Here is a 287,683-nt window from a genome sequence, read left to right as displayed (position 1 = left end):
TTATTCAATCCTCTTTTTGAAAATTCCTTTTGAATCTGCTCCCACCGCCTTTCCGGGTGTGCCCCAGATCACGACAACTCGCCGTGTAAAATAATTCTCCTCATCCTCCCCACTCACCTGAAATCTTTGTCCTCTCTGGTTCCTGACCCTGAGCCAATACAAATAACAAAGAAATGTACAGCACAGGAACAGGCCCTTCGGCCCTCCAAGCCCGTGCCGACCATGCTGCCCGACTAAACTACAATCTTCTACACTTCCTGGGTCCGTATCCCTCTATTCCCATCCTATTCATGTATTTGTCAAGATGCCCCTTAAATGTCCCTATCGTCCCTGCTTCCACCACCTCCTCCGGTAGCGAGTTCCAGGCACCCACTACCCTCTGCGTAAAAAACTTGCCTCGTACATCTCCTCTAAACCTTGCCCCTCTCACCTTAAACCTATGCCCCCTAGTAATTGACCCCTCTACCCTGGGGAAAAGCCTCTGACTATCCACTCTGTCTATGCCCCTCATAATTTTGTAGACCTCTATCAGGTCGCCTCTCAACCTCCATCGTTCCAGTGAGGACAAACCGAGTTTATTCAACCGCTCCTCATAGCTAATGCCCTCCATACCAGGCAACATTCTGGTAAATCTCTTCTGCACCCTCTCTAAAGCCTCCGCATCCTTCTGGTAGTGTGGCGACCAGAATTGAACACTATACTCCAAGTGTGGCCTAACTAAGGTTCTATACAGCTGCAACATGACTTGCCAATTCTTATACTCAATGCCCCGGCCAATGAAGGCAAGCATGCCGTTTGCCTTCTTGACTACCTTCTCCACCTGTGTTGCCCCTTTCAGTGACCTGTGGACCTGTACTCCTAGATCTCTCTGACTTTCAATACTCTTGAGGGTTCTACCATTCACTGTATATTCCCTACCTGCATTAGACCTTCCAAAATGCATTACCTCACATTTGTCTGGATTAAACTCCATCTGCCATCTCTCCGACCAAGTCTCCAAACAATCTAAATCCTGCTGTATCCTCTGACAGTCCTCATCGCTATCCGCAATTCCACTAACCTTTGTGTCGTCTGCAAACTTACTAATCAGACCACTTACATTTTCCTCCAAATCATTTATATATACCACAAACAGCAAAGGTCCCAGCACTGATCCCTGCGGAACACCACTGGTCACAGCCCTCCAATTAGAAAAGCATACTTCCATTGCTACTCTCTGCCTTCTATTACCGAGCCAGTTCTGTATCCATCTTGCCAGCTCACCCCTGATCCTGTGTGACTTCACCTTTTGTACTAGTCTACCATGAGGGACCTTGTCAAAGGCCTTACTGAAGTCCATATAGACAACATCCACTGCCCTACCTGCATCAATCATCTTAGTGACCTCCTCGAAAAACTCTATCAAGTTAATGAGACACGACCTCCCCTTCACAAAACCGTGCTGCCTCTCACTAATACGTCCATTTGCTTCCAAATAGGAGTAGATCCTGTCTCGAAGAATTCTCTCCAGTAATTTCCCTACCACTGAAGTAAGGCTCACCGGCCTGTAGTTCCCTGGATTATCCTTGCTACCCTTCTTCAACAGAGGAACAACATTGGCTATTCTCCAGTCCTCCGGGACATCACCTGAAGACAGTGAGGATCCAAAGATTTCTGTCAAGGCCTCAGCAATTTCCTCTCCAGCCTCCTTCAGTATTCTGGGGTAGATCCCATCAGGCCCTGGGGACTTATCTACCGTAATATTTTGTAAGACGCCCAACACCTCGTCTTTTTGGATCTCAATGTGACCCAGGCTATCTACATACCCTTCTCCAGACTCAACATCTACCAATTCCTTCTCTTTGGTAAATACTGATGCAAAGTATTCATTTAGTACCTCGCCCATTTCCTCTGGCTCCACACATAGATTCCCTTGCCTATCCTTTAGTGGACCAACCCTTTCCCTGGCTACCCTCTTGCTTTTTATGTACGTGTAAAATGCCTTGGGATTTTCCTTAACCCTATTTGCCAATGACTTTTCGTGACCCCTTCTAGCCCACCTGACTCCTTGCTTAAGTTCCTTCCTACTTTCCTTATATTCCACACAGGCTTCGTCTGTTCCCAGCCTTTTAGCCCTGACAAATCCCTCCTTTTTCTTTTTGACGAGGCCTACAATATCTCTCGTTATCCAAGGTTCTGGAAAATTGCCATATTTATCCTTCTTCCTCACAGGATCATGCCGGTCCTGAATTCCTTTCAACTGACACTTGAAAGCCTCCCACATGTCAGATGTTGATTTGCCCTCAAACATCCCCCCCCCAATCTAGGTTCTTCAGTTCCCGCCTAATATTGTTATAATTAGCCTTCCCCAAATTTAGCACATTCACCCTAGGACCACTCTTATCCTTGTCCACCAGCACTTTAAAACTTACTGAATTGTGGTCACTGTTCCCGAAATGCTCCCCTACTGAAACTTCTACCACCTGGCCGGGTCATTCCCCAATACCAGGTCCAGTACCGCCCCTTCCCTAGTTGGACTGTCCACATATTGTTTTAAGAAGCCCTCCTGGATGCTCCTTACAAACTCTGCCCCGTCTAAGCCCCTGGCACTAAGTGAGTCCCAGTCAATATTGGGGAAGTTGAAGTCTCCCATCACCACAACCCTGTTGTTTTTACTCTTTTCCAAAATCTGTCTACCTATCTGCTCCTTTATCTCCCGCTGGCTGTTGGGAGGCCTGTACTAAACCCCGAACATTGTGACTGCACCCTTCTTATTCCTGATCTTTACCCATATAACCTCACTGCCCTCTGAGGTGTCCTCCCGTAGTACAGCTGTGATATCCTCCCTAACCAGTAGCGCAACTCTCGAACAGGTAGCGCAACTCCACCTCCCCTTTTACATCCCCCTCTATCCCACCTGAAACATCTAAATCCTGGAACGTTTAGCTGCCAATCCTGCCCTTCCCTCAACCAGGTCTCTGTAATGGCAACAACATCATAGTTCCAAGTACTAATCCAAGCTCTAAGTTCATCTGCCTTACCCGTCATACTTCTTGCATTAAAACATATGCACTTCAGGCCACCAGACCCGCTGTGTTCAGCAACTTCTCCCTGTCTGCTCTGCCTCAGAGCCCCACTGTCCCTATTCCCTAGTTCTCCCTCAATGCTCTCACCTTCTGACCTATTGCTCCCGTGCCCACCCCCCTGCCATACTAGTTTAAACCCTCCCGTGTGACACTAGCAAACCTCGCGGCCAGGATATTTATGCCTCTCCGGTTTAGATGCAACCCGTCCTTCTTATATAGGTCACACCTGCCCCGGAAGAGCTCCCAGTGGTCCAGATAACGGAAACCCTCCCTCCTCCACCAGCTGTTTAGCCACGTGTTTAGCTGCTCTATCTTCCTATTTCTAGCCTCTCCTCAGTTAATATATTTAAATCCCTCATGGTTTTCAAAACCTTTTTCCTCATAACTTTCTGTACCCCAAGGTGCATAATCCCAACACAATCCCAGCACAATCCCAGGGAAATCCCAGGGAAATCCCAGCACAATCCACAGAAGTAGTAGGTTTGCACTGAGTGCTGAATTTGGTACATTTGAGTGCTATAGTAAGAGTTTGGTGACTGAGGGAGTGCTGAATTTGGTGCATTTGAGTGCTATAGTGAGAGTTTGGTGACTGAGGGAGTATAAGGCTTCATTTTTATCTAAAGTCTAGTCTTTCTTTTATTTAGTTAATTAACTTAAACGTTGCTGTTTGGTTTAGAAGAAAGTGAATTTTCAATCAGCATTAAACAAAGGTTCTACTTGTAGGTACTTGCAGCTGGAGCTTGTTAATTAGTTAATTGGATTAGGCCGGTTTTCCAAAGCTAGATTCACAGTATAAAAGTGATCCCCTACAGTGCAGACTTTGTTTGCACTGAGTGCTGAATTTGGTGCATTTGAGTGCTATAGTGAGAGTTTGGTGACTGAGGGAGTATAAGGCTTCATTTTTATCTAAAGTCTAGTCTTTCTTTTATTTAGTTAATTAACTTAAACGTTGCTGTTTGGTTTAGAAGAAAGTGAATTTTCAATCAGCATTAAACAAAGGTTCTACTTGTAGGTACTTGCAGCTGGAGCTTGTTAATTAGTTAATTGGATTAGGCCGGTTTTCCGAAGCTAGATTCACAGTATAAAAGTGATCCCCTACAGTGCAGACTTTGTTTGCACTGAGTGCTGAATTTGGTGCATTTGAGTGCTATAGTGAGAGTTTGGTAACTGAGGGAGTGCTGAATATGGTGCATTTGAGTGCTATAGTGAGAGTTTGGTGACTGAGGGAGTTAGGTGAGGAGGGAGTAAGGCGCTCCTTTCATTTTGTTTCCTACATTTCCGCAAAGAGCGAGAAGGGAGCCAGGAGTTTACAGAGAGTGTAGCTGGCTGGGAGCAGAGTCGGAGTGCGGAGGTCCAGTTGGTCCACAGGGCAGCTATATTCTGTCAGGTAAGAGGGATGGAGGCTAGGCCAGTTGCATGCTCCTCCTGTAGGATGTGGGTGGTGAGGGATACCACCGGTGTCCCCGCTGACTATACCTGCGGGAAGTGCACCCAACTCCAGCTCCTCAAAGACCGTGTTAGGGAACTGGAGCTGAAGCTGGATGAACTTCGGATCATCCGGGAGGCAGAGGGGGTGATTGAGAAGAGTTACAGGGAGGTAACCACACCCAAGGTACAGGACAAGAGTAGCTGGGTTACAGTCAGGGGAAAGAAAACAAACAGGCAGACAGTGCAGGGATCCCTCGTGGCCATTCCCCTTCAAAACACGTATACCGTTTTGGATGCTGTTGGGGGGGATGACCTACCGGACGAAGGCCCCAGCGGCCAGGTCTCTGGCACTGAGTCTGGCTCTGGGGCTCAGAAGGGAAGGGGGAGAATAGAAAAGCAATAGTAGTAGGAGAATCAATGGTTAGGGGAATAGATAGGAGATTCTGTGGTCGCGAGCGAGACTCCCGGAAGGTATGTTGCCTCTCGGGTGCCAGGGCCAGGGATGTCTTGGGTTGTGTCTTCAGGATCCTTAAGGGGAGGGGGAGCAGCCTGAAGTCATGGTGCACATTGGTACCAACGACATAGGTAGGAAAAGGGGTGTGGAGGTAATAAACAAGTTTAGGGAGTTAGGCTGGAAGTTAAAAGCCAGGACAGACAGAGTTGTCATCTCTGGTTTGTTGCCGGTGCCACGTGATAGCGAGGCTAGGAATAGGGAGAGAGTGCAGTTGAACACGTGGCTGCAGGAATGGTGTAGGAGGGAGGGCTTCAGGTTTCATGGAAGATTATCATAGAATTTACAGTGCAGAAGGTATTTGGATAATTGGAGCGAATTCTGGGGAAGGTGGGACCTGTACAAGCAGGACGGGTTGCATCTGAACCAGAGGGGCACCAATATCCTGGGAGGGAGATTTTCTAGTACTCTTCGGGAGGATTTAAACTAATTTGGCAGGGGAATGGGAACCGGATTTGTAGTCCAGCAACTAAGGTAGCCGATATTCAGGACGCCAAAGCGTGTAGTGAGGCAGTGGGGAAGGGAACACTGACAAAGGAGAGTACTTGCAGGCACGGAGATGGGTTGAAGTGTGTATACTTCAACGCAAGAAGCATCAGGAATACTGTGGGTGAACTTAAGGCATGGATCGGTACTTGGGACTACGATGTGGTGGCCATCACGGAAACTTGGATAGAAGAGGGGCAGAAATGGTTGTTGGAGGTCCCTGGTTATAGATGTTTCAAAAGATTAGGGAGGGTGGTAAAAGAGGTGGGGGGGGGGGTGGCATTGTTAATTAGAGATAGTATAACAGCTGCAGAAAGGCAGTTCGAGGAGGATCTGCCTACTGAGGTAGTATGGGTCGAAGTCAGAAATAGGAAAGGAGCAGTCACCTTGTTAGGAGTTTTCTATAGGCCCCCCAATAGTAGCAGAGATGTGGAGGAACAGATTGGGAAACAGATTTTGGAAAGGTGCAGAAGTCATAGGGTAGTAGTCATGGGCGACTTCAACTTCCCAAACATTGAGTGGAAACTCTTTAGATCAAATAGTTTGGATGGGGTGATGTTTGTGCAGTGTGTCCAGGAAGCTTTTCGAACACAGTATGTAGATTGTCCGACCAGAGGGGAGGCAATATTGGATTTAGTACTGGGTAATGAACCAGGGCAAGTGATAGATTTGTTAGTGGGGGAGCATTTTGGAGATAGTGACCACAATTCTGTGACTTTCACTATAGTAATGGAGAGGGATAGGTGCGTGCAACAGGGCAAGGTTTACAATTGGGGGGAGGGTAAATACAATGTTGTCAGACAAGAATTGAAGTGCATAATTTGGGAACATAGGCTGTCAGGGAAGGACACAAGTGAAATGTGGAACTTGTTCAAGGAACAGGTGCTACGTGTCCTTGATATGTATGTCCCTGTCAGGCAGGGAAGAGATGATCGAGTGAAGGAACCATGGTTGACAAGAGAGGTTGAATGTCTTGTTAAGAGGAAAAAGGAGACTTATGTAAGGCTGAGGAAACAATGTTCAGACAGGGCGCTGGAGGGATACAAGATAGCCAGGAGGGAACTGAAGAATGGGATTAGGAAAGCTAAGAGAGGGCATGAACAATCTTTGGCGGGTAGGATCAAGGAAAACCCCAAGGCCTTTTACACATATGTGAGAAATATGAGAATGACTAGAGCGAGGGTAGGTCTGATCAAGGACAGTAGCGGGAGATTGTGTATTGAGTCTGAAGAGATAGGAGAGGTCTTGAACGAGTACTTTTCTTCTGTATTTACAAATGAGAGGGGCGATATTGTTGGAGAGGACAGTGTGAAACAGACTGGTAAGCTCGAGGAAATACTTGTTAGGAAGGAAGATGTGTTGGGCATTTTGAAAAACTTGAGGATAGACAAGTCCCCCGGGCCTGACGGGATATATCCAAGGATTCTATGGGAAGCAAGAGATGAAATTGCAGAGCCGTTGGCAATGATCTTTTCGTCCTCACTGTCAACAGGGGTGGTACCAGGGGTTTGGAGAGTGGCGAATGTCGTGCCCCTGTTCAAAAAAGGGACTAGGGATAACCCTGGGAATTAGAGGCCAGTTAGTCCTACTTCGGAGGTAGGCAAAGTAATGGAAAGGGTACTGAAGGATAGGATTTCTGAGCATCTGGAAAGACACTGCTTGATTAGGGATAGTCAGCACGGATTTGTGAGGGGTAGGTCTTGCCTTACAAGTCTTATTGAATTCTTTGAGGAGGTGACCAAGCATGTGGATGAAGGTAAAGCAGTGGATGTAGTGAACATGGATTTTAGTAAGGCATTTGATAAGGTTCCCCATGGTAGGCTTGTGCAGAAAGTAAGGAGGCATGGGATAGTGGGAAATTTGGCCAGTTGGATAACGAACTGGCTAACCGATAGAAGTCAGAGAGTGGTGATGGATGGCAAATATTCAGCCTGGATCCCAGTTACCAGTGGCGTACCGCAGGGATCAGTTCTGGGCCCTCTGCTGTTTGTGATTTTCATTAATGACTTGGATGAGGGAGTTGAAGGGTGGGTCAGTAAATTTGCAGATGATACGAAGATTGGTGGAGTTGTGGATAGTGAGGAGGGCTGTTGTCGGCTGCAAAGAGACATAGATAGGATGCAGAGCTGGGCTGAGAAGTGGCAGATGGAGTTTAACCCTGAAAAGTGTGAGGTTGTCCATTTTGGAAGGACAAATATGAATGCGGAATACAGGGTTAACGGTAGAGTTCTTGGCAATGTAGAGGAGCAGAGAGATCTTGGGGTCTATGTTCATACATCTTTGAAAGTTGCCACTCAAGTGGATGGAGCTGTGAAGAAGGCCTATGGTGTGCTAGCGTTCATTAACAGAGGGATTGAATTTAAGAGCAGTGAGGTGATGATGCAGCTGTACAAAACTTTGGTAAGGCCACATTTGGAGTACTGTGTACAGTTCTGGTCGCCTCATTTTAGGAAGGATGTGGAAGCTTTGGAAAAGGTGCAAAGGAGATTTACCAGGATGCTGCCTGGAATGGAGAGTAGGTCTTACGAGGAAAGGTTGAGGGTGCTAGGCCTTTTCTCATTAGAACGGAGATGGATGAGGGGCGACTTGATAGAGGTTTATAAGATGATCAGGGGAATAGATAGAGTAGACAGTCAGAGACTTTTTCCCCAGATGGAACAAACCATTGTAAGGGGACATAAATTTAAGGTGAATGGTGGAAGATATAGCAGGGCTCAGTATCACAGCTATACAGCGAGAGGACACCTCAGAGGGCAGTGAGGCTATATGGGTAGAGATCAGGAATAAGAAGGGTGCAGTCACAATGTTGGGGGTATACTACAGGCCTCCCAACAGCCAGCGGGAGATAGAGGAGCAGATAGGTAGACAGATTTTGGAAAAGAGTAAAAACAACAGGGTTGTGGTGATGGGAGACTTCAACTTCCCCAATATTGACTGGGACTCACTTAGTGCCAGGGGCTTAGACGGGGCAGAGTTTGTAAGGAGCATCCAGGAGGGCTTCTTAAAACAATATGTAAACAGTCCAACTAGGGAAGGGGCGGTACTGGACCTGGTATTGGGGAATGAGCCTGGCCAGGTGGTAGATGTTTCAGTAGGGGAGCATTTCGGTAACAGTGACCACAATTCAGTAAGTTTTAAAGTACTGGTGGACAAGGATAAGAGTGGTCCGAGGATGAATGTGCTAAATTGGGGGAAGGCTAATTATAACAATATTAGGCGGGAACTGAAGAACATAGATTGGGGGCGGATGTTTGAGGGCAAATCAACATCTGACATGTGGGAGGCTTTCAAGTGTCAGTTGAAAGGAATACAGGACAGGCATGTTCCTGTGAGGAAGAAAGATAAATACGGCAATTTTCAGGAACCTTGGATGACGAGTGATATTGTAGGCCTCGTCAAAAAGAAAAAGGAGGCATTTGTCAGGGCTAAAAGGCTGGGAACAGACGAAGCCTGTGTGGTATATAAGGAAAGTAGGAAGGAACTTAAGCAAGGAGTCAGGAGGGCTAGAAGGGGTCATGAAAAGTCATTGGCAAATAGGGTTAAGGAAAATCCCAAGGCTTTTTACACTTACATAAAAAGCAAGAGGGTAGCCAGGGAAAGGGTTGGCCCACGGAAGGATAGGCAAGGGAATCTATGTGTGGAGCCAGAGGAAATGGGCGAGGTACTAAATGAATACTTTGCATCAGTATTCACCAAAGAGAAGGAATTGGTAGATGTTGAGTCTGGAGAAGGGGGTGTAGATAGCCTGGGTCACATTGTGATCCAAAAAGACGAGGTGTTGGGTGTCTTAAAAAATATTAAGGTAGATAAGTCCCCAGGGCCGGATGGGATCTACCCCAGAATACTGAAGGAGGCTGGAGAGGAAATTGCTGAGGCCTTGACAGAAATCTTTGGATCCTCGCTGTCTTCAGGGGATGTCCCGGAGGACTGGAGAATAGCCAATGTTGTTCCTCTGTTTAAGAAGGGTGGCAGGGATAATCCCGGGAACTACAGGCCGGTGAGCCTTACTTCAGTGGTAGGGAAATTACTGGAGAGAATTCTTCGAGACAGGATCTACTCCCATTTGGAAGCAAATGGACGTATTAGTGAGAGGCAGCACGGTTTTGTGAAGGGGAGGTCATGTCTCAGTAACTTGATAGAGTTTTTCGAGGAGGTCACTAAGATGATTGATGCAGGTAGGGCAGTAGATGTTGTCTATATGGACTTCAGTAAGGCCTTTGACAAGGTCCCTCATGGTAGACTAGTACAAAAGGTGAAGTCACACGGGATCAGGGGTGAACTGGCAAGGTGGATACAGAACTGGCTAGGCCATAGAAGGCAGAGGGTAGCAATGGAGGGATGCTTTTCTAATTGGAGGGCTGTGACCAGTGGTGTTCCACAGGGATCAGTGCTGGGACCTTTGCTCTTTGTAGTATATATAAATGATTTGGAGGAAAATGTAACTGGTCTGATTAGTAAGTTTGCAGACGACACAAAGGTTGGTGGAATTGCGGATAGCGATGAGGACTGTCTGAGGATACAGCAGGATTTAGATTGTCTGGAGACTTGGGCGGAGAGATGGCAGATGGAGTTTAACCTGGACAAATGTGAGGTAATGCATTTTGGAAGGGCTAATGCAGGTAGGGAATATACAGTGAATGGTAGAACCCTCAAGAGTATTGAAAGTCAAAGAGATCTAGGAGTACAGGTCCACAGATCACTGAAAGGGGCTACACAGGTGGAGAAGGTAGTCAAGAAGGCATACGGCATGCTTGCCTTCATTGGCCGGGGCATTGAGTATAAGAATTGGCAAGTCATGTTGCAGCTGTATAGAACCTTAGTTAGGCCACACTTGGAGTATAGTGTTCAATTCTGGTCGCCACACTACCAGAAGGATGTGGAGGCTTTAGAGAGGGTGCAGAAGAGATTTACCAGAATGTTGCCTGGTATGGAGGGCATAAGCTATGAGGAGCGATTGAATAAACTCGGTTTGTTCTCACTGGAACGAAGGAGGTTGAGGGGCGACCTGATAGAGGTATACAAAATTATGAGGGGCATAGACAGAGTGGATAGTCAGAGGCTTTTCCCCAGGGTAGAGGGGTCAATTACTAGGGGGCATAGGTTTAAGGTGAGAGGGGCAAAGTTTAGAGTAGATGTACGAGGCAAGTTTTTTACGCAGAGGGTAGTGGGTGCCTGGAACTCACTACCGGAGGAGGTAGTGGAGGCAGGGACGATAGGGACATTTAAGGGGCATCTTGACAAATATATGAACAGGATGGGAATAGAAGGATACGGACCCAGGAAGTGTAGAAGATTGTAGCTTAGTCGGGCAGTATGGTCGGCACGGGCTTGGAGGGCCGAAGGGCCTGTTCCTGTGCTGTACATTTCTTTGTTCTTTGTTCTTTGTTCTTTGAGGGATGTCAGTGGTAGGTTCTTTACCCAGAGAGTAGTGGGGGCATGGAATGCACTTCCTGTGGAAGTAGTTGAGTCGGAAACATTAGGGACCTTCAAGCAGCTATTGGATAGGTACATGGATTACGGTAGAATGATATAGTGTAGATTAATTTGTTCTTAAGGGCAGCACGGTAGCATTGTGGATAGCACAATTGCTTCACAGCTCCAGGGTCCCAGGTTCGATTCCGGCTTGGGTCACTGTCTGTGCGGAGACTGCACACCCTCCCCGTGTGTGCGTGGATTTCCTCCGGGTGCTCCGGTTTCCTCCCACAGTCCAAAGATGTGCAGGTTAGGTGGATTGGCCATGATAAATTGCACTTAGTGTCCAAAATTGCCCTTAGAGTTGGGTGGAGGTGTTGACCTTGGGTAGGGTGCTCTTTCCAAGAGCCGGTGCAGACTCAATGGGCCGAATGGCCTCCTTCTGCACTGTGAATTCTGTGATAATCTATGATTAATCTAGGACAAAGGTTTGGCACAACACCGTGGGCCGAAGGGCCTGTTCTGTGCTGTATTTTTCTATGTTCTATGTTCTAATTCCATCACAATCCCAGCGCAATCTCTGCACAATCTCTGCACAATCCCAGCAAAATCCCAGCACAATCCCAACACAATCCCAGCACAATCCCAGCGCAATCGCAGCACAATCCCAGCACAATCCCAGTGCAATCACAGCATAATCCCAGCACACTCCTCAGCTCCTCCAGTCTCCTTCCATAACTGAAGGCCCTCATCTCTGGTACTATGATAGTAAATCTCCTCGGTCCCCAATCAAAGGCCTTGACACCCTTCCCAAAGTGAACCATCCAGAATTGGACACGGTATCCAGTTGGGAGCCAATCAATATTTAATTCTGGTTTAGTGTAACCTCATTGATTGGGTAATCAATTCCTTGATTACTAAAGCCAAGGATCCCAAGTGTCTATTCAATAGCCTTAACCTCCAGAACAAAACAACCCACTTGATTGACACGCCATCCAAAATCCCGTCCAAAACCCCCTCCACCACCGACGCACAGTGGCAGCCGTGTGTACCATCTACAAGATGCACTGCAATAACTCACCAAGGCTCCTTCAATGGCACCTCCCCAAAACCCAGGACCGCGACCATTTGAAGGGGAGACAGCCTGGAACTCCCTCCCTAACAGCACTGTGGCTTTACCTACACCACATAGACTGCAGCAGTTCAAGAAGGCAGCTCACCCCCACCTTCTCAAGAGCAATTACGGATGGGCGATAAATTCTGACCTAGCCAGTGAGGCCCCCGATGAATGAACAATTTAAAAACCTGTCCTACTGCCTTCAAAGATTTGTACCTTTTAAATTGCATTGTTTGATTTATATTGCCTCTCTTCATTCTTCCTACCAAAGCCTATGGCTACACTCTTCTCCGTATCAAATTGTACCGGCCGCATGTCAAATGAAATGAAAATGAAAAGCGCTTATTGTCACAAGGAGGCTTCAATGAAGTTACTGTGAAAAGTCCCTAGTCGCCACATTCCGGCGCCTGTTCGGGGAGGCTGGGACGGGAATTGAACCGTGCTGCTGGCCTGCCTGGGTCTGCTTTCAAAGCCAGCGATTTAGCCCTGTGCTAAACAGCCCCTTTTCACCTGTCTATGTCCTCCTGAAGACTGTAACCACCCCCCTCACTGTTTACCATATGTCCCAGCTTCATATCAGCCACCTGTGAAGTTTCAAACAATGATCCTGCCTCCCCACTCCAGGTCAGCACTTCTCAAAAATACAGTCAGCCTAATTCTAACCTCTGGAGAATATCACTGTATACACCACTGTGTACCTGGGAACATCATTGTATACACCACTGTATATCTGGGAACATCACTGTATACACCACTGTGTACCTGGGGAACATCACTGTATACACCACTGTGTACCTGGGAACATCATTGTATACACCACTGTATACCTGGGAACATCACTGTATACACCACTGTGTACCTGGGGAACATCACTGTATACACCACTGTGTACCTGGGGAACATCACTGTATACACCACTGTGTACCTGGGGAACATCACCGTATACACCACTGTGTACCTGGGAACATCACTGTATACACCACTGTATACCTGGGAACATCACTGTATACACCACTGTGTACCTGGGGAACATCACTGTATACACCACTGTGTACCTGGGAACATCATTGTATACACCACTGTATACCTGGGAACATCACTGTATACACCACTGTGTACCTGGGGAACATCACTGTATACACCACTGTGTACCTGGGGAACATCACTGTATACACCACTGTGTACCTGGGGAACATCACCGTATACACCACTGTGTACCTGGGAACATCACTGTATACACCACTGTGTACCTGGGAACATCACTGTATACACCACTGTGTACCTGGGAACATCACTGTATACACCACTGTATACCTGGGGAACATCACTGTATACACCACTGTGTACCTGGGAACATCACTGTATACACCACTGTGTACCTGGGAACATCACTGTATACACCACTGTGTACCTGGGAACATCACTGTATACACCACTGTGTACGTGGGGAACATCACTGTATACACCACTGTATACCTGGGGAACATCACTGTATACACCACTGTGTACCTGGGGACATCACTGTATACACCACTGTGTACCTGGGAACATCACTGCATACACCACTGTGTACCTGGGAACATCACTGTATACACCACTGTGTACCTGGGAACATCACTGTATACACCACTGTGTACCTGGGGAACATCACTGTATACACCACTGTATACCTGGGGAACATCACTGTATACACCACTGTATACCTGGGAACATCACTGTATACACCACTGTATACCTGGGGAACATCACTGTATACACCACTGTGTACCTGGGGACATCACTGTATACACCACTGTGTACCTGGGAACATCACTGTATACACCACTGTATACCTGGGGAACATCACTGTATACACCACTGTATACCTGGGAACATCACTGTATACACCACTGTGTACCTGGGGAACATCACTGTATACACCACTGTGTACCTGAGAACATCACTGTATACACCACTGTATACCTGGGAACATCACTGTATACACCACTGTGTACCTGGGAAACATCACCGTATACACCACTGTGTATCTGGGGAACATCACTGTATACACCACTGTGTACCTGGGGACATCACTGTATACACCACTGTGTACCTGGGAACATCACTGTATACACCACTGTATACCTGGGGAACATCACTGTATACACCACTGTATACCTGGGAACATCACTGTATACACCACTGTATACCTGGGGAACATCACTGTATACACCACTGTGTACCTGGGGAACATCACCGTATACACCACTGTGTATCTGGGGTACATCACTGTATACACCACTGTGTACCTGGTGACATCACTGTATACACCACTGTGTACCTGGGAACATCACTGTATACACCACTGTATACCTGGGGAACATCACTGTATACACCACTGTGTACCTGGGGAACATCACTGTATACACCACTGTGTACCTGAGAACATCACTGTATACACCACTGTATACCTGGGAACATCACTGTATACACCACTGTGTACCTGGGGAACATCACTGTATACACCACTGTGTACCTGAGAACATCACTGTATACACCACTGTATACCTGGGAACATCACTGTATACACCACTGTGTACCTGGGGAACATCACCGTATACACCACTGTGTATGTATCTGGGGAACATCACTGTATACACCACTGTGTACCTGGGAACATCACTGTATACACCACTGTGTACCTGGGGAACATCACTGTATACACCACTGTATACCTGGGAACATCACTGTATACACCACTGTGTACCTGGGGAACATCACCGTAAACACCACTGTATACCTGGGAACATCACTGTATACACCACTGTGTATCTGGGGAACATCACTGTATACACCACTGTGTACCTGGGAACATCACTGTATACACCACTGTGTACCTGGGGAACATCACTGTATACACCACTGTGTACCTGAGAACATCACTGTATACACCACTGTATACCTGGGAACATCACTGTATACACCACTGTGTATCTGGGGAACATCACTGTATACACCACTGTGTACCTGGGAACATCACTGTATACACCACTGTGTACCTGGGGAACATCACTGTATACACCACTGTGTACCTGGGAACATCACTGTATACACCACTGTGTACCTGGGAACGTCACTGTATACACCACTGTATACCTGGGAACATCACTGTATACACCACTGTGTACCTGGGAACATCACTGTATACACCACTGTGTACCTGGGGAACATCACTGTATACACCACTGTGTACCTGGGAACATCACTGTATACACCACTGTGTACCTGGGAACATCTCTGTATACACCACTGTATACCTGGGAACATCGCTGTATACACCACTGTGTACCTGGGAACATCACTGTATACACCACTGTGTACCTGGGGAACATCACTGTATACACCACTGTGTACCTGGGAACATCACTGTATACACCACTGTGTACCTGGGGAACATCACTGTATACACCACTGTGTACCTGGGAACATCACTGTATACACCACTGTGTACCTGGGAACATCACTGTATACACCACTGTGTACCTGGGAACATCACTGTATACACCACTGTGTACCTGGGAACATCTCTGTATACACCACTGTATACCTGGGAACATCGCTGTATACACCACTGTGTACCTGGGAACATCACTGTATACACCACTGTGTACCTGGGGAACATCACTGTATACACCACTGTGTACCTGGGAACATCACTGTATACACCACTGTGTACCTGGGAACATCTCTGTATACACCACTGTGTACCTGGGAACATCACTGTATACACCACTGTGTACCTGGGGAACATCACTGTATACACCACTGTGTACCTGGGAACATCACTGTATACACCACTGTGTACCTGGGAACATCACTGTATACACCACTGTGTACCTGGGAACATCACTGCATACACCACTGTGTACCTGGGAACATCACTGTATACACCACTGTGTACCTGGGGAACATCACTGTATACACCACTGTGTACCTGGGAACATCACTGTATACACCACTGTGTACCTGGGAACATCACTGTATACACCACTGTGTACCTGGGAACATCACTGTATACACCACTGTGTACCTGGGAACATCACTGTATACACCACTGTATACCTGGGAACATCACTGTTAGTTAGTTTGAAGGAAATCTGAGAATCAGGTTGCTGCTTCACGAGACGTGGTCGTGAAGCTGGTGAATATCAGAGAAACCCAATTGGTTTCACAGGTGTCCTTTAGGAAGGAAAGGTCCATCCTTGTCCAGTCTGGCTTTAGATTTAACTCCGGACCCATCGCAATGTGATTGAAACTTAACGGAGCTACACCTAACCTGCACACGGAACCCCATTGCCTGGGAAATCAGGGATGGTCAATAACTGTCCTATTTGCCAAGCAGATCTGTCTGTCCCCCTGGGAACACCGACATCTAGTAATTCCAGCTTACATTGAACAGAGGGAGCGATGATGGTCAATCTCAGAGCACCAAATCAGAGACTTTCGGTCAATTCAGCAATGTAGGATTTTGAGTTTCTGATTTCAATCTGTCACAGCTCATGTAACCTGTCAGCAGATGTACAAGCGAAAGTTTAGCTGCTGGCTGAATGGCTGAGCTGATGAATGAGTGTGTGTGTGTGTGTGTGTGTGTGAAGGCATTGTCTGAATTTGGGTTTTTCATGTAACGTCAAGTCGGGAATGTTACCTGAGGCTCTGGAATGTGACAGCTTTACAACAGCTTCCTTGGTACCAGAGTTTTACTGTGGCAAGCCCTCGGGACTTGCCTGTCCCAGCACTATCCCCTGGCCTCCTGCAACCTACTTTCCATCAACATGAGGTGATCGAAATCCCTGCTGCCGAGTCCTCACTCGCAACAAGTTCCATCCACCTCGCACCCCAGCCCTCACTGACCCATACTGCTCATACGTAAGCAATGCCTGAGTTTATTAATGATCATCCTGTTTACAAATCCCACCATGGCCTCGTCCCTCCCTACCTCTGTAACGTCACCCAGTCCGACATCCCTCCGAGATCTCTGCTACGCGGCACGGCGGTTAGCACTGCTGCCTCACAGCGCCAGGGTCCCAGGTTCAATTCTGGCCTTGGGTCACTGTCTGTGCGGAGTCTGCACATCCTCCCCGTGTCTGCGTGGGTTTCCTCCGGGTGCTCCGGTTTCCTCCCACAGTCCAAAGATGTGCAGGTTTACTTGGATTGGCCATGATAAATTGCCCTTCGTGTCCAAAAAGGTTAATCATAGAATTTACAGTGCAGAAGGAGGCCATTCGGCCCATCGAGTCTGCACCGGCTCTTGGAAAGAGCACCCTACCCAAGGTCAACACCTCCACCTATCCCCATAACCCAGTAACCCCACTTAACCTAACGGCAATTTATCACGGCCAATCCACCTAACCTGCACATCTTTGGACTGTGGGACGAAACCGGAGCACCCGGAGGAAACCCACGCAGACACAGGGAGAACGTGCAGACTCCACACAGACAGTGACCCAAGCGGGGAATCGAACCTGGGACCCTGGAGCTGTGAAGTAACTGTGCTAACCACTGTGCTACCGTTAGGTGGGGTTGCTCGGTTTCGGGGATAGGGTGGGGAAGTGGGTGTGGGGCGGGTGCTCTTTCAGAGGGTCGGTGCACATTCGATGGGCTGAATGGCTGCACTGTCGGTGTTCTATGATTCTAACCCTCTGATTACGCCCACTTCCGCATCTGCAATTTTAATCTTTCAACCATTGTTGGCCTTGCTGTTTGGTCTGTAAGTTCTGACCAAAGCTGTCCGCCTCTCTCTCTCTCTCACTCCGGGCTGGAGTCTCCATTATTGGGAATCTGTCCCCACGCCAGCGTCAAAACGGTGGGGATTTACTCCTGAAAATCCTGGATTAAAGGGACACGAATTCCCAGCTCTGCAGGGGGCTGGCAGGGACTCGGAGTAAATCTTGCAGCTTTTGCTGCAGGTATGGGCCTCCGCACCTCCGGGTCGGAGGCTGCGCACGTGCACGGCTGCGGACTCGGACCACGGAGCTGGTCCCGATTGGCCCTGAAACCCGCACAATCATTCCCCGGCCGCCTATAAGCCCCCCCGCCCCCGTCCTCCGACCAGCCTGCCCCGATCAGGGCAGCCGCGGCCTGAGCCCGCAGCCACCACGCGGGTATCCTGACCGGCTGGAGTTAGTTCCACGCCGTCGGGACTTCGGCGGGTCGAGGCGGAGAATGGCGGAGTGGGACTCTGGCGATGGCCCCAGGTGGGTCGCAGGCAGTACTCCCTGGGTACGCAGCGTTTCGGGGTCTGCAGAATCGGGGAACCGGCGCCGGTCTCGATGCGGGAACATGGATTTCAGCGGGAGAGTGCGGAGAATCCAGCTCTCTCTCTCTCTCTCCCTGTCTCTCCCAAAACGTATCTCTTTCAACAAGCTTTCGATCAGCAGTCTGAATATTTCCTTTCGCAGTTTGATGTCAAACTTTGCTTCATGAAACTTCGGGGATGTGTCGTGGGCTGGTTTCCTTTATTCCAGGCGCTACATAATTGAAAAGAGTTGTTGTAGTTACCAATTCTAATTTAGAAACTTTCATTTGGTCACATCAAATTGACTCCGTTAATGATTTGATCATTATTATTCCCAATCCGGCATTCCCAATCCGGCATTCCCAATCCAGCATTCCCAATCCGGCATTGAAAATCCGGCATTCCCAATCCGGCATTCCCAATCCGGCATTGACAATCCGGCATTCCCAATCCGGCATTATTGACAATCCGGCATTCCCAATCCGGCATTGAAAATCCGGCATTCCCAATCCGGCATTCCCAATCCGGCATTCCCAATCCGGCATTGAAAATCCGGCATTCCCAATCCGGTATTCCCAATCCGGCATTGAAAATCCGGCATTCCCAATCCGGCATTCCCAATCCGGCATTGAAAATCCGGCATTCCCAATCCGGCATTATTGACAATCCGGCATTCCCAATCCGGCATTCCCAATCCGGCATTGACAATCCATTATTGACAATCAGCTTTCATCAGTTTCACTACTTTGGGTTTTGATTGCTTTTAGAAATAATAAAAAGGTTAGATTTATAAACTTGGCATGTAAACATTTGAAATGAAATGAAAATCGCTTATTGTCACAAGTAGGCTTCAAATGAAGTTACTGTGAAAAGCCCCTAGTCACCACATTCCGGCACCTGTTCGGGGAGGCTGGTACGGGAATTGAACCGTGCTGCTGGCCTGCCTTGTTCTGCATTGCAAGCCAGCGATTTAGCCCTGTGCTAAACAGGACAAATAGGGCGGGATTCTCAAATAATGGGGCTATGTCCCCACGTTGGCGGGAAAACCGGCGGGAAAACTGCCGGAACCACTCCGGTAGTGCGGAATTCTCATCTTTCTCGGGGGCTGGGTTAACGGCGGAGTGATTCCCGCAGCTCCAGACGACGCAGAACGGCCGGCGTATTTCCGTGCCGGCCCCCGGGAAATATGGCGGAGCCCGACATGGGCCCGGCACAGAGGAAAGAAGGCCATCACGGAACCAGCCCGCCCGCAGGATCGGTCGGCCCCGGGGTCGGATCCCCCCCCCCCCCGAGGACCACCCCCGTACACGTACCAGCCCCGGGGTCGGATCCCCCCCCCCCCCAGGAACACCCCCGTACACGTACCGCCAGGCCCCGGCGGGTGTGAGGTGAGTAATTCACGCCGGCGGGACTGGGCAAAACCTGACGGCCACTCGGCCCATCGGGGCCCGGAGAATCGCTGGAGGGGCTGCAGTCAACGCCCCCAACCGACGTGGCGGGAATCCCGCAGCCACGCAGAAAACGGCGCCGGAGTACAGGTCAGCCGGCGGCGGGGCTGTGGGGCGGGATTCACGCCTCCCCCGGGGATTCAGGGAGGAGAACCCCAGCCACGATTCGCAATGTGGTGTGGAGACTCCGCTGTGGTGCATGACTGCCACCTACTGTTGATGGTGCAGTATTTCAGCACAGTGATACCACAGGATCAAAGATTGTCAACTATTTCCAAGAAGCTCATAGTTCCTCGCGTGCACGATGTCAGAACTTGTCGCCGAGAAGCCCGGGAACAGGTGGAGGCCATTCCTCTCCGTGAGCCTGTTATATAAGAACTCAAGGACACCATTCAGCCCCTCGAGACTGTTCTCCCATTCAATTCGGTCACAGCCTATCAACCGACGTTATAATAATAATAATCTTTATTATTGTCACAAGTGGGCTTACATAAACACTGCAATGAAGTTACTGTGAAAAGCCCCTAGTCGCCACATTCTGGCGCCTGTTCAGGTACACTGGAGTAACAGGGAGCAATGAATTTGATCCCGGATTAACAGGGAGCAGTGACTCTGATCCCAGAGTAACAGGGAGCAGTGACTCTGATCCCGGAGTAACAGGGAACAGTGACTCTGATCCCGCAGTAACAGGGAGCAGTGACTCTGATCCCGGAGTAACAGGGAGCAGTGACTCTGATCCCGGAGTAACAGGGAGCAGTGACTCTGATCCCGGAGTAACATTGAGCAGTGACTCTGATCCAGGAGTAACAGTGAGCAGTGAGTCTGATCCAGGAGTAACAGGGGGCAGTGACTCTGATCCCAGAGTAACAGGGGGCAGTGAGTCTGAACCCGGAGTAACAGGGAGCAGTGACTCTGATCCAGGAGTAACAGGGGGCAGTGAGTCTGAACCCGGAGTAACAGGGAGCAGTGACTCTGATCCAGGAGTAACAGGGGGCAGTGACTCTGATCCCGGAGTAACAGGGGGCAGTGACTCTGATCCCGGAGTAACAGGGAACAGCGACTCTGATTCCAGAGTAACAGGGGGCAGTGACACTGATCCCGGAGTAACAGGGAGCAGTGACTCTGATCCAGGAGTAACAGGGGCAGTGACTCTGATCCCGGAGTAACAGGGGGCAGTGACTCTGATCCGGGAGTAACAGGGAGCAGTCACTCTGATCCCGGAGTAACAGGGTGCAGTGACTCTGATCCCAGAGTAACAGGGAGCAGTGACTCTGATCCCAGAGTAACAGGGAGCAGTGACTCTGATCCCGGAGTAACAGGGGTCAGTGACTCTGATCCAGGAGTAACAGGGAGCAGTGACTCTGATCCCGGGGAAACAGGGGGCAGTGACTCTGATCCCAGAGTAACAGGGAGCAGTGACTCTGATCCCAGAGTAACAGGGAGCAGTGACACTGATCCCAGAGTAACAGGGAGCAGTGACTCTGATCCCAGAGAAACAGGGGGCAGTGACTCTGATCCTAGAGTAACAGGGAGCAGTGACTCTGATCCCAGAGTAAGAGGGAGCAGTGACTCTGATCCCAGAGTAACAGGGAGCAGTGACTCTGATCCCAGAGTAACAGGGGGCAGTGAGTCTGATCCAGGAGTAACAGGGAGCAGTGACTCTGATCCCAGAGTAACAGGGAGCAGTGACTCTGATCGCGCAGTAACAGGGGGCAGTGAGTCTACTCCCGGAGTAACAGGGAACAGCGACTCTGATTCCAGAGTAACAGGGGGCAGTGAAACTGATCCCGGAGTAACAGGGAGCTGTGACTCTGATCCCGGAGTAACAGGGGGTAGTGACTCTGATCCCGGAGTAACAGGGAGCAGTGACTCTGATCCCGGAGTAACAGGGAGCAGTGTCTCTGATCCCGGAGTAACAGGGGGCAGTGACTTAGATCCCAGAGTAACAGGGAGCAGTGACTCTGATCCCAGAGTAACAGGGAGCAGCGACACTGATTCCAGAGTAACAGGGGGCAGTGACACTGATCCCGGATTAACAGGGAGCAGTGACTCTGATCCCGGAGTAACAGGGGGCAGTGACTCTGATCCCGGAGTAACAGGGGGCAGTGACTCTGATCCCGGAGTAACAGGGGGCAGTGACTCTGATCCAGGAGTAACAGGGAGCAGTGACACTGATTCCAGAGTAACAGGGGGCAGTGACACTGATCCCGGAGTAACAGGGAGCAGTGACTCTGATCCCGGAGTAACAGGGAACAGTGAGTCTGATCCAGGAGTAACAGTGAGCAGTGACTCTGATCCCGGAGTAACAGGGAGCAGTGACTCTGATCCCGGAGTAACAGGGAGTAGTGACTCTGATCCAGGAGTAACAGGGAGCAGTGTCTCTGATCCTGGAGTAACAGGGGGCAGTGACTCTGATCCCAGAGTTACAGGGAGCAGTGACTCTGATCCCGGAGTAACAGAGAGCAGTGACTCTCATCTCGGAGTAACAGGGAGCAGTGACTCTGATCTCGGAGTAACAGGGGGAAGTGACTCTGATCCCAGAGTAACAGGGAGCAGTGACTCTGATCTCGGAGTAACAGGGGGAAGTGACTCTGATCCCGGAGTCACAGGGGGCAGTGACTCTGATCCCGGAGTAACAGGGAGCAGTGAGTCTGAACCCGGAGTAACAGGGAGCAGTGACTCTGATCCCGGAGTAACAGGGAGCAGTGACTCTGATCCCGGAGTAACAGGGGCAGTGACTCTGATCCCGGAGTAACAGGGGGCAGTGACTCTGACCCCGGAGTAACAGGGGCAGTGACTCTGATCCCGGAGTAACAGGGGGCAGTGACTCTGATCCCGGAGTAACAGGGAGCAGTGAGTCTGAACCCGGAGTAACAGGGAGCAGTGACTCTGATCCCGCAGTCACAGGGAGCAGTGACTCTGATCCCAGAGTAACAGGGAGCAGTGATTCTGATCCCGGAGTAACTGGGGGCAGTGACTCTGATCCCGGAGTCACAGGGAAGAGTGACTCTGATCCCGCAGTAACAGGGAGCAGTGACTCTGATCCAGGAGTCACAGGGAGCAGTAACTCTGATCCCGGAGTAATAGGGAGCAGTGACTCTGATCCCGGAGTAACAGGGAGCAGTGAGTCTGATCCCAGAGTAACAGGGAGCAGTGACTCTGATCCCAGAGTAACAGGGAGCAGTGAGTCTGATCCCGGAGTAACAGGGGGCAGTGACTCTGATCCCAGAGTAACAGGGAGCAGTGACTCTGATCCCAGAGTAACAGGGATCAGTGACTCTGATCCCGGAGTAACAGGGAGCAGTGACTCTGATCCCGCAGTAACAGGGAGCAGTGACTCTGATCCCGGAGTAACAGGGAGCAGTGACTCTGATCCCAGAGTAACAGGGAGCAGTGACTCTGATCCCGCAGTAACAGGCAGCAGTGACTCTGATCCAGGAGTAATAGGGAGCAGTGACTCTGATCCCGGAGTAACAGGGGGCAGTGACTCTGATCCCGGAGTAACAGGGGGCAGTGAGTCTGATCCCGGAGTAACAGGGAGCAGTGACTCTGATCCCGGAGTAACAGGGAGCAGTGACTCTGATCCCGGAGTAACAGGGAGCGGTGACTCTGATCCAGGAGTAACAGGGGGTAGTGACTCTGATCCCAGAGTAACAGGGAGCAGTGACTCTGTTCCAGGAGTAACAGGGAGCAGTGACTCTGATCCCGCAGTAACAGTGAGCAGTGACTCTGATCCCGGAGTAACAGGGAGCAGTGACTCTGATCCCGGAGTAACTGGGAGCAGTGAGTCTGATCCCGGAGTAACAGGGAGCAGTGAGTCTGAACCCGGAGTAACAGGGAGCAGTGACTCTGATCCCGGAGTAACAGGGAGCAGTGACTCTGATCCCGGAGTAATAGGGAGCAGTGACTCTGATCCCGGAGTAACAGGGAGCAGTGACTCTGATCCCGGAGTAACAGGGAGCAAAGACTCTGATCCCGGAGTAACAGGGGGCAGTGACTCTGATCCCAGAGTAACCGGGAGCAGTGACTCTGATCCCAGAGTAACAGGGAGCAGTGACTCTGATCCCAGTAATAGGGGGAAGTGACTCTGATCCCGGAGTAACAGAGAGCAGTGACTCTGAACTCGGAGTAACAGGGAGCAGTGACTCTGATCTCGGAGTAACAGGGGGAAGTGACTCTGATCCCGGAGTAACAGGAGGCAGTGACTCTGATCCCGGAGTCACAGGGGGCAGTGACTCTGATCCCGGAGTAACAGGGAGCAGTGAGTCTGAACCCGGAGTAACAGGGAGCAGTGACTCTGATCCCGGAGTAACAGGGAGCAGTGACTCTGATCCCGGAGTAACAGGGGCAGTGACTCTGATCCCGGAGTAACAGGGGGCAGTGACTCTGATCCCGGAGTAACAGGGAGCAGTGAGTCTGAACCCGGAGTAACAGGGAGCAGTGACTCTGATCCCGGAGTAACAGGGAGCAGTGACTCTGATCCCGGAGTAACTGGGGGCAGTGAGTCTGATCCAGGAGTAACAGGGAGCAGTGACTCTGATCCCGGAGTCGCAGGGAAGAGTGACTCTGATCCCGCAGTAACAGGGAGCAGTGACTCTGATCCAGGAGTCACAGGGAGCAGTAACTCTGATCCCGGAGTAATAGGGAGCAGTGACTCTGATCCCGGAGTAACAGGGTGCAGTGAGTCTGATCCCAGAGTAACAGGGAGCAGTGACTCTGATCCCAGAGTAACAGGGAGCAGTGTGTCTGATCCCGGAGTAACAGGGAGCAGTGAGTCTGATCCCGGAGTAACAGGGGGCAGTGACTCTGATTCCAGAGTAACAGGGAGCAGTGACTCTGATCCCAGAGTAACAGGGAGCAGTGACTCTGATCCCGGATTAACATGGAGGAGTGACCCTTATCCCGCAGTAACAGGGAGCAGTGACTCTGATCCCGGAGTAACAGGGAGCAGTGACTCTGATCCCAGAGTAACAGGGAGCAGTGACTCTGATCCCGCAGTAACAGGCAGCAGTGACTCTGATCCAGGAGTAACAGGGAGCAGTGACTCTGATCCCGGAGTAACAGGGAGCAGTGACTCTGATCCCGGAGTAACAGGGGGCAGTGACTCTGATCCCGGAGTAACAGGGGGCAGTGAGTCTGATCCCGGAGTAACAGCGAGCAGTGACTCTGATCCCGGAGTAACAGGGAGCAGTGACTCTGATCCAGGAGTAACAGGGAGCGGTGACGCTGATCCAGGAGTAACAGGGGGTAGTGACTCTGATCCCAGAGTAACAGGGAGCAGTGACACTGATCCCGGAGTAACAGGGGGTAGTGACTCTGATCCCTGAGTAACAGGGAGAAGTGACTCTGATCCCGGAGTAACAGGGAGCAGTGACTCTGATCCCGGAGTAACAGGGAGCAGTGAGTCTGATCCCGGAGTAACAGGGAGCAGTGACTCTGATCCCGGAGTAACAGGGAGCAGTGACTCTGATCCCGGAGTAACAGGGAGCGGTGACTCTGATCCAGGAGTAACAGGGGGTAGTGACTCTGATCCCAGAGTAACAGGGAGCAGTGACTCTGTTCCAGGAGTAACAGGGAGCAGTGACTCTGATCCCGCAGTAACAGTGAGCAGTGACTCTGATCCCGGAGTAACAGGGAGCAGTGACTCTGATCCCGGAGTAACTGGGAGCAGTGAGTCTGATCCCGGAGTAACAGGGAGCAGTGAGTCTGAACCCGGAGTAACAGGGAGCAGTGACTCTGATCCCGGAGTAACAGGGAGCAGTGACTCTGATCCCGGAGTAATAGGGAGCAGTGACTCTGATCCCGGAGTAACAGGGAGCAGTGACTCTGATCCCGGAGTAACAGGGAGCAAAGACTCTGATCCCGGAGTAACAGGGGGCAGTGACTCTGATCCCAGAGTAACCGGGAGCAGTGACTCTGATCCCAGAGTAACAGGGAGCAGTGACTCTGATCCCAGTAATAGGGGGAAGTGACTCTGATCCCGGAGTAACAGAGAGCAGTGACTCTGAACTCGGAGTAACAGGGAGCAGTGACTCTGATCTCGGAGTAACAGGGGGAAGTGACTCTGATCCCGGAGTAACAGGAGGCAGTGACTCTGATCCCGGAGTCACAGGGGGCAGTGACTCTGATCCCGGAGTAACAGGGAGCAGTGAGTCTGAACCCGGAGTAACAGGGAGCAGTGACTCTGATCCCGGAGTAACAGGGAGCAGTGACTCTGATCCCGGAGTAACAGGGGCAGTGACTCTGATCCCGGAGTAACAGGGGGCAGTGACTCTGATCCCGGAGTAACAGGGAGCAGTGAGTCTGAACCCGGAGTAACAGGGAGCAGTGACTCTGATCCCGGAGTAACAGGGAGCAGTGACTCTGATCCCGGAGTAACTGGGGGCAGTGAGTCTGATCCAGGAGTAACAGGGAGCAGTGACTCTGATCCCGGAGTCGCAGGGAAGAGTGACTCTGATCCCGCAGTAACAGGGAGCAGTGACTCTGATCCAGGAGTCACAGGGAGCAGTAACTCTGATCCCGGAGTAATAGGGAGCAGTGACTCTGATCCCGGAGTAACAGGGTGCAGTGAGTCTGATCCCAGAGTAACAGGGAGCAGTGACTCTGATCCCAGAGTAACAGGGAGCAGTGTGTCTGATCCCGGAGTAACAGGGAGCAGTGAGTCTGATCCCGGAGTAACAGGGGGCAGTGACTCTGATCCCAGAGTAACAGGGAGCAGTGACTCTGATCCCAGAGTAACAGGGAGCAGTGACTCTGATCCCGGATTAACATGGAGGAGTGACCCTTATCCCGCAGTAACAGGGAGCAGTGACTCTGATCCCGGAGTAACAGGGAGCAGTGACTCTGATCCCAGAGTAACAGGGAGCAGTGACTCTGATCCCGCAGTAACAGGCAGCAGTGACTCTGATCCAGGAGTAACAGGGAGCAGTGACTCTGATCCCGGAGTAACAGGGAGCAGTGACTCTGATCCCGGAGTAACAGGGGGCAGTGACTCTGATCCCGGAGTAACAGGGGGCAGTGAGTCTGATCCCGGAATAACAGCGAGCAGTGACTCTGATCCCGGAGTAACAGGGAGCAGTGACTCTGATCCAGGAGTAACAGGGAGCGGTGACGCTGATCCAGGAGTAACAGGGGGTAGTGACTCTGATCCCAGAGTAACAGGGAGCAGTGACTCTGATCCCGGAGTAACAGGGGGTAGTGACTCTGATCCCTGAGTAACAGGGAGAAGTGACTCTGATCCCGGAGTAACAGGGAGCAGTGACTCTGATCCCGGAGTAACATGGAGCAGTGAGTCTGATCCCGGAGTAACAGGGAGCAGTGAGTCTGAACCCGGAGTAACAGGGAGCAGTGACTCTGATCCCGGAGTAACAGGGAGCAGTGACTCTGATCACGGAGTCACAGGGAGCAGTGACTCTGATCCCGGAGTAACTGGGGGCAGTGAGTCTGATCCAGGAGTAACAGGGAGCCGTGACTCTGATCTCGGAGTCACAGGGAAGAGTGACTCTGATCCCGCAGTAACAGGGAGCAGTGACTCTGATCCAGGAGTCACAGGGAGCAGTAACTCTGATCCCGGAGTAATAGGGATCAGTGACTCTGATCCCGGAGTAACAGGGAGCAGTGACTCTGATCCCGGAGTAACAGGGAGCAAAGACTCTGATCCCGGAGTAACAGGGAGCAGTGACTCTGATCCCGGAGTAACAGGGGGCAGTGACTCTGATCCCAGAGTAACCGGGAGCAGTGACTCTGATCCCAGAGTAACAGGGAGCAGTGACTCTGATCCCGCAGTAACAGGGAGCAGTCACTCTGATCCCGGAGTAACAGGGAGCAGTGACTCTGATACCGCAGTAACAGGGAGCAGTGACTCTGATCCAGGAGTAACAGGGAGCAGTGACTCTGATCCCGGAGTAACAGGGAGCAGTGATTCTGATCCCGGAGTCACAGGGAGCAGTGACTCTGATCCTGGTGTAACAGGGAGCAGTGACTCTGATCCCGGAGTAACAGGGGGCCGTGTCTCTGATCGCAGAGTAACAGGGAGCAGTGACTCTGATCCCGTAGTAAAAGGGAGCAGTGACTCTGATCCCAGAGTAACAGGGAGCAGTGACTCTGATCCCGGAGTAACAGGGAAGAGTGACTCTGATCCCGCAGTAACAGGGAGCAGTGACTCTGATCCAGGTGTCACAGGGAGCAGTAACTCTGATCCCGGAGTCACAGGGAAGAGTGACTCTGATCCCGCAGTAACAGGGAGCAGTGACTCTGATCCAGGAGTCACAGGGAGCAGTAACTCTGATCCCGGAGTAATAGGGAGCAATGACTCTGATCCCGGAGTAAAAGGGGGCAGTGACTCTCATCCCAGAGTAACAGGGAGCAGTGACTCTGATCCCAGAGTAACAGGGAGCAGTGACTCTGACCCCAGAGTAACAGGGAGCAGTGACTCTGATCCCGCAGTAACAGGGAGCAGTGACTCTGATCCCGGAGTAACAGGGAGCAGTGACTCTGATCCCAGAGTAACAGGGAGCAGTGACTCTGACCCCAGAGTAACAGGGAGCAGTGACTCTGATCCCGCAGTAACAGGGAGCAGTGAATCTGATCCCGGAGTAATAGGGAGCAGTGACTCTGATCCCGCAGTAACAGGGAGCAGTGACTCTGATCCCAGAGTAACAGGGAGCAGTGACTCTGATCCCAGAGTAACAGGGAGCAGTGACTCTGATCCCGCAGTAACAGGGAGCAGTGACTCTGATACAGGAGTAACAGGGAGCAGTGACTCTGATCCCGGAGTAACTGGGAGCAGCGACACTGATCCCGGAGTAACAGGGGGCAGTGACTCTGATCCCGGAGTAACAGGGGGCAGTGAGTCTGATCCCGGGGTAACAGGGGGCGGTGGCTCTGATCCAGGAGTAACAGGGGGTAGTGACTCTGATCCCAGAGTAACAGGGAGCAGTGACTCTGATCCCGGAGTAACAGGGGGTAGTGACCCTGATCCCAGAGTAACAGGGAGCAGTGACTCTGATCCCGCAGTAACAGGGGGCAGTGACTCTGATCCAGGAGTAACAGGGAGCAGTGACTCTGATCCCGGAGTAACAGGGAGCAGTGACTCTGATCCCGGAGTAACAAGGAACAGTGAGTCTGATCCCAGAGTAACAGGGAGCATTGAGTCTGATCCCGGAGTAACAGGGAGCAGTGACTCTGATCCCAGAGTAACAGGGAGCAGTGACTCTGATCACGGAGTAACAGGGAGCAGTGACTCTGATCCAGGAGTAACAGGGAGCAGTGACACTGATCCCGGAGTAACAGGGAGCAGTGAGCCTGATCCCGGAGTAACAGGGAGCAGTGACTCTGATCCCGGAGTAACAGGGGGCAGTGACTCTGATCCCAGAGTAACAGGGAGCAGTGACTCTGATCCCAGAGTAACAGGGAGCAGTGACTCTGATCCCAGAGTAACAGGGAGCAGTGACTCTGATCCCAGAGTAACAGGGGGCAGTGACTCTGATCCCGGAGTAACAGGGAGCTGTGACTCTGATCCCGGAGTAACAGGGAACAGTGACTCTGATCCCGGAGTAACAGGGTGCAGTGACTCTGATCCCAGAGTAACTGGGGGCAGTGAGTCTGATCCCGGAGAACCAGGGGGCAGTGTCTCTGATCCCGGAGTAACAAGGAGCAGTGAGTCTGATCCCGGAGTAACAGGGAACAGTGACTCTGATCCCGGAGTAACAGGGGGCAGTGACTCTGATCCCATTGTAACTGGGGGCAGTGAGTCTGATCCCGGAGTAACAGGGAGCAGTGACTCTGATCCCAGAGTAACAGGGAGCAGTGACTCTAATCCCAGAGTAACAGGGAGCAGTGGCTCTGATCCCAGAGTAACAGGGAGCAGTGACTCTGATCCCGGAGTAACAGCGAGCAGTGACTCTGATCCCGGAGTAACAGCGAGCAGTGACTCTGATCCCAGAGTAACAGGGGGCATTGAATCTGATCCAGGAGTAACAGGGAGCAGTGACTCTGATCCCAGAGTAACAGGGGGCAGTGACTCTGATCCCAGAGTAACAGGGAGCAGTGACACTGATCCCGGAGTAACAGGGAGCAGTGACTCTGATCCCGGAGTAACAGTGGGCAGTGACTCTGATCCCAGAGTAACAGGGAGCAGTGACTCTGATCCAGGAGTAACAGGGAGCAGTGACTCTGATCCCAGAGTAACTGGGGGCAGTGAGTCTGATCCCGGAGTAACAGGGGGCAGTGTCTCTCATACCGGAGTAACAGGGAGCAGTGAGTCTGATCCCGGAGTAACAGGGAACAGTGACTCTGATCCCAGAGTAACAGGGAGCAGTGACTCTGATCCCGGAGTAACAGGGGGCAGTGACTCTGATCCAGGAGTAACAGGGAGCAGTGACTCTGATCCCGGAGTAACAGGGGGCAGTGACTCTGATCCCAGAGTAACAGGGAGCAGTGAATCTGATCCCAGAGTAACAGGGAGCAGTGACTCTGATCCCGGAGTAACAGGGAACAGTGAGTCTGATCCAGGAGTAACAGGGAGCAGTGACCTTGATCCCGGAGTAACAGGGAGCAGTGACTCTGATCCCGGAGTAACAGGGAGCAGTGACTCTGATCCAGGAGTAACAGGGAGCAGTGACTCCGATCCTGGAGTAACAGGGGGCAGTGACTCTGATCCCGGAGTAACAGGGAGCAGTGAGTCTGATCCCGGAGTAACTGGGGGCAGTGAATCTGATCCAGGAATCACAGGCAGCAGTGAGTCTGATCCCGGAGTAACTGGGGGCAGTGAATCTGATCCAGGAATCACAGGGAGCAGTGACTCTGAACCCAGACTAACAGGGAGCATTGACTCTGATCCCGGAATAACAGGGAGCAGTGACTCTGATCCCAGAGTAACAGAGAGCAGTGACTCTGATCCCGGAGTAACAGCGAGCAGTGACTCTGATCCCAGAGTAACAGGGAGCAGTGACTCTGATCCCAGAGTAACAGGGGGCATTGACTCTGATCCAGGAGTAACAGGGAGCAGTGACTCTGATCCCAGAGTAACAGGGGGCAGTGACTCTGATCCCAGAGTAACAGGGAGCAGTGACACTGATCCCGGAGTAACAGGGAGCAGTGACTCTGATCCCGGAGTAACAGTGGGCAGTGACTCTGATCCCAGAGTAACAGGGAGCAGTGACTCTGATCCAGGAGTAACAGGGAGCAGTGACTCTGATCCCAGAGTAACTGGGGGCAGTGAGTCTGATCCCGGAGTAACAGGGGGCAGTGTCTCTCATACCGGAGTAACAGGGAGCAGTGAGTCTGATCCCGGAGTAACAGGGAACAGTGACTCTGATCCCAGAGTAACAGGGAGCAGTGACTCTGATCCCGGAGTAACAGGGGGCAGTGACTCTGATCCAGGAGTAACAGGGAGCAGTGACTCTGATCCCGGAGTAACAGGGGGCAGTGACTCTGATCCCAGAGTAACAGGGAGCAGTGAATCTGATCCCAGAGTAACAGGGAGCAGTGACTCTGATCCCGGAGTAACAGGGAACAGTGAGTCTGATCCAGGAGTAACAGGGAGCAGTGACCTTGATCCCGGAGTAACAGGGAGCAGTGACTCTGATCCCGGAGTAACAGGGAGCAGTGACTCTGATCCAGGAGTAACAGGGAGCAGTGACTCCGATCCTGGAGTAACAGGGGGCAGTGACTCTGATCCCGGAGTAACAGGGAGCAGTGAGTCTGATCCCGGAGTAACTGGGGGCAGTGAATCTGATCCAGGAATCACAGGGAGCAGTGAGTCTGATACCAGAATAACAGGGAGCAGTGACTCTGAACCCAGACTAACAGGGAGCATTGACTCTGATCCCGGAATAACAGGGAGCAGTGACTCTGATCCCAGAGTAACAGAGAGCAGTGACTCTGATCCCGGAGTAACAGGGAGCAGTGACTCTGATCCCAGAGTAACAGGGAGCAGTGACTCTGATCCCAGAGTAACAGGGAGCAGTGACTCTGATCCCGCAGTAACAGGGAGCAGTGACTCTGATCCAGGAGTAACAAGGAGCAGTGAATCTGATCCCGGAGTAACAGGCAGCAGTGACTCTGATCCCGGAGTAACAGGGAGCAGTGACTCTGATCCCAGATTAACAGGGGGCAGTGACTCTGATCCCGGAGTAACAGGGGGCAGTGAGTCAGATCCCGGAGTAACAGGGAGCAGTGATTCTGATCCCGGAGTAACAGGGAGCATCGACACTGATCCCGGAGTAACAGGGGGCAGTGACTCTGATCCCGGAGTAACAGGGGGCAGTGAGTCTGATCCCGGAGGAACAGGGAGCAGTGACTCTGATCCCGGAGTAACAGGGAGCAGTGACTCTGATCCCGGAGTAACAGGGAGCAGTGACTCTGATCCCGGAGTAACAGGGAGCAGTGACTCTGATCCCGGATAAACAGGGATCAGTGACTTTGATTCCGGAGTAACAGGGGGCAGTACTGTGATCCCGGAGTAACAGGGAGCAGTGACTCTGATCCTGCAGTAACAGGGAGCAGTGACTCTGATCCCGGAGTAACAGGGGGCAGTGACTCGGATCCCGGAGTAACAGGGAGCAGTGACTCTGATTCCAGAGTAACAGGGAGCAGTGACTCTGATCCCGGAGTAACAGGGGGCAGTGATCTGATCCCAGAGTAACAGGGAGCAGTGACTCTGATCCCAGAGTAACAGGGAGCAGTGACTCTGATCCCGGAGTAACAGCGAGCAGTGACTCTGATCCCAGAGTAACAGGGGGCAGTGAGTCTGATCCCGGAGTAACAGGGGGCAGTGTCTCTGATCGCAGAGTAACAGGGAGCAGTGACTCTGATCCCGTAGTAAAAGGGAGCAGTGACTCTGATCCCAGAGTAACAGGGAGCAGTGACTCTGATCCCGGAGTAACAGGGAAGAGTGACTCTGATCCCGCAGTAACAGGGAGCAGTGACTCTGATCCAGGTGTCACAGGGAGCAGTAACTCTGATCCCGGAGTCACAGGGAAGAGTGACTCTGATCCCGGAGTAACTGGGAGCAGCGACACTGATCCCGGAGTAACAGGGGGCAGTGACTCTGATCCCGGAGTAACAGGGGGCAGTGAGTCTGATCCCGGGGTAACAGGGGGCGGTGGCTCTGATCCAGGAGTAACAGGGGGTAGTGACTCTGATCCCAGAGTAACAGGGAGCAGTGACTCTGATCCCGGAGTAACAGGGGGTAGTGACTCTGATCCCAGAGTAACAGGGAGCAGTGACTCTGATCCCGCAGTAACAGGGGGCAGTGACTCTGATCCAGGAGTAACAGGGAGCAGTGACTCTGATCCCGGAGTAACAGGGAGCAGTGACTCTGATCCCGGAGTAACAAGGAACAGTGAGTCTGATCCCAGAGTAACAGGGAGCATTGAGTCTGATCCCGGAGTAACAGGGAGCAGTGACTCTGATCCCAGAGTAACAGGGAGCAGTGACTCTGATCACGGAGTAACAGGGAGCAGTGACTCTGATCCAGGAGTAACAGGGAGCAGTGACACTGATCCCGGAGTAACAGGGAGCAGTGAGCCTGATCCCGGAGTAACAGGGAGCAGTGACTCTGATCCCGGAGTAACAGGGGGCAGTGACTCTGATCCCAGAGTAACAGGGAGCAGTGACTCTGATCCCAGAGTAACAGGGAGCAGTGACTCTGATCCCAGAGTAACAGGGAGCAGTGACTCTGATCCCAGAGTAACAGGGGGCAGTGACTCTGATCCCGGAGTAACAGGGAGCTGTGACTCTGATCCCGGAGTAACAGGGAACAGTGACTCTGATCCCGGAGTAACAGGGTGCAGTGACTCTGATCCCAGAGTAACTGGGGGCAGTGAGTCTGATCCCGGAGAACCAGGGGGCAGTGTCTCTGATCCCGGAGTAACAAGGAGCAGTGAGTCTGATCCCGGAGTAACAGGGAACAGTGACTCTGATCCCGGAGTAACAGGGGGCAGTGACTCTGATCCCATTGTAACTGGGGGCAGTGAGTCTGATCCCGGAGTAACAGGGAGCAGTGACTCTGATCCCAGAGTAACAGGGAGCAGTGACTCTGATCCCAGAGTAACAGGGAGCAGTGGCTCTGATCCCAGAGTAACAGGGAGCAGTGACTCTGATCCCGGAGTAACAGCGAGCAGTGACTCTGATCCCGGAGTAACAGCGAGCAGTGACTCTGATCCCAGAGTAACAGGGGGCATTGAATCTGATCCAGGAGTAACAGGGAGCAGTGACTCTGATCCCAGAGTAACAGGGGGCAGTGACTCTGATCCCAGAGTAACAGGGAGCAGTGACACTGATCCCGGAGTAACAGGGAGCAGTGACTCTGATCCCGGAGTAACAGTGGGCAGTGACTCTGATCCCAGAGTAACAGGGAGCAGTGACTCTGATCCAGGAGTAACAGGGAGCAGTGACTCTGATCCCAGAGTAACTGGGGGCAGTGAGTCTGATCCCGGAGTAACAGGGGGCAGTGTCTCTCATACCGGAGTAACAGGGAGCAGTGAGTCTGATCCCGGAGTAACAGGGAACAGTGACTCTGATCCCAGAGTAACAGGGAGCAGTGACTCTGATCCCGGAGTAACAGGGGGCAGTGACTCTGATCCAGGAGTAACAGGGAGCAGTGACTCTGATCCCGGAGTAACAGGGGGCAGTGACTCTGATCCCAGAGTAACAGGGAGCAGTGAATCTGATCCCAGAGTAACAGGGAACAGTGACTCTGATCCCGGAGTAACAGGGAACAGTGAGTCTGATCCAGGAGTAACAGGGAGCAGTGACCTTGATCCCGGAGTAACAGGGAGCAGTGACTCTGATCCCGGAGTAACAGGGAGCAGTGACTCTGATCCAGGAGTAACAGGGAGCAGTGACTCCGATCCTGGAGTAACAGGGGGCAGTGACTCTGATCCCGGAGTAACAGGGAGCAGTGAGTCTGATCCCGGAGTAACTGGGGGCAGTGAATCTGATCCAGGAATCACAGGGAGCAGTGAGTCTGATCCCGGAGTAACTGGGGGCAGTGAATCTGATCCAGGAATCACAGGGAGCAGTGACTCTGAACCCAGACTAACAGGGAGCATTGACTCTGATCCCGGAATAACAGGGAGCAGTGACTCTGATCCCAGAGTAACAGAGAGCAGTGACTCTGATCCCGGAGTAACAGCGAGCAGTGACTCTGATCCCAGAGTAACAGGGAGCAGTGACTCTGATCCCAGAGTAACAGGGGGCATTGACTCTGATCCAGGAGTAACAGGGAGCAGTGACTCTGATCCCAGAGTAACAGGGGGCAGTGACTCTGATCCCAGAGTAACAGGGAGCAGTGACACTGATCCCGGAGTAACAGGGAGCAGTGACTCTGATCCCGGAGTAACAGTGGGCAATGACTCTGATCCCAGAGTAACAGGGAGCAGTGACTCTGATCCAGGAGTAACAGGGAGCAGTGACTCTGATCCCAGAGTAACTGGGGGCAGTGAGTCTGATCCCGGAGTAACAGGGGGCAGTGTCTCTCATACCGGAGTAACAGGGAGCAGTGAGTCTGATCCCGGAGTAACAGGGAACAGTGACTCTGATCCCAGAGTAACAGGGAGCAGTGACTCTGATCCCGGAGTAACAGGGGGCAGTGACTCTGATCCAGGAGTAACAGGGAGCAGTGACTCTGATCCCGGAGTAACAGGGGGCAGTGACTCTGATCCCAGAGTAACAGGGAGCAGTGAATCTGATCCCAGAGTAACAGGGAGCAGTGACTCTGATCCCGGAGTAACAGGGAACAGTGAGTCTGATCCAGGAGTAACAGGGAGCAGTGACCTTGATCCCGGAGTAACAGGGAGCAGTGACTCTGATCCCGGAGTAACAGGGAGCAGTGACTCTGATCCAGGAGTAACAGGGAGCAGTGACTCCGATCCTGGAGTAACAGGGGGCAGTGACTCTGATCCCGGAGTAACAGGGAGCAGTGAGTCTGATCCCGGAGTAACTGGGGGCAGTGAATCTGATCCAGGAATCACAGGGAGCAGTGAGTCTGATACCAGAATAACAGGGAGCAGTGACTCTGAACCCAGACTAACAGGGAGCATTGACTCTGATCCCGGAATAACAGGGAGCAGTGACTCTGATCCCAGAGTAACAGAGAGCAGTGACTCTGATCCCGGAGTAACAGGGAGCAGTGACTCTGATCCCAGAGTAACAGGGAGCAGTGACTCTGATCCCAGAGTAACAGGGAGCAGTGACTCTGATCCCGCAGTAACAGGGAGCAGTGACTCTGATCCAGGAGTAACAAGGAGCAGTGAATCTGATCCCGGAGTAACAGGCAGCAGTGACTCTGATCCCGGAGTAACAGGGAGCAGTGACTCTGATCCCAGATTAACAGGGGGCAGTGACTCTGATCCCGGAGTAACAGGGGGCAGTGAGTCAGATCCCGGAGTAACAGGGAGCAGTGACTCTGATCCCGGAGTAACAGGGAGCATCGACACTGATCCCGGAGTAACAGGGGGCAGTGACTCTGATCCCGGAGTAACAGGGGGCAGTGAGTCTGATCCCGGAGGAACAGGGAGCAGTGACTCTGATCCCGGAGTAACAGGGAGCAGTGACTCTGATCCCGGAGTAACAGGGAGCAGTGACTCTGATCCCGGAGTAACAGGGAGCAGTGACTCTGATCCCGGATTAACAGGGATCAGTGACTTTGATTCCGGAGTAACAGGGGGCAGTACTGTGATCCCGGAGTAACAGGGAGCAGTGACTCTGATCCTGCAGTAACAGGGAGCAGTGACTCTGATCCCGGAGTAACAGGGGGCAGTGACTCGGATCCCGGAGTAACAGGGAGCAGTGACTCTGATTCCAGAGTAACAGGGAGCAGTGACTCTGATCCCGGAGTAACAGGGAACAGTGAGTCTGATCCAGGAGTAACAGGGAGCAGTGACCTTGATCCCGGAGTAACAGGGAGCAGTGACTCTGATCCCGGAGTAACAGGGAGCAGTGACTCTGATCCAGGAGTAACAGGGAGCAGTGACTCCGATCCTGGAGTAACAGGGGGCAGTGACTCTGATCCCGGAGTAACAGGGAGCAGTGAGTCTGATCCCGGAGTAACTGGGGGCAGTGAATCTGATCCAGGAATCACAGGGAGCAGTGAGTCTGATACCAGAATAACAGGGAGCAGTGACTCTGAACCCAGACTAACAGGGAGCATTGACTCTGATCCCGGAATAACAGGGAGCAGTGACTCTGATCCCAGAGTAACAGAGAGCAGTGACTCTGATCCCGGAGTAACAGGGAGCAGTGACTCTGATCCCAGAGTAACAGGGAGCAGTGACTCTGATCCCAGAGTAACAGGGAGCAGTGACTCTGATCCCGCAGTAACAGGGAGCAGTGACTCTGATCCAGGAGTAACAAGGAGCAGTGAATCTGATCCCGGAGTAACAGGCAGCAGTGACTCTGATCCCGGAGTAACAGGGAGCAGTGACTCTGATCCCAGATTAACAGGGGGCAGTGACTCTGATCCCGGAGTAACAGGGGGCAGTGAGTCAGATCCCGGAGTAACAGGGAGCAGTGATTCTGATCCCGGAGTAACAGGGAGCATCGACACTGATCCCGGAGTAACAGGGGGCAGTGACTCTGATCCCGGAGTAACAGGGGGCAGTGAGTCTGATCCCGGAGGAACAGGGAGCAGTGACTCTGATCCCGGAGTAACAGGGAGCAGTGACTCTGATCCCGGAGTAACAGGGAGCAGTGACTCTGATCCCGGAGTAACAGGGAGCAGTGACTCTGATCCCGGATAAACAGGGATCAGTGACTTTGATTCCGGAGTAACAGGGGGCAGTACTGTGATCCCGGAGTAACAGGGAGCAGTGACTCTGATCCTGCAGTAACAGGGAGCAGTGACTCTGATCCCGGAGTAACAGGGGGCAGTGACTCGGATCCCGGAGTAACAGGGAGCAGTGACTCTGATTCCAGAGTAACAGGGAGCAGTGACTCTGATCCCGGAGTAACAGGGGGCAGTGATCTGATCCCAGAGTAACAGGGAGCAGTGACTCTGATCCCAGAGTAACAGGGAGCAGTGACTCTGATCCCGGAGTAACAGCGAGCAGTGACTCTGATCCCAGAGTAACAGGGGGCAGTGAGTCTGATCCCGGAGTAACAGGGGGCAGTGTCTCTGATCGCAGAGTAACAGGGAGCAGTGACTCTGATCCCGTAGTAAAAGGGAGCAGTGACTCTGATCCCAGAGTAACAGGGAGCAGTGACTCTGATCCCGGAGTAACAGGGAAGAGTGACTCTGATCCCGCAGTAACAGGGAGCAGTGACTCTGATCCAGGTGTCACAGGGAGCAGTAACTCTGATCCCGGAGTCACAGGGAAGAGTGACTCTGATCCCGGAGTAACTGGGAGCAGCGACACTGATCCCGGAGTAACAGGGGGCAGTGACTCTGATCCCGGAGTAACAGGGGGCAGTGAGTCTGATCCCGGGGTAACAGGGGGCGGTGGCTCTGATCCAGGAGTAACAGGGGGTAGTGACTCTGATCCCAGAGTAACAGGGAGCAGTGACTCTGATCCCGGAGTAACAGGGGGTAGTGACTCTGATCCCAGAGTAACAGGGAGCAGTGACTCTGATCCCGCAGTAACAGGGGGCAGTGACTCTGATCCAGGAGTAACAGGGAGCAGTGACTCTGATCCCGGAGTAACAGGGAGCAGTGACTCTGATCCCGGAGTAACAAGGAACAGTGAGTCTGATCCCAGAGTAACAGGGAGCATTGAGTCTGATCCCGGAGTAACAGGGAGCAGTGACTCTGATCCCAGAGTAACAGGGAGCAGTGACTCTGATCACGGAGTAACAGGGAGCAGTGACTCTGATCCAGGAGTAACAGGGAGCAGTGACACTGATCCCGGAGTAACAGGGAGCAGTGAGCCTGATCCCGGAGTAACAGGGAGCAGTGACTCTGATCCCGGAGTAACAGGGGGCAGTGACTCTGATCCCAGAGTAACAGGGAGCAGTGACTCTGATCCCAGAGTAACAGGGAGCAGTGACTCTGATCCCAGAGTAACAGGGAGCAGTGACTCTGATCCCAGAGTAACAGGGGGCAGTGACTCTGATCCCGGAGTAACAGGGAGCTGTGACTCTGATCCCGGAGTAACAGGGAACAGTGACTCTGATCCCGGAGTAACAGGGTGCAGTGACTCTGATCCCAGAGTAACTGGGGGCAGTGAGTCTGATCCCGGAGAACCAGGGGGCAGTGTCTCTGATCCCGGAGTAACAAGGAGCAGTGAGTCTGATCCCGGAGTAACAGGGAACAGTGACTCTGATCCCGGAGTAACAGGGGGCAGTGACTCTGATCCCATTGTAACTGGGGGCAGTGAGTCTGATCCCGGAGTAACAGGGAGCAGTGACTCTGATCCCAGAGTAACAGGGAGCAGTGACTCTGATCCCAGAGTAACAGGGAGCAGTGGCTCTGATCCCAGAGTAACAGGGAGCAGTGACTCTGATCCCGGAGTAACAGCGAGCAGTGACTCTGATCCCGGAGTAACAGCGAGCAGTGACTCTGATCCCAGAGTAACAGGGGGCATTGAATCTGATCCAGGAGTAACAGGGAGCAGTGACTCTGATCCCAGAGTAACAGGGGGCAGTGACTCTGATCCCAGAGTAACAGGGAGCAGTGACACTGATCCCGGAGTAACAGGGAGCAGTGACTCTGATCCCGGAGTAACAGTGGGCAGTGACTCTGATCCCAGAGTAACAGGGAGCAGTGACTCTGATCCAGGAGTAACAGGGAGCAGTGACTCTGATCCCAGAGTAACTGGGGGCAGTGAGTCTGATCCCGGAGTAACAGGGGGCAGTGTCTCTCATACCGGAGTAACAGGGAGCAGTGAGTCTGATCCCGGAGTAACAGGGAACAGTGACTCTGATCCCAGAGTAACAGGGAGCAGTGACTCTGATCCCGGAGTAACAGGGGGCAGTGACTCTGATCCAGGAGTAACAGGGAGCAGTGACTCTGATCCCGGAGTAACAGGGGGCAGTGACTCTGATCCCAGAGTAACAGGGAGCAGTGAATCTGATCCCAGAGTAACAGGGAACAGTGACTCTGATCCCGGAGTAACAGGGAACAGTGAGTCTGATCCAGGAGTAACAGGGAGCAGTGACCTTGATCCCGGAGTAACAGGGAGCAGTGACTCTGATCCCGGAGTAACAGGGAGCAGTGACTCTGATCCAGGAGTAACAGGGAGCAGTGACTCCGATCCTGGAGTAACAGGGGGCAGTGACTCTGATCCCGGAGTAACAGGGAGCAGTGAGTCTGATCCCGGAGTAACTGGGGGCAGTGAATCTGATCCAGGAATCACAGGGAGCAGTGAGTCTGATCCCGGAGTAACTGGGGGCAGTGAATCTGATCCAGGAATCACAGGGAGCAGTGACTCTGAACCCAGACTAACAGGGAGCATTGACTCTGATCCCGGAATAACAGGGAGCAGTGACTCTGATCCCAGAGTAACAGAGAGCAGTGACTCTGATCCCGGAGTAACAGCGAGCAGTGACTCTGATCCCAGAGTAACAGGGAGCAGTGACTCTGATCCCAGAGTAACAGGGGGCATTGACTCTGATCCAGGAGTAACAGGGAGCAGTGACTCTGATCCCAGAGTAACAGGGGGCAGTGACTCTGATCCCAGAGTAACAGGGAGCAGTGACACTGATCCCGGAGTAACAGGGAGCAGTGACTCTGATCCCGGAGTAACAGTGGGCAATGACTCTGATCCCAGAGTAACAGGGAGCAGTGACTCTGATCCAGGAGTAACAGGGAGCAGTGACTCTGATCCCAGAGTAACTGGGGGCAGTGAGTCTGATCCCGGAGTAACAGGGGGCAGTGTCTCTCATACCGGAGTAACAGGGAGCAGTGAGTCTGATCCCGGAGTAACAGGGAACAGTGACTCTGATCCCAGAGTAACAGGGAGCAGTGACTCTGATCCCGGAGTAACAGGGGGCAGTGACTCTGATCCAGGAGTAACAGGGAGCAGTGACTCTGATCCCGGAGTAACAGGGGGCAGTGACTCTGATCCCAGAGTAACAGGGAGCAGTGAATCTGATCCCAGAGTAACAGGGAGCAGTGACTCTGATCCCGGAGTAACAGGGAACAGTGAGTCTGATCCAGGAGTAACAGGGAGCAGTGACCTTGATCCCGGAGTAACAGGGAGCAGTGACTCTGATCCCGGAGTAACAGGGAGCAGTGACTCTGATCCAGGAGTAACAGGGAGCAGTGACTCCGATCCTGGAGTAACAGGGGGCAGTGACTCTGATCCCGGAGTAACAGGGAGCAGTGAGTCTGATCCCGGAGTAACTGGGGGCAGTGAATCTGATCCAGGAATCACAGGGAGCAGTGAGTCTGATACCAGAATAACAGGGAGCAGTGACTCTGAACCCAGACTAACAGGGAGCATTGACTCTGATCCCGGAATAACAGGGAGCAGTGACTCTGATCCCAGAGTAACAGAGAGCAGTGACTCTGATCCCGGAGTAACAGGGAGCAGTGACTCTGATCCCAGAGTAACAGGGAGCAGTGACTCTGATCCCAGAGTAACAGGGAGCAGTGACTCTGATCCCGCAGTAACAGGGAGCAGTGACTCTGATCCAGGAGTAACAAGGAGCAGTGAATCTGATCCCGGAGTAACAGGCAGCAGTGACTCTGATCCCGGAGTAACAGGGAGCAGTGACTCTGATCCCAGATTAACAGGGGGCAGTGACTCTGATCCCGGAGTAACAGGGGGCAGTGAGTCAGATCCCGGAGTAACAGGGAGCAGTGACTCTGATCCCGGAGTAACAGGGAGCATCGACACTGATCCCGGAGTAACAGGGGGCAGTGACTCTGATCCCGGAGTAACAGGGGGCAGTGAGTCTGATCCCGGAGGAACAGGGAGCAGTGACTCTGATCCCGGAGTAACAGGGAGCAGTGACTCTGATCCCGGAGTAACAGGGAGCAGTGACTCTGATCCCGGAGTAACAGGGAGCAGTGACTCTGATCCCGGATTAACAGGGATCAGTGACTTTGATTCCGGAGTAACAGGGGGCAGTACTGTGATCCCGGAGTAACAGGGAGCAGTGACTCTGATCCTGCAGTAACAGGGAGCAGTGACTCTGATCCCGGAGTAACAGGGGGCAGTGACTCGGATCCCGGAGTAACAGGGAGCAGTGACTCTGATTCCAGAGTAACAGGGAGCAGTGACTCTGATCCCGGAGTAACAGGGAGCAGTGAGTCTGATCCCAGAGTAACAGGGAACAGTGACTCTGATCCCGGAGTAACAGGGGGCAGTGAATGTGATCCCAGACTAACTGGGGGCAGTGAGTCTGATCCCGGAGTAACAGGGAGCAGTGACTCTGATCCCAGTGTTACAGGGCGCAGTGACTCTGATCCAGGAGTAACAGGGAGTAGTGACTCTGATCCCGGAGTAAAAGGTAGCAGTGACTCTGATCCCGGAGTAACAGGGAGCAGTGAACCAGATCCCGGAGTAACAGGGGGCAGTGACTCTGATCCCGGAGTAAAGGGAGCAGTGACTTTGATCCCGGAGTAACAGGGGGCAGTGACTCTGATCCAGGAGTAACAGGGAGCAGTGAGTTTGATCCCGGAGTAACAGTGAGCAGTGACTCGGATCCCGGAGTAACAGGGAGCAGTGACTCTGATCCAGGAGTAACAGGGAGCAGTGACTCTGATCCAGGAGTAACAGGGAGCAGTGACTCTGATCCCGGAGTAAGAGGGAGCAGTGTCTCTGATCCCAGAGTAACAGGGGGCAGTGACTCTGATCCAGGAGTAACAGGGAGCAGTGAGTCTGATCCTGGAGTAACAGGGAGCAGTGACTCTGATTCCAGAGTAACAGGGAGCAGTGACTCTGATCCCGGAGTAACAGGGAGCAGTGACTCTGATCCCGGAGTAACAGGGAGCAGTGACTCTGATCCCGGAGTAACAGGGAGCAGTGACTCTGATCCCGGAGTAACAGGGGGCAGTGAGTCTGATCCCGGAGTAACAGGGGGCAGTGTCTCTGATCCAGGAATAACAGGGAGCAGTGAGTCTGATCCAGGAGTAACAGTGAGCAGTGACTCTGATCCCGGAGTAACAGGGAGCATTGACTCTGATCCAGGAGTAACAGGGAGCAGTGACTCTGATCCAGGAGTAACAGGGGGCAGTGACTCTGATCCCGGAGTAACAGGGAGCAGTGACTCTGATCCCGGAGTAACAGGGAGCAGTGAGTCTGATCCCGGAGTAACAGGGAACAGTGACTCTGATCCCGGGGTAACAGGGAGCCGTGTCTCTAATCCCAGAGTAACAGGGAGCAGTGACTCTGATCCCGGAGTAACAGGGAGCAGTGACTCTGATCCAGGAGTAACTGGGAGCAGTGACTCTGATCCCGGAGTAACTGGGAGCAGTGTCTCTGATCCCAGAGTAACAGGGAGCAGTGAGTCTGATCCCGGAGTAACAGGGCGCAGTGACTCTGATCGCGGAGTAACAGGGGGCAGTGACTCTGATCCAGGAGTAACAGGCAGCCGTGACTCTGATCCCGGAGTAACAGGGGGCAGTGACTCTGATCCCGGTATAACAGGGAGCAGTGACACTGATCCCGGAGTAACAGGGAGCAGTGACTCTGATCCCGGAGTAACAGGGAGCAGTGACTCTGATCCCAGTGTTACAGGGCGCAGTGACTCTGATCCAGGAGTAACAGGGAGTAGTGACTCTGATCCCGGAGTAAAAGGTAGCAGTGACTCTGATCCCGGAGTAACAGGGAGCAGTGAACCAGATCCCGGAGTAACAGGGGGCAGTGACTCTGATCCCGGAGTAACAGGGAGCAGTGACTTTGATCCCGGAGTAACAGGGGGCAGTGACTCTGATCCAGGAGTAACAGGGAGCAGTGAGTTTGATCCCGGAGTAACAGTGAGCAGTGACTCGGATCCCGGAGTAACAGGGAGCAGTGACTCTGATCCAGGAGTAACAGGGAGCAGTGACTCTGATCCAGGAGTAACAGGGAGCAGTGACTCTGATCCCGGAGTAAGAGGGAGCAGTGTCTCTGATCCCAGAGTAACAGGGGGCAGTGACTCTGATCCAGGAGTAACAGGGAGCAGTGAGTCTGATCCTGGAGTAACAGGGAGCAGTGACTCTGATTCCAGAGTAACAGGGAGCAGTGACTCTGATCCCGGAGTAACAGGGAGCAGTGACTCTGATCCCGGAGTAACAGGGAGCAGTGACTCTGATCCCGGAGTAACAGGGAGCAGTGACTCTGATCCCGGAGTAACAGGGGGCAGTGAGTCTGATCCCGGAGTAACAGGGGGCAGTGTCTCTGATCCAGGAATAACAGGGAGCAGTGAGTCTGATCCAGGAGTAACAGTGAGCAGTGACTCTGATCCCGGAGTAACAGGGAGCATTGACTCTGATCCAGGAGTAACAGGGAGCAGTGACTCTGATCCAGGAGTAACAGGGGGCAGTGACTCTGATCCCGGAGTAACAGGGAGCAGTGACTCTGATCCCGGAGTAACAGGGAGCAGTGAGTCTGATCCCGGAGTAACAGGGAACAGTGACTCTGATCCCGGGGTAACAGGGAGCCGTGTCTCTAATCCCAGAGTAACAGGGAGCAGTGACTCTGATCCCGGAGTAACAGGGAGCAGTGACTCTGATCCAGGAGTAACTGGGAGCAGTGACTCTGATCCCGGAGTAACTGGGAGCAGTGTCTCTGATCCCAGAGTAACAGGGAGCAGTGAGTCTGATCCCGGAGTAACAGGGCGCAGTGACTCTGATCGCGGAGTAACAGGGGGCAGTGACTCTGATCCAGGAGTAACAGGCAGCCGTGACTCTGATCCCGGAGTAACAGGGGGCAGTGACTCTGATCCCGGTATAACAGGGAGCAGTGACACTGATCCCGGAGTAACAGGGAGCAGTGACTCTGATCCCGGAGTAACAGGGAGCAGTGACTCAGATCCCGGAGTAACAGGGAGCAGTGACTTTGATCCCGGAGTAACAGGGGGCAGTGACTCTGATCCCGGAGTAACTGGGAGCAATGAGTCTGACCCAGGAGTAACAGGGAGCAGTGACTCTGATCCCGGAGTAACAGGGAGCAGTGACTCTGATCCAGGAGTAACAGGGGGCAGTGACTCTGATCCCAGATTAACAGGGAGCAGTGACTCTGATCCAGGAGTAACAGGGAGCAGTGACTCTGATCCCAGAGTAACAGGGGGCTGTGACTCTGATCCATGAGTAACATGGAGCAGTGACTCTGATCCCGGAGTAACAGGGAGCAGTGTCTCTGATCCAGGAGTAACAGGAGGCAGTCACTCTGATCCCAGAGTAACAGGGAGCAGTGACTCTGATCCCGGAGTAACAGGGGGCAGTGACTCTGATCCCGGAGTAACAGGGGGCAGTGACTCTGATCCAGGAGTAACAGAGAGCAGTGACTCTGATCCCGGAGTAACAGGGAGGAGCGACTCTGATCCAGGAGTAACAGGGGGCAGTGACTCTGATCCTGGAGTAACAGGGAACAGTGACTCTGATCCCGGAGTAACAGGGGGCAGTACTGTGAACCCGGAGTAACAGGGAGCAGTGACTCTGATCCCGGAGTAACAGGGGGCAGTGACTCTGATCCCGGAGTAACAGGGGGCAGTACTCTGATCCCGGAGTAACAGGGGGCAGTGACTCTGATCCAGGAGTAACAGGGAGCAGTAACTCTGATCCCGGAGTAACAGGGAGCAGTGACTCTGATCCCGGAGTAACAGGGGGCAGCGAGTCTGATCCTGGAGTAACAGGGAGCAGTGACTCTGATCCCGGAGTAACAGGGATCAGTGACTCTGATCCAGGAGTAACAGGGAGCCGTGAGTCTGATCCCGGAGTAACAGTGAGCAGTGAGTCTGATCCCGGAGTAACAGGGGGCAGTGACTCTGATCCAGGAGTAACAGAGAGCAGTGAGTCTGATCCCGGAGTAACAGTGAGCAGTGACTCTGATCCCCGAGTAACAGGGAGCAGTGACTCTGATCCAGGAGTAACAGGGAGCAGTGACTCTGATCCAGGAGCAACAGGGGGCCGTGTCTCTGATCCCAGAGTAACGGGGAGCAGTGACTCAGATCCAGGAGTAACAGGGAGCAGTGACTCTGAGCCAGGAGTAACAGGGAGACGTGTCTCTGATCCCAGAATAACAGGGAGCAGTGACTCTGATCCAGGAGTAACAGAGAGCTGTGACTCTGATCCAGGAGTAACAGGGAGCCGTGTCTCTCATCCCAGAGTAACGGGGAGCAGTGATTCTGATCCCGGAGTAACAGGGAGCAGTGACTCTGATCCAGGAGTAACAGGAAGCAGTGAGTCTGATCCCAGACAACAGGGAGCAGTGACTCTGATCCCGGAGTAACAGGGAGCAGTGACTCTGATCCCGGAGTAACAGGGAGCTGTGACTCTGATGCCGGGGTAACAGGGAGCAGTGACTCTGATCCCGGAGTAACAGGGAGCAGTGACTCTGATCCCGGAGTAACAGGGGGCAGTGAGTCTGATCCCGGAGTAACAGGGGGCAGTGACTCTGATCCCGGAGTAACAGGGAGCAGTGACTCTGATCCCGGAGTAACAGGGAGCTGTGACTCTGATGCCGGAGTAACAGGGAGCAGTGACTCTGATCCCGGAGTAACAGGGAGCAGTGACTCTGATCCCGGAGTAACAGGGGGCAGTGAGTCTGATCCCGGAGTAGCAGGGGGCAGTGACTCTGATCCCGGAGTAACAGGGAGCAGTGACTCTGATCCCGGAGTAACAGGGAGCAGTGACTCTGATCCCGGAGTAATAGGGAGCAGTGACTCTGATCCCGGAGTAACAGGGGGCAGTGTCTCTGATCCCGGAGTAACAGGGAGCAGTCACTCTGATCCCGGAGTAACAGGGAGCAGTGACTCTGATCCCGGAGTAACAGGGAGCAGTGACTCTGATCCCGCAGTAACAGGGGGCAGTGACTCTGATCCAGGAGTAACAGGGAGCAGTGACTCTGATCCCGGAGTAACAGGGAGCAGTGACTCTGATCCCGGAGTAACAAGGAACCGTGAGTCTGATCCCAGAGTAACAGGGATCAGTGAGTCTGATCCCGGAGTAATAGGGAGCAGTGACTCTGATCCAGGAGTAACAGGGAGCAGTGACTCTGATCCCGGAGTAACAGGGAGCAGGGACTCTGATCCAGGAGTAACAGGGGGCTGTGAGTCTGATCCCGGAGTAACAGGGAGCAGTGACTCTGATCCTAGAGTAACAGGGAGCAGTGACTCAGATCCCGTAGTAACAGGGAGCAGTGACTCTGATCCCGGAGTAACAGGGAGCAGTGACTCTGATCCAGGAGTAACAGGGGGCAGTGAGTCTGATCCCGGGGTAACAGGGAGCAGTGACTCTGATCCCGGAGTAACAGGGGGCAGTGACTCTGATCCCGGAGTAACAGGGAGCAGTGACTCTGATCCCGGAGTAACAGGGAGCAGTGACTCTGATGCCAGAGTTACAGGGAGCAGTGACTCTGATCGAGGAGTAACAGGGGGCAGTGACACTGATCCCGGAGTAACAGGGAGCAGTGGCTCTGATCCCGGAGTAACAGGGGGCAGTGACTCTGATCCCGGAGTAACAGGGGGCAGTGACTCTGATCCAGGAGTAACAGAGAGCAGTGACTCTGATCCCGTTGTAACAGGGAGGGGTGACTCTGATCCAGGAGTAACAGGGGGCAGTGACTCTGACCCTGGAGTAACAGGGAACAGTGACTCTGATCCCGGATTAACAGGGGGCAGTACTGTGATCCCGGAGTAACAGGGAGCAGTGACTCTGATCCCGGAGTAACAGGGAGCAGTGACTCTGATCCAGGAGTAACAGGGGGCAGTGAGTCTGATCCCGGAGTAACAGGGAGCAGTGACTCTGATCCCGGAGTAACAGGGGGCAGTGACTCTGATCCCGGAGTAACAGGGAGCAGTGACTCTGATCCCGGAGTAACAGGGAGCAGTGACTCTGATCCCGGAGTAACAGGGAGCAGTGACTCTGATCGAGGAGTAACAGGGGGCAGTGACACTGATCCCGGAATAACAGGGAGCAGTGGCTCTGATCCCGGAGTAACAGGGGGCAGTGACTCTGATCCCGGAGTAACAGGGGCAGTGACTCTGATCGAGGAGTAACAGAGAGCAGTGACTCTGATCCCGTTGTAACAGGGAGGAGTGACTCTGATCCAGGAGTAACAGGGGGCAGTGACTCTGACCCTGGAGTAACAGGGAACAGTGACTCTGATCCCGGAGTAACAGGGGGCAGTACTGTGATCCCGGAGTAACAGGGAGCAGAGACTCTGATCCCGGAGTAACAGGGGGCAGTGAGTCTGATCCCGGAGTAACAGGGAGCAGTGACTCTGATCCCGGAGTAACAGGAAGCAGTGAATCTGATCCAGGAGTCACAGGGGGCAGTGAGTCTGATCCCGGAGCCCGCGGGAGCAGTGACTCTGATCCCGGAGTAACAGGGGGCAGTACTCTGATCGCGGAGTAACAGGGAACAGTGACTCTGATCGCAGAGTAACAGGGGCAGTCACTCTGATCCCGGAGTAACAGGGAGCAGTGACTCTGATCCCGGAGTAACAGGGATCAGTGACTCTGATCCAGGAGTAACAGGGAGCCGTGACTCTGATCCCGGAGTAACAGGGGGCAGTGAGTCTGATCCTGGAGTAACAGGGAGCAGTGACTCTGACCCAGGACTGACAGTGGGCAGTGAGTCTGATCCCGGAGTAACGGGGGCAGTGACTCTGATCCAGGAGTAACAGGGAGCAGTGAGTCTGATCTCGGAGTAACAGTGAGCATTGACTCTGATCCCGGAGTAACAGGGAGCAGTGACTCTGATCCAGGAGTAACAGGGAGCAGTGAATCTGCTCCAGGAGTAACAGGGGGCAGTGACACTGATCCCGGAGTAACAGGGAGCAGTGACTCTGATCCAGGAGTAACAGGGAGCCGTGTCTCTGATCCCAGAGTAACGGGGAGCAGTGACTCTGATCCCGGAGTAACAGGGAGCAGTGACTCTGATCCAGGAGTAACAGGGATCAGTGAGTCTGATCCCGGAGTAACAGGGAGCAGTGACTCTGATCCCAGAGTAACAGGGAGCAGTGACTCTGATCCCGGAGTAACAGGGAGCAGTGACTCTGATCCCGCAGTAACAGGGGGCAGTGACTCTGATCCAGGAGTAACAGGGAGCAGTGACTCTGATCCCGGAGTAACACGGAGCAGTGACACTGATCCCGGAGTAACAAGGAACAGTGAGTCTGATCCCAGAGTAACAGGGAGCAGTGACTCTGATCCCAGAGTAACAGGGAGCAGTGACTCTGATCACGGAGTAACAGGGAGCAGTGACTCTGATCCAGGAGTAACAGGGAGCAGTGACACTGATCCCGGAGTAACAGGGAGCAGTGAGCCTGATCCCGGAGTAACAGGGAGCAGTGACTCTGATCTCGGAGTAACAGGGAACAGTGACTCTGATCCCAGAGTAACAGGGAGCAGTGACTCTGATCCCAGAGTAACAGGGAGCAGTGACTCTGATCCCAGAGTAACAGGGAGCAGTGACTCTGATCCCAGAGTAACAGAGGGCAGTGACTCTGATCCCGGAGTAACAGGGAGCTGTGACTCTGATCCCGGAGTAACAGGGGGCAGTGTCTCTGATCGCAGAGTAACAGGGAGCAGTGACTCTGATCCCGTAGTAAAAGGGAGCAGTGACTCTGATCCCAGAGTAACAGGGAGCAGTGACTCTGATCCCGGAGTAACAGGGAAGAGTGACTCTGATCCCGCAGTAACAGGGAGCAGTGACTCTGATCCAGGTGTCACAGGGAGCAGTAACTCTGATCCCGGAGTCACAGGGAAGAGTGACTCTGATCCCGGAGTAACTGGGAGCAGCGACACTGATCCCGGAGTAACAGGGGGCAGTGACTCTGATCCCGGAGTAACAGGGGGCAGTGAGTCTGATCCCGGGGTAACAGGGGGCGGTGGCTCTGATCCAGGAGTAACAGGGGGTAGTGACTCTGATCCCAGAGTAACAGGGAGCAGTGACTCTGATCCCGGAGTAACAGGGGGTAGTGACTCTGATCCCAGAGTAACAGGGAGCAGTGACTCTGATCCCGCAGTAACAGGGGGCAGTGACTCTGATCCAGGAGTAACAGGGAGCAGTGACTCTGATCCCGGAGTAACAGGGAGCAGTGACTCTGATCCCGGAGTAACAAGGAACAGTGAGTCTGATCCCAGAGTAACAGGGAGCATTGAGTCTGATCCCGGAGTAACAGGGAGCAGTGACTCTGATCCCAGAGTAACAGGGAGCAGTGACTCTGATCACGGAGTAACAGGGAGCAGTGACTCTGATCCAGGAGTAACAGGGAGCAGTGACACTGATCCCGGAGTAACAGGGAGCAGTGAGCCTGATCCCGGAGTAACAGGGAGCAGTGACTCTGATCCCGGAGTAACAGGGGGCAGTGACTCTGATCCCAGAGTAACAGGGAGCAGTGACTCTGATCCCAGAGTAACAGGGAGCAGTGACTCTGATCCCAGAGTAACAGGGAGCAGTGACTCTGATCCCAGAGTAACAGGGGGCAGTGACTCTGATCCCGGAGTAACAGGGAGCTGTGACTCTGATCCCGGAGTAACAGGGAACAGTGACTCTGATCCCGGAGTAACAGGGTGCAGTGACTCTGATCCCAGAGTAACTGGGGGCAGTGAGTCTGATCCCGGAGAACCAGGGGGCAGTGTCTCTGATCCCGGAGTAACAAGGAGCAGTGAGTCTGATCCCGGAGTAACAGGGAACAGTGACTCTGATCCCGGAGTAACAGGGGGCAGTGACTCTGATCCCATTGTAACTGGGGGCAGTGAGTCTGATCCCGGAGTAACAGGGAGCAGTGACTCTGATCCCAGAGTAACAGGGAGCAGTGACTCTGATCCCAGAGTAACAGGGAGCAGTGGCTCTGATCCCAGAGTAACAGGGAGCAGTGACTCTGATCCCGGAGTAACAGCGAGCAGTGACTCTGATCCCGGAGTAACAGCGAGCAGTGACTCTGATCCCAGAGTAACAGGGGGCATTGAATCTGATCCAGGAGTAACAGGGAGCAGTGACTCTGATCCCAGAGTAACAGGGGGCAGTGACTCTGATCCCAGAGTAACAGGGAGCAGTGACACTGATCCCGGAGTAACAGGGAGCAGTGACTCTGATCCCGGAGTAACAGTGGGCAGTGACTCTGATCCCAGAGTAACAGGGAGCAGTGACTCTGATCCAGGAGTAACAGGGAGCAGTGACTCTGATCCCAGAGTAACTGGGGGCAGTGAGTCTGATCCCGGAGTAACAGGGGGCAGTGTCTCTCATACCGGAGTAACAGGGAGCAGTGAGTCTGATCCCGGAGTAACAGGGAACAGTGACTCTGATCCCAGAGTAACAGGGAGCAGTGACTCTGATCCCGGAGTAACAGGGGGCAGTGACTCTGATCCAGGAGTAACAGGGAGCAGTGACTCTGATCCCGGAGTAACAGGGGGCAGTGACTCTGATCCCAGAGTAACAGGGAGCAGTGAATCTGATCCCAGAGTAACAGGGAACAGTGACTCTGATCCCGGAGTAACAGGGAACAGTGAGTCTGATCCAGGAGTAACAGGGAGCAGTGACCTTGATCCCGGAGTAACAGGGAGCAGTGACTCTGATCCCGGAGTAACAGGGAGCAGTGACTCTGATCCAGGAGTAACAGGGAGCAGTGACTCCGATCCTGGAGTAACAGGGGGCAGTGACTCTGATCCCGGAGTAACAGGGAGCAGTGAGTCTGATCCCGGAGTAACTGGGGGCAGTGAATCTGATCCAGGAATCACAGGGAGCAGTGAGTCTGATCCCGGAGTAACTGGGGGCAGTGAATCTGATCCAGGAATCACAGGGAGCAGTGACTCTGAACCCAGACTAACAGGGAGCATTGACTCTGATCCCGGAATAACAGGGAGCAGTGACTCTGATCCCAGAGTAACAGAGAGCAGTGACTCTGATCCCGGAGTAACAGCGAGCAGTGACTCTGATCCCAGAGTAACAGGGAGCAGTGACTCTGATCCCAGAGTAACAGGGGGCATTGACTCTGATCCAGGAGTAACAGGGAGCAGTGACTCTGATCCCAGAGTAACAGGGGGCAGTGACTCTGATCCCAGAGTAACAGGGAGCAGTGACACTGATCCCGGAGTAACAGGGAGCAGTGACTCTGATCCCGGAGTAACAGTGGGCAATGACTCTGATCCCAGAGTAACAGGGAGCAGTGACTCTGATCCAGGAGTAACAGGGAGCAGTGACTCTGATCCCAGAGTAACTGGGGGCAGTGAGTCTGATCCCGGAGTAACAGGGGGCAGTGTCTCTCATACCGGAGTAACAGGGAGCAGTGAGTCTGATCCCGGAGTAACAGGGAACAGTGACTCTGATCCCAGAGTAACAGGGAGCAGTGACTCTGATCCCGGAGTAACAGGGGGCAGTGACTCTGATCCAGGAGTAACAGGGAGCAGTGACTCTGATCCCGGAGTAACAGGGGGCAGTGACTCTGATCCCAGAGTAACAGGGAGCAGTGAATCTGATCCCAGAGTAACAGGGAGCAGTGACTCTGATCCCGGAGTAACAGGGAACAGTGAGTCTGATCCAGGAGTAACAGGGAGCAGTGACCTTGATCCCGGAGTAACAGGGAGCAGTGACTCTGATCCCGGAGTAACAGGGAGCAGTGACTCTGATCCAGGAGTAACAGGGAGCAGTGACTCCGATCCTGGAGTAACAGGGGGCAGTGACTCTGATCCCGGAGTAACAGGGAGCAGTGAGTCTGATCCCGGAGTAACTGGGGGCAGTGAATCTGATCCAGGAATCACAGGGAGCAGTGAGTCTGATACCAGAATAACAGGGAGCAGTGACTCTGAACCCAGACTAACAGGGAGCATTGACTCTGATCCCGGAATAACAGGGAGCAGTGACTCTGATCCCAGAGTAACAGAGAGCAGTGACTCTGATCCCGGAGTAACAGGGAGCAGTGACTCTGATCCCAGAGTAACAGGGAGCAGTGACTCTGATCCCAGAGTAACAGGGAGCAGTGACTCTGATCCCGCAGTAACAGGGAGCAGTGACTCTGATCCAGGAGTAACAAGGAGCAGTGAATCTGATCCCGGAGTAACAGGCAGCAGTGACTCTGATCCCGGAGTAACAGGGAGCAGTGACTCTGATCCCAGATTAACAGGGGGCAGTGACTCTGATCCCGGAGTAACAGGGGGCAGTGAGTCAGATCCCGGAGTAACAGGGAGCAGTGACTCTGATCCCGGAGTAACAGGGAGCATCGACACTGATCCCGGAGTAACAGGGGGCAGTGACTCTGATCCCGGAGTAACAGGGGGCAGTGAGTCTGATCCCGGAGGAACAGGGAGCAGTGACTCTGATCCCGGAGTAACAGGGAGCAGTGACTCTGATCCCGGAGTAACAGGGAGCAGTGACTCTGATCCCGGAGTAACAGGGAGCAGTGACTCTGATCCCGGATTAACAGGGATCAGTGACTTTGATTCCGGAGTAACAGGGGGCAGTACTGTGATCCCGGAGTAACAGGGAGCAGTGACTCTGATCCTGCAGTAACAGGGAGCAGTGACTCTGATCCCGGAGTAACAGGGGGCAGTGACTCGGATCCCGGAGTAACAGGGAGCAGTGACTCTGATTCCAGAGTAACAGGGAGCAGTGACTCTGATCCCGGAGTAACAGGGAGCAGTGAGTCTGATCCCAGAGTAACAGGGAACAGTGACTCTGATCCCGGAGTAACAGGGGGCAGTGAATGTGATCCCAGACTAACTGGGGGCAGTGAGTCTGATCCCGGAGTAACAGGGAGCAGTGACTCTGATCCCAGTGTTACAGGGCGCAGTGACTCTGATCCAGGAGTAACAGGGAGTAGTGACTCTGATCCCGGAGTAAAAGGTAGCAGTGACTCTGATCCCGGAGTAACAGGGAGCAGTGAACCAGATCCCGGAGTAACAGGGGGCAGTGACTCTGATCCCGGAGTAAAGGGAGCAGTGACTTTGATCCCGGAGTAACAGGGGGCAGTGACTCTGATCCAGGAGTAACAGGGAGCAGTGAGTTTGATCCCGGAGTAACAGTGAGCAGTGACTCGGATCCCGGAGTAACAGGGAGCAGTGACTCTGATCCAGGAGTAACAGGGAGCAGTGACTCTGATCCAGGAGTAACAGGGAGCAGTGACTCTGATCCCGGAGTAAGAGGGAGCAGTGTCTCTGATCCCAGAGTAACAGGGGGCAGTGACTCTGATCCAGGAGTAACAGGGAGCAGTGAGTCTGATCCTGGAGTAACAGGGAGCAGTGACTCTGATTCCAGAGTAACAGGGAGCAGTGACTCTGATCCCGGAGTAACAGGGAGCAGTGACTCTGATCCCGGAGTAACAGGGAGCAGTGACTCTGATCCCGGAGTAACAGGGAGCAGTGACTCTGATCCCGGAGTAACAGGGGGCAGTGAGTCTGATCCCGGAGTAACAGGGGGCAGTGTCTCTGATCCAGGAATAACAGGGAGCAGTGAGTCTGATCCAGGAGTAACAGTGAGCAGTGACTCTGATCCCGGAGTAACAGGGAGCATTGACTCTGATCCAGGAGTAACAGGGAGCAGTGACTCTGATCCAGGAGTAACAGGGGGCAGTGACTCTGATCCCGGAGTAACAGGGAGCAGTGACTCTGATCCCGGAGTAACAGGGAGCAGTGAGTCTGATCCCGGAGTAACAGGGAACAGTGACTCTGATCCCGGGGTAACAGGGAGCCGTGTCTCTAATCCCAGAGTAACAGGGAGCAGTGACTCTGATCCCGGAGTAACAGGGAGCAGTGACTCTGATCCAGGAGTAACTGGGAGCAGTGACTCTGATCCCGGAGTAACTGGGAGCAGTGTCTCTGATCCCAGAGTAACAGGGAGCAGTGAGTCTGATCCCGGAGTAACAGGGCGCAGTGACTCTGATCGCGGAGTAACAGGGGGCAGTGACTCTGATCCAGGAGTAACAGGCAGCCGTGACTCTGATCCCGGAGTAACAGGGGGCAGTGACTCTGATCCCGGTATAACAGGGAGCAGTGACACTGATCCCGGAGTAACAGGGAGCAGTGACTCTGATCCCGGAGTAACAGGGAGCAGTGACTCTGATCCCAGTGTTACAGGGCGCAGTGACTCTGATCCAGGAGTAACAGGGAGTAGTGACTCTGATCCCGGAGTAAAAGGTAGCAGTGACTCTGATCCCGGAGTAACAGGGAGCAGTGAACCAGATCCCGGAGTAACAGGGGGCAGTGACTCTGATCCCGGAGTAACAGGGAGCAGTGACTTTGATCCCGGAGTAACAGGGGGCAGTGACTCTGATCCAGGAGTAACAGGGAGCAGTGAGTTTGATCCCGGAGTAACAGTGAGCAGTGACTCGGATCCCGGAGTAACAGGGAGCAGTGACTCTGATCCAGGAGTAACAGGGAGCAGTGACTCTGATCCAGGAGTAACAGGGAGCAGTGACTCTGATCCCGGAGTAAGAGGGAGCAGTGTCTCTGATCCCAGAGTAACAGGGGGCAGTGACTCTGATCCAGGAGTAACAGGGAGCAGTGAGTCTGATCCTGGAGTAACAGGGAGCAGTGACTCTGATTCCAGAGTAACAGGGAGCAGTGACTCTGATCCCGGAGTAACAGGGAGCAGTGACTCTGATCCCGGAGTAACAGGGAGCAGTGACTCTGATCCCGGAGTAACAGGGAGCAGTGACTCTGATCCCGGAGTAACAGGGGGCAGTGAGTCTGATCCCGGAGTAACAGGGGGCAGTGTCTCTGATCCAGGAATAACAGGGAGCAGTGAGTCTGATCCAGGAGTAACAGTGAGCAGTGACTCTGATCCCGGAGTAACAGGGAGCATTGACTCTGATCCAGGAGTAACAGGGAGCAGTGACTCTGATCCAGGAGTAACAGGGGGCAGTGACTCTGATCCCGGAGTAACAGGGAGCAGTGACTCTGATCCCGGAGTAACAGGGAGCAGTGAGTCTGATCCCGGAGTAACAGGGAACAGTGACTCTGATCCCGGGGTAACAGGGAGCCGTGTCTCTAATCCCAGAGTAACAGGGAGCAGTGACTCTGATCCCGGAGTAACAGGGAGCAGTGACTCTGATCCAGGAGTAACTGGGAGCAGTGACTCTGATCCCGGAGTAACTGGGAGCAGTGTCTCTGATCCCAGAGTAACAGGGAGCAGTGAGTCTGATCCCGGAGTAACAGGGCGCAGTGACTCTGATCGCGGAGTAACAGGGGGCAGTGACTCTGATCCAGGAGTAACAGGCAGCCGTGACTCTGATCCCGGAGTAACAGGGGGCAGTGACTCTGATCCCGGTATAACAGGGAGCAGTGACACTGATCCCGGAGTAACAGGGAGCAGTGACTCTGATCCCGGAGTAACAGGGAGCAGTGACTCAGATCCCGGAGTAACAGGGAGCAGTGACTTTGATCCCGGAGTAACAGGGGGCAGTGACTCTGATCCCGGAGTAACTGGGAGCAATGAGTCTGACCCAGGAGTAACAGGGAGCAGTGACTCTGATCCCGGAGTAACAGGGAGCAGTGACTCTGATCCAGGAGTAACAGGGGGCAGTGACTCTGATCCCAGATTAACAGGGAGCAGTGACTCTGATCCAGGAGTAACAGGGAGCAGTGACTCTGATCCCAGAGTAACAGGGGGCTGTGACTCTGATCCATGAGTAACATGGAGCAGTGACTCTGATCCCGGAGTAACAGGGAGCAGTGTCTCTGATCCAGGAGTAACAGGAGGCAGTCACTCTGATCCCAGAGTAACAGGGAGCAGTGACTCTGATCCCGGAGTAACAGGGGGCAGTGACTCTGATCCCGGAGTAACAGGGGGCAGTGACTCTGATCCAGGAGTAACAGAGAGCAGTGACTCTGATCCCGGAGTAACAGGGAGGAGCGACTCTGATCCAGGAGTAACAGGGGGCAGTGACTCTGATCCTGGAGTAACAGGGAACAGTGACTCTGATCCCGGAGTAACAGGGGGCAGTACTGTGAACCCGGAGTAACAGGGAGCAGTGACTCTGATCCCGGAGTAACAGGGGGCAGTGACTCTGATCCCGGAGTAACAGGGGGCAGTACTCTGATCCCGGAGTAACAGGGGGCAGTGACTCTGATCCAGGAGTAACAGGGAGCAGTAACTCTGATCCCGGAGTAACAGGGAGCAGTGACTCTGATCCCGGAGTAACAGGGGGCAGCGAGTCTGATCCTGGAGTAACAGGGAGCAGTGACTCTGATCCCGGAGTAACAGGGATCAGTGACTCTGATCCAGGAGTAACAGGGAGCCGTGAGTCTGATCCCGGAGTAACAGTGAGCAGTGAGTCTGATCCCGGAGTAACAGGGGGCAGTGACTCTGATCCAGGAGTAACAGAGAGCAGTGAGTCTGATCCCGGAGTAACAGTGAGCAGTGACTCTGATCCCCGAGTAACAGGGAGCAGTGACTCTGATCCAGGAGTAACAGGGAGCAGTGACTCTGATCCAGGAGCAACAGGGGGCCGTGTCTCTGATCCCAGAGTAACGGGGAGCAGTGACTCAGATCCAGGAGTAACAGGGAGCAGTGACTCTGAGCCAGGAGTAACAGGGAGACGTGTCTCTGATCCCAGAATAACAGGGAGCAGTGACTCTGATCCAGGAGTAACAGAGAGCTGTGACTCTGATCCAGGAGTAACAGGGAGCCGTGTCTCTCATCCCAGAGTAACGGGGAGCAGTGATTCTGATCCCGGAGTAACAGGGAGCAGTGACTCTGATCCAGGAGTAACAGGAAGCAGTGAGTCTGATCCCAGACAACAGGGAGCAGTGACTCTGATCCCGGAGTAACAGGGAGCAGTGACTCTGATCCCGGAGTAACAGGGAGCTGTGACTCTGATGCCGGGGTAACAGGGAGCAGTGACTCTGATCCCGGAGTAACAGGGAGCAGTGACTCTGATCCCGGAGTAACAGGGGGCAGTGAGTCTGATCCCGGAGTAACAGGGGGCAGTGACTCTGATCCCGGAGTAACAGGGAGCAGTGACTCTGATCCCGGAGTAACAGGGAGCTGTGACTCTGATGCCGGAGTAACAGGGAGCAGTGACTCTGATCCCGGAGTAACAGGGAGCAGTGACTCTGATCCCGGAGTAACAGGGGGCAGTGAGTCTGATCCCGGAGTAGCAGGGGGCAGTGACTCTGATCCCGGAGTAACAGGGAGCAGTGACTCTGATCCCGGAGTAACAGGGAGCAGTGACTCTGATCCCGGAGTAATAGGGAGCAGTGACTCTGATCCCGGAGTAACAGGGGGCAGTGTCTCTGATCCCGGAGTAACAGGGAGCAGTCACTCTGATCCCGGAGTAACAGGGAGCAGTGACTCTGATCCCGGAGTAACAGGGAGCAGTGACTCTGATCCCGCAGTAACAGGGGGCAGTGACTCTGATCCAGGAGTAACAGGGAGCAGTGACTCTGATCCCGGAGTAACAGGGAGCAGTGACTCTGATCCCGGAGTAACAAGGAACCGTGAGTCTGATCCCAGAGTAACAGGGATCAGTGAGTCTGATCCCGGAGTAATAGGGAGCAGTGACTCTGATCCAGGAGTAACAGGGAGCAGTGACTCTGATCCCGGAGTAACAGGGAGCAGGGACTCTGATCCAGGAGTAACAGGGGGCTGTGAGTCTGATCCCGGAGTAACAGGGAGCAGTGACTCTGATCCTAGAGTAACAGGGAGCAGTGACTCAGATCCCGTAGTAACAGGGAGCAGTGACTCTGATCCCGGAGTAACAGGGAGCAGTGACTCTGATCCAGGAGTAACAGGGGGCAGTGAGTCTGATCCCGGGGTAACAGGGAGCAGTGACTCTGATCCCGGAGTAACAGGGGGCAGTGACTCTGATCCCGGAGTAACAGGGAGCAGTGACTCTGATCCCGGAGTAACAGGGAGCAGTGACTCTGATGCCAGAGTTACAGGGAGCAGTGACTCTGATCGAGGAGTAACAGGGGGCAGTGACACTGATCCCGGAGTAACAGGGAGCAGTGGCTCTGATCCCGGAGTAACAGGGGGCAGTGACTCTGATCCCGGAGTAACAGGGGGCAGTGACTCTGATCCAGGAGTAACAGAGAGCAGTGACTCTGATCCCGTTGTAACAGGGAGGGGTGACTCTGATCCAGGAGTAACAGGGGGCAGTGACTCTGACCCTGGAGTAACAGGGAACAGTGACTCTGATCCCGGATTAACAGGGGGCAGTACTGTGATCCCGGAGTAACAGGGAGCAGTGACTCTGATCCCGGAGTAACAGGGAGCAGTGACTCTGATCCAGGAGTAACAGGGGGCAGTGAGTCTGATCCCGGAGTAACAGGGAGCAGTGACTCTGATCCCGGAGTAACAGGGGGCAGTGACTCTGATCCCGGAGTAACAGGGAGCAGTGACTCTGATCCCGGAGTAACAGGGAGCAGTGACTCTGATCCCGGAGTAACAGGGAGCAGTGACTCTGATCGAGGAGTAACAGGGGGCAGTGACACTGATCCCGGAATAACAGGGAGCAGTGGCTCTGATCCCGGAGTAACAGGGGGCAGTGACTCTGATCCCGGAGTAACAGGGGCAGTGACTCTGATCGAGGAGTAACAGAGAGCAGTGACTCTGATCCCGTTGTAACAGGGAGGAGTGACTCTGATCCAGGAGTAACAGGGGGCAGTGACTCTGACCCTGGAGTAACAGGGAACAGTGACTCTGATCCCGGAGTAACAGGGGGCAGTACTGTGATCCCGGAGTAACAGGGAGCAGAGACTCTGATCCCGGAGTAACAGGGGGCAGTGAGTCTGATCCCGGAGTAACAGGGAGCAGTGACTCTGATCCCGGAGTAACAGGAAGCAGTGAATCTGATCCAGGAGTCACAGGGGGCAGTGAGTCTGATCCCGGAGCCCGCGGGAGCAGTGACTCTGATCCCGGAGTAACAGGGGGCAGTACTCTGATCGCGGAGTAACAGGGAACAGTGACTCTGATCGCAGAGTAACAGGGGCAGTCACTCTGATCCCGGAGTAACAGGGAGCAGTGACTCTGATCCCGGAGTAACAGGGATCAGTGACTCTGATCCAGGAGTAACAGGGAGCCGTGACTCTGATCCCGGAGTAACAGGGGGCAGTGAGTCTGATCCTGGAGTAACAGGGAGCAGTGACTCTGACCCAGGACTGACAGTGGGCAGTGAGTCTGATCCCGGAGTAACGGGGGCAGTGACTCTGATCCAGGAGTAACAGGGAGCAGTGAGTCTGATCTCGGAGTAACAGTGAGCATTGACTCTGATCCCGGAGTAACAGGGAGCAGTGACTCTGATCCAGGAGTAACAGGGAGCAGTGAATCTGCTCCAGGAGTAACAGGGGGCAGTGACACTGATCCCGGAGTAACAGGGAGCAGTGACTCTGATCCAGGAGTAACAGGGAGCCGTGTCTCTGATCCCAGAGTAACGGGGAGCAGTGACTCTGATCCCGGAGTAACAGGGAGCAGTGACTCTGATCCAGGAGTAACAGGGATCAGTGAGTCTGATCCCGGAGTAACAGGGAGCAGTGACTCTGATCCCAGAGTAACAGGGAGCAGTGACTCTGATCCCGGAGTAACAGGGAGCAGTGACTCTGATCCCGCAGTAACAGGGGGCAGTGACTCTGATCCAGGAGTAACAGGGAGCAGTGACTCTGATCCCGGAGTAACACGGAGCAGTGACACTGATCCCGGAGTAACAAGGAACAGTGAGTCTGATCCCAGAGTAACAGGGAGCAGTGACTCTGATCCCAGAGTAACAGGGAGCAGTGACTCTGATCACGGAGTAACAGGGAGCAGTGACTCTGATCCAGGAGTAACAGGGAGCAGTGACACTGATCCCGGAGTAACAGGGAGCAGTGAGCCTGATCCCGGAGTAACAGGGAGCAGTGACTCTGATCTCGGAGTAACAGGGAACAGTGACTCTGATCCCAGAGTAACAGGGAGCAGTGACTCTGATCCCAGAGTAACAGGGAGCAGTGACTCTGATCCCAGAGTAACAGGGAGCAGTGACTCTGATCCCAGAGTAACAGAGGGCAGTGACTCTGATCCCGGAGTAACAGGGAGCTGTGACTCTGATCCCGGAGTAACAGGGAGCAGTGACTCTGATCCCGTAGTAACAGGGAGCAGTGACTCTGATCCCGGAGTAACAGGGAGCAGTGACTCTGATCCAGGAGTAACAGGGGGCAGTGAGTCTGAACCCGGAGTAACAGGGAGCAGTGACTCTGATCCCGGAGTAACAGGGGGCAGTGACTCTGATCCCGGAGTAACAGGGAGCAGTGACTCTGATCCCGGAGTAACAGGGAGCAGTGACTCTGATGCCGGAGTTACCGGGAGCAGTGACTCTGATCGAGGAGTAACAGGGGGCAGTGACACTGATCCCGGAGTAACAGGGAGCAGTGGCTCTGATCCCGGAGTAACAGGGGCAGTGACTCTGATCCCGGAGTAACAGGGGGCAGTGACTCTGATCCAGGAGTAACAGAGAGCAGTGACTCTGATCGAGGAGTAACAGGGGGCAGTGACACTGATCCCGGAATAACAGGGAGCAGTGGCTCTGATCCCGGAGTAACAGGCAGCAGTGACTCTGAGCCCGGAGTAACAGGGACCAGTGACTCTGATCCCGGAGTAACAGGGAGCAGTGACTCTGATCGAGGAGTAACAGGGGGCAGTGACACTGATCCCGGAATAACAGGGAGCAGTGGCTCTGATCCCGGAGTAACAGGGGGCAGTGACTCTGATCCCGGAGTAACAGGGGGCAGTGACTCTGATCGAGGAGTAACAGAGAGCAGTGACTCTGATCCCGTTGTAACAGGGAGGAGTGACTCTGATCCAGGAGTAACAGGGGGCAGTGACTCTGACCCTGGAGTAACAGGGAACAGTGACTCTGATCCCGGAGTAACAGGGGGCAGTACTGTGATCCCGGAGTAACAGGGAGCAGTGACTCTGATCCCGGAGTAACAGGGGGCAGTGAGTCTGATCCCGGAGTAACAGGGAGCAGTGACTCTGATCCCGGAGTAACAGGAAGCAGTGAATCTGATCCAGGAGTCACAGGGGGCAGTGACTCTGATCCCGGAGCCCGCGGGAGCAGTGACTCTGATCCCGGAGTAACAGGGGGCAGTACTCTGATCGCGGAGTAACAGGGAACAGTGACTCTGATCCCAGAGTAACAGGGGCAGTGACTCTGATCCCGGAGTAACAGGGAGCAGTGACTCTGATCCCGGAGTAACAGGGATCAGTGACTCTGATCCAGGAGTAACAGGGAGCCGTGACTCTGATCCCGGAGTAACAGGGGGCAGTGAGTCTGATCCTGGAGTAACAGGGAGCAGTGACTCTGACCCAGGACTGACAGTGGGCAGTGAGTCTGATCCCGGAGTAACGGGGGCAGTGACTCTGATCCAGGAGTAACAGGGAGCAGTGAGTCTGATCTCGGAGTAACAGTGAGCAACAAAGAACAAAGAAATGTACAGCACAGGAACAGGCCCTTCGGCCCTCCAAGCCCGCGCCGACCATACTGCCCGACTAAACTACAATCTTCTACACTTCCTGGGTCCGTATCCTTCTATTCCCATCCTATTCATATATTTGTCAAGATGCCCCTTAAATGTCCCTATCGTCCCTGCTTCCACTACCTCCTCCGGTAGCGAGTTCCAGGCACCCACTACCCTCTGCGTAAAAACCTTGCCTCGTACATCTACTCTAAACCTTGCCCCTCTCACCTTAAACCTATGCCCCCTAGTAATTGACCCCTCTACCCTGGGGAAAAGCCTCTGACTATCCACTCTGTCTATGCCCCTCATAATTTTGTAGACCTCTATCAGGTCGCCCCTCAACCTCCTTCGTTCCAGAGAGAACAAACCGAGTTTATTCAATCGCTCCTCATAGCTTATGCCCTCCAGACCAGGCAACATTCTGGTAAATCTCTTCTGCACCCTCTCTAAAGCCTCCACATCCTTCTGGTAGTGTGGCGACCAGAATTGGACACTATACTCCAAGTGTGGCCTAACTAAGGTTCTATACAGCTGCAACATGACTTGCCAATTCTTATACTCAATGCCCCGTCCAATGAAGGCAAGCATGCCGTATGCCTTCTTGACTACCTTCTCCACCTGTGTTGCCCCTTTCAATGACCTGTGGACCTGTACACCTAGATCTCTCTGACTTTCAATACTCTTGAGGGTTCTACCATTCACTGGCATTGACTCTGATCCCGGAGTAACAGGGAGCAGTGACTCTGATCCAGGAGTAACAGGGAGCAGTGAATCTGATCCAGGAGTAACAGGGGGCAGTGACTCTGATCCCGGAGAAACAGGCAGCAGTGACTCTGATCCAGGAGTAACAGGGAGCCGTGTCTCTGATCCCAGAGTAACGGGGAGCAGTGACTCTGATCCCGGAGTAACAGGGAGCAGTGACTCTGATCCAGGAGTAACAGGGAGCAGTGAGTCTAATCCCGGAGTAACAGGGAGCAGTGACTCTGATCCAGGAGTAACAGGGAGCAGTGACACTGATCCCGGAGTAACAGGGAGCAGTGAGCCTGATCCCGGAGTAACAGGGAGCAGTGACTCTGATCTCGGAGTAACAGGGGGCAGTGACTCTGATCCCAGAGTAACAGGGAGCAGTGACTCTGATCCCAGAGTAACAGGGAGCAGTGACTCTGATCCCAGAGTAACAGGGAGCAGTGACTCTGATCCCAGAGTAACAGGGAGCAGTGACTCTGATCCCGGAGTAACAGGGAGCTGTGACTCTGATCCCGGAGTAACAGGGAACAGTGACTCTGATCCCGGAGTAACAGGGTGCAGTGAATCTGATCCCAGAGTAACTGGGGGCAGTGAGTCTGATCCCGGAGAACCAGGGGGCAGTGTCTCTGATCCCGGAGTAACAGGGAGCAGTGAGTCTGATCCCGGAGTAACAGGGAACAGTGACTCTGATCCCGGAGTAACAGGGGGCAGTGACTCTGATCCCAGAGTAACTGGGGGCAGTGAGTCTGATCCCGGAGTAACAGGGAGCAGTGACTCTGATCCCAGAGTAACAGGGAGCAGTGACTCTGATCCCAGAGTAACAGGGAGCAGTGGCTCTGATCCCAGAGTAACAGGGAGCAGTGACTCTGATCCAGGAGTAACAGGGAGCAGTGTCTCTGATCCCGGAGTAACAGGGAGCAGTGACTCTGATCCCGCAGTAACAGGGAGCAGTGACTCTGATCCCGGAGTAACAGGGGGCAGTGACTCTGATCCCGGAGTAACAGGGAGCAGTGACTCTGATCCCAGAGTAACAGGGAGCAGTGACTCTGATCCCGGAGTAACAGGGGGCAGTGATCTGATCCCAGAGTAACAGGGAGCAGTGACTCTGATCCCAGAGTAACAGGGAGCAGTGACTCTGATCCCGGAGTAACAGCGAGCAGTGACTCTAATCCCAGAGTAACAGGGGGCATTGACTCTGATCCAGGAGTAACAGGGTGCAGTGACTCTGATCCCAGAGTAACAGGGGGCAGTGACTCTGATCCCAGAGTAACAGGGAGCAGTGACTCTGATCCCGGAGTAACAGGGAGCAGTGACTCTGATCCCGGAGTAACAGTGGGCAGTGACTCTGATCCCAAAGTAACAGGGAGCAGTGACTCTGATCCAGGAGTAACAGGGAGCAGTGACTCTGATCCCAGAGTAACTGGGGGCAGTGAGTCTGATCCCGGAGTAACAGGGGGCAGTGTCTCTCATACCGGAGTAACAGGGAGCAGTGAGTCTGATCCCGGAGTAACAGGGAACAGTGAATCTGATCCCAGAGTAACAGGGAGCAGTGACTCTGATCCCGGAGTAACAGGGGGCAGTGACTCTGATCCAGGAGTAACAGGGAGCAGTGACTCTGATCCCGGAGTAACAGGGGGCAGTGACTCTGATCCCTGAGTAACAGGGAACAGTGACTCTGATCCCAGAGTAACAGGGAGCAGTGACTCTGATCGCGGAGTAACAGGGAACAGTGAGTCTGATCCAGGAGTAACAGGGAGCAGTGACCTTGATCCCGGAGTAACAGGGAGCAGTGACTCTGATCCCAGAGTAACAGGGAGCAGTGACTCTGATCCAGGAGTAACAGGGAGCAGTGACTCTGATCCTGGAGTAACAGGGGGCAGTGACTCTGATCCCGGAGTAACAGGGAGCAGTGAGTCTGATCCCGGAGTAACTGGGGGCAGTGACTCTGATCCAGGAATCACAGGGAGCAGTGAGTCTGATACCAGAGTAACAGGGAGCAGTGACTCTGAACCCAGAGTAATAGGGAGCAGTGACTCTGATCCCGGAGTAACAGGGAGCAGTGACTCTGATCCCAGAGTAACAGAGAGCAGTGACTCTGATCCCGGATAAACAGGGAGCAGTGACTCTGATCCCAGAGTAACAGGGAGCAGTGACTCTGATCCCAGAGTAACAGGGAGCAGTGACTCTGATCCCGCAGTAACAGGGAGCAGTGACTCTGATCCAGGAGTAACAGGGAGCAGTGAATCTGATCCCGGAGTAACAGGCAGCAGTGACTCTGATCCCGGAGTAACAGGGAGCAGTGACTCTGATCCCAGATTAACAGGGGGCAGTGACTCTGATCCCGGAGTAACAGGGGGCAGTGAGTCAGATCCCGGAGTAACAGGGAGCAGTGACTCTGATCCCGGAGTAACAGGGAGCATCGACACTGATCCCGGAGTAACAGGGGGCAGTGACTCTGATCCCGGAGTAACAGGGGGCAGTGAGTCTGATCCCGGAGGAACAGGGAGCAGTGACTCTGATCCCGGAGTAACAGGGAGCAGTGACTCTGATCCCGGAGTAACAGGGAGCAGTGACTCTGATCCCGGAGTAACAGGGATCAGTGACTTTGATTCCGGAGTAACAGGGGGCAGTACTCTGATCCCGGAGTAACAGGGAGCAGTGACTCTGATCCTGCAGTAACAGGGAGCAGTGACTCTGATCCCGGAGTAACAGGGGGCAGTGACTCGGATCCCGGAGTAACAGGGAGCAGTGACTCTGATTACAGAGTAACAGGGAGCAGTGACTCTGATCCCGGAGTAACAGGGGGCAGTGATCTGATCCCAGAGTAACAGGGAGCAGTGACTCTGATCCCGGAGTAACAGCGAGCAGTGACTCTGATCCCAGAGTAACAGGGGGCAGTGAGTCTGATCCAGGAGTAACAGGGAGCAGTGACTCTGATCCCAGAGTAACTGGGGGCAGTGAGTCTGATCCCGGAGTAACAGGGGGCAGTGTCTCTCATACCGGAGTAACAGGGAGCAGTGAGTCTGATCCCGGAGTAACAGGGAACAGTGAATCTGATCCCAGAGTAACAGGGAGCAGTGACTCTGATCCCGGAGTAACAGGGGGCAGTGACTCTGATCCAGGAGTAACAGGGAGCAGTGACTCTGATCCCGGAGTAACAGGGGGCAGTGACTCTGATCCCTGAGTAACAGGGAACAGTGACTCTGATCCCAGAGTAACAGGGAGCAGTGACTCTGATCGCGGAGTAACAGGGAACAGTGAGTCTGATCCAGGAGTAACAGGGAGCAGTGACCTTGATCCCGGAGTAACAGGGAGCAGTGACTCTGATCCCAGAGTAACAGGGAGCAGTGACTCTGATCCAGGAGTAACAGGGAGCAGTGACTCTGATCCTGGAGTAACAGGGGGCAGTGACTCTGATCCCGGAGTAACAGGGAGCAGTGAGTCTGATCCCGGAGTAACTGGGGGCAGTGACTCTGATCCAGGAATCACAGGGAGCAGTGAGTCTGATACCAGAGTAACAGGGAGCAGTGACTCTGAACCCAGAGTAACAGGGAGCAGTGACTCTGATCCCGGAGTAACAGGGAGCAGTGACTCTGATCCCAGAGTAACAGAGAGCAGTGACTCTGATCCCGGATAAACAGGGAGCAGTGACTCTGATCCCAGAGTAACAGGGAGCAGTGACTCTGATCCCAGAGTAACAGGGAGCAGTGACTCTGATCCCGCAGTAACAGGGAGCAGTGACTCTGATCCAGGAGTAACAGGGAGCAGTGACTCTGATCCCAGAGTAACAGGGAGCAGTGACTCTGATCCCGGAGTAACAGGGAGCTGTGACTCTGATCCCGGAGTAACAGGGGGCAGTGACTCTGATCCCTGAGTAACAGGGAACAGTGACTCTGATCCCAGAGTAACAGGGAGCAGTGACTCTGATCGCGGAGTAACAGGGAACAGTGAGTCTGATCCAGGAGTAACAGGGAGCAGTGATCTGATCCCAGAGTAACAGGGAGCAGTGACTCTGATCCCAGAGTAACAGGGAGCAGTGACTCTGATCCCGGAGTAACAGCGAGCAGTGACTCTGATCCCAGAGTAACAGGGGGCATTGACTCTGATCCAGGAGTAACAGGGAGCAGTGACTCTGATCCCAGAGTAACAGGGGGCAGTGACTCTGATCCCAGAGTAACAGGGAGCAGTGACTCTGATCCCGGAGTAACAGGGAGCAGTGACTCTGATCCCGGAGTAACAGTGGGCAGTGACTCTGATCCCAAAGTAACAGGGAGCAGTGACTCTGATCCAGGAGTAACAGGGAGCAGTGACTCTGATCCCAGAGTAACTGGGGGCAGTGAGTCTGATCCCGGAGTAACAGGGGGCAGTGTCTCTCATACCGGAGTAACAGGGAGCAGTGAGTCTGATCCCGGAGTAACAGGGAACAGTGAATCTGATCCCAGAGTAACAGGGAGCAGTGACTCTGATCCCGGAGTAACAGGGGGCAGTGACTCTGATCCAGGAGTAACAGGGAGCAGTGACTCTGATCCCGGAGTAACAGGGGGCAGTGACTCTGATCCCTGAGTAACAGGGAACAGTGACTCTGATCCCAGAGTAACAGGGAGCAGTGACTCTGATCGCGGAGTAACAGGGAACAGTGAGTCTGATCCAGGAGTAACAGGGAGCAGTGACCTTGATTCCGGAGTAACAGGGAGCAGTGACTCTGATCCCAGAGTAACAGGGAGCAGTGACTCTGATCCAGGAGTAACAGGGAGCAGTGACTCTGATCCTGGAGTAACAGGGGGCAGTGACTCTGATCCCGGAGTAACAGGGAGCAGTGAGTCTGATCCCGGAGTAACTGGGGGCAGTGACTCTGATCCAGGAATCACAGGGAGCAGTGAGTCTGATACCAGAGTAACAGGGAGCAGTGACTCTGAACCCAGAGTAACAGGGAGCAGTGACTCTGATCCCGGAGTAACAGGGAGCAGTGACTCTGATCCCAGAGTAACAGAGAGCAGTGACTCTGATCCCGGATAAACAGGGAGCAGTGACTCTGATCCCAGAGTAACAGGGAGCAGTGACTCTGATCCCAGAGTAACAGGGAGCAGTGACTCTGATCCCGCAGTAACAGGGAGCAGTGACTCTGATCCAGGAGTAACAGGGAGCAGTGAATCTGATCCCGGAGTAACAGGCAGCAGTGACTCTGATCCCGGAGTAACAGGGAGCAGTGACTCTGATCCCAGATTAACAGGGGGCAGTGACTCTGATCCCGGAGTAACAGGGGGCAGTGAGTCAGATCCCGGAGTAACAGGGAGCAGTGACTCTGATCCCGGAGTAACAGGGAGCATCGACACTGATCCCGGAGTAACAGGGGGCAGTGACTCTGATCCCGGAGTAACAGGGGGCAGTGAGTCTGATCCCGGAGGAACAGGGAGCAGTGACTCTGATCCCGGAGTAACAGGGAGCAGTGACTCTGATCCCGGAGTAACAGGGAGCAGTGACTCTGATCCCGGAGTAACAGGGATCAGTGACTTTGATTCCGGAGTAACAGGGGGCAGTACTGTGATCCCGGAGTAACAGGGAGCAGTGACTCTGATCCTGCAGTAACAGGGAGCAGTGACTCTGATCCCGGAGTAACAGGGGGCAGTGACTCGGATCCCGGAGTAACAGGGAGCAATGACTCTGATTACAGAGTAACAGGGAGCAGTGACTCTGATCCCGGAGTAACAGGGGGCAGTGATCTGATCCCAGAGTAACAGGGAGCAGTGACTCTGATCCCGGAGTAACAGCGAGCAGTGACTCTGATCCCAGAGTAACAGGGGGCAGTGAGTCTGATCCAGGAGTAACAGGGAGCAGTGACTCTGATCCCAGAGTAACTGGGGGCAGTGAGTCTGATCCCGGAGTAACAGGGGGCAGTGTCTCTCATACCGGAGTAACAGGGAGCAGTGAGTCTGATCCCGGAGTAACAGGGAACAGTGAATCTGATCCCAGAGTAACAGGGAGCAGTGACTCTGATCCCGGAGTAACAGGGGGCAGTGACTCTGATCCAGGAGTAACAGGGAGCAGTGACTCTGATCCCGGAGTAACAGGGGGCAGTGACTCTGATCCCTGAGTAACAGGGAACAGTGACTCTGATCCCAGAGTAACAGGGAGCAGTGACTCTGATCGCGGAGTAACAGGGAACAGTGAGTCTGATCCAGGAGTAACAGGGAGCAGTGACCTTGATCCCGGAGTAACAGGGAGCAGTGACTCTGATCCCAGAGTAACAGGGAGCAGTGACTCTGATCCAGGAGTAACAGGGAGCAGTGACTCTGATCCTGGAGTAACAGGGGGCAGTGACTCTGATCCCGGAGTAACAGGGAGCAGTGAGTCTGATCCCGGAGTAACTGGGGGCAGTGACTCTGATCCAGGAATCACAGGGAGCAGTGAGTCTGATGCCAGAGTAACAGGGAGCAGTGACTCTGAACCCAGAGTAACAGGGAGCAGTGACTCTGATCCCGGAGTAACAGGGAGCAGTGACTCTGATCCCAGAGTAACAGAGAGCAGTGACTCTGATCCCGGATAAACAGGGAGCAGTGACTCTGATCCCAGAGTAACAGGGAGCAGTGACTCTGATCCCAGAGTAACAGGGAGCAGTGACTCTGATCCCGCAGTAACAGGGAGCAGTGACTCTGATCCAGGAGTAACAGGGAGCAGTGAATCTGATCCCGGAGTAACAGGCAGCAGTGACTCTGATCCCGGAGTAACAGGGAGCAGTGACTCTGATCCCAGATTAACAGGGGGCAGTGACTCTGATCCCGGAGTAACAGGGGGCAGTGAGTCTGATCCCGGAGGAACAGGGAGCAGTGACTCTGATCCCGGAGTAACAGGGAGCAGTGACTCTGATCCCGGAGTAACAGGGAGCAGTGACTCTGATCCCGGAGTAACAGGGATCAGTGACTTTGATTCCGGAGTAACAGGGGGCAGTACTGTGATCCCGGAGTAACAGGGAGCAGTGACTCTGATCCTGCAGTAACAGGGAGCAGTGACTCTGATCCCGGAGTAACAGGGGGCAGTGACTCGGATCCCGGAGTAACAGGGAGCAGTGACTCTGATTACAGAGTAACAGGGAGCAGTGACTCTGATCCCGGAGTAACAGGGGGCAGTGATCTGATCCCAGAGTAACAGGGAGCAGTGACTCTGATCCCGGAGTAACAGCGAGCAGTGACTCTGATCCCAGAGTAACAGGGGGCAGTGAGTCTGATCCCGGAGTAACAGGGGGCAGTGTCTCTGATCCCGGAGTAACAAGGAGCAGTGAGTCTGATCCCAGAGTATCAGGGAACAGTGACTCTGATCCCGGAGTAACAGGGGGCAGTGAATCTGATCCCAGACTAACGGGGGGCAGTGAGTCTGATCCTGGAGTAACAGGGAGCAGTGACTCTGATCCCAGTGTAACAGGGCGCAGTGACTCTGATCCCAGAGTAACAAGGAGCAGTGGCTCTGATCCCAGAGTAACAGGGAGCAGTGACTCTGATCCAGGAGTAACAGGGAGTAGTGACTCTGATCCCGGAGTAAAAGGGAGCAGTGACTCTGATCCCGGAGTAACAGGGAGCAGTGAACCAGATCCCGGAGTAACAGGGGGCAGTGACTCTGATCCCGGAGTAACAGGGAGGAGTGACTCTGATCCCGGAGTAACAGGGGGCAGTGACTCTGATCCAGGAGTAACAGGGAGCAGTGAGTTTGATCCCGGAGTAACAGTGAGCAGTGACTCGGATCCCGGAGTAACAGGGAGCAGTGACTCTGATCCAGGAGTAACAGGGAGCAGTGACTCTGATCCAGGAGTAACAGGGAGCAGTGACTCTGATCCCGGAGTAAGAGGGAGCAGTGTCTCTGATCCCGGAGTAAGAGGGAGCAGTGTCTCTGATCCCAGAGTAACAGGGGGCAGTGACTCTGATCCAGGAGTAACAGGGAGCAGTGAGTCTGATCCTAGAGTAACAGGGAGCAGTGGCTCTGATTCCAGAGTAACAGGGAGCAGTGACTCTGATCCCGGAGTAACAGGGAGCAGTGACTCTGATCCCGGAGTAACAGGGAGCAGTGACTCTGATCCCGGAGTAACAGGGAGCAGTGACTCTGATCCCGGAGTAACAGGGGGCAGTGAGTCTGATCCCGGAGTAACAGGGGGCAGTGTCTCTGATCCAGGAATAACAGGGAGCAGTGAGTCTGATCCAGGAGTAACAGTGAGCAGTGACTCTGATCCCGGAGTAACAGGGAGCATTGACTCTGATCCAGGTGTAACAGGGAGCAGTGACTCTGATCCAGGAGTAACAGGGGGCAGTGACTCTGATCCCGGAGTAACAGGGAGCAGTGACTCTGATCCCGGAGTAACAGGGAGCAGTGAGTCTGATCCCGGAGTAACAGGGAACAGTGACTCTGATCCCGGGGTAACAGGGAGCCGTGTCTCTGATCCCAGAGTAACAGGGAGCAGTGACTCTGATCCCGGAGTAACAGGGAGCAGTGAATCTGAGCCAGGAGTAACTGGGAGCAGTGACTCTGATCCCGGAGTAACTGGGAGCAGTGTCTCTGATCCCAGAGTAACAGGGAGCAGTGTGTCTGATCCCGGAGTAACAGGGCGCAGTGACTCTGATCCCGGAGTAACAGGGGGCAGTGACTCTGATCCAGGAGTAACAGGCAGCAGTGACTCTGATCCCGGAGTAACAGGGGGCAGTGACTCTGATCCCGGTATAACAGGGAGCAGTGACACTGATCCCGGAGTAACAGGGAGCAGTGACTCTGATCCCGGAGTAACAGGGAGCAGTGACTCAGATCCCGGAGTAACAGGGAGCAGTGACTTTGATCCCGGAGTAACAGGGGGCAGTGACTCTGATCCCGGAGTAACTGGGAGCAATGAGTCTGACCCAGGAGTAACAGGGAGCAGTGACTCTGACCCCGGAGTAACAGGGAGCAGTGACTCTGATCCCAAAGTAACAGGGAGCAGTGACTCTGATCCCGGAGTAACAGGGGGCAGTGACTCTGATCCCAGAGTAACAGGGAGCAGTGACTCTGATCCCGGAGTAACAGGGAGCAGTGACTCTGATCCCGGAGTAACAGGGAGCAGTGTCTCTGATCCAGGAGTAACAGGGGGCAGTGACTCTGATCCCAGAGTAACAGGGAGCAGTGACTCTGATCCCGGAGTAACAGGGGGCAGTGACTCTGATCCCGGAGTAACAGGGGGCAGTGACTCTGATCCAGGAGTAACAGAGAGCAGTGACTCTGATCCCGGAGTAACAGGGAGGAGCGACTCTGATCCAGGAGTAACAGGGGGCAGTGACTCTGATCCTGGAGTAACAGGGAACAGTGATTCTGATCCCGGAGTAACAGGGGGCAGTACTGTGATCCCGGAGTATCAGGGAGCAGTGACTCTGATCCCGGAGTAACAGGGGGCAGTGAGTCTGATCCCGGAATAACAGGGAGCAGTGACTCTGATCCCAGTGTAACAGGGAGCAGTGACTCTGATCCAGGAATCACAGGGGGCAGTGACTCTGATCCCGGAGTAACAGGGGGCAGTACTCTGATCCCGGAGTAACAGGGGGCAGTGACTCTGTTCCCGGAGTAACAGGGAGCAGTGACTCTGATCCCGGAGTAACAGGGATCAGTGACTCTGATCCAGGAGTAACAGGGAGCAGTGACTCTGATCCCGGAGTAACAGGGAGCAGTGAATCTGATCCAGGAGTAACAGGGGGCAGCGAGTCTGATCCTGGAGTAACAGGGAGCAGTGACTCTGAACCCGGAGTAACAGGGATCAGTGACTCTGATCCAGGAGTAACAGGGAGCCGTGAGTCTGATCCCGGAGTTACAGTGAGCAGTGAGTCTGATCCCGGAGTAACAGGGGGCAGTGAGTCTGAACCAGGAGTAACAGAGAGCAGTGAGTCTGATCCCGGAGTAACAGTGAGCAGTGACTCTGATCCCCGAGTAACAGGGAGCAGTGACTCTGACCCAGGAGTAACAGGGAGCAGTGACTCTGATCCAGGAGCAACAGGGGGCCGTGTCTCTGATCCCAGAGTAACGGGGAGCAGTGACTCAGATCCAGGAGTAACAGGGAGCAGTGACACTGATCCAGGAGTAACAGGGAGCCCTGTCTCTGATCCCAGAGTAACAGGGAGCAGTGACTCTGATCCAGGAGTAACAGAGAGCAGTGACTCTGATCCAGGAGTAACAGGGAGCCGTGTCTCTCATCCCAGAGTAACAGGGAGCAGTGACTCTGATCCCGGAGTAACAGGGAGCAGTGACTCTGATCCCGGAGTAACAGGGGGCAGTGAGTCTGATCCCGGAGTAACAGGGGGCAGTGACTCTGATCCCGGAGTAACAGGGAGCAGTGACTCTGATCCCGGAGTAACAGGGAGCAGTGACTCTAATCCCGGAGTAATAGGGAGCAGTGACTCTGATCCCGGAGTAACAGGGGGCAGTGTCTCTGATCCCGGAGTAACAGGGAGCAGTCACTCTGATCCCGAAGTAACAGGGAGCAGTGACTCTGATCCCGGAGTAATAGGGAGCAGTGACTCTGATCCAGGAGTAACAGGGAGCAGTGACTCTGATCCCGGAGTAACAGGGAGCAGGGACTCTGATCCAGGAGTAACAGGGGGCAGTGAGTCTGATCCCGGAGTAACAGGGAGCAGTGACTCTGATCCCAGAGTAACAGGGAGCAGTGACTCTGATCCCGTAGTAACAGGGAGCAGTGACTCTGATCCCGGAGTAACAGGGAGCAGTGACTCTGATCCAGGAGTAACAGGGGGCAGTGACTCTTCTCCCGGGGTAACAGGAAGCAGTGACTCTGATCCCAGAGTAACAGGGAGCAGTGACTCTGATCCCGTAGTAACAGGGAGCAGTGACTCTGATCCCGGAGTAACAGGGAGCAGTGACTCTGATCCCGTAGTAACAGGGAGCAGTGACTCTGATCCCGGAGTAACAGGGAGCAGTGATTCTGATCCAGGAGTAACAGGGGGCAGTGAGTCTGATCCCGGAGTAACAGGGAGCAGTGACTCTGATCCCGGAGTAACAGGGGGCAGTGACTCTGATCCCGGAGTAACAGGGAGCAGTGACTCTGATCCCGGAGTAACAGTGAGCAGTGACTCTGATCCCCGAGTAACAGGGAGCAGTGACTCTGACCCAGGAGTAACAGGGAGCAGTGACTCTGATCCAGGAGCAACAGGGGGCCGTGTCTCTGATCCCAGAGTAACGGGGAGCAGTGACTCAGATCCAGGAGTAACAGGGAGCAGTGACACTGATCCAGGAGTAACAGGGAGCCCTGTCTCTGATCCCAGAGTAACAGGGAGCAGTGACTCTGATCCAGGAGTAACAGAGAGCAGTGACTCTGATCCAGGAGTAACAGGGAGCCGTGTCTCTCATCCCAGAGTAACGGGGAGCAGTGATTCTGATCCCGGAGTAACAGGGAGCAGTGACTCTGATCCAGGAGTAACAGGGAGCTGTGACTCTGATGCCGGGGTAACAGGGAGCAGTGACTCTGATCCCGGAGTAACAGGGAGCAGTGACTCTGATCCCGGAGTAACAGGGGGCAGTGAGTCTGATCCCGGAGTAACAGTGGGCAGTGACTCTGATCCCGGAGTAACAGGGAGCAGTGACTCTGATCCCGGAGTAACGGGGAGCTGTGACTCTGATGCCGGAGTAACAGGGAGCAGTGACTCTGATCCCGGAGTAACAGGGAGCAGTGACTCTGATCCCGGAGTAACAGGGGGCAGTGAGTCTGATCCCGGAGTAACAGGGGGCAGTGACTCTGATCCCGGAGTAACAGGGAGCAGTGACTCTGATCCCGGAGTAACAGGGAGCAGTGACTCTAATCCCGGAGTAATAGGGAGCAGTGACTCTGATCCCGGAGTAACAGGGGGCAGTGTCTCTGATCCCGGAGTAACAGGGAGCAGTCACTCTGATCCCGAAGTAACAGGGAGCAGTGACTCTGATCCCGGAGTAATAGGGAGCAGTGACTCTGATCCAGGAGTAACAGGGAGCAGTGACTCTGATCCCGGAGTAAGAGGGAGCAGGGACTCTGATCCAGGAGTAACAGGGGGCAGTGAGTCTGATCCCGGAGTAACAGGGAGCAGTGACTCTGATCCCAGAGTAACAGGGAGCAGTGACTCTGATCCCGTATTAACAAGGAGCAGTGACTCTGATCCCGGAGTAACAGGGAGCAGTGACTCTGATCCAGGAGTAACAGGGGGCAGTGACTCTTATCCCGGGGTAACAGGAAGCAGTGACTCTGATCCCAGAGTAACAGGGAGCAGTGACTCTGATCCCGTAGTAACAGGGAGCAGTGACTCTGATCCCGGAGTAACAGGGAGCAGTGACTCTGATCCCGTAGTAACAGGGAGCAGTGACTCTGATCCCGGAGTAACAGGGAGCAGTGATTCTGATCCAGGAGTAACAGGGGGCAGTGAGTCTGATCCCGGAGTAACAGGGAGCAGTGACTCTGATCCCGGAGTAACAGGGGGCAGTGACTCTGATCCCGGAGTAACAGGGAGCAGTGACTCTGATCCCGGAGTAACAGGGAGCAGTGACTCTGATGCCGGAGTTACAGGGAGCAGTGACTCTGATCGAGGAGTAACAGGGGGCAGTGACACTGATCCCGGAGTAACAGTGAGCAGTGGCTCTGATCCCGGAGTAACAGGGGGCAGTGACGCTGATCCCGGAGTAACAGGGGGCAGTGACTCTGATCCCGTTGTAACAGGGAGGAGTGACTCTGATCCAGGAGTAACAGGGGGCAGTGACTCTGACCCTGGAGTAACAGGGAACAGTGACTCTGATCCCGGAGTAACAGGGGGCAGTACTGTGATCCCGGAGTAACAGGGAGCAGTGACTCTGATCCCGGAGTAACAGGGAGCAGTGACTCTGATCCAGGAGTAACAGGGGGCAGTGAGTCTGATCCCGGAGTAACAGGGAGCAGTGACTCTGATCCCGGAGTAACAGGGGGCAGTGACTCTGATCCCGGAGTAACAGAGAGCAGTGACTCTGATCCCGGAGTAACAGGGAGCAGTGAATCTGATCCCGGAGTAACAGGGAGCAGTGACTCTGATCGAGGAGTAACAGGGGGCAGTGACACTGATCCCGGAATAACAGGGATCAGTGGCTCTGATCCCGGAGTAACAGGGGACAGTGACTCTGATCCCGGAATAACAGGGGGCAGTGACTCTGATCGAGGAGTAACAGGGAGCAGTGACTCTGATCCCGTTGTAACAGGGAGGAGTGACTCTGATCCAGGAGTAACAGGGGGCAGTGACTCTGACCCTGGAGTAACAGGGAACAGTGACTCTGATCCCGGAGTAACAGGGGGCAGTACTGTGATCCCGGAGTAACAGGGAGCAGTGACTCTGATCCCGGAGTAACAGGGGGCAGTGAGTCTGATCCCGGAGTAACAGGGAGCAGTGACTCTGATCCCGGAGTAACAGGAAGCAGTGAATCTGATCCAGGAGTCACAGGGGGCAGTGACTCTGATCCCGGAGCCCGCGGGAGCAGTGACTCTGATCCCGGAGTAACAGGGAGCAGTGACTCTGATCGCGGAGTAACAGGGAACAGTGACTCTGATCCCAGAGTAACAGGGGCAGTGACTCTGATCCCGGAGTAACAGGGAGCAATGCCTCTGATCCCGGAGTAACAGGGATCAGTGACTCTGATCCAGGAGTAACAGGGAGCCGTGACTCTGATCCCGGAGTAACAGGGGGCAGTGAGTCTGATCCAGGAGTAACAGGGAGCAGTGACTATCACCCAGGACTGACAGTGGGCAGTGAGTCTGATCCCGGAGTAACGGGGGCAGTGACTCTGATCCAGGAGGAACAGGGAGCAGTGAGTCTGATCTCGGAGTAACAGTGAGCAGTGACTCTGATCCCGGAGTAACAGGGAGCAGTGACTCTGATCCAGGAGTAACAGGGAGCAGTGAATCTGATCCAGGAGTAACAGGGGGCAGTGACTCTGATCACGGAGTAATAGGGAGCAGTGACTTTGATCCAGGAGTAACAGGGAGTCGTGTCTCTGATCCCAGAGTAACGGGGAGCAGTGACTCTGATCCCGGAGTTACAGGGAGCAGTGACTCTGATCCAGGAGTAACAGGGAGCAGTGAGTCTAATCCCGGAGTAACAGGGAACAGTGACTCTGATCCCAGAGTAACAGGGGCAGTGACTCTGATCCCGGAGTAACAGGGAGCAGTGCCTCTGATCCCGGAGTAACAGGGAGCAGTGACTCTGATCCAGGAGTAACAGGGAGCCGTGACTCTGATCCCGGAGTAACAGGGGGCAGTGAGTCTGATACAGGAGTAACAGGGAGCAGTGACTCTGACCCAGGACTGACAGTGGGCAGTGAGTCTGATCCCGGAGTAACGGGGGCAGTGACTCTGATCCAGGAGTAACAGGGAGCAGTGAGTCTGATCTCGGAGTAACAGTGAGCAGTGACTCTGATCCCGGAGTAACAGGGAGCAGTGACTCTGATCCAGGAGTAACAGGGAGCAGTGAATCTGATCCAGGAGTAACAGGGGGCAGTGACTCTGATCCCGGAGTAACAGGGAGCAGTGACTCTGATCCAGGAGTAACAGGGAGTCGTGTCTCTGATCCCAGAGTAACGGGGAGCAGTGACTCTGATCCCGGAGTTACTGGGAGCAGTGACTCTGATCCAGGAGTAACAGGGAGCAGTGAGTCTAATCCCGGAGTAACAGGGAGCAGTGACTCTGATCCCGGAGTAACAGGGAGCAGTGACTCTGATCCCGGAGTAACTTGGAGCAGTGACTCAGATCCCGGAGTAACAGGGAGCAGTGACTCTGATCCCGGAGTAACAGGGAGCAGTGACTCTGATCCCGGAGTAACAGGGAGCAGTGACTAAGATCCCGGAGTAACAGGGGGCAGTGAGTTTGATCCCGGAGTAACAGGGGGCATTTACTCTGATTCAGGAGTAACAGGGAGCAATGAGTCTGATCCCGGAGTAACAGTGAGCAGTGACTCTGATCCCGGAGTAACAGGGAGCATTGACTCTGATCCAGGAGAAACAGGGAGCAGTGACTATGATCCAGGAGTAACAGGGGGCAGTGAGTCAGATCCAGGAGTAACAGGGAGCAGTGACTCTGATCCCAGAGTAACAGGGGGCAGTGACTCTGATCCCAGAGTAACAGGGAGCAGTGACTCTGATCCCGGAGTAACAGTGAGCAGTGACTCTGATCCCCGAGTAACAGTGTGCAGTGACTCTGATCCCAGAGTAACAGGGAGCAGTGACTCTGATCCAGGAGTAACAGGGAGCAGTGACTCTGATCCCAGAGTAACTCGGGGCAGTGTGTCTGATCCCAGAGTAACACGGGGCAGTGTCTCTGCTCCCGGAGTAACAGGGGGCAGTGACTCTGATCCAGGAGTAACAGAGAGCAGTGACTCTGATCCCGGAGTAACAGGGAGGAGCGATTCTGATCCAGGAGTAACAGGGGGCAGTGACTCTGATCCTGGAGTAACAGGGAACAGTGACTCTGATCCCAGAGTAACTCGGGGCAGTGTGTCTGATCACAGAGTAACAGGGGGAAGTGTCTCTGCTCCCGGAGTAACAGGGAGCAGTGAGTCTGATCCCAGAGTAACAGGAAACAGTGACTCTGATCCCGGAGTAACAGGGTTCAGTGACTCTGATCCCAGAGTAACTGGGGGCAGTGAGTCTGATCCCGGAGTAACAGGGAGTAGTGACTCTGATCCCAGAGTAACAGGGCGCAGTGACTCTGATCCCAGAGTAACAAGGAGCAGTGACTCTGATCCAGGAGTAACAGGGAGTAGTGACTCTGATCCCGGAGTAACAGGGAGCAGTGACTCTGATCCCGGAGTAACAGGGAGCAGTGAACCAGATCCCGGAGTAACAGGGGGCAGTGACTCTGATCCCGGAGTAACAGGGAGCAGTGACTCTGATCCCGGAGTAACAGGGGGCAGTGTGTCTGATCCCGGAGTAACAGGGGGCAGTGTCTCTGATCCAGGAGTAACAGGGAGCAGTGAGTCTGATCCCGGAGTAACAGTGAGCAATGACCCTGATCCCAGAGTAACTGGGGGCAGTGAGTCTGATCCCGGAGTAACAGGGAGCAGTGACTCTGATCCCAGAGTAACAGGGCGCAGTGACTCTGATCCCAGAGTAACAAGGAGCAGTGGCTCTGATCCCAGAGTAACAGGGAGCAGTGACTCTGATCCAGGAGTAACAGGGAGCAGTGACTCTGATCCCGGAGTAACAGGGGGCAGTGAGTCTGATCCCGGAGTAACAGGGGGCAGTGACTCTGATCCCGGAGTAACAGGGAGCAGTGACTCTGATCCCGGAGTAACAGGGAGCAGTGACTCTGATCCCGGAGTAATAGGGAGCAGTGACTCTGATCCCGGAGTAACAGGGGGCAGTGTCTCTGATCCCGGAGTAACAGGGAGCAGTCACTCTGATTCCGAAGTAACAGGGAGCAGTGACTCTGATCCCGGAGTAATAGGGAGCAGTGACTCTGATCCAGGAGTAACAGGGAGCAGTGACTCTGATCCCGGAGTAACAGGGAGCAGGGACTCTGATCCAGGAGTAACAGGGGGCAGTGAGTCTGATCCCGGAGTAACAGGGAGCAGTGACTCTGATCCCAGAGTAACAGCGAGCAGTAACTCTGATCCCGTAGTAACAGGGAGCAGTAACTCTGATCCCGGAGTAACAGGGAGCAGTGACTCTGATCCAGGAGTAACAGGGGGCAGTGACTCTTATCCCGGGGTAACAGGAAGCAGTGACTCTGATCCCAGAGTAACAGGGAGCAGTGACTCTGATCCCGTAGTAACAGGGAGCAGTGACTCTGATCCCGGAGTAACAGGGAGCAGTGACTCTGATCCCGTAGTAACAGGGAGCAGTGACTCTGATCCCGGAGTAACAGGGAGCAGTGATTCTGATCCAGGAGTAACAGGGGGCATTGAGTCTGATCCCGGAGTAACAGGGAGCAGTGACTCTGATCCCGGAGTAACAGGGGGCAGTGACTCTGATCCCGGAGTAACAGGGAGCAGTGACTCTGATCCCGGAGTAACAGGGAGCAGTGACTCTGATGCCGGAGTTACAGTGAGCAGTGACTCTGATCGAGGAGTAACAGGGGGCAGTGACACTGATCCCGGAGTAACAGTGAGCAGTGGCTCTGATCCCGGAGTAACAGGGGGCAGTGACTCTGATCCCGGAGTAACAGGGGGCAGTGACTCTGATCCCGTTGTAACAGGGAGGAGTGACTCTGATCCAGGAGTAACAGGGGGCAGTGACTCTGAGCTGGAGTAACAGGGAACAGTGACTCTGATCCCGGAGTAACAGGGGGCAGTACTGTGATCCCGGAGTAACAGGGAGCAGTGACTCTGATCCCGGAGTAACAGGGAGCAGTGACTCTGATCCAGGAGTAACAGGGGGCAGTGAGTCTGATCCCGGAGTAAAAGGGAGCAGTGACTCTGATCCCGGAGTAACAGGGGGCAGTGACTCTGATCCCGGAGTAACAGGGAGCAGTGACTCTGATCCCGGAGTAACAGGGAGCAGTGACTCTGATCCCGGAGTAACAGGGAGCAGTGACTCTGATCGAGGAGTAACAGGGGGCAGTGACACTGATCCCGGAATAACAGGGAGCAGTGGCTCTGATCCCGGAGTAACAGGGGACAGTGACTCTGATCCCGGAGTAACAGGGGGCAGTGACTCTGATCCCAGAGTAACAGGGAGCAGTGACTCTGATCCCGTAGTAACAGGGAGCAGTGACTCTGATCCCGGAGTAACAGGGAGCAGTGACTCTGATCCCGTAGTAACAGGGAGCAGTGACTCTGATCCCGGAGTAACAGGGAGCAGTGATTCTGATCCAGGAGTAACAGGGGGCATTGAGTCTGATCCCGGAGTAACAGGGAGCAGTGACTCTGATCCCGGAGTAACAGGGGGCAGTGACTCTGATCCCGGAGTAACAGGGAGCAGTGACTCTGATCCCGGAGTAACAGGGAGCAGTGACTCTGATGCCGGAGTTACAGGGAGCAGTGACTCTGATCGAGGAGTAACAGGGGGCAGTGACACTGATCCCGGAGTAACAGTGAGCAGTGGCTCTGATCCCGGAGTAACAGGGGGCAGTGACTCTGATCCCGGAGTAACAGGGGGCAGTGACTCTGATCCCGTTGTAACAGGGAGGAGTGACTCTGATCCAGGAGTAACAGGGGGCAGTGACTCTGACCTGGAGTAACAGGGAACAGTGACTCTGATCCCGGAGTAACAGGGGGCAGTACTGTGATCCCGGAGTAACAGGGAGCAGTGACTCTGATCCCGGAGTAACAGGGAGCAGTGACTCTGATCCAGGAGTAACAGGGGGCAGTGAGTCTGATCCCGGAGTAACAGGGAGCAGTGACTCTGATCCCGGAGTAACAGGGGGCAGTGACTCTGATCCCGGAGTAACAGAGAGCAGTGACTCTGATCCCGGAGTAACAGGGAGCAGTGACTCTGATCCCGGAGTAACAGGGAGCAGTGACTCTGATCGAGGAGTAACAGGGGGCAGTGACACTGATCCCGGAATAACAGGGAGCAGTGGCTCTGATCCCGGAGTAACAGGGGACAGTGACTCTGATCCCGGAGTAACAGGGGGCAGTGACTCTGATCGAGGACTAACAGAGAGCAGTGACTCTGATCCCGTTGTAACAGGGAGGAGTGACTCTGATCCAGGAGTAACAGGGGGCAGTGACTCTGACCCTGGAGTAACAGGGAACAGTGACTCTGATCCCGGAGTAACAGGGGGCAGTACTGTGATCCCGCAGTAACAGGGAGCAGTGACTCTGATCCCGGAGTAACAGGGGGCAGTGAGTCTGATCCCGGAGTAACAGGGAGCAGTGACTCTGATCCCGGAGTAACAGGAAGCAGTGAATCTGATCCAGGAGTCACAGGGGGCAGTGACTCTGATCCCGGAGCCCGCGGGAGCAGTGACTCTGATCCCGGAGTAACAGGGGGCAGTACTCTGATCGCGGAGTAACAGGGAACAGTGACTCTGATCCCAGAGTAACAGGGGCAGTGACTCTGATCCCGGAGTAACAGGGAGCAGTGCCTCTGATCCCGGAGTAACAGGGATCAGTGACTCTGATCCAGGAGTAACAGGGAGCCGTGACTCTGATCCCGGAGTAACAGGGGGCAGTGAGTCTGATCCAGGAGTAACAGGGAGCAGTGACTCTGACCCAGGACTGCCAGTGGGCAGTTAGTCTGATCCCGGAGTAACGGGGGCAGTGACTCTGATCCAGGAGTAACAGGGAGCAGTGAGTCTGATCTCGGAGTAACAGTGAGCAGTGACTCTGATCCCGGAGTAACAGGGAGCAGTGACTCTGATCCAGGAGTAACAGGGAGCAGTGAATCTGATCCAGGAGTAACAGGGGGCAGTGACTCTGATCCCGGAGTAACAGGGAGCAGTGACTCTGATCCAGGAGTAACAGGGAGTCGTGTCTCTGATCCCAGAGTAACGGGGAGCAGTGACTCTGATCCCGGAGTTACAGGGAGCAGTGACTCTGATCCAGGAGTAACAGGGAGCAGTGAGTGTAATCCCGGAGTAACAGGGAGCAGTGACTCTGATCCCGGAGTAACAGGGAGCAGTGACTCTGATCCCGGAGTAACTTGGAGCAGTGACTCAGATCCCGGAGTAACAGGGAGCAGTGACTCTGATCCCGGAGTAACAGGGAGCAGTGACTCTGATCCCGGAGTAACAGGGAGCAGTGACTCAGATCCCGGAGTAACAGGGGGCAGTGAGTTTGATCCCGGAGTAACAGGGGGCATTTACTCTGATTCAGGAGTAACAGGGAGCAATGAGTCTGATCCCGGAGTAACAGTGAGCAGTGACTCTGATCCCGGAGTAACAGGGAGCATTGACTCTGATCCAGGAGAAACAGGGAGCAGTGACTATGATCCAGGAGTAACAGGGGGCAGTGAGTCAGATCCAGGAGTAACAGGGAGCAGTGACTCTGATCCCAGAGTAACAGGGGGCAGTGACTCTGATCCCAGAGTAACAGGGAGCAGTGACTCTGATCCCGGAGTAACAGTGATCAGTGACTCTGATCCCGGAGTAACAGTGTGCAGTGACTCTGATCCCAGAGTAACAGGGAGCAGTGACTCTGATCCAGGAGTAACAGGGAGCAGTGACTCTGATCCCAGAGTAACTCGGGGCAGTGTGTCTGATCCCAGAGTAACATGGGGCAGTGTCTCTGCTCCCGGAGTAACAGGGGGCAGTGACTCTGATCCAGGAGTAACAGAGACCAGTGACTCTGATCCCGGAGTAACAGGGAGGAGCGATTCTGATCCAGGAGTAACAGGGGGCAGTGACTCTGATCCTGGAGTAACAGGGAACAGTGACTCTGATCCCAGAGTAACTCGGGGCAGTGTGTCTGATCACAGAGTAACAGGGGGCAGTGTCTCTGCTCCCGGAGTAACAGGGAGCAGTGAGTCTGATCCCAGAGTAACAGGGAACAGTGACTCTGATCCAGGAGTAACAGGGGGCAGTGAGTCTGATCCCGGAGTAACAGGGAGCAGTGACTCTGATCCCGGAGTAACAGGGGGCAGTGACTCTGATCCCGGAGTAACAGAGAGCAGTGACTCTGATCCCGGAGTAACAGGGAGCAGAGACTCTGATCCCGGAGTAACAGGGAGCAGTGACTCTGATCGAGGAGTAACAGGGGGCAGTGACACTGATCCCGGAATAACAGGGAGCAGTGCCTCTGATCCCGGAGTAACAGGGGACAGTGACTCTGATCCCGGAGTAACAGGGGGCAGTGACTCTGATCGAGGAGTAACAGAGAGCAGTGACTCTGATCCCGTTGTAACAGGGAGGAGTGACTCTGATCCAGGAGTAACAGGGGGCAGTGACTCTGACCCTGGAGTAACAGGGAACAGTGACTCTGATCCCGGAGTAACAGGGGGCAGTACTGTGATCCCGGAGTAACAGGGAGCAGTGACTCTGATCCCGGAGTAACAGGGGGCAGTGAGTCTGATCCCGGAGTAACAGGGAGCAGTGACTCTGATCCCGGAGTAACAGGAAGCAGTGAATCTGATCCAGGAGTCACAGGGGGCAGTGACTCTGATCCCGGAGCCCGCGGGAGCAGTGACTCTGATCCCGGAGTAACAGGGGGCAGTACTCTGATCGCGGAGTAACAGGGAACAGTGACTCTGATCCCAGAGTAACAGGGGCAGTGACTCTGATCCCGGAGTAACAGGGAGCAGTGCCTCTGATCCCGGAGTAACAGGGATCAGTGACTCTGATCCAGGAGTAACAGGGAGCCGTGACTCTGATCCCGGAGTAACAGGGGGCAGTGAGTCTGATCCAGGAGTAACAGGGAGCAGTGACTCTGACCCAGGACTGACAGTGGGCAGTGAGTCTGATCCCGGAGTAACGGGGGCAGTGACTCTGATCCAGGAGTAACAGGGAGCAGTGAGTCTGATCTCGGAGTAACAGTGAGCAGTGACTCTGATCCCGGAGTAACAGGGAGCAGTGACTCTGATCCAGGAGTAACAGGGAGCAGTGAATCTGATCCAGGAGTAACAGGGGGCAGTGACTCTGATCCCGGAGTAACAGGGAGCAGTGACTCTGATCCAGGAGTAACAGGGAGTCGTGTCTCTGATCCCAGAGTAACGGAGAGCAGTGACTCTGATCCCGGAGTTACAGGGAGCAGTGACTCAGATCCAGGAGTAACAGGGGGCAGTGAGTTTGATCCCGGAGTAACAGGGGGCATTTACTCTGCTTCAGGAGTAACAGGGAGCAATGAGTCTGATCCCGGAGTAACAGTGAGCAGTGACTCTGATCCCGGAGTAACAGGGAGCATTGACTCTGATCCAGGAGAAACAGGGAGCAGTGACTATGATCCAGGAGTAACAGGGGGCAGTGAGTCAGATCCAGGAGTAACAGGGAGCAGTGACTCTGATCCCAGAGTAACAGGGGGCAGTGACTCTGATCCCAGAGTAACAGGGAGCAGTGACTCTGATCCCGGAGTAACAGTGAGCAGTGACTCTGATCCCGGAGTAACAGTGTGCAGTGACTCTGATCCCAGAGTAACAGGGAGCAGTGACTCTGATCCGGGAGTAACAGGAAGCAGTGACTCTGATCCCAGAGTAACTCGGGGCAGTGTGTCTGATCCCAGAGTAACACGGGGCAGTGTCTCTGCTCCCGGAGTAACAGGGGGCAGTGACTCTGATCCAGGAGTAACAGAGAGCAGTAACTCTGATCCCGGAGTAACAGGGAGGAGCGATTCTGATCCAGGAGTAACAGGGGGCAGTGACTCTGATCCTGGAGTAACAGGGAACAGTGACTCTGATCCCAGAGTAACTCGGGGCAGTGTGTCTGATCCCAGAGTAACAGGGGGCAGTGTCTCTGCTCCCGGAGTAACAGGGAGCAGTGAGTCTGATCCCAGAGTAACAGGGAACAGTGACTCTGATCCCGGAGTAACAGGGTTCAGTGACTCTGATCCCAGAGTAACTGGGGGCAGTGAGTCTGATCCCGGAGTAACAGGGAGCAGTGACTCTGATCCCAGAGTAACAGGGCGCAGTGACTCTGATCCCAGAGTAACAAGGAGCAGTGACTCTGATCCAGGAGTAACAGGGAGTAGTGACTCTGATCCCGGAGTAACAGGGAGCAGTGACTCTGATCCCGGAGTAACAGGGAGCAGTGAACCAGATCCCTGAGTAACAGGGGGCAGTGACTCTGATCCCGGAGTAACAGGGAGCAGTGACACTGATCCCGGAGTAACAGGGGGCAGTGAGTCTGATCCCGGAGTAACAGGGGGCAGTGTCTCTGATCCAGGAATAACAGGGAGCAGTGAGTCTGATCCCGGAGTAACAGTGAGCAATGACTCTGATCCCAGAGTAACTGGGGGCAGTGAGTCTGATCCCGGAGTAACAGGGAGCAGTGACTCTGATCCCAGAGTGACAGGGCGCAGTGACTCTGATCCCAGAGTAACAAGGAGCAGTGGCTCTGATCCCAGAGTAACAGGGAGCAGTGACTCTGATCCAGGAGTAACAGGGAGTAGTGACTCTGATCCCGGAGTAACAGGGAGCAGTGACTCTGATCCCGGAGTAACAGGGAGCAGTGAACCAGTTCCCGGAGTAACAGGGGGCAGTGACTCTGATCCCGGAGTAACAGGGAGCAGTGACTCTGATCCCAGAGTAACAGGGAGCAGTGACTCTGATCCCGGAGTAACAGGGAGCAGTGATTCTGATCCCGGAGTAACAGGGAGCAGTGTCTCTTATCCCAGAATAACAGGGAGCAGTGAGTCTGATCCCGGAGTAACAGGGAGCCGTGTCTCTGATCCCAGAGTAACAGGGAGCAGTGACTCTGATCCCGGAGTAACAGGGAGCAGTGAATCTGATCCAGGAGTAACAGGGAGCAGTGATTCTGATCCCGGAGTAACAGGGAGCAGTGTCTCTGATCCCAGAGTAACAGGGAGCAGTGAGTCTGATCCCGGAGTAACAGGGCGCAGTGACTCTGATCCCGGAGTAACAGGGGGCAGTGACTCTGATCCAGGAGTAACAGGGAGCAGTGACTCTGATCCCGGAGTAACAGGGGGCAGTGACTCTGATCCCGGAGTAACAGGGAGCAGTGACACTGATCCCGGAGTAACAGGGAGCAGTGACTCTGATCCCGGAGAAACAGGGAGCAGTGACTCAAATCCCGGAGTAACAGGGAGCAGTGATTCTGATCCCGGAGTAACAGGGGGCAGTGACTCTGATCCCGGAGTAACTGGGAGCAATGAGTCTGATCCAGGAGTAACAGGGAGCAGTGACTCTGATCCCGGAGTAACAGGGAGCAGTGACTCTGATCCAGGAGTAACAGGGGGCAGTGACACTGATCCCAGAGTAACAGGGAGCAGTGACTCTGATCCAGGAGTAACAGGGAGCAGTGACTCTGATCTCGGAGTAACAGGGGGCAGTGACTCTGATCCCAGAGTAACAGGGGGCTGTGAGTCTGATCCAGGAGTAACAGGGAGCAGTGACTCTGATCACGGAGTAACAGGGAGCAGTGACTCTGATCCCGTAGTAACAGGGAGCAGTGACTCTGATCCAGGAGTAACAGGGGGCAGTGACTCTGATCCCGGAGTAACAGGGTGCAGTGACTCTGATCCCGGAGTAACAGGGAGCAGTGACTCTGATCCCGGAGTAACAGGGAGCAGTGACTCTGATCCCGGAGTAACAGGGAGCAGCGACTCTAATCCAGGAGTAACAGGGGGCAGTGACTCTGATCCCGGAGTAACAGGGAGCAGTGACTCTGATCCCGGAGTAACAGGGAGCAGTGACTCTGATCCCGGAGTAACAGGGAGCAGTGACTCTGATCCCTGAGTAACAGGGGGCAGTGAGTTTGATCCCGGAGTAACAGGGGGCAATTACTCTGATCCAGGAGTAACAGGGAGCAATGAGTCTGATCCCGGAGTAACAGTGAGCAGTGACTCTGATCCCGGAGTAACAGGGAGCATTGACTCTGATCCAGGAGTAACAGGGAGCAGTGACTCTGATCCAGGAGTAACAGGGGGCAGTGAGTCTGATCCAGGAGTAACAGGGAGCAGTGACTCTGATCCCAGAGTAACAGGGGGCAGTGACTCTGATCCCAGAGTAACAGGGAGCAGTGACTCTGATCCCGGAGTAACAGGGAGCAGTGACTCTGATCCCGGAGTAACAGTGGGCAGTGACTCTGATCCCAGAGTAACAGGGAGCAGTGACTCTGATCCAGGAGTAACAGGGAGCAGTGACTCTGATCCCAGAGTAACTGGGGGCAGTGAGTCTGATCCCAGAGTAACAGGGGGCAGTGTCTCTGCTCCCGGAGTAACAGGGAGCAGTGAGTCTGATCCCAGAGTAACAGGGAACAGTGACTCTGATCCCGGAGTAACAGGGGGCAGTGACTCTGATCCCAGAGTAACAGGGCGCAGTGACTCTGATCCCAGAGTAACAAGGAGCAGTGGCTCTGATCCCAGAGTAACAGGGAGCAGTGACTCTGATCCAGGAATAACAGGGAGTAGTGACTCTGATCCTGGAGTAACAGGGAGCAGTGACTCTGATCCCGGAGTAAAAGGGAGCAGTGAACCAGATCCCGGAGTAACAGGGGGCAGTGACTCTGATCCCGGAGTAACATGGAGCAGTGACTCTGATCCCGGAGTAACAGGGGGCAGTGAGTCTGATCCCGGAGTAACAGGGGGCAGTGTCTCTGATCCAGCAATAACAGGGAGCAGTGAGTCTGATCCCGGAGTAACAGTGAGCAGTGACTCTGATCCCAGAGTAACTGGGGGCAGTGAGTCTGATCCCGGAGTAACAGGGAGCAGTGACTCTGATCCCAGAGTAACAGGGCGCAGTGACTCTGATCCCAGAGTAACAAGGAGCAGTGGCTCTGATCCCAGAGTAACAGGGAGCAGTGACTCTGATCCAGGAGTAACAGGGAGTAGTGACTTTGATCCCGGAGTAACAGGGAGCAGTGACTCTGATCCCGGAGTAACAGGGAGCAGTGAACCAGATCCCGGAGTAACAGGGGGCAGTGACTCAGATCCCGGAGTAACAGGGAGCAGTGACTCTGATCCCAGAGTAACAGGGAGCAGTGACTCTGATCCCGGGGTAACAGGGAGCAGTGATTCTGATCCCGGAGTAACAGGGAGCAGTGTCTCTGATCCCAGAGTAACAGGGAGCAGTGAGTCTGATCCCGGAGTAACAGGGAGCCGTGTCTCTGATCCCAGAGTAACAGGGAGCAGTGACTCTGATCCCGGAGTAACAGGGAGCAGTGACTCTGATCCAGGAGTAACAGGGAGCAGTGATTCTGATCACGGAGTAACTGGGAGCAGTGTCTCTGATCCCAGAGTAAAGGGAGCAGTGAGTCTGATCCCGTAGTAACAGGGCGCAGTGATTCTGATCCCGGAGTAACAGGGGGCAGTGACTCTGATCCAGGAGTAACAGGGAGCAGTGACTCTGATCCCGGAGTAACAGGGGGCAGTGACTCTGATCCCGGAGTAACAGGGAGCAGTGACACTGATCCCGGAGTAACAGGGAGCAGTGACTCTGATCCCGGAGTAACAGGGAGCAGTGACTCAGATCCCGGAGTAACAGGGAGCAGTGACTCTGATCCCGGAGTAACAGGGGGCAGTGACTCTGATCCCGGAGTAACTGGGAGCAGTGACTCTGATCCAGGAGTAACAGGGGGCAGTGACTCTGATCCCGGAGTAACAGGGAGCAGTGACTCTGATCCAGGAGTAACAGGGGGCAGTGACACTGATCCCAGAGTAACAGGGAGCAGTGACTCTGATCCAGGAGTAACAGGGAGCAGTGACTCTGATCTCGGAGTAACAGGGGGCAGTGACTCTGATCCCAGAGTAACAGGGGGCTGTGAGTCTGATCCAGGAGTAACAGGGAGCAGTGACTCTGATCACGGAGTAACAGGGAGCAGTGACTCTGATCCCGTAGTAACAGGGAGCAGTGACTCTGATCCAGGAGTAACAGGGGGCAGTGACTCTGATCCCGGAGTAACAGGGTGCAGTGACTCTGATCCCGGAGTAACAGGGAGCAGTGACTCTGATCCCGGAGTAACAGGGAGCAGTGACTCTGATCCCGGAGTAAAAGGGAGCAGTGACTCTAATCCAGGAGTAACAGGGGGCAGTGACTCTGATTCCGGAGTAACAGGGAGCAGTGACTCTGATCCCGGAGTAACAGGGAGCAGTGACTCTGATCCCGGAGTAACAGGGAGCAGTGACTCTGATCCCTGAGTAACAGGGGGCAGTGAGTTTGATCCCGGAGTAACAGGGGGCAATTACTCTGATCCAGGAGTAACAGGGAGCAATGAGTCTGATCCCGGAGTAACAGTGAGCAGTGACTCTGATCCCGGAGTAACAGGGAGCATTGACTCTGATCCAGGAGTAACAGGGAGCAGTGACTCTGATCCAGGAGTAACAGGGGGCAGTGAGTCTGATCCAGGAGTAACAGGGAGCAGTGACTCTGATCCCAGAGTAACAGGGGGCAGTGACTCTGATCCCAGAGTAACAGGGAGCAGTGACTCTGATCCCGGAGCAACAGGGAGCAGTGACTCTGATACCGGAGTAACAGTGGGCAGTGACTCTCATCCCAGAGTAACAGGGATCAATGACTCTGATCCAGGAGTAACAGGGAGCAGTGACTCTGATCCCAGAGTAACTGGGGGCAGTGAGTCTGATCCCGGAGTAACAGGGGGCAATTACTCTGATCCAGGAGTAACAGGGAGCAATGAGTCTGATCCCGGAGTAACAGTGAGCAGTGACTCTGATCCCGGAGTAACAGGGAGCATTGACTCTGATCCAGGAGTAACAGGGAGCAGTGACTCTGATCCAGGAGTAACAGGGGGCAGTGAGTCTGATCCAGGAGTAACAGGGAGCAGTGACTCTGATCCCAGAGTAACAGGGGGCAGTGACTCTGATCCCAGAGTAACAGGGAGCAGTGACTCTGATCCCGGAGCAACAGCAAGCAGTGACTCTGACCCCGGAGTAACAGTGGGCAGTGACTCTGATCCCAGAGTAACAGGGAGCAGTGACTCTGATCCAGGAGTAACAGGGAGCAGTGACTCTGATCCCAGAGTAACTGGGGGCAGTGAGTCTGATCCCGGAGTAACAGGGAGCAGTGACTCTGATCCCAGAGTAACAGGGCGCAGTGACTCTGATCCCAGAGTAACAAGGAGCAGTGGCTCTGATCCCAGAGTAACAGGGAGCAGTGACTCTGATCCAGGAATAACAGGGAGTAGTGACTCTGATCCCGGAGTAACAGGGAGCAGTGACTCTGATCCCGGAGTAAAAGGGAGCAGTGAACCAGATCCCGGAGTAACAGGGGGCAGTGACTCTGATCCCGGAGTAACAGGGAGCAGTGACTCTGATCCCGGAGAAACAGGGGGCAGTAAGTCTGATCCCGGAGTAACAGGGGGCAGTGTCTCTGATCCAGGAATAACAGGGAGCAGTGAGTCTGATCCCGGAGTAACAGTGAGCAGTGACTCTGATCCCAGAGTAACTGGGGGCAGTGAGTCTGATCCCGGAGTAACAGGGAGCAGTGACTCTGATCCCAGGGTAACAGGGCGCAGTGACTCTGATCCCAGAGTAACAAGGAGCAGTGGCTCTGATCCCAGAGTAACAGGGAGCAGTGACTCTGATCCAGGAGTAACAGGGAGTAGTGACTCTGATCCCGGAGTAACAGGGAGCAGTGACTCTGATCCCGGAGTAACAGGGAGCAGTGAACCAGATCCCGGATTAACAGGGGGCAGTGACTCAGATCCCGGAGTAACAGGGAGCAGTGACTCTGATCCCAGAGTAACAGGGAGCAGTGACTCTGATCCCGGAGTAACAGGGAGCAGTGATTCTGATCCCGGAGTAACAGGGAGCAGTGTCTCTTATCCCAGAGTAACAGAGGAGCAGTGAGTCTGATCCCGGAGTAACAGGGAGCCGTGTCTCTGATCCCAGAGTAGCAGGGAGCAGTGACTCTGATCCCGGAGTAACAGGGAGCAGTGAATCTGATCCAGGAGTAACAGGGAGCATTGATTCTGATCCCGGAGTAACAGGGAGCAGTGACTCTGATCCCGGAGTAACAGGGGGCAGTGACTCTGATCCCGGAGTAACAGGGAGCAGTGACACTGATCCCGGAGTAACAGGGAGCAGTGACTCTGATCCCGGAGAAACAGGGAGCAGTGACTCAAATCCCGGAGTAACAGGGAGCAGTGACTCAGATCCCGGAGTAACAGGGGGCAGTGACTCTGATCCCGGAGTAACTGGGAGCAATGAGTCTGATCCAGGAGTAACAGGGAGCAGTGACTCTGATCCCGGAGTAACAGGGAGCAGTGACTCTGATCCAGGAGTAACAGGGGGCAGTGACACTGATCCCAGAGTAACAGGGAGCAGTGACTCTGATCCAGGAGTAACAGGGAGCAGTGACTCTGATCTCGGAGTAACAGGGGGCAGTGACTCTGATCCCAGAGTAACAGGGGGCTGTGAGTCTGATCCAGGAGTAACAGGGAGCAGTGACTCTGATCACGGAGTAACAGGGAGCAGTGACTCTGATCCCGTAGTAACAGGGAGCAGTGACTCTGATCCAGGAGTAACAGGGGGCAGTGACTCTGATCCCGGAGTAACAGGGTGCAGTGACTCTGATCCCGGAGTAACAGGGAGCAGTGACTCTGATCCCGGAGTAACAGGGAGCAGTGACTCTGATCCCGGAGTAACAGGGAGCAGTGACTCTAATCCAGGAGTAACAGGGGGCAGTGACTCTGATCCCGGAGTAACAGGGAGCAGTGACTCTGATCCCGGAGTAACAGGGAGCAGTGACTCTGATCCCGGAGTAACAGGGAGCAGTGACTCTGATCCCTGAGTAACAGGGGGCAGTGAGTTTGATCCCGGAGTAACAGGGGGCAATTACTCTGATCCAGGAGTAACAGGGAGCAATGAGTCTGATCCCGGAGTAACAGTGAGCAGTGACTCTGATCCCGGAGTAACAGGGAGCATTGACTCTGATCCAGGAGTAACAGGGAGCAGTGACTCTGATCCAGGAGTAACAGGGGGCAGTGAGTCTGATCCAGGAGTAACAGGGAGCAGTGACTCTGATCCCAGAGTAACAGGGGGCAGTGACTCTGATCCCAGAGTAACAGGGAGCAGTGACTCTGATCCCGGAGTAACAGGGAGCAGTGACTCTGATCCCGGAGTAACAGTGGGCAGTGACTCTGATCCCAGAGTAACAGGGAGCAGTGACTCTGATCCAGGAGTAACAGGGAGCAGTGACTCTGATCCCAGAGTAACTGGGGGCAGTGAGTCTGATCCCAGAGTAACAGGGGGCAGTGTCTCTGCTCCCGGAGTAACAGGGAGCAGTGAGTCTGATCCCAGAGTAACAGGGAACAGTGACTCTGATCCCGGAGTAACAGGGGGCAGTGACTCTGATCCCAGAGTAACAGGGCGCAGTGACTCTGATCCCAGAGTAACAAGGAGCAGTGGCTCTGATCCCAGAGTAACAGGGAGCAGTGACTCTGATCCAGGAATAACAGGGAGTAGTGACTCTAATCCCGGAGTAACAGGGAGCAGTGACTCTGATCCCGGAGTAAAAGGGAGCAGTGAACCAGATCCCGGAGTAACAGGGGGCAGTGACTCTGATCCCGGAGTAACAGGGAGCAGTGACTCTGATCCCGGAGTAACAGGGGGCAGTGAGTCTGATCCCGGAGTAACAGGGGGCAGTGTCTCTGATCCAGGAATAACAGGGAGCAGTGAGTCTGATCCCGGAGTAACAGTGAGCAGTGACTCTGATCCCAGAGTAACTGGGGGCAGTGAGTCTGATCCCGGAGTAACAGGGAGCAGTGACTCTGATCCCAGAGTAACAGGGCGCAGTGACTCTGATCCCAGAGTAACAAGGAGCAGTGGCTCTGATCCCAGAGTAACAGGGAGCAGTGACTCTGATCCAGGAGTAACAGGGAGTAGTGACTCTGATCCCGGAGTAACAGGGAGCAGTGACTCTGATCCCGGAGTAACAGGGAGCAGTGAACCAGATCCCGGAGTAACAGGGGGCAGTGACTCAGATCCCGGAGTAACAGGGAGCAGTGACTCTGATCCCAGAGTAACAGGGAGCAGTGACTCTGATCCCGGAGTAACAGGGAGCAGTGATTCTGATCCCGGAGTAACAGGGAGCAGTGTCTCTGATCCCAGAGTAACAGGGAGCAGTGAGTCTGATCCCGGAGTAACAGGGAGCCGTGTCTCTGATCCCAGAGTAACAGGGAGCAGTGACTCTGATCCCGGAGTAACAGGGAGCAGTGACTCTGATCCAGGAGTAACAGGGGGCAGTGACTCTGATCCCGGAGTAACAGGGAGCAGTGACACTGATCCCGGAGTAACAGGGAGCAGTGACTCTGATCCCGGAGTAACAGGGAGCAGTGACTCAGATCCCGGAGTAACAGGGAGCAGTGACTCTGATCCCGGAGTAACAGGGGGCAGTGACTCTGATCCCGGAGTAACTGGGAGCAGTGACTCTGATCCAGGAGTAACAGGGGGCAGTGACTCTGATCCCTGAGTAACAGGGAGCAGTGACTCTGATCCAGGAGTAACAGGGGGCAGTGACACTGATCCCAGAGTAACAGGGAGCAGTGACTCTGATCCAGGAGTAACAGGGAGCAGTGACTCTGATCTCGGAGTAACAGGGGGCAGTGACTCTGATCCCAGAGTAACAGGGGGCTGTGAGTCTGATCCAGGAGTAACAGGGAGCAGTGACTCTGATCACGGAGTAACAGGGAGCAGTGACTCTGATCCAGGAGTAACAGGGGGCAGTGACTCTGATCCCGGAGTAACAGGGTGCAGTGACTCTGATCCCGGAGTAACAGGGAGCAGTGACTCTGATACCGGAGTAACAGGGAGCAGTGACTCTGATCCCTGAGTAACAGGGGGCAGTGAGTTTGATCCCGGAGTAACATGGGGCAATTACTCTGATCCAGGAGTAACAGGGAGCAATGAGTCTGATCCCAGAGTAACAGTGAGCAGTGACTCTGATCCCGGAGTAACAGGGAGCATTGACTCTGATCCAGGAGTAACAGGGAGCAGTGACTCTGATCCAGGAGTAACAGGGGGCAGTGAGTCTGATCCAGGAGTAACAGGGAGCAGTGACTCTGATCCCAGAGTAACAGGGAGCAGTGACTCTGATCCCGGAGCAACAGGGAGTAGTGACTCTGATCCCGGAGTAACAGGGGGCAGTGACTCTGATCCCGGAGTAACAGGGAGCAGTGACTCTGATCCCGGAGTAACAGGGGGCAGTGAGTCTGATCCCGGAGTAACAGGGGGCAGTGTCTCTGATCCAGGAATAACAGGGAGCAGTGAGTCTGATCCCGGAGTAACAGTGAGCAGTGACTCTGATCCCAGAGTAACTGGGGGCAGTGAGTCTGATCCCGGAGTAACAGGGAGCAGTGACTCTGATCCCAGAGTAACAGGGCGCAGTGACTCTGATCCCAGAGTAACAAGGAGCAGTGGCTCTGATCCCAGAGTAACAGGGAGCAGTGACTCTGATCCAGGAGTAACAGGGAGTAGTGACTCTGATCCCGGAGTAACAGGGAGCAGTGACTCTGATCCCGGAGTAAAAGGGAGCAGTGAACCAGATCCCGGATTAACAGGGGGCAGTGACTCAGATCCCGGAGTAACAGGGAGCAGTGACTCTGATCCCAGAGTAACAGGGAGCAGTGACTCTGATCCCGGAGTAACAGGGAGCAGTGATTCTGATCCCGGAGTAACAGGGAGCAGTGTCTCTGATCCCAGAGTAACAGGGAGCAGTGAGTCTGATCCCGGAGTAACAGGGAGCCGTGTCTCTGATCCCAGAGTAACAGGGAGCAGTGACTCTGATCCCGGAGTAACAGGGAGCAGTGACTCTGATCCAGGAGTAACAGGGAGCAGTGATTCTGATCCCGGAGTAACTGGGAGCAGTGTCTCTGATCCCAGAGTAAAGGGAGCAGTGAGTCTGATCCCGGAGTAACAGGGCGCAGTGACTCTGAGCCCGGAGTAACAGGGAGCAGTGACTCTGATCCAGGAGTAACAGGGAGCAGTGACTCTGATCTCGGAGTAACAGGGGGCAGTGACTCTGATCCCAGAGTAACAGGGGGCTGTGAGTCTGATCCAGGAGTAACAGGGAGCAGTGACTCTGATCACGGAGTAACAGGGAGCAGTGACTCTGATCCCGTAGTAACAGGGAGCAGTGACTCTGATTCAGGAGTAACAGGGGGCAGTGACTCTGATCCCGGAGTAACAGGGTGCAGTGACTCTGATCCCGGAGTAACAGGGAGCAGTGACTCTGATCCCGGAGTAACAGGGAGCAGTGACTCTGATCCCGGAGTAACAGGGAGCAGTGACTCTAATCCAGGAGTAACAGGGGGCAGTGACTCTGATCCCGGAGTAACAGGGAGCAGTGACTCTGATCCCGGAGTAACAGGGAGCAGTGACTCTGATCCCGGAGTAACAGGGAGCAGTGACTCTGATCCCTGAGTAACAGGCGGCAGTGAGTTTGATCCCGGAGTAACAGGGGGCAATTACTCTGATCCAGGAGTAACAGGGAGCAATGAGTCTGATCCCGGAGTAACAGTGAGCAGTGACTCTGATCCCGGAGTAACAGGGAGCATTGACTCTGATCCAGGAGTAACAGGGAGCAGTGACTCTGATCCAGGAGTAACAGGGGGCAGTGAGTCTGATCCAGGAGTAACAGGGAGCAGTGACTCTGATCCCAGAGTAACAGGGGGCAGTGACTCTGATCCCAGAGTAACAGGGAGCAGTGACTCTGATCCCGGAGCAACAGGGAGCAGTGACTCTGATCCCGGAGTAACAGTGGGCAGTGACTCTGATCCCAGAGTAACAGGGAGCAGCGACTCTGATCCAGGAGTAACAGGGAGCAGTGACTCTGATCCCAGAGTAACTGGGGGCAGTGACTCTGATCCCAGAGTAACAGGGGGCTGTGAGTCTGATCCAGGAGTAACAGGGAGCAGTGACTCTGATCACGGAGTAACAGGGAGCAGTGACTCTGATCCCGTAGTAACAGGGAGCAGTGACTCTGATTCAGGAGTAACAGGGGGCAGTGACTCTGATCCCGGAGTAACAGGGTGCAGTGACTCTGATCCCGGAGTAACAGGGAGCAGTGACTCTGATCCCGGAGTAACAGGGAGCAGTGACTCTGATCCCGGAGTAACAGGGAGCAGTGACTCTAATCCAGGAGTAACAGGGGGCAGTGACTCTGATCCCGGAGTAACAGGGAGCAGTGACTCTGATCCCGGAGTAACAGGGAGCAGTGACTCTGATCCCGGAGTAACAGGGAGCAGTGACTCTGATCCCTGAGTAACAGGCGGCAGTGAGTTTGATCCCGGAGTAACAGGGGGCAATTACTCTGATCCAGGAGTAACAGGGAGCAATGAGTCTGATCCCGGAGTAACAGTGAGCAGTGACTCTGATCCCGGAGTAACAGGGAGCATTGACTCTGATCCAGGAGTAACAGGGAGCAGTGACTCTGATCCAGGAGTAACAGGGGGCAGTGAGTCTGATCCAGGAGTAACAGGGAGCAGTGACTCTGATCCCAGAGTAACAGGGGGCAGTGACTCTGATCCCAGAGTAACAGGGAGCAGTGACTCTGATCCCGGAGCAACAGGGAGCAGTGACTCTGATCCCGGAGTAACAGTGGGCAGTGACTCTGATCCCAGAGTAACAGGGAGCAGCGACTCTGATCCAGGAGTAACAGGGAGCAGTGACTCTGATCCCAGAGTAACAGGGGGCAGTGACTCTGATCCCAGAGTAACAGGGAGCAGTGAGTCTGATCCCAGAGTAACAGGGAACAGTGACTCTGATCCCGGAGTAACAGGGGGCAGTGACTCTGATCCCAGAGTAACAGGGCGCAGTGACTCTGATCCCAGAGTAACAAGGAGCAGTGGCTCTGATCCCAGAGTAACAGGGAGCAGTGACTCTGATCCAGGAATAACAGGGAGTAGTGACTCTAATCCCGGAGTAACAGGGAGCAGTGACTCTGATCCCGGAGTAAAAGGGAGCAGTGAACCAGATCCCGGAGTAACAGGGGGCAGTGACTCTGATCCCGGAGTAACAGGGAGCAGTGACTCTGATCCCGGAGTAACAGGGGGCAGTGAGTCTGATCCCGGAGTAACAGGGGGCAGTGTCTCTGATCCAGGAATAACAGGGAGCAGTGAGTCTGATCCCGGAGTAACAGTGAGCAGTGACTCTGATCCCAGAGTAACTGGGGGCAGTGAGTCTGATCCCGGAGTAACAGGGAGCAGTGACTCTGATCCCAGAGTAACAGGGCGCAGTGACTCTGATCCCAGAGTAACAAGGAGCAGTGGCTCTGATCCCAGAGTAACAGGGAGCAGTGACTCTGATCCAGGAGTAACAGGGAGTAGTGACTCTGATCCCGGAGTAACAGGGAGCAGTGACTCTGATCCCGGAGTAACAGGGAGCAGTGAACCAGATCCCGGAGTAACAGGGGGCAGTGACTCAGATCCCGGAGTAACAGGGAGCAGTGACTCTGATCCCAGAGTAACAGGGAGCAGTGACTCTGATCCCGGAGTAACAGGGAGCAGTGATTCTGATCCCGGAGTAACAGGGAGCAGTGTCTCTGATCCCAGAGTAACAGGGAGCAGTGAGTCTGATCCCGGAGTAACAGGGAGCCGTGTCTCTGATCCCAGAGTAACAGGGAGCAGTGACTCTGATCCCGGAGTAACAGGGAGCAGTGACTCTGATCCAGGAGTAACAGGGGGCAGTGACTCTGATCCCGGAGTAACAGGGAGCAGTGACACTGATCCCGGAGTAACAGGGAGCAGTGACTCTGATCCCGGAGTAACAGGGAGCAGTGACTCAGATCCCGGAGTAACAGGGAGCAGTGACTCTGATCCCGGAGTAACAGGGGGCAGTGACTCTGATCCCGGAGTAACTGGGAGCAGTGACTCTGATCCAGGAGTAACAGGGGGCAGTGACTCTGATCCCTGAGTAACAGGGAGCAGTGACTCTGATCCAGGAGTAACAGGGGGCAGTGACACTGATCCCAGAGTAACAGGGAGCAGTGACTCTGATCCAGGAGTAACAGGGAGCAGTGACTCTGATCTCGGAGTAACAGGGGGCAGTGACTCTGATCCCAGAGTAACAGGGGGCTGTGAGTCTGATCCAGGAGTAACAGGGAGCAGTGACTCTGATCACGGAGTAACAGGGAGCAGTGACTCTGATCCAGGAGTAACAGGGGGCAGTGACTCTGATCCCGGAGTAACAGGGTGCAGTGACTCTGATCCCGGAGTAACAGGGAGCAGTGACTCTGATACCGGAGTAACAGGGAGCAGTGACTCTGATCCCTGAGTAACAGGGGGCAGTGAGTTTGATCCCGGAGTAACATGGGGCAATTACTCTGATCCAGGAGTAACAGGGAGCAATGAGTCTGATCCCAGAGTAACAGTGAGCAGTGACTCTGATCCCGGAGTAACAGGGAGCATTGACTCTGATCCAGGAGTAACAGGGAGCAGTGACTCTGATCCAGGAGTAACAGGGGGCAGTGAGTCTGATCCAGGAGTAACAGGGAGCAGTGACTCTGATCCCAGAGTAACAGGGAGCAGTGACTCTGATCCCGGAGCAACAGGGAGTAGTGACTCTGATCCCGGAGTAACAGGGGGCAGTGACTCTGATCCCGGAGTAACAGGGAGCAGTGACTCTGATCCCGGAGTAACAGGGGGCAGTGAGTCTGATCCCGGAGTAACAGGGGGCAGTGTCTCTGATCCAGGAATAACAGGGAGCAGTGAGTCTGATCCCGGAGTAACAGTGAGCAGTGACTCTGATCCCAGAGTAACTGGGGGCAGTGAGTCTGATCCCGGAGTAACAGGGAGCAGTGACTCTGATCCCAGAGTAACAGGGCGCAGTGACTCTGATCCCAGAGTAACAAGGAGCAGTGGCTCTGATCCCAGAGTAACAGGGAGCAGTGACTCTGATCCAGGAGTAACAGGGAGTAGTGACTCTGATCCCGGAGTAACAGGGAGCAGTGACTCTGATCCCGGAGTAAAAGGGAGCAGTGAACCAGATCCCGGATTAACAGGGGGCAGTGACTCAGATCCCGGAGTAACAGGGAGCAGTGACTCTGATCCCAGAGTAACAGGGAGCAGTGACTCTGATCCCGGAGTAACAGGGAGCAGTGATTCTGATCCCGGAGTAACAGGGAGCAGTGTCTCTGATCCCAGAGTAACAGGGAGCAGTGAGTCTGATCCCGGAGTAACAGGGAGCCGTGTCTCTGATCCCAGAGTAACAGGGAGCAGTGACTCTGATCCCGGAGTAACAGGGAGCAGTGACTCTGATCCAGGAGTAACAGGGAGCAGTGATTCTGATCCCGGAGTAACAGGGAGCAGTGACTCTGATCCCGGAGTAACAGGGAGCAGTGACTCTGATCCCGGAGTAACAGGGAGCAGTGACTCTAATCCAGGAGTAACAGGGGGCAGTGACTCTGATCCCGGAGTAACAGGGAGCAGTGACTCTGATCCCGGAGTAACAGGGAGCAGTGACTCTGATCCCGGAGTAACAGGGAGCAGTGACTCTGATCCCTGAGTAACAGGCGGCAGTGAGTTTGATCCCGGAGTAACAGGGGGCAATTACTCTGATCCAGGAGTAACAGGGAGCAATGAGTCTGATCCCGGAGTAACAGTGAGCAGTGACTCTGATCCCGGAGTAACAGGGAGCATTGACTCTGATCCAGGAGTAACAGGGAGCAGTGACTCTGATCCAGGAGTAACAGGGGGCAGTGAGTCTGATCCAGGAGTAACAGGGAGCAGTGACTCTGATCCCAGAGTAACAGGGGGCAGTGACTCTGATCCCAGAGTAACAGGGAGCAGTGACTCTGATCCCGGAGCAACAGGGAGCAGTGACTCTGATCCCGGAGTAACAGTGGGCAGTGACTCTGATCCCAGAGTAACAGGGAGCAGCGACTCTGATCCAGGAGTAACAGGGAGCAGTGACTCTGATCCCAGAGTAACAGGGGGCAGTGACTCTGATCCCAGAGTAACAGGGAGCAGTGAGTCTGATCCCAGAGTAACAGGGAACAGTGACTCTGATCCCGGAGTAACAGGGGGCAGTGACTCTGATCCCAGAGTAACAGGGCGCAGTGACTCTGATCCCAGAGTAACAAGGAGCAGTGGCTCTGATCCCAGAGTAACAGGGAGCAGTGACTCTGATCCAGGAATAACAGGGAGTAGTGACTCTAATCCCGGAGTAACAGGGAGCAGTGACTCTGATCCCGGAGTAAAAGGGAGCAGTGAACCAGATCCCGGAGTAACAGGGGGCAGTGACTCTGATCCCGGAGTAACAGGGAGCAGTGACTCTGATCCCGGAGTAACAGGGGGCAGTGAGTCTGATCCCGGAGTAACAGGGGGCAGTGTCTCTGATCCAGGAATAACAGGGAGCAGTGAGTCTGATCCCGGAGTAACAGTGAGCAGTGACTCTGATCCCAGAGTAACTGGGGGCAGTGAGTCTGATCCCGGAGTAACAGGGAGCAGTGACTCTGATCCCAGAGTAACAGGGCGCAGTGACTCTGATCCCAGAGTAACAAGGAGCAGTGGCTCTGATCCCAGAGTAACAGGGAGCAGTGACTCTGATCCAGGAGTAACAGGGAGTAGTGACTCTGATCCCGGAGTAACAGGGAGCAGTGACTCTGATCCCGGAGTAACAGGGAGCAGTGAACCAGATCCCGGAGTAACAGGGGGCAGTGACTCAGATCCCGGAGTAACAGGGAGCAGTGACTCTGATCCCAGAGTAACAGGGAGCAGTGACTCTGATCCCGGAGTAACAGGGAGCAGTGATTCTGATCCCGGAGTAACAGGGAGCAGTGTCTCTGATCCCAGAGTAACAGGGAGCAGTGAGTCTGATCCCGGAGTAACAGGGAGCCGTGTCTCTGATCCCAGAGTAACAGGGAGCAGTGACTCTGATCCCGGAGTAACAGGGAGCAGTGACTCTGATCCAGGAGTAACAGGGGGCAGTGACTCTGATCCCGGAGTAACAGGGAGCAGTGACACTGATCCCGGAGTAACAGGGAGCAGTGACTCTGATCCCGGAGTAACAGGGAGCAGTGACTCAGATCCCGGAGTAACAGGGAGCAGTGACTCTGATCCCGGAGTAACAGGGGGCAGTGACTCTGATCCCGGAGTAACTGGGAGCAGTGACTCTGATCCAGGAGTAACAGGGGGCAGTGACTCTGATCCCTGAGTAACAGGGAGCAGTGACTCTGATCCAGGAGTAACAGGGGGCAGTGACACTGATCCCAGAGTAACAGGGAGCAGTGACTCTGATCCAGGAGTAACAGGGAGCAGTGACTCTGATCTCGGAGTAACAGGGGGCAGTGACTCTGATCCCAGAGTAACAGGGGGCTGTGAGTCTGATCCAGGAGTAACAGGGAGCAGTGACTCTGATCACGGAGTAACAGGGAGCAGTGACTCTGATCCAGGAGTAACAGGGGGCAGTGACTCTGATCCCGGAGTAACAGGGTGCAGTGACTCTGATCCCGGAGTAACAGGGAGCAGTGACTCTGATACCGGAGTAACAGGGAGCAGTGACTCTGATCCCTGAGTAACAGGGGGCAGTGAGTTTGATCCCGGAGTAACATGGGGCAATTACTCTGATCCAGGAGTAACAGGGAGCAATGAGTCTGATCCCAGAGTAACAGTGAGCAGTGACTCTGATCCCGGAGTAACAGGGAGCATTGACTCTGATCCAGGAGTAACAGGGAGCAGTGACTCTGATCCAGGAGTAACAGGGGGCAGTGAGTCTGATCCAGGAGTAACAGGGAGCAGTGACTCTGATCCCAGAGTAACAGGGAGCAGTGACTCTGATCCCGGAGCAACAGGGAGTAGTGACTCTGATCCCGGAGTAACAGGGGGCAGTGACTCTGATCCCGGAGTAACAGGGAGCAGTGACTCTGATCCCGGAGTAACAGGGGGCAGTGAGTCTGATCCCGGAGTAACAGGGGGCAGTGTCTCTGATCCAGGAATAACAGGGAGCAGTGAGTCTGATCCCGGAGTAACAGTGAGCAGTGACTCTGATCCCAGAGTAACTGGGGGCAGTGAGTCTGATCCCGGAGTAACAGGGAGCAGTGACTCTGATCCCAGAGTAACAGGGCGCAGTGACTCTGATCCCAGAGTAACAAGGAGCAGTGGCTCTGATCCCAGAGTAACAGGGAGCAGTGACTCTGATCCAGGAGTAACAGGGAGTAGTGACTCTGATCCCGGAGTAACAGGGAGCAGTGACTCTGATCCCGGAGTAAAAGGGAGCAGTGAACCAGATCCCGGATTAACAGGGGGCAGTGACTCAGATCCCGGAGTAACAGGGAGCAGTGACTCTGATCCCAGAGTAACAGGGAGCAGTGACTCTGATCCCGGAGTAACAGGGAGCAGTGATTCTGATCCCGGAGTAACAGGGAGCAGTGTCTCTGATCCCAGAGTAACAGGGAGCAGTGAGTCTGATCCCGGAGTAACAGGGAGCCGTGTCTCTGATCCCAGAGTAACAGGGAGCAGTGACTCTGATCCCGGAGTAACAGGGAGCAGTGACTCTGATCCAGGAGTAACAGGGAGCAGTGATTCTGATCCCGGAGTAACTGGGAGCAGTGTCTCTGATCCCAGAGTAAAGGGAGCAGTGAGTCTGATCCCGGAGTAACAGGGCGCAGTGACTCTGAGCCCGGAGTAACAGGGAGCAGTGACTCTGATCCAGGAGTAACAGGGAGCAGTGACTCTGATCTCGGAGTAACAGGGGGCAGTGACTCTGATCCCAGAGTAACAGGGGGCTGTGAGTCTGATCCAGGAGTAACAGGGAGCAGTGACTCTGATCACGGAGTAACAGGGAGCAGTGACTCTGATCCCGTAGTAACAGGGAGCAGTGACTCTGATTCAGGAGTAACAGGGGGCAGTGACTCTGATCCCGGAGTAACAGGGTGCAGTGACTCTGATCCCGGAGTAACAGGGAGCAGTGACTCTGATCCCGGAGTAACAGGGAGCAGTGACTCTGATCCCGGAGTAACAGGGAGCAGTGACTCTAATCCAGGAGTAACAGGGGGCAGTGACTCTGATCCCGGAGTAACAGGGAGCAGTGACTCTGATCCCGGAGTAACAGGGAGCAGTGACTCTGATCCCGGAGTAACAGGGAGCAGTGACTCTGATCCCTGAGTAACAGGCGGCAGTGAGTTTGATCCCGGAGTAACAGGGGGCAATTACTCTGATCCAGGAGTAACAGGGAGCAATGAGTCTGATCCCGGAGTAACAGTGAGCAGTGACTCTGATCCCGGAGTAACAGGGAGCATTGACTCTGATCCAGGAGTAACAGGGAGCAGTGACTCTGATCCAGGAGTAACAGGGGGCAGTGAGTCTGATCCAGGAGTAACAGGGAGCAGTGACTCTGATCCCAGAGTAACAGGGGGCAGTGACTCTGATCCCAGAGTAACAGGGAGCAGTGACTCTGATCCCGGAGCAACAGGGAGCAGTGACTCTGATCCCGGAGTAACAGTGGGCAGTGACTCTGATCCCAGAGTAACAGGGAGCAGCGACTCTGATCCAGGAGTAACAGGGAGCAGTGACTCTGATCCCAGAGTAACTGGGGGCAGTGAGTCTGATCCCGGAGTAACAGGGAGCAGTGACTCTGATCCCAGAGTAACAGGGCGCAGTGACTCTGATCCCAGAGTAACAAGGAGCAGTGGCTCTGATCCCAGAGTAACAGGGAGCAGTGACTCTGATCCAGGAATAACAGGGAGTAGTGACTCCGATCCCGGAGTAACAGGGAGCAGTGACTCTGATCCCGGAGTAAAAGGGAGCAGTGAACCAGATCCCGGAGTAACAGGGGGCAGTGACTCTGATCCCGGAGTAACAGGGAGCAGTGACTCTGATCCCGGAGTAACAGGGGGCAGTGAGTCTGATCCCGGAGTAACAGGGGGCAGTGTCTCTGATCCAGGAATAACAGGGAGCAGTGAGTCATATCCCGGAGTAACAGTGAGCAGTGACTCTGATCCCAGAGTAACTGGGGGCAGTGAGTCTGATCCCGGAGTAACAGGGAGCAGTGACTCTGATCCCAGAGTAACAGGGCGCAGTGACTCTGATCCCAGAGTAACAAGGAGCAGTGGCTCTGATCCCAGAGTAACAGGGAGCAGTGACTCTGATCCAGGAGTAACAGGGAGTAGTGACTCTGATCCCGGAGTAACAGGGAGCAGTGACTCTGATCCCGGAGTTACCGGGAGCAGTGAACCAGATCCCGGATTAACAGGGGGCAGTGACTCAGATCCCGGAGTAACAGGGAGCAGTGACTCTGATCCCAGAGTAACAGGGAGCAGTGACTCTGATCCCGGAGTAACAGGGAGCAGTGATTCTGATCCCGGAGTAACAGGGAGCAGTGTCTCTGATCCCAGAGTAACAGGGAGCAGTGAGTCTGATCCCGGAGTAACAGGGAGCCGTGTCTCTGATCCCAGAGTAACAGGGAGCAGTGACTCTGATCCCGGAGTAACAGGGAGCAGTGACTCTGATCCAGGAGTAACAGGGAGCAGTGATTCTGATCCCGGAGTAACTGGGAGCAGTGTCTCTGATCCCAGAGTAAAGGGAGCAGTGAGTCTGATCCCGGAGTAACAGGGCGCAGTGACTCTGATCCCGGAGTAACAGGGGGCAGTGACTCTGATCCAGGAGTAACAGGGAGCAGTGAATCTGATCCCGGAGTAACAGGGGGCAGTGACTCTGATCCCGGAGTAACAGGGAGCAATGACACTGATCCCGGAGTAACAGGGAGCAGTGACTCTGATCCCGGAGCAACAGGGAGCAGTGACTCAGATCCCATAGTAACAGGGAGCAGTGACTCTGATCCCGAAGTAACTGGGAGCAGTGACTCTGATCCAGGAGTAACAGGGGGCAGTGACACTGATCCCAGAGTAACAGGGAGCAGTGACTCTGATCCAGGAGTAACAGGGAGCAGTGACTCTGATCTCGGAGTAACAGGGGGCAGTGACTCTGATCCCAGAGTAACAGGGGGCTGTGAGTCTGATCCAGGAGTAACAGGGAGCAGTGACTCTGATCACGGAGTAACAGGGAGCAGTGACTCTGATCCCGGAGTAACAGGGAGCAGTGACTCTGATCCCGGAGTAACAGGGGGCAGTGAGTTTGATCCCGGAGTAACAGGGGGCAATTAGTCTGATCCCGGAGTAACAGGGAGCAGTGACTCTGATCCCGGAGTAACAGGGAGCAGTGACTCTGATCCAGGAGTAACAGGGAGCAGTGATTCTGATCCCGGAGTAACAGGGAGCAGTGTCTCTGATCCCGGAGTAACAGGGCGCAGTGACTCTGATCCCGGAGTAACAGGGCGCAGTGACTCTGATCCCGGAGTAACAGGGAGCAGTGACTCTGATCCAGGAGTAACAGGGAGCAGTGACTCTGATCCCGGAGTAACAGGGGGCAGTGACTCTGATCCCGGAGTAACAGGGAGCAGTGACACTGATCCCGGATTAACAGGGAGCAGTGACTCTGATCCCGGAGTAACAGGGAGCAGTGACTCAGATCCCGGAGTAACAGGGAGCAGTGACTCTGATTCCGGAGTAACAGGGGGCAGTGACTCTGATCCCGGAGTAACTGGGAGCAGTGACTCTGATCCAGGAGTAACAGGGGGCAGTGACACTGATCCCAGAGTAACAGGGAGCAGTGACTCTGATCCAGGAGTAACAGGGAGCAGTGACTCTGATCTTGGAGTAACAGGGGGCAGTGACTCTGATCCCAGAGTAACAGGGGGCTGTGAGTCTGATCCAGGAGTAACAGGGAGCAGTGACTCTGATCACGGAGTAACAGGGAGCAGTGACTCTGATCCCGTAGTAACAGGGAGCAGTGACTCTGATCCAGGAGTAACAGGGCGCAGTGACTCTGATCCCGGAGTAACAGGGTGCAGTGACTCTGATCCCGGAGTAACAGGGAGCAGTGACTCTGATCCCGGAGTAACAGGGAGCAGTGACTCTGATCCCGGAGTAACAGGGGGCAGTGAGTTTGATCCCGGAGTAACAGGGGGCAATTAGTCTGATCCAGGAGTAACAGGGAGCAATGAGTCTGATCCCGGAGTAACAGTGAGCAGTGACTCTGATCCCAGAGTAACAGGGGACAGTGACTCTGATCCCAGAGTAACAGGGAGCAGTGACTCTGATCCCGGAGTAACAGGGAGCAGTGACTCTGATCCCGGAGTAACAGTGGGCAGTGACTCTGATCCCAGAGTAACAGGGGGCAGTGACTCTGATCCCGGAGTAACAGGGAGCAGTGACTCTGATCCCGGAGTAACAGGGGGCAGTGAGTCTGATCCCGGAGTAACAGGGGGCAGTGTCTCTGATCCAGGAATAACAGGGAGCAGTGAGTCTGATCCCGGAGTAACAGTGAGCAGTGACTCTGATCCCAGAGTAACTGGGGGCAGTGAGTCTGATCCCGGAGTAACAGGGAGCAGTGACTCTGATCCCAGAGTAACAGGGCGCAGTGACTCTGATCCCAGAGTAACAAGGAGCAGTGGCTCTGATCCCAGAGTAACAGGGAGCAGTGACTCTGATCCAGGAGTAACAGGGAGTAGTGACTCTGATCCCGGAGTAACAGGGAGCAGTGACTCTGATCCCGGAGTAACAGGGAGCAGTGAACCAGATCCCGGATTAACAGGGGGCAGTGACTCAGATCCCGGAGTAACAGGGAGCAGTGACTCTGATCCCAGAGTAACAGGGAGCAGTGACTCTGTCCCGGAGTAACAGGGAGCAGTGATTCTGATCCCGGAGTAACAGGGAGCAGTGTCTCTGATCCCAGAGTAACAGGGAGCAGTGAGTCTGATCCCGGAGTAACAGGGAGCCGTGTCTCTGATCCCAGAGTAACAGGGAGCAGTGACTCTGATCCAGGAGTAACAGGGAGCAGTGATTCTGATCCCGGAGTAACTGGGAGCAGTGTCTCTGATCCCAGAGTAAAGGGAGCAGTGAGTCTGATCCCGGAGTAACAGGGCGCAGTGACTCTGATCCCGGAGTAACAGGGAGCAGTGACTCTGATCCAGGATAAACAGGGAGCAGTGACTCTGATCTCGGAGTAACAGGGGGCAGTGACTCTGATCCCAGAGTAACAGGGGGCTGTGAGTCTGATCCAGGAGTAACAGGGAGCAGTGACTCTGATCACGGAGTAACAGGGAGCAGTGACTCTGATCCCGTAGTAACAGGGAGCAGTGACTCTGATCCAGGAGTAACAGGGGGCAGGGACTCTGATCCCGGAGTAACAGGGTGCAGTGACTCTGATCCCGGAGTAACAGGGAGCAGTGACTCTGATCCCGGAGTAACAGGGAGCAGTGACTCTGATCCCGGAGTAACAGGGAGCAGTGACTCTAATCCAGGAGTAACAGGGGGCAGTGACTCTGATCCCGGAGTAACAGGGAGCAGTGACTCTGATCCCGGAGTAAAAGGGAGCAGTGACTCTGATCCCGGAGTAACAGGGAGCAGTGACTCTGATCCCTGAGTAACAGGGGGCAGTGAGTTTGATCCCGGAGTAACAGGGGGCAATTAATCTGATCCAAGAGTAACAGGGAGCAATGAGTCTGATCCCGGAGTAACAGTGAGCAGTGACTCTGATCCCGGAGTAACAGGGAGCATTGACTCTGATCCAGGAGTAACAGGGAGCAGTGACTCTGATCCAGGAGTAACAGGGGTCAGTGAGTCTGATCCAGGAGTAACAGGGAGCAGTGACTCTGATCCCAGAGTAACAGGGGGCAGTGACTCTGATCCCAGAGTAACAGGGAGCAGTGACTCTGATCCCGGAGCAACAGGGAGCAGTGACTCTGATCCCGGAGTAACAGTGGGCAGTGACTCTGATCCCAGAGTAACAGGGAGCAGTGACTCTGATCCAGGAGTAACAGGGAGCAGTGACTCTGATCCCAGAGTAACTGGGGGCAGTGAGTCTGATCCCGGAGTAACAGGGAGCAGTGACTCTGATCCCAGAGTAACAGGGCGCAGTGACTCTGATCCCAGAGTAACAAGGAGCAGTGGCTCTGATCCCAGGGTAACAGGGAGCAGTGACTCTGATCCAGGAATAACAGGGAGTAGTGACTCTGATCCCGGAGTAACAGGGAGCAGTGACTCTGATCCCGGAGTAAAAGGGAGCAGTGAACCAGATCCCGGAGTAACAGGGGGCAGTGACTCTGATCCCGGAGTAACAGGGAGCAGTGACTCTGATCCCGGAGTAACAGGGGGCAGTGACTCTGATCCCGGAGTAACTGGGAGCAGTGTCTCTGATCCCAGAGTAAAGGGAGCAGTGAGTCTGATCCCGGAGTAACAGGGCGCAGTGACTCTGATCCCGGAGTAACAGGGAGCAGTGACTCTGATCCAGGATAAACAGGGAGCAGTGACTCTGATCTCGGAGTAACAGGGGGCAGTGACTCTGATCCCAGAGTAACAGGGGGCTGTGAGTCTGATCCAGGAGTAACAGGGAGCAGTGACTCTGATCACGGAGTAACAGGGAGCAGTGACTCTGATCCCGTAGTTACAGGGAGCAGTGACTCTGATCCAGGAGTAACAGGGGGCAGTGACTCTGATCCCGGAGTAACAGGGTGCAGTGACTCTGATCCCGGAGTAACAGGGAGCAGTGACTCTGATCCCGGAGTAACAGGGAGCAGTGACTCTGATCCCGGAGTAACAGGGAGCAGTGGCTCTAATCCAGGAGTAACAGGGGGCAGTGACTCTGATCCCGGAGTAACAGGGAGCAGTGACTCTGATCCCGGAGTAACAGGGAGCAGTGACTCTGATCCCGGAGTAACAGGGAGCAGTGACTCTGATCCCTGAGTAACAGGGGGCAGTGAGTTTGATCCCGGAGTAACAGGGGGCAATTAATCTGATCCAGGAGTAACAGGGAGCAATGAGTCTGATCCCGGAGTAACAGTGAGCAGTGACTCTGATCCCGGAGTAACAGGGAGCATTGACTCTGATCCAGGAGTAACAGGGAGCAGTGACTCTGATCCAGGAGTAACAGGGGTCAGTGAGTCTGATCCAGGAGTAACAGGGAGCAGTGACTCTGATCCCAGAGTAACAGGGGGCAGTGACTCTGATCCCAGAGTAACAGGGAGCAGTGACTCTGATCCCGGAGCAACAGGGAGCAGTGACTCTGATCCCGGAGTAACAGTGGGCAGTGACTCTGATCCCAGAGTAACAGGGAGCAGTGACTCTGATCCAGGAGTAACAGGGAGCAGTGACTCTGATCCCAGAGTAACTGGGGGCAGTGAGTCTGATCCCGGAGTAACAGGGAGCAGTGACTCTGATCCCAGAGTAACAGGGCGCAGTGACTTTGATCCCAGAGTAACAAGGAGTAGTGGCTCTGATCCCAGGGTAACAGGGAGCAGTGACTCTGATCCAGGAATAACAGGGAGTAGTGACTCTGATCCCGGAGTAACAGGGAGCAGTGACTCTGATCCCGGAGTAAAAGGGAGCAGTGAACCAGATCCCGGAGTAACAGGGGGCAGTGACTCTGATCCCGGAGTAACAGGGAGCAGTGACTCTGATCCCGGAGTAACAGGGGGCAGTGAGTCTGATCCCGGAGTAACAGGGGGCAGTGTCTCTGATCCAGGAATAACAGGGAGCAGTGAGTCTGATCCCGGAGTAACAGTGAGCAGTGACTCTGATCCCAGAGTAACTGGGGGCAGTGAGTCTGATCCCGGAGTAACAGGGAGCAGTGACTCTGATCCCAGAGTAACAGGGCGCAGTGACTCTGATCCCAGAGTAACAAGGAGCAGTGGCTCTGATCCCAGAGTAACAGGGAGCAGTGACTCTGATCCAGGAGTAACAGGGAGTAGTGACTCTGATCCCGGAGTAACAGGGAGCAGTGACTCTGATCCCGGAGTAACAGGGAGCAGTGAACCAGATCCCGGATTAACAGGGGGCAGTGACTCAGATCCCGGAGTAACAGGGAGCAGTGACTCTGATCCCAGAATAACAGGGAGCAGTGACTCTGATCCCGGAGTAACAGGGAGCAGTGATTCTGATCCCGGAGTAACAGGGAGCAGTGTCTCTGATCCCAGAGTAACAGGGAGCAGTGAGTCTGATCCCGGAGTAACAGGGAGCCGTGTCTCTGATCCCAGAGTAACAGGGAGCAGTGACTCTGATCCCGGAGTAACAGGGAGCAGTGACTCTGATCCAGGAGTAACAGGGAGCAGTGATTCTGATCCCGGAGTAACTGGGAGCAGTGTCTCTGATCCCAGAGTAAAGGGAGCAGTGAGTCTGATCCCGGAGTAACAGGGCGCAGTGACTCTGATCCCGGAGTAACAGGGGGCAGTGACTCTGATCCCGGAGTAACAGGGAGAAGTGACTCTGATCCCGGAGTAACAGGGGGCAGTGACTCTGATCCCGGAGTAACAGGGAGCAGTGACACTGATCCCGGAGTAACAGGGAGCAGTGACTCTGATCCCGGAGCAACAGGGAGCAGTGACTCAGATCCCGGAGTAACAGGGAGCAGTGACTCTGATCCCGGAGTAACAGGGGGCAGTGACTCTGATCCCGAAGTAACTGGGAGCAGTGACTCTGATCCAGGAGTAACAGGGGGCAGTGACACTGATCCCAGAGTAACAGGGAGCAGTGACTCTGATCCAGGAGTAACAGGGAGCAGTGACTCTGATCTCGGAGTAACAGGGGGCAGTGACTCTGATCCCAGAGTAACAGGGGGCTGTGAGTCTGATCCAGGAGTAACAGGGGCAGTGACTCTGATCACGGAGTAACAGGGAGCAGTGACTCTGATCCCGTAGTAACAGGGAGCAGTGATTCTGATCCAGGAGTAACAGGGGGCAGTGACTCTGATCCCGGAGTAACAGGGTGCAGTGACTCTGATCCCGGAGTAACAGGGAGCAGTGACTCTGATCCCGGAGTAACAGGGAGCAGTGACTCTGATCCCGGAGTAACAGGGGGCAGTGAGTTTGATCCCGGAGTAACAGGGGGCAATTAGTCTGATCCCGGAGTAACAGGGAGCAGTGACTCTGATCCCGGAGTAACAGGGAGCAGTGACTCTGATCCAGGAGTAACAGGGAGCAGTGATTCTGATCCCGGAGTAACAGGGAGCAGTGTCTCTGATCCCAGAGTAAAGGGAGCAGTGAGTCTGATCCCGGAGTAACAGGGCGCAGTGACTCTGATCCCGGAGTAACAGGGGGCAGTGACTCTGATCCAGGAGTAACAGGGAGCAGTGACTCTGATCCCGGAGTAACAGGGGGCAGTGACTCTGATCCCGGAGTAACAGGGAGCAGTGACACTGATCCCGGAGTAACAGGGAGCAGTGACTCTGATCCCGGAGTAACAGGGAGCAGTGACTCAGATCCCGGAGTAACAGGGAGCAGTGACTCTGATCCCGGAGTAACAGGGGGCAGTGACTCTGATCCCGGAGTAACTGGGAGCAGTGACTCTGATCCAGGAGTAACAGGGGGCAGTGACACTGATCCCAGAGTAACAGGGAGCAGTGACTCTGATCCAGGAGTAACAGGGAGCAGTGACTCTGATCTTGGAGTAACAGGGGGCAGTGACTCTGATCCCAGAGTAACAGGGGGCTGTGAGTCTGATCCAGGAGTAACAGGGAGCAGTGACTCTGATCACGGAGTAACAGGGAGCAGTGACTCTGATCCCGTAGTAACAGGGAGCAGTGACTCTGATCCAGGAGTAACAGGGGGCAGTGACTCTGATCCCGGAGTAACAGGGTGCAGTGACTCTGATCCCGGAGTAACAGGGAGCATGTGACTCTGATCCCGGAGTAACAGGGAGCAGTGACTCTGATCCCGGAGTAACAGGGGGCAGTGAGTTTGATCCCGGAGTAACAGGGGGCAATTAGTCTGATCCAGGAGTAACAGGGAGCAATGAGTCTGATCCCGGAGTAACAGTGAGCAGTGACTCTGATCCCGGAGTAACAGGGAGCATTGACCCTGATCCAGGAGTAACAGGGACAGTGAGTCTGATCCAGGAGTAACAGGGGGCAGTGAGTCTGATCCAGGAGTAACAGGGAGCAGTGACTCTGATCCCAGAGTAACAGGGGGCAGTGACTCTGATCCCAGAGTAACAGGGAGCAGTGACTCTGATCCCGGAGTAACAGGGAGCAGTGACTCTGATCCCGGAGTAACAGTGGGCAGTGACTCTGATCCCAGAGTAACAGGGAGCAGTGACTCTGATCCAGGAGTAACAGGGAGCAGTGACTCTGATCCCAGAGTAACTGGGGGCAGTGAGTCTGATCCCAGAGTAACAGGGGGCAGTGTCTCTGCTCCCGGAGTAACAGGGAGCAGTGAGTCTGATCCCAGAGTAACAGGGAACAGTGACTCTGATCCCGGAGTAACAGGGGGCAGTGACTCTGATCCCAGAGTAACTGGGGGCAGTGAGTCTGATCCCGGAGTAACAGGGAGCAGTGACTCTGATCCCAGAGTAACAGGGGGCAGTGAGTCTGATCCCGGAGTAACAGGGCGCAGTGACTCTGATCCCAGAGTAACAGGGAACAGTGACTCTGATCCCGGAGTAACAGGGGGCAGTGACTCTGATCCCAGAGTAACTGGGGGCAGTGAGTCTGATCCCGGAGTAACAGGGCGCAGTGACTCTGATCCCAGATTAACAAGGAGCAGTGGCTCTGATCGCAGAGTTCCAGGGAGCAGTGACTCTGATCCAGGAGTAACAGGGAGTAGTGACTCTGATCCCGGAGTAACAGGGAGCAGTGACTCTGATCCGGGAGTAACAGGGAGAAGTGAAACAGATCCCGGAGTAACAGGGGGCAGTGACTCTGATCCCGGAGAAACAGGGAGCAGTGACTCTGATCCCGGAGTAACAGGGGGCAGTGAGCCTGATCCTGGAGTAACAGGGAGCAGTGCCTCTGACCCAGGAGTAACAGTGGGCAGTGAGTCTGATCCCGGAGTAACAGGGAGCAGTGAGTTTGATCCCGGAGTAACAGTGAGCAGTGACTCGGATCCTGGAGTAACAGGGAGCAGTGACTCTGATCCAGGAGTAACAGGGAGCAGTGACTCTGATTCAGGAGTAAAAGGGAGCAGTGACTCTGATCCCGGAGTAAGAGGGAGCAGTGTCTCTGATCCCAGAGTAACAGGGAGCAGTGGGTCTGATCCTGGCGTAACAGGGAGCATTGACTCTGATCCCGGAGTAACAGGGAGCAGTGACTCTGATCCCGGAGTAACAGGGAGCAGTGACTCTGATCCCTGAGTAACAGGGAGCAGTGACTCTGATCCCGGAGTAACAGGGAGCAGTGACTCTGATCCCGGAGTAACAGGGGGCAGTGAGTCTGATCCCGGAGTAACAGGGGGCAGTGTCTCTGATCCAGGAATAACAGGGAGCAGTGAGTCTGATCCCGGAGTAACAGTGAGCAGTGACTCTGATCCCGGAGTAACAGGGAGCATTGACTCTGATCCAGGAGTAACAGGGAGCAGTGACTCTGATCCAGGAGCAACAGTTGGCAGTGACTCTGATCCCGGAGTAACAGGGAGCAGTGACTCTGATCCCGGAGTAACAGGGAGCAGTGACTCTGATCCCGGAGTAACAGGGAACAGTGACTCTGATCCCGGAGTAACAGGGAGCTGTGTCTCTGATCCCAGAGTAACAGGGAGCAGTGACTCTGAACGGGGAGTAACAGGGAGCAGTGACTCTGATCCAGGAGTAACAGGGAGCAGTGACTCTGATCCCGGAGTAACAGGGGGCAGTGACTCTGATCCCGGAGTAACAGGGGGCAGTGACTCTGATCCAGGAGTAACAGAGAGCAGTGACTCTGATCCCGGAGTAACAGGGAGGAGCGATTCTGATCCAGGAGTAACAGGGGGCAGTGACTCTGATCCTGGAGTAACAGGGAACAGTGACTCTGATCCCGGAGTAACAGGGGAAAGTACTGTGATCCCGGAGTAACAGGGCGCAGTGACTCTGATCCCGGAGTAAGAGGGGGCAGTGAGTCTGATCCCGGAGTAACAGGGAGCAGTGACTCTGATCCCAGAGTAACAGGGAGCAGTGACTCTGATCCAGGAATCACAGGGGGCAGTGACTCTGATCCCGGAGTAACAGGGGGCAGTGACTCTGATCCCGGAGTAACAGGGAGCATTGACTCTGATCCCTGAGTAACAGGGATCAGTGACTCTGATCCCGGAGTAACAGGGGGCAGCGAGTCTGATCCTGGAGTAACAGGGAGCAGTGACTCTGATCCCGGAGTAACAGGGATCAGTGAATCTGATCCAGGAGTAACAGGGAGCCGTGACTCTGATCCCGGAGTAACAGTGAGCAGTGAGTCTGATCCCGGAGTAACAGGGTGCAGTGACTCTGATCCAGGAGTAACAGGGAGCAGTGAGTCTGATCCCGGAGTAACAGTGAGCAGTGACTCTGATCCCGGAGTAACAGGGAGCAGTGACTCTGATCCAGGAGTAACCGGGAGCCGTGTCTCTGATCCCAGAGTAACAGGGAGCAGTGACTCTGATCCAGGAGTAACAGAGAGCAGTGACTCTGATCCAGGAGTAACAGGGAGCCGTGTCTCTCATCCCAGAGTAACGGGGAGCAGTGATCCTGATCCCGGAGTAACAGGGAGCAGTGACTCTGATCCAGGAGTAACAGGGAGCAGTGAGTCTGATCCCAGACTAACAGGGAACAGTGACTCTGATCCCGGAGTAACAGGGAGCAGTGACTCTGAACCCGGAGTAACAGGGAGCAGTGACTCTGATCCCGGAGTAACAGGGAGCTGTGACTCTGATGCCGGAATAACAGGGAGCAGTGACTCTGATTCCGGAGTAACAGGGAGCAGTGACTCTGATCCCGGAGTAACAGGGGGTAGTGAGTCTGATCCCGGAGTAACAGGGGGCAGTGACTCTGATCCCGGAGTAACAGGGAGCAGTGACTCTGATCCCGGAGTAACAGGGAGCAGTGAAGCTGATCCCGGAGTAATAGGGAGCAGTGACTCTGATCCCGGAGTAACAGGGGGCAGTGAGTCTGATCCCGGAGTAACAGGGGCCAGTGACTCTGATCCCAGAGTAACAGGGAGCAGTGACTCTGATCCCGGAGTAACAGGGAGCAGTGACTCTGATCCCGGAGTAACAGGGAGCCGTGACTCTGATCCAGGAGTAACAGGGGGCAGTGACTCTGATCCCGGAGTAACAGGGTGCAGTGATTCTGATCCCGGAGTAACAGGGAGCAGTGACTCTGATCCCGGAGTAACAGGGAGCAGTGACTCTGATCCAGGAGTAACAGGGGGCAGTGACACTGATCCCGGAGTAACAGGGAGCAGTGGCTCTGATCCCGGAGTAACAGGGGGCAGTGACTCTGATCCCGGAGTAACAGGGGGCAGTGACTCTGATCCAGGAGTAACAGAGAGCAGTGACTCTGATCCCGTTGTAACAGGGAGGAGTGACTCTGATCCAGGAGTAACAGGGGGCAGTGACTCTGATCCTGGAGTAACAGGGAACAGTGACTCTGATCCCGGAGTAACAGGGGACAGTACTGTGATCCCGGAGTAACAGGGAGCAGTGACTCTGATCCCGGAGTAACAGGGAGCAATGAGTCTGATCCCGGAGTAACAGTGAGCAGTGACTCTGATCCCGGGGTAACAGGGAGCATTGACTCTGATCCAGGAGTAACAGGGAGCAGTGACTCTGATCCAGGAGTAACAGGGGGCAGTGACTCAGATCCCGGAGTAACAGGGAGCAGTGACTCTGATCCAGGAGTAACAGGGAGCAGTGACTCTGATCCCGGAGTAACAGGGAGCAGTGACTCTGATCCCGGAGTAACAGGGGGCAATTAATCTGATCCAGGAGTAACAGGGAGCCGTGTCTCTGATCCCAGACTAACAGGGAGCAGTGACTCTGATCCCGGAGTAACAGGGAGCATTGACTCTGATCCAGGAGTAACAGGGAGCAGTGACTCTGATCCCGGAGTAACAGGGAGCAGTGACTCTGATCCCGGAGTAACAGGGGGCAATTACTCTGATCCAGGAGTAACAGGGAGCCGTGTCTCTGACCCCAGAGTAACAGGGAGCAGTGACTCTGATCCCGGAGTAACAGGGAGCATTGACTCTGATCCAGCAGTAACAGGGAGCAGTGACTCTGATCCCGGAGTAACAGGGGGCAGTGACTCTGATCCCGGAGTAACAGGGAGCAGTGACTCTGATCCAGGCGTAACAGGGAGCAGTGACTCTGATCCCGGAGTAACAGGGAGCAGTGACTCTGATCCCGGAGTAACAGGGAACAGTGACTCTGATCCCGGAGTAACAGGGAGCCGTGTCTCTGATCCCAGAGTAACAGGGAGCAGTGACTCTGATCCTGGAGTAACAGGGAGCAGTGACTCTGATCCAGGAGTAACAGGGAGCAGTGACTCTGAACCCGGAGTAACAGGGAGTAGTGTCTCTGATCCCAGAGTAACAGGGAGCAGTGACTCTGATCCTGGAGTAACAGGGAGCAGTGACTCCGATCCCGGAGTAACAGGGGGCAGTGTCTCTGATCCCGCAGTAACAGGGAGCAGTGACTCTGATCCCGGAGTAACAGGGAGCAGTGACTCTGATCCCAGAGTAACAGGGAGCAGTGACTCTGATCCCGCAGTAACAGGGAGCAGTGACTCTGATCCAGGAGTAACAGGGAGCAGTGACTCTGATCCCGGAGTAACAGGGGGCAGTGACTCTGATCCCGGAGTAACAGGGAGCAGTGACTCTGATCCAGGAGTAACAGGGGGCAGTGACTCTGATCCCAGAGCAACAGGGAACAGTGACTCTGATCCCGGAGTAACAGGGAGCCGTGTCTCTGATCCCAGAGTAACAGGGAGCAGTGACTCTGATCCTGGAGTAACAGGGAGCAGTGTCTCTGATCCCAGAGTAACAGGGAGCAGTGACTCTGATCCCGGAGTAACAGGGGGCAGTGACTCTGATCCCGGAGTAACAGGGAGCAGTGACTCTGATCACGGAGTAACAGGGGGCAGTGTCTCTGATCCAGCAGTAACAGGGTGCAGTGACTCTGATCCCGGAGTAACAGGGAGCAGTGACTCTGATCCCAGAGTAACAGGGAGCAGTGACTCTGATCCCGCAGTAACAGGGAGCAGTGACTCTGATCCCGGAGTAACAGGGGGCAGTGACTCTGATCCCGGAGTAACAGGGAGCAGTGACTCTGATCACGGAGTAACAGGGAGCAGTGACTCTGATCCCGGAGTAACAGGGAGCAGTGACTCTGATCCCGGAGTAACAGCGAGCAGTGACTCTGATCCCGGAGTAACAGGGAGCAGTGACTCTGATCCCGGAGTAACAGGGGGCAGTGTGTTTGATCCCGGAGTAACAGGGGGCAATTACTCTGATCCAGGAGTAACAGGGAGCAAAGAGTCTGATCCCGGAGTAACAGTGAGCAGTGACTCTGATCCCGGAGTAACAGGGAGCATTGACTCTGATCCCGGAGTAACAGGGAGCAGTGACTCTGATCCCGGAGTAACAGTGAGCAGTGACTCTGATCCCGGAGTAACAGGGAGCATTGACTCTGATCCCGGAGTAACAGGGAGCAGTGACTCTGATCCCGGAGTAACAGGGAGCAGTGACTCTGATCCAGGAGTAACAGGGGGCAGTGAGTCTGATCCAGGAGTAACAGGGAGCAGTGACTCTGATCCCAGAGTAACAGGGGGCAGTGACTCTGATCCCAGAGTAACAGGGAGCAGTGACTCTGATCCCGGAGTAACAGGGAGCAGTGACTCTGATCCCGGAGTAACAGTGGGCAGTGACTCTGATCCAGGAGTAACAGGGAGCAGTGACTCTGATCCCAGAGTAACTGGGGGCAGTGAGTCTGATCCCAGAGTAACAGGGGGCAGTGTCTCTGCTCCCGGAGTAACAGGGAGCATAGAACATAGAACATAGAACAATACAGCGCAGTACAGGCCCTTCGGCCCACGATGTTGCACCGAAACAAAAGCCATCCAACCTACACTATGCCATTATCATCCATATGTTTATCCAATAAACTTTTAAATGCCCTCAATGTTGGCGAGTTCACTACTGTAGCAGGTAGGGCATTCCACGGCCTCACTACTCTTTTCGTAAAGAACCTACCTCTGACCTCTGTCTTATATCTATTACCCCTCAGTTTAAAGTTATGTCCCCTCGTGCCAGCCATATCCATCCGCGGGAGAAGGCTCTCACTGTCCACCCTATCCAACCCCCTGATCATTTTGTATGCCTCTATTAAGTCTCCTCTTAACCTTCTTCTCTCCAACGAAAACAACCTCAAGTCCATCAGCCTTTCCTCGTAAGATTTTCCCTCCATACCAGGCAACATCCTGGTAAATCTCCTCTGCACCCGCTCCAAAGCCTCCACGTCCTTCCTATAATGCGGTGACCAGAACTGTACGCAATACTCCAAATGCGGCCGGACCAGAGTTCTGTACAGCTGCAACATGACCTCCCGACTCCGGAACTCAATCCCTCTACCAATAAAGGCCAACACTCCATAGGCCTTCTTCACAACCCTATCAACCTGGGTGGCAACTTTCAGGGATCTATGTACATGGACACCTAGATTCCTCTGCTCATCCACACTTTCAAGAACTTTACCATTAGCCAAATATTCCGCATTCCTGTTATTCCTTCCAAAGTGAATCACCTCACACTTCTCTACATTAAACTCCATTTGCCACCTCTCGGCCCAGCTCTGCAGCTTATCTATATCCCTCTGTAATCTGCTACATCCTTCCACACTATCGACAACACCACCGACTTTAGAACATAGAACATAGAACATAGAACAATACAGCGCAGTACAGGCCCTTCGGCCCACGATGTTGCACCGAAACAAAAGCCATCTAACCTACACTATGCCATTATCATCCATATGTTTATCCAATAAACTTTTAAATGCCCTCAATGTTGGCGAGTTCACTACTGTAGCAGGTAGGGCATTCCACGGCCTCACTACTCTTTGCGTAAAGAACCTACCTCTGACCTCTGTCCTATATCTATTACCCCTCAGTTTAAAGTTATGTCCCCTCGTGCCAGCCATATCCATCCGCGGGAGAAGGCTCTCACTGTCCACCCTATCCAACCCCCTGATCATTTTGTATGCCTCTATTAAGTCTCCTCTTAACCTTCTTCTCTCCAACGAAAACAACCTCAAGTCCGTCAGCCTTTCCTCATAAGATTTTCCCTCCATACCAGGCAACATCCTGGTAAATCTCCTCTGCACCCGCTCCAAAGCCTCCACGTCCTTCCTATAATGCGGTGACCAGAACTGTACGCAATACTCCAAATGCGGCCGGACCAGAGTTCTGTACAGCTGCAACATGACCTCCCGACTCCGGAACTCAATCCCTCTACCAATAAAGGCCAACACTCCATAGGCCTTCTTCACAACCCTATCAACCTGGGTGGCAACTTTCAGGGATCTGTGTACATGGACACCTAGATCCCTCTGCTCAGCCACACTTTCAAGAACTTTACCATTAGCCAAATATTCCGCATTCCTGTTATTCCTTCCAAAGTGAATCACCTCACACTTCTCTACATTAAACTCCATTTGCCACCTCTCAGCCCAGCTCTGCAGCTTATCTATATCCCTCTGTAACCTGCTACATCCTTCCACACTATCGACAACACCACCGACTTTAGTATCATCTGCAAATTTACTCACCCACCCTTCTGTGCCTTCCTCTAGGTCATTGATAAAAATGACAAACAGCAACGGCCCCAGAACAGATCCTTGTGGTACTCCACTTGTGACTGTACTCCATTCTGAACATTTCCCATCAACCACCACCCTCTGTCTTCTTTCAGCTAGCCAATTTCTGATCCACATCTCTAAATCACCCTCAATCCCCAGCCTCCGTATTTTTTGCAATAGCCTACCGTGGGGAACCTTATCAAACGCTTTGCTGAAATCCATATACACCACATCAACTGCTCTACCCTCGTCTACCTGTTCAGTCACCTTCTCAAAGAACTCAATAAGGTTTGTGAGGCATGACCTACCCTTCACAAAGCCATGCTGACTATCCCTGATCATATCATTCCTATCTAGATGATTATAAATCTTGTCCCTTATAATCCCCTCCAAGACTTTACCCACTACAGACGTGAGGCTCACCGGTCTATAGTTGCCGGGGTTGTCTCTGCTCCCCTTTTTGAACAAAGGGACCACATTTGCTGTCCTCCAGTCCTCTGGCACTATTCCTGTAGCCAATGATGACATAAAAATCAAAGCCAAAGGTCCAGCAATCTCTTCCCTGGCCTCCCATAGAATCCTAGGATAAATCCCATCAGGTCCCGGGGACTTATCTATTTTCAGCCTGTCCAGAATTGCCAACACCTCTTCCCTACGTACCTCAATGCCATCTATTCGATTAGCCTGGGGCTCAGCATTCTCCTCCACAACATTATCTTTTTCCTGAGTGAATACTGACGAAAAATATTCATTTAGTATCTCGCCTATCTCTTCAGACTCCACACATAATTTCCCATCCCTGTCCTTGACTGGTCCTACTCTTTCCCTAGTCATTCGCTTATTCCTGACATACCTATAGGGCAGTGAGTCTGATCCCAGAGTAACAGGGAACAGTGACTCTGATCCCGGAGTAACAGGGGGCAGTGACTCTGATCCCAGAGTAACTGGGGGCAGTGAGTCTGATCCCGGAGTAACAAGGAGCAGTGACTCTGATCCCAGAGTAACAGGGCGCAGTGACTCTGATCCCAGAGTAACAAGGAGCAGTGGCTCTGATCGCAGAGTAACAGGGAGCAGTGACTCTGATCCAGGAGTAACAGGGAGTAGTGACTCAGATCCCGGAGTAACAGTGAGCAGTGACTCTGATCCCGGAGTAACAGGGAGCAGTGAAACAGATCCCGGAGTAACAGGGGGCAGTGACTCTGATCCCGGAGTAACAGGGAGCAGTGACTCTGATTCCGGAGTAACAGGGGGCAGTGAGTCTGATCCTGGAGTAACAGGGAGCAGTGCCTCTGACCCAGGAGTAACAGTGGGCAGTGAGTCTGATCCCGGAGTAACAGGGGGCAGTGACTCTGATCCAGGAGTAACAGGGAGCAGTGAGTTTGATCCCGGAGTAACAGTGAGCAGTGACTCTGATCCCGGAGTAACAGGGAGCAGTGACTCTGATCCAGGAGTAACAGGGAGCGGTGATTCTGATCCCGGAGTAACAGGGAGCAGTGTCTCTGATCCCAGAGTAACAGGGAGCAGTGAGTCTGATCCCGGAGTAACAGGGCGCAGTGACTCTGATCCCGGAGTAACAGGGGGCAGTGACTCTGATCCAGGAGTAACAGGGAGCAGTGACTCTGATCCCGGAGTAACAGGGCGCAGTGAATCTGATCCCGGAGTAACAGGGAGCAGTGACACTGATCCCGGAGTAACAGGGAGCAGTGACTCTGATCCCAGAGTAACACGGAGCAGTGACTCAGATCCCGGAGTAACAGGGAGCAGTGACTCTGATCCCGGAGTAACAGGGGGCAGTGACTCTGATCCCGGAGTAACTGGGAGCAATGAGCCTGATCCAGGAGTAACAGGGAGCAGTGACTCTGATCCCGGAGTAACAGGGAGCAGTGACTCTGATCCAGGAGTAACACGGGGCAGTGACACTGATCCCAGAGTAACAGGGAGCAGTGACTCTGATCCAGGAGTAACAGGGAGCAGTGACTCTGATCTCGGAGTAACAGGGGGCAGTGACTCTGATCCCAGAGTAACAGGGGGCTGTGAGTCTGATCCAGGAGTAACAGGGCGCAGTGACTCTGATCACGGAGTAACAGGGAGCAGTGACTCTGATCCCGTAGTAACAGGGAGCAGTGACTCTGATCCAGGAGTAACAGGGGGCAGTGACTCTGATCCCGGAGTAACAGGGTGCAGTGACTCTGATCCCGGAGTAACAGGGAGCAGTGACTCTGATCCCGGAGTAACAGGGGGCAGTGACTCTGATCCCGGAGTAACAGGGATCAGTGGCTCTGATCCAGGAGTAACAGGGGGCAGTGACTCTGATCCCGGAGTAACAGGGAGCAGTGACTCTGATCCCGGAGTAACAGGGGGCAGTGACTCTGATCCCGGAGTAACAGGGAGCAGTGACTCTGATCCCGGAGTAACTGGGAGCAGTGACTCTGATCCCGGAGTAACAGGGAGCAGTGACTCTGATCCCGGAGTAACAGGGAGCAGTGACTCTGATCCCGGAGTAACAGGGAGCAGTGACTCTGATCCCGGAGTAACAGGGGGCAGTGAGTTTGATCCAGGAGTAACAGGGGGCAATTACTCTGATCCAGGAGTAACAGGGAGCAATGAGTCTGATCCCGGAGTAACAGTGAGCAGTGACTCTGATCCCGGAGTAACAGGGAGCATTGACTCTGATCCAGGAGTAACAGGGAGCAGTGACTCTGATCCAGGAGTAACAGGGGGCAGTGAGTCTGATCCAGGAGTAACAGGGAGCAGTGACTCTGATCCCAGAGTAACAGGGGGCAGTGACTCTGATCCCAGAGTAACAGGGAGCAGTGACTCTGATCCCGGAGTAACAGTGGGCAGTGACTCTGATCCCAGAGTAACAGGGAGCAGTGACTCTGATCCAGGAGTAACAGGGAGCAGTGACTCTGATCCCAGAGTAACTGGGGGCAGTGAGTCTGATCCCAGAGTAACAGGGGGCAGTGTCTCTGCTCCCGGAGTACAGGGAGCAGTGAGTCTGATCCCAGAGTAACAGGGGGCAGTGACTCTGATCCCAGAGTAACTGGGGGCAGTGAGTCTGATCCCGGAGTAACAGGGAGCAGTGACTCTGATCCCAGAGTAACAGGGCGCAGTGACTCTGATCCCAGAGTAACAAGGAGCAGTGGCTCTGATCACAGAGTAACAGGGAGCAGTGACTCTGATCCAGGAGTAACAGGGAGTAGTGACTCTGATCCCGGAGTAACAGGGAGCAGTGACTCTGATCCCGGAGTAACAGGGAGCAGTGACTCTGATCCCGGAGTAACAGGGAGCAGTGACTCTGATCCCGGAGTAACAGGGGGCAGTGAGTCTGATCCTGGAGTAACAGGGAGCAGTGCCTCTGACCCAGGAGTAACAGTGGGCAGTGAGTCTGATCCTGGAGTAACAGGGGGCAGTGACTCTGATCCAGGAGTAACAGGGAGCAGTGAGTTTGATCCCGGAGTAACAGTGAGCAGTGACTCGGATCCCGGAGAAACAGGGAGCAGTGACTCTGATCCAGGAGTAACAGGGAGCAGTGACTCTGATCCAGGAGTAACAGGGAGCAGTGACTCTGATCCCGGAGTAAGAGGGAGCAGTGTCTCTGATCCCAGAGTAACAGGGAGCAGTGAGTATGATCCTGGAGTAACAGGGAGCATTGACTCTGATCGCGGAGTAACAGGGAGCAGTGCCTCTGATCCCGGAGTAACAGGGAGCAGTGACTCTGATCCCGGAGTAACAGGGAGCAGTGACTCTGATCCCGGAGTAACAGTGGGCAGTGACTCTGATCCCAGAGTAACAGGGAGCAGTGACTCTGATCCAGGAGTAACAGGGAGCAGTGATTCTGATCCCAGAGTAACTGGGGGCAGTGAGTCTGATCCCAGAGTAACAGGGGGCAGTGTCTCTGCTCCCGGAGTAACAGGGAGCAGTGACTCTGATCCCAGAGTAACAGGGCGCAGTGACTCTGATCCCAGAGTAACAAGGAGCAGTGGCTCTGATCGCAGAGTAACAGGGCGCAGTGACTCTGATCCCAGAGTAACAAGGAGCAGTGGCTCTGATCGCAGAGTAACAGGGAGCAGTGACTCTGATCCAGGAGTAACAGGGAGTAGTGACTCTGATCCCGGAGTAACAGGGAGCAGTGACTCTGATCCCGGAGTAACAGGGAGCAGTGACTCTGATCCCGGAGTAACAGGGAGCAGTGACTCTGATCCCGGAGTAACAGGGGGCAGTGAGTCTGATCCTGGAGTAACAGGGAGCAGTGCCTCTGACCCAGGAGTAACAGTGGGCAGTGAGTCTGATCCTGGAGTAACAGGGGGCAGTGACTCTGATCCAGGAGTAACAGGGAGCAGTGAGTTTGATCCCGGAGTAACAGTGAGCAGTGACTCGGATCCCGGAGTAACAGGGAGCAGTGACTCTGATCCAGGAGTAACAGGGAGCAGTGACTCTGATCCAGGAGTAACAGGGAGCAGTGACTCTGATCCCGGAGTAAGAGGGAGCAGTGTCTCTGATCCCAGAGTAACAGGGAGCAGTGAGTCTGATCCTGGAGTAACAGGGAGCATTGACTCTGATCCCGGAGTAACAGGGAGCAGTGCCTCTGATCCCGGAGTAACAGGGAGCAGTGACTCTGATCCCGGAGTAACAGGGAGCAGTGACTCTGATCCCGGAGTAACAGGGAGCAGTGATTCTGATCCCGGAGGAACAGGGGGCAGTGAGTCTGATCCCGGAGTAACAGGAGGCAGTGTCTCTGATCCAGGAATAACAGGGAGCAGTGAGTCTGATCCCGGAGTAACAGTGAGCAGTGACTCTGATCCCGGAGTAACAGGGAGCATTGACTCTGATCCAGGAGTAACAGGGAGCAGTAACTCTGATCCAGGAGTAACAGGGGGCAGTGACTCTGATCCCGGAGTAACAGGGAGCAGTGACTCTGATCCCGGAGTAACAGGGAGCAGTGACTCTGATCCCGGAGTAATAGGGAACAGTGACTCTGATCCCGGAGTAACAGGGAGCCGTGTCTCTGATCCCAGAGTAACAGGGAGCAGTGACTCTGATCGGGGAGTAACAGGGAGCAGTGACTCTGATCCAGGAGTAACAGGGAGCAGTGACTCTGATCCCGGAGTAACAGGGAGCAGTGTCTCTGATCCCAGAGTAACAGGGAGCAGTGAGTCTGATCCCGGAGTAACAGGGCGCAGTGACTCTGATCCCGGAGTAACAGGGGGCAGTGACTCTGATCCAGGAGTAACAGGGAGCAGTGACTCTGATCCCGGAGTAACAGGGGGCTGTGACTCTGATCCCGGAGTAACAGGGAGCAGTGACACTGATCCCGGAGTAACAGGGAGCAGTGACTCTGATCCCGGAGTAACAGGGAGCAGTGACTCAGATCCCGGAGTAACAGGGAGCAGTGACTCTGATCCCGGAGTAACAGGGGGCAGTGACTCTGATCCCGGAGTAACTGGGAGCAATGAGTCTGATCCAGGAGTAACAGGGAGCAGTGACTCTGATCCCGGAGTAACAGGGAGCAGTGACTCTGATCCAGGAGTAACAGGGGGCAGTGACTCTGATCGAGGAGTAACAGGGAGCAGGGACTCTGATCTCGGAGTAACAGGGAGCAGTGACTCTGATCCAGGAGTAACAGGGGGCAGTGACTCTGATCCCGGAGTAACAGGGAGCAGTGACTCTGATCCCGGAGTAACAGGGGGCAGTGACTCTGATCCCGGAGTAACAGGGGGCAGTGACTCTGATCCAGGAGTAACAGAGAGCAGTGACTCTGGTCCCGGAGTAACAGGGAGGAGCGATTCTGATCCAGGAGTAACAGGGGGCAGTGACTCTGATCCTGGAGTAACAGGGAACAGTGACTCTGATCCCGGAGTAACAGGGGGCAGTACTGTGATCCCGGAGTAACAGAGAGCAGTGAGTCTGATCCCGGAGTAACAAGGAGCAGTGACTCTCATCCCAGAGTAACAGGGAGCAGTGACTCTGATCCAGGAATCACAGGGGGCAGTGACTCTGATCCCGGAGTAAAAGGGGGCAGTGACTCTGATCCCGGAGTAACAGGGAGCATTGACTCTGATCCCGGAGTAACAGCGATCAGTGACTCTGATCCAGGAAAGCAGGGGGCAGCGAGTCTGATCAAGGAGTAACAGGGAGCAGTGACTCTGATCCCGGAGTAACAGGGATCAGTGACTCTGATCCAGGAGTAACAGGGAGCCGTGACTCTGATCACGGAGTAACAGGGGGCAGCGAGTCTGATCCTGGAGTAACAGGGAGCAGTGACTCTGATCCCGGAGTAACAGGGATCAGTGACTCTGATCCAGGAGTAACAGGGAGCCGTGACTCTGACCCCGGAGTAACAGTCAGCAGTGAGTCTGATCCCGGAGTAACAGGGGGCAGTGACTCTGATCCAGGAGTAACAGGGAGCAGTGAGTCTGATCCCGGAGTAACAGTGAGCAGTGACTCTGATCCCGGAGTAACAGGGAGCAGTGACTCTGATCCAGGAGTAACAGGGAGCCGTGTCTCTGATCCCAGAGTAACGGTGAACAGTGACTCAGATCCAGGAGTAACAGGGAGCAGTGACTCTGATCCAGGAGTAACAGGGAGCCGTGTCTCTGATCCCAGAGTAACAGGGAGCAGTGACTCTGATCCAGGAGTAACAGAGAGCAGTGACTCTGATCCAGGAGTAACAGGGAGCCGTGTCTCTCATCCCAGAGTAACGAGGAGCAGTGATTCTGATCCCGGAGTAACAGGGAGCAGTGACTCTGATCCAGGAGTAACAGGGAGCAGTGAGTCTGATCCCAGCCGAACAGGGAACAGTGACTCTGATCCCGGAGTAACAGGGAGCAGTGACTCTGATCCAGGAGTAACAGGGGGCAGTGACTCTGATCCAGGAGTAACAGGGAGCAGTGACTCTGATCCAGGAGTAACAGGGAGCAGGGACTCTGATCTCGGAGTAACAGGGAGCAGTGACTCTGATCCAGGAGTAACAGGGGGCAGTGACTCTGATCCCGGAGTAACAGGGAGCAGTGACTCTGATCCCGGAGTAACAGGGGGCAGTGACTCTGATCCCGGAGTAACAGGGGGCAGTGACTCTGATCCAGGAGTAACAGAGAGCAGTGACTTTGGTCCCGGAGTAACAGGGAGGAGCGATTCTGATCCAGGAGTAACAGGGGGCAGTGACTCTGATCCTGGAGTAACAGGGAACAGTGACTCTGATCCCGGAGTAACAGGGGGCAGTACTGTGATCCCGGAGTAACAGAGAGCAGTGAGTCTGATCCCGGAGTAACAAGGAGCAGTGACTCTGATCTCAGAGTAACAGGGAGCAGTGACTCTGATCCAGGAATCACAGGGGGCAGTGACTCTGATCCCGGAGTAACAGGGGGCAGTGACTCTGATCCCGGAGTAACAGGGAGCATTGACTCTGATCCCGGAGTAACAGGGATCAGTGACTCTGATCCAGGATAACAGGGGGCAGCGAGTCTGATCAAGGAGTAACAGGGAGCAGTGACTCTGATCCCGGAGTAACAGGGATCAGTGAATCTGATCCAGGAGTAACAGGGAGCAGTGACTCTGATCACGGAGTAACAGGGGGCAGCGAGTCTGATCCTGGAGTAACAGGGAGCAGTGACTCTGATCCCGGAGTAACAGGGATCAGTGACTCTGATCCAGGAGTAACAGGGAGCCGTGACTCTGATCCCGGAGTAACAGTCAGCAGTGAGTCTGATCCCGGAGTAACAGGGGGCAGTGACTCTGATCCAGGAGTAACAGGGAGCAGTGAGTCTGATCCCGGAGTAACAGTGAGCAGTGACTCTGATCCCGGAGTAACAGGGAGCAGTGACTCTGATCCAGGAGTAACAGGGAGCCGTGTCTCTGATCCCAGAGTAACGGTGAACAGTGACTCAGATCCAGGAGTAACAGGGAGCTGTGACTCTGATCCAGGAGTAACAGGGAGCCGTGTCTCTGATCCCAGAGTAACAGGGAGCAGTGACTCTGATCCAGGAGTAACAGAGAGCAGTGACTCTGATCCAGGAGTAACAGGGAGCCGTGTCTCTCATCCCAGAGTAACGAGGAGCAGTGATTCTGATCCCGGAGTAACAGGGAGCAGTGACTCTGATCCAGGAGTAACAGGGAGCAGTGAGTCTGATCCCAGCCTAACAGGGAACAGTGACTCTGATCCCGGAGTAACAGGGAGCAGTGACTCTGAACCCGGAGTAACAGGGAGCAGTGACTCTAATCCCGGAGTAACAGGGAGCTGTGACTCTGATGCCGGAATAACAGCGAGCAGTGACTCTGATCCCGGAGTAACAGGGAGCAGTGACTCTGATCCCGGAGTAACAGTGGGCAGTGAGTCTGATCCCGGAGTAACAGGGGGCAGTGACTCTGATCCCGGAGAAACAGGGAACAGTGACTCTGATCCCGGAGTAACAGGGAGCAGTGACTCTGATCCCGGAGTAATAGGGAGCAGTGACTCTGATCCCGGAGTAACAGGGGGCAGTGAGTCTGATCCCAGAGTAACAGGGAGCAGTGACTCTGATCCCGGAATAACAGGGAGCAGTGACTCTGATCCCGGAGTAACAGGGAGCCGTGACTCTGATCCAGGAGTAACAGGGGGCAGTGACTCTGATCCCGGAGTAACAGGGTGCAGTGATTCTGATCCCGGAGTAACAGGGAGCAGTGACTCTGATCCCGGAGTAACAGGGAGCAGTGACTCTGATCCCGGAGTAACAGGGAGCAGTGACTCTGATCCAGGAGTAACAGGGGGCAGTGACACTGATCCCGGAGTAACAGGGAGCAGTGGCTCTGATCCCGGAGTAACAGGGGGCAGTGACTCTGATCCCGGAGTAACAGGGAGCCGTGACTCTGATCCAGGAATAACAGGGGGCAGTGACTCTGATCCCGGAGTAACAGGGTGCAGTGATTCTGATCCCGGAGTAACAGGAAGCAGTGACTCTGATCCAGGAGTCACAGGGGGCAGTGACTCTGATCCCGGAGTCCCCGGGAGCAGTGACTCTGATCCCGGAGTAACAGGGGCAGTGACTCTGATCCCAGAGTAACAGGGAGCAGTGACTCTGATCCCGGAGTAACAGGGGGCAGTGACTCTGATCCCGGAGTAACAGGGGGCAGTGACTCTGATCCAGGAGTAACAGAGAGCAGTGACTCTGGTCCCGGAGTAACAGGGAGGAGCGATTCTGATCCAGGAGTAACAGGGGGCAGTGACTCTGATCCTGGAGTAACAGGGAACAGTGACTCTGATCCCGGAGTAACAGGGGGCAGTACTGTGATCCCGGAGTAACAGAGAGCAGTGAGTCTGATCCCGGAGTAACAAGGAGCAGTGACTCTGATCTCAGAGTAACAGGGAGCAGTGACTCTGATCCAGGAATCACAGGGGGCAGTGACTCTGATCCCGGAGTAACAGGGGGCAGTGACTCTGATCCCGGAGTAACAGGGAGCATTGACTCTGATCCCGGAGTAACAGGGATCAGTGACTCTGATCCAGGATAACAGGGGGCAGCGAGTCTGATCAAGGAGTAACAGGGAGCAGTGACTCTGATCCCGGAGTAACAGGGATCAGTGAATCTGATCCAGGAGTAACAGGGAGCCGTGACTCTGATCACGGAGTAACAGGGGGCAGCGAGTCTGATCCTGGAGTAACAGGGAGCAGTGACTCTGATCCCGGAGTAACAGGGATCAGTGACTCTGATCCAGGAGTAACAGGGAGCCGTGACTCTGATCCCGGAGTAACAGTCAGCAGTGAGTCTGATCCCGGAGTAACAGGGGGCAGTGACTCTGATCCAGGAGTAACAGGGAGCAGTGAGTCTGATCCCGGAGTAACAGTGAGCAGTGACTCTGATCCCGGAGTAACAGGGAGCAGTGACTCTGATCCAGGAGTAACAGGGAGCCGTGTCTCTGATCCCAGAGTAACGGTGAACAGTGACTCAGATCCAGGAGTAACAGGGAGCTGTGACTCTGATCCAGGAGTAACAGGGAGCCGTGTCTCTGATCCCAGAGTAACAGGGAGCAGTGACTCTGATCCAGGAGTAACAGAGAGCAGTGACTCTGATCCAGGAGTAACAGGGAGCCGTGTCTCTCATCCCAGAGTAACGAGGAGCAGTGATTCTGATCCCGGAGTAACAGGGAGCAGTGACTCTGATCCAGGAGTAACAGGGAGCAGTGAGTCTGATCCCAGCCTAACAGGGAACAGTGACTCTGATCCCGGAGTAACAGGGAGCAGTGACTCTGAACCCGGAGTAACAGGGAGCAGTGACTCTAATCCCGGAGTAACAGGGAGCTGTGACTCTGATGCCGGAATAACAGCGAGCAGTGACTCTGATCCCGGAGTAACAGGGAGCAGTGACTCTGATCCCGGAGTAACAGTGGGCAGTGAGTCTGATCCCGGAGTAACAGGGGGCAGTGACTCTGATCCCGGAGAAACAGGGAACAGTGACTCTGATCCCGGAGTAACAGGGAGCAGTGACTCTGATCCCGGAGTAATAGGGAGCAGTGACTCTGATCCCGGAGTAACAGGGGGCAGTGAGTCTGATCCCAGAGTAACAGGGAGCAGTGACTCTGATCCCGGAATAACAGGGAGCAGTGACTCTGATCCCGGAGTAACAGGGAGCCGTGACTCTGATCCAGGAGTAACAGGGGGCAGTGACTCTGATCCCGGAGTAACAGGGTGCAGTGATTCTGATCCCGGAGTAACAGGGAGCAGTGACTCTGATCCCGGAGTAACAGGGAGCAGTGACTCTGATCCCGGAGTAACAGGGAGCAGTGACTCTGATCCAGGAGTAACAGGGGGCAGTGACACTGATCCCGGAGTAACAGGGAGCAGTGGCTCTGATCCCGGAGTAACAGGGGGCAGTGACTCTGATCCCGGAGTAACAGGGAGCAGTGACTCTGATCCAGGAATAACAGGGGGCAGTGACTCTGATCCCGGAGTAACAGGGTGCAGTGATTCTGATCCCGGAGTAACAGGAAGCAGTGACTCTGATCCAGGAGTCACAGGGGGCAGTGACTCTGATCCCGGAGTCCCCGGGAGCAGTGACTCTGATCCCGGAGTAACAGGGGCAGTGACTCTGATCCCAGAGTAACAGGGGCAGTGCCTCTGATCCCAGAGTAACAGGGAGCAGTGACTCTGATCCCGGAGTAACAGGGATCAGTGACTCTGATCCAGGAGTAACAGGGAGCCGTGACTCTGATCCCGGAGTAACAGGGTGCAGTGAGTCTGATCCTGGAGTAACAGGGAGCAGTGACTCTGACCCAGGAGTGACAGTGGGCAGTGAGTCTGATCCCGGAGTAACTGGGGCAGTGACTCTGATCCAGGAGTAACAGGGAGCAGTGACTCTGATCCCGGAGTAACAGGGAGCAGTGACTCTGATCCAGGAGTAACAGGGAGCAGTGACTCTGATCCAGGAGTAACAGGGGGCAGTGACTCTGATCCCGGAGTAACAGGGAGCAGTGACTCTGATCCAGGAGTAACAGGGAGCAGTGAGTCTGATCCCAGAGTAACGGGGAGCAGTGACTCTGATCCCGGAGTAACAGGGAGCAGTGACTCTGATCCAGGAGTAACAGGGAGCAGTGAGTCTGATCCCGGAGTAACAGGGGGCAGTGACTTTGTTCCCGGAGTAACAGGGGGCAGTGAGTTTCATCCCGGAGTAACAGGGGGCAATTACTCTGATCCAGGAGTAACAGGGAGCAATGAGTCTGATCCCGGAGTAACAGTGAGCAGTGACTCTGATCCCGGAGTAACAGGGAGCATTGACTCTGATCCAGGAGTAACAGGGAGCAGTGACTCTGATCCAGGAGTAACAGGGGGCAGTGACTCAGATCCCGGAGTAACAGGGAGCAGTGACTCTGATCCAGGAGTAACAGGGAGCAGTGACTCTGATCCCGGAGTAACAGGGAGCAGTGACTCTGATCCCGGAGTAACAGGGAGCAGTGACTCTGATCCCGGAGTAACAGGGGGCAATTACTCTGATCCAGGAGTAACAGGGAGCCGTGTCTCTGATCCCAGAGTAACAGGGAGCAGTGACTCTGATCCCGGAGTAACAGGGAGCATTGACTCTGATCCAGGAGTAACAGGGAGCAGTGACTCTGATCCCGGAGTAACAGGGGGCAGTGACTCTGATCCCGGAGTAACAGGGAGCAGTGACTCTGATCCAGGCATAACAGGGAGCAGTGACTCTGATCCTGGAGTAACAGGGAGCAGTGACTCTGATCCCGGAGTAACAGGGAACAGTGACTCTGATCCATGAGTAACAGGTTGCCGTGTCTCTGATCCCAGAGTAACAGGGAGCAGTGACTCTGATCCTGGAGTAACAGGGAGCAGTGACTCTGATCCAGGAGTAACAGGGAGCAGTGACTCTGATCCCGGAGTAACAGGGAGCAGTGTCTCTGATCCCAGAGTAACAGGGAGCAGTGACTCTGATCCTGGAGTAACAGGGAGCAGTGACTCTGATCCCGGAGTAACAGGGGGCAGTGACTCTGATCCCGCAGTAACAGGGAGCAGTGACTCTGATCCCGGAGTAACAGGGAGCAGTGACTCTGATCCCAGAGTAACAGGGAGCAGTGACTCTGATCCTGCAGTAACAGGGAGCAGTGACTCTGATCCAGGAGTAACAGGGAGCAGTGACTCTGATCCCGGAGTAACAGGGGGCAGTGACTCTGATCCCGGAGTAACAGGGAGCAGTGACTCTGATCCAGGAGTAACAGGGGGCAGTGACTCTGATCCCAGAGTAACAGGGAACAGTGACTCTGATCCCGGAGTAACAGGGAGCCGTGTCTCTGATCCCAGAGTAACAGGGAGCAGTGACTCTGATCCTGGAGTAACAGGGAGCAGTGACTCTGATCCAGGAGTAACAGGGAGCAGTGACTCTGATCCCGGAGTAACAGGGAGCAGTGTCTCTGATCCCAGAGTAACAGGGAGCAGTGACTCTGATCCCGGAGTAGCAGGGGGCAGTGACTCTGATCCCGGAGTAACAGGGAGCAGTGACTCTGATCCCGGAGTAACAGGGAACCATGACTCTGATCCCGTAGTAACAGGGAGCAGTGACTCTGATCCCAGAGTAACAGGGAGCAGTGACTCTGATCCTGGAGTAACTGGGGGCAGTGACTCTGATCCCGGAGTAACAGGGAGCCGTGTCTCTGATCCCGGAGTAACAGGGAGCAGTGACTCTGATCCCAGAGTAACAGGGAGCAGTGACTCTGATCCCGGAGTAACAGGGAGCAGTGACTCTGATCCCGGAGTAACAGGGAGCAGTGACTCTGATCCCGGAGTAACAGGGAGCAGTGACTCTGATCCTGGAGTAACAGGGAGCAGTGTCTCTGATCCCGGAGTAACAGGGAGCAGTGTCTCTGATCCCGGAGTAACAGGGAGCAGTGAGTCTGATCCCGGAGTAACAGGGAGCAGTGACTCTGATCCAGGAGTAACAGGGAGCAGTGACTCTGATCCCGGAGTAACAGGGAGCAGTGACTCTGATCCCGGAGTAACAGGGAACCATGACTCTGATCCCGTAGTAACAGGGAGCAGTGACTCTGATCCCGGAGTAAGAAGGGGGAAAATGGAGGATTTGGGCCTAGCATTCAGGCCCACGTTCTTGCACTGTGGGTTGTTTAACCCCCGGCTTCTCCTTACCCTCAGCTTCTTAAAAGATCCAGTGGCTGGTTTCTAAAACTCAGATCAGGGGAATTCTCCCCTGGGATCTTGCTGTGCCTGATTTGACTGCCACATTTCAACAGTGACTAAAATTAAAATGTGTTTCATTGTCTCTGGAACACTTTCCAATGTGCTGAGATTGTGGAAAGTGCTGTAGAAATTCAGATCCTATTCCCACGTTGGACGTGGATTGTTCAATGCCACGGGGGCGGGATTCTCTGACGCTAAGTGTTGACAGCATTGTAACTGCCATCGCGTTTCTGGACGGCGTAAACCTGGCCTCAGGAGCACCGATTCTGAGCCCTACAGGGGGCCAGCGCGGCCCTGGAGCGACCCACACCCCTCCAGCTGCCGAAACTGGCGTCAGATGGGTGCCGGGGTCTGCGCAGTGCGGCCGGTGCGATTGTGCGCATGTGCGGTGGCTGCCTTCTCCGCACCGGCCCAATCACGGGCCAGGCCACAGCGGAGGCCCCCCCCACCCAGGGTTGGTCCCCCCCACCAGGTCGCCCCCGGTTAAGACCACATGTGGACGGCGCCGGCTCATCCCGGGCAGAGAATCGGCAGGGGGGGGGGGGGGGGGCGTGTACAGTGGCCCCGGACCAGCACCGTGCCGACCACGCGTTGGCGCCGTTCCTCTGCTCTCTGGAGAATCGGCGAACCGGCGTCGCACGATCCGCGCCCAGCCCCGCGATTCTCCGGCCCGGCGTAGCTTAAGAGAATCCCGGCCAGTATCGTACATGGATTTTAGTAAGGCATTTGATAAAGTTCCCCATGGTAGGCTTATGCAGAAAGTAAGGAGGCATGGGATAGTGGGAAATTTGGCCAGTTGGATAACGAACTGGCTAACCGATAGAAGTCAGAGAGTGGTGGTGGATGGTAAATATTCAGCCTGGATCCCAGTTACCAGTGGCGAACCGCAGGGATCAGTTCTGGGTCCTCTGCTGTTTGTGATTTTCATTAATGACTTGGATGAGGGAGTTGAAGGGTGGGTCAGTAAATTTGCAGACGATACGAAGATTGGTGGAGTTGTGGATAGTGAGGAGGGCTGTTGTCGGCTGCAAAGAGACATAGATAGGATGCAGAGCTGGGCTGAGAAGTGGCAGATGGAGTTTAACCCTGAAAAGTGTGAGGTTGTCCATTTTGGAAGGACAAATATGAATGCGGAATACAGGGTTAACGGTAGAGGTCTTGGCAATGTGGAGGAGCAGAGAGATCTTGGGGTCTATGTTCATACATCTTTGAAAGTTGCCACTCAAGTGGATGGAGCTGTGAAGAAGGCCTATGGTGTGCTTGCGTTCATTTACAGAGGGATTGAATTTAAGAGCCGAGAGGTGATGCTGCAGCTGTACAAAACTTTGGTAAGGCCACATTTGGAGTACTGTGTACAGTTCTGGTCGCCTCATTTTAGGAAGGATGTGGAAGCTTTGGAAAAGGTGCAAAGGAGATTTACCAGGATGTTGCCTGGAATGGAGAGTAGGTCTTACGAGGAAAGGTTGAGGGTGCTAGGCCTTTTCTCATTAGAGCGGAGAAGGTTGAGGGGCGACTTGATAGAGGTTTATAAGATGAACAGGGGAATAGATAGAGTAGACAGTCAGAGACTTTTTCCCTGGGTGGAACAAACCATTACAAGGGGACATAAATTTAAGGTGAATGGTGGAAGATATAGGGGGGATGTCAGAGGTAGGTTCTTTACCCAGAGAGTAGTGGGGGCATGGAATGCACTGCCTGTGGAAGTAGTTGAATCGGAAACATTAGGGACCTTCAAGCAGCTATTGGATAGGTACATGGATTACGGTAAAATGATATAGTGTAGATTAATTTGTTCTTAAGGGCAGCACGGTAGCATTGTGGATAGTACAATTGCTTCACAGCTCCAGGGTTCCAGGATCGATTCCGGCTTGGGTCACTGTCTGTGCGGAGTTTGCACATCCTCCCCGTGTCTGCGTGGGTTTCCTCCGGGTGCTCTGGTTTCCTCCCACAGTCCAAAGATGTGCAGGTTAGGTGGATTGGCCAATGATAAATTGCCCTTAGTGTCCAAAATTGCCCTTCGTGTTGGGTGGGGTTACTGTGTTATGGGGATAGGGTGGAGGTGTTGACCTTGGGTAGGGTGCTCTTTCCAAGAGCCGGTGCAGACTCAGGGGGCCGAATGGCCTCCTTCTGCACTGTAAATTTAATGATAATCTATGATTAATCTCGGACAAAGGTTCGGCACAACATCGTGGGCCGAAGGGCCTGTTCTGTGCTGTATTTTCTATGTTCTATGAAAGCCTTGCAGATCAAAGATCTGAGGGGTTTTCTTTTTCACGGGATTTACAGGTTCTGCTTCCTCTGCCTGAGCCAGCGAGTCAATTGCAGAGGTGAGTTTTAAAGCAGCGATTTTTTTTCAATGTCTCTTTCTGGACTGCTCTCCAGCTTCCATGCTGGGGTCTCTGTAGTGCAGGGTTTCTGGCGGGGGGTCCCTATTATGAGGGGTGGTCTGTGGTGGGGATGGGGAAGTGGAGGGGCCTCCTGGGAGTGGGGTGTATTTGCATTGTGGGGTGGGGGAGGGTGGCCGTCCGATGGACTTTGGGGCAACTCCCTTAATGAGTTACCCGCTTGGCCCACTGCGAGGTCCATCGCGTCACGGCCACACTGGGAAATACCTGCAGCAATCCCACCCACTCGAATCCCGGCCTAGAGGACCGGAGATTGACGCAGGCTTGGAGAATCCGGCGCCCAGCCCGTGGGCATGGGGCGTGAATCTCAATGCTGCTGCCAGCAGGGGATCCGAGCATCGGAATGGGCACCGATCCCGTTTCTTTGCCAGCGCTGGATTCTCCGCCGCAACGGGAACTATGCTACTGGCGGCACAGAATCCAGGCCATAATATTCTGTTGGGGACTTGAATTTTTGTAAAAGCATTAAAGGCAAAGGAAACCTGAAAGGCTAGGTGGAAAACCAGGAGCTGGGTTCCTTTTTAAAAAGTGGAGCGGAAGCGTTCTTTGAAAGGACAGTTGGAAGTCCTGGAATTGGATTCTTCGTGCAAACAGCTGATGCAAAGAAGATTTTAAAGCATTGTTTTGTGGGAGTGGTCTTTGGAAACATCTGGGAGGATTGTGAGAGAAGTCCATGGAAGGCAGGTTGAGTGGCATTGGCCATTAGGTTTCAGAATGGGGTGTTTACTTTGAAGACTGTATACTTCTGTGAAGCTCGGGGGGGAGGGAGTGATAGAGCATTGTACAACAATAAAACTTTTCATGTTAAATGAATGTTTTTTTCTTGTTGCTGAAACTAATTTGCAGCCCGGTGATTCTGGCCGTCATATTTTATAAAAATAGTTTTTTAAAGTAAACGTTACGATCTTTTGAGCCAGTTAAGGGATTCAGTAAACTGATCAGTTTAGCAGACGTGCTACTGGATGGCTGAGTTTAGGGAACTCGTTTGTTTTCTCTGCAGTTGAGAATGTGATTTTGGGCGTCTCAGGATGGGAAGCATTAAGTGAATGCTCACAAACTGACTGGAAGAAAACCAATTGCAACTGTGCCAGCCCTATAGGAGAAGCCTCTGTGTCAAGCTCGTGGTAACTCTTCACTGGTTTATGTGTCTGTAAAGATATTTCTTGGGTAATGAAACAGTGGGAATTTAAATCATCTTCTTGTGTTTGTATGGAGATCTGTCCAACCTTTTTATCAGGTGTAATATAATTCACTTTTTTTGTTTTAATAAATATTTTATTCTGTGCATTAAAAGTTCAGCTACAGATTCCTGTGAATTTGTTCAGTGGCTTAAACAAAGTTAGGAGTCAGGTTTCACTCTGGGATCTGGCTTGTCCAATGAGTAAAGATAAGGGGATTGACAGATTTTTAATGAGTAATGGGTTGAAGGGTTATGGAGAACGGGCAGGATCGTGGAGTTGAGGCCGAGATGAGAACAGCAATGATGGTATTGAATGGCAGAGCGGGACCGAGGGGCTGAATTTCCCACTCCTGCTCCTAGTCCGTATGTAACACCAGCTGCAATCATAACAGAGCAGAGTCTAGTCTCTTTGATCATTTAACTCCTCTATCAGGTTGTACAGATACTGCACACCTCTACAGTAAGGAGACCAACCTCTTAAGCCAATCAGGGTAGCTACGATATTTTAAGGTGTTAACTAAAAACTTTAGGCCTTGCTCTGAAACTTTTCCGAAAGTTTAGTTGCCCACAAATGGAGTGCATCATAAACCGAGCATAAAAGTTGGGAACTTGGGTGAGAGTGGAATTCTCTGGCAGGTTACAGATAAGCAATCTCAGACTGAAATCCAGTTTGATTTTTTGAATTTAACGTGGAAACTTTAAAACTAAAAATTGCAAGTTAGTCGACGCTTAACAGAAACTGCTCATCGGTGGCAGTTATCAGTTAATTACCAATTCATTGTAAGTGATCACCTAACTAGGGGCTATCACTATAAACAGGATGCTGAGTTGAACATGTGAGTAACATGAATGTGGCTCTGATACGTAAAGGTAAGCATAAAGAGAGAGGCTGATAATACCCTTGAACTTTCATTAGTTAAAGAGAACAAGATTTCAGAGGGATGGCTGCGGAGTGCACTGCAGTTGGAGCAGGTTATCGAGGCTTTGTGAGAAGGTGCGATCCTGGACTATGACAAGCGATAGGCTATTATCCTGAGGATAAGTTCACAATCAGAGCAGACACGATCTTATTGAATGGTGGAGCTGGCTCGATGGCCAGAATGATGACTCCTGCTCCTATTCCCAATAGTCCCGCGATCTAAACACCGACTGCAGCACTGAGGCTGTGAGATCTTCTCTTGTTGATGTTGGCGGACTGCCTTCAAGGGAAGTGTCCGAGTACAGATGTCCTCTTCTCTCTCTCACCATCCTTAAACTTTAAATTAAGACAGTTGTGATGCTCCAGGATTGAAGGAATGTGCAGGGTTCACCGGCTTCCCACTGCCAAATGTTGTTCCTTTATAACCCAGTGTAGGTATATTGGGCGAAATGGCCTCTTTCTCTGCTGCATCTTTCTATTAGGCTTTGAGTGAGCCACACTGTATCGGTTTTGGCTCCACACTGGATGGCTGATGTAGAAAGTTAGAACATTAGAATTAGGAGCAGGAGGAGGCCTTTCGGCCTCTCGAGCCAACTCTGCTGTTCATAGATTATCATAGAATTTACAGTGCAGAAGGAGGCCATTCAGCCCATCGAGTCTGCACCGGCTCTTGGAAAGAGCACCCTACCCTATCCCCATAACACAGTATCCCCACCCAACATTAAGGGCAATTTTGGACACTAAGGGCACTTTAGCATGGCCAATCCACCTAACCTGCACATCTTTGGACTGTGGGAGGAAACCGGAGGAAACCCACGCAGACACGGGGAGAATGTGCAGACTCCGCACAGACAGTGACCCAAATCGGGAATCGAACCTGGGACCCTGGCGCTGTGAAGCAGCAGTGCTAACCCCTGTGCTACTGTGCCGCCCTGCCAGCCTGAGGAATTCATCCTCGTCAAACCCCAGTTAGATTCAGTTAGCAGCACTCTGGTTAGCATGGCTGCCTTACAGCTCCAGGGTCCCAGGTTCGATTCCCCGCTGGGTCACTGTCTGTGCGGAGTCTGCATGTTCTCCCCGTGTGTGCGTGGGTTTCCTCCGGGTGCTCCGGTTTCCTCCCACAGTCCAAAGACGTGCAGGTTAGGTTGATTGGCCGTGATAAATTGCCCGTATGTCCAAAAAGGTTAGGTGGGGTTACGGGGATCGGGTGGGAGAGTGGGCCTGGGTAGAGTGCACTAAGGGGGTTCTATGATTATTATTATTCTAAACTTCAGAGATAGGGGGTCCAGTGGAACCTGCCCAGCAGTGGGGTGGGTGGGGGGTAGTGGACAGAACTGAAAGGAGCAACCATAGAAAAGCCCTTTGTGTGAAAATAAAACTTTGCATTTCACATCAAATGATTTGAAAAGTGGAAACGTTAAGATTGAACTGGCGGGAGATCCATTTAAATAGTTCAAGTCTGCAGTGACCACCAGGGTGTGAAACATTCTCCCTCCTTTACCTCCATATCCCTGGTCCAGTGCCAAACCAATCCTCTGGACAATCCCAATATCCTTGTGCAGTGCTGGGCTGGTATATACACACACAGAGCGGACACCGGGTGAGGAACACTCCGGGGCAGACAGGCTGCTTAGTAAGTGCTTCCCAGAATCTTCATTCTGAGTTCCTTCTTAGCAACTCTCTCCGGGTCTTTCTGTTTAAACTTGCACCTTGAACCTTTACAGATAAAGAGATCCGGGGAACTTCAATAAGATCATTGAAACTTTGAGGAGGAGAATATATTTACGGTTACATTATGTTGGCAGTATTTAAAACCTTCAGGATCGCGATGTGCAAAGCGGTGTCCGGGTTGTTAATTTTGCAAATTCAACTGGCTGCGGCGGGGAGAAATTTCAGGACGTTTTAAAAGTTGAAAGGGACAAAGTTCAGACGAATTGGTTGTAACAGTGAGATATTGAGGTGTGGTTTTAAACTGCAAATCCCCATTTACTTTAACCTAAAGTGGTCAGTATCCCAGGTCTGGGAGCCGGGGTGTCTATTCTGTAATGTTGAGTTGGCAAAACTGCTTTCTGAACTTTTTGTGACAATGAGGGAGCATCGAAACCTCCCCCAGGTCCCCGGGAGAATGTCGCAATCTCAGCAATTTGGCTGGAAGTTGAATGTTCTGAGATGTTTACTGGAAAGTGGGTGCTTTTTAACGACAGTGCTGTACAGTTCATAACAAAGTTTTGTTTCAAAGTTCATTTTAAGTTTCCGTCCATCTTACTTTCGAAACAGTAAAATGCTGTCGCGATTTGTAAACTGAATGGATTTCAGTAAAGTTCTTTGGCAAATCTCACATTCGGGGAAAACCTGCAATGTTATTAAAGTTTAGCATTAACGTCCTTATTGCCCTGGGGTGAGGAATGAGCCGGGATATTAACAACTGCGCAGTGACTGACTGTGACAGGTTTCTCGGAGTCACGCACACTTGGGCTCAATCCAAGGTCAATGATTGGGAGAAAGTTTTCTAAATTTCACTCTTGACAAAGATTCCACGAGGGGCTTGTGTAATGCATGTTTCTGATTGGCTGGTGTCAATATCCTAGGGGCGGTCCCTTTCCCACAGATACAGGGTCAGCACTGCTGTGAGTTTCTGTCATTGCCTCCTTTCCACATCCATAAGACACAATTCAGGGGCGGGATCTCCGTTAGCCGATGGCAAAATTGGGAAATGCAATTTGGCGGAAAATAACTTCTGACGGCAAAATCACGGCAGAGCCGATTTGACACCAAACCGCGATCACCTCGACAATGACGTCAATGCGTTTCACTCCGCACATAAAGTGGGCAGCGTTACCATATCATTGTCGGCCGACCCGGGATTCTCCGGCTCCTTGGGGATTCTCCGCCTCCGATGGGCCGAGTTCCCGACGGCGAGGTTCACCTGTGCTTTTAAAAATTGTGAAACTGGCGCGGTGGCTGCTGCGGGAGCGAGAGGGGGGACGGAAAGTGTCCAACATCGCCATAGTTTGCCGACAGTTGTGCCGCTGGCCGGGGGGGGGGGGGGGGCTTCTGCCAGGGCCGTGGGGAGTACTGGGGGGTGGCCAGGAGGTGGGCTGTGGGATCAGGTTGGACGGGCGCGGAACACCATTGCCGCAGTCGGCAAGGCAGCAGTGCAGCTGCGCACCCGGCTAACAGCCCACTGGTAACTTAGAGCCACGGGTGATATAGGTGTGCCCCCCGGACACTCCCCTGGGTGCCCTCTGGCCCAGCCGACCCATCAGCTGTGTGGGCGCACTCCAGCACAGCCAGTGCCATCTGGTTGGCGGGGTGAGTGTGTGTGGGGAGTGTTATGTGTGTGTGTAGCTGGGATGAGTGTGTGCGGGGAGTGTAATGTGTGTGTGCGGCTGGGATGAGTGTGTGTGGGGAGAGTAATTGTGTGCGGCTGGGATGAGTGTGTGCAGGGAGTGTAATGTGTGTGTGTGGCTGGGATGAGTGTGGGTGGGGAGTGTAATGTGTGTGTGTGGCTGGGATGAGTGTGTGTGGGGAGTGTAATGTGTGTGCAGCTGGGATGAGTGTGTGTGGGGAGTGTAATGTGTGTGTGCGGCTGGGATAAGTGTGTGTGGGGAGAGTAATTGTGTGCGGCTGGGATGAGTGTGTATGGGGAGTGTAATGTGTGTGTGCGGCTGGAATGAGTGTGTGTGGGGAGTGTAATGTGTGTGTGCGGCTGGGATGAGTGTGTGTGGGGGAGTGTAATGTGTGTGTGCGGCTGGGATGAGTGTGTGTGGGGAGTGTAATGTGTGTGTGCGGCTGGGATGAGTGTGTGTGGGGAGTGTAATGTGTGTGTGCGGCTGGGATGAGTGTGTGTGGGGGAGTGTAATGTGTGTGTGCAGCTGGGATGAGTGTGTGTGGGGAGGGTAATGTATGTGTGCGGCTGGGATGAGTGTGCGTGGGGAGTGTAATGTGTGTGTGTGGCTGGGATGAGTGTGTGTGGGGAGTGCAATGTGTGTGTGCGGCTGGGATGAGTGTGTGTGGGGAGTGTAATGTGTGTGAGGCTGGGATGAGTGTGTGTGGGGAGTGTAATGTATGTGTGCGGCTGGGATGAGTGTGTGTGGGGAGTGTAATGTGTGTGCGGCTGGGATAAGTGTGTGTGGGGAGTGTAATGTGTTTGTGCGGCTGGGATGAGTGTGTGCGGGGAGTGTAATGTGTCTGTGCGGCTGGGATGAGTGTGTATGGTGAGTGTAATATGTGTGTGCGGCTGGGATGAGTGTGTGTGGGGAGTGTAATGTGTGTGTGTGGCTGGGATGAGTGTGTGTGGGGAGTGGAACATGTGTGTGCGGCTGGGATGAGTGTGTGTGGGGAGTGTAATGTGTGTGTGTGGCTGGGATGAGTGTGTGTGGGGAGTGTAACGTGTGTGTGCGGATGGGATGAGTGTGTGTGGGGAGTGTAATGTGTGTGTGCGGCTGGGATGAGTGTGTGTGGGGAGTGTAATGTGTGTGTGCGGCTGGGATGAGAGTGTGTGGGGAGTGTAATGTGTGCGCGGATGGGATGAGTGTGTATGGGGAGTGTAATGTGTGTGTGCGGCTGGGATGAGTGTGTGTGGGGAGTGTAATGTGTGTGTGCGGCTGGGATGAGTGTGTGTGGGGAGTGTAATGTGTGTGCGCGGCTGGGATGAGTGTGTATGGGGAGTGTAATGTGTCTGTGCGGCTGGGATGAGTGTGTATGGGGAGTGTAATGTGTGTGTGCGGCTGGGATGAGTTATGTGGGGAGTGTAATGTGTGTGTGTGGCTGGGATGAGTGTGTGTGGGGAGTGGAACATGTGTGTGCGGCTGGGATGAGTGTGTGTGGGGAGTGTAATGTGTGTGTGAGGCTGGGATGAGTGTGTGTGGGGAGTGTAATGTGTGTGTGCGGATGGGATGAGTGTGTATGGGGAGTGTAATGTGTGTGTGCGGCTGGGATGACTGTGTGTGGGGAGTGTAATGTGTGTGTGCGGCTGGGATGAGTGTGTGTGGGGAGTGTAATGTGTCTGTGCAGCTGGGATGAGTGTGTGTGGGGAGTGTAATGTGTGTGGGCGGCTGGGATGAGTGTGTGGGGAGTGTAATGTGTGTGTGCGGCTGGGATGAGTGTGTGTGGGGAGTGTAATTTGTCTGTGCGGCTGGGATGAGTGTGTGGGGAGTGTAATGTGTCTGTGCAGCTGGGATGAGTGTGTGTGGGGAGTGTAATGTGTGTGGGCGGCTGGGATGAGTGTGTGGGGAGTGTAATGTGTGTGTGCGGCTGGGATGAGTGTGTGTGGGGAGTGTAATTAGTCTGTGCGGCTGGGATGAGTGTGTGGGGAGTGTAATGTGTGTGTGCAGCTGGGATGAGTGTGTATGGGGAGTGTAATGTGTGTGTGCGGCTGGGATGAGTGTGTGTGGGGAGTGTAATGTGTGTGTGTGGCTGGGATGAGTGTGTGTGGGGAGTGTAATGTGTGTGTGGGGCTGGGTTGAGTGTGTGTGGGGAGTGTAATGTGTGTGTGTGGCTGGGATGAGTGTGTGGGGGAGTGTAATCTGTGTGTGCGGATGGGGTGAGTGTGTGTGGGGAGTGTAAGGTGTGTGTGCGGCTGGGATGAGTGTGTGTGGGGAGTGTAATGTGTGTGTGCGGCTGGGATGAGTGTGTGTGTGGAGTGTAATGTGTGTGTGTGGCTGGGATGAGTGTGTGTTGGAGTGTAATGTGTGTGTGCGGCTGGGATGAGTGTGTGTGGGGAGTGTAATGTGTGTGTGTGGCTGGGATGAGTGTGTGTGGGGAGTGTAATGTGTGTGTGCGGCTGGGATGAGTATGTGTGGGGAGTGTAATGTGTGTGCGCAGCTGGGGTGAGTGTGGGAGTGTAATGTGTGTGTGCGGCTGGGATGAGTGTGTGTGGAGAGTGTAATGTGTGTGTGCGGCTGGGATGAGTGTGTGTGGGGAGTGTAATGTGTGTGTGCGGCTGGGGTGAGTGTGTGTGGGGAGTGTAATGTGTGTGTGCGGCTGGGGTGAGTGTGTGTGGGGAGTGTAATGTGTGTGTGCGGCTGGGGTGAGTGTGGGTGGGGAGTGCAGTGTGTGTGCGGCTGGGATGAGTGTGCGTGGGGAGTGTAATGTGTGTGTGCGGCTGGGATGAGTGTGTGTGGGGAGGGTAATGTGTGTGTGTGGCTGGGATGAGTGTGTGTGGGGAGTGTAATGTGTGTGTGCGGCTGGGATGAGTGTGTGTGAGGAGTGTAATGTGTGTGTGTCTAGGATGATTGTGTGTGGGCAGTGTAATGTGTGTGTGTTGCTGGGATGAGTGTGTGTGGGGAGTGTAATGTGTGTGTGTCTGGGATGAGTGTGTGCAGGGAGTGTAATGTGTGTGTGTGGCTGGGATGAGTGTGGGTGGGGAGTGTAATGTGTGTGTGTGGCTGGGATGAGTGTGTGTGGGGAGTGTAATGTGTGTGTGCGGCTGGGGTGAGTGTGTGTGGGGAGTGTAATGTGTGTGCGGCTGGGGTGAGTGTGTGTGGGAATGTAATGTGTGTGTGCGGCTGGGATGAGTGTGTGTGGGGAGTGCAGTGTGTGCGCGGCTGGGATGAGTGTGTGTGGGGAGTGTAATGTGTGTGTGCGGCTGGGATGAGTGTGTGTGGGGAGGGTAATGTGTGTGTGTGGCTGGGATGAGTGTGTGTGGGGAGTGTAATGTGTGTGTGCGGCTGGGATGAGTGTGTGTGAGGAGTGTAATGTGTGTGTGTCTGGGATGATTGTGTGTGGGCAGTGTAATGTACGTGTGTTGCTGGGATGAGTGTGTGTGGGGAGTGTAATGTGTGTGTGTCTGGGATGAGTGTGTGCAGTGAGTGTAATGTGTGTGTGTGGCTGGGATGAGTGTGTGTGGGGAGTGTAATGTGTGTGTGCGGCTGGGATGAGTGTGTGTGGGGAGTGTAATGTGTGTGTGCTGCTGGGTGAGTGTGTGTGGGGAGTGTAATGTGTGTGTGCGGCTGGAATGAGTGTGTGTGGGAAGTGTAATGTGTGTGTGCGGCTGGGATGAGTGTGTGCGGGGAGTGTAATGTGTGTGTGCGGCTGGGATGAGTGTGTGTGGGGAGTGTAATGTGTGTCTGCTGCTGGGATGAGTGTGTGTGGGGAGTGTAATGTGTGTGGGGAGTGTAATCTGTGTGTGCGGCTGGGATGAGTGTGTGTGGGGAGTGTAATGTGTGTGTGCGGCTGGGATGAGTGTGTATGGGGAGTGTAATGTGTGTGTGCGGCTGGGATGAGTGTGTGTGGGGAGTGTAATGTGTGTGTGCGGCTGGGATGAGTGTGTGTGGGGGAGTGTAATGTGTGTGTGCGGCTGGGAAGAGTGTGTGTGGGGAGGGTAATGTATGTGTGCGGCTGGGATGAGTGTGTGTGGGGAGTGTAATGTGTGTGAGGCTGGGATGAGTGTGTGTGGGGAGTGTAATGTATGTGTGCGGCTGGGATGAGTGTGTGTGGGGAGTGTAATGTGTGTGCGGCTGGGATGAGTGTGTGTGGGGAGTGTAATGTGTTTGTGCGGCTGGGATGAGTGTGTGCGGGGAGTGTAATGTGTGTGTGCGGCTGGGATGAGTGTGTGTGGGGAGTGTAATGTGTGTGCGCGGCTGGGATGAGTGTGTGTGGGGAGTGTAATGTGTGTGTGAGGCTGGGATGAGTGTGTGTGGGGAGTGTAATGTGTGTGCGCGGCTGGGATGAGTGTGTGTGGGGAGTGTAATGTGTGTGTGCGGATGGGGTGAGTGTGTGTGGGGAGTGTAAGGTGTGTGTGCGGCTGGGATGAGTGTGTGTGGGGAGTGTAATGTGTGTGTGCGGCTGGGATGAGTGTGTGTGTGGAGTGTAATGTGTGTGTGTGGCTGGGATGAGTGTGTGTTGGAGTGTAATGTGTGTGTGCGGCTGGGATGAGTGTGTGTGGGGAGTGTAATGTGTGTGTGCGGCTGGGATGAGTATGTGTGGGGAGTGTAATGTGTGTGCGCAGCTGGGGTGAGTGTGGGAGTGTAATGTGTGTGCGGCTGGGATGAGTGTGTGTGGAGAGTGTAATGTGTGTGTGCGGCTGGGATGAGTGTGTGTGGGGAGTGTAATGTGTGTGTGCGGCTGGGGTGAGTGTGTGTGGGGAGTGTAATGTGTGTGTGCGGCTGGGGTGAGTGTGTGTGGGGAGTGTAATGTGTGTGTGCGGCTGGGGTGAGTGTGTGTGGGGAGTGCAGTGTGTGTGCGGCTGGGATGAGTGTGCGTGGGGAGTGTAATGTGTGTGTGCGGCTGGGATGAGTGTGTGTGGGGAGGGTAATGTGTGTGTGTGGCTGGGATGAGTGTGTGTGGGGAGTGTAATGTGTGTGTGCGGCTGGGATGAGTGTGTGTGAGGAGTGTAATGTGTGTGTGTCTAGGATGATTGTGTGTGGGCAGTGTAATGTGTGTGTGTTGCTGGGATGAGTGTGTGTGGGGAGTGTAATGTGTGTGTGTCTGGGATGAGTGTGTGCAGGGAGTGTAATGTGTGTGTGTGGCTGGGATGAGTGTGGGTGGGGAGTGTAATGTGTGTGTGCGGCTGGGATGAGTGTGTGTGGGGAGTGTAATGTGTGTGTGCGGCTGGGGTGAGTGTGTGTGGGGAGTGTAATGTGTGTGCGGCTGGGGTGAGTGTGTGTGGGAATGTAATGTGTGTGTGCGGCTGGGATGAGTGTGTGTGGGGAGTGCAGTGTGTGCGCGGCTGGGATGAGTGTGTGTGGGGAGTGTAATGTGTGTGTGCGGCTGGGATGAGTGTGTGTGGGGAGGGTAATGTGTGTGTGTGGCTGGGATGAGTGTGTGTGGGGAGTGTAATGTGTGTGTGCGGCTGGGATGAGTGTGTGTGAGGAGTGTAATGTGTGTGTGTCTGGGATGATTGTGTGTGGGCAGTGTAATGTACGTGTGTTGCTGGGATGAGTGTGTGTGGGGAGTGTAATGTGTGTGTGTCTGGGATGAGTGTGTGCAGTGAGTGTAATGTGTGTGTGTGGCTGGGATGAGTGTGTGTGGGGAGTGTAATGTGTGTGTGCGGCTGGGATGAGTGTGTGTGGGGAGTGTAATGTGTGTGTGCGGCTGGGATGAGTGTGTGTGGGGAGTGTAATGTATGTGTGCGGCTGGGATGAGTGTGTGTGGGGAGTGTAATGTGTGTATGCGGCTGGGATGAGTGTGTATGGGGAGTGTAATGTGTGTGGGGAGTGTAATCTGTGTGTGCGGCTGGGATGAGTGTGTGTGGGGAGTGTAATGTGTGTATGCGGCTGGGATGAGTGTGTATGGGGAGTGTAATGTGTGTGTGCGGCTGGGATGAGTGTGTGTGGGGAGTGTAATGTGTGTGTGCGGCTGGGATGAGTCTGTGTGGGGGAGTGTAATGTGTGTGTGCGGCTGGGATGAGTGTGTGTGGGGAGGGTAATGTATGTGTGCGGCTGGGATGAGTGTGTGTGGGGAGTGTAATGTGTGTGAGGCTGGGATGAGTGTGTGTGGGGAGTGTAATGTATGTGTGCGGCTGGGATGAGTGTGTGTGGGGAGTGTAATGTGTGTGCGGCTGGGATGAGTGTGTGTGGGGAGTGTAATGTGTTTGTGCGGCTGGGATGAGTGTGTGCGGGGAGTGTAATGTGTGTGTGCGGCTGGGATGAGTGTGTGTGGGGAGTGTAATGTGTGTGCGCGGCTGGGATGAGTGTGTGTGGGGAGTGTAATGTGTGTGTGCGGCTGGGATGAGTGTGTGTGGGGAGTGTAATGTGTGTGCGCGGCTGGGATGAGTGTGTGTGGGGAGTGTAATGTGTGTGTGTGGCTGGGATGAGTGTGTGTGGGGAGTGTAATGCGTGTGTGCGGCTAGGATGAGTGTGTGCGGGGAGTGTAATGTGTGTGTGCGGCTGGGATGAGTGTGTGTGGGGAGTGTAACGTGTATGTGTGGGTGGGATGAGTCTGTGTGGGGAGTGTAATGTGTGTGTGCGGCTGGGATGAGTGTGTGTGGGGAGTGTAATGTGTGTGCGCGGCTGGGATGAGTGTGTGTGGGGAGTGTAATGTGTGTGTGCGGCAGGGATGAGTGTGTGTGGGGAGTGTAATGTGTGTGTGCGGCTGGGATGTGTGTGTGTGGGGAGTGTAACGTGTATGTGTGGCTGGGATGAGTGTGTGTGGGGAGTGTAATGTGTGTGTGTGGCTGGGATGACTGTGTGTGGGGAGTGTAATGTGTGTGTGTGGCTGGGATGAGTGTGTGTGGGGAGTGTAATGTGTGTGCGGCTGGGGTGAGTGTGTGTGGGAATGTAATGTGTGTGTGCGGCTGGGATGAGTGTGTGTGGGGAGTGCAGTGTGTGCGCGGCTGGGATGAGTGTGTGTGGGGAGTGTAATGTGTGTGTGCGGCTGGGATGAGTGTGTGTGGGGAGGGTAATGTGTGTGTGTGGCTGGGATGAGTGTGTGTGGGGAGTGTAATGTGTGTGTGCGGCTGGGATGAGTGTGTGTGAGGAGTGTAATGTGTGTGTGTCTGGGATGATTGTGTGTGGGCAGTGTAATGTACGTGTGTTGCTGGGATGAGTGTGTGTGGGGAGTGTAATGTGTGTGTGTCTGGGATGAGTGTGTGCAGTGAGTGTAATGTGTGTGTGTGGCTGGGATGAGTGTGTGTGGGGAGTGTAATGTGTGTGTGCGGCTGGGATGAGTGTGTGTGGGGAGTGTAATGTGTGTGTGCGGCTGGGATGAGTGTGTGTGGGGAGTGTAATGTATGTGTGCGGCTGGGATGAGTGTGTGTGGGGAGTGTAATGTGTGTATGCGGCTGGGATGAGTGTGTATGGGGAGTGTAATGTGTGTGGGGAGTGTAATCTGTGTGTGCGGCTGGGATGAGTGTGTGTGGGGAGTGTAATGTGTGTATGCGGCTGGGATGAGTGTGTATGGGGAGTGTAATGTGTGTGTGCGGCTGGGATGAGTGTGTGTGGGGAGTGTAATGTGTGTGTGCGGCTGGGATGAGTGTGTGTGGGGGAGTGTAATGTGTGTGTGCGGCTGGGATGAGTGTGTGTGGGGAGGGTAATGTATGTGTGCGGCTGGGATGAGTGTGTGTGGGGAGTGTAATGTGTGTGAGGCTGGGATGAGTGTGTGTGGGGAGTGTAATGTATGTGTGCGGCTGGGATGAGTGTGTGTGGGGAGTGTAATGTGTGTGCGGCTGGGATGAGTGTGTGTGGGGAGTGTAATGTGTTTGTGCGGCTGGGATGAGTGTGTGCGGGGAGTGTAATGTGTGTGTGCGGCTGGGATGAGTGTGTGTGGGGAGTGTAATGTGTGTGCGCGGCTGGGATGAGTGTGTGTGGGGAGTGTAATGTGTGTGTGCGGCTGGGATGAGTGTGTGTGGGGAGTGTAATGTGTGTGCGCGGCTGGGATGAGTGTGTGTGGGGAGTGTAATGTGTGTGTGTGGCTGGGATGAGTGTGTGTGGGGAGTGTAATGCGTGTGTGCGGCTAGGATGAGTGTGTGCGGGGAGTGTAATGTGTGTGTGCGGCTGGGATGAGTGTGTGTGGGGAGTGTAACGTGTATGTGTGGGTGGGATGAGTCTGTGTGGGGAGTGTAATGTGTGTGTGCGGCTGGGATGAGTGTGTGTGGGGAGTGTAATGTGTGTGCGCGGCTGGGATGAGTGTGTGTGGGGAGTGTAATGTGTGTGTGCGGCAGGGATGAGTGTGTGTGGGGAGTGTAATGTGTGTGTGCGGCTGGGATGTGTGTGTGTGGGGAGTGTAACGTGTATGTGTGGCTGGGATGAGTGTGTGTGGGGAGTGTAATGTGTGTGTGTGGCTGGGATGACTGTGTGTGGGGAGTGTAATGTGTGTGCGGCTGGGATGAGTGTGTGTGGGGAGTGTAATGTGTGTGCGCGGCTCGGATGAATGTGTGTGGGGAGTGTAATGTGTGTGTGCGGCTGGGATGAGTGTGTGTGGGGAGTGTAATGTGTGTGCGCGGCTGGGATGAGTGTGTGTGGGGAGTGTAATGTGTGTGTGCGGCTGGGATGAGTGTGTGTGGGGAGTGTAATGTGTGTGTGGCTGGGATGAGTGTGTGTGGGGAGTGTAATGTGTGTGTGTGGCTGGGATGAGTGTGTGTGGGGAGTGTAATGTGTGTGTGCGGTTGGGATGAGTGTGTGTGGGGAGTGTAATGTGTGTCTGCGGCTGGGATGAGTGTGTGTGGGGAGTGGAATGTGTGTGTGCGGCTGGGATGAGTGTGTGTGGGGAGTGTAACGTGTATGTGTGGCTGGGATGAGTGTGTGTGGGGAGTGTAATGTGTGTGTGTGGCTGGGATGAGTGTGTGTGGGGAGTGTAATGTGTGTGCGCGGCTGGGATGAGTGTGTGTGGGGAGTGTAATGTGTGTGTGCGGCTGGGATGAGTGTGTGTGGTGAGTGTAATGTGTGTGCGCGGCTGGGATGAGTGTGTGTGGGGAGTGTAATCTGTGTGTGCGGCTGGGATGAGTGTGTGTGGGGAGTGTAATGTGTGTGTGCGGCTGGGATGAGTGTGTGTGGGGAGTGTAATGTGTGTGTGCGGCTGGGATGAGTGTGTGTGGGGAGTGTAATGTGTGTGTGCGGCTGGGATGAGTGTGTGTGGGGGAGTGTAATGTGTGTGTGCGGCTGGGATGAGTGTGTGTGGGGAGGGTAATGTATGTGTGCGGCTGGGATGAGTGTGTGTGGGGAGTGTAATGTGTGTGAGGCTGGGATGAGTGTGTGTGGGGTGTGTAATGTATGTGTGCGGCTGGGATGAGTGTGTGTGGGGAGTGTAATGTGTGTGCGGCTGGGATGAGTGTGTGTGGGGAGTGTAATGTGTTTGTGCGGCTGGGATGAGTGTGTGCGGGGAGTGTAATGTGTGTGTGCGGCTGGGATGAGTGTGTGTGGGGAGTGTAATGTGTGTGCGCGGCTGGGATGAGTGTGTGTGGGGAGTGTAATGTGTGTGTGCGGCTGGGATGAGTGTGTGTGGGGAGTGTAATGTGTGTGCGCGGCTGGGATGAGTGTGTGTGGGGAGTGTAATGTGTGTGTGCGGCTGGGGTGAGTGTGTGTGGGGAGTGCAGTGTGTGTGCGGCTGGGATGAGTGTGTGTGGGGAGTGTAATGTGTGTGTGCGGCTGGGATGAGTGTGTGTGGGGAGGGTAATGTGTGTGTGTGGCTGGGATGAGTGTGTGTGGGGAGTGTAATGTGTGTGTGCGGCTGGGATGAGTGTGTGTGAGGAGTGTAATGTGTGTGTGTCTAGGATGATTGTGTGTGGGCAGTGTAATGTGTGTGTGTTGCTGGGATGAGTGTGTGTGGGGAGTGTAATGTGTGTGTGTCTGGGATGAGTGTGTGCAGGGAGTGTAATGTGTGTGTGTGGCTGGGATGAGTGTGGGTGGGGAGTGTAATGTGTGTGTGCGGCTGGGATGAGTGTGTGTGGGGAGTGTAATGTGTGTGTGCGGCTGGGGTGAGTGTGTGTGGGGAGTGTAATGTGTGTGTGCGGCTGGGGTGAGTGTGTGTGGGGAGTGTAACGTGTGTGTGCGGCTGGGGTGAGTGTGTGTCGGGAGTGTAATGTGTGTGTGAGGCTGGGATGAGTGTGTGTGGGGAGTGTAATGTGTGTGTCCGGCTGGGATGAGTGTGTGTGGGAATGTAATGTGTGTGTGCGGCTGGGATGAGTGTGTGTGGGGAGTGCAGTGTGTGCGCGGCTGGGATGAGTGTGTGTGGGGAGTGTAATGTGTGTGTGCGGCTGGGATGAGTGTGTGTGGGGAGGGTAATGTGTGTGTGTGGCTGGGATGAGTGTGTGTGGGGAGTGTAATGTGTGTGTGCGGCTGGGATGAGTGTGTGTGAGGAGTGTAATGTGTGTGTGTCTGGGATGATTGTGTGTGGGCAGTGTAATGTGTGTGTGTTGCTGGGATGAGTGTGTGTGGGGAGTGTAATGTGTGTGTGTCTGGGATGAGTGTGTGCAGTGAGTGTAATGTGTGTGTGTGGCTGGGATGAGTGTGTGTGGGGAGTGTAATGTGTGTGTGCGGCTGGGATGAGTGTGTGTGGGGAGTGTAATGTGTGTGTGCGGCTGGGGTGAGTGTGTGTGGGGAGTGTAATGTGTGTGTGCGGCTGGAATGAGTGTGTGTGGGAAGTGTAATGTGTGTGTGCGGCTGGGATGAGTGTGTGCGGGGAGTGTAATGTGTGTGTGCGGCTGGGATGAGTGTGTGTGGGGAGTGTAATGTGTGTGTGTGGCTGGGATGAGTGTGTGTGGGGAGTGTAATCTGTGTGTGCGGCTGGGATGAGTGTGTGTGGGGAGTGTAATGTGTGTGTGCGGCTGGGATGAGTGTGTATGGGGAGTGTAATGTGTGTGTGCGGCTGGGATGAGTGTGTGTGGGGAGTGTAATGTGTGTGTGCGGCTGGGATGAGTGTGTGTGGGGGAGTGTAATGTGTGTGTGCGGCTGGGATGAGTGTGTGTGGGGAGGGTAATGTATGTGTGCGGCTGGGATGAGTGTGTGTGGGGAGTGTAATGTGTGTGAGGCTGGGATGAGTGTGTGTGGGGAGTGTAATGTATGTGTGCGGCTGGGATGAGTGTGTGTGGGGAGTGTAATGTGTGTGCGGCTGGGATGAGTGTGTGTGGGGAGTGTAATGTGTTTGTGCGGCTGGGATGAGTGTGTGCGGGGAGTGTAATGTGTGTGTGCGGCTGGGATGAGTGTGTGTGGGGAGTGTAATGTGTGTGCGCGGCTGGGATGAGTGTGTGTGGGGAGTGTAATGTGTGTGTGCGGCTGGGATGAGTGTGTGTGGGGAGTGTAATGTGTGTGCGCGGCTGGGATGAGTGTGTGTGGGGAGTGTAATGTGTGTGTGTGGCTGGGATGAGTGTGTGTGGGGAGTGTAATGTGTGTGTGCGGCTAGGATGAGTGTGTGCAGGGAGTGTAATGTGTGTGTGCGGCTGGGATGAGTGTGTGTGGGGAGTGTAACGTGTATGTGTGGCTGGGATGAGTCTGTGTGGGGAGTGTAATGTGTGTGTGCGGCTGGGATGAGTGTGTGTGGGGAGTGTAATGTGTGTGCGCGGCTGGGATGAGTGTGTGTGGGGAGTGTAATGTGTGTGTGCGGCAGGGATGAGTGTGTGTGGGGAGTGTAATGTGTGTGTGCGGCTGGGATGTGTGTGTGTGGGGAGTGTAACGTGTATGTGTGGCTGGGATGAGTGTGTGTGGGGAGTGTAATGTGTGTGTGTGGCTGGGATGACTGTGTGTGGGGAGTGTAATGTGTGTGTGCGGCTGGGATGAGTGTGTGTGGGGAGTGTAATGTGTGTGCGCGGCTCGGATGAATGTGTGTGGGGAGTGTAATGTGTGTGCGCGGCTGGGATGAGTGTGTGTGGGGAGTGTAATGTGTGTGCGCGGCTGGGATGAGTGTGTGTGGGGAGTGTAATGTGTGTGTGCGGCTGGGATGAGTGTGTGTGGGGAGTGTAATGTGTGTGTGGCTGGGATGAGTGTGTGTGGGGAGTGTAATGTGTGTGTGTGGCTGGGATGAGTGTGTGTGGGGAGTGTAATGTGTGTGTGCGGTTGGGATGAGTGTGTGTGGGGAGTGTAATGTGTGTCTGCGGCTGGGATGAGTGTGTGTGGGGAGTGGAATGTGTGTGTGCGGCTGGGATGAGTGTGTGTGGGGAGTGTAACGTGTATGTGTGGCTGGGATGAGTGTGTGTGGGGAGTGTAATGTGTTTGTGTGGCTGGGATGAGTGTGTGTGGGGAGTGTAATGTGTGTGCGCGGCTGGGATGAGTGTGTGTGGGGAGTGTAATGTGTGTGTGCGGCTGGGATGAGTGTGTGTGGTGAGTGTAATGTGTGTGCGCGGCTGGGATGAGTGTGTGTGGGGAGTGTAATGTGTGTGTGCGGCTGTGATGAGTCTGTGTGGGTAGTGTAATGTGTGTCTGCGGCTGGGATGAGTGTGTGTGGGGAGTGTAATGTGTGTGTGCGGCTGGGATGAGTGTGTGTGGGGAGTGTAATGTGTGTGTGCGGCTGGGATGAGTGTGTGTGGGGAGTGTAATCTGTGTGTGCGGCTGGGATGAGTGTGTGTGGGGAGTGTAATGTGTGTGTGCGGCTGGGATGAGTGTGTGTGGGGAGTGTAATGTGTGTGTGCGGCTGGGATGAGTGTGTGTGGGGAGTGTAATGTGTGTGTGCGGCTGGGATGAGTGTGTGTGGGGGAGTGTAATGTGTGTGTGCGGCTGGGAGGAGTGTGTGTGGGGAGGGTAATGTATGTGTGCGGCTGGGATGAGTGTGTGTGGGGAGTGTAATGTGTGTGAGGCTGGGATGAGTGTGTGTGGGGAGGGTAATGTGTGTGTGTGGCTGGGATGAGTGTGTGTGGGGAGTGTAATGTGTGTGTGCGGCTGGGATGAGTGTGTGTGAGGAGTGTAATGTGTGTGTGTCTAGGATGATTGTGTGTGGGCAGTGTAATGTGTGTGTGTTGCTGGGATGAGTGTGTGTGGGGAGTGTAATGTGTGTGTGTCTGGGATGAGTGTGTGCAGGGAGTGTAATGTGTGTGTGTGGCTGGGATGAGTGTGGGTGGGGAGTGTAATGTGTGTGTGCGGCTGGGATGAGTGTGTGTGGGGAGTGTAATGTGTGTGTGCGGCTGGGGTGAGTGTGTGTGGGGAGTGTAATGTGTGTGTGCGGCTGGGGTGAGTGTGTGTGGGGAGTGTAACGTGTGTGTGCGGCTGGGGTGAGTGTGTGTCGGGAGTGTAATGTGTGTGTGAGGCTGGGATGAGTGTGTGTGGGGAGTGTAATGTGTGTGTCCGGCTGGGATGAGTGTGTGTGGGAATGTAATGTGTGTGTGCGGCTGGGATGAGTGTGTGTGGGGAGTGCAGTGTGTGCGCGGCTGGGATGAGTGTGTGTGGGGAGTGTAATGTGTGTGTGCGGCTGGGATGAGTGTGTGTGGGGAGGGTAATGTGTGTGTGTGGCTGGGATGAGTGTGTGTGGGGAGTGTAATGTGTGTGTGCGGCTGGGATGAGTGTGTGTGAGGAGTGTAATGTGTGTGTGTCTGGGATGATTGTGTGTGGGCAGTGTAATGTGTGTGTGTTGCTGGGATGAGTGTGTGTGGGGAGTGTAATGTGTGTGTGTCTGGGATGAGTGTGTGCAGTGAGTGTAATGTGTGTGTGTGGCTGGGATGAGTGTGTGTGGGGAGTGTAATGTGTGTGTGCGGCTGGGATGAGTGTGTGTGGGGAGTGTAATGTGTGTGTGCGGCTGGGGTGAGTGTGTGTGGGGAGTGTAATGTGTGTGTGCGGCTGGAATGAGTGTGTGTGGGAAGTGTAATGTGTGTGTGCGGCTGGGATGAGTGTGTGCGGGGAGTGTAATGTGTGTGTGCGGCTGGGATGAGTGTGTGTGGGGAGTGTAATGTGTGTGTGTGGCTGGGATGAGTGTGTGTGGGGAGTGTAATCTGTGTGTGCGGCTGGGATGAGTGTGTGTGGGGAGTGTAATGTGTGTGTGCGGCTGGGATGAGTGTGTATGGGGAGTGTAATGTGTGTGTGCGGCTGGGATGAGTGTGTGTGGGGAGTGTAATGTGTGTGTGCGGCTGGGATGAGTGTGTGTGGGGGAGTGTAATGTGTGTGTGCGGCTGGGATGAGTGTGTGTGGGGAGGGTAATGTATGTGTGCGGCTGGGATGAGTGTGTGTGGGGAGTGTAATGTGTGTGAGGCTGGGATGAGTGTGTGTGGGGAGTGTAATGTATGTGTGCGGCTGGGATGAGTGTGTGTGGGGAGTGTAATGTGTGTGCGGCTGGGATGAGTGTGTGTGGGGAGTGTAATGTGTTTGTGCGGCTGGGATGAGTGTGTGCGGGGAGTGTAATGTGTGTGTGCGGCTGGGATGAGTGTGTGTGGGGAGTGTAATGTGTGTGCGCGGCTGGGATGAGTGTGTGTGGGGAGTGTAATGTGTGTGTGCGGCTGGGATGAGTGTGTGTGGGGAGTGTAATGTGTGTGCGCGGCTGGGATGAGTGTGTGTGGGGAGTGTAATGTGTGTGTGTGGCTGGGATGAGTGTGTGTGGGGAGTGTAATGTGTGTGTGCGGCTAGGATGAGTGTGTGCAGGGAGTGTAATGTGTGTGTGCGGCTGGGATGAGTGTGTGTGGGGAGTGTAACGTGTATGTGTGGCTGGGATGAGTCTGTGTGGGGAGTGTAATGTGTGTGTGCGGCTGGGATGAGTGTGTGTGGGGAGTGTAATGTGTGTGCGCGGCTGGGATGAGTGTGTGTGGGGAGTGTAATGTGTGTGTGCGGCAGGGATGAGTGTGTGTGGGGAGTGTAATGTGTGTGTGCGGCTGGGATGTGTGTGTGTGGGGAGTGTAACGTGTATGTGTGGCTGGGATGAGTGTGTGTGGGGAGTGTAATGTGTGTGTGTGGCTGGGATGACTGTGTGTGGGGAGTGTAATGTGTGTGTGCGGCTGGGATGAGTGTGTGTGGGGAGTGTAATGTGTGTGCGCGGCTCGGATGAATGTGTGTGGGGAGTGTAATGTGTGTGCGCGGCTGGGATGAGTGTGTGTGGGGAGTGTAATGTGTGTGCGCGGCTGGGATGAGTGTGTGTGGGGAGTGTAATGTGTGTGTGCGGCTGGGATGAGTGTGTGTGGGGAGTGTAATGTGTGTGTGGCTGGGATGAGTGTGTGTGGGGAGTGTAATGTGTGTGTGTGGCTGGGATGAGTGTGTGTGGGGAGTGTAATGTGTGTGTGCGGTTGGGATGAGTGTGTGTGGGGAGTGTAATGTGTGTCTGCGGCTGGGATGAGTGTGTGTGGGGAGTGGAATGTGTGTGTGCGGCTGGGATGAGTGTGTGTGGGGAGTGTAACGTGTATGTGTGGCTGGGATGAGTGTGTGTGGGGAGTGTAATGTGTTTGTGTGGCTGGGATGAGTGTGTGTGGGGAGTGTAATGTGTGTGCGCGGCTGGGATGAGTGTGTGTGGGGAGTGTAATGTGTGTGTGCGGCTGGGATGAGTGTGTGTGGTGAGTGTAATGTGTGTGCGCGGCTGGGATGAGTGTGTGTGGGGAGTGTAATGTGTGTGTGCGGCTGTGATGAGTCTGTGTGGGTAGTGTAATGTGTGTCTGCGGCTGGGATGAGTGTGTGTGGGGAGTGTAATGTGTGTGTGCGGCTGGGATGAGTGTGTGTGGGGAGTGTAATGTGTGTGTGCGGCTGGGATGAGTGTGTGTGGGGAGTGTAATCTGTGTGTGCGGCTGGGATGAGTGTGTGTGGGGAGTGTAATGTGTGTGTGCGGCTGGGATGAGTGTGTGTGGGGAGTGTAATGTGTGTGTGCGGCTGGGATGAGTGTGTGTGGGGAGTGTAATGTGTGTGTGCGGCTGGGATGAGTGTGTGTGGGGGAGTGTAATGTGTGTGTGCGGCTGGGAGGAGTGTGTGTGGGGAGGGTAATGTATGTGTGCGGCTGGGATGAGTGTGTGTGGGGAGTGTAATGTGTGTGAGGCTGGGATGAGTGTGTGTGGGGAGTGTAATGTATGTGTGCGGCTGGGATGAGTGTGTGTGGGGAGTGTAATGTGTGTGCGGCTGGGATGAGTGTGTGTGGGGAGTGTAATGTGTTTGTGCGGCTGGGATGAGTGTGTGCGGGGAGTGTAATGTGTGTGTGCGGCTGGGATGAGTGTGTGTGGGGAGTGTAATGTGTGTGCACGGCTGGGATGAGTGTGTGTGGGGAGTGTAATGTGTGTGTGCGGCTGGGATGAGTGTGTGTGGGGAGTGTAATGTGTGTGCGCGGCTGGGATGAGTGTGTGTGGGGAGTGTAATGTGTGTGTACGGCAGGGATGAGTGTGTGTGGGGAGTGTAATGTGTGTGTGCGGCTGGGATGAGTGTGTGTGGGGAGTGTAACGTGTATGTGTGGCTGGGATAAGTGTGTGTGGCGAGTGTGATGTGTGTGTGCGGCTGGGATGAGTGTGGGTGGGGAGTGTAATGTGTGTGTGTGTCTAGGATGAGTGTGGGTGGGGAGTGTAATGTGTGTGTGCGGCTGGGATGAGTGTGTGTGGGGAGTGTAATGTGTGTGCGCGGCTGGGATGAGTGTGTGTGGGGAGTGTAATGTGTGTGTGCGGCTGGGATGAGTGTGAGTGGGGAGTGTAATGTGTGTGTGCAGCTGGGATGAGTGTGTGTGGGGAGTGTAATGTGTGTGTGTGTCTAGCATGAGTGTGGGTGGGGAGTGTAATGTGTGTGTGCGGCTGGGATGAGTGTGTGTGGGGAGTGTAATGTGTGTGCGCGGCTGGGATGAGTGTGTGTGGGGAGTGTAATGTGTGTGTGCGGCTGGGATGAGTGTGTGTGGGGAGTGTTATGTGTGTGTGTGGCTGGGATGAATGTGTGTGGGGAGTGTAATGTGTGTGTGTGGCTGGAATGAGTGTGTGTGGGGAGTGTAATGTGTGTGTGCGGCTGGGATGAGTGTGTGTGGGGAGTGTAATGTGTGTCTGCGGCTGGGATGAGTGTGTGTGGGGAGTGGAATGTGTGTGTGCGGCTGGGATGAGTGTGTGTGGGGAGTGTAACGTGTATGTGTTGCTGGGATGAGTGTGTGTGGGGAGCGTAATGTGTGTGCGCGGCTGGGATGAGTGTGTGTGGGGAGTGTAATGTGTGTGTGTGGCTGGGATGAGTGTGTGTGGGGAGTGTAATGTGTGTGTGTGGCTGGGATGAGTGTGTGTGGGGAGTGTAATGTGTGTGTGCGGCTGGGATGAGTGTGTATGGGGAGTGTAATGTGTGTGCGCGGCTGGGATGAGTGTGTGTGGGGAGTGTAATGTGTGTGTGCGGCAGGGATGAGTGTGTGTGGGGAGTGTAATGTGTGTGTGCGGCTGGGATGAGTGTGTGTGGGGAGTGTAATGTGTGTGTGCGGCTGGGATGAGTGTGTGTGGGGAGTGTAATGTGTGTGCGCGGCTGGGATGAGTGTGTGTGGGGAGTGTAATGTGTGTGTGCGGCTGGGATGAGTGTGTGTGGGGAGTGTAACGTGTGTGCGCGGCTGGGATGAGTGTGTGTGGGGAGTGTAATGTGTGTCTGCGGCTGGGATGAGTGTGTGTGGGGAGTGTAATGTGTGTGTGTGGCTGGGATGAGTGTGTGTGGGGAGTGTAATGTGTGTGTGCGGCTGGGATGAGTGTGTGTGGGAAGTGGAATGTGTGTGTGCGGATGGGGAGTAATAATCACTGGACTCCGCACAGACAGTGACCCAGCAGGGAATCGAACCTGGGACCCTGGCGCTGTGAAGCAACAGTGCTAACCAATGGGTGAGGGTGATGGGAATCTGGAAATCTTTGCCTGAAAGGGTGGTAGAGGCAGGAACCCTCACAACATTTAAGAAATATTGAGATGAATGATCATAGCAGACAAGGCCACGGACCCAGAGCAGGAAACTGGATTCGGGTTGACGGGTGTTTGAAGGCCCGTGCAGACAGGATGGGCTGAAGGGCCTGTTTCTGTGCTGTCAGACTCTATGGGGACTGCCCTCCCCAGTTCCCAGATGTAGTTCCCGCCTGTATTCACTCAGTTAACGGGGCAGTGTGTCTCTCTGAGCTTCACTCCCCAGCCCACAACCACCATCCTCTCTCCAAATTCACAGAAACATTTCCCTCTGCCTCATTGTGTTTGCTGATGTGAAGAAATAAGTGAACTTTATTGCACTCCATTCATGGCAGGTTAATGTAAAACCCAACAAATGCCTCTCTCATGGATGGTGGTGAACTTAAAGCCTCGGGGTCATGAGTTTAAATGCCACCATTGTAAATTTAAAAGTGAATTCAGTAAATCTGGTGATCTGTGCCTGCATGGTGGTATGTCCGTGACTCAGGTTGTGATTCTTCCTCCTTCACCCATACTGTTGATAACTTCTTAAAAATGTAGATTATAAAGGATATTTTTGTTTCCACTGCTAATACACACCTGTACATCACCCCGATATAGTCGTTCCTCAGAAAATACATTCCTACGTGGATGGAAAAAAGTTTGAGGGAACATTGATATGACCCTTCTGCAAGGTGCAATGTAGCAACTCACCACGGCTCCGGAGAACCCCACTGTCTCCAAGGACAAAGGCAGCAGATACCTGGAAACATCCCCCTGGAGGTTTCCCTCTCCAATCCACACACCATCCTGACTTGAAACATATCAGCCGTTCCTTCACTGTTGCTGGGTCAAAATCCTGGAACTCCCCCCCTGCCCACCACCCCATCCCACCCTAACAGCACAGTGGGTGTACCTACAACACATGGACTACAGTGGTTGAAGAAGGCAGCTCACCATCATCTTCTCAAGGGGCAACTAGGGATGGGCAATAAATGTTGGCCTGGCCAGTGTTACGGTCCCTGCAGAAACCCCCAACAGAAAGAAAACCACTGGACACAGTTTCATTTTTGCAAACTTTTACAGTAACAAACTGACTAAAATCAATATAATTCAAACATTAATTATCAGGCAAAGGATGTTTCATTTAAATAGTTGAAACGGCAAAGATACACCTCACATAGTTACAAGCACTTACATTACATCTCACACAAATGTGGGACCAGGTAAAATCAGCACCTATACAGTGCCTATATTTCCTCGGGAAACTAAGGAAATTCAGCATGCCCACATTGACTCTTACCAACTTTTACAGACGCACCATAGAAAGCATCCTATGGGGCTGCATCACAGCCTGGTATGGCAACTGCTCGGCCCAGGACCGTAAGAAACTACAGAGTCGTGAACACCGCCCAGTCCATCACACGGACCCACTTCCCATCCATTGACGAAAGAGAAAATGCTGGAAAATCTCAGCAGGCCTGGCAGCATCTGTAGGGAGAGAAAAGAGCGAACGTTTCGAGTCCGATGACTCTTTGTCAAAGCTGCTTCCCATCCATTGACTCTGTCTACACCTCCCGCTGCCTGGGGAAAGCGGGCAGTATAATCAAAGACCCCTCCCACCCGGATTACTCACTCTTCCAACTTCTTCCATCGAGCAGGAGATACAAAAACCTGAGAACACGCACTAACAGATTCAAAAACAGCTTCTTTCCCATTGTTATGAGACCCCTGAATGACCCTCTTATGGACTGACTGATCTCTCAACACAATTTCTCTACAGTGTAGCACTGCACTCTGTACGCTTCACCCGATGTCTATGTCCATGTACCACACTGTGTATTTATCGTAAGTCCTATGTTTTTTCATGTATGGAACGATTGCCTGGACTGTACACAGAGCAATACCTTTCACAGTACCTCCGTACACGTGACAATAAATCTAAATACAAATCCAATCTCATAGTCTTTCCAACTCAGCCTCTGCTATGTGGGGACTCTTACTTCCCACTCAAACATTTCATTCCTTGAGTCACATTCACCAGCAGCCATTATATATCTGGCCTTTCCCGACACAGCTACCACCAACAAGGCACAAGTCTAAAAACCTCTCTCTCTCTTATCATCACATTCCTGATGGCACAGAACCCCAAGAGACTCCTCTATTCTTACCCCTTAAATTTACTGCTGGGCTTTGACAATGCTGAAGCAGCAGCAATGGGCCTCATTCAATGGACAGATCCTTGCCCTCGCAGTCTACAGTTCTCTGCTCTTTTAAAATGTATAACACAGGATGACATAGTCTCTCTGTATTCTCAAAGGCCCACTTCAGTGTCAGGATCTGTTTGCAGACTGCCATTTGGATAGAACCTTGTTTGATTTCTCTACACAGAAATCTTCAGTGTGTCTGAAATTCCAAATATAAAACACAAGTTGATCCAACTTCACTGCAATTAAAAACTCAACAGATCAGATAGCAACTGTGGAGAGAGAAGCTCGAAAGGTGGTCCTTCTCCAGAACTGCGATTAGCATCCTCTTTACTCTGTGCTTCTGTTGCTGTGGCAGCATATTCATTTACATTTTTATTCATTTATTGAACATGGGCGTCGCTGGTTAGGCCCAGCATTTATTGCCCATCTCTTGTTGCCCTTCAGAAGGTGGGGGTGAGCTGCCTTCTTGAACCGCTGCAGTCTTGACGTGTTGGTGCATCCACTGTGCTGTTAGGGAGGGAGATCCAGGATGTTGTCCCAGTAACAGTGAAGGGACGGTGATATATTTCCCAGTCAGGGCGGTGAGTGACTTTGAGGGGAACCTCCAGGTGGTGGGGCTCCCAGGTATCTGCTGCTCTTGTCCTTCTAGATGGTGGTGGTCGTGGGTTTGGAAGGTGTTGCCTAAGGAACCTTGGTGAGTTGCTGCAGTGAATCTTGTAGATGGTTGTGGTGGTATGTATTAGGGGTAATACGGTACACCAGGAATGCCGAGGAGCTATTCGAGGACAGATGCTGGATCCCGATTGGATCCTCCACCTACTGGGCTCCACCCAGATAGGCGGGGTATAAGAACCCGGTTTACTCCCCGCAGCTGCATTCTGTGACTGAGCTGCTGGGGAACAAGTCTGAACAAGTCTCCTCAATAAAGCCTCGATTGAAGTTCTCTACGTCTCGCCTCGTGTGTGATCGATGGTGCTACAATGGTACACACGGCTGTCACTGTGCGTCAGTGGTGGAGGGTTTGAATGTTTGTGGAAGGAGGAGCAATCAAGCGGGGCTGCTTTGTCCTGGATGGTGTCGAGCCTCTTGAGTGTTGTTGGAGCTGCGCTCATCCAGGCAAGTGCAGAGTATTCCATTTGAGCGGCCACAGGGTCTTTTGGGATAAATTTGAAGAGTGAAATCACAGCAAAGCAGTGACCTGATTGGCTGGTAAGGAAAGTGCTCCAATTAGCAGTAGCTGGGAGAAATTTAACTCTTTGTGTGTTGGTAAGTATTGTGATTGGTAAGTAAAATCTTTATTCCTTTCACTTATTCATTATTTGATATTATATTTGTAATCAGTTAAGGTAAAGTGTAAAACTGGCAGGAGATCCCAGATCCGTGGTATGCTCCTCGTGCTCAATGTGGGAGTTCAGGGACGCGGTCGATGCCCCTGATTCCTTCATGTGCGGGAAGTGTGTCCAGCTGCAGCTCCTGTTAGACCGCATAACGGCTCTGGAGCTGCGGATCGACTCACTTTGGAGCATACGCGATGCTGAGGAGGTCGTGGATAGCACGTTCAGTGAGTTGGTCACACCGCAGATTAGGATTGGTGAGGGAGACAGGGAATGGGTGACCAAAAGGCAGAGAAAGAGCAGGAAGGCAGTGCAGGTGTCCCCTGCGGTCATCTCGCTCCAAAACAGGTATACCGTTTTGGATACTGTTGGGTGAGATGACTCACCAGGGGAAGGCAGGAGTAGCCAGGCTCATGGCACCGTGGCTGGCTCTGTTGCACAGAAGGACAGGAAAAAGACTGGCAGGGCTATAGTCATACGGGATTCCATCGTAAGGGGAGTAGACTGGCATTTCTGTGGTCGAAAACGAGACTCCCGAATGGTATGTTGCCTCCCGGGTGCACGGGTCAGGGATGTCTCAGATCGGCTGCAGGAAAAACTGAAGGTGGAGGGTGAACAGCCAGTTGTCGTGGTGCATATAGGCACCAACGATATAGGTAAAAAACGGGATGAGGTCCTACAAGCAGAATTTAGGGAGTTAGGAGATAAGTTAAAAAGTAGGACATCAAAGGTAGTAATCTCAGGATTGCTACCAGTGCCACGAGACAGTCAGAGTAGAAATTCAAGAATAGTCAGAATGAATACGTGGCTTGAGCGATGGTGCAGGAGGGAGGGGTTCAGATTTGTGGGACATTGGAACCAGTTCTGGGGGCGGTGGGACCATTACAAATCGGATGGTCTACACCTGGGCAGGACTGGAACCAATGTCCTAGGGGGTGCTTTTGCTAACAATGTTGGGGAGGTTTTAAACTAATGTGGCAGGGGGATGGGAACCAGATTAGGAAGTTAGAGGTCAGTGAAGAGGCAGCAACTAAAGCCAGTGAGGTTCTAGATAATAAACTCAATGTGACTAAGGGGAAGAGTAGACAGGGAAGAGATGATGAACGCAAAGGGACAGGTGGTCTGAGTGCATTTGTTTTAATGCGAGAAGTGTAGCAGGTAAGGCAGACGAACTTAGGGCTTGGATTAGTACCTGGGAATATGAAGTTATTGGTATTACTGAGACTTGGTTGAGGGAAGGGCAAGGTTGGCACCTAAATATCCCAGGGTATAGATGCTTCAGGAGGGATAGAGAGGGAGGTAAAAGGGGTGGAGGAGTTGCATTACTGGTCAGAGATGATATCACAGCTGTGATTAAGGAGGGCACGATGGAGGATTCGAGCACTGAGGCAATATGGGTAGAGCTAAGAAATAGGAAGGGTGCAGTAACATTGTTGGGACTTTACTACAGGCCTCCCAAAAGCGAGTGTGAAGTAGAGGTACAAATATGTAGACAGATTATATAAAAATGTAGGAGCAATAGGGTGGTCGTGATGGGAGATTTTACCTTCCCCAACATTGAATAGGACTCATGTAGTGTTGGAGGCGTAAATGGAGCAGAATTTGTAAGGAGCATCCAGGAGAGTTTTTTTAGAGCAGTATGTAAATAGTTCAACTCGGGAAGGGGCCATACTGGACCTGGTATTGGGGAATGATCCTGGCCAGGTGGTTGAAGTTTCAGTCGGTGATTACTTTGGGAATAGCGATCACAATTCCGTAAGTTTTAGAATACTCATGGACAAAGACGAGAGTGGTCCTAAAGGAAGAGTGCTAAATTGGGGAAAGGCCAAGTGTAACAAAATTTGGCAGGAGCTAGGGAATGTGGATTGGGAGCAGCTGTTTAAGGGTAAATCCACATTTGAAATATGGGAGTCTTTTAAGGAAAGGTTGATTTGAGTGCAGGACAGACATGTCCCTGTGAAAATGAGGGATAGAAATGGCAAGATTAGGGAACCATGGATGACGGGTGGACTTGCGAGAATAGCTAAGATGAAAAAGGAAGCATACGTAAGATCTAGGCGACTTAAAACTTATGAAGCTTTGGAGGAATATCAGGAAAGTAGGACAAATCTCAAACACGCAATAAAGAGGGCTAAAAGGGGTCATGAATTATCTTTGGCAAACAGGGTTCAGGAAAATCCCAAAGCTTTTTATTCGTATATAAGGAGCAAGAGAGTAACTAGAGAAAGGATTGGCCCATTCAAAGACAAAAGAGGAAAGTTATGCGTGGAGTCAGAGGAAATGGGTGAGATTCTTAATGAGTACTTTGCATCGGTATTCACCAAGGAGAGGGACATGACGGATGTTGAGGCTAAGGATGGATGTTTAAATACTCTCGGTCAACTCGGCATAAGGAAGGGGAAAGTTTGGGGTATTCTAAAAGGCATTAAGGTGGACAGGTCCCCAGGTCCGGATGGGATCTATCCCAGGTTACTGAGGGAAGCGAGGGACGAAATAGCTGCGGCCTTAACAGATATCTTTGCAGCATCCTTGAGCATGGGTGAGGTCCTGGAGGACTGGAGAATTGCTAATGTTGTCCCTTTGTTTAAGAAGGGTAGCAGGGATAATCCAGGGAATTATAGACCTGTGAGCTTGACGTCAGTAGTAAGCAAACTGTTGGAGAAGATACTGAGGGATAGGATCTATTCACATTGGAAGAAAATAGACTTATCAGTGATAGGCAGCATGGTTTTGTGCAGGGAAGGTCATGTCTTACAAACCGAATAGAATTCTTTGAGGAAGTGACAAAGTTAATTGATGAGGGAAGGGCTGTAGATGTCACATACATGGACTTCAGTAAGACGTTTGATAAAGTTTCCCATGGCAGGTTAATGGAAAAAGTGAAGTCGCATGGGGTTCACGGTATACTAGCTAGATGGATAAAGAACTGGCTGGGCAACAGGAGACAGAGAGTAGTGGTGGAAGGGAGTGTCTCAAAATGGAGAAGGGTGACTAGTGGTGTTCCACAGGGATCCGTGCTTGGACCACTGTTGTTTGTGATATACATAAATGATCTGGACGAAGGTATAGGTGGTCTCATTAGCAAGTTTGCAGATGATACTAAGATTGGTGGAGTTGCAGATAGCGACGAGGACTGTCAGAGAATACAGCAAAATATAGATAGATTGGAGAGTTGGGCAGAGAAATGGCAGATGGAGTTCAATCCAGGCAAATGCGAGGTGATGCATTTTGGAAGATCTAATTCAAGAGCGGATTATAAGGTCTATGGAAGAGTCCTGGGGAAAATTGATGTACAGAGAGATCTGGGAGTTCAGGTCCATTGTACCCTGAAGGTGGCAATGCAGGTCGATAGAGTGGTCAAGGAGGCATACAGCATGCTTGCCTTCATCGGACGGGGTATTGAGTACAAGAGTTGGCAGCTCATGTTACAGTTGAATAGGACTTTGGTTAGGCCACATTTGGAATACTGCGTGCAGTTCTGGTCGCCACATTACCAGAAGGATGTGGATGCTTTAGAGAGGGTGCAGAGGAGGTTCACCAGGATGTTGCCTGGTATGGAGGGTGCTAGCTATGAAGAAAGGTTGAGTAGATTAGGATTATTTTTGTTGGAAAGATGGAGGTTGAGGGGGGATCTGATTGAGGTCTACAAAATTATGAGAGGTACGGACAGGGTGGATAGCAACAAGCTTTTTCCAAGAGTGGGGGTGTCAATTACAAGGGGTCATGATTTCAAGGTGAGAGGGGGAAAGTTTAAGGGAGATATGCGTGGAAAGTTTTTTACGCAGAGGGTGGTGGGTGCCTGGAACGCTTTGCCAGCGGAGGTGGTAGAGGCGGGCACGATAGCATCATTTAAGATGCATCTAGACAGATATATGAACGGGCGGGGAACAGAGGGAAGTAGATCCTTGGAAAATAGAAGACCGGTTTAGATAAAGGATCTGGATCGGCGCAGGCTGGGAGGGCCGAAGGGCCTGTTCCTGTGCTGTAATTTTCTTTGTTCTTTGTTATTACACTCCTGACTTGTGCCTTGGAGATGGTCCCAGCAGAAGGGAATTAACCAATAATTTGTGTATAGTTTCTGAGATCTTTGATTCTTGACTACTCCAATGACGTACAGGCAACAGATTTATAAGTTAAACAAAGCAACTGTTTATTTGTAACAACAATAGAGAGAAGACATGCAATGATTATCAAAGAATATCGGTCAGCTAATCTATTACCCCCCTCTTTTACCGTCTCACCCTCTACCAAAGCGCACACAACACAATCACACACATGGAGAAGGGAAAGATCAAATGATAGGGATTAAAATGGAAGAAAGATAACTGAGTGGCCTTGTTGGTGATATTGAAATCCTTGTAGCCGGCTATCTTTCCAGGACACGGAGTGTTGAAACCACCAAATAGATGGCTAACGAGGTTCTTCTGGCTGGAACATTCAGGCTGGGCTCCCAGGCTGTGGGATCCCCTCTGGGGAGTCACTTTAACTTGTGTTAGCTTGGGCCTTCACAGGGAAGCTCCACTTCCAACAGATTAACTATCAACCTCACTGAGATACGACTAGAGCTCTCCACATGAGAGTTTAAAAAGGATTTTCAACCCATTTCAACCCACCCTGCCTGCAGCTGGTGCTGGCCTGGGCTTTCCTGTAGGTCTCACAGGCTGTGCAGAGAGAAAGAACTTTATCCTGGACCTTCAGAAATAACCCATTGGGTGAGAGAGAAATCAGAGCTCAGCATCCCTGCCCCCCCCCCCCCCGCCCCTCCCCCCAGCTTCTGTCTTCACGGTCGAAATAGTCACAGGCTGGATAGAGAGAAAAATGTTTATTTCAGGTCTTTAGTCAGAGGCTATTAGGTAAGAGAGCGAAATCGGAGCTGTGGCCTTCTGGCTTCCTGATCAAACTGAAGACAAAGGTCCTGAGAAGAGGGGCGTCATTCTCCGACCCCCCGCCGGGTCGGAGAATGGCCGTTGGCCGCCGTGAATCCCGCCCCCGCCCCCGCCGAAGTCTCCGAAGGGAGAAAAGTCGGCGGGGCGTTAATGGCGCCGCTGCCGCGGAGAATGTCACGGGCCTGCGCAAGGCAGCCGATTTTCGGCCTGCCGATATTCTCCCTACCGGATGGGCCGAAGTCCCGTCGACGTGATGACCGTTCACGTCGACGTCAATCAAACCTCCTTTTCATCGGCGTGACCCGGTGCTCCAGGCTCACGCCGACCAGCGAGGAGGTGAGTGACGGCCTGGGGGGTTGGCTCTGGGCAGGAAATGCGTGGCCGCAGACTGATTGCCTGAGGAGAGGTGTGTCTCGGCTTGTGTGTGTGTGCGGCGGGGGGGGGGGGGGGTGGTTAGAGTAGGCTGGGCTCCGGGGGAGTGCCGGGAGGGGGTCCGTGCCGGGGTGGAGGTTGGGGGTTGTGGAGGGGGTCCGTGCCGGGGTGGAGGTTGGGGAGGGGGTCCGTGCCGGGGTGGAGGTTGGGGAGGGGGTCCGTGCCGGGGTGGAGGTTGGGGGTTGGGGAGGGGGTCCGTGCCGGGGTGGAGGTTGGGGGTTGGGGAGGGGGTCCGTGCCGGGGTGGAGGTTGGGGAGGGGGTCCGTGCCGGGGTGGAGGTTGGGGGTTGGGGAGGGGGTCCGTGCCGGGGTGGAGGTTGGGGAGGGTCCGTGCCGGGGTGGAGGTTGGGGAGGGTCCGTGCCGGGGTGGAGGTTGGGGAGGGTCCGTGCTGGGGTGGAGGTTGGGGAGGGTCCGTGCTGGGGTGGAGGTTGGGGAGGGTCCGTGCCGGGGTGGAGGTTGGGGAGGGTCCGTGCTGGGGTGGAGGTTGGGGGTTGTGGAGGGGGTCCGTGCCGGGGTGGAGGTTGGGGAGGGGGTCCGTGCCGGGGTGGAGGTTGGGGAGGGGGTCCGTGCCGGGGTGGAGGTTGGGGGTTGGGGAGGGGGTCCGTGCCGGGGTGGAGGTTGGGGGTTGGGGAGGGGGTCCGTGCCGGGGTGGAGGTTGGGGAGGGGGTCCGTGCCGGGGTGGAGGTTGGGGGTTGGGGAGGGGGTCCGTGCCGGGGTGGAGGTTGGGGAGGGTCCGTGCCGGGGTGGAGGTTGGGGAGGGTCCGTGCCGGGGTGGAGGTTGGGGAGGGTCCGTGCTGGGGTGGAGGTTGGGGAGGGTCCGTGCTGGGGTGGAGGTTGGGGAGGGTCCGTGCCGGGGTGGAGGTTGGGGAGGGTCCGTGCTGGGGTGGAGGTTGGGGGTTGGGGAGGGGTTCCGTGCCGGGGTGGAGGTTGGGGGGGGGGGTCCGTGCTGGGGTGGAGGTTGGGGCGGGGGGGGGGTCCGTGCCGGGGTGGGTGATGGGAGGGCAAATGAGTTGGTCCACCTGGCCAGGTGCCAGCCTCCAACAGTTGGACCCATGCGGTCCATGCCACCTGGCTGGGGGGAGGAGGGGATATGGGCAATGATGACATGTCGTCGTTCCCCTCCCCCCCACCAGGTTGTCATGTTTTCAGATCATCCAGCGATGTTGGCCGCCGTGGTGGCAGCCGCTCATGTCTATGTTGCCCTGGATGAGGAGGAGGAGGAGGAGGAGGAGGAGGAGGAGCGTGCCAGAGAGGCGGCGCAGGCTGCCGCAGAGGGGCAGGCGGCAGCCGCCCAGGCTGGAGGGACACCTGACCGACAGGACGAGGAGGGGGAGGAGGACGTCGAGGCCCCACGGCAACGGAGGCACCCGAGGGCGCCCCGTGTGTACCGGCCCCGGCAGTCATACCAGGACCTCACGGACCGGGAATGCAGGAGGAGACTCCGGATGAGCCGGGAAACCGTGGCACACATCTGCCACCTGCTGGCACACCTGTCACCGCGTGGCACTGGCGGGGGACACCCTCTCCCCGTGTCCGTCAAGGTTACGGTGGCCCTGAACTTTTATGCAACGGGGTCATTCCAGGCACCGAGTGGGGACCTGTCTGGCATATCGCAGACATCGGTGCATCGGTGCATCCGGGCAGTGACAGATGCCCTTTATGCCATGGCGCACCGCTACATCCGCTTCCCCGTGGACCGGGCCAGCCAAGATGCCCGGGCCGTGGGCTTCTCTGCCATTGCCGGGTTCCCCATGGTCCAGGGCGCGATCGATGGGATGCACGTCGCCGTGCGGCCACCTGCAGATAACAGGGCCGTGTTCACTAATAGGAAGGGGACCTATTCGATGAACGTACAGGTGGTCTGCGACCACCGCATGATGATCCTGCACGTCTGCGCCCGTTACCCAGGCAGTGTACACGACTCATTCGTGTTGTCGCGGTCATCCATCCCCGGCATGTACGAGGGACGCCATCCCCGGCTGAGGGGCTGGTTGCTGGGCGACAGGGGCTACCCATTGCGATCGTGGCTGATGACGCCTATACGGAGGCCACGCAATGAGGCGGAGAACCGCTACAATGATGCCCATGTAGCGACAAGGGGAGTGATCGAGAGGTGCTTTGGCGTACTGAAGATGCGTTTCAGGTGCCTGGACCTCTCTGGGGGCGCCCTCCAGTATCGGTCAGATAGGGTCGGCCGCATCATTGTGGTGTGCTGCGTCCTGCACAACATAGCCCAGCAGAGGGGCGATGTGCCGCAGGCAGAGGAGGGCGGAGTGGAGGAGCAGCAGGAAGAGGCCCAGTCCTCCCCAGATGAGGGGGATGGGGGCAATGGTCAGGGCAGACGGGGTAGACACAGACGGGTGGCTGTCCACCGTTACCGGCTGGCCCAGCGGGCACGGGACAGACTGATAGACGCCCGCTTCACTGACTAGATGGGCGTGGGAATCGGGTAGTATGGCCACAGACCGCACACCATGACAACAGCCGACCACCCACACCCCCCACCCATCCATCCACCCAGCACCATCACCCCCCTCCCCAACCCCACACACCCCACCCGCATGCACACCACCCCCCCACTCCCAATTGCCGATCCACCGGCGGCACAACGGGCCGGGCTCACCCAGTTGCGGGTGGACGCGTGTCTATCGCAGGCCATGGAGAATGATGACAGCCCGCCTCCGATGAGCTCCTGGCTCTACATCGTTGGACTATGTCTGACCCATGGCCACAGTACCACCATCCACCCGGACCATCCCTGCATGCGGCTGTGACACTGCAGCGCACGGTCCCGTCCTCTGCCCGGGGGATGTTGATGGCGGCCCAGGGGGAAGGGGGCAGACTCACCTGGGGCTGAGGTAAGACCACCCCTCACACACACACTTGCGCTCAACGTACATGACACCCCCGCACACTTTGGACAGAGCACAAAGGCAGCTTCGGTAGGTGTAACATTGACTTTAATAACCAAAGGAGTTCATGCACGTGCCCTAGCGCCTAAAACTCATCTGTGCCCTGCACCCGTGCCAACTTACTCAGTGTCTAATTGTTTGGCCTTACGGGCCCTTTGACTACGTCTACGTGGTTCCCCAGACGGTACAGCAGAACTGGAGGTGGACTCCTGTGATTCCTGCCCTCTGACACTGGATCCCTTTGGCGGCCGTTTCCTGGGGCGTCCTGGCCTAGATGTGCCAGGCTGCGGCCCGGGCGACTGGGATGGCGAGCTGCCAGCCTGTCCTGCCCGTTGCCCACCCGATGCACCTGGGACGGAAGGGGGGGAGTCCGAGGTGTCGCGGTGTACCGGGACCTCCCCTACAGAGGGAGCCGGGACGGACCACACCACCTCCTCCTCCCTCGGGGTGCCCGATGGCCCCCAGGCCTCTACATGGGTGGGGGATGCGAACGGACTGGCCATCCGACGCGCCCCCGACATCTGGCGCTGCCAGTCCTGGAGGCCCGTGCTGGTATCGACAGGGGTCTGCAGGTTTGCAGCCATGGAGCCCAGGGGGTTGTCGAACCCTGTCTGCGACAGTGCGACGCCAGCTCGCACATGGCCACTGGCGCCGATGCCCTCAGCGATGGCCTGCTGAGACTGGGCCATGGCCTGCAGAGACTGGGCTATGGCGTTGAGCGCCTCTGCCATCTGGCGCTGGCACTGGCTCATTGCCTCCTGTGAGAGGGCAGCCATTTCCTGGGCCACAGACGCCGCCTGCACGGAAGGCCCCAGGCCTCGCAAACCGTTCCCCATGTCTGACACCGTCGCACCCATTGCCTCCACCGCGGACGCCACCCGTGCGGTGTCAGCCTGGGTGGCACGCATGACCGGGACCACTCCCAGCTCCTGGACGCGGGTGGACTCCTCCACCTGCGACCGCAGCCGCCGCAAGCCACCCGTCACCCTATTCGCTCGTCTCCGTGTCGGTGGTTGCATCGGATCTATGTGTGGGTGTGGTAACTGCAGGAACCCGGGATCCATCTGGGCGGCAGATGTTCGCTTGGCCTGGGCTGCCCTCCGACCGCCCGGTCCCTCTGCTGCTCCTACCTCCACCTGCTGTACCGGGACGGCTGTGTTGTGCGCACCAGTGAGTGTACCAGACGCCTCATCACTAAAGTGCCCAACCGTGGTGAGTGTTTCTGCGATGGTGGAGGGTGTTGGTGACAGCAGTGGCGTTGTGTCGTGCTCTTCGTCCCACTCTGAGTCCATGGCACTTTGGGGTGGGGGTTCGTCTCCACCCATCCACTCTGAGTCACTGTCCGGTATTTCGTCTTCCCGGGTAGGGGTGTCCTGGGTAGTGCTGTCCCGGGTAGTGCTGTCCCGGGTAGGGGTGTCCTGGGTAGTGGTGTCCCGGGTAGGGGTGTCCTGGATAGTGGTGTCCTGGGTAGTGGTGTCCTGGCTCGGATGTGACGGGGGCCTGTGGCTGCCCCCCTCATCGCTGGGTGGTCGCTCCCGCACGTGACGGGGGTGTCGTCTCCCTGTTGCTCCGGGTCTCTCCGTCTCCCGTGGTCTCGGAGGGGCATCCTGCGGGCGGTCTGCATCTGCGGGGATGGGTGCCTGGACGTTTGGTCCTGCGATACACAATGAAGCATGCATGGTTAGACATCAGGCAGTGATCAGGTGATACGGGAGAGGGGGATGTAGGGGAGGGGGGATATGGGGACGGGCTGTTGGTGGCTCACTTGCTCGTGGGGCCCCGACCTCTGCATCAGCAACCTCCCGGTCGTCAGGTCCGCCAGCCAGTTCCAGGGCCCTTTCCTCGTGTACGGTCAGTGGCCTCTCATCAGCGGGCCCTCCTCCAGTCCTCACATGCTCCCTATTGTTGTGTGCGCGCTTCTCCTGGGGGGGGGGGGGTGGCAGGGGTAAAAGGCAACAGTGTTAGGCAGGTATATGAATGCACGCCATCGGTTGCGCGTGCATTGCAGAGGTTAAGGTTAGGGCTGTATTCACTTGGGGATATGGGGGATATGGGGGAGGGGGGATATGGGGGAGGGGGGATATGGAGGATATGGGGGAGGGGGGGATATGGGGGAGGGGGGATATGGGGGATATGGGGGAGGGGGGGATATGGGGGAGGGGGGGGATATGGGGGAGGGGGTTATGGGGGATATGGGGGATATGGGGGAGGGGGGGATATGGGGGAGGGGGGGATATGGGGGAGGGGGGGATTTGGGGGAGAGGGGATATGGGGGATATGGGGGAGGGGGGGATTTGGGGGAGGGGGGAATATGGGGGAGGGGGGAATATGGGGGATATGGGGGATATGGAGGATATGGGGGAGGGGGGGATATGGGGGAGGGGGGATATGGGGGAGGGGGGAATATGGGGGAGGGGGGAATATGGGGGATATGGGGGATATGGGGGATATGGGGGAGGGGGGAATATGGGGGAGGGGGGAATATGGGGGATATGGGGGATATGGGGGATATGGGGGATATGGGGGAGGGGGGGATATGGGGGAGGGGGGAATATGGGGGATATGGGGGATATGGGGGATATGGGGGATATGGGGGAGGGGGGGATATGGGGGAGGGGGGATATGGGGGATATGGGGGAGGGGGGATATGGGGGAGGGGGGATATGGGGGAGGGGGGGATATGGGGGAGGGGGGATATGGGGGATATGGGGGAGGGGGGGATATGGGGGAGGGGGGGATATGGGGGAGGGGGGGATTTGGGGGAGAGGGGATATGGGGGATATGGGGGACGCTCACCCTGCCTGCTCTGACGAGGTCGTTCACCTTCTTGTGGCACTGGGTGCCTGTCCGTGGTGTCAGGGCCACAGCGGTGACGGCCTCTGCCACCTCCCTCCACAGACGCCGGCTGTGGCGTGGGGCAACTCTGCGGCCGTGCCCGGGATACAGGGCGTCCCTCCTCTGCTCCACCGCATCCAGGAGCGCCTCCACATCGCGTGACTCGAACCTCGGGGCTGAGCGACGGCCAGCCATCAAGTCGGGTGTTGCGGTCGGCTGTTCCGGTCGGGTGGGGGGGAGCTGCGCGGCCTTATGAGCCGTCACGCCGTGCAGCGCGTATGACGCTGCACGGCGTGAACCACTGCGCAAGCGCGGATCCCGTTACGTCGCTGCTAGCCCATTTCGGGCCGCAGACTATCGGCCCATTTTTATGACGTGACGCAAGTGGGATTTGCGCCGTTTTTTGCGCCGATCGGCGGACTTTCCGCCGATAACGGAGAATTTCGCCCGAGGTCTGCCTTTGCAAAACATTCTGAAACGGCCAGCACCAATCAGCATCGAGTGTAGGTTGAGACCCGGGAATTTAAAGTAGCCCATTGGCAGACAGCCAAGTCCATTCAGAGCTGTCATCACTGATGTCAGCACACCCGGCTGGATCCCGTTTTGGTTAAATTAAAGGTGAAGTTCATCTTAAAGGTGCAGATCCTATTAATTCTCCAGGTGCAAAAATTATAAAAGCCACAAAATAATGGAAAATAAAGGGAATACACAGGGAAAACAAGGTTTACACAGGAGGATCCCAACAAGATAGATCACAAGATTGCCAACAACAACAAATTATGCAGCATGGAACAATTAACATCCAAGTTATTCTTCATGCTATTTGTGTTTTATTTTACCCTAAAGCGAAGTTCCCTGCCACCGAAGTGGGTCTTTTAAACAGCCCACTTCCGCACTCAGCAGCCTGTAGCTACCTCCACACTACTCCCCAGGTCGGATGAAAATTGAGGCTCTTATATCCTCTTGACAACATACTTTTCGACTTGTCTTTGTGTCATCAATAATTTTAGCAACTATGTATTTGATCCCATCCAAATCATTGATATAAATTGATATAAAAAGGAGCTTTTTTGAATGCTGTTGTTTGAATATCAGTCTTCTTAACTAATTATTTGTCTGCTGGGTTATGTCATGGGAGTGTCCCTCATCATAGAATTTACAGTGCAGAAGGAGGCCATTCGACCCATTGAGTCTGCACCGGCCCTTGGAAAGAGCACCCTACCCAAGCCCACACCATCACTCTATCCCCGTAACCCAATAACCGCACCCAATCCTTTTGGACACTAAGGGCAATTTAGCATGGCCAATCCACCTAACCTGCACATCTTTGGACTGGGGAGGAAACAGGAGCACCCGGAGGAAACCCACGCAGACACAGAGAGAACGTGCAGACTCCGCACAGACAGTGACCCAAGCCGGGAATCGAACCTGGGACCCTGGAGCTGTGAAGCAACTGTGCTAACCACTATGCTACCGACCTGCCCTATGAACGTTTTTTGTCTTATCACATGGCTTCAGTGCTGTCATTGGGTGGGTGGAGCTGGGCTGTGGCTCTGTGAGCTGTTTTTACTTTCACTTTCAGTTTTGACTGCTGTGGACTCAGACAGGAAACAGAAGTGTTTTGGCCTGTCTCTCTCTAGTTTTATTTTAAATATCTGTTCCAGTAAAAATCACCTTGGTGGTGTCTTTTAAGATATAGTTTTCTTTCCGGAAGGGCTTAAATCTGCTGGTGAGACAGGGTCAGAATCTCAGGAAAAGCAAGTCTTATTCAAGTGAGAATGCAGAGTGCTGGGACACGCCCTTGAAAAGGGTTTTTTGGTTTATGGGATTTTGCTTTTGAATTGGAACAGTTAAGGGGGAATTCATTAAGTGTTATACATAGATTACAGTAGCTGTGTGGGATCTCCATGTTTGTAATTGATAACAATTCTTGCTGTGTGTTCATATAAATGTTAACTAAGTTAGAATAAAGCTTGTTTTGATTAAAGTGTCTGGGAAGACTGTTGAATCACACTTGAAGGGAAGGCTCTTGTTCGTCCCAGCCAAATTCAACACACAAAGTTATAGGTCAGGTGAACTCCATAATACACTTTGGAGTTTTTAAACACTGGCCCATTACAGATTACCTATGCGAGTTCGGTATTGTCCCTTATTAGCACAAATATACCTGTGCTAGTACCAGCAAGCTAAGCCTGGTAGAAAATACATTCTTACTTGCAAGATATGCTTGGGATGCAGTCTGCTGTTACCTATCTTTTCAATTCCATTCCCAAGGAACAGCCCCTAGCCGCACACTGGACTTTTCTCGATGTGGAATATCAATGCGGAATTGGCTGTAAAGCCACAACTCTCAGAACTCAATGTGATTGGCCTGTTTAAACTGGAACCATTGACTGTAAACTTGTCAAGATTCTTTAATTTTAGTGCCCGATCACTTAATAGAAAATATGGAAAATGGACCGGCTGATATATAGCCCTCTCATCCTCTGGTTTTTGAAGGCTGAGCTTTGAGGTTTTGTGGGAGTTTTACACCCTTGAATACAAAGTGACTCCGTTCCTCAGTAAGCAGTGATCAGGAACCTTGATGCTCATGGATGGCATGGTCCTTTGTTCTGGCCCAGGGTTTAGAGAACCCCAAAGTGTATCATGGAGTTCACCTGACCCACAACTTTTACTAGATTGTGGTACGGGGAGCACAGGGCCCACTCTACAGGTGTGGCACAGCAGAAATGGAAAAGTATTTTTAAAAACAAAACAATGTTTATTCTATGAACTCAAGTTAACCTTTTTAAAACAAACAGTGGACATCGTAGCAACCATCAATTCGAATACAACCCCCAAGGAATACAACACTAGGTAATCCTTGAGCTTTCCTTTTAACATCCATAAGACTTAAAACAAAACCTTTAACAGAAGCACCTCAGGTTTAACTTACTGAGAACAGTTACTACGTTGAAATCAGCAAATGGACATTCATAAGCTTGCAGAGATTCACACACATCCTGCTGTGATTGCAGCTTCTCCAAAACTAAAATAAAACTAAACCCACCCTACAGCAAAAAGCCTAAAGCGAAAGTAAAAAGCTGACAGACAGCCCAGCTCCACCCACTCTGACATCACTGCAGTAACAAACACCCATTTCTTAAAGGTACTCTCACTACAGATATTTATATACACACCCATTTATAAACACCCATTTCTTAAAGGTACTCTCACATGACACCTCCCCTGTAACAAAAAAATAAATAAACCATCAACTTCAAGATGGTTTCATTTTTCACCTTTTCACTATCCTTTAAGAAATGCACACAGTAAATATACATTTTTGTTTCAAAAAACCAACACAGGCACACAGGAATAATAATATAGTCCATTTTCCTTTTGTTCTTCGTCCTCCAACTGGAATCCCTCTTGATTGACAGTCTCTTTGAACAAGAAGGTCTCTGCACGATCCATCCATTCCCCTACGCCTCGGCATTTCTCTTTAAAGTCAGATACTTTAGTTCTATCTGATCACAGAGTCCCTTGTAATTCTCCAACACAGGAGCATTGGTTATCACAGCTGTCAGGCAGTCAAATGCCTGTTGAAACTCAGCTGTCCACTGAAATTTTTGATGTTTCTTCAGCAAGTCCATCAGTGGAGCAATCACCCTACAAAACTTTTTCACAATGTTCGATCAAATCCACTCATGCCAAGAAATCGCATTATTTCCCTTCGTCTTGAGGGAATTGGAAACTCCCCAATAACTTCTGTTTTCATATCCCGTGTGACCATTCGACCCTGTCCGATTGTATGGCCAAGGAAAGTGACTTGGGCTTTTTCAAATTCACTTTGGGCTAGGTTTACCACCAAACTAGCCTCCTGAAATCGATCCAATAACTCCCTCAGATGTTTTAAATGTTCTTTCCGTGTCTGGCTGAAAATTACCAGATGGTCGATGTATACTGCACAATTGGGTAATCCTGAAACAACTTTGTTAGTTAACCGTTGAAATGTGGCTGGGGCTGCCCTGTCAGAGGGTCAGTACTGAGGGAGTGCTGCACTGTCAGAGGGTCAGTGCTGAGGGAGTGCTGCACTGTCAGAGGGTCAGTACTGAGGGAGTGCTGCACTGTCAGAGGGTCAGTACTGAGGGAGTGCTGCACTGTCAGAGGGTCAGTACGGAGGGAGTGTGGCACCGTCAGAGGGTCAGTACTGAGGGAGTACTGCACTGTCAGAGGGTCAGTACGGAGGGAGTGTGGCACCGTCAGAGGGTCAGTACTGAGGGAGTGCTGCACTGTCAGAGGGTCAGTACGGAGGGAGTGTGGCACCGTCAGAGGGTCAGTACTGAGGGAGTGCCGCACTGTCAGAGGGTCAGTACTGAGGGAGTGCTGCACTGTCAGAGGGTCAGTACTGAGGGAGCACCGCACTGTCAGAGGGTCAGTACTGAGGGAGCACTGCACTGTCAGAGGGTCAGTACGGAGGGAGCGCTGCACCGTCAGAGGGTCAGTACTGAGGGAGTGCTGCACTGTCAGAGGGTCAGTACTGAGGGAGCACCGCACTGTCAGAGGGTCAGTACTGAGGGAGTGCGGCACTGTCAGAAGGTCAGTACTGAGGGAGTGCCGCACTGTCAGAGGGTCAGTGTTGAGGGAGTGCCGCACTGTCAGAGAGTCAGTACTGAGGGAGTGCTGCACTGTCAGAGGGTCAGTACTGAGGGAGTGCCGCACTGTCAGAGGGTCAGTATTGAGGGAGTGCCGCACTGTCAGAGGGTCAGTACTGAGGGAGTGCTGCACTGTCAGAGGGTCAGTACTGAGGGAGTGTGGCACTGTCAGAGGGTCAGTACTGAGGGAGTGCTGCACTGTCAGAGGGTCAGTACTGAGGGAGTGTGGCACTGTCAGAGGGTCAGTACTGAGGGAGTGTGGCACCGTCAGAGGGTCAGTACTGAGGGAGTGCTGCACTGTCAGAGGGCCAGTACTGAGGGAGCCCCGCACTGTCAGAGGGTCAGTACTGAGGGAGTGTGGCACTGTCAGAGGGTCAGTACTGAGGGAGTGTGGCACCGTCAGAGGGTCAGTACTGAGGGAGTGCTGCACTGTCAGAGGGCCAGTACTGAGGGAGCCCCGCACTGTCAGAGGGTCAGTACTGAGGGAGTGCTGCACTGTCAGAGGATCAGTACGGAGGGAGCGCTGCACTGTCAGAGGGTCAGTACTGAGGGAGTGCTGTACTGTCAGAGGGTCAGTACGGAGGGAGCACTGCACTGTCAGAGGGTCAGTACTGAGGGAGTGCTGCACTGTCAGAGGGTCAGTACTGAGGGAGTGCTGCACTGTCAGAGGGTCAGTACTGAGGGAGTGCTGCACTATCAGAGGGTCAGTACTGAGGGAGTGCTGCACTATCAGAGTGTCAGTACTGAGGGAGTGCGGCACTGTCAGAGGGTCAGTACTGAGGGAGTGCTGCACTGTCAGAGGGCCAGTACTAAGGGAGCACGCACACTGTCTGAGGGTCAGTATTGAGGGAGTGCTGCACTGTCAGAGGGTCAGTACTGAGGGAGCGCTACACTGTCAGAGGTGTCATCTTGTCAATCCTCTAGGATAGACTTAAAAGATCACATGGCCTATTGCAAAGAAGAACAGGGGAGTTATCGCTGGCGTATTTGTCAATCAACATCCCTGAAACAGATGATCCAGTGTGTGTGTGAGTGTGTGTGTGTGTGTGAGTGTGTGTGTGTGTGTTTGTGTGAGTGTGTGTGTGCATGTGTGTGTGAGTGTGTGTGAGTGAGTGTGTGTGAGTGTGTGTGTTTGTGTGTGTGTGTGTGTGTGTGTGTGTATGAAGTGATTTCTCTCATTGTAATAGTGTCTGAACTTCCATAGTGCCACAGTGCAGAAGGAGGCCATTCAGCCCATCAAATCTGCACCAACCCTCGGAAAGAGCACCCTGCATAGGTCCAATCCTCTGCTCAATCCCCATAACCCCACCTAACCTGCACATCTTTGGACACTAAGGGGCAGTTCAGGGAGGATATAGCATTCTCTGTTGTGCTGTTGGAATTTCAGCTCTTTGCTTTCTATCAGTCTCAGCAGGTTTTTGCACTCTGTTCAAGGAGGATGAAGATTGCTGTGATCGGACAGAGCCTGTTCGGCCAAGAGGTGTACAAGGAACTCAAAAAGGCGGGACACGAGATTGTCGGAATATTCACGATCCCAGATAAAGACGGCAAAGAAGATCCTCTCGGTATGTAGAATCCCTCAGGGGTCTGGTCCCCCGAGCGTGTACAGTCCCTCAGGGGTCTGGTCCCCCGAACGTGTACAGTCCCTCAGGGGTCTGGTCCCCCGAACGTGTACAGTCCCTCAGGGGTCTGGTCTCTCGAGCGTGTACAGTCCCTCAGGGTCTGGTCTCTCGAGCGTGTACAGTCCCTCAGGGTCTGGTCTCTCGAGCAAACAAAAAGAACAAAGAAATGTACAGCACAGGAACAGGCCCTTCGGCCCTCCAAGCCCGTGCCGACCATACTGCCCGACTAAACTACAATCTTCTACACTTCCTGGGTCCGTATCCTTCTATTCCCATCCTATTCATATATTTGTCAAGATGCCCCTTAAATGTCCCTATCGTCCCTGCTTCCACTACCTCCTCCGGTAGTGAGTTCCAGGCACCCACTACCCTCTGCGTAAAAAACTTGCCTCGTACATCTACTCTAAACTTTGCCCCTCTCACCTTAAACCTATGCCCCCTAGTAATTGACCCCTCTACCCTGGGGAAAAGCCTCTGACTATCCACTCTGTCTATGCCCCTCATAATTTTGTATACCTCTATCAGGTCGCCCCTCAACCTCCTTCATTCCAGTGAGAACAAACCGAGTTTATTCAATCGCTCCTCATAGCTTATGCCCTCCATACCAGGCAACATTCTGGTAAATCTCTTCTGCACCCTCTCTAAAGCCTCCACATCCTTCTGGTAGTGTGGCGACCAGAATTGAACACTATACTCCAAGTGTGGCCTAACTAAGGTTCTATACAGCTGCAACATGACTTGCCAATTCTTATACTCAATGCCCCGGCCAATGAAGGCAAGCATGCCGTATGCCTTCTTGACTACCTTCTCCACCTGTGTTGCCCCTTTCAATGACCTGTGGACCTGTACTCCTAGATCTCTTTGACTTTCAATACTCTTGAGGGTTCTACCATTCACTGTATATTCCCTACCTGCATTAGCCCTTCAAAAATGCATTACCTCACATTTGTCCAGATTAAACTCCATCTGCCATCTCTCCGCCCAAGTCTCCAGACAATCTAAATCCTGCTGTATCCTCAGACAGTCCTCATCGATATCCGCAATTCCACCAACCTTTGTGTCGTCTGCAAACTTACTAATCAGACCAGTTACATTTTCCTCCAAATCATTTATATATATTACAAAGAGCAAAGGTCCCAGCACTGATCCCTGTGGAACACCACTGGTCACAGCCCTCCAATGAGAAAAGCATCCCTCCATTGCTACCCTCTGCCTTCTATGGCCTAGCCAGTTCTGTATCCACCTTGCCAGTTCACCCCTGATCCCGTGTGACTTCACCTTTTGTACTAGTCTACCATGAGGGACCTTGTCAAAGGCCTTACTGAAGTCCATATAGACAACATCTACTGCCCTACCTGCATCAATCATCTTAGTGACCTCCTCGAAAAACTCTATCAAGTTAGTGAGACACGACCTTCCCTTCACAAAACCGTGCTGCCTCTCACTAATACGTCCATTTGCTTCCAAATGGGAGTAGATCCTGTCTCGAAGAATTCTCTCCAGTAATTTCCCTACCACCGAAGTAAGGCTCACCGGCCTGTAGTTCCCGGGATTATCCTTGCTACCCTTCTTAAACAGAGGAACAACATTGGCTATTCTCCAGTCCTCCGGGACATCCCCTGAAGACAGCGAGGATCCAAAGATTTCTGTCAAGGCCTCAGCAATTTCCTCTCCAGCCTCCTTCAGTATTCTGGGGTAGATCCCATCCGGCCCTGGGGACTTATCTACCTTAATATTTTTTAAGACACCCAACACCTCGTCTTTTTGGATCACAATGTGACCCAGGCTATCTACACCCCCTTCTCCAGACTCAACATCTACCAATTCCTTCTCTTTGGTGAATACTGATGCAAAGTATTCATTTAGTACCTCGCCCATTTCCTCTGGCTCCACACATAGATTCCCTTGCCTAACCTTCAGTGGGCCAACCCTTTCCCTGGCTACCCTCTTGCTTTCCCTGGCTACCCACACAGGCTTCGTCTGTTCCCAGCCTTTTAGCCCTGACAAATGCCTCCTTTTTCTTTTTGACGAGGCCTACAATATCACTCGTCATCCAAGGTTCCCGAAAATTGCCGTATTTATCTTTCTTCCTCACAGGAACATGCCTGTCCTGTATTCCTTTCAACTGACACTTGAAAGCCTCCCACATGTCAGATGTTGATTTGCCCTCAAACATCCGCCCCCAATCTATGTTCTTCAGTTCCCGCCTAATATTGTTATAATTAGCCTTCCCCCAATTTAGCACATTCATCCTCGGACCACTCTTATCCTTGTCCACCAGTACTTTAAAACTTACTGAATTGTGGTCACTGTTACCGAAATGTTCCCCTACTGAAACATCTACCACCTGGCCGGGCTCATTCCCCAATACCAGGTCCAGTACCGCCCCTTCCCTAGTTGGACTGTTTACATATTGTTTTAAGAAGCCCTCCTGGATGCTCCTTACAAACTCCGCCCGTCTAAGCCCCTGGCACTAAGTGAGTCCCAGTCAATATTGGGGAAGTTGAAGTCTCCCATCACCACAACCCTGTTGTTTTTACTCTTTTCCAAAATCTGTCTACCTATCTGCTCCTCCATCTCCCGCTGGCTGTTGGGAGGCCTGTAGTATACCCCCAACATTGTGACTGCACCCTTCTTATTCCTGATTTCTACCCATATAGCCTCACTGCCCTCGGAGGTGTCCTCTCGCAGTATAGCTGTGATATTCTCCCGAACAAGTAGCGCAACTCCGCCTCCCCTTTTACATCCCCCTCTATCCCGCCTGAAACATCTAAATCCTGGAACGTTTAGCTGCCAATCCTGCCCTTCCCTAAACCAGTACTCTGTAATGGCAACAACATCATAGTTCCAAGTAGTAATCCAAGCTCTAAGTTCATCTGCCTTACCCGTAATGCTCCTTGCATTAAAACATATGCACTTCAGGCCACCAGACCCGCTGTGTTCAGCAACTTCTCCCCGTCTGCTCTGCCTCAGAGCCACACTGTCCCTATTCCCTAGTTCTCCCTCAATGCTCTCACCTTCTGACTTATTGCTCCCGTGCCCACCCCCCTGCCATACTAGTTTAAACCCTCCCGTGTGACACTAGCAAACCTCGCGGCCAGGATATTTATGCCTCTCCGGTTTAGATGCAACCCGTCCATCTTATACAGGTCACACATGCCCCGGAAGAGCTCCTAGTGGTCCAGATAACGGAAACCCTCCCTCCTACACCAGCTGTTTAGCCACGTGTTTGTCTGCTCTATCTTCCTATTTCTAGCCTCACTGGCACGTGGCACAGGGAGTAATCCCGAGATTACAACCCTCGAGGTCCTGTCTTTTAACTTTCTGCCTAGCTCCCTGAACTCCTGCTGCAGGACCTCATGCCCCTTCCTGCCTATGTCGTTAGTACCAATATGTACAACGACCTCTGCCTGTTTGCCCTCCCCCTTCAGGATTCCCTCTACCCGTTCGGAGACATCCTGGACCCTGGCACCAGGGAGGCAACATACCATCCTGGAGTCTCTTTCACGTCCACAGAAGCGCCTATCCGTGCCCCTGACTATAGAGTCCCCTATTACTATTACTCTTCTGCGCTTTGACCCTCCCTTCTGAACATCAGAGCCAGCCGTGGTGCCACTGCTCTGGCTGCTGCTGTTTTCCCCTGATAGGCTATCCCCCCCGACAGTATCCAAAGGGGTATATCTGTTCGAGAGGGGGACAACCACAGGGGCTTCCTGCACTGACTGCCTGCCCTTTCTGGTGGTCACCCATTTCTCTGCCTGCACCTTGGGTGTGACCACATTTACATAACTGCGATCTATGACGCTTTCCGCCACCTGCATGCTCCTAAGTGCATCCAATTGCTGCTCCAACCGAACCATGCGGTCTGTGAGGAGCTGCAGTTGGGTGCACTTTCTGCAGATGAAGCCATCCGGGACGCTGGAAGCCTCCCGGACCTGCCACATCTCACAGTCAGAGCACAGCACCCCTCTAACTGAGCGTGTACAGTCCCTCAGGGTCTGGTCTCTCGAGTGTGTACAGTCCCTCAGGGGTCTGGTTCCCCGAGCGTGTACAGTCCCTCAGGGGTCTGGTCCCCCGAGCGTGTACAGTCCCTCAGGGGTCTGGTCCCCCGAGCGTGTACGTCCCTCAGGGGTCTGGTCCCCCGAGCGTGTACAGTCCCTCAGGGGTCTGGTCTCTCGAGCGTGTACAGTCAATCAGGGTCTGGTTTCTCGAGCGTGTACAGTCCCTCAGGGGTCTGGTCTCTCGAGCGTGTACAGTCTCAGGGTCTGGTCTCTCGAGCGTGTACAGTCCCTCAGGGGTCTGGTCCCCCGAACGTGTACAGTCCCTCAGGGTCTGGTTCCCCGAACGTGTACAGTCCCTCAGGGGTCTGGTCCCCCGAACGTGTACAGTCCCTCAGGTGTCTGGTCTCTCGAGCGTGTACAGACCCTCAGGGGTCTGGTCCCCCGAACGTGTACAGTCCCTCAGGGGTCCGGTCCCCCGAGCGTGTACAGTCCCTCAGGGGTCTGGTCCCCCGAACGTGTACAGTCCCTCAGGGTCTGGTCTGTCGAGCGTGTACTGTCCCTCAGGGGTCTGGTCTCTATGTCTCTATGACTCTATGACTCAATGACTCTTACTGTCAGTTCTTGAGTTTAGGATTTTTATAAAGGATACATTTACATGGACGCAGGGTTTTAGGGTGAAACATAAATTTATTTATTAACTAAAAGCTCTTCTAATGCCCTAATAAAGGAATGCTAAACTCGTGGAATATACTGTACAGTATTCAAAGAAAAGACTTATTAACAAAAGCATCCAGTGAAAGTCCACAGCCCGGCCCCCATGTTTCTGCTTAAATCTTAATTGGTTCAACTCAAACCCTTCAGGATTTAGTTGCTGCACTTTAACCATCTGTGGTGGCACAGCCCCTTTAAGGGGACAGAGCCGGCGGCCCACGTGACCAACTCGGGCCAATCGCACAGGAGCACTTGAACCTCACCAATAGCGAGTTAGCACGGGACTCTGGAAGCAGGGGACCGGGCAGTGTGGACCCTGGGGTTGGAGAGCTAACATCCACCCTGTTGTGTTCAGTGCCTGTGGATATAGCAGCCTTCACCTTTCATTAATAAACCCCTTTGTTATGACTGGAGTCCACCAGACTGCTGTCTCGAGCCACTACATTGGCGACGAGGTGAAAGATTCGTTTGCAGCCCGCAGTGCTTCATGATTTGGTGGTGGTGGTGGTGGGGGGGGGGGGGGGGGGGTGGTGGGTGGGGAGGGGGGGGGCGGGGGGGAGGAACAATTAAAGGAATTAAAAGAAAGACCAAAGAGAGTTGGTGGGAACCATCAAAACAGGATTGAACATGCCTGTTATCGGTAAACCAGCCACCTTTGACCAGGGGCTGAAAAAGACCTTGGGTAGGGTGCTCTTTCCAAGAGCCGGTGCAGACTCGACGGGCCGAATGGCCTCCTTCTGCACTGTAAATTCTATGATAATTCTATGAAGTACATCGAACAGCTCCGCCATTCACTGCGGACCAGACCACAGGGCAAGACACACAGGAGATGATACTTCTGACAATTTATGGGCCCCAAAGTTGTAATTTGATAAGGAACCTCACCTCCCCGGAGGCACCCGACTCAAAGACCAGATAGTCAAGTTCGTCAAGAAACATTTTAACTCCAGGCCCTTGATCATCCTCCAGTATATGTTCAAGTTTCCTATCAGGGACCCTGAAGAGTCCATGTCAGCCTTCAAAGCCAGTCTTCGTCAGCTTGCTGAGCACTGTGCTTAATCACATGCTGCGCGTTTAGTTTGTGGACTGAAACTTCCATCCTTTTGGAAAAAGCGATCGAGGTAGCTCGGGCAACGGAATGTGCCAGAAAAGGTGCCACTGAGCTCCAAACATGGCCGAAGGGGACGTCAATCAAGTTTGGGGCGGTAAGGCTGTGAGGTGAACAGCAGGGTCAACAGGCAGAGGAGAGAACCATACATGGTCCTCGGGACTGGACCCGAGCTAAAGGACCATGACAAGAACAGGGTGTCCGCCTGAGACAGGTTGGACTGCTCTCGATGTGGGGGGACCAGCCCCAAGAGAGCTTCCATTGTCGAAAGTTTGTGTATTTCTGTTATCGTAGAGTTTTATTCAAGCACGTTGCTACGCAAGGCAGAGCACGACAACGCAAAGAAAAACAACAGCAGCAGCCGTCTAGAACGAGAGGTCATAGTTTTAGGATAAGGCGCAGTCAATTCTAAACAGAGATGAGAAGAAATGACTTCTCTCAGAGTGTCGTGAAGGTGTGGAATTGACAACCCCAGAGTGTGCTGGATGCCGGGACATTGAGTCAATTTAAGGAGGAGATTAATAATGATGGGTTGAAGGGTTATGGAGAATGGGCAGAAAAGTGGAGTTGGGATCGAGATGAGATCAGCCATGATCATATTGATGGCGGAGTTGGCTCAAGAGGCTGAATTGCCGACTCCTGCTCTTAGTTCTTATGTACAATGCCATTGAACAAAATGAAGAGGAGCTTTGCGCAGAGGGTGGTGGGTGCCTGGAACGCTTTGCCAGCGGAGGTGGTAGAGGCGGGCACGATAGCATCATTTAAGATGTATCTAGACAGATACATGAATGGGCGGGGAACAGAGGGATACAGATCCTTAGAAAATAGGCGACAGTTTTAGATAGAGGATCTGGATCGGCGCAGGCTGGGAGGGCCGAAGGGCCTGGTCCTGTGCTGTAATTTTTCTTTGTTCTTGTTCTTTGTTCTTTACCTACTCTAAACTAGATCTCAGCCACACATACCTACAATTGGACAAAGAACAAACAAAGAACAAACAAAGAACAAAGAAATGTACAGCCCAGGAACAGGCCCTTCGGCCCTCCAAGCCCGTGCCGACCATACTGCCCGACTAAACTACAATCTTCTACACTTCCTGGGTCCGTATCCTTCTATTCCCATCCTATTCATGTATTTGTCAAGATGCCCCTTAAATGTCCCTATCGTTCCTGCTTCCACCACCTCCTCCGGTAGCGAGTTCCAGGCACCCACTACCCTCTGTGTAAAAAAACTTGCCTCGTACATCTACTCTAAACCTTGCCCCTCTCACCTTAAACCTATGCCCCCTAGTAATTGACCCCTCTACCCTGGGGAAAAGCCTCTGACTATCCACTGTCTATGCCCCTCATAATTTTGTAGACCTCTATCAGGTCGCCCCTCAACCTCCTTCGTTCCAGTGAGAACAAACCGAGTTTATTCAACCGCTCCTCATAGCTAATGCCCTCCATACCAGGCAACATTCTGGTAAATCTCTTCTGCATCCTCTCTAAAGCCTCCACATCCTTCTGGTAGTGTGGCGACCAGAATTGAACACTATACTCCAAGTGTGGCCTAACTAAGATTCTATACAGCTGCAACATGACTTGCCAATTCTTATACTCAATGCCCCGGCCAATGAAGGCAAGCATGCCGTATGCCTTCTTGACTACCTTCTCCACCTGTGTAGCCCCTTTCAGTGATCTGTGGACCTGTACTCCTAGATCTCTTTGACTTTCAAAACTCTTGAGAGTCCCAGAGGTTCATCACAATGAATACACCTTTGTATTTATCACCCATTCCGTCTAGCATCTGCCTGCGCCATTATCCAGTATACCATGGAAAACCTTCTTCAAGGAATTCCCAAAGTGATGGTCTACCTTGACGATGTTTCACTCACTGGGACTACCCTGAGGAACACATGCCTAGCCGAGAGGAGGCGCTGAAAGGTTTCCGGGGGGGGGGCGGGGGGGGGGGGGGGGGGGGGAGGTGTACATTCCAGGCCTCAGAAGTGACGTATTTAGGATTCTGTGTTGATGCAACAGGTCCACATCCTCTCGAAGAGTGAGTCAAGACTATCCGTGAGGTCCCAGCACCCGAGAATGTAACTGAGCTCAAATCCTTCCTCGGCATGGTAAATTATTATGGCAGGTTCATTCCAAATGTAGGCACAACATTGGCACCATTACACCCGCTGCTAAAGAAACATCAACGGTGCCAATGGAGGGAGCCCCAAGAAGAAGCTTCAAGCTTTGTAATCCTCAAACCTTTCAGATCACTTTGACCCTGGGAAACTGATTGTCCTCACATGGGATGCCTCTCCGTATGGGATAGGGGCAGTACTATCCCACAAGATGGGGGATGGTACTGTGTGGCCCATCCCCTTTTCCTCTTGGTAGCGGAGCAGAACTATGTTCAAATTGAGAGAGAGACATATACGGTGTGAAGAAATTCCACCAATATGTGAATGGACGGTGATTTGTTATAATTACTGCCCATGAGCCACTATTGGGCCTTTTGAGAGGTTCAAACCAATACCTCCAATAACCTTGGCAAGGGTACAAATTTGGGCCTGTTTTTTGCGGCCTACAGCTATCCGTTCCAGCACAGGCCTGACACTCAGATTACCAATGCAGATGGATTGAGCTGACTCCCCCTGTTGAAAAACATTCTGCCACCACCAGTAACCCAGGAGTAGCTGTGAATTTCCCAAATTGTGGAAAGTAAAATGGATGATTCAGACTGGGTGGCAGCATGAGAAATCCAAGCACCTCAGACCCTATTTAACCCATCAAGGTGATCTCACCTGTGCGGGTGGTGCCATCCTGTGGGGCTCACGAGTCACCTTTCCACCACCAGCCAGGGGTCTTGTCCTACAGGAGGTGCATGGTATCCACCCAGGGCCGACAAAGATGCTGGCACGCAGCTGTCTATGGTGGCCAGGAACTGACAAAGCCATTGGAGGAATGTGTCTCCACTGCCTCCATCGGTCAGTCTCCACCCCTGGGAGCAGCCAGGTCGCCACAGACCCAGGTCCACGTTGACTCCGCAGGCCCGTTCTCGGGCAGGACATTTTTAGTTTTGGTGGATTCTCACTCCCAGCAGCTGTCGATACAGGAAACGGGGAGCACGACCTCGCCGTCACGGTGCATGCCTCACGTCGAGGGTTGGCTCTACGGGGACTGCCGGAATCCAGTGCATCCGTTTTACAGGGGACGACTTCCAAAATTTTGTTTGAGTGATTCACCACCCTGCGTCCAATGGGTTGGCCAGGAGGACCGTACAGACTTTTAAAAATACCTTGGGGAAACAATCAGGCAAACGGCTGAGGGCATTGGTTAATTGTCTGATATGACTCATCTCGACTCCCACATCACAGGGGTCACACCTGCCGAGTTGCTGACGGGCCGTCACCTCAGGACTCGCCTGGATTTGGGAGTTCCTAACTTGGCGGGTAGGGTGGAGGCAAGACAGGCCTCCACGAGAAGTCACCGGCCACGCAGTGCGGCGACAGATCATCATTCCAGGTGGGCCTTCGCCTCGCGCCCTGTATGGTTGGCCGAGTGCACCGTGTCCCAGTCGGGGTCCCTGTCATTCGTGTAAATGTAAATGACGGAACCGTCAAAAAGTATATTGCCATTTGAGAAGCCCGGTTGGGGGGGGGTGCCTCCCATTTCAGAGCAGACAAGTCCCACTGGTGTTGATAATCCTGTGAATCTTCCTGAACAGAGGGAGGCGAAAACCCAGGAGCCCCCCCCCACCACCAGGCAACAGGCCTTTGGAAGCCTCTGAGACCAGTTTCCTTACCGAGAAGATGATGCTGCCTGAACTATCATTGGGCGTCGGCAACATGACTCCTGTGGAGCCCATGGGAGGATTATAGAGGTCCCTGGACTGGTTGACTCTTTGATGAACTCTCTCTTCCCTGATCTCTTTTCCCACGTATATAGGATAACTACGTACATAGTTTTTGTGTAAAATATAATAAGGGACATAAGTGAGGGAAGGATGTATAGTGCGGCCCGTTTATGGGGATGGACATGGTGGCCCATGTGACTGGTTTGGAGCCAATCGCGTGGGAGCATTCCAAACCCGGCCACTAGGGTGTTAGCGCGGGACCCTGGGAGCCGTGTCCTGGACAGTGTGGACCCTGGAACTGGAAGTTAAGACCCATCCTAATGTGTTCTGCATCTGTACATATACCAGCCTTTGCCTTTCTTTAATAAACCCCATTAGTTACCACAGGAAGCCTCCAGAGTGTTTCTCGAGCCTCCGCACTATCCTTAAATCTCAGCCCCAATACCCATTGGATCAGGCTGGTGCTTACAGCTCCCCACACAGCTGGTCGTTCTGGTGCAAACTGTGGGCCAGGTTGACTCTTCCTGACTCTCCTTGCTGGCTGAATGTCAGACCCTACACACTTGGACTTTTAATTACAAAACTTCATCAAAAATATAAAAGCATATTTCCTGTAGACATCCTGTTTGGATGGTCAGTGCTTAGCGGCTTTTTAATCACTTTAGTCTTGGTTCAGACAAACCCATTCATTGCAATGTTGGCTCCACGACCAAATCAATGGAAACCATCCAGGTGTGAAGTCTCTGGCTCCCACAGTGATGTGTCTGCGATAAAGTCAACTTCTCCTTCGCTGTTGTCGATGTGTGTTTGTAGAATGGCTGTGTTGTCCGGGGCCACCAGCTCCGATATTCTCCGTTCCTTTAACGAGATTGTTCGATGGCCACTGCGAGATTTTAACACCCCATCGTCTTTACGTAGCATCGACCTGGCTTTGGTGTTGACGTGCTTTGAAGATTAACCCTTACAATTCCGTCTGCCTCTACGTGTTGAGGTTTGGCCCGTTTGTTTGCAGTGTTTAAGTCCATGAAGCCTTTGGGGTTTTCTATTTAGTGACAGTCCAGGTGGAGGGAATTCTGATGCTCCAGGGTGGGGTGGTTCTGTGTCGAGGTAAAGAGGAAAGAGACCACTCCAGACTAAAAATTATCTCCACCATATTTACTTTCAACACAGAATTAATGATGTGGAAGGTGGAGGTCGGATTCCATTTGAATCCAAAATGGGCAACCGTTTCTCACCTTTAGTTTTGACCAAGTTGTTGAGTCCTTTATCAGCTGTATAGCTGCAAAGCACACCCTGAAATTCCTGTGGGAATGGGAATGAAGGCTGTTTATGATTAGCTCCAACTCAGTGACTGTTGGTGCACTCGGTGAATGCTCAGGGAAACGGTCAATTGCTTAGGGGCCACAGAGCTTTCCGATTCCCTCACACATTACAGCAGACCATCTGGGTTTTAGTGATGTTAATTGAGGGATAAATATCAGCAAGGAAACGACAGAGAACTCTGCTTTTCTTTGCTATAGGGCTATAGGATTTGTATATCCACCTGAGGGGGTTGACCGGGCCTCTGTCTAACATCTCATTGAAAAGTCAGAACCTCAGCGTTGTTTAGACTCGGATCTGTGTGTCCAAGGGCAGGTGTTGATGCCATTTATCCTTCTATCACCCCACTACCTCCTTAAACATCCATTCCCTTCACCACCAATCCACAGTGACAGCCGTGTGTACCATCTACAAGATGCACTGCAGTAACTCACCAAGGTTCCTCAGATAGCACCTTCCAAACCCACAACCACCACTATCTAGGACAAGAGCAGCAGATACCTGGGAGCCCCACCAGCAGGAGGTTCCCCTCCAAGTCACTCACCATCCTGACTCGGGAATATATCGGCCGTTCCTTCACTGTCACTGGGACAACATCCTGGAACTCCCTCCCTAACAGCAGAGTGGGTGTACCTACACCACGGGGACTGCAGCCGTTCAAGAAGGCAGCTCACCCCCACCTTCTCAAGGGCAATTAGGGATGGGCAACAAATGATGGGTCTTGTTTTTAATCATCTCTGCCGCATTTTCCCCATCAGCTGCAGAAGGTGCGAAGGACGGCACCCGCTTGTTCAAGTATGCCCGCTGGCGGGTGAAAGGGAAGGCGATCCCAGAGGTAGTGAGCGAGTATGCCAGCCTCGGAGCGGAGCTTAATGTGCTGCCTTTCTGCTCCCAGTTCATTCCGATGGAAGTGATTGACTTTCCCAAGCATGGGTCCATCATCTACCACCCATCCCTACTTCCCAGGCACAGGGGAGCCTCCGCTATCAACTGGTAAGAGGACACCAATCAATCTTTGTGCCAAAGTCAACCCTTAGACCCTTGTTTCGTTTTGGAGTGAGCAAGCTAGTCCGTTACACTTTTTGCATGTTACACGTGCAGCTATTAGGGAGGGCGTCTCATGTGTGGCCTGTATGGGGGCTTTTGGTTCTCCATGGCCATGCCGTTTCGAGGGAACGTTGTTGTAGATCTCAGATGAGTATTGTGTCCAATTCTGGGAACACTCTTTAGGAAGGATATCAAGGCCATGAGAGGCTTCACAGGAGATTGACTGCAATGGCACCACGGATGCAAGAGTCCAGTTAATGTGAGAGACCTGGAGACAGTGGAGTTGCTATTCTTCGAGCAGAGAAGATTAAAGCCAGAATTCTGGACAAATGTTCTAATTCCATGGAGGGTTTTGATGGAGTAGAATCGGTCAACACTGGGAAGAAACAAACATCTGAAAGCACCAATAACCAGGAGGCACGGATTAAGATGATTGGGAAAAGAACCAGCGGGGGAGAGGAAGAGAATTATTTGTCTACCGAGGGTTGCTGTTATCCTGAAAGACAGATTCAATTATAACTTTCTGAAGAGAATTGAATATAGATTTAAAATCATATAGCACAGGAATGGATCATTCATCCTGACTTGGAAATATATCACTGTTCCTTCACTGTCGCTGGGTCATAATCCTGAAACTCACTCCCTAACAGCACAGTGGGTGTACCTACATCACATGGACTGCAGCGGTTCAGAGTTGCAGCTCACCACCACCTGCTTAAGGGCAATTATGGCTGGGCAATAAGTACTGGACTGGCCAGAGATGCCCATGTCTGTGAACCTGTATAGAACCTTAGTTAGGCCACACTTGGAGTATAGTGTTCAATTCTGGTCGCCACACCACCAGAAGGATGTGGAGGCTTTGGAGAGGGTGCAGAAGAGATTTACCAGAATGTTGCCTGGTATGGAGGGCATTAGCTATGAGGAGAGTTTGAATAAACTCAGTTTGTTCTCACTGGAACGACAGAGGTTGAGGGGCGACCTGATAGAGGTCTACAAAATTATGAGGGGCATAGACAGAGTGGATAGTCAGAGGCTTTTCCCCAGGTTAGAGGGATCAATTACTAGGGGGCATAGGTTTAAGGTGAGAGGGGCAAGGTTTAGAGTAGATGTGCGAGGCAAGTTTTTTACGCAGAGGGTAGTGGGTGCCTGGAACTCACTGCCGGAGGAGGTGGTGGAAGCAGGGACGATAGTGACATTTAAGGGGCATCTTGACAAATACATGAATAGGATGGGAATAGAGGGATACGGACCCAGGAAGTGTAGAAGATTGTAGTTTAGTCGGGCAGCATGGTCGGCGCGGGCTTGGAGGGCCGAAGGGCCTGTTCCTGTGCTGTACATTTCTTTGTTCTTAATAATAAAATATACATCCTTTGATTGTCAATCCTTCTGGAGTGAAAACTGTTTTACCCTATCCCCAAACCCCTCATGGTATCATAGAATCGTTGAATGGTTACAGCATTTATTAAGACCATTCAGCCCATCATGTTAGCGCTAGTTCTCTGAAGGAGCAATTTACCTCGAGCCACTCCCTTGCAGCTGCCCCTAATCCTGCACATTCCTCCTTTTCAGATAATAATCCAATTTTCTCTGTCTCCACCACACTCTCAGACAGTACATTCCAGATCCTAACCACTCGCTCTGTGACTCTGTCTCCACCACACTCACAGACAGTACATTCCAGATCCTAACCACTCGCTGTGTGACTCTGTCTCCACCACACTCACAGACAGTACATTCCGGATCCTAACCACTCGCTGTGTGAATCTGCCTCCACCACACTCTCAGACAGTACATTCCGGATCCTAACCACTCGCTGTGTGAATCTGTCTCGACCACACTCACAGACAGTACATTCCAGATCCTAACCACTCGCTGTGTGAATCTGTCTCCACCACACTCTCAGACAGTACATTCCAGATCCTAACCACTCGCTGTGTGAATCTGCCTCCACCACACTCACAGACAGTACATTCCAGATCCTAACCACTCGCTGTGTGAATCTGTCTCCACCACACTCACAGACAGTACATTCCAGATCCTAACCACTCGCTGTGTGAATCTGCCTCCACCACACTCACAGACAGTACATTCCAGATCCTAACCACTCGCTGTGTGAATCTGCCTCCACCACACTCTCAGACAGTACATTCCAGATCCTAACCACTCGCTGTGTGAATCTGCCTCCACCACACTCTCAGACAGTACATTCCAGATCCTAACCACTCGCTGTGTGAATCTGCCTCCACCACACTCTCAGACAGTACATTCCAGATCCTAACCACTCGCTGTGTGAATCTGCCTCCACCACACTCTCAGACAGTACATTCCAGATCCTAACCACTCGCTGTGTGAATCTGCCTCCACCACACTCACAGACAGTACATTCCAGATCCTAACCACTCGCTGTGTGAATCTGTCTCCACCACACTCACAGACAGTACATTCCAGATCCTAACCACTCGCTGTGTGAATCTGCCTCCACCACACTCTCAGACAGTACATTCCAGATCCTAACCACTCGCTGTGTGAATCTGCCTCCACCACACTCTCAGACAGTACATTCCAGATCCTAACCACTCGCTGTGTGAATCTGTCTCCACCACACTCTCAGACAGTACATTCCAGATCCTAACCACTCGCTGTGTGAATCTGCCTCCACCACACTCACAGACAGTACATTCCAGATCCTAACCACTCGCTGTGTGAATCTGTCTCCACCACACTCACAGACAGTACATTCCAGATCCTAACCACTCGCTGTGTGAATCTGCCTCCACCACACTCTCAGACAGTACATTCCAGATCCTAACCACTCGCTGTGTGAATCTGCCTCCACCACACTCACAGACAGTACATTCCAGATCCTAACCACTCGCTGTGTGAATCTGTCTCCACCACACTCACAGACAGTACATTCCAGATCCTAACCACTCGCTGTGTGAATCTGCCTCCACCACACTCTCAGACAGTACATTCCAGATCCTAGCCACTCGCTGTGTGAATCTGCCTCCACCACACTCTCAGACAGTACATTCCAGATCCTAACCACTCGCTGTGTGACTCTGCCTCCACCACACTCACAGACAGTGCATTTCAGATCCTAACCACTCGCTGTGTGAATCTGCCTCCACCACACTCACAGACAGTACATTCCAGATCCTAACCACTCGCTGTGTGAATCTGCCTCCACCACACTCTCAGACAGTACATTCCAGATCCTAACCACTCGCTGTGTGAATCTGCCTCCACCACACTCTCAGACAGTACATTCCAGATCCTAACCACTCGCTGTGTGACTCTGCCTCCACCACACTCACAGACAGTGCATTTCAGATCCTAACCACTCGCTGTGTGAATCTGCCTCCACCACACTCACAGACAGTATATTCCAGATCCTAACCATTCGCTGTGTGAATCTGCCTCAACCACACTCACAGACAGTGCATTTCAGATCCTAACCACTCGCTGTGTGAATCTGCCTCCACCACACTCACAGACAGTGCATTTCAGATCCTAACCACTCGCTGTGTGACTCTGCCTCCACCACACTCACAGACAGTGCATTTCAGATCCTAACCACTCGCTGTGTGACTCTGCCTCCACCACACTCACAGACAGTACATTCCAGATCCTAACCACTCGCTGTGTGAATCTGCCTCCACCACACTCACACACAGTACATCCTAGATCCGAAGCACTTGCTTCTTTATGTCTTCATCAATCTTTTTGCCAATTACCTTAAGTCTCTCATTCTTTTACCAATGGTAAAAGTTTCTCCCTCACTACTCTCTCCAGACCCTCGTGATTTTGAATATCTCTATCTTCTTTCAACTTTCTCTTCTCCCAGGAAAACAGTCCTAACTTCTCCAATGTTTCTTCATATCTATAGTCCCTCACACCAGGAACCATTCTTGTGAGTCTTTTCTGTGCTCTCTCCAATGTCCTCACCTTCTTCTAAAACTGTGGCCCCCACAAGTGGACACAATACTCCTGTTGAGTTTTGAGCCTGTGTTTCAGACAGGTTCTCCACGGCTTTCTTGTTTTTGTACTCTATACCCCTATTGATAAAGCTTAGGATACTGTAAACTTTATTAACCACTCTCCTGCCATCATCAGTGATTTATGTACAGAAACACCCAGGTCCCAGTCTCTCTGCACCCACTTTCGAATTGTATCATTCATTTCGTATTGTCTCTCCATGTTCTTCCTATCAAAATTAATCACTTCACATTTATCCTCATTAATTTCTATCTGACTCCTGTCTGGCCACTCCCCAACTTGTCTTTTTTTTCCTTTTTTAAAATTTAGCGTACCCAATTATTTTGTTCCAATTAAGGGGCAATTTAGCGTGGCCAATCCACCTACTCTGCACATCTTTGGGTTGTAACAAAGAAAATTACAGCACAGGAACAGGCCCTTCGGCCCTCCCAGCCTGCGCCGATCCAGATCCTTTATCTAATCCTGTCGCCTATTTTCCAAGGATCTACTTCCCTCTGTTCCCCGCCCGTTCATATATCTGTCTAGATGCATCTTAAATGATGCTATCGTGCCCGCCTCTACCATCTCCGCTGGCAAAGCGTTTCAGGCACCCACCACCCTCTGCGTAAAAAACTTTCCCCCTCTCACCTTGAAATCGTGACCCCTTGTAATTGACACCCCCACTCTTGGAAAAAGCTTGTTGCTATCCACCCTGTCCATACCTCTCATAATTTTGTAGACCTCAATCAGGTCCCCCCTCAACCTCCGTCTTTCCAACAAAAACAATCCTAATCTAGTCAACCTTTCTTCATAGCTAGCACCCTCCATACTAGGCAACATCCTGGTGAACCTCCTCTGCACCCTCTCTAAAGCATCCACATCCTTCTGGTAATGTGGCGACCAGAACTGCACGCAGTATTCCAAATGTGGCCTAACCAAAGTCCTATTCAACTGTAACATGACCTGCCGACTCTTGTACTCAATACCTAGTCCGATGAAGGCAAGCATGCTGTATGCCTTCTTGATCACTCTATCGACCTGCGTTGCCACCTTCAAGGTACAATGGACCTGAACTCCCAGATCTCTCTGTGCATCAATTTTCCCCAGGACTCTTCCATTGACCGTATAGTCCGCTCTTGAATTGGATCTTCCAAAATACATCACCTCGCATTTGCCTGGATTGAACTCCATCTGCCATTTCTCTGCCCAACTCTCCAATCTATCTATATTTTGCTGTATTCTCTGACAGTCCTCCTCGCTATCTGCAACTCCACCAATCTTAGTATCATCTGCAAACTTGCTAATCAGACCACCTGTACCTTCGTCCAGATCATTTATGTATATCACAAACAACAGTGGTCCGAGCACGGATCCCTGTGGAACACCACTAGTCACCTTTCTCCATTTTGAGACACTCCCTTCCACCACTACTCTCTGTCTCCTGTTGCCCAGCCAGTTCTTTATCCATCTAGCTAGTACACCCTGAACCCCATGCAACTTCACTTTTTCCATCAACCTGCCGTGGGAAACTTTATCAAACGCCTTACTGAAGTCCATGTATGTGACATCTACAGCCCTTCCCTCATCAAGTAACGTTGTCACTTCCTCAAAGAATTCTATTAGGTTCGTAAGACATGACCTTCCCTGCACAAAACCATGCTGCCTGTCACTGATAAGTTTATTTTCTTCCAAATGTTGTGGGGGTGAGACCCACGAAGACACGGGGAGAATGTGCAAACTTCACACGGACAGTGACCCAGGGCCGGGATTTGAACCCGGGCCCTCAGCGCCGCAGTCCCAGTGCTAACCACTGCGCCATGTGCCGCTCCCCAACTTGTCTTTCTGATGTCTTGCATGGTCCTCCTCCCAGTAGCAAAATGGATATGGAATTGACTGAGTGGCAGGAAACAGAGTGACGATTAACAGTTGCATGGTCCTCCTCCCAGTTCACAACACAGGTTTTGTATCACCTGCACGTGTTAAAATTGTGATGTGGACCACCAGGTTCTAGGTCATTTCCAACACTGACGCCTGGGGAACTCCACCTGCAAAACAACTGTTAATCGTCACTCTGTTTCCTGTCACTCAGTCAATTCCGTATCCATTTTGCTACTTTCCCTTTTATTCCATCAGCTATAACTTTGCTCACAAATATGTTAAGCGGCACTTTATCAAGTGCCTTCTGAAAGTCCATCTACATCACATGAAGAGCATAGGCTCCATTGACCCTTCTGTTACCTCTTCAAAGAGCTCCAGAAAGCGAGTTAAGCGAAACATCCCAGGAGAAATCTTTGCTGGCTTTCCTTAATCCATCTGCAATTGTTCATGTGATGATTCATTTTTTCCAAATGATCACTCCTGTAAGGGTCCTTCCTGTTTATTGCCTAATTTCCCCATTCTTTTCTTTTCCTGTTATCATTTTTGATCCACGAGTGATTAATGGGCATGTGTCTTTAAGTGAAGCAGCAGGAGGATGATGAATTCAGAAATTATAGGAGAGAATACTCTGCTAGTTTGAACAGGAGCTTCAGACCTTTCAGCACCAGAGAGAGAGATTGGTGGGATTTGGTTCAATTGAGTCCTAGACACAGAAAGCAAGGGGACCTGCTCTCTCGCCAGAAAGGCTGCTCGTGCTGTGTTTCCGAAGCTGCAAGAGAACCTGGATGAATTAATCGACAGGGGAACCATTAGAGGCTGAAAACAAAGACAAGGAGCAGCTCTCTCTCTCTAGAAATGCTGTGAATTGATGTATTTTTGAAACTACAGAGAGCTGAATGAATCTGCTGTAAAAACCTCAGGCTAAAAGCAATGTTTGAAGAGGCGCAAGGTGCTGGAAACAGCCCTCTGAAACAACGACACCTTTTTCTTTTTACTTGTGATTTTCACCCCTCTGCTCCCCTCTGTGTTTGTCTGTCTTGTGTGTACATATATAGAGGATGGGGGAAAGTTAAAGTGGGGAATTAGGAATTAGTTAACCAGCTGTTTTTGCTGCATTATAATTCATTATAATTCTTGTTATAAATAAACAATAATTGTGTTTAAATTTACCAACCTGGTGACTGTCATGATCGGGCAGCCAAGACTTGGGGTATTGTATAAGAATTATTGGTTAATTCACTTTGTGACTCTGGGGCAGGTGGGGCTGGAATTGCCCGCACACCAGTCCAGGGTGTAGGAATATCCCTAGCAGACTGACTGCTCTGTAGTTGCTGTGTTATCTTTGCACCTTGTATTGAAAAGGGTGCAATGTTTACAATTGTCCAGTCCTCTGCCCCAACCCGAGTCTAAGGAAGACTGTAAAATCATGGCCTCCAGTCTCTGTAATTTCACTCTCACTTTCCTTCATGTCTGTGGCTGCATCTCCCCTGATCTGGGTGCCTGGAGAAGCTCCTCTATAATTGGACAAGCAGCTCTGTAGCATTGTTCAGACTTTTCAAATGTTCCTGTCATGCCACGAACCCCTGGACCACGTGGGTTCCACGGACCCCAGCTTGGGAACCACTGGTCTATGGACTACACCAAGCAATGCATCTTTTTTGTTCCATGTGGTTGATAGCGAGGGGGGTCTCTGTGGACTGCAATGGGCAGGTCAAGTGGGCTGAAAAGTAGAAACTGGGATTGAATCCAGAGAAGGGTGGCACAGTGGTTCGCACTGCTGCCTCACAGCGCCGGGGACCTGGGTTCGATTATGGCCTTGGGTGATTGTGTGGGGTTTGCACCTTCTCCCCGTGTCTGCATGGGTTTCCTCCGAGTGCTCCAGTTTCCTCCCACAGTCCAAACATGTAGATTGGCCATGCCAAATTGCCTCATAGTGTCCAAAGATGAGGAGGTTATGTGGGGTTATGGAGTTATGGGGATAGGGCCTCGGCAGGGTGCTCCTTCAGAAGGTCGGTGCAGACTCGATGGGCCAAATGGCCTCCTTCTGCACTGTAGGGATGCTATGGTGTAAGGTGATGCATTTGGGGATGTCAAACAAGGCAAAGAATAACACAATAAGTGGGAGGATACTGAGAGGAGTACAAGGAATGAGGAACCTCGGAGTGAGTGTTCACAGGTCCCTCAATGTGGCAGAACAGGTTGATAAGTCAGATGGAATCCTTCCATTTATTGGCTGAGACATGAGCAGGAAGTCATCTTGGAACTATGTAAAACTGCAACTGTATAAAACACCAGTTAGCTCACAGCTTGAGTACTGTGGGCAGTTCTGGCCACCCCATTCCAGGAAGGATGTCATTGCCTTGGCGAGGTTCCAGAGCAGACTGACTGGCATTTGTCAGGACTGGAAAATTGTAGCTATGGGGACAGGATTGGATAGGCTGGGTAATTCTCCTCAGAACAGAGTTGTAGTGGCCATTGTCAACCTGACTCAACCTCGGCATTGACTGGATTGGACTGTGGATTTTCCTGGTCAGGCAGGTTTAGTGCCACGCTTCAAATATAAACCACGTTTGGTTAAATGCCAGATTTCCATTGTTTTCTCCGCAGGACTCTGATACATGGAGACAGGAAAGGAGGGTTCAGTATTTTCTGGGCAGACGACGGTTTGGATACAGGCCCCATTCTCATGCAGCGAGAATGTGAAGTGTTTCCCGATGATACCATCAACACCTTATACAACCGATTCCTCTTTCCTGAAGGAATAAAGGGCATGGTAAGGTTAATTATAAACAGCATCGCGTGATGCCCTTACACACCCCATCCACCACCTTAAACATCACCTCCTTCTACCACCGATGAACAGTGGCAGCCGTGTGCACCATCTACAAGATGCACTGCAGCAACTCACCAAGGTTCCTTAAACACCACCTTCCAAACCCACAACCACCACCATCCTGAAGGACAAGAGCAGCAGATACCTGGGAACCCCACCAGCTAGAGGTTCCCCTCCAAGTCACTCACCACCCTGACTTGGAAATATATCAGCCGTTCCTTCAGTGTCGCTGGGACAAAACCCTGGAACTCCCTCCCTAACAGCACAGTGGGTGTACCTACGTCACATGGACTGCAGGAGTTCAAGAAGGCAGCTCACCACCACCTTCTCAAGGACAATTAGGGATGGGCAATGTCATGATATTCAGATAAACATCATGGTGCAAACACACATACATACTGATGGACAGATCAACGGACCAATCAACACACACGCAACATCACAGCCAATCACAAGCAAGAGCACACGCACTATAAAACAGGGAACACCGCAATTCCGCTCATTCCAGCAGGAGACAGCTCAGGGCACAGAGCTCACAGCGCGCCACTCAGACATACATCATGTGCTGAGTGCCTCTCTAAGATAGTGTCAGGGCTGGGTCCACAGGTTAAAGGGTAAAGAACGAACCACATTCATAAGCTTACAGATGTTGTTATTGATAGTAATAAACCAGAGTTGTACCATCTGCAACCGTGTTGGTTCGTCTGTATAGCGGAACACCCAACACGACAGGCAACAAATGCCGGCCTAGCCAGCAACGCCACATCCCGTCAACAAATTAAAAGAAAAGATGGTGTAACTGCCTTTCAAAAGGTAATGTCGATGTTATCCAAAATATACTGAGCGAGAAAGAGAGAGAGAGAGACACAGAGAGAGCGAGACTGAAAAACAGATTGCGATAGACAGCCATGAGAGATTGAGGTATATTGTAACGTGGGAAAAGCAGCAGCAATTTGTGCACAGAAAGATCCCAGCAAGGCAGATACAGATAGATTCTTGACCAGCAATGGAGCCAAAGGTTATTGGGGATAGTTGAGAATGGGGAGTTAAGACTACAATCAGGTCAGCCAGGATCTTAATCAATGACAGAGCAGGTTTGAGGATGGCCTGCTCCTAATTTGTACGTTTAATCCCACAAAGAGCAATGTGGTAATGACCACATAACCTGTTCTAGTGATGCTGATTGAAGGACAAACATTAACCAGGAGACCAGTGAGGACAACATCTCTTCTTCAAATTGCACCCTGGAATCTTTAATGTCCAGCTAAAAATTCAGATGCGGCTTTGGTTTAAAGTTTAATTGAAAAGTCGGCACCTTCAAGCGGGCAGCGCTTCCTCAGCACTGTGCTGGGACTGACAGAGTGGTTTATGTGCACAAGCTCTGAGTCGGAGTTGGGAGAGCAAGCTGCCTCACTGAGGGAGCAGTGGCTGACACCTCAGGCATATTATCTGCTGATCAGGCAGAGGGAACAGCGGGATGTCTGATTGCTGGGCCCCACATTACCAAACCCCTGTCTGACCTGTTCACAGGTGGAATCTGTGCAGCTCATTTCCACTGGGAAAGCGCCGAGAGTGATCCAGCCCACCGAGGGGGTAACCTACGAGGGAATTCAGAAGAAAGAAAATGCAAAGGTAATGAATTATTTTCGCTAACAAATTAGTAAGAGTCCGATTGCTTTATTTTCCCTTATTAGCTTTTTATTTGGAATAATCTTGTAAGTGCTTGCATCATCATCAGGAAACAAGCTGGCACTGACAGGGCGAAGGAACTGGTGTCACAAAGCACCGGAATGTTATCTGTGAGGGTATCCCAGATTGGAACACCGGATTGTGGGGGTGTCGAGTTTTATTTTGTTTTGGTGTGAGCGAAACCAAAATAAACTGTCCAGTCATCGTCTGACAATTATTAAAGAGTATTCATTAAAGTAAAGAAAAGACAAACACACACAAACCGGACTACTCTCCTATATGGCAATTAAGCATTTGAATTGCTAAACACGTACCCAGTTTATGTAGAACATACCCCTTCCAAAATATATCTCTGCTACCCAAACTCCTCAAGACTTCCCCTGTTCCCCAAACAACATACAAATTAAATAAATCTGAAAGTTAAAGCCAGCTTATATTCAAGTCTTGTCCAGCTCCAGTGAAAATATTTAAAACTGCCTTTACAAAGGTTTTCTGCACTGCCTTGGCTCCGAGGCTGTTCGCTGGAAATTCCAGCCAATTATACCTTTTGGTTGTTTGTCCCTATCAAATTCCTTGACTCCAGACATTATCGTATGTATACCTCATTGAAGGGGCAGCACGGTGGCACAGTGGTTAGCACTGCTGCCTCACAGTGGCGAGGTCCTGGGTTCGATCCCAGCCCCGGGACACTTTCCGTGTGGAGTTTGCACATTCTCCCCATGTCTGCGTGGGTCTCGCTCCCACAAACCCAAAAGATGTGCAGGGTAAGTAGATCTGCCATGCTAAATTGCCCCTTAAGTGGAAAAAAAGAATTGGGCATTCTAAATTTATTTTTAAAAATGTATACCTCATTGATTTCCCAATCGTCTAGGTAAACTGTTACTACACATAATCTATTCACATCTGATTCTTACCTAAACTGCCTTCTAATCTCGTTATTGGGAGAGATACATCTCTCCCAGCCTTTTGAATACTGGCTGCGGCTGTCTCTAGGCAGATTTCGTCCTGTTCCTGGGCAGGTCACATCCTATTATGTTTTGTTAAATTCATTTTACTATGTTTCCCGGCAAATTCATGACACTGAATTAACATCCGTAGAGTTAAACGCCTAGCTATGATGGACAGGTCCTCATCCCATCAAATGCAGTTAAGTGCTTTCTGCTGAGAAAAAGAGGAAGTGAAGACACTTATCTCCTACATGGCAGTTAGGTTCAAAGCAGGGTACTTGAGATGCATACAAGCATGAAGGGAAGTTAAAATAAACAATCCAGATATCTGGCTGTCTGGAAGGTATTACCTTGCCAATTACAGCCTACTTAAAGCTATTTCTCTTTGAAATTGAATAGAAGCCTCACAGATCAAAGGATCTGAGGGGAATAAAGCCTTGTGATGTATTTTGGCTTTCTATGAAGTAACAATTGTTGCTTTCATCACTTCTTTTTGAGGCAGCAGGTATAGGGGACAGAGGAGGCAGTGGCGTAGTGGTACTGTCACAGGACGAGTACTCCAGAGACCCTGGGAACCTGCGTTCAAATCCCACCAGGGCAGTTAGTGGAATTTGAATTCAATTAAAAATCTGGAATTAAAAGTCCAATGACAACCATGACATCATTGCCAATTGTCGTAAAAACCCATCTGGTCCTTTAGGGAAGGAAATCTGTCATCCTTACCCGGTCTGGCCTACTCTAGACCCACAGAAATGTGGTTGACTCTTAAATGCCCTCGGGGATGGGCATTAAATGCTGACCCAGCCAACAACGCCCACAACCCATCAACGGATTTTTTTTAAACTGAAAAAGCAGCGATTTTCACTGTTTCTGCCCGGACTGCCCTTTAGCTTCCAGGCAGGGTGACTGATTGGGGGGGGGGGGAGTTCTGATATGGGGGGGGTCTCTAATGCGGGTTCTTTGATACATGGATCTGATGGTTTGGACTGAGGGGAATCGTTGGTGAGGGGTCTGATGGGGGGGCTGGTGGTGGGGTGGGCAAGATTGGCGGTGTTGGGGAGGGCCCTCCCCCCCCCCCCCCCGATGGTTTTGGGGACACCCCCCTCCCCGATGGCTTTGGGACACCTACATTAAATACCGACCACCTTAGCCCACCATAAGGTCCACAATGTCAGAGCCATGCTGGCAAATACTTGTACCGACCCACACCCGCGTGAACCTTGATGCCTTTGCCAGAGGGAGACAGGAGCATCACAACAATCCCATTTTTTGCCCGACGCACGATTCTCTTATGCGGGGTCTCTGGTGGGGGGTCGGTGGGGTGGGTGGTTGGGTCACCTTATACTGTGGGAGAGGTGATCCAGAAAATCCCATGGTCGGCAGGGGGGGTCGAATGGAATTGCATTGCTGGGGGGGCGCTCGTTCAAATCGCTACTGACTGCAACAGGAGTGGAGAAACCCACCCATAATCCTCCGAAACGGTGCCCCGATCGCGAAGGAGCCAGGCATGCCACTGTCTTTTGGCCCTCTCCGAAATGTGGCTGAATTCAGTGAAAATCTCCCCAGGCCACACATTCATCTGCCCTATTTTCCTATTTCTGTACTAACTAGCACATGGCACCGGGGTCAATCCAGAGATTACAACCTTTGAGGCCTTGTCCTTTAGTCTTCTGGCGAACCCGCTAAATTCTAAGTGCAAGGCGTTATCCCTCATTCTCCCTATGTCATTGGTACCAATATGTATCACAGCCTCTGTCTTGCCACCCTTCCCCTTCAGGATGCCGTGTGGCGGTTCAGGGACATCCTTGACCCTGGCACCAGGGAGGCAACACAACATCTGGAGTCACGTCTGTGGGCGCAGAAATGCCTACCTGCTCCCCTGACTAATGAATCCTCTGTCACTATCACTCCTGCTTTCTTCTTCCTCCCCTCCTGTCCAGTCAGGCCGCTTGTGGCCAGAAGCTGGGCTCTGTCTGCACTCCCTGGAGCGTCCTCCTTCAGCTTCCAAAATGGAAACCTGATTTGTGAGTGGGACCCCAAGGGCCACCTCCACTACCTGCCTCTTTCTTTTTCACTGCCTGCAGGTCATCCACTCTCTTTCTTCCTCCAGTCCCTTGAGTTGTGGGGTGACCACCTCTCTAAACATGTTATCCACGCAATTCTCAGCCAGTCACCGCTCGAACTCCGAAACCTGGAGTTCAGGGGCGTCATTCTCCGACCCCCCAGTGGGTCGGAGAATGGCCGTTGGCCGCCATGAATCCCGCCCCCGCCGGTTGCCGAAGTCTCCGGAACCGGAGATTGGGCGGGGCCGGGAATCGGGCCGCGCCGGTTGGCGGGCCCCCACCCCCCGCTCGATTCTCCGGCCCGGATGGGCCGAAGTCCCACCGAGAAATTGCCTGTCCCGCCGGCGTAAATTAAAGTAGATATTTACCGGCGGGACAAGGCAGCGTGGGTGGGCTCCGGGGTCCTGGGGGTGGCCTGGCCCGCGATCGGGGCCCACCGATCCGCGGGCGGGCCTGTGCCGTGGGGGCACTCTTTCCCTTCCGCCTCCGCAACGGCCTCCACCATGGCGGAGGCGGAAGAGACTCTCCCACTGCGCCTGCGCGGGAAACTGTCAGCGGCCGCTGACACTCCCGCGCATGCGATGCCCGGGGATGTCATTTCCGCGCCAGCTGGCGGGGCAACAAACGCCGTTTCCGCCAGCTGGCGGGGCGGAAATCCTTCCGGCGCCGGCCTAGCCCCTCAATGTTGGGGCTCGGCCCCCAAAGATGCGGAGCATTCCGCACCTTTGGGGCGGCGCGATGCCCGTCTGATTGGCGCCGTTTTGGGCGCCAGTCGGTGGACATCCCGCCGTTGGGGGAGAATTTCGCCCCAGGTTTCTGCATTCAGGAGAAGCGCCTGTTCACATGGTCATCTAGGATGCCAATAGGGGCCATGACTTCCCACATATAACAGGTCACACGTTCCACTCGGCTGACCTCACCCGCCATGACTTAAACTTGGACTTACTGAGTCCTACCCGCTAACCTTGTTGATTGCTTAATTTTAAAGAAACTCCCTTTACTTTATCTTTAGGCTCTTTCTCTTAGTCTCGAACATATTTTCTTATCCCTCGTATTTCTCAGTTAATCCCTTAATAATTTTCCAGCTTTTTGGGGTTTTGGTATAACTGCCTTTTTGACCTGTAAACTCAGTTAGGAAAACAAGACAGCAGAAAAGAAAAGAAAAGAAAGAGAAAAACCTCCCTCGCTCTCTTCACCAAACTCCACACTTACCGAACTGCTAACTCCACTCACTGCTACTCGCACTCCGTCGAGGAGAGACAGTCAATAACACAGGATTTTTGCAATCACAAAGTTCATGGAAGTAGTAAGGAGAATGAGTAAATATTGAAATGCTGACTAACAATTTCACTCCTCAAGCAAGGCACTGAGTCCAAATGCATTTCATTTGTATAGCGTATTTTCTGTAGTAACTATCTAAGGTGTATAATCAGTCAGAAATTGACAGTACACCACATTCGGAGATACATATGGAGATGTGAGAGGGCTGTAGGTCTGGAGGGGAGGTTACCTAAAGAGGTGGATGAGGCTACAGAGGGATTTGAACATGAGGATCTGAATTTTACAATTCAAAATGTTGTTGGTTTGAAAGTGAATGTAGATCAGTGAGCACACTGAGAATGGGTGAATGGGACTTGGTGCGAGTTAGGGTACAGTGCAGTCTCAGAGAACATCAGTGAGGGGTTTGGGGCGGATAATTGCTGAAGATGATTGCCAACCCAGAGGACAATTGTCTCAATCATTGCTTTTTTCTTCAGATTAACTGGGATCAACCAGCAGAAGCCATTCACAACTGGATCCGCGGCAATGACAAGGTTCCTGGTGCCTGGTCAGAGGTCAATGGACATGTAAGTGTTGAGCGGAATAATGGCAAAGGTCATGATCCAAATGAAGAGACTCAATGGCGATGAGGTTACTAGAATGTTCAGGAAAAGAATCGAATTACTGGTACGGCCATGTGTGATTGACGAAGGATGGGATGGGCAAGGAGCGCGTTCTCCTTAAACCGCTTTCCCTTTGAGGAACCCACCACTCGATCACCAGGTTAAGGAGGAGGTTCCGAAAGAGTTGAAGAAGAAAAGAATTCTGCCATATCTCCTGAACATCCCAAAGCTCACCAGAGCTAATCACTTACCTTTGACGTGTGGCCACTTGTTTTCTAGTCAATCAGGGTGCAGAGCAGAATCCCACAAGGTAATGAGATTCAAAACCGAAGGTTTCATTTACGGACATCTTGGTTGATGAAATGAAAATCTACTCAGGAAATTGGGAAGCACTCGCCCAATCATCTTCCGAGAGTGGGTTAGGGTCTGTCACCTCCACCTCTATTCACATGCTTCACAGTAACCTCGGGCAAGGCAGCAGCCCCTCAGCCCTGGCTGGGAGGGTTAGCCTGGAGCGTGGGCTGTGGGGGGGGGGGCTGAACCCACAACTTTCTGATCGAGAGTGGAGGTGACAACTGGGCCAAGCTGGTGAGGGCTGCCAGCACCCAGCAGCACCAATGGATAATCGAAAGGTGGAATGGGCACCTCTTAAAATTTAAAACCGTGATATCGGGGAAACAGCAGCGAAATAATTACTTTGCAACAATCTTTAGAATAGAACAAGTGCGCCGCCCACAGAGCCAGAGGGTGGAGCTTTAACAAGTGGGCCGCCCACAGAGCCAGAGGGTGGAGCTTTAACAAGTGGCCCGCCCACAGAGCCAGAGGGTGGAGCTTTCCCACATTCTGTCTATGTCAGGCTCCGACTGAAAAACCACCTGGATCTCTCCCGCTGCACTGCCCAGTTTTTACTCTAGATTTTGAGCCTCTCTGAAAAATAAATTTCACTGTGGTGGGGTGGGAGCCATCACGACTGGGTCCACAGAGTTTGGGGTGCCCCCACAACATCACCCCCCCCTCCTCACGGACACTGGGGACCCCCCCACAAATGCATTAGGACTCCTCCCCCCCAACAAACAGAACGCAAATTGGATAATTGGAGTGCATTCTGGGGAAGGTGGGACCTGTACAAGCAGGACGGGTTGCATCTGAACCAGAGGGGCACCAATATCCTGGGAGGGAAGTTTTCTAGTACTCTTCGGGAGGGTTTGAACTAATTTGGCAGGGGAATGGGAACCGGATTTGTAGTCCAGCAACTAAGGTAGCCGATATTCGGGACGCCAAAGCGTGTAATGAGGCAGTGGGGAAGGGAACACTGACAAAGGAGAGTACTTGCAGGCACGGAGATGGGTTGAAGTGTGTATACTTCAACGCAAGAAGCATCAGGAATAAGGTGGGTGAACTTAAGGCATGGATCGGTACTTGGGACTACGATGTGGTGGCCATCACGGAAACTTGGATAGAAGAGGGGCAGAAATGGTTGTTGGAGGTCCCTGGTTATAGATGTTTCAATAAGATTAGGGAGGGTGGTAAAAGAGGTGGGGGGGGTGGCATTGTTACTTAGAGATAGTATAACAGCTGCAGAAAGGCAGTTCGAGGAGTATCACCCTAATGAGGTAGTATGGGTTGAAGTCAGAAATAGGAAAGAAGCAGTCACCTTGTTAGGAGTTTTCTATAGGCCCCCCAATAGTAGCAGAGATGTGGAGGAACAGATTGGGAAACAGATTTTGGAAAGGTGCAGAAGTCACAGGGTAGTCGTCATGGGTGACTTTAACTTCCCAAATATTGAGTGGAAACTCTTTAGATCAAGTAGTTTGGATGGGGTGGTGTTTGTGCAGTGTGTCCAGGAAGCTTTTCTAACACAGTATGTAGATTGTCCGACCAGAGGAGGGGCAATATTGGATTTAGTACTTGGTAATGAACCAGGGCAAGTGATAGATTTGTTAGTGGGGGAGCATTTTGGAGATAGTGACCACAATTCTGTGACTTTCACTTTAGTAATGGAGAGGGATAAGTGCGTGCAACAGGGCAAGGTTTACAATTGGGGGAAGGGTAAATACGATGTTATCAGACAAGAATTGAAGTGCATAAGTTGGGAACATAGGCTGTCAGGGAAGGACACAAGTGAAATGTGGAACTTGTTCAAGGAACAGGTACTACGTGTCCTTGATATGTATGTCCCTGTTCGGCAGGGAAGAGATGATCGAGTGAGGGAACCATGGTTGACAAGAGAGGTTGAATGTCTTGTTAAGAGGAAAAATGAGACTTATGTAAGGCTGAGGAAACAAGGTTCAGACAGGGCATTGGAGGGATACAAGATAGCCAGGAGGGAACTGAAGAAAGGGATTAGGAGAGCTAAGAGAGGGCGTGAACAATCTTTGGCGGGTAGGATCAAGGAAAACCCCAAGGCCTTTTACACATATGTGAGAAATATGAGAATGACTAGAGCGAGGGTAGGTCCGATCAAGGACAGTAGCGGGAGATTGTGTATTGAGTCTGAAGAGATAGGAGAGGTCTTGAACGAGTACTTTTCTTCTGTATTTACAAATGAGAGGGGCGATATTGTTGGAGAGGACAGTGTGAAACAGATTGGTAAGCTCGAGGAAATACTTGTTAGGAAGGAAGATGTGTTGGGCATTTTGAAAAACTTGAGGATAGACAAGTCCCCCGGGCCTGACGGGATATATCCAAGGATTCTATGGGAAGCAAGATATGAAATTGCAGAGCCGTTGGCAATGATCCTTTCGTCCTCACTGTCAACAGGGGTGGTACCAGGGGATTGGAGAGTGGCGAATGTCGTGCCCCTGTTCAAAAAAGGGACTAGGGATAACCCTGGGAATTACAGGCCAGTTAGTCTTACTTCGGTGGTCGGCAAAGTAATGGAAAGGGTACTGAAGGTTAGGATTTCTGAGCATCTGGAAAGACACTGCTTGATTAGGGATAGTCAGCACGGATTTGTGAGGGGTAGGTCTTGCCTTACAAGTCTTATTGAATTCTTTGAGGAGGTGACCAAGCATGTGGATGAAGGTAAAGCAGTGGATGTAGTGTACATGGATTTTAGTAAGGCATTTGATAAGGTTCCCCATGGTAGGCTTCTGCAGAAAGTAAGGAGGCATGGGATAGTGGGAAATTTGGCCAGTTGGATAACGAACTGGCTAACCGATAGAAGTCAGAGAGTGGTGGTGGATGGCAAATATTCAGCCTGGATCCCAGTTACCAGTGGCGTACCGCAGGGATCAGTTCTGGGTCCTCTGCTGTTTGTGATTTTCATTAATGACTTGGATGAGGGATTGAAGGGTGGGTCAGTAAATTTGCAGACGATACGAAGGTTGGTGGAGTTGTGGATCGTTCGGAGGGCTGTTGTCGGCTGCAAAGAGACATAGATAGGATGCAGAGCTGGGCTGAGAAGTGGCAGATGGAGTTTAACCCTGAAAAGTGTGAGGTTGTCCATTTTGGAAGGACAAATATGAATGCGGAATAAAGGGTTAACGGTAGAGTTCTTGGCAATGTGGAGGAGCAGAGAGATCTTGGGGTCTATGTTCATACATCTTTGAAAGTTGCCACTCAAGTGGACATAGCTGTGAGGAAGGCCTATGGTGTGCTCGCGTTCATTAACAGAGGGATTGAATTTAAGAGCCGTGAGGTGATGATGCAGCTGTACAAAACTTTGGTAAGGCCACATTTGTAGTACTGTGTACAGTTCTGGTCACCTCATTTTAGGAATGGATGTGGAAGCTTTGGAAAAGGTGCAAAGAAGATTTACCAGGATGTTACCTGGAATGGAGAGTAGGTCTTACGAGGAAAAGTTGAGGGTGCTAGGCCTTTTCTCATTAGAACGGAGAAGGATGAGGGGCGACTTGATAGAGGTTTATAAGATGATCAGGGGAATAGATAGAGTAGACAGTCAGAGACTTTTTCCCCGGGTGGAACAAACCATTACAAGGGGACATAAATTTAAGGTGAAAGGTGGAAGATATAGGAGGGATATCAGAGGTAGGTTCTTTACCCAGAGAGCAGTGGGGGCATGGAATGCACTGCCTGTGGAAGTAGTTGAGTCGGAAACATTAGGGACCTTCAAGCAGCTATTGGATAGGTACATGGATTACGGTAAAATGATGTAATGTAGATTTATTTGTTCTTAAGGGCAGAACGGTAGCATTGTGGATAGCACAATTGCTTCACAGCTCCATGGTCCCAGGTTCGATTCCGGCTTGGGTCATTGTCTGTGCGGAGTCTGCACGTTCTCCCAGTGTGCGCGTGGGTTTCCTCCGGGTGCTCCGGTTTCCTCCCACAGTCCAAAGATGTGCAGGTTAGGTGGATTGGCCACGATAAATTGCGCTTAGTGTCCAAAATTGCCCTTGGTGTTGGGTGGAGGTGTTGAGTTTGGGTAGGGTGCTCTTTCCAAGAGCTGGTGCAGACTCAGGGGGCCGAATGGCCTCCTTCTGCACTGTAAATTCAATGAGAATCTATGATTAATCTAGGACAAAGGTTCGGCACAACACCGTGGGCCGAAGGGCCTGTTCTGTGCTGTATTTTCTATGTTCTATGAACCCTACCCCACTGTGTCTCCCCAGAGGCTCTGCCCCTGGCATTGTCCCGTGGCACAGGTTGGCACTGCCCGGGCATTTGACAGCGGGGGGCTCAGTAATGACATTAAAATGTATGTAAATCTATTGAAATAGGTTCTCACCCTCCGTGGGCATGAATGCCGTTACGTCACTGGCTGAGGCTGTGGAAAATCGGGGAATGCGATCTCACCGGTCAGCACCGCACTTTCCGATTCTCGTGGGATTTTCTGCTCCGCTTCCATTCTTGCTGATGGCTAATGTGGGCTGAAAATTATCCCCATAGAGTCAGAGTTCACAGCACAGAAAGAGGCCCGTCGTGTCTGGGCCGGCCATCAGCACCTATCTATTCTAATCCCATTTTCCAGCACTCAGTCCGTAGCCTTGTCTGCTGGGGTGTTTTAAGTGCTGATCGAAATGTTTCCGCCTCTATCACCCTTTCAGGCAACGAGTTTCACCATCTGGGTGAAAAAGCTTCCCTTAAATCCCCACTAAAATCCCCACTATTATTATTATAAACCTCCTGCCCCTTACCTTAAATATATGCCCCCTGGTTACTGACCCCTCAAAGGTACCTTCCTATCTCCCCGAACTGTGTGTTATGGGCCAGGGTTTAGAGAACCCCAAAGTGTATCATGGAGTGCACCTGACCCACAACTTTTATTAGATTGTGGTACGGGGAGCACACGGCCCACTCTACAGGTGTGGGACAGCAGAAATGGAAAAGTATTTTTTAAAGCAAAACAATGTTTGTTCTATGAACTCAAGTTAACCTTTTTAAAACATACAGTGAACATCTTAGCAACCATCAATTCAAATACACCCCCCAAAGAATACAACACTAAGTAATCCTTAATAACTTCCCAAACAACATCCAGAAGACAAAAGAAAAACCTTTTAACAGAAGCACATTAGGTTTACATTCACTCCTGGAACATTTATTACTCTGAATTCAGTAAATGATCAAGAGATAGTCTTTTCATGGCAGAGAGATCAACAGTACACCTGCTCGTCTGGCTTCAGCTCCAACACTGAAAACAAAACTAAAACACACCCTGCAGCAAACAGCCTAATACGAAAGTAAAAAGCTGACAGACAGCCCAGCTCCACCCACACTCTGACATCACTGATAAACACCCATTTCTTAAAGGTACTCTCACATGACATGTGTCCATTATATTCTTTGTCGTAGCCGCAAACAGAGAGAATCGGAGGTGTCGTACTTCGAGCTTGTCTCACATAAAGCAAGGGGTTTAGTTACAAAGTGCTGTTCAAACAGGGACAGTGGTGAACTCCACAAAAGCCCGTGAAATGCTCGGTAACACGTGACACCAGTGTCACTGTGATATGTAACAGCTTTAAACAATATTCAGGAAGAAGGGGCAGAAGGGGGTATTTGGGGTCACATCACAGATCAGCCATGTCCTCACTGAATGAGCTCTAAGGGATGAATTGTTTCTGATTTTCCTGTGGGCGTGTTACAAATTACGGAATAATTGTTTCCCTCTTCGATTTCAGAAGCTGACACTTTTCGGCTCGTCGTTGATCGATAACGCCCCTCCCCAGGGCCAGGCCCTGGACATTCCTGGAGCTCACGCACCTGCCATTGTTGGCAAAAACGGCCTGGTACTTTTTGGGAATGATGGTAAAATGGTAATCAATCTTTTAATCAAAATTTGAATCCTACATCATCGGAAACCATGCTGCAATATTATCTGAGTGGAGCAGGACGAGCATTAACTGTGGCCCAGTGGGGGTGAGATCTAACTGTCAGGGTAATAGGGGGTGAGGGGTAACGGGCAGTTGGGATCCTGGTTTGCGTGCTCCTGTCCACATTACATTTTAGCCCCAATACCCTCTCGGGGTGACAGTTCTTCAAAAACATGTGATTTCCTTTCAGCTTTTGGTGAAGAATCTCCAGTTTGAAGACGGCAAAATGATCCAAGCATCCAAGTACTTTGCCACTTCTCAAAGTTCATCACTGGAGCTGACTGAAGAGGAGAAAAAGGTCAAAGAGGAAGTTCGAGTAAGTGATTCAGGAGAAAAGCGTTTACCCAGAGAGTAGGACTCGCTCCCACAGGGAGTGGGGAGAATGTGGGACTCGCTCCCACAGGGAGTGGGGAGAATGTAGAACTCGCTCCCACCGGGAGTGGGGAGAATGTGGGACTCGCTCCGACAGTGAGTGGGGAGAATGTGGGCCTCACTCCCACAGGGAGTGGGGAGAATGTGGGACTCGCTCCCATGGGCGAGTGGGGAGAATGTGGGACTCGCTCCCACAGGGAGTAGGGAGAATGTGGGACTCGCTCCCACAGGGAGTGGGGAGACTGTGGGACTCGCTCCCATAGCGAGTGGGGAGAATGTGGGACTCGCTCCCACGGGGGAGTGGGGAGAATGTGGGACTCACTCCCGCAGGGAGTGGGGAGAATGTGGGACTCGCTCACACGGGGAGTGGGGAGAATGTGGGACTCGCTCCCACAGGGAGTGGGGAGAATGTGGGACTCGCTCGCACGGGGAGTGGGGAGAATGTGGGACTCGCTCCCACAGGGAGTGGGGAGAATGTAGAACTCGTTCCCACTGGGGGTTGGTGAAGTGAATATTATCGATGCATTTAAGGGGAAACTGGAGAGGGAGGGAGGAACGGAAGGAGTTGGGGGTTGCATGAAATAAAGACGAGTGGTAAGAGGCTTGTGTCGAGCATGAGGAACAGGAGCAGGAGTGAGCCAGACTGCTCCTCCAACATTCCATGATGTCAACTCCATATGGGGCGGGATTCTCCGTCCCCCCGCGGGTCGGAGAATCGCCGGGGGCTGGCGAAAATCCCGCCCCCGCCGGTTGCCGAATTCTCTGGCACCGGATATTCGGTGGGGGTTGGAATCGCGGGCAAAATTCTCCGTAATCGGCGCGATGTCCGCCGACCGGCGCCAAAAACGGCGCAAATCAGTCCGGCATCGCGCCGCCCCAAAGGTGCGGAATCCTCCGCCCCTTGAGCGGCCAAGCCCTAACCTTGAGGGGATAGGCCCGCGGCGGACTGATTTCCGCCCCGCCAGCTGGCAGCAAAGGCCTTCGGTGCCCCGCCAGCTGGCGCAAAACTGACTTTGCCATGCGGCGCATGCGCGGGAACGTCAGCGGCCACTCACGGCATCCCCGCGCATGCGCAGTGGAGGGGGTCTCTTCCGCCTCCGCCATGGTGGAGACCGTGGCGAAGGCGGAAGGAAAAGAATGCCCCCACGGCACAGGCCCGCCCGCGGATCGGTGGGCCCCGATCGCGGGCCAGGCCACCGTGCAGATCGCCCTGCGCCCCCCCAGGACCCCGGAGCCCGCCCGCGCCGCCTTGTCCCGCCGGTAAGAGAGGTGGTTTAATCCACGCTGGCGGGACAGGCATTCCAGCAGCGGGACTTCGGCCCATCCGGGCCGGAGAATTCGGCAACCGGTGGGGGCGGGATTCACGCCAGCCCCCGGCGATTCTCCGACCCGGCGGGGGGTCGGAGATTTCCGCCCCGCGCCGTTTGACGGGCCCCCCCCCCGGCGATTCTCCGGTCCGCGATGGGCCGAAGTCCCGCCGCTGTCACCCCATGCCAGCCGGCATGGATTGAACCACCTTTGGGACAACGGGACAAGGCGGCGTGGGCGGGCTCCGGGGTCCTGGGGGGGGGGGGCGCGTGGGGCGATCTGGCCCCGGGGGGTGCCCCCACGGTGGCCTGGCCCGCGATCGGGGCCCACCGATCCGCGGGCGGGCCTGTGCCGTGGGGGCACTCTTATCCTTCCGCCTTCGCCACGGTCTCCACTATGGCGGAGGCGGAAGATACCCCCTCCCCTGCGCATGCGCGGGGATGCCGTGAGTGGCCACTAACGCTCCCGCGCATGCGCCGCCCGGCAAAGTCAGTTTCGTGCCAGCTGGCGGGGCGGAAATCAGTCTGGCGCGGGCCTAGCCCCTCAAGGTGAGGGCTCGGCCGCTCAAGATGCGGAGACTTCCGCACCTTTGGGGCGGCGCAATGCCAGACTGATTCGCGCCGTTTTTGGCGCCGGTCAGCGGACATCACGTCGATATCGGAGAATCCCGCCCCAGGTTCCCGTCCGATCCCCATTTCCCTTGATTCTCTCGAGTTCAAACCGCAATGTGGTGGCTCGAGACAGCACACTGGGGACTCCCAGAAACAGGATAGCGGTTTATTAACAGTCAGCAAAGGCACTGAGCAATGCTGGAGAGGTGTTAACTCTCCAGCCCCAGGGTCCACACTGCCCGGGTCTCTGCTCCCAGGGCCCCACACCTTCTCTTTATCGGTCAGGGTACACATGCTCCCGTGTGATTGGTCCCACACCGGTCACGTGGACCGCAAAGCTCACTCCTAAAGGGGCCACACCATCACATCCCCCCCTCCCTTATTACATTTCACAAAATAAGCTATATACACATGTTACATGTTAGATACAAGGTCAAGGAGAATGAGTGAATAGAGTTCACCCCAGAATCAGTCTGTCCGGGGACCTTCGAGTCCTCACGGACTTCCTCAGTTCCCCAACCGGCTCCACCATCTACAAGGTCGTCTTGTTGTCTCCAGGAGGTGACAATTCAGACCCTCTTCTGTAGGGCCGCTCGCCTTGCCAGCTATCCCTGGACTCCCGGTGGGGCTGACCCTGAAATTCCCGGCTCCCTCCGCTCTCTGGAACAGCCATGGAAGTGCTCACGGCACAGGTTGGACCCAGCAGTTCCGGAATGGGGTCACCGTCCCCGGTTTCTCAGGCAGTCGACTTGCTTCCGCCCATTTCCAGCCATTGCCGTTCACCGCACACGATACGGGTCTAGATTGGCACACGACCCAGCCAGCTCACCAGAGTGGGCCCGAGGTGAAATTCTGAATTAGACCCCATGTGTCGCCCTTTTGTGAAGTATGTTGATTTTTCTGGGAGACCTGTCCTGCCTTCACCCTCCCGGACAAATTTGGAAATGACAAGTCCAAACGGGTTGCGAGGCGATGGCCATAAGTAACCCCGTGACCCCGTGGTGGCGTTGGGGATCGAGTTGTCGGACAATAGGAGGTTGGCCAGCCAATGGCACAGCAGCCAGTCTGATTGCTTCCTCATGGCATTTTCTGAAGTCTGTGCGCCCTTTCCACTGACCTGTTGGACGCTGGGGCTGGGGCTGTCCTGGATATACGGGGTTCCCTTTGTCTGGACAAAGCATTGGATCATCCCCAGTAAAAGGGGTACCATTGTCGGACAGAATGGCCTCTGGAAGGCACTACATGGTGAATATTCAGTGAAAGGCATCCACAGTAGCAGCCGAGGTGGCAGCGCCCATCTCTTGTATGGATAACCATTTGGAGCAGACCCGATGGGCCGAATGTCCTAATTCTGCTACTATGTCTTGTGGAATGAGCATCTACCAGGACGAGGAACATCCTTCCCAAGAAAGGGCCACATGATTGACGTGCACGCTCGTCCATGGGCGGTCCAGCCACTCCCACGGGCGCAGATTAGCCGAAGGAGGTGATTATTGCGGAGTCTGGCAGGGGATGCATTGATGTTCCACGTTTCCGATAGCTTTGTCTATTCCCAGTAACTAGATATAACTGCAAGCCGGCATCTTGCTTTTTGTCTGGACGGATACACACTGTGTAATTCTTCCAGGAGGGGTTCCCTCGCGGGAGGTGGAATGAGGACTCGAGAGCCTCAACGTATTTCTCCATCCTCGCAGGTTAGCTCGTCCCTGTGGGTTACGTAGGGCCTTGACTTTACAGACTTCCCGTGCTACTCGGCTGTTTGTATCATCCATTTCATTGTGGATAATATCGGATCTCGCTGGGTCCGATTTCCTTTGTGTCCAGGCGACACCAGCACAGTGACAAGGAAATTCAGTGGAAGTACATTTCTTGGGATACCGGCGGTAAAGCCAAGCTCTTCGGCAAAGGGAGTCGTCCCAAGGCATCCGTATTGGAGATTTGGGTGCCTGGCCAATGCTGGGAGGTATACCTGTACGTTTCTATCAGCGAGGCCTAACGTTGCGCCTGGCGGAAGCAATTGGGGGTATCAGCTTGTCCTCCCTTCGAAGACCCAAAAACTTCAGCTCAGCTACATTCCTGAGTGCTGTGGCCTCTCGTATGGCTTTGACCTTTCCTTCGAGTGGGTGTAAACCTGTGGCAACCACTCAGAACCCCAAGTACGTGACTTCTGTGGCCTGGAAGCTGCATTTCTCATGTTTAAGGCGGAGGCCCTCATCTCAGAATCTCTTCAATGCTGCTTCCAAACTTGACACGTGCTCCTCGTGTGTGGTTCCAGTGAATAAAACTTCGCCGAGATAGACCATCACTTTAGGGATACCCTGAAGGAGGTTTTCCACGATCCGCTGGAAAATAGCGCAGGCCGAGGAAATGCCAAAAGGTAGCCTCGTTTACTGGAATAGGCCTCTATGTATACTGATCGTGGCAAACCTCTGGGACGCATTGTCTAATTCCAACTGCAGGCATGTGTAGCCGAGGTCCAGGGCGGAGGAGGTGAGGCCATCACAGCTTGGCACAGAGGTCCTCGATTCTGGCAATTGGGTACTTATCTGGGCAGCCTTATTGATCAGTCTGGCTTCAGCACAGGGACGATGGGAGCCGGTTTAGCTCAGGGGGCTAGACAGCTGGCTTGAAATGCAGAACAAGGCCAGCAGCGCGGGTTCAATTCCTGTACCAGCCTCCCTGAACAGGCGCCGGAATGTGGCGACTAGGGGTTTTTCACAGTAACTTCATTGAAGCCGACTTGTGACACTAAAAGATTATTATTATTATTATGGGGGTTGCCCACTCGGAACATTGTACTGGCTTCAATCTTCCCAGTTCCTGTCAGAGCTTTAACTCAGCTTCAACCTTTTGATGCAGGGAGTAAGGTTTGCCCTAAAACACTTTGGTGTTGTTTCTGGATTGGCATAAATTCGACCTTCATGCCCTTGATCTAGTCTAACTAGGGCATGCACGGTAGCATTGTGGATAGCACAATTGCTTCACAGCTCCAGGGTCCCATGTTCGATTCCGGCTTGGGTCACTGTCTGTGCGGAGTCTGCACGTCCTCCCCGTGTGTGTGTGGGTTTCATCCGGGTGCTCCGGTTTCCTCCCACAGTCCAAAGATGTGCAGGTTAGGTGGATTGGCCATGATAAATTGCCCTTAGTGTCCAAAATTGCCCTTAGTGTTGGGTGGGGTTACTGGGTTATGGGGATAGTGTGGAGGTGTTGACCTTGGGTAGGGTGCTCTTTCCAAGAGCCGGTGCAGACTCGATGGGCCGAATAGCCTCCTTCTGCACTGTAAATTCTATGAACTCATTGTGGAACAAGTCCTCATATCTTCACAGGAGTCTTGAAAAACACTGTTTGAAATTTTAAAGGTTTCAGCCAATTTAGTTTAATTTGCTGTAACCAGTCCCTTCCCATCATGCTCAGTCTGTGCCCCTCTTCGACATGAAGAAATCGCAGAGCCGCTTGATGTGCTGGCTCCAGTCTTTCACCCCCCCCCCCCCCCCCCCCCCCCCCCCCCCGCGACCTGGTCGAATGGCTCTACCCTTCTGATCTTTGGTATTTTCATTCACCTTTTTTTGGTGCGACGGTTGATGCTTCCCGATTCTCGATTGTCTTTGGAGGCTTGTTGGATGACGAATTGCGGGAGACCAACCATTAAAAGCGTTTTCCTCGTCGCCAATTTGCTGGCTCACAATAACACACTGGAGATTTCCAGTAAGAAGAAGGGGGATTTATTAACAGTCGGCAAAGGCAACTGTATACAGACACGGAGCATTGATGGCTGGGTCTCGACGCTCTGGTTCTGGGGTTCACACTATCCCCCCCCCACTGGCGGACCCTGCGCTTTCTCTCCATTGGTTGAGATTTGCACGCTCCTGCCCCAAACCAGTCGGGTGGACCGTAAGACTTGCACCTGAGAGGGGCTACGTTACCACCGCCAGCGTAGGTCATCCTGGACGTACTGTGCATTTGAATGTGAGTGGCTCGGAGGATATTCAGAGGCTTCAAGGTGAGTTGACAAGTTGAGTGGCAAATGAATTATAACGTGGAATAATGTGAAGTCATCCACATTGGATAGAAAAACAGAATGTCAGAGTATCTAACTCCATGTTGCCCCTGTCCTGGGAGTGTTTGATGGGGACAGTGTAGAGGGAGCTTTACTCTGTATCTAACCCCATGCTGTACCTGTCCTGGGAGTGTTTGATGGGGACAGTGTAGAGGGAGCTTTACTCTGTATCTAACCCCGTGCTGTTCCTGTCCTGGGAGTGTTTGATGGGGACAGTGTAGAGGAAGCTTTACTCTGTATCTAACCCTGTGCTGTACCTGTCCTGGGAGTGTTTGATGGGGACAGTGTAGAGGGAGCTTTACTCTGTATCTAACTCCATGTTGCCCCTGTCCTGGGAGTGTTTGATGGGGACAGTGTAGAGGGAGCTTTACTCTGTATCTAACTCCGTGCTGTACCTGCCCTGGGAGTGTTTGATGGGGACAGTGTAGAGGAAGCTTTACTCTGTATCTAACCCCGTGCTATACCTGTCCTGGGAGTGTTTGATGGAGGCAGTGTAGAGGGAGCTTTACTCTGTATCTAACCCCGTGCTGTTCCTGTCCTGGGAGTGTTTGATGGGGACAGTGTAGAGGAAGCTTTACTCTGTATCTAACCCTGTGCTGTACCTGTCCTGGGAGTGTTTGATGGGGAGAGTGTAGAGGGAGCTTTACTCTGTATCTAACCCCGTGCTGTACCTGTTCTGGGAGTGTTTGATGGGGACAGTGTAGAGGGAGCTTTACTCTGTATCTAACCCCATGCTGTACCTGTCCTGGGAGTGTTTGATGGGGACAGTGTAGAGGGAGCTTTACTCTGTATCTAACCCCGTGCTGTTCCTGTCCTGGGAGTGTTTGATGGGGACACTGTAGAGGAAGCTTTACTCTGTATCTAACTCCATGTTGCCCCTGTCCTGGGAGTGTTTGATGGGGACAGTGTAGAGGGAGCTTTACTCTGTATCTAATCCCGTGCTGCACCTGTCCTGGGAGTGTTTGATGGGGACAGTGTAGAGGGAGCTTTATTCTGTATCTAATCCCGTGCTGTACCTGTCCTGGAAGTGTTTGATGGGGACAGTGTAGCGGGAGCTTTACTCTGTATCTAACCCCGTGCTGTACCTGTCCTGGGAGTGTTTGATGGGGACAGTGTAGAGGGAGGTTTACTCTGTATCTAACCCATGCTGTACCTGTCCTGCGAGTGTTTGATGGGGACAGTGTAGAGGGAGCTTTACTCTGTATCTAACCCCATGCTGTACCTGTCCTGGGAGTGTTTGATGGGGACAATGTAGAGGGAGCTTTATTCTGTATCTAATCCCGTGCTGTACCTGTCCTGGAAGTGTTTGATGGGGACAGTGTAGAGGGAGCTTTACTCTGTATCTAACCCCGTGCTGTACCTGTCCTGGGAGTGTTTGATGGGGACAGTGTAGAGGGAGGTTTACTCTGTATCTAACCCATGCTGTACCTGTCCTGGGAGTGCTTGATGGGGACAGTGTAGAGGGAGGTTTACTCTGTATCTAACCCCATGCTGTACCTGTCCTGGGAGTGTTTGATGGGGACAGTGTAGAGGGAGCTTTATTCTGTATCTAACCCCGTGCTGTACCTGTCCTGGGAGTGTTTGATGGGGACAATGTAGAGGGAGCTTTATTCTGTATCTAATCCCGTGCTGCATCTGTCCTGGGAGTGTTTGATGGGGACAGTGTAGAGGGAGCTTTACTCTGTATCTAACCCCGTGCTGTACCTGTCCTGGGAGTGTTTGATGGGGACAGTGTAGAGGAAGCTTTACTCTGTATCTAACCCCGTGCTGTACCTGTCCTGGGAGTGTTTGATGGGGACAGTGTAGAGGGAGGTTTACTCTGTATCTAACCCCATGCTGTACCTGTCCTGGGAGTGTTTGATGGGGAGAGTGTCGAGGGAGCTTTACTCTGTATCTAACCCCGTGCTGTACCTGTTCTGGGAGTGTTTGATGGGGACTGTGTAGAGGGAGCTTTACTCTGTATCTAACCCTGTGCTGTACCTGTCCTGGAGTGTTTGATGGGGACAGTGTAGATGGAACTTTACTCTATCTAAGCCTGTGCTGTACCTGTCCTGGGAGTGTTTTATATTAATAATGATTATCTTTCATTCCCTGCACTGAAATCCACACCGTGATTGTTACAAAATGTAGCACGTTAATTTTTTTTTAATGCTTCAAATACTATTGTTTTTTTATGATAATGTGCCTCACCGATGAAGCCACCACTTCTGTTAATTCTGTTTCTGTGCCTCCTCCTGATTTTTATTCTTTCTCCATGTTTTATTTGGATCAGGTTATCTGGAAGGGAATCCTGACTAATCTAACGGAAATTGTCGATTCAACAGACTTTTTCAAGTCGGGAGCTGCATCAATGGATGTGGTCAGGTAATAACCCACCCTAAACCCCCCCCCCCCCCCCCCCACCCACACCCCAGGTAAATAACCCACCCCCTGAAGTAAAAAACTCACCACTGTTCTTAGAATTCCCCCTGTCCCAAAAAAGGGTCAATGAGATATTCTAAATGGTGAACAGAGATTCTCATTCCCTGACTCCTATGCAGACTTAGGTGGGTGCTATTCGGGTCAATCTATATTTTCAAGTTATCCCCGGAATAACCCATATCTTCATAGAAGATTTTATCTACTTACCACTTAGTAGCATCGATCCCGGGTCCCGCATTGCTAAAAAAGGTCAGGTTAAAACTTTAAGTTATTTTATTATTATTTTTTCTTTTAAAAGATAAAATCACTGTCTTTACAGAAAAGTAAAAAGATCTTGCTTCTGGATTCTCCTGGTCAGTTGTTAGACCTTCAGGTCTGCCTTGACAATCTCTCTTCTTTATCTTTCGGTTTTCTCCTGATAGAGTCGCTGTTCTGCTCGGTTTTCGTGTTCTATCCGTCCCATGACCGAGGGCAGCCATGAGAGCTGACTCTGCTGGCTGTCAGGATTTCAGGGCTGAAATTGCCCTTTTAGCAGTACTTATTGAAAGTAACTCTCTTTCGTTGGCAAGTTGCTTCATAAACTTACTTTTCATGCTTCATTGTCCAATACAACCTTTAGTTACAGACCCTAATTGCATTTAGTCTTTGAACTATCGGGTTCTGCTTGACAGGTAATCAATTTGGTCCCTGCTTCGTCAGCAAATGTTCTGATATCAAACCTTAGTGTTATCTTTTTATCTTCAATATTTGACCATAACTTATGTTCAGTGAAGCAATTCGCCTCTGCATTTCTGCATTCAACTGGCGTCAGTATGTCACACATATATTCCAACCTTATCTAAATTGGAACGTGAATTCTGACCCTTCTATGTCGACGACTTGCTAAAAAGGTTTAACTTCTAAAAATGTGTAAACTATAAAATGTAAATTAAAGTATAAATGTACTATAATTGTAACTAAAACCTTTGACTACCTTGTAACTACCACTTTGTGGATTACCAAAACTTAATTCACTAAAGTTTCTTTATCAGGAAAGGAGTTGTCTCAGGCTTGTTGTATTCCAAACGGCTTGTTGTATTCCAAACAGCTTGTTGTATTCCAAACAGCTTGTTGTATTCCAAACAGCTTGTTGTATTCCAAACAGCTTGTTGTATTCCAAACAGCTTGTTGTATTCCAAACAGCTTGTTGTATTCCAAACGGCTTGTCCTGCTGTTAACCCTTCGTGGGACTTTTTCCCTTACATTAAAATCTCAGGTTTTTCCAGACTTTTAAGGTTCAAATGACATATTTTCCCATTTTCCTTTACACCCCACACCACCCAGCCCTCACCCCCAGGTAAATAACTCACCCCCCCCCCCCCACCACCACCTACAGGTAATAACCCACTCACACCCCATCCAGGTAATAGTGAGGGTAGGTCCGATCAAGGACAGTAGCGGGAGATTGTGTATTGAGTCTGAAGAGAGAGGAGAGGTCTTGAACGAGTACTTTTCTTCTGTATTTACAAATGAGAGGGGCCATATTGTTGGCGAGGACAGTGTGAATCAGACTGGTAAGCTCGAGGAAATACTTGTTGGGAAGGAAGATGTGTTGGGCATTTTGAAAAACTTGAGGATAGACAAGTCCCCCGGGCCTGATGGGATATATCCAAGGATTCTATGGGAAGCAAGAGATGAAATTGCAGAGCCGTTGGCAATGATCTTTTCGCCTTCACTGTCAACAGGGGTGGTACCAGGGGATTGGAGAGTGGCGAATGTCGTGCCCCTGTTCAAAAAAGGGACTAGGGATAGCCCTGGGAATTACAGGCCAGTTAGTCTTACTTCGGTGGTCGGCAAAGTAATGGAAAGGGTACTGAAGGATAGGATTTCTGAGCATCTCGAAAGATACTGCTTGATTAGGGATAGTCAGCACGGATTTGTGAGGGGTAGGTCTTGCCTTACAAGTCTTATTGAATTCTTTGAGGAGGTGACCAAGCATGTGGATGAAGGTAAAGCAGTGGATGTAGTGTACATGGATACATAGTGTACATAGTGTAAGGCATTTGATAAGGTTCCCCATGGTAGGCTTCTGCAGAAATTAAGGCGGCATGGGATAGTGGGATATCTGGCCAGTTGGATAACGAACTGGCTAACCGATAGAAGTCAGAGAGTGGTGGTGGATGGCAAATATTCAGCCTGGATCCCAGTTACCAGTGGCGTACCGCAGGGATCAGTTCTGTGTCCACTGCTGTTTGTGATTTTCATTAATGACTTGGATGAGGGAGTTGAAGGGTGGGTCAGTAAATTTGCAGATGATACGAAGATTGGTGGAGTTGTGGATAGTGAGGAGGGCTGTTGTCGGCTGCAAAGAGACATAGATAGGATGCAGAGCTGGGCTGAGAAGTGGCAGATGGAGTTTAACCCTGAAAAATGTGAGGTTGTCCATTTTGGAAGGACAAATATGAATGCGGAATACAGGGTTAACGGTAGAGTTCTTGGCAATGTGGAGGAGCAGAGAAATCTTGGGGTCTCTGTTCATACATCTTTGAAAGTTGCCACTCAAGTGGATATAGCTGTGAAGAAGGCCTATGGTGTGCTAGCGTTCATTAACAGAGGGATTGAATTTAAGAGCCATGAGGTGATGATACAGCTGTGCAAAACTTTGGTCAGGCCACATTTGGAGTACTGTGTACAGTTCTGGTTGCCACATTTTAGGAAGGATATGGAAGCTTTGGAAAAGGTGCAAAGGAGATTTACCAGGATGTTGCCTGGAATGGAGAGTAGGTCTTACGAGGAAAGGTTGAGGGTGCTAGGCCTTTTCTCATTAGAACGGAGAAGGATGAGGGGCGACTTGATAGAGGTTTATAAGATGATCAGGGGAATAGATAGAGTAGACAGAGACCTTTTCCCGGGTGGAACAAACCATTACAAGGGGACATAAATTTAAGGTGAATGGTGGAAGATATAGGGGGGATGTCAGAGGTAGGTTCTTTACCCAGAGAGTAGTGGGTGCATGGAATGCACTGCCTGTGGAAGTAGTTGAGTCGGAAACATTAGGGACCTTCAAGCAGCTATTGGATAGGTACATGGATTACGGTAAAATGATATAGTGTAGATTTATTTGTTCTTAAGGGCAGCATGGTAGCATTGTGGATAGCACAATTGCTTCACAGCTCCAGGGTCCCAGGTTCGATTCCGGCTTGGGTCACTGTCTGTGTGGAGTCTGCACGTCCTCCCCGTGTGCGCGTGGGTTTCCTCCGGGTGCTCCGGTTTCCTCCCACAGCCCAAAGATGTGCAGGTTAGGTGAATTGGCCATGGTAAATTGCCCTTAGTGTCCAAAATTGCCCTTAGTGTTGGGTGGAGGTGTTGACCTTGGGTAGGGTGCTGTTTCCAAGAGCCGGTGCAGACTCAATGGGCCGAATGGTCTCCTTCTGCACTGTAAATTCAATGATAATCTATGATTAATCTAGGACAAAGGTTCGGCACAACATCGTGGGCCGAAGAGCCTGTTCTGTGCTGTATTTTTCTATGTTCTATGTTCTATATCTCACCCTCACCCTCACCCCAGGTAAATAACTCACCCCCACCCCACACACCCAGGTAATAACCCAGCCCAGCCTCCCCCCCCACCCCAGGAAAATAACCTCCCCCCCCACCCCAAGTAAATAATCCACCCCACCCCCCCACCCACAGGTAATAACCACCCCACCCCCAATCCCTGGTAATAACCCACCCCCCACACCTACTCCACCCCCCCACCCTCAGGTAAAAAACCCACCCCACATACCCCCACCCACATGTTATAACCACTCCCACACACACCCAGGTAATAACCCATCCCACACATCCCAGGTAATAGTCCACTCACCACCCCCCCGACACCATCAGGTTTAAACTAATGTGGCAGGGGGATGGGAATCGATGCAGGAAGCTGGAAGGTAGTAAAACAGGGACAGAAACAAAAGGCAGTAAGGGGGAAAGTGTAAGGCAGAGAAGCCATAGTCAAAAATCAAAAAGGGCGACAGTACAAGGTGCAGTGACTGAGGGGAGCTCAGTGAATAGGACCAGGAATACTAAAAGGAATAAAACGGGAAGTGATAACATGAATGGTAAGCGACGCGGCAGGTTGTTACATGAAGATATGGGTTCGACGACAAGGAAAATTAGGAGAAAAGTTAAGGGAAAATATAACTTAGTTGAGGTTAATGATCGAGGTGTTAAGATTCAGAACAGAGGTAAAAAAGCCAACACAAGTGTACTTTACCTGAATGCTCGTAGTATTCGGAATAAGGTAAATGAGTTGATGGCGCAAATCATCGTGAATGACTATGATTTAGTGACCATTACTGAAACATGGTTAAAGGATGGTCACGACTGGGAGTTAAATATCCGAGGGTATCAAACTATTCATAAGGACAGAGTGGATGGTAAGGGAGGTGGTGTAGCTCTGTTATTTAAGGATGACATCCGGGCAACAGTAAGGGATGACATCGGTGCTATGGAGGATAAGGTTGAATCCATTTGGGTGGAAATCAGGAATAGTAAGGCAAAAAAGTCACTGATAGGAGTAGTCTATAGGCCACCAAATAGTAACATTATGGTGGGGCAGGCAATAAACAAAGAAATAACTGATGCATGTAGAAATGGTACAGCAGTCATCATGGGGGATTATAATCTACATGTCGATTGGTTTAACCAGGTCGGTCAAGGCAGCCTTGAGGAGGAGTTTATAGAATGTATCCGCGATAGTTTCCTAGACCAGTATGTAATGGAACCTACGAGGCAACAAGCGGTCCTACATCTGGTCCTGTGTAATGAGACAGGATTGATTAATGATCTCATAGTTAGGGATCCTCTCGGAAGGAGCGATCACAATATGGCGGAATTTAAAATACAGATGGAGGGTGAGAAGGTAAAATCAAACACTAGTGTTTTGTGCTTAAACAAAGGAGATTACAATAGGATAAGAGAAGAACTAGCTAAGGTAGATTGGGAGCAAAGACGTTATGGTGAAACAGTTGAGGATCAGTGGAGAACCTCCCAAGGGATTTTTCACAGTGCTCAGTAAAGGTTTATACCAACAAAAAGGAAAGATGGTAAAAAGAGGGAAAATCGACCGTGGATATCTAAGGAAATAAGGGAGAGTATCAAATTGAAGGAAAAAGCATACAAAGTGGCAAAAATTAGTGGGAGACTAGAGGACTGGGAAATCTTTAGGGGGCAACAGAAAGCTACGAAAAAAGCTATAAAGAAGAGCAAGATAGATTATGAGAGTAAACTTGCTCAGAATATAAAAACAGATAGTAAAAGTTTCTGCAAATATATAAAACAAAAAAGAGTGGCTAAGGTAAATATTGGTCCTTTAGAGGATAAGAAGGAAGATTTGATAATGGGAGATGAGGAAATGGCTGAGGAACTGAACAGGTTTTTTGGGTCGGTCTTCACAGTGGAAGACACAAATAACATGCCAGTGACTGATGGAAATGAGGCTATGACAGGTGAGGACCTTGAGAGGATTGTTATCACCAAGGAGGTAGTGATGGGCAAGCTAATGGGGCGAAAGGTAGACAAGTCTCCTGGCCCTGATGGAATGCATCCCAGAGTGCTAAAAGAGATGACTAGGGAATTTGCAAATGCACTAGTGATAATTTACCAAACTTCACTAGACTCTGGGGTGGTCCCGGCGGATTGGAAATTAGCAAACGAGTGAGATTAACTTCGGTAGTAGGGAAGTTGCTGGAATCTATCATCAAGGAAGAAATAGCAAGGCATCTGGATGGAAATTGTCCCATTGGGCAGACGCAGCATGGGTTCATAAAGGGCAGGTCGTGCCAAACTAATTTAGTGGAATTTTTTGAGGACATTACCAGTGCGGTAGATAATGGGGAGCCAATGGATGTGGTATATCTGGATTTCCAGAAAGCCTTTGACAAGGTGCCACACAAAAGGTTGCTGCATAAGATTAAGATGCATGACATTAAGGGTAAAGTAGTATCATGGATAGAGGAATGGTTAATTAATAGAAAGCAAAGAGTGGGGATTAATGGGTGTTTCTCTGGTTGGCAATCAGTAGCTAGTGGTGTCCCTCAGGGATCAGTGTTGGGCTCACAATTGTTCACAATTTACATTGATGATTTGAAGTTGGGGACCAAGGGCAATGTGTCCAAGTTTTCAGCCGACACTAAGATGAGTGGTAAAGCAAAAAGTGCAGAGGATACTGGAAGTCTGCAGAGGGATTTGGATAGGCTAAGTGAATGGGCTAGGGTCTGGCAGATGGAATACAATGTTGACAAATGTGAGGTTATCCATTTTGGTAGGAATAACAGCAAAAGGGATTATTATTTAAATGATAAAATATTGAAACATGCTGCTGTGCAGGGAGACCTGGGTGTGCTCGTGCATGAGTCGCAAAAAGTTGGCTTACAGGTGCCACAGGTGATTAAGAAGTCGAATGGAATTTTGTCCTTCATTGCTAGAGGAATGGAGTTTAAGACTAGGGAGGTTATGCTGCAATTGTATAAGGTGTTAGTGAGGCCACACCTGGAGTATTGTGTTCAGTTTTGGTCTCCTTTCCTGAGAAAGGACATATTGGCACTGGAGGGTGTGCAGAGGAGATTCACAAGGTTAATCCCAGAGTTGAAGGGGTTGGATTACAAAGAGAGATTGAGTAGACTGGGGCTGTACTCGTTGGAATTTAGAAGGATGAGGGGGGATCTTATAGAAACATATGAAATTATGAAGGGAATAGATAGGATAGATGCGGGCAGGTTGTTTCCACTGGCGGGTGAAAGCAGAACTAGGGAGCATAGCCTCAAAATAAGGGGATTTAGGACTGAGCTTAGGAGGAACTTCTTCACCCAAAGGGTTGTGAATCTATGGAATTCCTTGCCCAGTGAAGCAGTTGAGGCTCCTTCATTAAATGTTTTAAAGATAAAGATAGATAGTTTTTTGAAGAATAAAGGGATTAAGGGTTATGGTATTCAGGCCAGAAAATGGAGCTGAGTCCACAAAAGATCAGCCATGATCTCATTGAATGGTGGAGCAGGCTCGAGGGGCCAGATGGCCTACTCCTGCTCCTAGTTCTTATGGTCTTATGTAATAACCCAACTCTCACACACCCCCAGGTAAGCCACCCCCCCCCACACCCAGAGATAATAACCCACCCTTTACATGCACATCCCTAATAGCACCATGGGTGTACCTACACCACATGGGCTGCAGTGGTTGAAGAAGGCAGCTCACCACCTCCTTCTCAAGGACAATTGGGGATGGGCAACAATTGGCATTCTAGCCAGCGACTTTCCCAATCCATAAACAAATAGTTTTTTAAAATGTGACTCCAGTCTCCACACCAACAGTTTGACGCTTTCCTGCCTTCTCAAGTGAGCCACAAGTTGCATTAAACCATTAGCCAACGGTTCAATGCAATAAAATACTGATCTGACCGCAAGGGGCGCTCACAGTGCAATGAATCAAGAAAAATGAAGCAATTATTACAGAGACATTTTCAACATTGAATTTGGAGGAGTGCAACTCAGACATATTGAACTGTGAGATTGATGAAGCACTGATACTGGAGAATGGTAAAGTTTGAGGTTAAAAGCTCTGAAAGTTAGAAAAACTGTATAATTTGCTTCCTGCTGTATCATTTGTCAAAATTCCACATTTACAAGTAAATGATAATCTTCATGTTGACAGGCAGTGAATAGTAGAGTGCCTGAAGGATCAGCTATTTACAATCTACATTAATGATTTTGATGAAGAGACAGACAGTAATGTATCAACGTGTGCTGATGGTACCAAGCTAGGCAGAAGGGTAAGCTGTGGGGAGGACACAAAGGCTGCAAACAGACAGAAAGAGAATGGACAAGCAACAAGATGGCAGATGGAGTATAATATAGAAAATTGTGAAGTTATTCACTTTGGTCATAAGAGTAGAAAAGCAGAATATATTTTTAAAAGGTGAAAAGCTTGTAGATGTTGATATTCGGAGACGTGGGTGTACTTGTACAAGGAAAGCAGAAAGTTAGCATACAGGTGCAGCAAGCGATTAGGATGGCAAATGGCGTATTGGCCTTTATTGCAAGAGGCTCGATATACAGGAATAACAAAGTCTTGTTTCAGTTGTTACAGGGTTTTGGTGAGGCCACATCTGGAATATTGTGCGCAGTTTTGGTCTCTACATTTAAGAAAGAATGTGCTCCCATTGGCCATGTTGAATGGTGGAGCAGGCTCGATGGACAACCAGATTCTATTCCTGCTCCTGTTTCTCGTGTTCTTCTTGTGTTCTTGTAGAAGATGAACAGAATGTTCAAAGAAAGAGGTTCTAAGGAACATCTTAAAGAGACGAGAGGCAGAGAGAGACAGAGAAGTTTTGAGAGAGAATTTCAGGAAATAAAGCCCAGACCACAAATGGCACAGCTGTCAATGTGAACGATGAAAGTTGAGGATGCTCAAGAATCTGGAAATAAAGGAGCGTAGAGATCTCAGGGGGTTGTAGAGAAGGTTCCAGGCAAGATGGGATTTGAAAACAAACATCTTGGGAAGAAGTTGTGTGTCATTATTCCAAATTGAGACAGATATTAAATGCATCCATCTCACCCCCTCCAATTTTAACTTTACTCAGCCAGTGGGACTGACGCAGTTTTGAATCAAACAACAGCTTCATTGTGATTACTCTTTGGTGACTTCACTGGGCTGTAAAATCAGAGGGCGTAAAAATCAGGGACCCAACCCGTCGTTTCAATATCACCAGCAAAATGTTACAATCTTCTTTGTTCTTGTCCTCCGCAGACTAGTGGAAGAAATCAAGCTGAGATGTGCTGGTCTTCAGCTGCAGAATGAAGATGTCTACATGGCCACCACATTCGAAGACTTGACGCAGATGCTCGTGAGGAAACTCCGAGGGGAAGATGAGGAGGAAGAGCTGCTGATCGACTATGTATGTACAGTTTGCATTAATAATCCACACAACCAAGAGTAAAGATGGTCCTCATTTTAAAAGTAGAATTACCACAACAGCACAGGTTATCTTCAACAAAACAAGATCACTATCTCAGTCAATTTGCGATTCTCTTGGACCAAACCCTGGATCCCTCCACTCTCTCCGGAACAGCTTCAGAACCTTTTTGAATCTCAGGATGTTCAAGTAAAGGAGGGAATCCCCAATGCGTGTCCAATTCCCCACTCCCCATACCCTGCCCAGCCTAATCCCACTCTCTCCCACTCCGCCCAGTCCAATCCCACCCTCTCCTCACTCCACTGGTCCAATCCCAATCTCTCCCGCTCCGCCCAGTCCAATCCCACTCTCTGCTCACTCTGCACAGTCTAATCCCATTCTCTCCCATTCCTCTCAATCTACTCTCATTCTCTCCTCACTCTACCCTGTTCAACCCCACACTTCAATTTACTTCCCATAAATTTTAATGTTTTTCTTTTTCAATGCAGCTACTAATTCTCTTTCAAAAGAATTTAATGTTTCTGGTTTTACAATGGAAGTTGCTATTTTTAATTCTATACAATGGCAATGCACCATGCAATATGCCCACGCGCAAGGCCACCTTTCACACCACCCTGTGACATCTAATGAAGGGTTCGCAATAGGGGTCATTGGACTGTGATCAGGAACAAGAACTCTGGCTGTTTCAAATGGAAAAATCTTGGAGAAGGCCTGGGTCTGCAGAGAATGGCTCTGTCACGAGATAAGTTAAGAGGTAGCAGGCACCAGGATGTGGGTTTGACTCCGTTGGGTGGTAGGGAAGATGGTGGAAGAGAAAGAATTGATCTTCATTGAAGTTCAAGGAGATTAGACTCACAATCACCGGAATGTTCCAGAAGAGGATGCCATTCAGTCCATCTAATCAGCGGCAGCTCCCGAAAGGAGCAATTCACTTAGTGCCATTATCGCACCCTCTCCCTGTAATCCTGCACCTTATTCCTACCCAGTTAATAATCCAATTTCCTTTTGAGTTCCACCATTGACCCTGCCTCCATCACACTCATTGGCAGTGTGTCCCAGATCTGAACTACTCGCTTTGTAAAATACTTCTCCTCATTTCTCCATTGCTTCTTTTGCTCATGGGTTTAAATCTGTGCCCTCTCATTCCTAATCCTTCCTGAATACGGACAGTTTCTCCCCCTAGACTCTGTCCGGAACACACATCATTTTCAATATCTCTATCAAACCTCCTCTCAACCTTTGCTTCTCTCGGGCGAGTTAAAAAAACAAACTGGGGAATAACAGGAGTCAATGAACTCCTCTTTGTTAGGCGAGTAATGATGGGGATCATTCCCAAAAGGCTGTATGGACTGAGCTGGCTTTACCTCTACATGGCCCTTGCTGACATATGGAGCCGCCAAAGTTTGGATTTGCAAACCAGTGTCTGATACGTGGATAGTTAGGGTGGATGGGTCGGGTTCCGTATGGAGCAAACAAGACCTCTACCTGTGTGGCTCTGTCAATAGGGAATGGGGATGGGTTTCTGTCAGTGTTGGACACCTGTTTGACCAGAGTTAATGAATCTAATTGAGTGTTTCTCAACGTGATAGGTTTTGGTTACAAATTGTTCCTGCTTTTTGAATTCCAGTTTGAGATGAAGGTTAACAATCTGACTCTGCAAATACCTCACCAAGCCTTTATCAATGGGCAGTTTGTAGACACAGAAGGAGGGAAGCAGTATAACTCCATCCACCCAACAGACGGCTCCGTGAGTTCCGGTTTTACATTCAGTTCATATCTTCAATGATTTTCATTTTCAATGGTTATGGCAAGAGTCAGAGAGAGAAAATCCTCGTTCCCTCTTCCTAATTTCATTCAGCCATTCCCCTGCCCACCTCCTGCAAGCTATCGCATTATCTCTCTCTACTCTCTTTCATTCTCATTCTCTTGTTCCTTCCCTGTCCTCTACCTCTAGCGCTACTCTCGCGCTCTCATTCACTCTGCTCCCTGCCTCTTCCCTCTTATCTCTCATTCCCTGGGCCACAACCTCTCCTCATTCTCTGCCTCTCTCGCCATCACATGTTCTCTCTCTCTCTCTCTCTCTCTCTCATTCCCAGCCCATCCATCCATCACTCTCTCTCACTCTCACTGTCTCTGTCTCCCAGGTGATCTGCAGAGTGTCTCTGGCCCAGGTTTCTGATGTGGACAAGGCAGTAGTAGCGGCGAAAGAGGCATTTGAGACTGGGGAATGGGGGAGGATGAATCCCAGGGACCGGGGCAGGCTAATCTACAGGTAAGTACTGAAGACCAGTAAATACAGAGGTTGTTACTGAGACAGAATCAACATTTTACCTTGAAAATATGAGGAATATCAAAGACTGGTGCTGGCTTGAGAATCACAACTTCCAACAGACTGTAGCAGCTAATGGATGTGGCCCTTAAATGTTTGGAATGTTCTGGAATACAATGTAAATATTTTCTATGATGAGCCCGAAGAAGGAGAGGACTAACGGAGAGTGGACATTCGCTTCCTATTCGTTGCCAGAAACAGTCACACTCGGGGCAGGTAGAGCACCGGGTTAGTTACAACAAAACAACAGCATAAGACAAGTCACTATTCCAATCCCAGACCAGACCCCAACAGTGACTCGGGTACTGGACAAAAACCCCAATATTTCATTTTAATTTTGTAAGACTGGGAGGAAAGGATTGCTCACTCCAGGTGTGAATTCATGCAAATAGGGAGATGGTAAATTAAAACAAACTTTATTACTAACAGTGTTAACCAGAAAATACCCTACAATTACCCCTGAAACCATGCTAATCAATACAGTGACACAATAACCCTTAACTGCTATCTTTATTCCCACTCAAACAACAAAATAAATCCCAGCTCTCAATCCACTATTAAATACAGTTAGCATTCAGGAATATCTGCTGTATAGAGATATCTTGAATACTCCACTTTGCGAAAGAGATATTTTGAGACTGTTTGAAAGAAGAGACCTGACCCTCTGTCAGAATGATACATAATCTCTGGCTGAGTTTCTTCAGAAACCCACTCAGCTCCCCTTCCAGCCAAAAACTAACCCTGAAAAAACTTAACACCTGGCTGCTTTAGCCCCTGGTACCTCCCAGTAACTGCATCATTTTACTAAACTGACCACAATGGGCGCGATTCACCCAAAACATTTCTAAGTGTAATTTTGGGCAGGTTTGGTGGGGTGTTCCCACCGGCTCTATGGGTGAGATCCACACCGGTGTTCACCCACACTTAGCTTGTTGCGATTCACTTTTTGTGCCGGCAATGCGCCCCCGTTACCGGGTTTCCTGGCTGCAATGGGAAATCCCAATGGCAAGCGGCAGGAATATAGAACCCCACCCCGCCTGTGAATGGCGCGCGGCCGGGAAACAGGCGGCTGGCGGACCGGAGATTCCCACCCTGAGTTGTTTTGGGGGCCTTGGGGAGTTTCTCCCTGGTCCAGCCCGCACTTAGAAATTGTGTCAGCAGTGGGGAGCTGAACCTGCCCGGTGTATCGCACCCAATGTTGCTAATTAACTATTCTGCAGGGAACCCTCTTAATAGAAATAGAAGTCCATTATCCCAAACTTTTATGATGCTTTAGTTGCACCTCTGGCTCCAAAAAAAACTAAATGACTTGCAAACTAGGATTTTTAAAAAACATGACAGCAGCAGTCATACACACTAACCCAGGATTTTAACCCTAACTGCACCAAATACCGATAATGCAATATTAATGCAAAGGTTAGGTGGATTGGCCATGATAAATTGCCCTTAGTGTCCAAAATTGCCCTTGGTGTTGGGTGGGGTTACTGGGTTATGGGGATAGGGTGGCGGTGTTGACCTTGGGTGGGATGCTCTTTCCAAGAGCCGGTGCAGACTCGATGGGCCGAATGGCCTCCTTCTGCACTGTAAATTCTATGACTTCTATGACTATGACTATCTAGAAAATTCCAACATTCATCATATGACCAAAGACTTGGTCAAAGAGGTGATTTTTGAAGAATGAGGAAAGATGAGGAGGGAGTTTCAGAGCTTGGAGTGATGGCAGCTGAATGCACAACAATGAAAATGAGGCCAGGATTGAAAGAGTTCAGAGATCCCAGAGGGTTGAGGAGATTGCCGAGATAGGGAGGGGGCGAGGCCATGGAGGGATTTGAAAACAAGCGTGGAATTTCTCAATTGGAGGCAGTGTCAGGCCAGAGGTCGGTGGGAGCCTGTCGGTGGTGGGCGAAGAGGATGGGAGGAGGAGGTGGGTAATGAACTTTCAGTGTCCCTTTGCACATAAAAACCAATCGCCTGGCTAAAGGGTCAACGAGCAACTGTGTCCTGGAAAGAGGAAGGGCAGGGAAAAGTTGAGGGAGAGAAAACCTGAGTGAAGTCCCCATTGATCAGCAAGTAGGAGAGCATTATTCCAAGCAGTTTGGAAAATCCGGGATTCACGAATGCTGAGTTAATGCTGATTTGAAATAAGGATTGAATGTAATAAAAGTAAAGTACAGCAGATGCTGAAAATCAGAAATAAAAGCAGAAAATGCTGGATAAACTCAGCAGGTCTGGCAGCGTATGTGGAGAGAGAAACAGAGTTAACGTTTCGAGTCCGTATGATTCTTCTACAGAGGACTGACTGTGTCTGGGATTTTCCTCACCCGTAGGCTAGCAGACCTGATGGAGCAGCACCAGGAGGAACTGGCAACAATTGAAGCTATTGACTCAGGCGCTGTTTACACCCTGGCATTGAAAACCCACGTGGGGATGTCCATCCAAACATTCCGCTACTTCGCTGGATGGTGCGACAAGATTCAGGTTTGTCACACTCATAACCAGAATTCCTGAATTACAATCCGCAGTTCCATGCATTATTCACCAGACACCTACCTACACCCATAGGTGTACACACCAATGTGCACACATCTGTACACCTGCACACACCTATGTGTACACACCTGCACACACTTCTACACCTGCACACATTTGTACACCTGCATACACCTGTACAACTGCACACACCTGTATACCTGCCCACACCCATATACCTGCACACACCCGTACGCCTGACCATGCCCATATACCTGCACACAATTGTATACCAGCACACACCTGTACACTTGCACATACTTGCCCACCTGCATACATCTGTACACCTGCACACATCTGTATACCTGCCCACGCCCATATACCTGCACACACCCGTACACCTGCCCACAGCTACCCACACCCATATAATCTGCACACACCTGTACACACGTACATACCCATAGACAAGCATGTATCCATATAGCTGCACATATTGTACATAACTGCAAACCATGTACAGATGCACCTGCGACCGTCTGTGAGGAAAGCCGTTTATTTGATCTGTAATTCTGTCCATCTCCCTCTGCAGGGCTGTACCATCCCCATTAACCAAGCTCGACCCAATCGCAACTTAACCTTCACCAAGAGGGAGCCGATTGGGTAAGCAGTTGATCTCCACATGGGCATTGACTTTCTTTCCACAGAGATGTCAGCTGTACAACCCCAGACCAGCGCTGTAACAATGGCCAGTAAATGGACAAAGGACAGAATGGGCGATGAACAGGGGCTTGGCAAATCGATTCCAAAACTCTGTGATTCAATGGTTAACTGTCACAGTGAATGGTTGATCCAGAACAATCAAGACTGCATCAAGTCTTCACCTTTGAACTTTTCTCCATACCCGTTATCTTTTACAGCGACAGTAGTTTTCCTGAAGCCAGAAAACCCAACACAGGAATTCCTATCCGTCAAGAAACTCAACCAATTGCTCCCTCCCCCTACCGATTTACTCAGTCTGGCTGGTTCATGGCTCGAGTTGAGTTTTTGATGACAATCTACCAGCCAGAATTCTAGCTCCAGCTTTTATTAAAATAAATCCAAATTTCCACACGGCCATGTTTGAACTCTGGAGGAGGGTCTTCTCCCAGAGGATTGTTAATCTGTGGAATTCCATTCCCAGAGAGCAGGGCAGGATGTGGGGCACTGCACATACCCGAGGCTGAGTTAGACAGAGTTTGATTGACACGGGAGTCGAGGGTTATGGAGGGTAAGCAGGAGAGGCGAGGTTACAATCAGATCAGTCACAACCTTATTGGTTGGCAGAGCAGGTTTGATGGGCAGAATGGCCTCCTGCTGCTCCTGTTTCAAATGACCTGTTTAGTCCAGGCCTTTGGATTGACAGTGCAATGACATAAACCAATACACAAACATATCTGACAATGTGTACTGAAAGACCAAAGCTTAAATGATTTACGACCACAGAAGTTAGGAACAGGAGGAGGCCACTCGGCCCCTCGAGACTGCTATCTCGTTGAGTAAGGTCGTGGCTGATCTGATTGTGACCTCAACCCCACATTCCTGCCGACCCCCGATAACCTTTCACCCCTCGTTAATCAAGATTCCATCCAGCTCCGCCTTCAAAATATTCAAAGACTCGGCTTCCGCCACCTTTTCAGAGAGTTCCAAAGAGCCACCATCTTCTGGGAGAAAGAAATTCTCCTCATCTCTGTTTCAAATGAGCGACTCCTTATTTTTAAACAGTGACCCCGAGTTCTAGATCCTCCGACGAGAGGAAACATCCTCTCCGCACCCACCCTGCCGATACTCCTTCAGGATCTTATATGTTTCAACAAGTCATCTCTTCCTCTTCTAAACTCCAGTGGATCCAAACCCGGAGCTAAATCGGCCCCCGCTGTCAGTACTCCACATCTGGGCACGATTTAACCACCGCACTGTGTCCGTCCCAGATCTGGGATAATAGCGGGAAAGGTCACAATCGAGAATTGTGCGGCGCGAGAATTAGTTTGCCATCTCACTGGCCCACTCCCAATGCTAAGTTCCGGATCACGCCCAAATATGGCGACCAAATCGTTAACCCTAATTTGCATTCATTTCCATCTCATTAGCAAGATTTAATGCAGTGAATGCAGTGGCCACCCTGGGAACTAACGGGCTCCCCAGCGAGAAATCACACGAGCGTTGTTTAGTACTCCTTTTTAAAAACACGGAACTGGTGCAATGGCTGCTGAGGGGGACGGAGGGCGTGAGTAGCCATTTCCATTTTGGGGCACGCAGCTCAAGGACACACAGTGCTCGGGGCTGGTGAGGGGGGGGGGGACCCCTCAGGGGCGTTGGGCTTGATCGGGAGTCGCCCCTGGTCTGGGAGGGGTCACTCAAAACGAGAGCAACGACAGCCTGTCTGTCGTAACAAACAAGTGCCCTGCTCTTGGTTATTTGCTGAAGGTCACTTTAACTCCCTTTGACTGTGAGCAGCCTCTAGCTTCACAGCTGAAGGCTAATGCTGATGAGGAATTGGCCGTGTTCGTTATGAGAGAACTTCACAGCTCTCAAGTGGTGCTGCAGGTCGTGTTGGCTACTTGTGCCCAGAAGACAATCCGGTTTGAAGCTAGAAGCCGCTGCGGGACCTGGTGCGTGGCATTGATCCAAATGAGAAACCTGATGAAGATGTTGAAGAAATGCTTTCACAGATTGCTGCTGCTTTTGTTGCTGGTGTGGTGAGCGCTGCGTGTAACTGGCCCGTCACCGCGGGTTAAACACGCTGGAAGTTGAGGATGTTCAACTGGACCATGAATGCCAGTGGAATATGTGGATGCCGGGATTTGGTTGTGGTGAAATTGGGCCATGTGGGAGGGGCCTGCACAGCTGCAACTCCGGAGGGAGAATGGCTCTGATACGGGGAACAAGTCACACATTGATGGACAGATCAGTCCTATGACAAAGGTCTGGACATGATGACACATTCTCAGCCTTATCCTCTGTTTCTGTGAAGGGGTGATACCGTGTGTTTGGGTTTTGCGTGAATATGAGCTGATGTAGCTTTGTATTGGTACCAATGGGGAGCGGTGATGTTTCCTTGTAAGTTTATGGTGTCATGTGAGAGTACCTTTAAGAAATGGGTGTTTGTTACTGCAGTGATGTCAGAGAGTGGGTGGAGCTGGGCTGTCTGTCAGCTTTTTACTTTCGCTTTAGGCTTTTTGCTGCAAGGTGGGTTTGGTTTCATTTTAGTTTTGGAGAAGCTGAAATCACAGCAGGATGTGTGTGAATCTCTGCAAGATTATGAATGTCCATTTGCTGATTTCAACGTGGTAACTGCTCTCAATAGTGAATTTAAACCTGATCTTTGTGTTAAAAGGGAATCTATTAAGGATTACTTAGTGTTGTATTCTTTGGGGGTTGTATCTGAATTGATGGTTGCTAAGATGTTCACTGTATGTTTCAAAAAGGTTAACTTGAGTTCATAGAATAAACATTGTTTTGCTTTAAAAAATACTTTTCCATTTCTGCTGTACCACACCTGTAGAGTGGGCCGTGTGCTCCCCATACCGGAATCTATTAAAAGTTGTGGGTCAGGTGAACTCCATGATACACTTTGGGGTTCTCTAAACCCTGGCCCATAACAATAGTTACTGTGATATGTGGAATGTTACACAGCTGCTTTTCAAATCTCTGTTACTGTTGACCGTTTAATGAACAAAATATTCTCCAGTGGCTCCTCGTGGGTACAGGTGCCGTGTCCGAGACGATGACTATTGCCGAGCATTTCAGTCAAACTTGGAACACTTTGCCTGAACTCCAGAAGCGTCAGCACCATCGAGGCAGCAGCCAATAATCAAACACTCCGGAGCTGGGCTTCAGCCCTGGGATATCCTCGCGACCAAAGGGTGACTGTGGGTCAGGGGAGGGCTCCTGGGCACCGTCCCCCTAATTTCCCCAGCTGGGGTCTGGGTCTAGGGGCTCCTGCTGTGGCCGGGGGTGATTGTGCAGACTGGGGTTCTCCAGCACAACTGGCTCGGTGGATGGCACTCTGAGGGACACGTGAGAGGGAATTTCAGGGTCCCTGGGTGGAAACCTGAACTGATTTTCGGTCTCGCTCCTTCGCCAATTCCTTACAGATGTAACAAAATGGCTGGTTATGTCGGTCCTGCAGAGGGTGCCCTCGCAGTGCTGGTGGCAGCCCAGGCGGGCAGACACCAGTGAAGGCGGCAGCACCAACGCAGGCTGGAGGCTGCACCCCATGTGCAGGGGACCCTGCTGCCCATCAGGCCCAGGATGAACCCAGCAGGGGACGCCAGCGACAACCCAAGGTGTACAGGCGTCGATGACGGACAGCAAGTGATGCAGGAGACTCCATCTCAACAAAGGGACAGTGCAGCACATGTGCCACATCCTCGTGGACTTGGTACCCCGCGGAGGAGGGTACCCGCTCCCAGTGGCCACGAAGGTAAACACAGCCCTGAACCTCTATTCAAGCGGTTTGTTCCTGGGCTCGAGCGGGGACTTGTGCAGTATTTCACAAGCTACAGCCCACAAGTGGACCCATGAGATCACAATGTCCTGTTTGCCTGTGCACCAGACTTTATCAACTTTGAGCAGGACCAGGCTGACCAAAATGCCCAGGCTACAGGATTCTCTGCCATTGCCAGGATGTCCAAGGTCCAGGGGGTCATTGATGCTGCGCATGTCGCCTTTCGTGCACTGAGGCATCAGGGAGTGCCCTCCATTAACAGGAAGGGGTCCACTCCCTGAATGTCCAACACGTGTGTGACCACCTCCTTCTGGTCGTGCTCGTATGTGCACACTTCCCAGGGAACGTGCATGACAGCCACATCCTGGGACACTCGGAGATCCCCGGTGTCTTTGAGGACCACCCCAGGGTGGCAGGCTGGCTCTTGAGGGACAAGGTCCTGGCTGATGATGCCAGAGCAGAGGCTGGAGACTGAAGCAAAGACCCGACGTAACGAGGCCCTTGTGGCCACCTGGGTTGTCTTTGAGCGATGCAACGGACTGCGCAAAATGCGGCTCCAATGCCTGGACCACTCTGGTGATGCCCTGCAGTACACCCCTCAGAGGGCCGCCTGCTTTCAGGTGGTCTGCTGTGCCCTTGAGAACTGGCACAGCAGTGGCGAGACATGCTGAAGGAGGAGGGACATGCGGTCTCGTCTGAGGAGGGTGAGGACGAGCCAGACTAGGAGCGGCTGGAAGATGAAGCGTTGAAAAGCCTGGTCAGAGCGGCTTCGCCAAAGCGAGGAGCAGGTCTGCGCGCTGCCCGCCTGTGTGTTGTCTGGGAGTGAGTGGTGAGGGGGTGAGTGGTGAGGGAGTGAGTGGTGAGGGAGTGAGTGGTGAGGGAGTGAGTGGGGAGGGGGTGAGTGGTGAGGGGGTGAGTGGTGAGGGAGTGAGTGGCGAGGGGGTGAGTGGTGAGGGAGTGAGTGGTGAGGGAGTGAGTGGTGAGGGGGTGAGTGGTGAGGGACTGAGTGGGTGAGGGGGTGAGTGGTGAGGGGGTGAGTGGTGAGGGGGTGAGTGGTGAGGGAGTGAGTGGTGAGGGAGTGAGTGGTGAGGGAGTGAGTGGTGAGGGAGTGAGTGGTGAGGGGGTGAGTGGTGAGGGAGTGAGTGGTGAGGGAGTGAGTGGTGAGGGAGTGAGTGGTGAGGGAGTGAGTGGTGAGGGAGTGAGTGGGTGAGGGGGTGAGTGGTGAGGGGGTGAGTGGTGAGGGGGTGAGTGGTGAGGGAGTGAGTGGTGAGGGAGTGAGTGGTGAGGGAGTGAGTGGTGAGGGAGTGAGTGGTGAGGGGGTGAGTGGTGAGGGAGTGAGTGGTGAGGGAGTGAGTGGCGAGGGAGTGAGTGGTGAGGGAGTGAGTGGTGAGGGAGTGAGTGGTGAGGGAGTGAGTGGTGAGGGACTGAGTGGTGAGGGGGTGAGTGGTGAGGGAGTGTTTAAAAGCAGCTCCCCCTTGTTAGCGGCAAGAAGCTGAGGCGCGAGTCTTGAGGATCAGACGGCAAGACAGCCAGTGATGGTGAGAAGCTCGTGGGGATTCATTTGTAGCAGTAGGCGCTGTTAAATATGGGCCACGATCTTGCCAACGCAGCAATCCTGACCTACCCCGCTAATCGTGCCCAAATAACACTCAGAAATGTTTCCGTTAAATCGTGCCCGTGGTCTCGCCAGCTCTGTCCAACTGAAGCATAACCTCCCTACCTTTGTAATCAGTTCCCCCTCACAATAAACAATAACATTCCGTTAGCTTTCCGAATTACTTGCTATATTTGCAGACTAGCCTTTTGTGATTCATGCTCTAGGACACCCAGATCCCTCTGCACCTCAGAGCTCTGCAATCTCTCACCATTTAGATAATAAGCTTAGTTTTTATTCTTGTGGGGTTGCTCGGTGGTGGGAGCTGCTGCCTCGCAGCGGCAGGGCCCCGGGTTCAATTCCGGCCTCTGGTGATTGTCTGTGTGGAGTCTGCACGTTCTCCACGCGTGGGTTTCCTCCGGGTGCTCCGGTTTCCTCCCACAATCCAAAGATGTGCAGGTTAGGTGGATTGGCCATGATAAATTACCCCTGAGTGTCCAAAAATGTGCAGGTTAGGGGGTTTGTGAGATTATGAGGCTAGGGCGGGGGAGTGGGCCAAGGTTGGTTGTTCTTTCAGAGGGTTCAGTGTAGACTCGATGGGCTGAATGGCCTCCTTCTGCACTGGAGGAATTCTAGAGTCAAAGTGGACAATTTCACATTTGCCCATGGCACTCCATTTGCCGGATTTCAGCCCACTCGCTTCACCCTTTGTAATCTCTGTACATCCTCTTCACAACTTCCTTTTTTACCTGTCTTTGTTGTCATCAGTAACTTTCACAACTATACTTTCATCCAAGTCATTTATATAAATTGTAAAAGGTTGAGATCCCAGCTCTGATCCCTGTGACACATCACTCGTCACATCTGCCAACCAGAAAAGGACCCATTTACACCAACTCTCCGTTTCCTGTCACTTAGCCAATTTTCTATCCATGCCAATATAACCCGCCGCCCCCCCCCCCCCTCTCTCCCCCCCCGGCCACACCATCAGCTTTTATTTTCCACAATACCTTTGATGTGGCAGCTTATCAAAAGGCTTCTTGAAATCTAAGCACTATACATTCACTGGCTCCCCTTCACATATCCACAGCATATGTGACCCCTTCAAAGAATTCCAATAAATTAGTGAGACATCATTCCCCTTTCACAAAACCATGTTGACTCTGCCCCTTTGCCTTGAATGTATCTACGTGCCCTGTTATAACATCTTTAATTATGGCTTCTAACATTTTCCTGTGACAGATGTTAGGCTAACTGGCCTGTAGTTTCTTGCGTTCTGTCTCCCTTTCTGAATAAAGCAGTTACATTTGCTATTTTCCAATCTGATGGAACATTCCCCAAATCTAGTGAGTTCTGGAAAATTAAAACCAATGCATCAACTATTGTGGACAGCACAATTGCTTCACAGCTCCAGGGTCCCAGGTTCGATTTCGGCTTGGGTCACTGTCTGTACGGAGTCTGCACGTCCTCCCCGTGTGTGCGTGGGTTTCCTCCGGGTGCTCCGGTTTCCTCCCACAGTCCAAAGATGTGCAGGTTAGGTGGATTGGCCGTGATAAATTGCCCTTAGTTCCAAGATTGTCCTTAGTGTTGGGTGGGGTTACTGGGTTATGGGGATAGGGCGGAGCTGTTGACCTTGGGTAGGGCGCTCTTTCCGAGAGCCGGTGCAGACTCGATGGGCCGAATGGCCTCCTTCTGCACTGTAAATTCTATGATAACTATCTCATTAGTCAGATTTGCATGAATTGAGCAATCGCAGGACACTCCAAGACAAATAATTACTTTCAAAGTAAAGCCTCTGATGAAATGTTGGAAAGGCAAAAACCAATTTACACACAGCAAGATTCCACAAAGAACAACATTACAATAAATTAACTCTTTTCTGATATTGATGAGGGATAAATATTGGAAAGGATACAGGGGAGAACCTCTCTGCTTTACCTCAAAATATAGTGAGTAATGCTTTAACTTCCGAGAACAGTGTGACCTGGTTTAATATCTCATCTTAAAAACAGTGCGGCACTCCCTCAGTACTGACCCTCTGACAGTGCGGCACTCCCTCAGTACTGACCCTCTGACAGTGCGGCACTCGCTCAGTACTGACCCTCTGACAGTGCGGCACTCGCTCAGTACTGACCCTCTGACAGTGCAGCACTCCCTCAGTACTGACCCTCTGACAGTGCAGCACTCCCTCAGTACTGACCCTCTGACAGTGCGGCACTCCCTCAGCACTGACCCTCTGACAGTGCAGCACTCCCTCAGTACTGACCCTCTGACAGTGCAGCACTCCCTCAGTACTGACCCTCTGACAGTGCGGCACTCCCTCAGTACTGACCCTCTGACAGTGCGGCACTCGCTCAGTACTGACCCTCTGACAGTGCAGCACTCCCTCAGTACTGACCCTCTGACAGTGCAGCACTCCCTCAGTACTGACCCTCTGACAGTGCGGCACTCCCTCAGTACTGACCCTCTGACAGTGCAGCACTCCCTCAGTACTGACCCTCTGACAGTGCGGCACTCCCTCAGTACTGACTCTCTGACAGTGCGGCACTCCCTCAGTACTGAACCTCTGACAGTGCGGCACACCCTCAATACTGACCCTCTGACAGTGCGGCACTCCCTCAGTACTGACTCTCTGACAGTGCGGCACTCCCTCAGTACTGACCCTCTGACAGTGCAGCACTCCCTCAGTACTGACCCTCTGACAGTGCGGCACTCCCTCAGTACTGACCCTCTGACAGTGCAGCACTCCCTCAGTACTGACCCTCTGACAGTGCGGCACTCCCTCAGTACTGACCCTCTGACAGTGCAGCACTCCCTCAGTACTGAACCTCTGACAGTGCGGCACTCCCTCAGTACTGACCCTCTGACAGTGCAGCACTCCCTCAGTACTGACCCTCTGACAGTGCGGCACTCCCTCAGTACTGAGCCTCTGACAGTGCAGCACTCCCTCAGTACTGACCCTCTGACAGTGCAGCACTCCCTCAGTACTGACCCTCTGACAGTGCAGCACTCCCTCAGTACTGACCCTCAGACAGTGCAGCACTCCCTCAGTACTGACCCTCTGACAGTGCAGCACTCCCTCAGTACTGACTCTCTGACAGTGAAGCACTCCCTCAGTACTGACCCTCTGACAGTGCAGCACTCCCTCAGTACAGACCCTCTGACAGTGCAGCACTCCCTCAGTACTGACTCTCTGACAGTGCAGCACTCCCTCAGTACTGACTCTCTGACAGTGCAGCACTCCCTCAGTACTGACCCTCTGACAGTGCAGCACTCCCTCAGTACTGACCCTCTGACAGTGCAGCACTCCCTCAGTACTGACTCTCTGACAGTGCAGCACTCCCTCAGTACTGACTCTCTGACAGTGCAGCACTCCCTCAGTACTGACCCTCTGACAGTGCAGCACTCCCTCAGTACTGACTCTCTGACGGTGTAGCACTCCCTCAGTGCTGACCCTTTGACAGTGCAGCACTCCCTCAGTGCTGCCCCTCTGACGGTGTAGCACTCCCTCAGTGCTGACCCTTTGACAGTGCAGCACTCCCTCAGTGCTGACCCTTTGACAGTGCAGCACTCCCTCAGTACTGCCCCTCTGACAGTGCAGCACTCCCTCAGTACTGACCCTCTGATAGTGCAGCACTCCCTCAGTACTGCCCCTCTGACAGTGCAGCACTCCCTCAGTACTGCCCCTCTGACGGTGTAGCACTCCCTCAGTGCTGACCCTTTGACAGTGCAGCACTCCCTCAGTACTGACTCTCTGACAGTGTAGCACTCCCTCAGTACTGCCCCTCTGACAGTGCAGCACTCCCTCAGTACTGACTCTCTGACAGTACAGCACTCCCTCAGTACTGACCCTCTGACAGTGCAGCACTCCCTCAGTACTGACCCTCTGACAGTGCAGCACTCCCTCAGTACTGACCCTCTGACAGTGCAGCACTCCCTCAGTACTGACCCTCTCACAGTGCAGCACTCCCTCAGTACTGACCCTCTCACAGTGCAGCACTCCCTCAGTACTGACCCTCTGGCAGTGCAGCACTCCCTCAGTACAGACCCTCTGACAGTGCAGCACTCCCTCAGTACTGACCCTCTGACAGTGCAGCACTCCCTCAGTACTGACTCTCTGACAGTGCAGCACTCCCTCAGTACTGACCCTCTGACAGTGCAGCACTCCCTCAGTACTGACCCTCTGACAGTGCAGCACTCCCTCAGTACTGACCCTCTCACAGTGCAGCACTCCCTCAGTACTGACCCTCTCACAGTGCAGCACTCCCTCAGTACTGACCCTCTGACAGTGCAGCGCTCCCTCAGTACTGACCCTCTCACAGTGCAGCACTCCCTCAGTACTGACCCTCTGACAGTGCGGCACTCCCTCAGTACTGACCCTCTGACAGTGCGGCACTCCCTCAGTACTGACCCTCTGACAGTGCGGCACTCCCTCAGTACTGACCCTCTGGCAGTGCAGCACTCCCTCAGTACTGACCCTCTCACAGTGCAGCACTCCCTCAGTACTGACCCTCTCACAGTGCAGCACTCCCTCAGTACTGACCCTCTGGCAGTGCAGCACTCCCTCAGTACAGACCCTCTGACAGTGCAGCACTCCCTCAGTACTGACCCTCTGACAGTGCAGCACTCCCTCAGTACAGACCCTCTGACAGTGCAGCACTCCCTCAGTACTGACCCTCTGACAGTGCGGCACTCCCTCAGTACTGACCCTCTGACAGTGCAGCACTCCCTCAGTACTGACCCTCTGACAGTGCAGCACTCCCTCAGTACTGACCCTCTGACAGTGCGGCACTCCCTCAGTACTGACCCTCTGAAAGTGCAGCACTCCCTCAGTACTGACCCTCTGACAGTGCAGCACTCCCTCAGTACTCCACTGGAGTGGGCCTTTTAGTCCCAACATTCTGTCTCCAAGTTGAGTGTGTTACCCAGTGAGCCTCAGCTAATTCTGGAGTTGATGTGGTTAACTATGGTATTTTTAGACTTCCGGTTGTGGCGATGACCAGCTAAGCCGCACGTTTCTGCACCTCCCGTTTCAACGGACTTTTGGGCTCTTATCGGGAGCCCCAACGGAAATTTTCAAAGGCTAAACCCAGTGTGAGGCGACATAGGAAGGAGTCCCCCCCAGATGTGGATGGAAAGAAGGGATAGTAGTGGCCAGATTGTGGAGGATCCTTTGGAGCAACGGCAGAGAAGGGAAGGGAGAAGCAAGATGGCGGCTGAGAAAGCCCAGTTGGTATGGGGCCTGGAACAGCAGGAGTTCCTCCGGCGATGTGTGGAGGAGCTCAAGAAGGAGGTGCTGGCGCCGATGTTGCTGGCGATTGAGGGGCTGAAGGAGACGCAAAAGACCCAAGAGATGGAGCTCCGTGGAGTGAAGGCAAAAGCTGCCGAAAATGAAGACGAGATACAGGGCTTGGTGGTGAAGACGGAGACGCACGAGGCACTGCATAAGAGGTGTATGGAGAGATTGGAAGCCCTGGAAAATAGCTCGAGGAAGAAGAACTTAAGGATTTTGGGTCTTCCCGAAGGGGCAGAGGGAGCGGACGTTGGGGCGTACGTGAGCACGATGCTCCATACCTTAATGGGAGCTGAGGCCCTGCCAGGCCCCCTGGAAGTGGAGGGAGCATACCGGGTCCTCGTAAGAAGACCAAAGGCAGGGGAAACACCGCGAGCAATAGTGGTGAGATTTCACCGCTACAAGGACAGGGAGACGGTCCTGAGATGGGCTAAGACGACACGGAGCAGCAGATGGGAGAACGCGGTGATCCGCGTCTACCAAGATTGGAGTGCGGAGGTGGCGAGAAGGAGGGCGAGTTTCAATCGGGCCAAGGCGGTGCTCCACAGGAAGAAAGTGAAATTTGGAATGTTGCAGCCGGCAAGACTGTGGGTTACACACCAGGGCAAACACCACTACTTCGAGACGGCAGAGGAGGCGTGGACATTCATTCAAGAGGAGAAGTTGGACTAGATTTGGGAAAGGATGTTTGGAATGAAGTAGCGAGGTGGTGGCAAGAAATTGTAAATCAGATGGGGGAATTTTTTCCCCTCGAAGGAGGGGGACACAAAGAAATGTGGGCGCCAGTGGGGAAGGGGATGGGGAAGGAGAGAGGGAGCTGCGCCATTAGGGGCGGGGCCGAGAGGGAAGCGCAGGCTCTGTTCCCGCGATATGGAAAGTGTGGCGGGAAAAGGGGGCGTAGGAACGAGGGGGCCTCACACGCAGGGAGGCTAAGGATAAACGGGGGAAGCCGAGGTCAGCCAGAGTTTGCTGACTCCGGGAAGCAATATGGGGGGGTGCAATCAAGCTAGAGCGGGATCTAGCGGGGGGGGGGGGAGGGATTAACTGGGTTGCTACTGCTAAGGGGAAGGGGGAGCTGTTACGGGATGGGATGGTCGGGACGGGAGGGTGCTGTCTGGGGGACAAGCGGTTGCGTGGGAACCGGGTGAGGAGCTGGTTTAAAAAAGGGGATGGCTAGTCGACGAGGGGGGGGGGGGTAAAGAGCCCCCCAACCCGGTTGATCATCTGGAATGTGAAAGGGTTGAATGGGCCGATTAAGAGGGCAAGGGTATTTGCCCACCTAAAGAAGCTAAAGGCAGACGTGGTCATCCTTCAGGAGACGCACCTGAAACTGGCGGATCAGGTCAGATTAAGAAAAGGATGGGTGGGACAGGTATTCCACTCGGGCGTGGATGCGAAAAATAGAGGGGTGGCAATACTGGTGGGGAAACAGGTATCGTTTGAGGCGAAGACCATAGTGGCGGACAGTGGGGGTAGATACGTGATGGTGAGTGGCAGATTGCAAGGTGAAGCGGTGGTGCTGGTGAACATATATGCCCTGAACTGGGATGATGCAAATTTTATGAAGCGTATGTTGGGGCGCATCCCGGACCTGGAGATGGGAAAGTTGGTAATGGGGGGGACTTCAACACGGTGCTGGACCCAGGACTGGACCGGTCCAGATCTAGGACCGGGAGGAGGCCGGCAGCGGCCAAGGTGCTTAAGGGCTTTATGGAGCAGATGGGAGGAGTGGATCCCTGGAGATTTACTAGACCGAGGAGTAAAGAGTTTTCCTTCTTCTCCCACGTCCATAAAGTGTACTCCCGGATAGACTTCTTTGTCCTGGGAAGGGCACTGATCCCGAAGGTGGCAGGAGCGGAGTACTCGGCTATAGCCATTTCAGATCATGCCCCACATTGGGTAGATCTGGAACTAGGGGAGGAAAAGGAGCAACGCCCACTTTGGAGATTGGACATGGGACTGTTGGCGGACGAGAGGGTATGTGGAAGGGTGAGGGGATGTATTGAAAGATACTAGAGGTCAATGATGACGGAGAGGTCCAGGTGGGAGTAGTCTGGGAGGCGCTGAAGGCGGTGGTGAGAGGGGAGCTGATCTCCATAAGGGCCCATAAGGGGAAACAAGAGGGTAAAGAAAGGGAGAGACTGATTGGGGAGATTCTGAGGGTGGATAGGCAATATGCGGAGGCTCTGGACGAAGGGCTATACAGGGAAAGACGGAGACTACACACGGACTTTGACTTGTTGACCACGGATAAGGCGGAGGCACAATGGAGGAAGGCACAGGGAGTACAGTATGAATACGGAGAGAAGGCGAGCCGACTGCTGGCCCAACAACTTAGGAAGAGGGGGGCGGCGAGAGAGATCGGAGGAGTTAGAGACGAGGAGGGAAGGATGGAACAGAGAGCGGAGAGGGTGAACAGGGTATTTAAGGTATTCTACGAGAGGTTGTATAAGGCCCAACCCCCGGAAGGGAAAGAGGGAATGATGCATTTCCTAGACCAGTTGGAGTTCCCGAAGGTTGAGGAGCAGGAGAGGACAGGACTGGGAGCGCAGATTGAGGTGGAGGAGGTGGTAAAAGGAATCGGGAGCATGCTGGCAGGGAAGGCCCCGGGACCAGATGGGTTCCCGGTGGAATTCTATAGGAAATATGTGGACCTGCTGGCCCCACTCTTGACGAGAACCTTCAATGAGGCTAAGGAAAGGGGGACACTACCCCCGACGATGTCGGAGGCGACGATATCGCTGATCCTGAAAAGAGACAAAGACCCGCTGCAGTGTGGGTCATACAGGCCCATCTCCCTCCTGAACGTAGATGCCAAGTTATTGGCCAAAGTGATGGCGACTGTGTCCCTGGGGTGGTGCATGGTGACCAAACAGGATTTGTTAAAGGGAGGCAATTGAATACCAATATACGGAGGTTGTTGGGGGTGATGATGATGCCCCCACCGGAGGGGGAGGCGGAGATAGTAGTGGCTATGGATGCAGAGAAGGCATTCGATAGAGTGGAGTGGGACTATCTGTGGGAGGTACTGAAGAGATTTGGATTTGGAGAGGGATTCATTAGATGGGTTCGGCTCCTATACGGGGCCCCGGTGGCAAGTGTGATTACGAACAGGCAATGATCCGACTACATCCGACTATATAGGGGCACAAGACAGGGGTGCCCCCTGTCCCCGTTACTGTTTGCGTTGGCAATTGAGCCATTGGCCACAGCACTGAGGGGCTCTAGGAAGTGGAGAGGGGTACTTAGAGGAGGAGAAGAACATCGCGTGTCATTATACGCGGATGATCTGCTGTTATATGTCGCGGACCCAGTGGAGGGGATGCCTGAGATAATGCAGACACTCAGGGAGTTTGGAGAGTTTTTGGGATACAAACTGAATATGGGGAAGAGTGAACTGTTTGTGATGCACCCCGGGGAACAGGGCAGGGGAATAGACGAGCTGCCGCTGAGGAGGGTAACAAGAGATTTCCGGTATTTAGGGATCCAGGTGGCCAGGAACTGGGGAACCTTGCATAAGCTTAACTTGACACGACTGGTAGTGCAGATGGAGGAGGACTTTAAGAGGTGGGACATGGTGCCCCTGTCATTGGCGGGCAGGGTGCAGGCGGTTAAAATGGTGGTCCTCCCGAGGTTTCTTTGTGTTTCAGTGCCTCCCCATACTGATTACAAAGACCTTTTTTAAGAAGGTGGACAGGAGCATCATGAGCTTTGTGTGGGCCGGAAAGACCCCAAGGGTAAAGAGGGGGTTCCTGCAGCGCAGTAGAGATAGGGGGGGATTGGCACTGCCGAGTCTGAGTGATTATTATTGGGCCGCTAACGTGTCTATGATATGTAAGTGGATGAGGGAAGAAGAAGGAGCGGCGTGGAAAAGGCTGGAGATGGCGTCCTGTAGGGGAACTAGCTTAAAAGCACTGGCGACGGTGCCGCTGCCGTTCTCCCCGAAAAGGTACACCACAAACCCAGTGGTGGTGGCGACTCTGAAGATTTGGGGGCAGTGGAGACGACATAGGGGAGTGACGGGGGCCTCAGTGTGGTCCCCGATAAGGAACAACCACAGGTTTGTCCCAGGAAGGATAGACGGGGGATTTCAATCTTGGCAGCGAGCAGGAATTGCGCAACTGAAGGACTTGTTCTTGGACGGGACGGTCGCGAGTCTGGGAGCACTGACAGAAAATACGGGTTGCCACCTGGGAATGAATTTCGTTATATGCAAGTGAGGGCATTTGTGAGGCAACAGATGAGGGAATTTCCACAGCTCCCGGCGCAAGGGATCCAGGACAGAGTGATTTCGGGGGTATGGGTGGGTGATGGTAAGGTGTCCGATATATACAGGGAAATGACAGACGAGGGGGAGACGATGATAGAGGAACTGAAAGGAAAATGGGAGGAGGAGCTGGGGGAAGAGATTGAGGAAGGGCTGTGGGCAGATGCCCTAAGTAGGGTAAATTCCTCATCGTGTGCCAGGCTCAGCCTGATCCAATTCAAGGTACTACACAGGGTGCATATGACGGGAGCAAGATTGAGCAGGTTTTTTGGGGCGGAGGATAGCTGCGGGAGGTGCGCGGGAAGCCCTGCGAACCACACCCACATGTTTTGGTCATGCCCGGTATTGCACGGGTTCTGGGTGGGTGTGACAAAAGTGATTTCAAAGGTGGTGGGGGTCCGGGTCGAACCAAACTGGGGGTTGGCTATATTCGGGGTTGCAGATGAGCCGGGAGTGCAGGAGGCGAGAGAGGCCGATGTTCTGGCCTTTGCGTCCCTAGTAGCCCAGCGAAGGATTCTACTTATGTGGAAAGAAGCTAAACCCCCGGGCGTGGAGGCCTGGATAAACGACATGGCAGGGTTTATAAAATTGGAGCGGATAAAGTACGCACTAAAAGGTTCGGCTCAGGGGTTCACCAGGCGGTGGCAACCGTTCCTCGACTATCTCGCAGAGCGATAAGGGAAAATAGGAAAGACAACAGCAGCAACCCAGGGGGGAGGGGGGGGGGGGGGGAGGGGGAGGGTGCATTCGGGTCTTTGGGGGTTTTTGTGTGTTGTTACATATTTGTTGTTCATAGTTATCTGTTACTATTTCTTTTCATTTTTCTTTTTATTTGTGTTGGCACTTGCCGTTAGTTAATATATTATTTTAAAAACGATCAATGTAACTCCTGTTACAAAGTTGTAAAAATGGAAAAATTCTTGGTTGATCGAAAAACTTTAATAAAATATATATTTAAAAAAAAACTATGTTATTTTTACAACAACATCGATCGCTGGTGACTCTGGCCTTTCTGTTGGAACAGGGTGTGTGGTATTGTGATCCCATGGAACTATCCCCTCATGATGTTGGCGTGGAAGACTGCCGCCTGCCTTGCCGCTGGTAACACTGTGGTGCTGAAGCCAGCACAGGTAAGTGGGCCATTTCACACCATCTTCCTGCAATGGGCTAAATTATTGTTGTGCCAACCAGGCAGTTTGTGATTGGTCAAGGCATTACTATTTTGATTCATTGATGATCTTCCTGTTCCGTTCCCTGGTGTTGTTCTGCGCGATCTGTTAAATGGACGGACTGCACACGGGACTTCAACAAACAGGAGATTTATTAACTAAACATTGCAAACTCTCATTCACACCCCTACTCTGCCCAAGATCCCAGGTAATTCTGCCGAGCTCCATCCCCCATGACGCTCTACCTAACCGAGTCATCACATAGTCACGTGATGTCCTGGTCATCACCCTCCCAATTTGATTTGGGCCCCAGGCAGTGTGAAAAATAAAAGCTGTCATATTCCGTGAGGAACAGAATCTCCTCTCTTTTGAGAAAGAGCTCCGTCTCTTGACTAACCCGCTCGGTGCATTTCATGATAGTCTCAGCGTACCACCCTTTTTCACCGTGGCTAACGTTGCTGAAACCCATTCTGCGGCCTCGTCATTCCTGTCACTCGATGCAGCTCGTTGATGACCTTTTGCCTCATCGCGATCGGTGTCGTCCTTGGTGCACACATTGTTGGTGTGACCGAGTCACCTAACCTCACGTAGTGATTCTTGTCAATTGTCCTGATGAATGCAAAACAAAAAGCTTCGCCATCGTGCCTTTTCTCTGCAATACTCTTATTATTATTTAAGAATAGATAGACCAACAGCAGACAGCCAAATTCGAACATTGGCGCACTGTTTTGGAGATAGATTCACTGAATTGTAAGCTCCCAAAACCTGAGCTACAGAGATCGGAAAGATCACAGCTTTGAACCTCTGAACTAGTGTCTATATAATTGACCTCAGGGTCCCATGCCACCTTGATGTAAAACCTTAAATATATGAGCATTGAAGATATTCGTCCTGGGCCCATTTCTCAGTAATAATATGGTAACTGTGCCGAAGCAGTTTAATTAAAAACAGTCCACTAGGTCTAATTGTAGCTGAATAGTTGACACAACTTCTGATTGAGACTCCAACTTTCTTCAAAGTGAAAAGAGTTAATTGGTGAGACATGCCCTTTTCGTGCCTGCGTTCCTTTCTGTTTGGACCATGGACTGGCACAGCCAGATAATGGATACGATGACTTGGTGGTGTCCATGGACGATATGACAATGAGCGAAGCAAGGACCTCAGGTAGAGACTGAGCTTGTGGGTACAATAGGTGTGGGAGAGATTTGTCTTCTCTGTCGAGGCTGGGATGTGGAGGGTGAATGAGGCATCTCAGAGAAACTTCACTGATGCAGGAACATCTAATTCATTCCAACAGGTAACCCCTTTGACAGCTTTGAAATTTGCCGAGCTGACGGTGAAGGCTGGCTTCCCAAAGGGTGTTGTCAACATCTTACCAGGAGCAGGTAGGTAGGCAGAATGGCAAACATTGAGAGACACCAAGTCAGTGGGCACATAGTTGGTGCTTGGCGGCAAACCACAGCAATCTAGAGACCTGGAGATAGTCAATCATTAAAATGAGTTAAAAATAAAGAAGGTTTGAATGATCTTCTCGGCCAGCAGTCAAAGATCAGTCTGAAACCGTGCACTCACACTACACCCCAATGCCGGAGCAGCGAGTCGCAAGAAAGAAAGACATGCATTTCTATAGCACCTTTCACATCCTCAGCACATTGCAAAGGAGTTCAAAGCCTATGACGTACTTTGCAGAAACATATTCACTGTTGTGATGTAGGGGCAATTGCAGTCAATTTGTACACAGCAGGATCCCACAACAGCGATCTGATAATCTGTCCTGTCAGTGATGTTGATTGAGGCCTGAACACTCCAGTTATTCTTCAGAATAATGATAATCTTTATTGTCACAAGTAGGCCTACATTAACACTGCAATGCAGTTACTGTGAAAAGCCCCTAGTCGCCACACTCCGGCGCCTGTTCGGGTGCACAGAGGGGGAATTCAGAATGTCCAATCCACCTAACAAGCACGTCTTTCAGGACATGTGGGAGGAAACCGGAGCGCCCGGAGGAAACCCACGCAGTCACGGGGAGAACGTGCAGACTCCGCACAGACAGTGACCCAAGCCGGGAATCGAACCTGGGACCCTGGCCGTAAGACCATAAGACATAGGAGCAGAATTAGGCCATCCAGCCCATCGAGCCTGCTCCGCCATTCAATGATGGCTGATATCTTTCTCACCCCCATTCTCCTGCCTTCCCGCCCGGGCACTTCCGACCAGAAGAGAGAGCCCCTCGGGGCTCGTCCCCCCGCCTCACCTGATAAGTGGCACTGTGAAGCAACAATGCTAACCACTCTGCTACCGTGCCGCCCATATAAAATGGTGCCATTGGACCCTTTTCACCCACCTGAGAGGGCCCAGGGGGGCCCAGATCTCCTGAAAGGCATCTCAGACAGTGCAGCAGTTCATCAGGACTGCACTGGGAGTGTCAGCCCGATTGTGGGCTCAATGCTCTGGAGCAGGATTCAAACTCATGACCTCCTGGATCATAGGTGGGCCAGTGCTGGCACCGTCACCAGCTCCAGCTGCCCAACACTCAGATTCCCGGACCAGTGACCGGGTTGTAAACCCGGCTGTTTCTCTCAGTGTCCTCCGGGATTTATCTCTGCTTTCTGAGAGGTGATTTTTCTGTCTGGCAGGTTCGTTGATTGGACAGAGAATAGCTGACCATCCAGATGTGAGGAAGCTTGGCTTCACTGGGTCAACGCCAATAGGGAAACAAATTATGAAAAGGTAACTGGAGACTTCTCAGATGAGACCAGCAAATATCATCCTGATTTCATTAAAGAAGAAATAATTTTTCTAATTATTGTCTGGGATGTGGGCGTCGCTGGCTAGGCTGGTGTTTATTGCCCAGTGCGCCAACCTGGCCCTAGTCGGTTTGTCCGTCGGCTACAGATGAAAGTAGTGCCACAGCAAACTGCCCCGAGGATGAACCCAGTAATGTTCCCGGGGAACTGCGGAAAATATTGGTGTGATGCACCTTCGCAAGGGTCAACTTGTGAGATTCAAGCTGAAGTTACCTCTACTGCTGAAGCACCTGCTTGTGAATGACTTTTCTCTCTGAGGATTAAGATGTTCCCTGACCTGTTCGACCAAATGCTATTAACAAGGTCTCATTGATTCCTTTGTTGAGTGGTTGATACAGACACTCCAAAGAAAGCACACCCAAATTGAAAGACTTCTCTTCCACCCCCACCCTTTACAATAAGGATTCAATAAATTGGGAGGGGTGGAGAGGAAAGATTCCTGGTCGGAATATCAGACATTGGATCTGGAAGATGTGGGACCAATCAGTTTGGTGGTCTTCACTCTATTTTCTCGACGAGCTAAACAGGTTCTGAAAAGCCAGCGTCATGTTCAATCCTGACCATCGCAATACGCTCCTGGTTTACCATCAACTGTCAGCTCATCCAAATCCCCACAATCACAGCCACTGGTGGAGGTGAACAAACCAGGAATCGTAGGGAGGCAGATTTGGAGGAGGACAGGGATCTCTCAACATTTAAGGAGCTCAACACCATCCAAGACAAGCAGGCCACTTGATTGAGCTTAATCCAGCCCCTTAAACATTCAAACCCTCCAGCTCCGACGCACAGTGGCAGCCGTGTGTACCATCTACAAGATGCATTGCAGCAACTCATCGAGATTCCTTACACGGCACCTTTCAAACCTCCAAACTCCACCATCTAGAGCAGCAGATACCTGGGAACCCCACCGCCTGGAGCTTCCCCTCCAAGTCACTCACCACCCCGACTGGGAAATATATCGGCCGTTCCCTCACTGTCGCTGGGGCAACATCCTGGAACTCCCTCCCTAACAGCACAGTGGGTGTACCTGCATCTCAGGGACTGCAGAGGTTCAAGAAGGCAGCTCACCCCCACCTTCTGAAAGGCAAATAGGGATGGGCAATAAATGCCAGACCTTGTCACCGATGCCCACATCCCATAAATGAGTGAACAAAATCATTTTGGAGTGATGCAGAGATGGAGGTCATTACAGAGCGAGGGTGGAAGGATCTGCAAACAAGAACAGGAATTTTAAAACTGTGTCTTGTAAACTATGATTTCTTTTCCTCTGCAGCTGTGCACTGGTTAATGTGAAGAAAGTCTCTCTGGAGCTGGGAGGAAAATCTCCGCTCATTATCTTCAGTGACTGTGATTTAGATAAGGCCGTGCGTACGGTAAGCAGATAAAACTCAAACTTTGGCAGAACGAAGCATTTGAATTAACAGAGTTTTTAACCTAATCCATTGTATTCTGGGTCAGGCAAGTCTCTGGTTCTACATTCCATTCAATCTTGTTCTGCATTGAGGGGAGAGAAGAATATTACAGCAGCGGGGGTGGGGGTCCCAGCCCATCTGGCTGAGTACCCCGCCCAGGGGATTAGGGTAAGATTGCCCCCTCTGTACAAGGTCACACTGAGTGAACAATGTGGGCTGCAGACAGACAGAACTACCCAGTACAGTACCCCCCCCACACACACACACCCACACACACCCCCCTTCACACACACCCAACCCCCCCCACACACCCAACCCCCACACACCCAACCCCCCCCCACACCCAGTCCCCCACACTCAACCCCCCCACACCAACACCCCAACACCCAGCCCCCCACACCCAACCCGCCCACACACAACCTCCCCCCATACCCAACCACCCCACAACCAATCCCCCCACACCCAACACCACCCCATACCCAACACCCCCTACACCCAACTCCCCCATAACCAGCCCCTCCCACAACCAGCCCCCCCCCCACACCCAACCCCCTCCAACCAACCTATCCACAACCGAACCCCCCCACAAACCCCACACCCAACCCCCCCTCAAACCAACCCCCCCACACCCGGCCCCGACACCCAACCCCCCCCCCCCACACCCAAACCCCCAACCACCCCACACCCAGCCCCCCCTCAAACCAACCCCCCCACACCCAACCTCCTCATACTGCATCATTGTTACAAGGGCAGCTGGCAATTCATTGATCATGGGTTGGAGTCGCATGAGGGAATGTTCTGGAATGGAATGTAATAAATCTGGTTAATTTGGCGAGCGGTACCAGAAGACGCAGTTCAGTTGTCGTAAAAATCATTAAGAAAAACAGGTTCCTTCCAAGAAAAAAAACCCTCTTTATCTGGCCTGGACACATATGTGACTCCAGTCCCACGCTGTGGTTAACACTGGGGATCGGCGCCGAATCTGGGTGGCTACTATTGGGCAGCCAACGTGGCGATGATCCGTAAGTGGGTAATGGAGGGAGAGGGGATGGCGTGGAAGAGGTTGGAGATGGCGTCCTGCAAAGGAACGAGCCTGGGGGCGCTGGTGACGGCACCGCTGCCGCTCTCGCCGACAAGGTACACCACGAGTCCGGTGGTGGCGGCAACGCTAAAGATCTGGGGGCAGTGGAGACGACACAGGGGAGCGTTGGGAGCCTCGGTGTGGTCCCCGATCAGAGATCCTCCGCCGAGATCTACACCTCCCGCTGCCTGGGGAAAGCGGGCAGCATAATCAAAGACCCCTCCCACCCGGCTTACTCACTCTTCCAAATTCTTCCATCGGGCAGGAGATACAGAAGTATGAGAACACGCACGAACAGACTCAAAAACAGCTTCTTCCCCGCTGTTACCAGACTCCTAAATGACCCTCTTATGGACTGACCTCATTAACACTACACCCTGTATGCTTCATCCGATGCCAGTGCTTATGTAGTTACATTGGATATGTTGTGTTGCCCTATTATGTATTTTCTTTTATTCCCTTTTCTTCTCATGTATTTAATGATCTGTTGAGCTGCTCGCGGAAAAATACTTTTCACTGTACCTCGGTACACGTGACAATAAACAAATCCAATCCAATAACCATCGGTTTGTCCCAGGAAGGATGGACGGGGGGTTTCAGAGCTGGCATTGGGCAGGGATCAGAAGAATGGGGGACCTGTTCATCGATGGGACGTTTGCGAGCTTAGGGGCGCTGGAGGAGAAGTTTGGGCTACCCCCGGGAAACGCTTTCAGGTACATGCAAGTGAGGGTGTTTGTGAGGCGGCAGGTGAGGGAATTCCCGCTACTCCCGGCACAGGGGATTCAAGACAGGGTGATTTTGGGCCGGAGAGGGCAAGGTGTCGGCGATATACCAGGAGATGAAAGAAGAGGGGGAGGCTTTGGTAGAGGAGCTGAAGGGTAAATGGGAGGAGCTGGGGGAGGAGGGGCTGTGGGCTGATGCCCTGAGTAGGGTTAATTCCTCTTCCTCGTGTGCCAGGCTCAGCCTGATACAGTTTAAGGTAGTTCACAGAACGCATATGACGGGGGCGAGGCTGAGTAGGTTCTTTGGGGTGGAGGGCAGATGTGGGAGGTGCTCAGGAAGCCCGGCGAACCATGTCCATATGTTTTGGTCGTGCCCGGCACTGGAGGGGTTCTGAAGGGGAGTTGCGGGAATAGTATCTAAGGTGGTGAAAGTCCGGGTCAAGCCAAGCTGGGGGCCAGCAATATTTGGAGTAGTGGACGAGCCGGGAGTGCAGGAGGCGAAAGAGGCCGGCATTCTGGCCTTTGCGTCCCTAGTAGCCCGGCGAAGGATCTTGTTAACGTGGAAGGGGGCGAAGCCCCCCAGCGTGGAAGCCTGGATAAACGATATGGCTGGGTTTATCAAGTTGGAGAGGATAAGGTTTGCCTTGAGAGGGTCTGCGCAGGGGTTCTACAGGCGGTGGCAACCGTTCCTAGATTATCTCGCGGAGCATTAGATGAAGGTCGGACAGCAGCAGCAGCAACCCAGGGGGTGTGGGGGGGGTGGGGGGGGGAAAGGGGGGATATCTTTCTTGGGGGGGGGGGGGAGGGAGGGAGGGGGAAGGTTTTTTTTTCTGGGGGGCATTTGAGCAAGAAAATACATGAATGATGCGGAAAACTGAAATGTACGGGAGGAATCCAATGTACAAAGTTCTGTATCACATTGACTTGCCAAGTTCATGTCTTGCTACACAAACTTTGTTTCTTTTGTGTTACGGGGGGGGGGGGTTTGTAAGGTTGAAAATCTTGTTAAAAAATTCTTAATAAATATATATTTTTTTAAAACACTGGGGCTGGGCCATAATCCCCGGCGACCAGTGCCACCAATATGCTGAGGTTGATAATAACGTAAAGATGTATTTCCCTCTTGCCATCTGTTTCCAGGGAATGGGGGCTGTGTTTTTCAACAAGGGGGAGAACTGCATTGCTGCGGGCAGACTTTTCCTGGAGGAATCTATTCACGACCAGTTTCTGCACAAGGTGGTAAGTCGTCCAGTTCACTGCCCGTTCAGTTATCAAGCAGAGCAAATAAAACTCTCAAACACGACCCATGTCAATGTTGCTTCAGTGGCTATCATAACCTCTGAACCCAACAACTGTGCATTCGAAGTCTCACTCCAGGAATTGAGGACAAGCAATCAGCCTGACACTCACAGCGCAGAACTGAGGGAGATTAGTCCTCAAGGCCCCACCTGCTCAACCTCGCCCCTCGCCTCAGGTTAAATCACCGCCAGCCAGCTCTCCCCCTCAAAGGGGAAAGCAGCTTATGGTCACCTGGGACTGCGGCGACTTTAGCTTCACCGATTGAGGGAGTGCCGCACTGTCAGAGGGTCAGTACTGAGGGAGTGCCGCACTGTCAGAGGGTCAGTACTGAGGGAGTGCTGCACTGTCAGAGGCTCAGTACTGAGGGAGTGCTGCACGGTCAGAGGGTCAGTACTGAGGGAGTGCTGCACTGTCAGAGGGTCAGTGCTGAGGGAGTGCCGCACTGTCAGAGGGTCAGTACTGAGGGAGTGCTGCACTGTCAGAGGGTCAGTACTGAGGGAGTGCTGCACTGTCAGAGGGTCAGTACTGAGGGAGTGCTGCACTGTCAGAGGCTCAGTACTGAGGGAGTGCTGCACTGTCAGAGGGTCAGTACTGACGGAGTGCCGCACTGTCACAGGGTCAGTCCTGAGGGAGTGCTGCACTGTCAGAGGGTCAGTACTGAGGGAGTGCAGCACTGTCAGAAGGTCAGTACTGAGGGAGTGCAGCACTGTCAGAGGGTCAGTACTGAGGGAGTGCAGCACTGTCAGAGGCTCAGTACTGAGGGAGTGCTGCACTGTCAGAGGGTCAGTACTGACGGAGTGCCGCACTGTCACAGGGTCAGTCCTGAGGGAGTGCTGCACTGTCAGAGGGTCAGTACTGAGGGAGTGCAGCACTGTCAGAGGCTCAGTACTGAGGGAGTGCTGCACTGTCAGAGGGTCAGTACTGAGGGAGTGCTGCACTGTCAGAGGGTCAGTGCTGAGGGAGTGCTGCACTGTCAGAAGGTCAGTACTGAGGGAGTGCAGCACTGTCAGAGGGTCAGTACTGAGGGAGTGCAGCACTGTCAGAGGCTCAGTACTGAGGGAGTGCTGCACTATCAGAGGGTCAATACTGACGGAGTGCCGCACTGTCAGAGGGTCAGTACTGACGGAGTGCCGCACTGTCAGAGGGTCAGTCCTGAGGGAGTGCTGCACTGTCAGAGGGTCAGTACTGAGGGAGTGCTGCACTGTCAGAGGGTCAGTGCTGAGGGAGTGCTGCACTGTCAGAAGGTCAGTACCGAGGGAGTGCAGCACTGTCAGAGGGTCAGTGCTGAGGGAGTGCTGCACTGTCAGAGGGTCAGTGCTGAGGGAGTGCTGCACTGTCAGAGGGACAGTACTGAGGGAGTGCTGCACTGTCAGAGGGACAGTACTGAGGGAGTGCCGCACTGTCAGAGGGTCAGTCCTGAGGGAGTGCTGCACTGTCAGAGGGTCAGTACTGAGGGAGTGCTGCACTGTCAGAGGGTCAGTGCTGAGGGAGTGCTGCACTGTCAGAGGATCAGTGCTGAGGGAGTGCTGCACTGTCAGAGGGTCAGTGCTGAGGGAGTGCTGCACTGTCAGAGGGTCAGTGCTGAGGGAGTGCCGCACTGCCAGAGGGTGAGTACTGAGGGAGTGCTGCACTGTCAGAGGGTCAGTACTGAGGGAGCGCTGCACTGTCAGAGGGTCAGTACTGAGGGAGTGCCGCACTGTCAGAGGGTCAGAACTGAGGGAGTGCTGCACTGTCAGAGGGTCAGTACTGAGGGAGCGCTGCACTGTCAGAGGGTCAGTACTGAGGGAGTGCCACACTGTCAGAGGGTCAGTATTGAGGGAGTGCTGCACTGTCAGAGGGTCAGTACTGAGGGAGTGCTGCACTGTTAGAAGGTCAGTACTGAGGGAGTGCCGCACTGTCAGAGGGTCAGTGCTGAGGGAGTGCTGCACTGTCCGAGGATCAGTGCTGAGGGAGTGCTGCACTGTCAGAGGGTCAGTGCTGAGTGAGTGCTGCACTGTCAGAGGGTCAGTACTGAGGGCGTGCTGCACTGTTAGAGGGTCAGTCCTGAGGGAGTGCTGCACTGTCAGAGGGTCAGTGCTGAGGGAGTGCTGCACTGTCCGAGGATCAGTCCTGAGGGAGTGCTGCACTGTCAGAGGGTCAGTACTGATGGAGTGCTGCACTGTCAGAGGGTCAGTGCTGAGGGAGTGCTGCACTGTCAGAGGATCAGTGCTGAGGGAGTGCTGCACTGTCAGAGGGTCAGTGCTGAGGGAGTGCTGCACTATCAGAGGGTCAGTGCTGAGGGAGTGCCGCACTGCCAGAGGGTGAGTACTGCGGGAGTGCTGCACTGTCAGAGGGTCAGTGCTGAGGGAGTGCCGCACTGTCAGAGGGTCAGTACTGAGGGAGTGCCGCACTGCCAGAGGGTCAGTACTGAGGGAGTGCTGCACTGTCAGAGGGTCAGTGCTGAGGGAGTGCCGCACTGCCAGAGGGTCAGTACTGAGGGTGTGCCGCACTGTCAGAGGGTCAGTACTGAGGGAGTGCTGCACTGTCAGAGGGTCAGTACTGAGGGAGTGCTGCACTGCCAGAGGGTGAGTACTGAGGGAGTGCTGCACTGTCAGAGGGTCAGTACTGAGGGAGCGCTGCACTGTCAGAGGGTCAGTACTGAGGGAGTGCCGCACTGTCAGAGGGTCAGTACTGAGGGAGTGCTGCACTGTCAGAGGGTCAGTACTGAGGGAGTGCTGCACTGTCAGAAGGTCAGTACATAGGGAGTGCTGCACTGTCAGAGGGTCAGTGCTGAGGGAGTGCTGCATTGTCAGAAGGTCAGTACTGAGGGAGTGCTACACTGTCAGAGGGTCAGTGCTGAGGGAGCGCTGCACTGTCAGAGGGTCAGTACTGAGGGAGTGCTGCACTGTCAGAGGGTCAGTACTGAGGGAGTGCTGCACTGTCAGAGGGTCAGTACTGAGGGAGCGCTGCACTGTCAGAGGGTCAGTACTGAGGGAGTGCCGCACTGTCAGAGGGTCAGTACTGAGGGAGTGCCGCACTGTCAGAGGGTCAGTACTGAGGGAGTGCCGCACTGTCAGAGGGTCAGCACTGAGGGAGTGCCGCACTGTCAGTGGGTCAGTACTGAGGGAGTGCTGCACTGTCAGAGGGTCAGTACGGAGGGAGTGCTGCACTGTCAGAGGGTCAGTACTGAGGGAGTGCTGCACTGTCAGAGGGTCAGTACTGAGGGAGTGCTGCACTGTCAGAGGGTCATTACTGAGGGAGTGCTGCACTGTCAGAGGGTCAGTACTGAGGGAGTGCCGCACTGTTAGAGGGTCAGTACTGAGGGAGTGCCGCACTGTCAGAGGGTCAGTACTGAGGGAGTGCCGCACTGTCAGAGGGTCAGCACTGAGGGAGTGCCGCACTGTCAGAGGGTCAGTACTGAGGGAGTGCTGCACTGTCAGAGGGTCAGTACGGAGGGAGTGCTGCACTGTCAGAGAGTCAGTACTGAGGGAGTGCCGCACTGTCAGAGGGTCAGTACTGAGAGAGTGCCGCACTGTCAGAGGGTCAGTGCTGAGGGAGTGCTGCACTGTCAGAGGGTCAGTACTGAGGGAGCGCCGCACTGTCAGAGGGTCAGTGCTGAGGGAGTGCTGCACTTTCAGAGGGTCAGTACTGAGGGAGTGCTGCACTGTCAATGTGCAATTTTTCAGAGAAAGCATGAAATGAAGGCCCAAGACACCTAATAATAATTGCTTATTGTCACAAGTATGCCTCAATGAAGTTTCTGTGAAAAGCCCCTGGTTGTGTGCTGTCAGATTCTAGTTCGTTTTTCTCCTTTATTCTATTTTAATATCTCACAGGTGGAAGAAGTAAAGAAAATGAGAATTGGCGATCCTTTGGACCGATCAACAGACCATGGGCCTCAGAACCACAAGGCCCATTTGGACAAGCTGATTGAGTATTGCGCTACAGGGGTGAAGGAAGGGGCAAGGCTGGTCTATGGAGGGAAGCAAGTTCCCAGACCTGGTAGGTGGACCCCGCAAGTTCACACAAGTATTCACCTCCGCATCCTGAGGTATTCCCCTTTCTGTAGAGTATTGTGTGGAACGAAAAAGAACATGAATTTCTATCGCACCGTTCGCAACCTTGGTATCCCAAAGAGCTTTGTAGCAAATGGAATATTTTAATGAAGTTACTGGTGTAATGGGGGATTCGGTGGCTATCTCCACACAGCAGACCCAGAAGCAGGAACGTGATAATGACGCAACAGTCTGTTTTAATGATGCTGATTTGAGGATATGTACCTGCTCACAGAGTCCTTCCTGTTTAGTCCCCTTCTCATTTCTTATTGTTATTTTTGGTCCGTGAACCAACAATTGGAATGTGCCTTTGAGATGAAGAGTGCTGGTCAGGCCATGGTGTGTTCCCAGGTTTCATGTTTGACGAGGAGAAGTCAGCCCCATCGGCTCCGAGTGAATCAAGGAAGCCAGGTTTGGAGGAATTTGGTCAGATTGGATGGATGGCGACCTGTGTGCTGGCCACAGGGGCAGTGTTCTGGTTCCTCCGCGGGGATTCTGAGAGAGCTGGGCAGAAGTGGCAGAAGTGGCAGTCTCTCTCTCTCGCTCGCATCTGAAGAACTGCTTTAGTGTTCTAAACCAGCACATCCTTCGTGGTGAATTTGAACTAATCCCGAATCCACAGGGAAAGTAAACAACCTTAACAGGGAAAACCATCTCAGGCCTAGAAGGACAAAGTACCAAACTGAAAGCTGAACCTCAGAAAGACATTAACCAGAAGCTATCCCAGTGCATCAATTTATCCTTTTATTTTATTAATAATTTATTTCCCTCTCAACCACCCATTTGCCCTCTGTGTTGTGTGTGTGTGTGAGTGTGTGCCTGTCTGTGTATGTGGGTCTGTGTTTTAGTGTGGGTCTGCATGTGTCTGTGTGTGTGTGTGTCTGTGTGTGGGCCTGTGTATCTGTGTGGGTCTGTGTGTGTGTGGGTCTGTTTCTGTGTGGGTCTGCGTGTGTCTGTGTGTGTGTGTGTGTATGGGTCTGTGTATTTGTGGGTCTGTGTGTGCGTGGGTCTGTGTTTCTGTGTGGGTCTGTGTTTCTGTGTGGGTCTGCGTGCGTGTGTGTGGGTCTGTGTATGTCTGTGTGTGCCTGTGTTTCTGTGTGGGTCTGTGTATCTGTGTGGGCCTGCGTGTGTCTGTGTGTGTCTGTGTGTGGGTCTGTGTATCTGTGTGGGTCTGTGTGTGTGTGGGTCTGTGTTTCTGTGTGGGTCTGCGTGTGTCTGTGTGTGTGTGTGTGTGGGGGTCTGTGTATGTCTGTGTGTGCCTGTGTTTCTGTGTGCGTCTGTGTATCTGTGAGTGTGTATCTGCGTCTGTGTAATTGTCTGCATGGGTCTGTGTCGATGTGTGTATGTGTGTGTGGGACCCTGGAACTGTGAAGCAATTGTGCTATCCACAATGCTACCGTGCTGCCCTTCTATGGTGCATCTGTAAAAGTTGGTAAGAGTCAATGTGGACATGCTGGTATAAGTGCTGTTTTGCTTTCTTTTTTAAAAAAATGTCTTTTATTACAAACATGTATCAAAACAGGTTACAGCAAATAATAACCCTGGGAAACATACTTCCCAGCAATCAACTATACAGTCTGTTCAAATCTTTTGTGGGAGGAAACCGGAGCACCCGGAGGAAACTCATGCAGACACGGGGAGAACGTGCAGACTCCACACAGACAGTGACCCAAGCCGGGAATCGAACACGGGTCCCTAGCGCTTTGAAGCAACAGTGGTAACCACTATGATCTCCACCTCTGCCCCATTGATGCAGACAGGGGTGTGTACGACACTTTGCTTCCTGAAATCGATGACCAGCTCCTTAATTTTGCTGACATTGAGGGAGAGATTGTTGTCGTTGCATCAGAGGATCCCTCCCCACAATGCAAATCCTTCCCACCCTAGAAACCCCCCATAACAGAGCCCCCAACAGAGACTCTCTATAAGAGGGGCATCGACTGGAGACCCCCCCATAACAGAACCCCCACCAGACACCCTCCATTAGAGAGCCCCAGCAGTGAACCCACGCACCCTGCACAACAGAGCTCCCCACAAGAGACCCCCCCATAACAGAGACCCCTGTCTCTGGAAGCCAGAGACCAGTCCAGAAAGAGACAGTGAAAAACCTACTGCTGTCGAACTCACCTGTGCACTCCACCTGCTGCCTCAGGCAGAGAAAGCAGCGGCTGTAAATTCCTAGAAAGCGAAAACCACATCAGCTGGGTTTAAACCCCCTCAGAGCTTTGATCTGCAAGGCTTTCATTCACATCAATATGACATTGCCTGTACTGGGCTGTGATTGACAGCTTGCACACAGAATGCTGTCTGGATTGTTTAATTTAATTTCCCTTCACACTTGACTGGATCTCAAGGACCCTGCTGTGTATCAAATTGGAATGTTTATAAACATCTAGCTATGACGGATGTGATGAAACTGGGTATTTCAGATATATTGTGTGGGATAGTCTGATCTTGGGGCTAAGTGTTGACGGTGTCGTAAATAGCGGAGGGTTTTACGACGGTGTCATCTAGCCCCTAGGATCAGCGATCCTGCGCCGCACAGGGGGCCAGCACGGCACTGGAGCGCTTCACGCAGCTCCCGCTGCCGATACAGGCGGACGCACGGCCAGTGTGAGTTCGCACATGCGCGTGGATTGCCATCTCCGCGCCGGCACCGCGCAACATGGCGGAGACCTACAGGGGCCCGGCGCGGAGGAACATAGGCCCCCACTGGGATAAGCCTACCCACCGATCGGTAGACCCCGATCGTGGGCCAGGCCACCGTGGAGGCCCCCCCTGGAGTCGGATTCCCCCTCGCCCCCCACCAGGCGCCCCCCCCGCCACCAGAATGCCGAGGTCCCGCCGGGTAGGACCACACGAGAATGACGCCGGTGGAACCTGACCGGACCCGGCGGGCACTCGGCCCATCGTGTGGGGAGAATAGCCGATGTGGGGGGGTGGGGGCGCCGTGTTGAGCGGCCCCCAACCGGCGCCACGCCGACTGCGGCGGCGCTATTGGTGCCAATTCTCCGGTTGCCGGAGAATCGTCGGGCCGGGGTCCGAGCGGTGTCGCGGGATTCGCGCCCCCCCCACCCCCCCCCCCACCCCCCCTCCGGCGATTCTCCAATCCGCCGTGGGATAGGAAAATCCCGCCCATTGTATTATATGTATTTGGTGCTGTAAGGGTTAAAATCCTGGGTTAGTGTGTGTGACTGCTGCAGTAGTGTTTTTAAAATGCTGGTTTGCACGACAGCTGGGCCTTTTGGAGCCAGAGGTTCAATGAAAGCATTGTAAACGTTTGGGGTAATGGACAATGATTTAGATTGTGAGGGTTCCCTGCAGAGTTCTACCTAGAGGCATTGGGCAGGATTCTCCATTTCAGCGGCTATGTGCCGGCTGGAACGGAGAATTCCCGGGCGTTTTACGACGCCAGAATCGCCGCTGACCCCTCACCGATTCCGGTTCGCATTGGTGCTGCTCCAGCGCCGAGAATGGCCAGAGAATGGCCGGGTCCTTGGCCCTGCTTGCGCAAGGCGATGACCTGCAGCGGTGACCAGTACAACACGGCGTCGGCCGCACGCGGGCCCGACCCGCCATCCTCAACCCCAACGGCCATCACCTGGCCACCTCCCACCAGTCCCCCCAGCCCTCACGGAAGACCTTCCGGCCAGCGGCACAGACCCCGGTCGAGTGTAGCAGCGCTGGACACAGTCCGCAGTCACAACGCCGGGTTCCTGACCACTGAGACCTCACGTGTCCTGCACGGTCGGGAACTCGGCCCATTGGGGGCGGAGCATCGTGGGAGGGGCTGCCGATGATGCGCCAACGCTGTTGCAACGGCACGCGACATGATGATGCCATTTCGGAGCGGACGGAAATTCGCAAACCGGCGTCAAACGGGCGCCTGCCCCGGTTTTGTCGTCGGAGTGGATTCTCCGCCTAATCGCCAATTACAATATCGGCATCGGGCAGCAGAGAATCCCACCCACTGTGTTCGGTTTAATAAGATGAATTAGATACTGGGAGGGACCAGCGGATGATGCAGTCAGGTGTTAAGGTTTGGCTTGGGCTGGAAGGGGGGCTGAGAAGGTTTCTGAAAATATACAGCCAGAGGTTCTCCATCATTCTGACAGGGAGTCAAGTTTCTTTCTTTAAGAAGTCTCAAAAGATCTCTCAAACTCAAAGTGGAGTTTCAAGACCTCACTCCAGAGCGAGAATTCCTGAGTGCTCACTATATTTAACAGTGGATTGGGAACTGAGATGGTTCTGTTGTTTGAGTGGGAATAAAGATAGCAGTTAAGGGTCACTGAATTGATTCGCTTTGTTTAAGGGTAATTGTAAGTTAGTTACTGGTGTGGCATTAAAGATTTTAATATTGTGTTAGTAATAAAGCTTGTTTAAATTTGCCATATGCCTATTTCTTTGTGAAATCAGTCCTGGAGCGAAGAATCCTTTCCTCACAGTCTGAAAAAATTAAAATAAGTATTGGGGTTTCTGTCCAGTATCTGAGTCACTGCTGGGGTCCGCTCTGGGAGTATAACACTGAAGCTTTTAACCACATTAAAGGCAGGAAAGTGCTTTCTGCAGAGAGAAAGAGGAAGTGACCGTGCTTTACTGGGTATGAATTTGGAATCTAGGAATGGTTTTACTCAGTTTGACCTTTCAAATCAGCGAAGCACTGTCACTCGGAGGGAACTCCAAAGAACAGCAGTCAGGATGTGGAGCCAGCGTCTGCAAGACGTCGGAGATTCCGTTCTGGAAGGTGAACGGTATATCACTACAAGTTTAATATTGAGGCTGTAATGTTGCATCCGCGGCAATGCTAACTTTCCCCAGACTCAGAGCTCAGCAAAGAGCAAATTCCAGGAAGTGAAAGTTTATTCAACAGTTGATTTGAATTGAAGAATCAGAAAATATCAAAGTCCCATCAGACCTCCCAGGACAGGTACAGCACAGGGGCAGATCAGAAAATATCAAAGTCCCATCAGACCTCCCAGGACAGGTACAGCACGGGGCAGATACATTTTAGCAGCTTTCCGGAGAGAGTTATATTGCTAACAGCAGCTTTTAGTTTGTGGTTTGTCTTCAGCCCCTGTAGACTAAGGAGAACAGCACCCAGAAGCTTTCTGGAGAGAGAGGCGGCCCTCACCGCGGCTTTCTCGAGAGAGTTATCTGGTATTTCTTTGGAGAGAGTTAGTTGGACCTCTTCACCAGGCTTCCAGAACCAAAACTGAAACTAAATCTGGAATCTTGGGACTCTGAAAAGCATTTCAGTGGGATCAGATCCAATCACCAACTGTTACCGGATTGAGCACAGCCTTTTGGCCCAATTCAGGTGCAGCACAGGGTTCGATACAGAGTACAGGAGTTGAATCTGCGCTGTTTGCCTTGCTCTGCAATGTGAACCAGCTGTCCAGCCATCTGAGCTCGGTGCCGCGTATTAATTGGTCAATAACCCTGAGTTGCTGTTTGTATTGCAGGGTTTTTCTTTGAACCGACTGTGTTTACTGACGTGCAAGATGATATGTTCATCGCCAAGGAGGAATCCTTTGGGCCTATCATGATCATCTCTAAATTCCCAAATGGGTAAGTTTTCTCAAACTCAGCTCCCCGCACAGAGACTTTAGAAAATTAGTAGATTCACAGGTTAGAATGGTAAACTCCTTGGGCGAGATTCTCCGACCCCCCGCTGGGTCGGAGAATCGCCGGGGGCTGGCGTGAATCCCGCCCCCGCCGGTTGCCGAAGTCTCCGGCACCGGATATTCAGCGAGGGCGGGAATCACGCCGCGCTGGTTGGCGGGGCCCCCCGCGCGATTCTCCGGCCCGGATGGGCCGAAGTCCCGCCGCTAAAATGCCTGTCCCGCCGGCGTAGATTAACCACCTACCTTACCGGCAGGACAAGGCGGCGTGGGCGGGCTCCGGGGTCCTGGGGGGGGGGGGGGGGGGGCGCAGGGCGATCTGACCCCGGGGGGTGCCCCCACGGTGGCCTGGCCCGCGATTGGTGCCCACCGATCCGCTGGCGGGCCTGTGCCGTGGGGACACTCTTTCCCTTCCGCCTTCGCCACGGTCTCCACCATGGCGGAGGTGGAAGAGACTCCCTCTAATGCGCATGCGCGGGAATGCCGTCAGCGGCCGCTAACGCTCCCGCGCATGCGCCGCCCGGAGATGTCACTTCTGCGCCAGCTGGCGGGGCACCAAAGGCCTTTCCCGCCAGCTGGCGGGGCGGAAATTCGTCCGGCGCCGACCTAGCCCCTTAAGGTTGGGGCTCGGCCCCCAAAGATGCGGAGCATTCCGCACCTTTGGGGCGGCGCGATGCCCGACTGATTTGCGCCGTTTTGGGCGCCAGTCGGCGGACATCGCGCCGTTTCCGGAGAATTTCGCCCCTTCCATAGAATCTTTACAGTGCAGTAGGGGGCCATTCAGCCCATCGAGTCTGCACCGAGCCTCCGAAAGAGCACCCTGCCTTGTCCCAATGCCCCGCCCTATTTCCGTAACGCCACCTAACCCTTTGGACACTAAGGGGTAATTTAGCGTGGCCAATCCACCTAACCTGTACAACGTTGGAATGGAGTGCCCACAAAAACACAGGAAACATGTGCAGACTCCGCACAGACAGTGACCCCCCCCCCCCCCCCCCCCAAGGCCGGGATCGAACCCAGGTCCCGAGCACTGTGTGGCAGCAGTGCTAACCACTGTGCCACCACGAGGTGGGAGGATCTGTGCACTTAAGAACCATGGTGATGAAATCTCTCCTGGTTGCGCTGCCGCGAGGACACATGAACCGTTTACTATGCAACTAGCGTCACATGACTGTTAGAGGACAATGTTGCAGTGTTGACCCTGTGGGATTTGTTGTGAACACAGGGATCTTGATGGTGTACTGAAACGAGCTAACAGCACAGAGTATGGGCTGGCCTCAGGAGTGTTTACCCACGATATCAGCAAAGCTCTTTACGTCAGCGAGAAGCTTCAGGCTGGAACTGTCTTTATCAACACCTACAACAAGACCGACGTGGCCACACCTTTTGGGGGCTTCAAGCAATCCGGGTTCGGGAAAGATTTAGGTAGGAGAATGGAGGCATCTCCTGGGCCAATGGGTGGATGTACTGTTGCCAAGGTTCCAGAGACAGGGAGATGTGAGGCTATGGAGGGATTTCAGTAACTATTTATTCTCAAGGTACATGTGGCATTGGAAACTGCAACATTTTCGCCCCGCCCTAATTGCCCCTTGAGAATGTTGGGGGTGAGCTGCCTTCCTGCACCTCTGCAGTCTGTGTGGTGTAGGTACACCCACAGTGCTGTTAGGGAGCGAGTTCCAGCACTTTGACCCAGTGACAGTGACGGAGTGGCCGGTATATTTCCAGGTCAGGTGAGTGACTTGTGGGGGGAGGACTGGCAGATGGTGATGTTGCCAGGTATCTGCTGCTCTTGTCCTCGGTGGTGGAGGTGGTGGGTTTGGTAGATCCCCTTGATGAGGGGTTCATTCAGCAGTGATTCTGTGATTTATGTCAAGTGGGGCAACCGTAAAATTTTAACTATTTATTGTCCCAAACTGAATGGATGGTCGGTCCCCTTCTTTCCTCCCCATCCCCCTCACCCGCCATGTAACTGGAACCACAATGGCAGGTGGGCGGTAGGGTACTTAAGTTTTACAGGATTAATGTATCAAGGTACAGATCAGAGGTGATTTAATTGAATGGAGGAATACGCTTGAGGAACAGAGTGGCTTCCTCCCGTTCCTAATGTTTTGAAAATTGATGGAGAAAGGGTTTGGGATGAAGGGGCATCACTTTGGCCGAGATGTTGGTTCTTGTTTACACAACAGTAACTATTTCTCTCTCATTCCACAGGAGAAGAAGCTCTGAACGAGTACCTGAGGACCAAGGCAGTGACCATTGAATATTAATGGAGGAGAGAGAGACCGCAACACTTTCTGAAGTGTAACTAATCACCAAATGAACATCTGCCAATAAGTAATGAAAGATGTAACTCTCGCTGCATCTCTGCTCCCATTCCCAATGTTCAACCAATGTGTTCAAATGGGGGGAGACCTGGACCCGACTGGATTTCCATTCGATAGAGGGCTGAATGGTCTCCTAGTCTGTACTATCTGTGATCCCATGACAACCAATATTGTTGTCATCGTTGATTCCAACCTAGAAAGAAAGAATCCTTTGCATTTTGTGATTGGCAAAAGTTAATCATGGGAGATGGTCGTTTCACCTTGGAGACAGATTCACCATTCAATTACCTCAACAACATTCATCCAGCTTAGCTCAATATCTCTTAATACCCTGAAACTCTTATCCAACAAAGCTCCATCCAATGCAGTCCTGAAATCTCCAATTGATCCCCAGCATCCATAAATGTTGGTGGGAGAGTTTCTGATTTCCACTCCCCTTTATGTGAAGGTATCTTCCCAACATCACCTCTGTCAAACTAGCTCTAAATGTAAGGTTATATCCACCTTGCTCTGAACTCTCCCCCCCCCCCCCCCACCTCCACACCGAGTAATAGAAATAACTCCCATGACCCTATCAACCCTACTTAATCTTCTAAACTTGTTTTCTTTCTCCCCTTCTCACTATCCCACACTCTACACACCCTCTCACTTACCCTCTCTCCTTCCTCTCTTCCCATCTCTCTTCCCTATTCTCTCTCTCCTCATTCTCTTCCCCTTCTCTCTCTCTCTCTGCCCTCTTTCCCAAAACCTCTCTCCATCTCTCTCTTGCTCTCTCTCTCCGCTCCATCCTATGCTCTCCTATACTATCCCATGCTCAGAAGTGCCACTCTCCTGCACCTGTGTGTGATCCCACAGCCAATGCTCAGTCCCAAGCCAATGTTAATCTTGGTCCGTTAGTCTCTGGGTTGAGCACAGTGGTCGCGCCCCGACCACTTGGCCTAAGATCCAGGTTCAGGTTGTGGCCACGGAAAGAGCGTTGATAACTCAGTTTAACAGATTGATAATCAGATTCATTGCTTCAACCACTCCCTCAACAGAGCCCAAATCGAAAAAGAGATGTGTGTGAAGATACGCTTAATAAAAAATCCCAGACATATTGGGCTGGATTCTCCAATTCTTTGATTTGATTTGATTTATTGTCACATGTACCGAAGTACAGTGAAAAGTATTTTTCTGCGGCCAAGGGAACGTACACAGTACGCACATAGTAGACAAAAGAATAATCGACAGAGAACATTGACAAATGGTACATCGACAGACAGTGATTGGTTACAGTGCGGAACAAGGGGCCAAACAAAGCAAATACATGAGCAAGAGCAGCATAGGGCATCGTGAATGGTGTTCTTACAGGGAACAGATCAGTCCGAGGGGGAGTCATTGAGGAGTCTAGTAGCTGTGGGGAAGAAGCTGTTCCTATGTCTGGATGTGCGGGTCTTCAGACTTCTGTACCTTCTGCCTGATGGAAGGGTCTGGAAGAAGGCAATGCCTGGGTGTGAGGGGTCTCTGATAATGCTGTCTGCCTTCCTGAGGCAGCGGGAGGTGTAGACAGAATCAATGTGGGGGTGGCAAGTTTGTGTGCTGCGTTGGGCTGAGTTCACCACACTCTGCAGTTTCTTACGATCTTGGACCGAGCAGTTGCCATACCAGGCTGTGATACAGCCGGATAGGATGCTCTCTATCGCACATCTGTAGAAGTTTGTGAGTCGATGCAGACATGCCAAATTTCTTTAGCTTCCGTAGGAAGTAGACAATGTTGGGCTTTCTTGACTGTTGCATCAACGTGAGTGGACCAGACTGTTGGTGATGGTGACCCCCAGGAACTTAGAGCTATCGACCATCTCCACTTCGGAGCCATTGATGCAGACGGGAGTGTGTGTCGTGCTGCGCTTCCTGAAGTCGATGATCAGTTCCTTGGTCTTTCCAGCATTTAGAGAGAGGTTGTTTTCGGTACACCGTGCAACCAAGTGATTTATCTCCCTTCTGTAGTCTGATTCGTCGTTGTTTGAGATACGGCCCACCACAGTCGTATCATCCGCAAACTTATAGATTGTGTTGGAGTTAAATCTTGCCACACAGTCATGGGTGTATAGGGAGTACAGTAGACTGAGCACACATGCTTGCGGGGCCCCGGTGTTGAGGACTATTGTGGAGGAGGTGCTGTTGCCGATCCTGACAGATTGCGGTCTGTTGGTGAGGAAGTCAAGGATCCAGCTGCACAGGGAGGGGTCAAGTTCAAGATTATGGAGTTTGGTTATTGGTCTTGTCGGGATAATGAAGGCGGAGCTGTAGTCTATGAACAGCAGTCTTACATAGGTGTCCTTGGTGTCGAGGTGTTCGAGTGTTGATTGTAGAGCCAGGGAGATAGTGTTTGCTGGTGATAGGCAAACTGCAGTGGATCGAGGCCGTCTGGGAGGCTGGCAGTAATCCGTCTCATGGCTAGCCGCTCGAAGCATTTCATAACACTGAGTGCTGAATTTGGGTGCATTTGAGTGCTATAGTGAGAGTTTGGTGACTGAGGGATATTAAGGCTTCATTTTTATCAAAGGCTAGTCTTTCTTTTATTTAGTTAATTAACTTAAAAGTTGCTGTTTGGGTTTAGAAGAAGGTGAGTTTTCAATCAGCTTTAACCAGAGGTTCTACTTGCAGCTGGAGCTTGTTAATTAGTTAATTGGATTAGGCCAGTTTTCAGAGGCTAGTCTCACAGTATAAAAGTGATCCCCTACAGTGCAGACTTTGTTTGCACTGAGTGCTGAATTTGGGTGCATTTGAGTGCTATAGTGAGAGTTTGGTGACTGAGGGAGTGCTGAATTTGGGTGCATTTGAGTGCTATAGTGAGAGTTTGGTGACTGAGGGAGTGCTGAATTTGAGTGCTATAGTGAGAGTTTGGTGACTGAGGAAGTTAGGTGAGGAGGGAGCAAGGTGCTCCTTTCATTTAATTTCCTCAAAGAGCGTGAAGGGAGCCGGGAGTTTACAGAGAGTGCAGCTGACTGGGAGCAGAGTTAGAGGGCGAGGTAACAGTTGGTTCACAGGGCAGCAACATCCTGTAAGATCAGAGGGGATGGAGGCTAGGGCTATGGAGGTGAGAGACACCACCGGTGTCCCCGCTGACTACACCTGTGGGAAGTGCACCCAACTCCAGCTCCTCAGAGACCGTGTTAGGGAACTGGAGCTGAAGCTGGATGAACTTCGGATCATCCGGGAGGCAGAGGGGGCGATAGAGACGAGTTACAGGGAGGTAACCACACCCAAGGTACAGGACAAGAGCAGCTGGGTTACAGTCAGGGGAAGGAAGAGGAACAGCCAGACAGTGCAGGGATCCCTTGTGGCCGTTCCACTTCAAAACAAGTATACCATTTTGGTTGCTGTTGGGGGGGATGACCTACCGGGGAAAGGCCCCAGCGGCCAGGTCTTTGGCACTGAGTCTGGCTCTGTGGCTCAGAAGGGAAGGGGGAGAATAGAAAAGCAAAAGTGATAGGAGACTCAATGGTTAGGGGAACGGATAGGAGATTCTGTGGTCGTGATCGAGACTCCCGGAAAGTATGTTGCCTCCCGGGTGCCAGGGCCAGGGATGTCTCGGATCGAGTCTACAGGATTCTTAAGAGGGAGGGGGAGCAACCAGAAGTCGTGGTGCACATAGGCACCAACAACATAGCTACGAAAAGGGATGAGGATCTAAACAGTGATTTTAGGGAGTTAGGTTGGAAGCTAAAGAGCAGGACGAGCAGAGTAGTGATCTCAGGGTTGCTACCGGTGCCACGTGCAAGTGAGGCAAGGAACAGAGAGCGAGTGCAGCTGAACATGTGGCTACAGGGCTGGTGCAGGAGGGAAGGCTTCAGATATGTGGATCATTGGGATATCTTCTGGGGAAGGTGGGACCGGTACATGAAGGACGGATTGCACCTAAACTGGAGGGGCACCAATATCGTGGGTGAGAGGTTTGCTAGAGCTCTTTGGGAGGGTTTAAACTAGTTTGGCAGGGGGATGGGAACCAGAGCTATGGATCAGAGGATAGGGTAGCTGTTGAACAGGCAGAAATAGTATGCAGCAAGTCTGTGAGGAAGGGTAGACAGTTGATGGGGCAAAGTTGCACTCCGTGGAATGGGTTAAAGTGTGTCTGTTTCAATGCAAGGAGTGTCAGGAATAAGGGAGATGAGCTTAGAGCATGGATCAGTACTTGGAACTACGATGTTGTAGCCATTACGGAGACATGGATTTCACAGGAGCAGGAATGGTTGTTAGATGTTCCGGGGTTTAGATATTTTCAGAAGAATAGGGAGGGAGGTAAAAGAGGAGGGGGAGTGGCACTGTTAATTAGGGAGTGCATCACAGCTGCAGAAAGGCGTTGTTGAGGAGGGTTTGTCGACTGAGTCAGTATGGGTGGAAGTCAGAAACAAGAAAGGAGCAGTCACTTTATTGGGAGTTTTCTATAGACACCCCAATAGGAGCAGAGATATGGAGGAACAGATTGGGCGGCAGATCTTGGAAAAGTGCAGAAGTAACAGAGTTGTTGTCATGGGTGACTTCAAATTCCCGAATATTGACTGGAACCTCCTTAGTGCAAATGGTTTGGATGGAGCAGATTTTGTCAGGTGTGTACAGGAAGGATTCCTGACTCAATATGTCGATAGGCCGACTAGGGGGGAGGCCATATTGGATTTGGTGCTCGGCAACGAACCAGGCCAGGTGTCAGATGTCTCGGTGGGAGGGCATTTCGGTGACAGTGACCACAACTCCTTGACCTTTACCATAGTCATGGAGAGGGATAGGAACAGACAGTATGGGGAGGTATTTAATTGGGGGAGGGGAAATTATACTGACATTAGACAGGAGCTGAGGAGCATAAAGTGGGAACAGTTCTTGGGGAAATGCACAACAGTAATGTGGGGATTGTTTAAGGAGCACTTGCTGCGAGTGCTGGATAGTTTTGGCCCACTGAGACGAGGAAGGAATGGTAAGGTGAAGGAGTCTTGGATGACAAGAGAAGTGGAGCTTCTAGTCAAGAGGAAGAAGGAAGCTTACGTAAGGTTGAGGAAGCAAGGTTCTCGGCTCTGGACGGTTACAAGGTAGCCAGGAAGGAACTAAAAATGGACTGAGGAGAGCTGGAAGGGGGCATGAAAAAGCCCTGGCGGGAAGGATTCTGGAAAACCCCAAGGCGTTCTACACTTATGTGAGAAATAAGAGGATGATCAGAGTGAGAGTCGGGCCGATCAGGGATAGTGGAGGGAACTTGTGCCTAGAGTCTGAGGAGATGGGGGAGGCCCTAAATGAATATTTTGCTTCAGTATTCATTAGAGAGAGGGACCTTGTTGCCCATGAGAACAGTGCGGCACTGTCAGAGGGTCAGTACTGAGGGAGTGCTGCACTGTCAGAGGGTCAGTACTGAGGGAGTGCCGCACTGTCAGAGGGTCAGTACTGAGGGAGTGCCGCACTGTCAGAGGGCCAGTACTGAGGGTGTGCTGCACTGTCAGATGGTCAGTACTGAGGGAGTGCTGCACTGTCAAAGGGTCAGTACGGAGGGAGTGCTGCACTGTCAGAGGGTCAGTACAGAGGGTGTGCTGCACTGTCAGATGGTCAGTACTGAGGGAGTGCTGCACTGTCAGAGGGTCAGCACTGAGGGAGTGCCGCACTGTCAGATGGTCAGTACTGAGGGAGTGCTGCACTGTCAGAGGGTCAGTACTGAGGGAGTGCTGCACTGTCAGAGGGTCAGTACTGAGGGTGTGCTGCACTGTCAGATGGTCAGTACTGAGGGAGTGCTGCACTGTCAAAGGGTCAGTACGGAGGGAGTGCTGCACTGTCAGAGGGTCAGTACAGAGGGTGTGCTGCACTGTCAGATGGTCAGTACTGAGGGAGTGCTGCACTGTCAGAGGGTCAGTACTGAGGGAGTGCCGCACTGTCAGAGAGTCAGTACTGAGGGAGTGCCGCACTGTCAGAGGGTCAGTACAGAGGGTGTGCTGCACTGTCAGATGGTCAGTACTGAGGGAGTGCTGCACTGTCAGAGGGTCAGTACTGAGGGAGTGCTGCACTGTCAGAGGGTCAGTACTGAGGGAGTGCTGCACTGTCAGAGGGTCAGTACTGAGGGAGTGCTGCACTGTCAGAGGGTCAGTACTGAGGGAGTGCCGCACTGTCAGAGAGTCAGTACTGAGGGAGTGCCGCACTGTCAGAGGGTCAGTACTGAGGGAGTGCTGCACTGTCAGAGGGACAGTACTGAGGGAGTGCTGCACTGTCAGAGGGTCAATGCTGAGGGAGTGCTGCACTGTCACTGGGTCAGTACTGAGGGAGTGCCGCACTGTCAGAGGTTCAGTACTGAGGGAGTGACGTACTGTCAGAGGGTCAGTACTGAGGGAGTGCCGCACTGTCAGAGGGTCAGTACTGAGGGAGTGCTGCACTGTCAGAGGGTCAGTACTGAGGGAGTGCTGCACTGTCAGATGGTCAGTACTGAGGGAGTGCTGCACTGTCAAAGGGTCAGTACGGAGGGAGTGCTGCACTGTCAGAGGGTCAGTACTGAGGGAGTGCTGCACTGTCAGAGGGTCAGTACTGAGGGAGTGCTGCACTGTCAGAGGGTCAGTACTGAGGGAGTGCCGCACTGTCAGAGAGTCAGTACTGAGGGAGTGCCGCACTGTCAGAGGGTCAGTACTGAGGGAGTGCTGCACTGTCAGAGGGACAGTACTGAGGGAGTGCTGCACTGTCAGAGGGTCAATGCTGAGGGAGTGCTGCACTGTCACTGGGTCAGTACTGAGGGAGTGCCGCACTGTCAGAGGTTCAGTACTGAGGGAGTGACGTACTGTCAGAGGGTCAGTACTGAGGGAGTGCCGCACTGTCAGAGGGTCAGTACTGAGGGAGTGCTGCACTGTCAGAGGGTCAGTACTGAGGGAGTGCTGCACTGTCAGAGGGTCAGTACTGAGGGAGTGCTGCACTGTCAGAGGGTCAGTACTGAGGGAGTGCTGCACTGTCAGAGGGTCAGTACTGAGGGAGCGCTGCACTGTCAGAGGGTCAGTACTGAGGGAGTGATGTACTGTCAGAGGGTCAGTACTGAGGGAGTGCTGCACTGTCAGAGGGTCAGTACTGAGGGAGTGCTGCACTGTCAGAGGGTCAGTACTGAGGGAGTGCTGCACTGTCAGAGGGTCAGTACTGAGGGAGTGACGTACTGTCAGAGGATCAGTACAGAGGGAGTGCTGCACTGTCAGAGGGTCAGTACTGAGGGAGTGCCGCACTGTCAGAGGTTCAGTACTGAGGGAGTGCTGCACTGTCAGAGGGTCAGTACTGAGGGAGTGCCGCACTGTCAGAGGGTCAGTACAGAGGGAGTGCTGCACTGTCAGAGGGTCAGTACTGAGGGAGTGCTGCACTGTCAGAGGGTCAGTACTGAGGGAGTGCTGTACTGTCAGTGGGTCAGTACTGAGGGAGTGCGGCACTGTCAGAGGGCCAGTACTGAGGGAGTGCCGCACTGTCAGAGATTCAGTACTGAGGGAGTGCTGCACTGTCACAGGGTCAGTACTGAGGGAGTGCTGCACTGTCAGAGGGTCAGTGCTGAGGGAGTGCTGCACTGTCAGAGGGTCAGTACTGAGGGAGTGCCGCACTGTCAGAGGGTCAGTACTGAGGGAGTGCCGCACTGTCAGAGGGTCAGTACTGAGGGTGTGCTGCACTGTCAGAGGGTCAGTACTGAGGGAGTGCTGCACTGTCAGAGGGTCAGTACTGAGGGAGTGCCGCACTGTCAGAGGGTCAGTACTGAGGGAGTGCTGCACTGTCTGAGGGTCAGTACTGAGGGAGTGCCGCACTGTCAGAGGGTCAGTGCTGAGGGAGTGCTGCACTGTCACAGGGTCAGTACTGAGGGAGTGGTGCACTGTCAGAGGGTAAGTACTGAGGGAGTGCTGCGCTCTCAGAGGGTCAGTTCTGAGGGAGTGCCGCACTGTCAGAGGGTCAGTACTGAGGGAGTGATGCACTGTCAGAGATTCAGTACTGAGGGAGTGACGTACTGTCAGAGGGTCAGTACTGAGGGAGTGCTGCACTGTCAGAGGGTCAGTACTGAGGGAGTGCCGCACTGTCAGAGGTTCAGTACTGAGGGAGCGCTGCACTGTCAGAGGGTCAGTACTGAGGGAGTGCCGCACTGTCAGAGGGTCAGTACAGAGGGTGTGCCGCACTGTCAGACGGTCAGTACTGAGGGAGTGCTGCACTGTCAGAGGGTCAGTACTGAGGGAGTGCTGCACTGTCAGAGGGTCAGTAGTGAGGGAGTGCTACACTGTCAGCGGGTCAGTACTGAGGGAATGCCGCACTGTCAGAGGGTCAGTACTGAGGGAGTGCTGCACTGTCAGAGGATCAGTGCTGAGGGAGTGCTGCACTGTCAGAGGGTCAGTACTGAGGGAGCGCTGCACTGTCAGAGGGTCAGTGCTGAGGGAGTGCTGCACTGTCAGAGGGTCAGTACTGAGGGAGTGCCGCACTGTCAGAGGGTCAGTACTGAGGGAGTGCTGCACTGTCAGAGGGCCAGTACTGAGGGAGTGCCGCACTGTCAGAGGGTCAGTACTGAGGGAGTGCCGCACTGTCAGAGGGTCAGTACTGAGGGAGTGCCTCACTGTCTGTGGGTCAGTACTGAGTGAGTGCCGCACTGTCAGAGGTTCAGTACTGAGGGAGTGCTGCACTGTCAGAGGGTCAGTACTGAGGGAGTGCCGCACTGTCAGAGGGTCAGTACTGAGGGAGTGCTGCACTGTCGGAGGGTCAGTGCTGAGGGAGTGCTGCACTGTCGGAGGGTCAGTGCTGAGGGAGTGCTGCACTGTCGGAGGGTCAGTACTGAGGGAGTGCTGCACTGTCAGAGGGTCAGTACTGAGGGAGTGCTGCACTGTCGGAGGGTCAGTGCTGAGGGAGTGCTGCACTGTCGAAGGGTCAGTGCTGAGGGAGTGCTGCACTGTCGGAGGGTCAGTACTGAGGGAGTGCTGCACTGTCAGAGGGTCAGTACTGAGGGAGTGCTGCACTGTCAGAGGGTCAGTACTGAGGGAGTGCTGCACTGTCAGAGGGTCAGGACTGAGGGAGTGCTGCACTGTCAGAGGGTCAGTACTGAGGGAGTGCCGCACTGTCAGAGGGTCAGTACTGAGGGAGTGCTGCACTGTCAGAGGGTCAGTACTGAGGGAGTGCTGCACTGTCAGAGGGTCAGTACTGAGGGAGTGCTGCACTGTCAGAGGGTCAGTACTGAGGGAGTGCTGCACTGTCAGAGGGTCAGGACTGAGGGAGTGCTGCACTGTCAGAGGGTCAGTACTGAGGGAGTGCCGCACTGTCAGAGGGTCAGTACTGAGGGAGTGCTGCACTGTCAGAGGGTCAGTACTGAGGGAGTGCTGCACTGTCAGAGGGTCAGTACTGAGGGAGTGCTGCACTGTCAGAGGGTCAGTACTGAGGGAGAGCTGCACTGTCAGAAGGTCAGTGCTGAGGGAGAGCCGCACTGTCAGAAGGTCAGTGCTGAGGGAGTGCTGCACTGTCAGAGGGTCAGTACTGAGGGAGTGCCGCACTGTCAGAGGGTCAGTACTGAGGGAGTGCTGCACTGTCGGAGCTGCCCCCTGTGGGATATGTTGTTTAGTGAAGCCTCGGTCTCCCGTTCTGGCTGAATGCCGGCGATCCCATGAAGTTATTTTGAAAAGCAGAGGCATTCTCCCCAGGGGAGTTTACCCCTCACTGCCCATCACTAAAGCAGGTGGTCTGATGATTGTGACATTGCTGTTTGTGGAAGCTTGCTGTGCACTGAATGGTTCTTGTGAAATGTGTTTTTTTGGCTGTGACAGATCCAGAGGCTGTGAAAGGTGCTATAGAAATGCAAGTTCTTTCATCTGTACGATTTGTTTAAGGTTCCATTCGGCATATGCTTCAACTCGCTGTCTGAAAATAAATCCAAGAATCTATTGTAATAATTTATGCTGCAACAGCCCCCTTTAACTCTCACCCCCATACACCCTCACACAAGATTCTCATCACAGGTATTCACATTGCCGGGAGCTCCACATCTTTGTCCTAATGAAACACGGCTCCAGAACACACACACAGCTGAGGGAGGCCCCTCTTGCAATGCCCCGCACCGATTCAATCTCAATGGATTGGAGAATCGCGTGACAGATTCTGACTTCCTGCATCAGACAAGGTCCACATACATCGAGCCGTTGATGCCTGTCGACTTGCAATACTCTGGCACAAACACTAGGTGGCAGGCGCGCTCTGCCCAAGTCGCACTGAGTGCCTGCCAGCGGGCATTGGGCCTGAGATTCCAGAGGCGAATCACCCCATTTCCGACCTTACACATTCACCCCCTCCACCACCAGCACCCAGTGGCCCTGTTGCGTGCCACCTAGGAGATGCACGTGAGTGCAGAAATGTCCCAAGGCTCCTCCAACTGCAGTTTGCAAACAACAACTTGGATTAATGCATCACCTTTTGCACAGTGAGACATTCTCCTCTCTCGGGAAGGCGAGAGATGTTGGAATTCTGGATGGAAGGTGAGGTCGAGGCAGAAATCAGCCATGATTGTCTCGAATAACCAGCAGGCTCGAGGAGCTGGAAGGTTTGTGTTGTGTTGGGTGCTCTGGATCCGTGGAACACATACAGGTCACCAACACTTGAAATAGTGCAACACTATTTTATTGAATCATTAACTGTTTTACATACTCTGGCTGTGGGTTAATACAATACTAGCTTTAACTAAAGACCTTTGCCTTGTCCTAACCAGTCGATTCACTCAGCACCATGTCATAGAAATTTCTATGACATGGTGAATGTCTGTGCTGCAGGCTGTGGGCTCTGTCCTCCTAGCTAGCTGCAACTCGAATGAGCGGGAACTCTGATGTCCCCTGTCTTTATAGTGCGTGTGCTCTCACTGGTGATTGGCTGTGGTGTTGTATGTGTTGATTGGTCCCACTGTGTGTCCATCAGTGTGTGTCTGCACCATGATATACTGGTGTATATTATGACAGTTTGCTCCGGGTTTCCTACATTTATGTGAAAGCAGCACATTCTCGGAGCAGTTTCAGTGGGGCGTGTGGTGATATGCATCAGTGTAAATCACAAGGGGTTAATGTAAATACACTGGGACCAAATAAACACTAGAGGGAGCACCAGAGACATCATGAGGCACAGACATTCAACCAATAGGTCAGTAAGATAGGACACGACCAATGGGCAGTCAAGACACCCAGAGGTGATACTACCACAAGGGGGCAACACATATAAAAGGACAGGGCGCACATGGTCTTTTTCTTTCCATAGGCGACACTCAGAGAGACAGGAGCAGATCAGGAAGCATCACACCCATCGCATGGATTAGAGCAGACTGGTTAGTTAGACTGAGTTACTATAGTTAGATTAGCAGGAGAGTCGAACCCAAGTAGAATTGTTAACTGGTCAATAAATGGTCTGGGGGCTGGTTTAGCACAGGGCTAAAGAGCTGGCTTTGAAAGCAGACCAAGGCAGGCCAGAAGCACGGTTCAATTCCCGTAACAGCCTCCCCGAACAGGCGCCGGAATGTGGCGACTAGGGGCTTTTCACAGTAACATCATTTGAAGCCTACTTGTGACAATAAGCGATTTTCATTTCATTTTTCAAATGTGTTGAAGCTATCTCCAAGTCTGAACCTTCCTCTGTCAGAGTTTACATCAAGGAAACAGCTTGTGCTGTGTGAAGGAGCCGAACACAACAGGGTGAAGAGGCAGAGATGGTTCGGGAGGGAATTTCAGAGTTTAGGGGCCGAGGCTGTGGAGGAATTTGAAAGCAATGATGTTTATTTTAAAACTGAGGCATTGCTTTGCTGGGAGTCAGTGTGGGGTCAGTGTGGGTCAGTGTGGGTCAGTGTGGGTCAGTGTGGGTCAGTGTGGGGTCAGTGTGGGTCAGTGTGGGGTCAGTGTGGGTCAGTGTGGGGTCAGTGTGGGGTCAGTGTGGGTCAGTGTGGGGTCAGTGTGGGTCAGTGTGGGTCAGTGTGGGGTCAGTGTGGGTCAGTGTGGGGTCAGTGTGCGGTCAGTGTGGGTCAGTGTGGGTCAGTGTGGGGTCAGTGTGGGTCAGTGTGGGGTCAGTGTGGGTCAGTGTGGGGTCAGTGTGGGTCAGTGTGGGGTCAGTGTGGGTCAGTGTGGGTCAGTGTGGGTCAGTGTGAGGTCAGTGTGGGTCAGTGTGGGGTCAGTGTGGGTCAGTGTGGGTCAGTGTGGGGTCAGTGTGGGTCAGTGTGCGGTCAGTGTGGGTCAGTGTGGGTCAGTGTGGGGTCAGTGTGGGTCAGTGTGGGGTCAGTGTAGGTCAGTGTGGGGTCAGTGTGGGGTCAGTGTGGGTCAGTGTGGGGTCAGTGTGGGTCAGTGTGGGGTCAGTGTGGGTCAGTGTGGGGTCAGTGTGGGTCAGTGTGGGTCAATGTGGGTCAGTGTGGGGTCAGTGTGGGTCAGTGTGCATAGGGGTGATAGGGGAACGGGATTTATGTAAGTTCAGATAGGGGGGGGTTGGCTGGCCTCAGGTTTATGGAGGGGACGAGGGGTGGGGGGAAGCAGCCAGGAGTGCGTTGGAATCGTCAAGTCAGGAGTCAAGTTGCGGTGAATTTGGATTTTCAGAAGCTCACACCTGAGATTGAAATCAGAGCAGAATTGAAGTGCATTGGCAGGAATTGAGATCTGTTTAACGGACAGACAGAGAGTGTGGAATAAACAGAACACTGTCACGTTGTGACCAGCGGGGTAGGTCAGTGCTCGGGCTCCAGCTATTCACAATCTACAGCAATGATTTGAAAGTGGCGACCAAACTGAATATTTCCAGATTTGCCGATGACACAAAAGTAGGTGTGAATGTGAGTTGTGAGGAGGATTTAGGGGATTTGGATAGACTGAGTGAGTGGGCAAAGAGATGGCAGATGGAACATGGTGTGAGAAAATAGCGGGGATTTCATGTTCCCCGACCAGCGAGGCGAGTGATTAGACGTGTGTTGGGGGGAGGGTGGTTTGATAGGTCTGTACTTTGGTTAATATATCTTGGGTGCGATTCTCCCAGCCCCGCGCTGGGCCGGAGAATTGCCGCAACTGCGCTACGCTGTCCCGACGCCGGCGCCCGATTCTCCGAGGTGCGGAGAATCGGCGGCATTTGCGACGGCGCGCTTGGCACGGCGCCGGTCGCGGCCGCTGTACGAGTCCCGCCGGCACTGTCAACACCTGGTCACTGCCGGCAGGAACTCTGCGCAAAGGGTCGGGGGGTGGCCTGTGGGGGGGGGGGGGCTCTGTCCCCAGGGGGAGCCTCCGATGGGGAATGGCCCGAGATCGGGATCCACCGATCGGCGGGCCGGTCTCTCCCCCCGGGCCTACTTTATTGCACGTCCGGCCCCTGAACCCCCGTGCCATGTTGCATTGGGGCCGGAGCGTTCAGTATGGCCACTGCGCATGCGCGGGTTGGCGCTGTTTTGTTAAGCTCTTGACGTAGCATAAGCTGATTCCTTGATGTGCACTCTGACAAAGGAAGGTTCAGACTTGGAGATAGCTTTAACACGTTTATTAAACAATTCTCCTACTTGGATTCGACTCTCCTGTTAATCCTTCAATAACTACTCAGACTGACGAACCAGTCTGCTACAATCCACGTGGTGGGCGTGATGTTCAATTAACCCTGTGTCTGTACTCACTGAGTGTCTCTACTGGAAAGAGACTGAGCATGTGTGATGTGTCCTTTTATATGGGTTGGTGTAATGCCCTCCTGTGGTGGTGTCACCTCTATGTGTGTCGTGAATGCCCATTGGTCGTGTCCTATCTTACTGACCTATTGGTTGAATGTCTGTGTGTCATGTCTCTGGTGCTCCCTCTAGTGTCTAGCTAGGTGTAGTGTATGTACATTAACCCTTTGTGTACTTACAGTGATGTATATCACCACATTCCCCCCTTTTTTCGTGTTACATATTTTCTGTACAATATTAAAGAAAATTGAACAAACTAGGTAGATGAGTGATACTCTGTACAAGTTATGATAACAGTGATCATTAAACAATAAGTCCAAATCATATGCATGAGTCCAAAGTTCATTAATTATTATGGTCGGGTGGCTTTCTTGTTTGGTTGGTGAGTTGGTGATGTTGATGGTGGCGTCGCATTGTAAACGCCATCAGTGTCCCTGTACTGAAGGAACCAAGAAGTGGTCACATCACTTCGTTGTCGGATTTGGGCTCTTTGTTTTTCTTTCGATGCTTGTGGTGGTAATTCTTGATGGCATCTGTCTTGAAAGCCAGGTTGCCTGTTGGTAGTGCAGCAAACGTGAATTGGTAAGATGCATTGTCCTGCCATGGCATGTCATTGTACTGAGCTGAGCAGTAACAGTGTCCCGCATTTGCAGAGTTGTACCATGTCGCACCAGTCGTAGTTCCATTGGTGTTTTTGTCGTGCTTGTTGTCAATGTTGTTGCCTTTGGTACGCTTCTTGCTATTGTCTTTGATGTTGTTGTTGGGTTGGTTTTGTTGCCGTGTTTGCTGCGCTCAAGGACCACACTCTGTGGATAATACGAGTCCTTCACACGGTTACTCGTGTCAGCGTGCTTTGTGGCATCTGCTGTTTCCTTGAGCGTGCCGTCACGGAGTTCGCAGCACTCCCGTCTGGAGTCATGTCTGGCTGACTTGAATCAGCTTTGGCTTGTCGATGCTCCCCGTCCGGAGTCTGGTCTGTTTCACCTGAGTCAGTTTTGGTTTCTTGATGCTCCACATCCGGAGTCATTTCAGGTTCACTTGAATCTTCTGAAGTTTTGTGATGCTCTCCGTCCGGAGTCAAAACATTCAGGAATGCATTTGCCTGTGGAGAGGCTCGAGCGAATGATGTTTGAAGTAACATGGTGTCACCGAAGTCACCAGTAGTCTCGCTGTGATTGTCGAGTGCTTCTGTACATTCTAGCTGAGGTCTGTCACGTCGCACATCTGGTATGGGAAGTGGGATGTCGTCGTCACTTGTCTCACATACAGTGGGTAGAGACTCAGTGTCTTGTCATTCACTTGAGCTGGGTAGACTGTCAGAGTCATTCTGTTGTTCACTTGAGCGTGGCAGACTTGCATCGTCTGCTGCTGGTTGCTCAGAGGAGGTTGCTAGACCCTCGTGGTCTTGTTCATGCAAGGACTGCGCTTTGGAATCTTGCATTGCTTCTATCGTGGAGGTTGTCCATGAGCTCGCTGTGGAGGCTTGTGTCACTGGAGTCACTTCTTGTGTGGAGACGTGCAGTTGTCTCGCTGTGGAGTCTTTCATTGCTTTCTGTGTAGAGGCTGGGACCCTTTGTTGTGCGTGGACCACTCTCTGTGTGGAGTCGGGGACCTTTTGTGGTGCGTGGACCACTCTCTGTGTGGAGTCGGGGACTCTTCGCGGTGCGTGGACCACTCTCTGTGTG

The 287,683-nt window shown here is 52.6% G+C and overlaps 1 protein-coding gene across 1 annotated transcript; it reads left to right on the top strand.

The window, feature by feature from the left end:
* The first annotated feature begins 139,688 nt into the window (after positions 1–139,688).
* aldh1l1 (aldehyde dehydrogenase 1 family, member L1) lies at positions 139,689–273,464 on the top strand. The gene is made up of 23 exons (XM_072473105.1): positions 139,689–139,806; positions 179,959–180,118; positions 191,905–192,139; positions 200,657–200,822; positions 202,413–202,514; positions 207,339–207,428; positions 213,545–213,679; positions 213,927–214,052; positions 222,357–222,448; positions 231,278–231,425; positions 233,071–233,190; positions 233,588–233,715; positions 236,100–236,250; positions 236,831–236,901; positions 252,906–253,011; positions 254,348–254,435; positions 255,687–255,780; positions 257,131–257,230; positions 260,213–260,311; positions 264,187–264,352; positions 269,868–269,973; positions 271,252–271,451; positions 272,238–273,464. Exons 2-23 carry the CDS (start codon positions 179,992–179,994, stop codon positions 272,291–272,293), a joined length of 2,706 nt encoding a protein of 901 aa, XP_072329206.1. The 5' UTR covers positions 139,689–139,806; positions 179,959–179,991; the 3' UTR covers positions 272,294–273,464.
* Positions 273,465–287,683: the final 14,219 nt, after the last annotated feature.

The sequence above is a fragment of the Scyliorhinus torazame genome, chromosome 13 (genome assembly GCF_047496885.1).
Source record: "Scyliorhinus torazame isolate Kashiwa2021f chromosome 13, sScyTor2.1, whole genome shotgun sequence".
In the NCBI taxonomy this organism is placed as follows: domain Eukaryota; kingdom Metazoa; phylum Chordata; class Chondrichthyes; order Carcharhiniformes; family Scyliorhinidae; genus Scyliorhinus; species Scyliorhinus torazame.
The sequence above is the reverse complement of the archived record's forward strand: the minus strand, read 5'-3'. Positions and strand labels throughout refer to the sequence as shown.

Excerpts from the sequence above, each read along its gene's own strand:
- aldh1l1 (XM_072473105.1), top strand. The coding sequence starts at position 179,992 with ATGAAGATTGCTGTGATCGGACAGAGCCTGTTCGGCCAAGAGGTGTAC. Across the intron at positions 180,119-191,904 it reads CGGCAAAGAAGATCCTCTCG|CTGCAGAAGGTGCGAAGGAC; the intron begins GTATGTAGAATC and ends TTTCCCCATCAG. Across the intron at positions 255,781-257,130 it reads GGGAAACAAATTATGAAAAG|CTGTGCACTGGTTAATGTGA; the intron begins GTAACTGGAGAC and ends TTTCCTCTGCAG.